The sequence below is a fragment of the Notolepis coatsorum genome (assembly GCF_963971535.1).
Source record: "Notolepis coatsorum genome assembly, chromosome: 1".
Taxonomy (NCBI): Eukaryota; Metazoa; Chordata; class Actinopteri; order Aulopiformes; family Paralepididae; genus Notolepis; species Notolepis coatsorum.
This window is the reverse complement of record NC_140165.1, coordinates 133347622-133625121: the sequence shown is the minus strand read 5'-3', so window position 1 is coordinate 133625121 and position 277500 is coordinate 133347622. Positions and strand designations below refer to the sequence as shown.

Sequence of the window (277500 nt, the reverse complement as noted above, 5' to 3'; positions counted from 1 at the left end):
GCTGAGCGCTCGGCTGAGCGCACCACTCTCTGTAGGGCCTTCTTGTCCTGTGCTGTGCTGTTTCCATACCAGGCAGTGATGTTTCCAGTCAAGATGGTCTCTACTAGGGATGTCCCGATCGCCTTTTTTTGCTTCCGATCCGATCCCGATCATGTGATTTTAAATATCTATCGATCCGATCGTTTCCGATCCGATCTTTCACATTAGTAATCAATTTTGACGCATTTTTGTCAGAAACTGGCAGAGCGAGACAAGCCCATCTGTTGCCTATAGTCCGGGGCGCGAGAGCGGAGGCTTTTGTTATTACATTCACCCTGAGAAATGTGCTTCTGCTTCATATGAGAAATATTAAAAGTTTCAATATATGTTTGCACATTAGTATACATTCAGTGTTCGACTTACGTAATGGTCCATTCTGGTCTGAAACGCCGACGATAATCCTCAGTCACGTTATCCTCCAGGTGAAAAGTTAGTCTGAAAACTTCGCCTCCAGCCTGTCCTCCTTGCAAACATTGCAACTGGCTTGACTTTCTATTTTAAAATGCTTAGTTCCAAACCTCTGACATTAAGTCTAGCTGCTCAAGTCAGTGGATATTAACCGTGTTTCGGGAGCGACGTGTTGTACTGTTGTTGTGATGTGGTCGAGCGTGTAGCGTGTAGCGTGTAGCGTCTAAATGAAAGGGAATGTGTTTGTTGCAACGGTGAAAATTAAAGGGGAATGTGTTTGTTGTGGACAATTATTCTGCTCTGTGTGACAATAAATACATTAATGATGATATATTATATGTAATTTAAAACCAAAACTAAGGCCTCCGTATGAGTTTAAGACGTGGACATGGTCATGTTTGTTGAATAAAAAATTTCTTTTTTTGACTGCCGATTTTTATTATTATTTTTTCCCGATCCCCGATCCTCTGAAAAGCACGTGATCGACGCCGATCCCGATCACGTGATCGGATCGGGACATCCCTAGTCTCTACAGCTCCGGAGTAGAAGTACTGGAGTATCTTCCCAGATACTCTGAAGTTCCTTAACTGTCTCAGGTGGTAGAGGCGCTGCTTCGCCTTTTTTACGACTGAGTCTATGTGTGTTGTCCATGTCAGATCCTCTGAGATGTGGACCCGAAGGTACTTGAAGCTGCTCACCCTGTCCACGGTAGCCCTGTTTATCCTCAGTGGTATGTGTGTCTCCTGCTGTCTCCTCCTAAAATCCACGATCAGCTCCTTGGTTTTACCAATGTTCAGGAGCAGGCTGTTGTCCTGGCACCAGCGTTCCAGTACCTCAACCTCCTCCCGGTAGGCCTTCTCGTCGTTGTCCGAGATCAGCCCCACCACCACTGTGTCGTCCGCAAACTTCACTATGGAGTTGGAGCTGAACTTGGCCAGACAGTCATGTGTGAGTACAGCAGGGGGCTCAGAACACAGCCCTGGGGGGACCCGATGCTCAGGGTGATGGTGTTGGAGGTCTGACCCCCCACCCTGACCGCCTGGGGCCTTTCACTCAGAAAGTCCAGTATCCAGGCGCTCAGAGCGGAGCTCAGACCCAGCTCGATCAGCTTGTCCACCAGTCTGGTGGGGACTATGGTGTTGAACGCTGAGCTGTAGTCAATGAACAACAGTCTCACATAGCCCCCCTTCTGACGGTCTAGGTGAGAGATGGTGCTGTGCAGTACTTGGGAGACCGCATCATCAGTGGACCTGTTTGGCCTGTATACAAATTGCATAGGGTCCATATCACTGGGGAGGGAGGCACAAATGTGATCCTTGACCAGCCTCTCAAAACATTTCATGGCCACAGAGGTGAGTGCCACCGGTCTGTAGTCATTGAGACCTGTTGGGGAGGATTTCTTTGGTACCGGGATAATGGTAGACATCTTGAAGCAGGCAGGGACCACTGACTCGGCCAGGGATCGATTAAATATGGTGGTGAACACAGGGGCTAGCTGGTTAGCACAGGACTTAAGTATGCGTCCTGTTATTCCATCTGGGCCAGCAGCCTTTCTGGTGTTCACCTGCATAAATGCTCTTCTCACACTGTGTACCGTCAATGAGAGAGCGTCCCCGCCCCCCCGCGGATGCCCCCCCCCCCATCCACAACAGCCGGCGCGCCAGTGACGTCACTAGCCGTTGAGCTAGCGGCGCCACTGTTTGCACCAAACCGCGCGTAGAAGGTGTTGAGCTGGTCCGCGAGAGAGGCGTCGTTGCTCCCCATTGACTTTGTAGTCAGTTATCGTCCTCAGTCCCCGCCATAAGCCTCTTGTGTCATTCTGTGCCATTTGTGCCTCCATTTTGTCAGCATACGTCCTTTTCGCAAGTTTAACAGCCTTGCGCAGAGTGTAGACTGTTGTCTTGTACTCTTCCATGTTTCCTGTCTCTCTGCCCAGGTTGTAGGCAGCGGTGCGAGTTTTCAGAGCTACTCTGATAGTACTGTCCACCCACGATTTCTGGTTCGGGAAGACCCTTGTCTTCTTTGTGGGGACGATACTATCAGCAAGTGTTGCTATAAAGCTAACAACAGTGTCTGCGAACTCGCTGACGTCACTGGCGCTTCCCTCGAACATTCCCCAGTCGACGTCTTCGAGAGCGTCCTGAAGCGTGGCTTCTGATTGGTCGGACCATCTCTTTACCTCACGTGACACGACGGCGTCACGTGATCTTTGTCTGTAAGCAGGATAGAGGAAAATGGAGTCGTGATCCGATGTGCTTGTAGTAGCTCCCGCTAATGGAGGAGCCAGTACAGCTTTGTAGCCGGCTCTGAACGGGGTGTAGCAGTGGTCAAGCGTGTTTCCTCCTCTGGTGGAGCAGGCGATGTGCTGAAAAAAGGACGGCAACGGGAGAGTACCTTTAGCTCCTTGGGGTTAACCCAACCGTTGTTGGTCAGGAGACATACACCCCCGCCGATGCTCTTGCCGGAGGCTTCTGTGCGGTCCGCTCGGAAGACGGTGAAGGAGTCCGAGGGAGAGACGCTGTGGTCCGGAGTCGCTGGCTTCAACCAAGTCTCCGTGAAGCACAAGATGTTGCAGTCCCTCACCTCTCGCTGGAATCGGACCCTTGCTCGTAAATCATCCATCTTACTCTCTAGCGAACGTGCATTCGCCAGAAAGATGGATGGGATCGCCGGACGGTAAGCAGATCTTTTTAACCTTAATCTGATTCTGCTTCTCCTTCCCCTGTGTTTCTTCCTGCCGCCGCATTTCTCTTTGTCTCTGTCCCGCCTGATCTCCGGTGGCCAATCTTGGCATAAAGTGTCTCTAAACTCCTCTTTAAGTCCGGAGTTTAGGTCAATAAGTGACTGCCGGTCGTATGACGTCCCCGCTAGTGTTGTTTCTATAAAAAAAGTAGTAAAAATAAACAAAAAAGTAAGCACAATCGTTGCGGAGCAAAACCAATGGCGACTAACCTGAGCCGCGCCATCATACTACTATAGGATTGAGAAGGCAGGCTGTTCAGTGGAGTTTTGCTGGGTTCCGGGACATGCTGGGATTGAGGGAAATGAGACAGCTGATTCCCTTGCCAAACAGAGCCTGGGAAGGGAAGAAGAGATAAGCATTTCAATGGGAAGAGTTGAACTCAGAGAGAAGATTAAGAAAGGAGTTGAGGCTGAGTGGCAGGCTGAGTGGGAAAAGGGGACCAAGGGGAGGCACTATTTCTCTCTGCAGCCTCCGGTCAAAATCAACGTGGCTGGATATGGGTCTAGGAGCGATAGGGTCAAGATGTGTAGATTGAGGCTGGGACATTGTGGGTTGAACAGTACCTTAAGCATTGTGGGAAAACATCCAGATGGGCGGTGTGAATGTCGAGAGCCTGAAACTGTCGAGCATGTTTTCCTAGAATGTGACAGGTATAGGAAAGAAAGGGAAATCTTTTATAAAAGGTTATCAGAATTGGGAGTTTCTTCTTTCTCGCTAAAATCTTTCTTTGGCCTGAATAATGAGAACCACCAGCTGATCACAGAGGCAGTGCTGACATTTCTGCACGAGGCAGAGTTGTACCAGAGGATATAATGTTATTTTATTTTTTTTTATTTATTTTTTTTGTAGGCCTATGCGTATTTAAGTTTTTCTCAACTGTACATTGGAATATCGACGAAACCTTACTTGGTCCCAAGAAGAGGGTCTTGTGTATTATTGGGTTAGGACATTTACTGTACATAGGAGGGGGTTGGGTTGCGTGTAGCTCAGGGGTGGGCAACTTTGTATATGGTGAGGGCCACAAAATGTCCACAATCAATCTGGGGGGCCGCATTGTTTATCGGCAGTCCCGCCAGTAGTACCCCATCACTCAAATAGCCCTAATAGTCACAAGGTATATAAACAATTATAATTTGTTGTAACTTTGTTTTTATTCCATTTCAAATGCATTTAGTAATGCAATTTCAACTTTATGAATTTATAAACAGCTGAATTTAAAAGTATTGCTGTGTAACCCCAAATATATACAAAAATGATCAATTATAATTAAGGCTTCTAATAAAATAAATTTATGAACTTAAAGCCCACTGCTCAACAAACACAAAGCAGCATTCCTGCTGCATTTCACAGTAAATCAAAAGTGCAATAATAAATGATTTTGTTAAATGTATAAACTTTTATCCTGCTACTAAACAAAACATTATAACACTGAAATGCATGTTATGGATATGAAGCACTCAGGAATGTTTTGTTTAGTAGCAGGATAAAAGTGTATACATTTAACAAAATCATTTATTATTGCACTTTTGATTTACTGTTGTAGTGAAATGCAGCAGGAATGCTGCTGTGTCTTTGTGTTATTAGTGTTATCTGAACACTACAAAAGTAAACAAGTAAAGTGCAAGTAAAGTAAAGTGCAATACTACATGCCTCCCATTGACCCTTTATCAAACTGGCATGACATTCACCCTCGCCCCACAGTGGGTCAATAATGGTTATAATAATAATAATAATAATAATAATAATAATAATAATAATAATAATAATAATAATAATAATAATAATTATAATAATAATAATGGTCCCCTCTCTACACCTCTCCATCATCTCTCTCCCCCCCCCTCTCTACACCTCTTCATCATCTCTTCCCCCCTCTCTACACCTCTTCATCATCTCCTTCCCCCCCCCCTCTACACCTCTTCATCATCTCCTCCCCCCCTGTCTTTAATGAGACACTTGTGGTCTCTCTTGTTGGCGCACAATAGCAGGAATGTCAACTTCAATGTTTGTGCATGCAATCTGCATCAGATGAAATAATGTTTCATCCGACAGCCTGTTTCTCTCCTTTGACTTGATGTGCTTCATGTTTGAGAAATTGCTCTCGCATATGTATGTGCTCCCAAACATACTGGCCATAGAGAGGGCAAAGTCCCTGAGGAGTGGGAAGCGGGGCTCAGGTAGCAGTTTCCAAAATGAAATTCCCCTCTCATTTCTCTTTGCTTGAAAAAAAGGATCTGACTGTAGCTCGCACAGTTCAAGCTGCAGCGGTGGGGGCTGCTCTGACACCGTAGCGGTGAGGGGGCCGGCAAACAGCGCTATCCGTGACTGCATGCCGTTGAAATCTTCAAACCGATCATTGAATTGCATTTCCAGTGTTTCAATGTCGCTCCTGTACTTTCCGACGGCTCAGCCATCGGATTTCTGTGTGTAGCTGCAAGTCGCCATAATCAGTGTCCATCTCTTCCAAAAAGGAGACAAACTTTCTATGGTTTAGTGACCTGTTGCCTCCACGAATTAGATTGGTAACCTTGGTAACCAAATCCATAACATGGCTGTATAGTCAAGCTTCTTGGCACAGAGAGCCTCCTATATCAGATAAAAAAAAATAAAAACGATTTAACGACTCTCGCATATAATTTGACTACACTCGATTCGCATTGGTCATTATTAGTGACCCACAATAGATGGAAATTATGTTAGCGAACTTACTTGATGTATAATGCAGTGCAGCATTGGACACTCAACGCCACTCTGCCTTAGAAGCCCAGCGAATCCTGTGCGTTTTCCTTTCATTGCCGGTGCTCCATCGGTAACAACAGCCGACAGTTTATCAAAAGCCCCATATTGCTGCACGGCACTTTCAACAGCGTTTCATATGTCCACACTAGGGCTGACCCCTATTAATCAAATAGTCGACTAATCGATCGAAAGGAGCCATAGTCGACTGCCAACTCTTCTTAGTCGAATACAATAAAAAAAAAAAAAATAAAAAAAAAAAATATTATAATTTTTTTTTTTTTTATATATATTGGCCTGGGGCCGCATGAAACGTCGGTGAGGGCCGCATGCGGCCCGCGGGCCGCCAGTTGCCCCTCCCTGGTGTAGCTTATTGCCAGCGGAAGAGTGCAAGAATGCTTCCGCATTCGTCACCGCACGCCAGTACGGTAATGCGCCTTTCCTTTCGCCCCGCTCAGACAAATGCATGTAGTACATTGCAACACAACGCAGCATTTCCGCGGCTGTCTTTAACTAGCAGGACGCTAGTGGGCTAGTCGCTAAAATATATATCGTTTTATATATAATTGTACCAACACAGATATTAGGCAGTACACACATTGTCCTGCAATACATGTACAGTGAATGCACAGCTACATTCGCCATATATTTCTATCGCTGCTGCGGTCTACAGTGAAATGCAATATTATTATTAATGCCCGATTTAAAATGGTTCTCTCCTCTTTGTATACCTTTGTCCTCACAAGTATTCTGCCAGGGAACTTATGGACATGACAATAGTAGTAGTTATAAGGTGTTTGAGCTTGTAACGTTAGTTAGCTCATAGCTACCGTGACTGATGCACCGAGTGGGGCTGCGTCTATTCGAATCCCAACCGGTTCATGCTTATCAACATCGAATCCCAACCGGTTTATGCTCATCAACATCGAATCCCAACCGGTTCATGCTTATCAACATGCCGTGACGCATAGCTTGCTAGCCGGCATGAATGCCCGATTTAAAATGGTTCTCTCCTCTTTGTATACATTTATCCTCACAAGTATTCTGCCAAGGAACTTATGGACACGACAATAGTAGTAGTTATAAGGTGTTTGAGCTTGTAACGTTAGTTAGCTCATAGCTATCGTGGTAGCCCGTTTTGTGACTGATGCACCGAGTGGGCTACTAGTGGGCTACTATCGCATCAACATGCCGGGACGTGTAGCTTGCTAGCCGCATGATGTGTGTGCAGTGCTTTGCCCCACAGGTCTGAGAAGAGGACCTGCACATTTTACTCGTTCCCCAAACTCTTTTACATGCCCGATTTAAAATGGTTCACGACAGTAGACATAATGCTAACGTTAGCAGGAGCCATATAGCCATATAGCCTGTAGTACTCTGACCCGGACGGGCATAAGGCATAAGTTGCCTGAAGTGACGTCACGGCCGTGCTAGCGTCTGATAAGCTTTTAGATTTGCTCCGTGCATGTTATTCGTGCTTGGACCTTTTTAACCCTTTCTGAGTGGCATTTCCGGCGTCAAATGGAAAAAAATAAATAATTAAATTAGATACCAATGATGTAAACTACCCATAATTGCAGAGTAGGGTTTAACCTGCAAGTTGGCCTTTAAATTCATTCTGACGGCCCTGCTTCCCCGTCTTTCCATAATGCGGCACTTGGCTGTTCAGCTGTCGCTGCAGCTGCCTTGTGGCCATTAGATTAGATCCGATTCAGATTAAATTGTCATTATACAGCACAAGTACAGTATAACGAAAATAAGTTTGGCGTCCAACCAGAGTGCAAATGTAAAGTAAGCAGTAAAGTGCAACAGTAATATAGATAGCCGTTAGATAGGAGTCGAGATGTAATTACTTTTTACTGCACCCTCTATCATGCTGTTATACCTGCCACACAGACAGACAGACACACACACACACACACACACACACACACACACACACACACACACACACACGCACACACACACACACACACACACACACACGCACACACACACACACACACACACACACACACACACACACACACACACACACATATATACTACGTGTCTCTGTAAGTGTCCCAGGCTGACAGGTGGCACAGGGATGAAAGGTACTGGTATTTATAACTCAGAAATGCACATTTTCTCCTTCAGTCCCACTCTTGTGGGCCAGACACTCTGACCAACTAACTGACGGACCTCCTCAGCCGGTTGTGGATACGCGCTGTAACTTTTAACTCCTCTGGCTGTCTGAAAGTGTACTCCTCCTGCCCGTCCTGCACTGAGAGACCTGCAGTAGGTAAAGTGAATATGGAGTAATGCAGTGATTACGTGCTGTTTGATGTAACTCGCCCCCGGGGTGTCGTTCATTAGTTCTCAAGGACAATATTAGTTCACCGTCCGTCTAGAAACTGACGTATGTACGGTGCCATCATTAAACAGAGCATGATGAGTACTGGTGAAAAGAGAAGGATGTGTGTGTGTGTGTGTGTGTGTGTGTGTGTGTGTGTGTGTGTGTGTGTGTGTGTGTGTGTGTGTGTGTGTGTGTGTGTGTGTGTGTGTGTGTGTGTGTGTGTGTGTGTGTGTGTGTGTGTGTGTGTGTGTGTGTGTGTGTGTGTGTGTGTGTGTGTGTGTGTGTGTGTGTGTGTGTGTGTGTGTGTGTGTGTGTGTGTGTGTGTGTGTGTGTCAGGGCGTGTGTGTGTGTGTGTGTGTGTGTGTCAGGGCGTGTGTGTGTGTGTGTGTGTCAGGGCTCGAGACCAACGATGTCCCGTTGTCCCGGGGACGATCAAATATTGATTTGGGACGAACAGAAATCTTTTTTGGGACGCAAACGGGACTGAGAGGATTTAATTTTTTTCACAGGAAATGTCAATTAGCCGACTGTCAGTGCGCGCATATATATATATATGAATTATTCTACGTTAATAAAACATACCTGGTGATCAACTACAGTTTGCTGTAAACATTATGATATGTGTGTAGTGTTCTGATAACGACGGCTGGGCAGCGGGAGCTGGATGCTGGATTTGCGAATAGCATGCAGCTGCAGAGCCGCAGAGCGGGGCCGCTGTGCCTGCACAGTGCAATACTCCAATTCAGCCATTGGCAATTCAGCCGTTGGGTGGGGGGCGCTGTTGAGCGGGCCTGTGACCGGACCTGAAAGCGCCCCTGGCTCTGCGGCTCTGCAGTTGCATACTATTGGGATTCGTTGGGAGCAGCACAGAGTCTCGACTCTGGACTTATTTTATTTTATTTTAGCAGCAGTTATCAATATTGACCAGGAGGACAGCGCGATCTAAGGGACATGTTTCATTACTAGTCAAGTGTCATTACTTTAGTTATCAAAGGTGGAATCTCTGGACGCAATGACATTATATAGTTTAAAGCTAAACTACGTTTTTCTTTCTTGTTAGAAGAGGGATAACTTATTCAGTTAGATTTGATTTGATCTTTATTTATCTCTAACATTTTCAACCATAAACACACACATTTGTAATAACAAATAAAACTAAAACGAAATAAAATACAAATACATTTAAATATATTTTCCTATGGAAGGAATAATCAACATGGCTCCAATTGGTTGACTATAACAGCACCGTGACCAAATATCCCTATACTAGCACCTTGTTAAACACTTTTTTTTATATATATTTATGTGTGTGTGTGTGTGTGTGTGTGCGTGTGCGTGTGTGCGTGTTGAGTGCGTGCATGTGTGTATGGAGAGCAGAGTAGAATAGCCAGCCATGCACGTGGATCTTGTGTCCAATGGATGTCAATTAGGGGTGTAAAGGTACACATATCCGTACCGAACCGTACCGTTTCAGTGTGTACCGTACCGTACCGAACGGCTGTGTAGTGTACCGAACTAATACAACGGTATGTTAACCACTAACGACTGCCCACCGGGGGCTGCTTTTTTCACAATCTAATATAATTATATTTAAAAAGAATTTCGATTATTAATTTCAATATAGAATATTCGTCGACAGCCCTACAAGTACAATTAGTTACTGCACACTACATCACCCCTGAGTGGAACATGGAAAGCCAAACTTTCCCACACTGTACCGAAAACCCGTACCAAACCTTGACTTCAAAACCGAGGTACGTACCGTACCGTACCGTGTTTTTTGTGTACCGTTACACCCCTAATGTCAATGGATTTTTTTTTTTTATTATTATTATTGCAAAACAGAAATTATTAAAAGTCAGTACTCAACACATAATGCATAATGAAACTAACAGTCAAGGTGGTTAAAATTACATGCAAGTACAGAAACAAGACCAAAAAAAAAGTCTATAATAATATTTTACCGTATACAGTGTATATCCAGCGAAATTAACAATTATACAAATGCTTATATAGGACATACCCCTAATACCTGTTATCTAAAACCCTACACACATATGCTCCAGCTCGAACACCCCCCTCCCGGACCCCTCCTTGGATAGTACCTCCATTATCCCTCACTCCTAACCAGACACTACCATTATAAGCTAGCTTTTATTCTCTCCACCACTTCTAACCACATTGACATTTTGGATTCGTTGAGACCCAGAATTCTTGCTGTAGATATTTCTTGATATATCACATCGAGATATGTAAGAGACCAAACTTTCCGGCAAATTTTTTCCGGTTGAAACCAGCGTGATGCGATCAGTTTTTTAGCTACTGTGATACCCGATAAAACCAATCTCTTTGGATTTTTTAACCCCCACTGTCTTGTCAGCGTTGAGCAGAAGTGCCGTGCCGGCGTCCGCGTCAATGGAAATAACAAGCAACGGGGCTTTATGAATGTTTCAGAGGCTCTATTTATGGGGCTGTGCGTGGGGCGGGTCGCGGCGGCCGACTGCAGCAGCTCTGCAGTATCAATGTCACCTCAACAAAGACACAGGGGCCCAGCTTGTTCTCTCTATGTGGGGAGTGATGTTGCATAAGAGAGCACATTTTCCAGGAATGTAAAAAAATAAAAATAAAGAAACCTGGGGGTTATTGACATGTGTTGACAAAGTAGTTTGACATGTCAGAAATGTTTGAAAGCAGTTTAAGGAAAGAAGATTTCGATAAGCCTCACACAGGGTTGTGTGGTGTTTAAAGAGGAAGTCAGTTAAGCTCTATGCATACAATCGCCTCGGCTGAGAGCTAAGCTTCAGTTTGGAATTACTTAGTGGTCAAAACATGCACCTTTCACCTTCTGTATAAACACTGCCTCTACGGCCTTTTGTCTTGGCGCTGTCATTATAAAGCCCAGACAACAGTCGTCTGTTTGAGGCCTCTCTCTCTCTCTCTCTCTCTCTCTCTCTCTCTCTCTCTCTCTCTCTCTCTCTCTCTCTCTCTCTCTCTCTCTCTCTCTCTCTCTCTCTCTCTCTCTCTCTCTCTCTCTCTCTCTCTCTCTCTCTCTCTCTCTCTCTCTCTCTCTCTCCCTCTCTCTCTCTGTCTCTCTCTCCCCCCTCTCTCCTCTCCTGTGAGACAGGTGGTTAGTTTGTGTTCCAGCAAGCTGAGTGATCATCCTGCCACAGCCTGTTCATCAGCACATTCCCTTGTTGGGCAGAAATGGCTCTTTTTGGCTGCATGGCTGACTTTTTGTCAGTGTGTCTAGGCTTTAGTTTCACGACAGGCTGAGACCAGAGTTATCTGGCAGCATCCCTCTTGAGAAACTTGTTTGACTTTACGTTCTCTCCTCATTCTGTGCAAAGGTAGCAGCTGCACCACTCTTCACTTTCTCTTTGTGAAGAGTAGATGCTATCTTGGCATCAGCAGAGATGAGAGGAGGAGGGCTGATCTCCAACAACAAAGAGGATGACTACCGGCTGGAGGTGGAGCGGACACTAACGTGGTGCAGAGAACACAACCTCATACTCAATGAAAGCAAGACCGTTGAACTCATCATTGACTTTCGGAGAATCACACCCACTAAAACACCCATGCTCATCAATAATCAACCCATTTCAGCCACAGACACATTCAAATACTTAGGAACACACATCAGCAATAAACTAAACTGGGATCATCACACCACTCATCTACTTAAAACAGCCAATCAAAGGCTTTTTCACTTGAGACAACTCAAGAAGTATAAGGTTAGGAAGAACTTAATGATACAATTCTACACAGCCATAATACAAAATATTATTTCACTTTCCATCACTGTATGGTACGGCAACACACCCAAACACACACTACACAGACTAGACAGGATCATTATAAGGGCATCCAAAATCATCAACTGCAAACTCCCCACCCTGGACTCCATACACAAACATCACACCATCACACGCGCACACAAAATCATTAGTGACCCCCTGCACCCAGCTCATCACCTCTTCCAACACCTCCCCTCTGGTAGGAGGTTCAGGTCACTGGGCAGTCGCACGGTTAGGTTCAACAACAGTTTCTTCCCCAAGGCCATACAACTGCTTAACTCCAACTCTACTACTAAATTTACCCCCTGCTGTTTATGTTTCTCTGGTCTAGGTTACATTGAACTGTCATCTATAGTTTTTCGTACTGTCATGTATTTGTTCTAGGTGGTGTTTTCTGTACTGTACTGTTCCATGTGTCTTTTTATGTTTTTGTGGTGTATTGTCGCAGCTACCACCTGCACCGTGCTTGAATTCCACCGGCCTGGCCGTCTGGCAATAAAAGGAACTTGAACTTGAGGATGGAGAGAGGATGGGTGAATTGGGAGCTTTCTCTCTCCCTCTCTTTCCATCTCTCTCTCTCTCTCCCCCTCTGCTTTAACAGAAATAGCTCTGCAGTCCCTCTCTTCCTCAGCCTGTGAACCATGTGTTCCGTTGAGGAGTTTGGCAGGAGTGTGGGTACACTGGTCAGTACGGCTATGGGGGCTTAGAGCCTTCGCAAAGCTCCTCTGGACTGGACCGGACTGGACCGAGGGGAGAGCTAGGGTTCTAGTGTGTCATTCCATTGTGAATACCTGAACATTTTAGAATGATTAATCATTTGTTTGTTCTCTCTCTCTCTCTCTCTCTCTCTCTCTCTCTCTCTCTCTCTCTCTCTCTCTCTCTCTCTCTCTCTCTCTCTCTCTCTCTCTCTCTCTCTCTCTCTCTCTCTCTCTCTCTCCCCCAGGGCCCTCTCCATGGATATAGACACAGACTATGAGCGGCCCAATGTGGAAACCATTAAGTGTGTGGTGGTAGGGGACAATGCAGTGGGCAAGACCAGACTCATCTGTGCCCGGGCCTGCAACGCCACTCTCACACAGTATCAGCTGCTCGCCACCCATGTGCCAACCGTCTGGGCCATCGACCAGTACCGCGTGTGCCAGGAGGTGAGGACACACACATATCTTTATTTTACTTATTTATTTAACCTTTATTTAACCAGGCAGGTCAATTAATAACTATTTCTTATTTTCAATGACGGCCTGGCTGCGTGTAGCTTATTCCCAGCGGAAGAGTGCGTCGCGTGCTTCCGCGTTTTCTCTGATTGGCCATGTGACCACGGCAGCGCGAGAGAGCTGCAGCGCGGAAATAGGCTGTCTATTGCCATTCTCTAAGACAAACTCTAACCTTAACCAGCTCCTTAACAGCGCCTAAACTTAACCCTTCTAACCGTAACCAACTCCGAAACAATGCCTAACCTTAACCTTAACCTTAAGTTAACATGCCTAAACTTAACCGGCGAAAGAATGCACGTTTAAAAAAAAAAAAAAAATTGAAGGGATTCGAACTTGTCACCAACGGACCGCAGGACCGCAGCGCTGCCAGTTGAGCTAAGCGTCGAATGAAAAACATCTGGGATTACGGCTACATAATGCCGCAAGCTCTGCCGCTCCGCTCTGCGGCTGCCGCGGGGGGTGTCGCAGCCAATCAGGGAAAACGCGAAAGCACTCGGCAGCACTCTTCCGCTGGGAATAAGCTATAGGCGGCCTGGCTAGAGGACAAAAGGGGACACAAATAAATAAATAACTAAATAGAAAAGAGATGGTACATACTGTACATCACAGAGGTAAGGGAAATAATTTAAACACACATCAAACAACCAAATCCAATTACAAATATACTCATATACCGCACACCGCCTTGGCACACACTGGAAAAGCCACCAAATTGATTTCCTCTTTCTTGTACTGACATGCTCCCCAGGACATTACACAGGTTATTTTAGTGATAATGTGATAAAGTGATAATGACATAGAGTATGTGTTAGGACAGCGCACAAATCCAGATTCTTGTATTTGATTATTCTCTATTGGCTTGGACCGAATAATCAATCAAGTAAACTTTTATCAGCTTCAAGTATTATTAGAACAGTGTTTTATTTTCATTGTTTAGATTGAAAAACACTACACTTATGGTTCGTATGCTAATCTGTTCAACCTTTTGTTTCTTGAGATTGTGAAACAAGGGAATAGCTTTTCTTTTCACTCCAGCAAAGCATATAACAGCCCACCTAAAACCTGGCAGTCTGAACGTCTAAAATGTACAAATCAGCCAATACCTTTCAAAGTCGACTGAAGCTCTCAGTGAAATGATCAGATCATGGATTACCCAGCCCATCCCTATAGCATGTGCGTTTGTGTTGCAGGTGTTAGAGAGATCTCGTGACGTGGTGGATGAGGTCAGCGTGTCCCTCAGACTGTGGGACACCTTCGGGGATCATCACAAAGATAGACGATTTGCATACGGCAGGTGAGTGGGTGCTTGCTGTGAGAGAGAGAGAGAGAGAGAGAGAGAGAGAGAGAGAGAGAGAGAGAGAGAGAGAGATCCTTTGAGCCCCCTGAACAGTCTCTTAGCGGTTCGTTTTTCAATGGCTGAACTGTCCAATCCTGGATCCACAGGGTTTATTAACTTTGTTTGTCTGGGGGAAGCAACACGTTGTGATGGGAGGATCAAGAAAAGAGGGGGCAGGGTTTGATATGTCAATTGCAGGTAGGCCAAACTTGTGCGCATAATCCTCACCCTAAAATAACCTGTCCCTGTGGGGGACATAGGAGACATTGGACACATTCTTGTTTTCCTTGTGGGGACACTGGGGACATCTGGACACACAGCCACACACACACATTTAGTGGCACTGCTGGCTTGTGTTTCTTTTTCCACCTCCATCTCTTCATCCATCATTCTCAACCAGACCTTTCATCTTTAATGAGCCTCTCTCACATGATGGTCCCGGTCCACAGCGGAGTCTGACGTGACTCACACTCTCTTTGCCCTCCATAGAGATCTATTCCTCTCTCTCAGTGTGTGTACCTTGTCACTGTACGTGTCTGTTGCTGTTTATGTGTGTGTTTCTGTCCGTCAGTCCAGTATGCACAGTCAGCCTGCAGTCAGCTGATAATAGACAGTGCCAGCTCAGCTGTTCTCCTCCTCTCCCCCTATCGCTCTCTGTCTCTTTCTCTCTCTCCCTCCCTCCACCTCTCCCCCCTCTCTCTGTCTTCCTCTCTCTCTCTCTCTCTCTCCCCCTCTCTTTCTCCTTCTCTCCCTCTCTCCCTCCCCATATCTCTCTCTGTCTCTTTCTCTCTCTCCCTCCCCCTCTGTCTCTCGCTCTCCCTCTCTCTAACTTCCTCTCTCTCCCTCCCTCTCTCTCTCTTGCTCCTTCTCTCCCTCTCTTCCTCCCTGTCATCCTCCAGATATTAACATCCACTCCTCCATCCACCCACCCCACTCGTCTCCCAGCCATCTCCTTCACCTCCACCACCCACCTCTCTCCTCACCCCTCCCTCTGTCGCTCCCTGCGTCACCACCACCACCCTCAAGGTGTCCCCGGCCTGACCTCATTATTCCCGTGTGACCGTCCAACATTTCATAACGGACATGTGCTGATCTCTCGTGTGGCTAAATACCGCTGGTTATAATGAGGACTTAGAGTACCTCATTTGACCTCAACACCTCATTTGACCTCAACACTCCACATTCTTGTGGTCCATTTTCTTTTGTGTTTGCTAATGGTCGACTAATGGAGTAATCGGTTTCATCGACAAATCCGTAAAGAAATGTTTTCCCACACGCACTTATGCAGAATAACGTTAACCATTCTTCAGGAAATAACCGATTCAGCATGAAGAAACGCATAAAAAAACAATGAATTGGCTAACAAAATCTTTGTTGTGTAAGACCACATCAACCGATTAATCAATTAATCAAATAAGAGGGGACTTCCCTGCTAGGACAGAGTAATCCATTATGTGGCCGTGTCGACGTTGATCAGTTTCACGTATTATATATATTTTTATTAGTGTTGCTTATCATAGTTTAGATTGAAAACACTACACTTCCTGTGGTTTGTAGGCTAAACAGTTTATCGTTTAATTTTAGCTTTTCATTTAATCAGCTTATAATTGTGAAACAAGGGAATAGCTTTTCTTTCTCCCCAGCAAAGTATGTTTGGAATAGACCGCCTAAAACTTGGCAGTCTGAAAAAAAGACAAATCAACCTATACATTTTCCTAGTCGATTTATAAAGCTCTCGATCAAATAGTTAGATAACCGTTTATCCAGACAAATCCCTGACCTCAGTGACCTGAACTCTCCATCTACTTCACTCCTATCCTCAGTATGATATATCAACCCTGTGATAGGATACTGAAACAGATAGGGTCAAATATTTGACTTGACAGTTTGAATTCACCTAAGCTGAACCATGATGATCGCCCATGGTCAGTGTCATGCCTTGTCTGTGTGATGATAAGACACTGTAACTGATAGTGTCAAATATTTGACTAGACGTTATTAGATATATGTCATATATTATTGAGGAGAACACGATGGTGTGGGGATGGCTGATTTAAGCAGCCACACCTGCCCTGGGTCAAGGTAATTAGACCTGGGAGCAGGTGCGGCTGCACACCTGTTGGTTCGGTCTGCCATCCCCACACACACATCTAGGATAGAGCCTCTGTCACAACAGTTATTTCCATCTGCTCTGGCTTGTACCATCTTGCCAACCCTCTTCAATATATTGCTATGTGTTTGCACCATCCATCCTGTGTCTCTGTGCCGGAGGGCCCATTTGAAAGCCACTTAGGTGGCCTGTGGCCAGGTCTATTGCCAAAACGTGTTGTGCTATTTTTGCAACACACAGCCAATGAGGAACTGAGCTGTGTCATGCCAGGCTATAGCAGAGTGATTTAGGAGCCTGCATGATGCCTCTAATAACAATGAAAAGTGTGAACCTGTGGTATCTAGGAGATCTCTGGTGTGTGTGCGTATGTGCATGTGTGTGCAATGCATGTCTGCGGCTTTACATAATCTGGTATTGACAATGACCTTTGTAGTTTGGGCCAGGCATGCACGCACACAGGCAGGCACGTACACACACACACACACACACACACACACACACACACACACACACACACACACACACACACACACACACACACACACACACACACACACACACACACACACACACACACACACACACACACACACACACACACACACACACACGTGCACTCCGAAGCAACAGACTGGTATTTATTATTCCTTGTTGCAGACCGATAAATTATTGGTAGACAGCAGAATTGGGTCAGTGGGTTTACCTTATCACTTGAGTCACGTAACCCTCACCCTGCATACACACAGACATGTGGGCATACACGTACCTTCATAGAAACAAGCTTGACGTAATCGCACACACACAGCGACTGAGGCAGGCCCAACCTTAACCACGAGGCCAGAGGCACGTACACTCTAACATGGATTAAAACAGACTCAGCCTTGGTAATGAGCCTTTGACAGGGTGCTAATGTGAATTCCTGTGAGTGTGTGTACAATGCGTGCTATGATGTAATATGGTAGCTTAGCAGTGTATGTTGAACGGCCCTTCTAAGGTTTCTCTCCTCCACATTGCCTGTGGTGCATTTTTTCCTATTGCTAGGTTTTAGTGAGTTTTTCCTTACCTTTGCGTGGGGTATGTCTGGGAGTGTTGCATTTATTTAAAAAAAATTGGACTTTATGGTGTTTTTGTTTTGTTGATTTATTGTGATGTTTCTTCTTGACTTGTTTAACACTTTGAGTGCCAGCAGGGGGCGCTAGAAGTAGCGCTTGAGTGCCAGTGCTCTATTCAATGAGAGGGCGAGCACATTGCGAACGCATAAACTATATCTTAAATTATGGCTATGTATCTAATACGCCCGTCACTTATCAATGACTTGTTTGCAGTCAACATTGTCGAAACGGATTGTTTTTTAATCGGTACATTTCCGTTTTATACCATTTTGAAAAACGCTCGTTTTTTTAAACTTCCACACAAAAAAAGAGATTCTGCAGGAACCGCCCTTTAGTGGAATACGCTAAACACGTTTTTTCTGCCTATTTATTAATCGTTTTCAAGTAAACGCTAGATTATCGATAGTATATGTGTACTTATGCACGCTAGAGAAGGGGGCTGAAAAAAAACAATTATCCATTTCCTGATCAGCACACACACACATATGGGACACGCTGAGATATAGGTGAAAAAAACTCTGATTATCCCAAGACTGGTAAAATAGATTCCTTACCTCAGATCAGATGTTCTCCAAAAAGATAATTCCAATTCCTGATCGCCATTCCAAATATCGATCGCGTTTATTGATCCAACGCTGGGTACTGGAAACACATATTCCACGCTGTTATGAGGGTCCTTCTGAGGCTGGCTAGGGTTTGTGATGTCAGAGTGAGATGTCAGCAAGTTTCATTATGAGTTGACAAAAGGGGCTCCTTTGTAGGTCCAGCTCTTGGCAGGCCAGGGCTTTATGATGATAGCAGGCCGGGTCACTTTTTTTAATATGGCTCCAGAATTTAATTGATATTTTTTGCATATTTATGAGTAACGGATATTGTCCTAATTCAGCCCTGCATGCAGAGTTTGGGCTTTTCCTTTGTACCCTGAGAATTGTTTTGCAGAACCCTACATGCAGGATCTCAATTGGATCTCTCTCTCTCTCTCTCTCTCTCTCTCTCTCTCTCTCTCTCTCTCTCTCTCTCTCTCTCTCTCTCTCTCTCTCTCTCTCTCTCTCTCTCTCTCTCTCTCTCTACCTTCCTCTCTCTACCTTCCTCTCTCTCTCACCCTCTCTCTACCTTCCTCTCTCTACCTTCCTCTCTCTCCACCTCCCTCTTGCTCCCTCTCTTCTTCTCTCTCTCTCTCTCTCTCTCTCTTCTAGGTCTGATGTTGTGGTTCTCTGTTTCTCCCTGGCCAACCCCAACTCCCTGCGCCATGTTCGCACTATGTGGTTCCCGGAGATCAAACACTTCTGCCCCCGGACCCCCATCATTCTGGTGGGCTGCCAGCTGGATCTGCGCTACGCCGACCTGGATGCCGTCAACCGCGCACGACGGCCCCTAGCCAAGTGAGAACCTCATCTACAGCTGGCATTCAAATCTAAAATGCAGATAGGATGGTAGCCAATGTAATATAGTGGCCATGTTAGCCTATCTAGATGTATTTTATTAGTAATGTAGTGGCCATGTTAGCCTATCTAGATGTATTGTATTAGTAATGTAGTGGCCATGTTAGCCCATCTAGATGTATTTTATTAGTAATGTAGTGGCCATGTTAGCCTATCTAGATGTATTTTATTAGTAATGTAGTGGCCATGTTAGCCTATCTAGATGTATTGTATTAGTAATGTAGTGGCCATGTTAGCCCATCTAGATGTATTTTATTAGTAATGTAGTGGCCATGTTAGCCCATCTAGATGTATTTTATTAGTAATGTAGTGGCCATGTTAGCCCATCTAGATGTATTTTATTAGTAATGTAGTGGCCATGTTAGCCCATCTAGATGTATTTTATTAGTAATGTAGTGGCCATGTTAGCCCATCTAGATGTATTTTATTAGTAATGTAGTGGCCATGTTAGCCCATCTAGATGTATTTTATTAGTAATGTAGTGGCCATGTTAGCCCATCTAGATGTATTTTATTAGTAATGTAGTGGCCATGTTAGCCCATCTAGACGTATTTTATTAGTAATGTAGTGGCCATGTTAGCCCATCTAGATGTATTTTATTTGTAATGTAGTGGCCATGTTAGCCCATCTAGATGTATTTTATTAGTAATGTAGTGGCCATGTTAGCCCATCTAGATGTATTTTATTTGTAATGTAGTGGCCATGTTAGCCCATCTAGATGTATTTTATTAGTAATGTAGTGGCCATGTTAGCCCATCTAGATGTATTTTATTAGTAATGTAGTGGCCATGTTAGCCCATCTAGATGTATTTTATTAGTAATGTAGTGGCCATGTTAACCCACCTAGATGTATTTTATTAGTAATGTAGTGGCCATGTTAGCCCATCTAGATGCAGAGCACAATGAACCAGAATATGCCCTTATATTTCGCATCTATTACAGTGAATTATTCAATTCTAATTTGATCCTAACTTATCTTTCCTCTGTGTCCTCCAGACCCATCAAGCCCACAGACATCCTTCCCCCAGAGAGAGGCCATGAGGTTGCTAAGGAGCTGGGTATCCCCTACTTCGAGACCAGCATTGTAGCCCAGTTTGGGGTCAAAGATGTCTTTGACAATGCCATCCGAGCCGCCCTCATCTCTCGACGCCACCTGCAGTTCTGGAAGTCCCACCTGAAGAAGGTGCAGAGACCCCTCCTCCAGGCACCCTTCCTGCCCCCCCGGCCCCCACGCCCTGTAGTGGGCATCCCTGACCCCCCTCCCACTGAGGGTGAGGCCCCAGACTCACTCTTCTGCCAGCCCCTGTGCGCAGACGTCCTATTCCTCCTGCAAGGTGGCACCACTCGTGTCTTTGCCCACAAAGTTTACCTGGCCACTTCCTGCTCCAAGTTCTACGACCTCTTCACCCTTGAAATCAGTGGTTCATCAGCGGGGCCGGCAGGGGAGCAGTGGGAGACCGAGGAGCGTGCGGAGAGCGCTGATGAGGATGAGCAGAGCAGGAGAGGAGCCAAGGAGCTGGCTGGGCGCACCAAAAGCCTGGACATCGATAAGGATGGAACAGATGGCGGGATGCGGAGATTTAAACGGCCCCCGCTCCTTCAGCAAGGCTCCCTGAGGACTTCCCAGAGTGATAATGCCCTCCCTGCCAGGGCCCAGTGCTCCCTGGGGGCCTTGGGAGCTGGCCGTGCCCTGTCAAGCTGGGGGAGAGGCTTCCTGAGTGTGTATCTGGAGCATGTCCAAGACCCGGTGACAGGACGGCCGAGACTAATGACTGTGGTTGAAATGGATGCACTCATACAGGAGGAACCATTCCAGGTGACGACTTAGGCAACAACCCAAACATCACTGAGTAAAACATTGATACATTGTAAGGAACTTAGAGCTGCTAAGATGAAATGGACGCCTTCATAAATCGTAATGTAAATGATCAACATCATTGTAGCTGGCAGCCTACCACTTCAGTTTATATATTATTTAGCTGAATGTTTGCATTACTTTATGAACATTTATCATACGCTCTTATTCAGCATGACTTACAATAAGTGCAACAGTAAAATTTGTTAAAATTATTGTACATCACCAACATAGCAAGTAGAAATAATTAGGCATATTCAGGACAAATGGCCAGTACAGTCTAAGACAGTGGTTCTCAAACTACAGGTTGCGACCCAAAGTGGGGTTGCGGGTACAGTAGGTGACAGTGCATTGGCAACAAACAAAAAACTCAGATAGAGTTTTCCACCCGGCAGCTGTGTGTATTTGCCATGTCTCGCCCCTTCATCAATGGAGGCCGACACACGTATTCCAATACACATCTCACTACACCCTGCACATTTATAATCGCGGGGATAGGTTTGTTGTCGGAAGCATTGCTGGTTGGCCGCGATGAAATGGGCTCTGCGCATAACCAGCACTGAAGTGAGGTGTGAGAGTATTCGCATTTGTTAACTCGGAGAAGAAGCGCAGATTTTCCTTGCAGACAAAAACAACACATTGGCAGAGAAATGTGCTGATAATGAGCTGGAAACTCCGTTAGTGGCACTCCAGGATAATCAGCGGAGATTTGGGGGTATTTACTCAGCTTGATGGCTTGTTGTAGGAACAGAATGCAGGAGGCGCTCAATGATCTTTCGTGTGACGATAAGTCATGTTCACTGGACACTGGACAGGCCCTCGCAAAGTTCTGGATATCAGTCCGGAACGAGTACCCAGTGTTGTGTAATGCTGCGCTGATAAAGCGTGTCCCCTTCGCATCAACATATCTCTGTGAGGGCGGATTTTCAGAGTAGAAGCGGATCTCTGCCAAAGCGCACGTGAGTGCATTTTATTTCTGGCAACATATTTTGGCTAAATATGCCTTGTTTTATAAATGTGTATACAGAAACAATTCCATTGCTTTTGTTGATAATATTCATTCATTTCATTGATAACATAGTGCTGTAATTTCATTTTCAAAACAACGTGTGCTTTTATTTTGATATTCCTTATTTCCACGTTGAAATTACGCAATACATTAACACTTTGAGTGCCAAACGACGAGATTTCTCGTTTGTTCATGCTGACCGTTGAGTGCCAACGACGAGAGATCACGTTTTTCTTTTTATTAGCGATTTGAATTCATACTGAAAACTCTCTCTGAGCTCCATTGGGAAAATACCGCCCCCTATAGTCTCTCCCTGTGGTACTGCACCCCTTTGGAATGGATTGAATGAAACGCATGGGACATGTTGTCAGACATGTAATCCGAGCCTACTGGAGTCATCGCCCACCATCAGAACAGCGTGGAATCTGTGTTTCGACCACCCAGCGTTGGATCAAAAAACACGATCGATATTTGGAATGGCGATCAGGAATTGGAATAATCTTTTTGGAGAACATCTGATCTGAGGTAAGGAATCTATTTTACCAGTCTTAGGATTTTTTTCACAGAGATATCAACGTGTGCCCTATGTGTGTGTGTGCGTGTGTGTGTGCTGATCAGGAAATGGATACTAGATTTTTCAGCCCGATTCTATAGCGTGCATAAGTACACATACTATCCATAATCTAGCGTTTATTTGAAAACTATTCATAAATAGGCCGAAAAATTACAACGTTTTTTGTGTATTCCAGAATATTCCAGTAAAGGGCGTTTATCACAGAATCTTTATATTTTCCTGAAACTTTCAAAAAACGAGTTTTTCAAAATGGTATAAAACGGAAATGAACCAATTAAAAAAAACAATCTGTTTCGACAATGTTGACTGCAAACAAGTCATTGATAAGCGACAGCCATATTATACACATAGCCATAATTTAAGATGTAGTTTATGCGTTCGCAAATATGAGAGCTCTATCATTGAAGTGGGCGTTGGCATTCAACAGGGTTCCGGGGCACCGGACCCGTGGCACGGAAAGTGTTAAGTGTGGGGTCGCCAAAGAAATTCCTAAATAAAATGGGGTCGTGGTATAAAAAAGTTTGAGAACCCCTGGGAAGAAGCCTACAATGAATAAATATAGGGTATATTAACAAATTGTCTAAAGTGGACAAAGAAGAAAAAAGACAAATGTGAAATTCACCAAGATCAATTGCAGGTAGAGGAGGGAGGTATTCAAACGTATTTCTACGTCAGTTTAGTCAACATGGAATATTGTGATTTGTTGTGGCGCCAGGCTGTGCTTCAGTACCTGTACACCGGCAGCCTGGACGAGGGCCGAGGGGACCTCATGCAGGTGGCCATCATCGCTGAGCTGCTGGAGGTATTTGACCTACGGATGATGGTGGCCAACGTGCTGAACCGCGAGAGCTTCATGAACCAGGAGATCACCAAGGCCTTCCACGTCCGCAGGGCCAACCGCATCAAGGAGTGCCTCAACAAGGGCACCTTTGCTGGTAAACCCCCCCCCAGTGCTTTTCACTCAGCACTCCCCTACAGCATCACTTTCATTGGAGATGTGTGTGTGTGTGTGTGTGTGTGTGTGTGTGTGTGTGTGTGTGTGTGTGTGTGTGTGTGTGTGTGTGTGTGTGTGTGTGTGTGTGTGTGTGTGTGTGTGTGTGTGTGTGTGTGTGTGTGTGTGTGTGTGTGTGTGTGTGTGTGTGTGCATGCGTGCGTGTGTGTGTGTATGCAAGAGAGCGTGTGAGAGCATGTGAGTGAGTGATGGAGAGAGAGAGATTTTGCAGTCTGACCACACTACCAAAGGGTTAACCCCTTCACGGCGACAATGCAGAAGGTTAACCCTTTCACAACCACACGACAAAAGGTTAACCCTTTCACTACCACACTACAGAAGGTTAACCTTTCACAACCACACTACAGAAGGTTAACCCTTTCACTACCACACTACAGACGGTTAACCTTTCACTACCACACTACAGAAGGTTCTGTAGCGTTATGGCTTCGCTCAGCACCTGTCTGCATATATCTCGCTTCAGCGTATATACACTGAATAAAAAATTCCACCATGTACCTTTACATGCCAGCATTCATCTACATAAGCAGGGGTGGGGCCACACACTCATCTCCTTCTCAAATTTCAGCCACAAGCTAAGTGCTGCTCACATGCCCACTTGACGTGGAGAAAAATATTTAGTCTGAGGAAAGGAAGAACAAGGAGATACGTTGACATCATATCTTTATTTTCTCTCTCACTATTTTCGAGAAAATACGGCGATATTGTCTTCGTCACTGGAGTGTCTGGAAGATGATGATCATTCTAAACCGCCACCGGTTTTTTCGTATTACAGTAGGGGCTCGCGTCGCTAATATACTCCCCAAACTGCAGTCCTCCTTTGCTGCGGCTGGATGGGTTTGACCCTCTTGCTATGCAGCTGGACTGTGGAAGTCTGTTGTGAGGGACTGGTTGGTTTTCAAGCCTGGGTGAGTAATGTTTGCTTGCGAGCACCACTTGTCTGTTAGTGCTATGGGGGCTAGCTGACCATTTTTACGAAAGCCGGCCCCAGATTAGGGTCCTCTGTTCAGCCTCTTAGGCGATGGCGGGGGATCTTGGTCTGAAGCCCATTATAGTCAACTAGTGGGCCGCGACCAGGAACTGGTGATCCCAGGATTCTCTGGACAAGCGGATGCTTCTCTGTCCCGTGCAGGCCCCATCTTTCATATACAAATGAGAGTATACCCTAACGAGGAAATGTGGGCATGGATGTTCGTTATCGGAAGATCCATGTTCAAGTCGACTGCAGCCCAGATGGGACTTGTGCTGGCTCCGCCGGATGTCTGGTAAAATCACTGTTGTAAACTGTGTTGACATCTCTTTTTCTCTTCTCTCTTAAAGGATGAGGAGGGTTTCAGATGGCGGCCTGTCTGAAGTGTGGCTTGTTATGTCGTTTTGTACAGTTCAGGTGATAGCTGCTTAGCTTGCGTGCTAGTTGTGGCCTACCTGTTAGCCAGTCAGTTGTTAGCTGCGGCGCTAGCCCGTTGTGTCACTAGGCTAGGAAACGTTAGCTTGGTGCTATCAGTCGAGAGCGGCTGTTAGCTTGATGCTACACTGTTGAACATTGCTATGACTATAACATGCCTTAAAACACTCTGACTACGACGTCATCTTTGACAGAGGATGTTAGTCGAACCTACACCGGGAGCCCTGCCAGCGAGGACTGCGTCAACATGGAGAAACGTAGCGGCTGGGTGGCGCAGCGACGCTGCCCTCGTCGTCAACACAGGAATACTGTGTTCAACGTCGGTGCCCCGTTAGCCAGATTGCAGTTCGCTTGGCCTGCGCTCAGGGTAGGAAAGGTCCCGACCGGACCTTAAACACTTCTTCTTCCTTCCCTTCTAAATGTTTTGTAATAACGATGTTTTCCAAAACGGGTGTTGCTGCAATACATTTAGGATACGACGCGTGTTGTGTGTGAATTGTCTTGTCACTGGTATAGCTTCTCCCTCCATACAAATCGGGTTGTTGTTTTACATGTGTAAAAATGATCTGGTTAGTTGTGTTGAGAACATCATGTGTGTTCAGGTACCGTGAACTCACAACTAAGGGGGTTAATTAACCTATAAAGCTATGCTTAGTGACATATGAGTGAAGAATGAATTCTTTTCTCAGCCTGTAATGACAATGAACAGTGTGTTCACATATTAACAGGGTTACCTGTTCAACTTGGCCGTATCAAGGGTAAGGTAGGAGGGGTGATCCCCCCGGTTTCCCTGGGGCTTCCCCACCCTCCTTTCAGACATGTTGTTTACAATATATTGTGTCACTGTGTTTGTGGGGATACGATGTAACCCTCAGCTTAATTGCTGGGGTTGTGCTAACCGCTTGAGAAACTATATTTTCCTAAAGAAAAGATTGTTTGGTCGCTTATCGTGTGTGCTTAGCAAGGCCTGTGGCCGATACATAATCGAGGATTCTGTATTCTCTCGTTATGAAAAACGCCGTTCCTCTGTAGCAAGAGTGTACTTGCCATCTTTTGTGGTGATAAAGGGTTGTGTGTGTCTTGTGATCTACAACTGGGTTAGGTTTGGCCACAGAAGCACATGTGTAAGTCTGGTACCGGGGCTCTTAAGGGGGCCCTCTCTATTCTGTGTTTTTTCCTTAGTAAAAATCAGATAGCAGGTTAGCACATGAGCTGTGTGAAGCTGTTAGACACTTCATGTAGCTGACTGTGACTGTGTCATGCTCTTTTTTGTCATTACATCGTATCATGGGTGTGGGGTCGTAAAGGGGTGCACTGGTAATCCTTTCCTCCCCTTTTTGATGGGCAGGGGTTAAAACCTGTCCTTCAAGGTTCCTGTCACGTTGCTGTTCGGCACGTTACAGGGTAAGAAGGGGGGGGGGAGTTTCCTGGTCCCACACCCTGGAAGATTGGGCGTGTGCACCGCAGAAATTCCCCCGCCATAGAGTACGTCACTGTGCGCGTCTCTGTTGGTAAGACTTCCGTGAGTTGTTCAGGTCCATATGATGGATCTGTTTCAGGGAGTTGTCAGAGCTCCTCCTCACGAAGCTCCTACTCGGGCCTTCTGTGAGTTAGGACTCTCCTTCCCTGTGAGGGAGCCTCCTCAGAGTTCAGAGCCTCCTCCTCAGATTGTCAAGGTGAGTAGAACTTCAAAAAGGAGTCCTGCTCTATTGTGTGTGTATTCGATTCAATTAGATTATTGAGTGTGTATTGGTTCAGTGCCTCCTCCTCAGAGAGCCCTAACCCAAATTTTACATAGCTCAATGTTGCAATATATTCTTTTCAATCTATACAGCTCGCGTGGGAAGTCTCTCTGGGGATTTCCGTCTCCTCCCTATGGGAGGGTGGTGGGATGTAAAAATGTAAACAATTTTTACCCTCAGCTGCGTTACGAGGGATTCATGTCAGTCTGTGTTCTTTCTTTTTTGAATAAAAAGAGGAAGGTACATGAAGCACGACGGCTCCGTGTCGTTCTCCCAGGCGACTTGGAGGAACAATGTTTGGTGTCTTGCTAGACTATCCATTGATGTGTTTGGGTCTCGACGCATACATAGTGCTGGCTCGGTGTGTTTCTGTTAAAGAATCACACAGGGGCTAAGTGCGCCTTGGTTGTTTGTTAAAACAGCGTTTTTATAGGGCAACTGGGATGGAGTTTTGTCTCTTCCGAGCGCCAGTTTACTAGGTTGTCTCGATGAATTCTCGTTCATATCTGGGGGATGTTAACGGAATAGATCAAAACATAGGTAGAGGGGTCTCACGCCCTTGGGGTGGGCCACTGAGCACGGTCTAAATGGGGACCGTCTGGGTGGCGCCCTCTTTTCATGTTTTAGATCGACACGCATACCTACCCCCTCTTCTGGAGTGGGCATGTCGGCGTGGTTAGGACACGGGACTGGTCTGGTCGCGCTTGTCCAGGTCAGTTAACCCATTGTCCGCCGGGGATGCAGATCTGCTGTTCTGGTACCCTGAGGGACTTGTGCTTTTTTCGGGGGGGAAAATGCCGGGTCGGTCCGGGTGTCACAGGGTTAGGCGCTATGGAGACCCTTTGTTGGGTACATATTGTACTCTGCACTATCGTAATGGCTTACGGCCATACCAACCTGTACACGCCCGATCTCGTCCGATCTCGGACACTATGCAGGTTCGGTCCTGGTTAGTACTTGGTTGGGAGACCGCTTGGGAATACCAAGTGCGGTGTGCTTAGGGCTGGTTCTCCATTCTTTTCGATCCTCTCTCATGCGTGGCGAAGAGGGGGCTGTTGGGGTGGTCTTGGACCTCCTCTGGTAACCCTGTGCTTCCCGTGCCGCCGGGCCCGGTCCGAAGTAAAGTTTCGTTGATACCGTAGGCCTGGGATAACCCTTTTTTGAAAACTGAAACACTTGTACTACGGTATAGCCAGTGTATGCCCGCAGGTTTGTTTTGGAGTTATTTCTTGAGGGCTTATAGGAACAACCACCGTCTGAACAGAGAGGGTGGTTGATTCCCTGGTATGTTGGAGCAGAGTCAACTCCCGGGTTACCCGGTTGAGTGTGCCCCTGCACGTTCATGACGTCTGCCAATCATGTCAGCCTTCTCTGCCTCGACCCCTCTGGGTGGGTTTTTTTTAATGGAGGCTTTGTCATGCAACAACGCCAGCATACGCCCCTTCCGCCGGGGGGGGCTGTTTTCAGCTGACTCCTTTGGCGCCTGTCTCGTCCGCAGTGCTCCAGGCTCAGGTTACAGCCTGTTGCCTGGTTTCCCCGGTGCGCTGCCTGCTTCCGTTGGTTAACCTTTTTTGTGTGCTTACGGCCATGCTGACTGCCTGTTCTGCAGGGTCAGTGTGCCAGGCGGTGTGCTATTGGGGGGAAAGGGCCCGCTCTTTGAGGGGCCTTATCCGAATACGCTGGCGATGTGGGGGGCGGTGTCACTAAGTGACCACCTGGTGGGGTCTTGATGCCTGGCGTCGTTGACCTCTCCGGGCCCCCGTTTTCCAGGGGATCCAGTCCCTTCAGTAAGTCTGGGTCTTCCTTCGCGCTCCGCTGCTACGGCCTTGTCACGGCCTTGCCACGGGGTTGGGTTTGCTCTTGACCCCGTGATTCTGGGGGCAGTAACGAGGTTGTTCCTTCCGTTCGTTCCCGGGTGGCATGCGGGTTGTGCGTGTGTGTAGTCGTGGGGTCAAGCCACGGTCTGCTCACCCTGTGCGTTGAGTTGCTTGAGTGCCTCTTCGCACGGTCGGATCCGTCGCCCTCCCGTGAACCTCCAATAGGGGGGGTATCCTCCATTAGGGAGGGTCGGGGGGGCTCGGTCCTCCCCGGTCTGATGGTTGTGGGGGGCCTCAGCGGGGTACATTTGTCGGGTTATGGCTCCCGCTCATCCCCTGTTATGCAGACAGGTGCTGAGCGAAGCCATAACGCTACAGAACGGAGGCTAATGTATATAACCCAGTTCTATGAGTTATGGTGCGCTCAGCACCTGGACGCCGCTGCGGCCCTTGATTTTTTCATTGTGGTGAAATTTGTTGGGAAGGAGATGAGTGTGTGGCCCCACCCCTGCTTATGTAGGTAAGCGGATGGGGGTGTGGCCAGATGAATGCTGGCATGTAAAGGTACATGGTGGCATTTTTTATTCAGTGTATATACGCTGAAGCGAGATATATGCAGACAGGTGCTGAGCGCACCATAACTCACAGAACTGGATTATATACATAACCCTTCGTTAACCCTTTCACTACCACACTACAGAAGGTTAACCTTTCACTACCACACTACAGAAGGTTAACCTTTCACAACCATACTACAGAAGTTTAACCCTTTCACTACTACACTACAGAAGGTTAACCTTTCACAACCATACTACAGAAGGTTAACCCTTTCACTACCACACTACAGAAGGTTAACCTTTCACTCCCACACTACAGAAGGTTAACCCTTTCACTACCACACTACAGAAGGTTAACCTTTCACTACCACACTACAGACGGTTTCCTTGTCTCTGTGTGCGTCTGTGTGTCCTTTGGTCTGTCTGTCTGTCTGTCTGTCTGTCTGTCTGTCTGTCTGTCTGTCTGTCTCCCCCCTCTATAGCTTGGGCTCTGTGGCACACCTCGAGATGAATGCTCTTTTCCCACCCTGGTTTTAGATGTGGTGTTTCGACTGGACGATGGCTACTTGCCGGCCCACAAGCCCCTGCTTATCTCCAGCTGTGATTGGATGGCGGCCATGTTCCGTGGCTCCTTCATGGAAAGCTACATTGAGGAGGTGAGTTCAAGACAGAGGAGGTCAAATGCACTGGACATGGTGAACACTTTGATGCTGATTAGGTGTCTGTGTGTGTGTCCTTCAGTCCTACCCTTAACTCAGGCCCTGCTAAAACATTGTATGACATGATTAAGGCTGAGACTATATGCCATTTGGAAGAATCGATAAATCGGGACCAAATTATTGATAAATATAGATATTTCTATTAGTGTAGGCGCCGTAATGGAGGTCTCTTTATTATGATTCAGTATTCTATTTGTGTTGTATTATTAGTTGTACTGTCACTTTAGGTGGTGGGCGTGCTCACGGGGGTGTGGCGCTAATGGGAGTGTTTTATGGAATTTCATTCACCTTTTCACGGCTGACAGGTCTCGGTGTTTGACAGTTCACGGAGAGAGGGGGTGAGAGCTAGGAGAGCATATTTTCTTTTGACCGCAATAACGCAATACCGCAAAGTGCAAATGGTATTTTGTTTGTCTCATGATGAAGCGAAAGAATAAATGCCTTAAAAGTATTTCCTGGACGTGGAACGGAGTTATTTCACGTTGCGCGTCAATTGTTTGAACTCCTCCGCTCAGCCCCTCGGCACTACCTGTCTATGACAGTCTACTGCCGCAACAATTAGTATTACATTTATAAAAAAAAGAAATTAAACAAATGTATGTTTATTTTGCAGCAATTCTTTGTTGTTGCCGCCATCTTTAGTGTTACAGATTTACCCATTCAAAACTACCACAGTGATCCTTCTCATTTTATAGTCGGTGGTCTCTGGATGTGATGGAGGAGTGCACTGCATATTGAATGCACAGTGCAGTTGCAATTCAACTGAATTTACATGAAATGGGGATGTTTTAACTAAAACATGCCACAATATACTAATTAATATTATTTTTTTTACATATGCAAATATATCGATATGTGAGGCCACTTATCGATATCACGCAGTTATCGATAATTATCAATAAGTGGTCTCAGCCTTAGACATGATTGTATGATGTTGAATATTGGATATGATTAAGTCCAGAATTCCATACTGTCTACTGTAACAGTGGAGAAAGTGAAACCTATGATCACAATCGTCACTCTTATACAGTATATTCTCTTATATTATTTTGAATGGAGGTAGTTGCTTCTTTTGAAGGGAGGTAGTTGCTTCTTTTGAATGGGGGTAGTTGTTTCTTTTGAATGGGGGTAGTTGCTTCTTTTGAATGGGGGTAGTTGCATTGGGCTCTGGCACTTTTTACCGCATGGCGTTGCCCAAAAAACGGAGCGGTGTTCTGCAAGAAAGTTGAACTCAAGACAACTTTTGCTGTAATGCAACCCCTCCCCACACTGCAGTGGTCAATCAGTCACAGCGAGGTGCCACATTCTCTCATTAGATCTTAGATCTGAGAGTGATGAGAAACCTGCCGCTGTGCTGCATCCTCTCACCAGGCTCCAAGACAATCCAGTAGGGTTTGCCTTAAAAAAAAACCATGTCCCTTTCCAAAATGGGAAGATCACAGTATAGTCAGACGTGTCTTTACTATGTTCTACTGAAGAAATGGTCGCAAACTGCACATTGTGTCAAACAGTGAGTATAATGAGTTTCATAGGCCAGTTGCCCTTGTAACTGGGCAGCCTGGATAGCATAAGGCCTGTGGTTGTTACAACTCAATAGTCAAAGGCCTAAATAGAATAACATTTGTGGTGTGTGTGTGTGTGTGTGTGTGTGTGCGTGTGTGTGTGTGTGTGTGTGTGTGTGTGTGTGTGTGTGTGTGTGTGTGCGCGCGCGGCGTGTGTGTGCGGTGGAGACTGGCAGGGCCGCCTCAGGGGGTGTGCGAGCAGTGCGGTCGCACAGGGCCTCGCGGGAAGGGGGGCCTCGCAAAAAAAAATATATATATATATATATTTTTTATTAATTTTTTTTATTTTTTTTATTTGTTATTTTTTATTTTTTTTGCGAGGCCCCCCTTCCCGCGAGGCCCTTTTTCATCACAGACCTAAAATCTAGTTTTGCTTATATGCTTATATATTTCACATTAGACACGTTTGTAGAATGTGTCTGACTTCCTGCCTCTGCGGCTCTGCAGACTGCAGTTTTCCGGTTTCTGTGGATTTGCTGCTCTACAGATTTTAGGATAGTGTTTCCGGCCCGTCCGCCGTCCGCCGTAATACCAAATAGAAGAAGAAGACACACGAGGTAGATAATTCAGCGCTATTCAGAGGAGCGAGGCGAGTGGATGTCTTTTCAAAAGAAGGAGAAGAGAACTTGTGAGCAGATAAATCTGTTAGGCAGCAATACGCCGAAAGGTGTCCAGTCTGCTGGAAAGTACTCGAAGAAGAAGAAGAAGAAATTACACCGTGGGCCAAGAAAGTCTCCTTCCAACTTTACCATTGGCGCCGCGTTGATACTGCATTATGGTGAGTCAACCTATGATTATATTCCCGCCGTGGACCTGACCTATCTCTCTTTCTCTCTCTCTGGAGCCAAACTGGTCGACTAGCTAATATAGTAGTACTACTAGTAGCTAACGGTGTGTGCCTGGTGAGAGCACCTGGCTGTATGTAGCCGCATAGCTTGCAGAACGCAGAAGCAAGCTATGCGGCTACATACAGCCAGGTGCCTGATTGAGCTAACTGTTAGCCAGTTAGCTGTTTAGCGTCAGCTGGGAACGTTCGTTTGATGCTATCAGTTAGCCTTGAGAATAGCAGGCCCTGGCACTCTGACTACGACATCATCTTTGACAGAAGATGTAGTCGGGCCTGCACCATGACAAGGCTCTGGCCATAGCTTATTTGTCCCGACAGCGAGAGGCCTTTCGTCAACGTGGAGACCTGTGTTGCGGCCTTTCGCCCTGCGTTCCTTTTGTGCAGGTAAGATTAATGAAAATGTCATGACATTACCCCACTCTTCCTTCCTTCCCCTCCCGAATGTTTTGTTAATAACAATGTTTTTTTCCAGGCAAAACATGCTACTTCACAACATTTGGAGATACGACATGTGCTGTGTGTGAATGGTCGTTTGTGTAGCTTGGGTAGCGTTGGGCCGTTGGCCAAAGCTGTGTGTGGCCTGGTGTCACAGTACCTGGCTAGCCTATTTAGCTGATGTCGGCCATTGGCTCCTTGCTGCTTTGGTTTCTCTGGTATAGACCCTCTTCTTGTTGGATTTAAGTGTTGATCTTTGTCTTTTTGGATCTCTCATACATGCTCTAGTCTCTCTCTAACACACACACACATGACAAACACACATGTTCTCTCTCTCTCTCTCTCTCTTTCTAACACACACAGTCTGCCTATGGCGGCCTTTCTCGATGGCTAGGCTGTGCTCAAGGATCTTCAGTCACAGTGCTCAGGTATTCTGCCACTGTGTACTCTCTGTTTAGGGCCAAATAGCATTTCAATTTCTTTCCAATGTGTCTCTCTCTCTCTCTCTCTTGGATTTAAGTGTTGATCTTTGTCCTTTTGAATCTCTCATACATGCTCTAGTCTCTCTCTAACACACACACACATGACAAACACACATGTTCTCTCTCTCTCTCTCTCTCTTTCTAACACACACAGTCTGCCTATGGCGGCCTTTCTCGATGGCTAGGCTGTGCTCAAGGATCTTCAGTCACAGTGCTCAGGTATTCTGCCACTGTGTACTCTCTGTTTAGGGCCAAATAGCATTTCAATTTCTTTCCAATGTGTCTCTCTCTCTCTCTCTCTGTACACTGTATATTGACTGTAGAACGGGAGCTCTCTCTCGCTCTCTCTTTTGCTATATGTTGACTGTATCATGCCCCGCCTCGGGCAGCGCTATTATTTAAGAATATGTTGACTGTATAAAAAAAAAAAAAAAAGAAAAAAAAAAATATATATATATATATATATATATATATATATATATATATTTTTTTTTTAACCTTTTGGGGGGGGGGGGGGGGGGGGGGGGCTCGCGTTAAATCTCGCACAGGGCCTCGCATTTCTCCCAGGCGGCCCTGGAGACTGGAATAAGGTTTGTCAGCTGTGCAACCTGTGACTGTTGACAGCACAACAGCTAGCAAACCCTGCTAAAGGCTCACATATCACTCACAACATAATGAGCACATATAGAAAGCACACACACACACACACACACACACACACACACACACACACACACACACACAAAGATGGAGAGAGCTCAGTTTCCCACAGACAGCTCAAACAACAGGAAGACCAGACTTCCTGTTGTAGGAGAGTGTGTGCAGTAATGTCCTGTCCATAGCTAGTATACAGATCGGCATCTTGTTGTTGAAGTAATTGAGAGGAAGGAAGTGGACTGGGGTAGGTAATAGATGCTGTGATCTGTAGTATATTTCACTGGGACATCAATGAAGAATGTTTTTATAACCTCTTTATATCTGGTGCTTACCAGAGATATACTTATCCTTATTTTCTGTTTTATTTTCTCTTGAATAACTCATTCAGCATGGAAAAAAGCATTAAAAATTACTAACCGACTAACAAAGTTTTCGTTTACTAAGAGACGAATACAGTCATTAACGGATCAACAAATACTGCTAAAAATTGTGAATCCAATTAAATCAGCGCCAGTAAGAAGTTGTACAGGACAGTTCTCTTCTGTGCTGCTCACAGTAGGAAGAGGTTGTAGCTGATTTATCTACAGTACATCCCCTATTTGGCTCCAGAAGTACAGTACCTCTCTATCCAGATCAGCCTTCCCCACGTGGCGTGTCCAGTGACTCACCCGCTCCTGAGGCTCAGGTTCTGGTCCTCTCCCATCCAGGGCCAGGGCCTGTGGACCTGGGTCTCTGGTTGTCCGCTGGCCAAGGCTCCCTGGGTCACACTGGAGAACTGGATCCCTGGGGTACAGTTACTGTCAGGCGTACTGGGTTTCGGTTACATTAGGTTTAGGGTGTTAGAACGAGGGAAGAGACTCAGAGGAACCAGGATGCTAGCTGAGTAGCTGGTTAAATGGAGGGACTTCTAGATATTTAGGTGTTGAGATAATGTATGAGGGAGGTAGATTGGAAGGGGTTGGTGGAAGGATGGCTAGGCCATAATTCAGTATTATCGTTATCATATTGTGATGAGATTATGATATTGTGATATAATGGTATATAATTATTATTATCTTAATGTATAATAACTGAGATGAGATCTGAAATATTTGAGGAAATATAATTTCTTCTGAACCTTTATTCAGAACCTTTTCAAGGCTGGTTACTATGAACACACAAATCCTGTTATGGTTTGTAACCGACCCCAATCGCACAACACAAGACAGGTATGAGAGTAAGCCAAGAACTGGGCATTTATTGAATAACAAAGAAAAACGGCACTGTCCCTTTAAGGGAGAACACAAATACTGGATAACAAGAAGGGGAAAAGTACAGTGCCTTTTAAGAGGCGAGCTGGCTAAGGGGAAGGCTAAGGGAAGGCTAACGGAACAGGGCCGGGGCAAGGGACAAGGAAGGAAAAGGGAGGACTAGGAGGACAGGACAGGGAGGACTAGGAGGACTAGAGAGGGGAGACAGGGACAGAGGCCCGCGGAGGCGGGCTGGGGACAGGGAGGACTAGGAGGACTAGAGTGGGGAAACAGGGACAGAGGCCCGCGGAGGCGGGCTGGGGAGAGGGAGGACTGGAAGGACTAGACAAGGAGGACTAGGAGGACTAGATAAAAACAGGGTAAGGCCTTGGAACAGGGCGAGGGCTGGAGCTGCATACTGGGACAGAGAAAACAGGGTAAGGCCTTGGAACACAAGCATTAATGAATGTTGCTGCTCTGAAGCTTCTCCCGGGATGGTTAGTCTGAGGAAGCAGACGGTGGACGTCAGAACCGCTCTGCAGATCTCTCTCGGCAGATCTCCGAGGGTGGTAAACGGGACCGAGAGGGAGAGATGGAGCGGGTTAGCTCAGAGTTCAGTTGGGAACAGAGCAGGTGACAGGAGAGGTGACTTGTCCCAAAAACAGAGTAATCCAAGTGACAGAATCTTCGGTGTATATACACACTGTGAGTGAAGTCCCAAAATACAAATCCAAGTGAATAATATCTTCGGTGAGTATACACACAGGGAGCGATGTTAAGGCCAAAGATTATCCCAATGAACTATCCAAAAAGCTGACGCTGGGTGAGTGACAGTCTGACAAAAAGCAGGATATCTTCAGTGTCATTAAACACACGAAAAACGAATAGGATCAAAGACAGTCATAAAAACTCACCCAGGCGCTGTGCGTAAAGAGAGTTGGATCAAAACGGGGCGAGCGCGTCGCCACGGGGAAACGGGTTGTCCAAGCAGAGGTCTGAGTGGTGCGCGACTGCTTGGAGTACGCGCCGGTACGAAGGGCGCATCTGGCGCGGAGGTCTGAGTGGTGCGCGACTGCTTGGAGTACGCGCCGGTACGGAGGACGCATCTGGAGTGCGTCTGCGCGGAAGAGCGTGCCAGGCTCGGAGGTCTGGATGGTGCGCGTCTGCTTTGAGTACGCGCCGGTACGGAGAGCGCATCTGCTGCGCGGAGGTCTGGAGTGGAGAGCGCGTCTGCGCGGAAGAGCGCGCCGGCTCGGAGAGACGCATCCTCCCGTAGAGTATTAGGAAGCGATGCGCGTCTGGAGTGAAGAGCGCGTCTGCTGCGCGGAGGTCTGGATGCGCGTCTGGGCGTCTGCTGCGCGGAGGTCTGGATGCGCGTCAGGACGTCTGCTGCGCGGAGGTCTGAAGTGGAACGCTGGGATACCTCCCGTGGAAGTCTAGAGAGCGCAGTCCAGTGTCTCCCTCAGGCAACGGCGACAGGAGGCGAAGGCTGGAGCGCATCTCACGCCGGAGATGAAAACAGCATAAACAGACAGAGGACCTCCCGAAGGAGTCTTGGTGATAGAGAATATGATACGGAATGATACGGCATGATAAGGGCATGACCCGACAAGGGACAGAGGGGAAGAGCGAGGTACTTAAAGCCCACAGGGGAACTAATTAGAATAAACATCAGGTGCGTGAAGGTAATTGATACTTGAAACTAAAAGTGTGTGTTCGGCACCAGACCAATCAAACACATAATGACAGGTAGTCCAAGGGTGTGGCTGCTGAAGAGAAAACAAGAGTAACGAACGCGAGGGTGGGGGCTAGTGAGGTGAGGAGAATGCAATTGATTATCAGTAGGCTTAAAGGAACAGAGCGAGTAGGTGAGCAACAGGCTTAAAGGAACAGAGCGAGTAGGTGAGCAGCGGACAAAACCTCACAAATCCATTGTTTATAAAGTCTCATATTATGAAATTTAATGATTTGATTTATTATGAAACTATGCAAATAATGTACAGAGCTAAAGCAAAGTTACTCCCAGACGGGGTGCAAAGGTTTTTTTCAATACATGAAAGAAAATATGATTTGAGAGATATTTGTAAATTTACTGTTCAAAAAGCTAAGAAAGGGATTAAAAGGAGGTGTATTTCTATTATTGGGGTTAACTTGTGGAACAATGCTGATATACAGTTAAGAATGAGTAATTCGCTTTTGGTTTTTAAGAAAATAGTTTGTAAAGCTATTTTTGAAAACTACAAAGGTGAATAATACAGTTTTTTGCTATTTCTTTTTAGAATACTGTTTTGGAGTCTTAATTTTGTTAAGAATATAGGACAGGCATATATAAGCATTATGCTTCAGTCTGTACCTTTTCAGTCACTGTAAAATCAAATATTGTTAAATGATTGTGTATAAATTGTATTGTGTGAGATGATGACTGAATAAACTACTACTACTACTACTACTACTACTACTACTACTACTACTACTACTACTACTACTACTACTACTACTACTACTACTACTATTTGATCGTTATCAAGTTTGTCTTTTACCACACGCAGTGCAGTGCGATTAACGTCAATGTGATTATTCAACATGCGATTTTGCACACGTGAGCTGATATCGCGATGTATCAGTATAGAAAGTAATTCCTTGTGTTCATCGATGATATTAGTCATGTCTTCACACCCAGCCCTAGTCAGAGAGGAGGATGACAAACATATTTTCTTTGGTTTAAGATGTGGTTAGTTTGTAATCTTTTCCACATTGTATTGGTGGGTATAGGGACTACGCCTATTGGGAGTATTGTGGGGGGTTTGGCAAAAAAAAAGACAACATCATCAGTAGAGGTGGTGTGCAGTGTACTGCTGGTGGCCTGCCAGTGTCTATGGTTACTGTGAATGGTTGATGTTGGTGTCTATGGTGGCATTGTTTATGACATGAAGCTGGCACAGCACAGCGGGCAGGTGCACTTGAAACAAAGCCTCAAAGACCGACCGGACAATGAGGCCACGACGACGCTGTCAGCATTTATCTTTATGTGCGAGAGTGTGAGTGTTGTGCATACACAGTAGCGCATTTGTGCCTGTGTTTTTTTATGACGCTGAACAGCTGTGAGTTCGGTCACACTCCTCACCCTCAGGCCCCGTTGTGAAGCTGTCTTTATTCTACTGTGGACCAACGTCTTCCCTGAAGTGGCACAGATAATGGCTCTTGATTGCGGCCAGTGCCGGTGTTACCGGCGCACAGTTTGCACAGCGCGTCGTCTCGTCTGCCTCTGTCTGGTCGACACCGTCTTGGATGAATGCCTGGCTACTTTGAGTCTGAATAGAACTGAGCAGATAATGCTTCGTGAAGCACTTAACACCCAGCGCTTCGATAGAAACTGAGTTTTTAGTGCTCTCGCACGGCCTTGAAAGAGCAGGCCGGCCTCGGGGTCTTGTTCTATTCATGGCCTCGTAAAGGAAATCAATATTGGAGTAACTGTGGTGCAGGTTTGAAGGTTTGAAGGAGGAGGTTTGAAAAAGGAATTGAACGTCGAGTAGCGGAGAGGAGGAGGAAGTGGGGGGGGGGGGGCGCGATGGAAAAAGCCGTTTCTGAGAAATGGAATAACGAATTCCCCGCATTCCGGCGAATGCGGCGATTTGAGTTGTAACTGAGGGGTACAATTCCCTGACTGTATTACTAGATATGATACTTACTACCACTACCTTTGTACTTTATATTCGGCCACCCAGTACTCGGCATAAATATATTATGATAAACACTCTCACGTAGATGAAACGGATCCAACACAAATGTACGAAGTCGAAGTATGTATTTATTCCTACACAGCAATGGTGTGTAGAGCAAGCACTTAATCACTTAATTACATTTATGAATTGAAATAGTATGCACTTTTATGGCAAAGAGTATTCGTCGGTATATCAATAGAGAATGTCCAATCTCTGATGGCGCAGGCGGTAAATATACAACCTGGAATATTTAAGGAATAATAGCAATGATACTTTAATGATTATAGAACTGGATACACTAGGGGGGAATTCCGGTCGCTTGTAAGACAACTGGAGAAGGGGGGGGGGGGGGTAGAGTCTGGCTGTATCCGTCTGGCCGAGGGTATCCTGGGAGAACCCACGGTTGTGCGGCTCGGTGCCTCAGCGATCCTCGATCCACAGATGAAAGCAGTTGGACTCTCTGTGGGCCGGCTTCCTCCGGTCCACGATGGAGAGACGTGAAGCGACCTCGTCGTGTAGAGCGTCTCCTCACCTGTCGTCCTCTCCGGGGGGGGGTTTCCAACACACGGCAGTGTTGGTCTTTATCCATAGAATAATCACTGTATACAAAGCATAATCCGTGCCTGGGAAGGCAGGCTGTCGTCGGTAGAATAATCCGGTATGCAGGTCCACTCGCTCGTCGGCTCTGGGGCTCCTCGGGTGCAGCCTCACATGGGGTCGGCCACCCTGGATAAGCAGCCAGTTCTCTGCCCGAAACGATGGGGTACTGACTACGATAGTATTCTCACCGCACGAAGCACTACATATGAATAGACTATTATTAGCTTAATAGACTACGTCCAACTCGACGATATAGTGCCAAATATGACTATTCAAATATTAATATACACGATGTCTCAATACCGATGGTAGGCCGAACTTGGCCTTACTCCCACACGTGGCGTCGCGGGGAGGCTTTACGTCTGTCACTCTATTGGAGGGTAAGAAACTGGACTAAAAAGGAAGTCCTACTTTAGTAGCGCAGTATATATACGCACTATGAACAAATAGTACCGTTAGTGGTGCGGTAGCCAGATTCCTACGCGGAACTAGGACTTGTTCGTACATGTTGAGCGGTACGTTTGAACTGGGTCTGGGGGGTATGGCAGCCTGGCACCAAGGTCTCGACCAATAGTAGAATGGAGACTATTATGGGATGTTCAGTAGGCTAGAATGGATATTCAATGCATATTGTACAAGGAATATACAAGGGATATCAGGGAATATTAGAGAATATACAAATACAATTAAATATATATATATAAATAAATATATATATTCGGTTTAATCTGGCCCTTCACAACATGAGTCATTTGAGTTATTGTCCAATCACTGTGCCGAATTATAACCTGTAAAGTTAAAGTCACAATATTTATGTCAGTAGTGATTTGCAGTAATGTTGACCACAATGAGATGGATGGAGAGAATTATGCAAGGACATACCTGTACACTTGGATCAATTTCAGGAAAAAACTGAACCCATGACTGTGGTGTGAGGACTTTATTTGGGTATTTAATTTATTTCAGTATTTTGATCATATCAACTGCACGGTGTTCTAGACCAGCTCACACGTTCTGTATTATTGCCACACTCCTCACACCTTCATCTCGCTGTACTATTTTTAGACTCACACTTCACACGTCTTCACGATGTTGTGTGATAGCACGGATATTCTGGTTCCATGGTGAGCTACCGAAACTCTTTCTGTAATCTTATAGGATTATAGGAAATCCAGCAGGATTACTAACACTAAACAACAGGGGAATAGTGTGTTTATAATTGTATTATAATTGTATAATTGTATTGGCGTGGCTGCGGGTCCTGGGGCGCGTGGCCTGTCATTCCTCTGGAGTTTGGGGGTGGGTGCGTGGTGTTCGCTGGTTTTCCTTGTGGTGGCAGGGGCGCCGGGGCCGGGGTAGATGGAGCGGCCCGCGGGGTTGGCATTCCCATTGCCGTGCATGGCGGTGTGAGTGGCGCGCGGGCTGTTTGTGTTTTCCTTCGGTCATGGCGTGCTTTATCTGGGGTGTGTCTTGGATGGGGATGTGGTAGGGATTGATGTGTGAGGTGTTCGGGGGACTGGCTGTTCTGGGGGGGTTCACATGCCTTCAAGCGACACTGTAATATTGTACTTATTTTATGCCTATTCTTATGTCTGCACGTTTACATTGCACTACTTTATTGTCTTTTATACCTATTCTTATGTCTGAAATGTGTGCAATTTTTAAATTTTGTGTGCTGATTTTATGCCTATGTTAATTTTTTATACTAATTGCTGTGGTGCACTCTGGACTGAGAGTACTATGTAGATAGTTATTCATATTTTTTATTGTTATATTGTAGAAATGTGTGCATTGAAATGTCTGTAAAGTCTCGACTACATTGAAAATGAGGGTGACCTTAATTGTAATTTCGAGAATAAATAAAGGTTGATGATGATGATGATGATGATGATGATTAACTGTATTTTGTGACTGTAAAAGGTTTGTTTACATTGGTAATGTTTGTAAACACAGTAGTAAAACAGACATATATTCCAATTTACAGTGGGTATTCAAATATAATATCTACAGATCAAGCTCTTCACAATGTGTGTGAATATACCTCACATTGATATGGTAAAAGGAAAATCACAGATTGGGCCTGTGGGTGTTTCATAATGTGCTATGCGCATAAATAACATGGGTGGTATAAAGCTTGAAAAATATGGCATATTAAAAAAAAAAAAAACATGTCATATTATGTCATATAAAACATATGGAATACAGGTCATATAAAAATATATATATGGAATACAGGTCATATAAAACATATACAGGAAAGTGGCAATCATGTAAAATATCTGTATGAAAATAGATTAGATTAAATGAAATGTATTGTCATTGCAACATATTGTCATTGAGGCCGTCAGCATTTATCTTTATGTGCGAGAGTGTGAGTGTGTGAGTGTTGTGCATACACCGTAGCGCATTTGTGCCTGTGTTTTTTATGACGCTGAACAGCTGTGAGTTCGGTCACACTCCTCACCCTCAGGCTCCGTTGTGAAGCTGTCTTTATTCTACTGTGGACAACGTCTTCCCTGAAGTGGCACAGATAATGGCTCTTGATTGCGGCCAGTGTTAACACTGCTCTGTTAAAGCGATGCACTGCTCTGTTGTACGTATATTAGAACTTTGTAAAGAAACTCAAAGTGTTAAGAGTGATGCTCTGTTGTATATTAGAACTTTTTAAGAGCGATGCACTGCTCTGTTGTTATATATTTTTTATTGAAAAATGTTATTACACTTTTTACTGTCCGTTCTATTTTATAATTTTTAGCCTATTTTTAAACTGAATCAAACCGCACTTTTTTACTCTATCTATTCTATTTTATAATTTTTATTACTGAAAAACTGATTTACCTTACCTTGCTACCTTTCTTTTTTTTGTGAACAAATTTTTTTTGATTTTTTTTTGACATGACATACAACCATTTACAGTAGAAATCCACTATAAATCACAGGGCTATTACCGACATAATACTAACAATCATGACAGCCCGGTTTTTAAAATTAAAATAGATGTAGATTAAAGATTAAAGATATACACAGATTAATTACAATACAATACAACACATAAATGCTCTTGCTCGTTCTTCCCTCCCCCACCGGACCCCCCTTGAATACATCCATTATTTCGCTTAATACCAAGGATTAAAAGTTCATATAATGCTTTATCCTCTCCACCACTTCTAACCAGATTGCTATGCTGGCTTCATTAACACCTAGAATTTGTGCGGTAGATATCTCTAGGTTGCTACCTTTCTATCTTTTTTATGCTCGCTTATGCCTGTGTTTTTTGCTGTTGTGAAGCACTTTGAACTGCAATTTCTGTATGAAAAGTTCTATACAAATAAAGTTATTATTATTATTATTATTATTATTATTATTATTATTATTATTATTATTATTGCACAGAGTACAAGTACTAAAACAACAGTAGCTGATATTTTGCCACATTATTTTCTAAAAACCTGAGATGTTTCTTTCGCCAAGCCTTCCCTAATCCACCAATACTAGTCCAGATTTAGCTGAATCCTTTCTACTGATTGATCATTTGGTCCATTAAACTTTGTTTTCTATTACAGTATTTGTACATGCAGGTATTTGTAATGCACCTAAGAAAGTAAGCATGTCTTTGTCCAAACACCATGGGTAATGTGTCTCATTTTAAATGACAGGTATTATCTTTGGTCAAGCAGTCAAAAGACATGTGTCCTGAGGTTTGACCTTCATGAGATGAAGGGGTTTCATAATTGCTGATGGTTGGCTGTGGGAGTGTTACCGCGGTACACCACTAGACTGTGTTCTAGCCTAATAAGTGTGTGTGTGCCTAGTGGTGGTGTGTTCACTATGCGAGTCACCAATGCATGGTTCTATGAAGTTTAAATACTTTATTTATTTATTCATTTTAAATGTGTCTCAGTGGCCTTTTTAGTGGCAGAGAAAAACCTGCTTGTTGAGTTCGAGGGCCTAGCTGTCATGTTCCTCTCTCACTCACAAGAGAAACAGACTCAACAGAATGAATGGGCGGAGAAGAGGAGGGGCTTGGCAAAAGGAGAAGGAGAGGAACGTGTGAAAAGGTCTGCTGTAGATAAATAATTTTCCTTCTTGGTTGAACTTGACATGCCCATAGTTTTGACTATCGAGGTGTGTGATCAAACATTATTGTTTCACATGGCACCTCAGACTAATTTATAACAACACCAAATGCACTGCCTGATGAATGGATGCATGCAGAGTACTTCAATATATTTTCAATGATAAATCAAATCTATGACAATCCAGCCAGGGGGAATAATGAACTGGAGAACAGTTACAGTATGCGCACCTACTTTGGAAGGAAATATATTTTTCAAGAGGGAACTGGAGGCCTATTGATCTCAATGCTGTAGTGAAGCATTGATTTGGCGTTTGCACTGAAAATGCATCTGAAACCTTCCTTTATTGATTTTACTACTACCAGAAACAAATTACAATTACTGAGATGGCGATTCGCACAAGACTAATATTATCAGATGACCTCTGTGTTATGGTTGGTAATTTGTGCTGGAATTTACAAATTACGTGCATGGCAGATTAAAATGGTAATTATGTGTTGTATTTGCCATTATGGGTATTACCAATAGGAAACAATCATTAGGCATTGGACTGTGCTTTGTAACACCCATTGGCCATTGACATGCATTGCAGGCAAAACAATTTTAAATCACAAAAAAGGGACAAGAACCAGTGATACATTTTCAGTTCACTTCATATTATGTTATGTTTTTATTTTTTTTTATTTTTTTTTATGTATACGTATATATAAGATATATATTTTTTTTTTAATTGAAATTAATTCTGACAGCCCTAATACATTCTGACACCTCTGGCATGGTGCTGTGTCTTTATCTTTGTAAACTGAGGGACTGAAAGAGGCCAGTTGATTCTCAAAACTGCCCCATGATCCCAGGCCTGTCCCCACCTCCCTGACCTTGTCTAGTGTTCATAAATTGTCCACTGTGTCACTGTGACTTTGTCCACCCATGAATGCTCCCTATCCCCTGCTGGGGCTTTGAGCTAGAGAGACCACCCTGTGGCTCTCTATGGAGTCTCAGGCAAGCTGACATTCTCCTAATTGGCTGTGTGTGAGTGGAGGGTAAAGGTCACCCGGGAGGTCACTGATGATGTAATTTACCCTGTTCCTGGGTTTAAACTAAGGCCTTATGTGCCACAAGGTAACAGGTAATTTTTTTTTATCAAATCTTTTTTATTTTCAAACATGAAACAAAACAACTCACAACATAATAATAATAATAATAATAATAATAATAATAATAATAATAATAATAATAATAATAATAATAATAATAATAATAATAATAATTATAATAATTATAATATTATTATTATAATAATAATAATAATAATAATAATAATAATAATAATAATAATAATAATAATAATAATAATAATAATAATAATAATAATAATAATAATAATAATAATAATAATACATAAAAAGACACAAAAAGACATCCAAAAACATCAACACAGGTAACTGGGTTTAAACAACCTTGCTGTCTGTATTGCTGTTGGGCCTGTCCTATGGTAATTAGGTCTATATAAAAGTAAATTCAGAGCTTTGTTGAAAATAAGCTTTTTCTCTAAGCCACTGTACCTTACAGTGTAAAGAGTGTAAGAGTATCAGTAGTCTTTCTGATAGTTAAGTGACACCTAGAGGCTGTTTATGATTGTCGCATGGGATTTCAGACTGGGTGCTTGTATCGTTGTTGTTTTTGAGCACATCTATTGTATAATGTTATTAGAAATGGGGAGAAGAGTGTTGCTAGACTAGGATACAGTTGATGTGGCCATACAGTATGATTAAGCCATATACAGTATGATTAAGTCATATTACAGTATGATTAAGTCATACAGTTTGATGAGGTCATACAGTATGATTAAATTATATACAGTATGATTAAGTCATACAGTTTGATGAGGTCATACAGTATGATTAAGTCATATACAGTATGATTAAGTCATACAGTTTGATGAGGTCATACAGTATGATTAAGTCATACAGTTTGATAATGTCATACAGTTTGCTGCGGTCACACTGTTGTGATTTTTATTTTCCAGTCGTTTTCTCTCTCTCCTCTATTGTATTCCTTTTCAACAAGTTAATATAGGTCTTTGAGGTCCCCTAAACTTGTCTTTGAATTTTTTTGCTGAACCCCCCCCTCATATTATGTATTCTAGCAGCCTCTATACCCCTCTGTTTCAGTCCTGTTCTCAACACGCTGTTTCTGTGCCTGTAATGAGCAAGACACTGTTGAATGGCTTGTTTAAAAATGGAGCTATGTCACATTTTCTCAGCGTGTGACTAGCGTGTCCTAGTTCTATAAAAACAAAGCAAAAAACTGGAAAAGACTATTTTCACAATAGGACCTTTACTGTAAGTTCCACTTTGATAAGATAAGATAATTTATTCCTTTATTGATTCCCTTGGGGAAATTCGGGCGTCATAGCAGGGAGGTACAGGTATGGGCAGGGTGATAGTAGAAAGACATAAATATAGGCAATCAAATTAGATCTGAATATAAAATATGAGGAAAAAATAAACAGTGTAAACAATATAATTAACTCTGAATATAAAAATATGGGGTAAATAAACAAAGGTGCAGATGAGGGTCTGTATGCCCTCCTCGCCCTCGTGGAGGTGATGGTGTTGTATAAGTGTGTCTTTGTTTGCACTCTCCGAAGATGAAGACATGGAGCCAGCCATGGCTTGTAAGGATGGAGGAGTAGGAGGAGTGCTTGGAAAGTCAAATAAATCACGGCCTCTTTACTTTGTTAAGTGTGATGTCTTATGGACCGCACTAACCAAGGCAAGACAAATCACGTAAGATTAGTGTCCTGTCCTCCATCATGGCTCCTCGTTAATTAGTATTTCGATGATGGATTATTAACATTTTAATGATCCTATTATATGCCCATGCACTCACTATCCCATTACCGACCATGCAGTCCTTCTTGCACCTTCCTCTCTGCCGTTGCTCTGTATCCACGTACATCAAGGCTGGGAGGCCTCCCCTTGTGGCCAGCTTAGCGGGGCTATTCTGAGTGGCCTTTGAGATCTTTTAGCGTTGGCCACATTGCTCACGTCAGTGGTGGCAGACAGTGCTTTCATCTGAGTGAAGATCAAAGGGCCGTGGACTAGGGAGGGGTAATAACCTGCCCTTTACCTTCACGACACCTCGTCTTTTTCCCCACGCCCTAGTTTCCCATCACTTTGAACATTGACGCAGGGGGTAAGGTCTCACTGAGGTTAAGGTTAGGGGTACGGTAAGGGTTAATTATGACGAGGTCTGATGCAGTGGCGTTGCGCAATATGTCGGGCCCCCCCCGCAGGTCAGACCATGAGGCCTAAATCAATAATAAAGTGAGAACATTTAGCTTTTTTTTTTCGCCGCGTGGGAGCAAATTCGAGACACATATTCGGTTGTCCCACGGTCTCCTCTATGGCCGTGAATATTTTCACGCGGATCGGAATCATGGGCGCCCGTGGGCCACTTTTCCGTTTCTGCGAGTTTATTCCACGCTTTCGGCTTTCCTTTTCTAAGCATTTTCGGGGCTACATATGAATGAGTAAAAGTTGCGGGACGCCCAGATGTACCCACGGTAGAAAGCTCGTTGGAGCCCATAATAGGCTCACTTAATACAGCGTTTTTAAAATCACACAAAATGTTCAGGGTTGCGAGCCGACCTTTTCCCCTCGTTTTCGATGATGGAAGTGATTTAGGAAAAGCTTCGGCACGCCGAGAGGTACCTGTGGATTTAATCTCGCGAGGATCAGGGCAATATTCGGCCCGTGGGAGCACTCGCGAACCATGTACTAAAAAATCTAAGAGGATAGTCTACAGTGGGGGCGGGGCCCCCTAAGCTCCGGGGGCCCCCCCGCAGCCTCCGCTACGCCACTGGTCTGATGCCTCACTGACACCCCGCCACGCTACTTCCTATGTGACATCACTACCCTTATGTGACTACGCTCATAGCCGGCCAGGATGTATGGCTGGATATTTGTTTTGGTGACAAATGGTGAAAAAATTTACAACACGGAAGGAAGTTGTGTGAAGGCTGCATACACACGCCACCACACACACACACACACACACACACAGGGGTGCAGTCGTAATATGGGCGAAGGCCAAACGCCCGCGCACGCGCGCTCCACACCTACAGGGCTTGTATTTGGTTGTCGGTATCCTATTATTATGCAAAGTCTAGGTGATAAGTGCCGGCGGCCGAGGTATACGGCGCGACGAGTCATTTTTGTGTCGTCGCGCCGGCACTTATCACCTAGACTTTGCATAATAATAGGATGCGCGCACTTCGGCCTCAGTGACGAAGCCCAAACGTCGTTTGACCGCGTATGCCCAGCACTGCACCCCTGCACACACACACACACACACCCCGGCGGGAGGCCTTTCTGTGTGGAGTTTGCATGTTCTCCCCATGTTTGCGTGGGTTTCCTCCGGGTACTCCGGTTTCCTCCCACACCAAAAGACATGCATGCTAGATATATAATACTCCTGCCATTGCCCTTGTACTGATACAGGTACTGGCATTACAACTGGAGTTGGCCCTTGGGCGCAGCATTGTGTGGCTGCCCACTGCTCCTAGATAGTAATGTAAATAGTAAATATGATGGGTTAAAATGCAGAGAATGAATTTCCCCAAGGGGATTAATATAGGTTCAACTTAACTTAAAGGTCCCCTATTTTAAAAATTGCCTTTTCCAGTGTTTTGCATTGTTTTCAAGCAATGTGGGGTTGTACCAACACTGACTAAATGTGAAATCTGTACCAAGTCCCATTTCTGCAGTTCAGCTTAGACAAGAACACCCCCCACTGAAACGAGCCATTCTGAATTTACTCGGATCTGTGACGGGTAAGAATTCTGATCTGCCACCGCCCGCCCACAATCAACTGTGATTGGAAGAGTTAGCATAACGTTGAAAGTATGAGCAAAACCAAGCAGCGAGTGGAAATAATGCGGAAGCGGTTTCGACAGCAGAGTTGCCACCTTCAGCTGTTCCACTGTCAGCACTGTTAACAGAATTCGGCTATAGGGCGACAATAATGTGGGAGTATACCTTTGCTTTTATACTCGCCACAAGGTGGAGTACCTGGGTGGCTCCGCCTAGAGCGCCCTCTAGTGGGAACAGATATATATGCAACTAGACAGTCACTGGTGGAGACAATTATATATGCAGGTAAACAGTTACTAGTGTAAACAGCCATATGTACAGTTAGACAGTTACTAACAATCCTACACAGAGCCTCTGATCTCAACAAGCACTTCCTCAAAAGTGTTCGACTGTGTTCCTAATTGTTTCCTAATGATATCGTGCTCCACAAGCAATGAGCCAGGGCAGTGGCAGTTTTTGGACTCTTGCTTTACCGGCAGCACTTCTCTCAGAGCATGTGAGCGGCGCGGAGCGGCCGAGAAATCCGCTCTTCGCTCTGGACGCCTTTAGTTCCGCTCTCATGCGCTCGTGTTGATCCCCCCCCTCTACGCTGGCTCAGCGCTCACCTTCATTTGCGCATCAAGCGCTCCGCGCTCCACTCAGATATGCCCGCTCAGCAGAAAAAAACTACGGGGGAAATCCGTTTTTTTGGAGCATGATGTAAATTAGCTTGATTTGACCAAACTACAACAGTCTGCACCCCCTTAAAGGGGAACTATCTTATAAATGGCCTTTTTCAGTGTTTAGCATTGTTTCCTAGCTATGTGGACTTATATTAATATGATCTATGTCTCTAATTCTCATATTGGTACATTCTTCCAATTCTCCTCTCACAATATTCACCCTCACTGAACTGAGTCATCTGAAAATGTGATGATTTGTGATGTCAGAAAGACACCGCTGCATGTTAATGTGCCAGATGCCGCGCAGGCCACACAGTGGTTTAGGAGCCCAGGCTCAAACGGCTCGAGATCTTCAGGTAGAAAAATGCTGTTTTTGAGGACTTGATTAGAAATACAAAACAATGAATTAAAAAAAATATATAATTACAGAGGTGTTCCATAAACTCACAGGAATTGTGTAAAAGTGCGCAAATAGTGAAAGAAATAGTAAAATAGTTCCCCTTTAACACTTTCAGAGCCCAAGCTTAATCTTGATTTACCGCTTGAATGCCCACCATCCACTTCAATGTTAGCGTTAATAACGCCTAATCTGTTTTAAATTATGACTATAGAGCTGCCGCGGTATTGATGTTTTCCTTACCGCACAAATTTGCTAAATATTTCCTACCGCGCCGGTATTACCACACAAAAAAAATATAAAAAAAGTTTGAATGCATTTTTTTATTTTTATTTTTTTAGTAGTCTATTCTTTATAGCATATAAGTGTTATATAATTATACTTCTAGTTGTATTATCTGCGAGACATCGCCACCACGCAACAAGTCAAAATGCTTGCTATCTGCAAACAGCTCCATCCTCCACTGTCTGTGTGTCAAATCACATTCAGCATTGCCATCTTCCCAGTGTTGTTATGAAGCATGATAGCTAATTAGCCAATGTTCAGCTGCAAAAACGATTATGTTATAAGACATTGATATCAAGAGCTATCTGTAGCTACTGCTAGCCGGCTAGATGACGTTAAACAATGCATCGTGTATTCAAATAAAGTGAACTATTTAGTTTACTGGATCATTTCGTTGTGATCTAACGTGAGCTACCTATGCTAACGGAGGTCTCATGCTGCCGCAGCCCGCATCCCTATCATTCTTAAACTGAAATGCGCATTTGTTGATATCAGGAGCTATCAGTAGCTAGCCAGTTAGACAACGCCTCATCATGTATTAAACTAAAAATAGTTGACTGTGTAGTTTTGTTTAAACAGTAACGTTAGCTCGGTAGCTCACGAGCGATAGCTAGTTAGCCAACGCTAGCCAGCACTTGCGAAATGAATACCAAACTGATTATATCAGACGTTGATATCAGGAGCTATCAGTAGCTAGATAACACTAGACAACGCATCGCCTCATGTATTAAACAAAAGTGAATAGATGACTGGGCCATTTTGTTTAATGCTTGTTAAATGTTGAAAGAGCTCTGAGGACGGTGCCCATGCACTCGAGGGTTTGTTGACGATATGCCACGGGTCTGGGAGGGGGAGGAGGAGGAGGAGGAGGAGCGGCAAGACGGTCAGCAGAGTGTGGCTGTGAGAGAAAAAAAATCCTCCGTACAACTCTGATTATTCCAAGACTTGTAAAATAGATTCCTTACCTCAGATCAGATGTTCTCCAAAAAGATCATTCCAATTCCTGATCGCCATTCCAAAAATCGATCGCTTTTATTGATCCAACGCTACATACTGTACATTATGTATTCCACGCTGTTCTGAGGCTCCACAATGAATCCGATTGGCTCGGGTTACATGCCTGAGAAGTAAAATGTGGATTCCGGATTTTTCTTTTCTCAACCATTTTCATTGAGTCCATTCCAAAAGGGTGCATTACCATCTGGGAGACGATAGGGGGCGGTTTTTTCACATCTGAGAACTGGCCGCCCTCTTCATATATTTCACAGTGCCTTTCTTCATTCTGGAGCAGGGATTCTGGAGCAGGGATAGCAACAGTGGGATGTTGAATGCTACAGCAGGTCCCTGTATGCAAAAACGAAATGTGAAAGGATTAGATTTTCATAAAGAATCAGTCTATTTTGAGAATCACACATAAAGAATGCTGCATTGTTTTAGGTACAATGTCTTGCACATAGATAGAAGTACATTTGACTTGGTGAGCTTGGTGGATATCCTGCAGATAGCATTACAGATAGCATTACATGCAGGTAAACAGGAGAAAATACATGCATGCAGCACAATAAGCTATGTATACCTGCATAATAATCCTCTTACATATCTGTACATATCTGTACTACGCATTATTGTACATGCCATCATGCCATCATCATCATCATGCCATCATGTTTAGAATGGAATGAATAGATCAAGTACATCAAGTATGGGTCAAATTGAAAAGCTGTAAAGGAATGTGAGTCACTACCCACTTTCAAAACCACTCTCAAGGAACACCTACGGGAGACTGCAATTCGAAACTGGCCCCTGTAAATGTCCTAACCCAACCCCCTCCAATGTACAGTAATTTACCTATGTACAGTTTTGCCTGTTTGTACAGTGTCCCCCCCCCCAATGTACAGTTTTGCTTGTTTGTACAGTGTTCCCCCCCCCCCCAACCCCCTCCAATGTAAATGACCTAGTATGATTGTCAATATCCCAATGTACAGTTTTGCTTGTACAGTTGTACAGTGTTTCTCCCCCCCCAACCCCTCCCTACCCAACCCCCCCCCCCCCCCCCCCCCCCCCCCACACACAACCCCAACCTCCTCCAATGTACAGTTTTTACGTCAAATGTATATACTCCCTTTTCTGGACTCTTTTTGTATCACAAACCGTACTGTATTTGCAAATCTGGTATGTCATAAATGTATAGATGTAGCAGTACTGTCTATCTGTATGTCATGTATGTCATATATGTCCTGATTAATTGAAAATGGGGGACCCTGATGTAAACAAGACGAAAGTCTTTCTCTGGTCTGCATCCCCTTAACAATTGTGTGTATTGAGCTGTACTGTATTGTACCCATTCTGCAATCTGTTAATAAAGTTTTCAATCAATCAATCAAGCAAAGATCGTTAGTTCAAAGCTAATCCGGAAGGGCAGCTAACAGTAGCTACTGTCTAAATGCAATGCATTTTCTCCTTTGCGGTCCAATGTTTACCAAAACACACACCCACACACTTTATCATTTGTTCCTCAACGTTATATAGACACATTAGATGGGTAATGTTTTGTAAACTAACGTTATGTTTAGAATGGAATGAATACATCAAGTATGGGTCAGCAAAGATCGTTAGCTCAAAGCTAATCTGGAAGGGCAGCTAACAGTAGCTACTGTCTAAATGCAATGCATTTTCTCCTTTGCGGTCCAATGTTCACCAAAACACACACCCACACACTTTATCATTTGTTCCTCAACGTTATATAGACAGGTAATGTTTTGTAAACTAACGTTATGTTTAGAATGGAATGAATACATCAAGTATGGGTCAGCAAAGATCGTTAGCTCAAAGCTAATCTGGAAGGGCAGCTAGCAGTAGCTACTGTCTAAATGCAATGCATTTTCTCCTTTGCGGTCCAATGTTCACCAAAACACACACCCACACACTTTATCATTTGTTCCTCAATGTTATATAGACAGGTAATGTTTTGTAAACTAACGTTATGTTTAGAATGGAATGAATACGGGCGGTCAGGTGGCGTAGCGGAGATTGCGTTTGTCACCAAACGCCGGAGACGCTGGATTCGCCTGTTCGAATCCAGCTCACAGCTCCGGCCTTGTCACCAGCTTGGCTGGCCGTTCACACTAATACAATTGGCAGTATTAGAGGGTGGGAAAGCTGGCGGGGTGGGTCCGGGTCGTTGTAAACACCGACTCCTACAGTTCAGTCGGGGCGCCTGCTCAGCGCGGATAGGATCTAAGGGGGGTAGTGTGATCCTTCCACACGTTACACCCTCTCAGTGAGAGTCCGCGCTGCCAGGTGAAAAGAAGCGGTTGATTGGCTAGACGTGTGTCGGAGGAAGCACGTGATAGCCTCCTCTCTCCCAGACCGACTGTGGGGGGTAAGTGCGCAGCGACCAGGAAGGGGATTGGGAATTGGCATAACGACTAACATTGGGATGGGAAAAAAATCGGAGGAAAAAGGAGGGGGAAAAAGATAAAAAAAAAAAAATTGAATGAATACATCAAGTATGGGTCAGCAAAGATCGTTAGCTCAAAGCTAATCCGGCCTGTTTAACCACTAGCTTCTGTTAGCTAATGAAGGCTAATGCTGGCTGAGCAAGGAAACTAACAGTAAACGTTTTTACATGAAATACAGCCCAAAAACCCTGCTGACAAACGTTTGCTTATTAAATACATTCTATAATATAATATTACAAACGTTTCATTACCTCTCTGTGATTACAAAGTTGTTTAAATAACAGGAGAAAAGTTGCTGAAAACAATGTAATTCGATGGGACCGGAAGAGCCATCTCCACCAGGAAGTCCTACCGGAAGTGCATACTTCACGTTGTGCAAGTGGAGAACAGGGGCTGCATACCAACGGGAGACTCGGTTGATGAAATATGAATTCAGATCGCTAATAAAAAAATTAAACGATAATTGTCGTCGTGGGCATTCAGGCATTGGGCTGATGAAACGTCTTATCACGTTTTGGGCATTGAAAGTGTTAACAATTGTTTGTATTGAGCCGTATTGTATTGTACCCATTCTGCAATCTGTTAAATAATGTTTTCATCCATTCTTTCTACTAGCGTTACTACGCTAATGTACGCTAGCCGCAATGCTAACGTTTATAATGGCAAATCCCAATCACGTTAGCATGTAAGCTAACAACATCAGCGCTCTTTTTGTGAGACTAAACTCTCCGCTCTTGGTGGTACATTGTGTTGATGTTGGTTTTGTTTCATCAACAAATGAGGCAGAACACAGTGAATGTATCCTTTTTTTTATTGCACTTTGTTTCTTGCTGCAAATACATGCTATGTTGCTAATGGTTCACGCAAGGTAATTTAAAGATGGCGGGTTTCTGTTTTGAGCAGTATGTGTAGTGACGCGTTCAACCCTTCTGATTGGTTGAAAATGGCCTTCATGTTTGAACTACATCGCCACCTATTGCTTTGGCATTGTACTACATGTATATTACATCAGTTTAAACCACTGTGTGTACCCGTGATCGTGTGCACTGAGCGGCTCGGAGCGGCTCGTAGCGGAGGACAGCTCTCGCTCCGGAAGTCACTCTGACCCATTTTAAAACCCACTCCGCGCTCACTTCAAAATCCACTCGCTCCGCTCGCGCTCCGCTCACATGCTCTGACTTGTGAACTACTAGTGAACAGGGGACCTTTAACTTGCATGTACCGTAATTGGTCGTTTTTCTTTGTTATCTGTGGATTGTCTTATCATGTCCGTGTTTCATTACTATAATTCATCATTCATTAATTATATTTATTGTACTCGACGGGTATAGCGTGGCATTAACACTGCCATGGTTATGCTTTTTATTCCCTGTGGGGTCGTCAATACCCCCCAAAAAGGTTTTTGTTTATCTCATTTCTCATTTTTCCCATGCAGGAATAGAGTCGACTATCACACTCTCCCTGTTCAATCACAGGTTTTAAAGTGAAACAAATGTGTCCGTCTCCAGGTGTCCATCCCCAACACCAGCATGGCCTGCATGCGGGGGGTTCTGGAGTTCCTGTACTGTGGCCTGCTAACACCGTGTCCCGGTCTGGAGCCCATAGAGCTCATCGTCTTGGCCAACCGGCTCTGTCTGCCACGCCTCGTTGCCCTCACAGGTAAGAACCCCGTCTGCGAGGGTCGGCTGGGTAGCGCAGTGGACTAAGCACTCGCCTACCACAGCTGTCAGTGGTACCTCTGGCTTGGTCAGTCGTCCCTACTAACACAATTGGCAGTGTTAGGCAGTGTTGGTGGGAAGCCGGTGGGGTATGTGTCCTGGTCGTTGTAAACTGTGACTCCTACTGGTCGGTCTGGGCGCCTGTTCAGCAGGGAGGGGATCTGGGGGAAATAGCGACTCCACATGTATCGGAGGAGGCATGTGGTAGTTCTACACCCTCCCCAGGCTGACAGTGGGGCAATGTGTGTAACGACCACGAAGTGAATTGGCATAACAACAAAAAATTGGGATGAGTGAATGTCACAAACCGGCCGTACGGCCATGACAAAGAGGGAGACGCAGACAACCAAAGTCAATTAACAAAGGATCTATTTAATTAATAAAGACATAAAAGGAATAACTAACTAAACTAAACTAACAGTGGTGTATGAAGTCAGTGATATCAGTAGTGTAAGTGAGTGCATGCATTGTAAAGTGTATAGGTGTAATGTTGTATAATGCAAACAGAAATCAAAGGTATCAAACTATACTAATGGCGTCCCATGAGGAGAGCGCCCAGCAACCAAGCTCTGCAAGTGTTTTAACAGGGAGCATGGGAACACCGGGCCCAGTTTTCCCGTTGTGCTAATTAGCGCTCCAGCCACGCCCACCTCCAGTACCTGTCAACACAACAAGATAATAGGCGGACAATGGAGACAGAGTGGAAGGGGTCGTAACAGTGAAAAATACAGAAAGCCCAAAAATAAATGGAAAAAATAATAATAATAAAAGACGCATGTTTCATGTAGAAATGTTCATTCACGATCTTATCATGACCGGTGGTGTTCACCTTGTACACCGCACTCACTTTTGCTGTCTTATTCCTGGAACCTGAACTTCATGGCAAAGTTGTTGGGTGGTTGGAGTGTATATTGGCAAACTGAATAAACGACGCATCTATGAGCACAAAACTGTCTAGCTAGCTCATTGTCCTTGTAACAAAGATATTTTGTTGTTTGTGTGCATTAAGACAGAATACTGCGATGCCGTGTTCCAGAGTTGTAGGTCTCTGGTTGTGGTTCTGAAATAGGTCTCCAAAGCACGCAATGAAAAATATAATCAATTTGACATGCATAACTCATGATGATGAGTTAAGACAAGATTAAGAAAAGCTTTTTCTAGGCTTGGGGAAATGTAGGGGCAACCTTGCTGCTCACAGAGCAGCCGAGATAGGAGAGAAAACCCCAAATTGCGAGCTTTTGTTTTCCTTTCTTTCGACACACAGCTTTCCAAAATGTATCACTAATATCTCGGGGGGTCCGAACGAAGATACAAGGCAGTCACACAAGTAGCTTCTGACATGACGGTGGTGTCAGTTTCAAAATGTCACCACAGGAAGTGCATTTTTCTCTGCAGTGTAATCTTCAAGTGCATGGTGCTCCGTTTTGGAAAACATTTCTTATGTGTTCTAACAAAAGATAAAAAATAAATGTGTCTATTAAGTGTGGGGTCCACCATCATTTCATCGATTAAGATTTGGAATATCTTCTAGGGCATTCCAGGCATTATACCTGCCCTCATTAAATGTTATTTCACAAACCCTACATTTCCTTGTCCCAATATATAGATAAATGACTAAATATAGATAATATTAAGTGGCTCAATGTTTGGTATATGCACTTGATGTTGACATTGGCTTGTGTGTGTGTGTGTGTGTGTGTGTGTGTGTGTGTGTGTGTGTGTGTGTGTGTGTGTGTGTGTGTGTGTGTGTGTGTGTGTGTGTGTGTGTGTGTGTGTGTGTGTGTGTGTGTGTGTGTGTGTGTGTGTGTGTGTGTGTGTGTGTGTGTGTGTGTGTGTGTGTGTGTGTGTGTGTGTGTGTGTGTGTGTGTGTGTGTGTGCACCATATTCAGAACAACATGCTGTGGATGAGCTACTCCAGTGGGCAATGAAAGGAACGGACGTTGATGGACAGGTGCTGGCTTACCTGGAGTTGGCTCAGGTGTGTCTCACTGACATTGACAATGAATGGGAGACCCACAGAACGTTTTTTTTTTTTTTTTTTATATCCCATTTACATCACCAAGAGGCTTCTCCTTCAGTTTTCAAGCTTTAGGAGAGAGTAGTGCATGTTCACAAATACTCACTGAACTGTCTTGGGGCCACAGGAAGAATGTATGGGAATTAACATACAGTATGTGGGTTACATTCCCCTTTAACTACTATGGAGTTGAGTACAGTATATTTTGTAACTATGGTCAAATATGTTCTAGAGAATAGTCCTTCACTGGGTGCATGGTCTTGATTAGTGCGGAAGAAGACAGATGCCAGCAATCACAGATACTATCCTTTAATGTGTCTAATGCATGGGCAGCAGACCCACATCATTAATATACCATTATTAATAACCCTATCCCTGCCGCTGGTGAAGGCTGTGTGCTGAAATGCATCCATTTCTACTTGTCTATCTGCTGCTCATGCATTATAGAATAGAATATAATATAGAAGGCGGGTAGGTGGCGTAGCGGAGATTGCGTTCGTCACCAACCCCGGAGCTGTGAGCTGGATTCGCCAGCTCACAGCTCCGGGGTTGTCACCAGCTTGGCTGACCGTTCACACTAATACAATTGGCAGTATTAGAGGGTGGGGTGGGTTCGGGTCGTTGTAAACAGCGACTCCTACAGTTCGGTCGGGGCGCCTGCTAAGTGCGGATGGGACCTGAGTGGGATAGTGTGATCCTTCCACACGCTACGCCCTCTCAGGGAGGATCCGCGCTGCCAGGTGAAAATAAGCGGTTGATTGGCTGGACGTGTGTCGGAGGAAGCACGTGATAGCCTCCACTCTCCCAGATGATCTGACTGTGGGGGGTAAGTGCGCAGCGACCAGGAAGGGGATTGGGAATTGGCATAACGACTAACATTGGGATGGGAGAAAATCGGAGGAAAATGGAGGGGGGAAAAAGATCAATAATATAAAAAAAAAAAAATAATATAGAATATAATAGAAATACTTTATTCATCCCGAGGGAAATTTGGCACTACAATCGCTCACAGTAAACAGTAAACGTTTAACAAACACGAATGAAGAATAAAATAAGCCTAAGAATAAAAATACCCAGCTCCGGGATATACATTTCCTATGTTATGTTATACATTCTAATATAAAATATACAGAAGTATACAGTAAGTGTACAGTAAGTGAAATATTGAATATTGTAAAATATACAGTAAAATATACAGAAGTCTACAGTAAGTGTAAGTGTACAAGTGTCTTAAAGACACTTTCATTTAATTTGGGCGGCATGGTGGCGCAGTGGTTAACACTGTTCCCCCATAGCGGGCGGCTAGGTGGTGTAGTGGGCAAGGCACTCGCCACCAGTGTGGAGACGCTAGGATTCGCATGTTCGAATCCAGCTCTCCACATTGTTTTCAGTTTAGCTGGTCGTTCGCAGTAATACACATTGGCCGTATTACGGGGAGGGAAAACTGAAGGGTGGGGATCGAACGTTGTGAACAAGCGACTCCTACAGGTCGGTTGGTGCGCCTGCGCAGTAGAATCAGGAAGTGTCGGGGGCAGCGTGAGCCTCCCACGCGTTACTCCTCGACACTGAGAGATCGAGCTGCGCAGGTGAAAAGATGCGACTGCTGTTACCTCAAGTACCGGAGGGGACTTGTGCTATGTATGACTTAGTCCACATTGCAGCCGGCTTGTGGGAGGCAAGAAACAGCGTTCGTGACAGTGGAGGGCTGAATTGGATGATACGAAATTGGGATGGGAGAAAATATAGAAAAATGGGAGAAAAAGTGGATAAAAAAAAAAAAACACTGTTCCCCCATAGCAAGAAGGCCCTGGGTTCAAACCCCCAGTAGGGGGTCTTTTTGTGTGGAGTTTGCATGTTCTCCTCATGTTTGAGTGGGTTTATTCCGGGTACTCCGGTTTCCCCCTCACCGTGAAAATATATCCATGCTAGATATATACTCCTGCTATTGCCTTTGACTGGAGTTGGTCCCCGGTCACCACGCTGTCTGGCTGCCCACTCACTGCTCCTAAATTGTAAATGCAGAGGACGAATTTCCCCAAGGGGATTAATAAAAGTATAACGTAACTTAATAACTTAATCACATTTCTGAACCCTAATTAGATCAGTATAAGAAAGTACCAGAAAGAAATGGGATGCCGTCAGAACTAGAATGAGATCACCTGGAAACCTTCTATGGCCTGAATAGACATTTAATGAATGAGAGCTTATTTCAGACAGGTCCTCATTGAGATGTTTGATAAAAGGTGAACCTTTTTGAATCTCTTATCTCTCCTCTGACCTTTCAAAGTCTTTTATGTATTACCTTTTTTATTGACAGTATAATTCTCCTTTTTTAATTATGAAATGCTTTTATTTTTATTTTTACATTTTACCTTTATCTGCAGTTCCATAATGCCAAGCAGCTTTCAGCCTGGTGTCTTCATCACATCTGCACCAACTACAATAGTATCTGCCGCAAGTTCCCCAAAGAAATGAAGGTCATGTCTCCAGGTATTCAGAAAAAATTAATAACGCACATCCTCCGTTTGTTGGTGCTGAGCCAAACTGTAAAAACACTAATACATAAGAACAAAGCGGGGCTCGCAACTCACTTGTAGTTCCAAGGTGTTTTAATAGACAAAAAAGGCAGTAGATGCGACGTTTCGACCTTACCAGTCTTCCTCAAGCATGAGCATCCGCATAAAGATGAACACATGCTCCAATGCCAACAGGACAGTATAGACACATGGTCCAATGCCAACAGGACAGTATAGACACATGGTCCAATGCCAACAGGACAGTATAGACACATGGTCCAATGCCAACAGGACAGTATAGACACATGGTCCAATGCCAACAGGACAGTATAGGCACATGGTCCAATGCCAACAGGACAGTATAGACACATGGTCCAATGCCAACAGGACAGTATAGACACATGGTCCAATGCCAACAGGACAGTATAGACACATGGTCCAATGCCAACAGGACAGTATAGACACATGGTCCAATGCCAACAGGACAGTATAGACACATGGTCCAATGCCAACAGGACCTTGCATGTGAGAGACAATGGCAAACAGACAGGAGGCTATATGTTCACTATGTGTTCATAGCTTTATACCATAATTTTGCAATTAAAATGTTTTTGTCTGTGATACCTTAAGTACTGCACATTATCCTGTGATATATTGTAATTCATCACTCTTAATTTCACTTGACTATATGGAAAAGTAACATCCCTTAGGAAAATAAAAAGCTTTAAGTGGGAGTAAAGCCATCAATCTAAATGATTATTCCAGACCCTTCAGACTGCATAAAAGTGGCCATCTTTAAATTTTTCAAGTACATCAACTGACAGAACACAACTATACGAAAATCAGGAAATAGCGTGGTGCAAAGTATCACGATCAATATGTCCCCCACCCATAACACTCAGTGATTAAACCGTCTTTCCCTCCTCCCCCACTGCAGAGAACCAGAGACACTTTGAGAAGCAGCGATGGCCTCCCGTCTGGTTCCTGAAAGAGGAAGACCGCTACCTGCGCTCTCAGAAGGAGAGGGAGCGCGAGGAGGAGATCCTCCGCAAGCAGCACACCAAGAGGGGCTGGTGTTTCTGGAAGCACCCGTCCTCCTCGCCGCACGTCTCCTAAAGACACACAAGACAAACACAGCGAGGAGGTTGGCTTTGAGCCCTCCACGATGAGAGAGCTGCCCCTCAGTCCTGCAATGCCTGAATGTCTGTGTGTGTGTTGGATGTGTGTATGTGAGTGTGATAGTGATACCCCGCCCCTCCACTTCAGGAGAGGCCAGGTGGAGTGCTTCGGTGCTCCCCAGACCCCCTCATCATACCAGGGCTTCCGACAGCCCAGTACCCCTTTGTCCTTCCACCAGAGCTCCAGCCTTCCACCAGCACTCATCATGTCCCAGCCTAAGAGTGACTGGACTAGGACCAAGGGCTGTGTCTCTGTCTGTCTGTCTGTCTGTCTGTCTCTCTATCTCTCTCTCTCTCTCCCTCTCTCTCTCTCTCTCTCTCTCTCTCCTTCACGTTGACCTTAGTGACTATTCCACAAACCACTGCGACTCCATTTGCAGGGACAGGTGATGACTTCTGCCTTCACGTCTAACACTGACTGTTAGCTCACACACACACACACACACACACACACACACACACACACACACACACACACACACACACACACACACACACACACACAACACACAACACACAACACACAACACACAACACACAACACACACACACACACACACACACACACACACACACACACACACACACACAGCTGTGGCCATCTAAAAGCCAGCTGAGACTCCACACCACCCTCCACTAAAGAAAACCAGCCTTGGATCACTGCACACTACCTTTTTTTGTTTTATTCTTATGTAACGCCGTCTAACAGACTCGTCAGGGAAAGGAAGTGTCGCCGCTCGCAGGAAATGTCCGAGACCGCAACGAGGGCCACAGTGTCGCTGCCGGCGGCAGGTGTGGCTTGCGGACTCTTTTGACTAACGTTACCACTTAATGCCTGTCCATAACCCCCACATTCCTTGTTCTGTATGCGGGATGCAACCTTCCAACACCAGTGCAGGCGATGAAGCTCCACTTTCTGGAGGTTGGAATCCAGCCGTCGCACCGTCTACTGTCCCCTCCCTTCCGCAGTCTCGTCACGGAGCAAGTGATTTTAGTTTGATGGCCGTCAGTGTCCACTGCTCGCCTGACACCAGCATCCCTCAACCCCCCAAATACGTGCACTCACTCACTCACTCACTCACTCACTCACTCACTCACTCACTCACTCACTCACTCGCTCACTCACTCACTCCCTCCCCTTCAGACACGTTCATAGTAAACACTCAACGTCAGGAGTCAAGAGGGCTATTCTCTTTGTTTGATACCACTGCCACAGAATAATGACTGCAGTATTCAGCAGATGTATTCATAATTGCCGTGACTTGCCCACTAGGTTGTGTTGAAGCCCCTCAACCACCCTGCCTTTACAACCCGCGTCCCCAAACATGATCCCAGGGGGTGGCACCGCACCGCGCTCAGGACCCCAGCATCGACCCATGACACCAGGGCAACAAAAAAAATGCCTGGTTTTTTTTACACAAAAACTAAAATCAGTAACCTTTTTATCGTCCTCACAGAGTGTTGAAAGACAGCAAAGCACATGTATAGAATTACTAGTGCGCTTTGTAACAGTATGATTTTACCTGAAAACCAAAGCTGTGATCCTTTTTTTTTTGTAATATATATATATATTATATATATACACCCTCCTTTCTCTCTTAATGACGGACAATTGATGAGAGGAGAGAAAGTGGCTGGAATGAAAAGGAGCAGTGTTTGTATCCTCATGATGCTGGTTCAGCAGGTCTGAGGTGTCGGGTGGTGAAAAGTCTCACTGCAGGTGAAAAGTCTCACTGCAGGTGAAAAGTCTCACTGCAGGTGAAAAGTCTCACTGCAGGTGAAAAGTCTCACTGCAGGTGAAAAGTCTCACTGCAGGTGAAAAGTCTCACTGCAGGTGAAAAGTCTCACTGCAGGACATTGCCTTCCACTCCTCTTGCTGGAACTTAAAATGGTGCTTAGGTCACAGTCTATGTGAACATGCACACACACACACACACACACACACACACACACACACACACACACACACACACACACACACACACACACACACACACTCACACTAGTGTTCTTTTGAGGTGTCTGTCCAGTGGTGTAGTGTTGACCTGTGAAGAGCATTCACATGTCTCACAGACGTTATTACGCTCAGTTACGATGCATACGCATTATTTAACCCTTCCAGGGTTTACTTTGTTAAACCTTTTAATTCATTGTATTTTTTTTTTGTTTGTTATTATTATTCTTGAAAGTCTCATAGTGGGTAGGGTTCTATCAAACCTTTCAAAATCGGTCATTGATTTCAGAATGTATATATGTTGTTCATAGTTTTAACTGCATTTTAGACCAAATATTTTACTTGCTTTCTTTATTATTTGGCTGCTTTATTTAGGTTTCTGCTTTGAATGCCAAGGAGTTTGATATATATATATATATATAACTATATATATAACTATATATACTAACTATATATAACTCCTTGGCATTCAAAGCAGCTGCACCCTTATGATATTTCATGTAATGCATACATCGGAGAATGTGTTAAAAGCTAAACCTAAAACTAACTAGACCATCTAACCTCCTTTTACCTTTAGGTTGCTGATATCTGTGGGCTTTGGGATTGAATGTGAAAACAAGACTTCCTGGCGATGAGTCTATTAGCACCTTGTTCTATTTGTCGATTATGACACCCGCCCCCCTCCCCAAGCTTCACCCAGGTGTCTTAGGGAGGTTGATGGATAGCGTGAGACATCATGCGGCACGTTGTGCCATTTTTCATCAGCAGCCATAAAGTAATCAACAGCTACTGAAATAGAAGCGAGAGAGGATCTCACGGGACCCAAGTTAAAATTGAGCGGAATCTTTTTTTCTTAAAAAAGATAGAAAAGAACATTATGTTCAACATCCATAATTCAATTTAGAATCAGAATTTGGGTATATGTGAAACATCCCAATGCACAGCATTCGAAAGTAAGATTGAAGAGGGGGACATATAGGGGACGATTTTGATGGACTTCCATGTCCTCTTTTCATTTCCCCATGGGGGGTGTCAGCCATTAGATTAGTCTTAATAACGGTCCGCTTAAACATTAAACCGCTTAAACCTTAAAGATGCACAAATGCTGTTGAGAACTAAAAACTATTTCAGTGACTGTAAAGTATAGTGTAGGCTAGATTTAGATTTCAGTGATGGTAAAGTACAGTGTAGGCTGGATTTAGATTTCAGTGATGGTAAAGTACAGTGTAGGCTGGATTTAGATTTCAGTGATGGTAAAGTACAGTGTAGACTGGGCTAGTTTGCACGTGCAGACAGGTTCTGCAGAGGTTGACATGTTCGAGAGTAGACAGTAGACAGAAGGCTGATTGAGTCAGTCTGCGATGATGCACACTCTCAGCCATCATTCTTCCAGGGGGGGCAGGTCTCTCGCTGGTCTTATCCCCTCATCGGAGCCACTCGTGAGGGGCTTTTAAAGCCAAGCCTTGCTCGTCTTCTGAAGAATCTCTAGGTCTGCAGCTGGTCCTTACACAATCAATTGGTCTTGAGTATAATCCTCTGAAGAGCATAGCTGATTTTCACATGGCCTTAGTGTATTTTCTGTCTTTTTCATAAAAAAAAGATATAAACCTTCTAAACTGATTCAGAGTCAGCCACAGCAGGTATATTCCAATACATTGACTTAAATATCACTGACCTGGGTGAGGCAAAAGCTTTTATTGAGCACTAGCTGGCCTGTGTGCCACTTTTGGAAGGTGGTTTAATTTGCATGGTGGCCTAACTTTTTTTGGCATTGTAATTTAGACTTTGACTTCTCTTGACTTTCAATGCACTTTCTTCTTCCTTTATTTAGTTGTCGATGACTTTGCCTTCATGTGCTTTGGCATGAACTGTTTCTTTAAAAAGGTTGTTTTAAAACCTGATGTTCTGTAGCATGATGCTTTTCCACTTAAGTCTTTGGGCTTTTCTACTAGCTTTATCAGTGGCGAGTCGCAGAGAGGATAACCTGAATTGTCGAGCTTCATGTTTAGTGTCTTAACTGGCATTAAACGTTAGTAGCTATCCACACTAAATACTACATGGCTATATGCACAGCACCATTTACTTGTAACTGGTTGTGCACAGCTCATGTTAACATGACTAAAGATACACATTTAAATAGTAGGCTAAGGTTACAGAGGGAAGTGTTTCTATTTAAATAGCTATTTTTTAAGAACACAACTTGCTTCTATAGTGTTACAAATGTTCCTAGTGCTATCGTTTATGATGGTCTATTGGCTACAGTTCATAAACTAGATTGAGCCTTGTGTGGGGGGTTGCAAGGTGTTGGGCATAGGATATAGGACATGATTTTAGGATGTTCTAAATAGCTGGAGGCCAAGTGGAATACTTGAGTCAGGCCTGAAACACGTGTACATATAGGAAATGGACCCGGCATATCGGATGTACCTGTTGGAGGATGGGTACAGTATATAATAGAGAGAGATGTACATTATACAACAAGTTGTTGGCCTTAAACATTTGTCATACACTGACCCCTACAGGTCAATGTGATTTTTAGTCACATACCCACAGAATGATTTCATCAGAGGCAGGTTATGATTTGGCTTATTTTTCCTTTACATACTATTTTGCTTCCACAGCACCTTGATGTGCAGTGTAATCGCCTCTTTAGAGTGTTTCCTTTTTCAGCAGCCCTGACTTGTCCCAAAGTTCAGAGTGTGTTTTATAAACATAAGGCCTACTAACCGACGGTACACCCTGCTGTTGGTCTTCAGTGTCTCCTGTGCCTTTGATATCATGTTGTTGGCTCTTCCAGGGTTTACAGTACTGAAACTGCTGCCTTCTGGTTTCAGGTTAAAATGGCATATGTAAGCAAACACACACACAGCAGTTTTCTTCCTCGTATATTAGTGCCTGTGGTCTGTGGATTGACCCATTGTTTCCTTAATACTCCAGGTCCGAAGCCACCAGTAGCTATGGGGTTCTTAGTAGGCCTACGATATTTCACCCAAATCAGGGCGGCTAAGTGGCACAGTGGGCAAGGCGCTCGCCACTAACGCAGGAGATGCTGGGTTCGAGCCCAGCTCTCTGCGTTGCTTCCGGCTTGGCTGGTCGTTCATACTAATACAATTGGCAGTATTAGGGGGTGGGAAAGCCGGTGGGTGGGGATCGGACGTTGTGGACAGCGACTCCTACAGGTCAGTTGGTGCGCCTGTACAGCAGAATCAGGAAGCAACGAGGGCAGCGTGAGCCTCCCACGCGTTACTCCTCGCCGCTGAGAGATCGCGCTGTGCAGGTGAAAAGATGCGACAGGCTGCCTCCTCGTGTACCGGAGGGGACACGTGATGCAAGGCTTCTGTCCTCACTGAAGCCGACCAGTGGGAGGCATGGCCTAGCGACGTTCGAGACAGGGGAGGGTAGAATTGGACAATACGAAATTGGGATGGGAGAAAAATAGAAAATGGGGAGAAAAAGTAGATAAAAAATCACCCAAATCATCTTACATTATCCAAAGCTAGGCTACAGATACCTAATAATTATGGAATGACCAAGAGAACCAAGAGATTTGATGTATTTTATCTTTTGTGTTCAGCACTTTCAGATGCCTGCCATTTCTACCAGGTAGACTTTACACCATTTGTGTTAAATGACTCTCTTTAACACAATTAATGATCTCTTCTTAATCAGATTCAGAAAGTTTTCCTGAGCGGTTAAGAATAATAAAAATAAAATAAAAACTCTCTGCCTCTCGCTTTCTCTCTGTCTTTGGGCCAAATTAAATACATATTCCCTTTTTGCTCGTACAACCACATAGCTAGAATTTACTGTGTCGCAGTCCTGCCTAACCTCAATGTAATAAGTGGAGGAAGTACACCTGAGGACCACTCTTCTGACTAATACAGATTTGAGCTTAGACTATAACATAAGACGTGTTTTTCCTGAAGACACATGAAATCCAAGATGATTTACAGCACAGTCGTGTCAGTTAATTGTCAGTATGGGTGACCCCCCCCCACACACACACACAATAGTATTATTGCCATACAAAATCTACAACGCTCTAGTAGTGTAGTTGAGGATATACGCAATTATACATGCCACGGTATACACTCGCCTCTTTCACTGGGTATTTAGAGTATACTTGCCTACTAGTCGAATTACCACTGAAATATATAGTAATGTGGGGTCACTGTCCACCCGCCTCCCCTCACCAGTGTACTACACACTTCATCAACTACTACTAAGCTCTTATATAGAGGGGGTAGTCTGCACAGAGAGTGGCCTATGACATGTTGGTTTGACTATAACTGAGATATGGGGTGATTAGTCTTGGATGTATAACCTTTCATTGAGATTAATAAGGTATAGTATTATTATGCACTTTTGTTTTCTTTTTGACTCATATGAGTGTTATTGACATTTACTGCTCGTATTAATGTGTTTAATAAAACTGAAAAGGAGCACACACCACACTTACATACTGTACTATCAAGGGCTTTAAAGAAAATAAACAATCGGAATGTTTTGCTGCTATTGCAAAAATGTTTTGAATAATCCTTTGTAATATTTTTGAACCACTGTGATTTGTACAAAATGGGGAAAACATGTAGAGGGAAAAAAAAGTTATATTTTTTTCTTTGCCGTTTCAGTATTTTGATGTATTACCTTTTAATAAAACTGTTAATCTTTTGAACTTGTTTATTCTCTTTGTCTACGTTTTAATAAGGACAAGAAAATACACTTCTAAGCCATACTTATAAATGTGGCATGTGCTAATTCTTACTGCAGTAGAGAATTAGCCACGGAGACAGCATTAAATTATTCAGGTTTTGAGAGCCAGACTTAGAGATGTTAATAATGATGGTTAAAGGAGTTTCAAAGACTGATCCCATCAATCAACCCCTTGGGTGGTTTCAGGACACACACTAGAGGTGCAACAGTACACCATGACTCCAGATTGTACCAGGCTTAAAAAGATTTGTTTGAATATATCAGCATAATGCAAAATGCTTGAGTATATTACTTGTAGATCAATAAATGATCCATTTTATTTTTAGACTAATAACAAAACTTTATTATCGTGTCCACTGTTGGTGAAAGTGGCAAAAATATAAATATTTATGAAAATGTTCAAGATTATTACCAAATAATATGGACAGGCAAATGGTTTTTGCACCTCTAAATCCTCCTAAGGGAACTTTAAGGGGAAATAAAAGGTTAAACTACTTTTAACCTGGTAAAGTCCTGTTAGCTTCTGGGCAACGTAACTCTTTCCTGCCAGTTTGCCACTTCACAATAAAAGGTTCTGGGAAGCACACCGTTGTCTGATATACCAAATAATGTATAATTTCACACTGTGTTGCAGCCCTTGGATCCAAACGACAGAGTCTCGACTGATGCATAAAACGTTCTTTATTAAATCTCAATCTGTGATGTCATCTTTAGCACTGTGAAAACTGCATTGGAAACATACATACACAGACAAACAAACTTTCAAAATTTCACATAATGGTTTCCACAGTACGGACGGTACAAACACTCATTAAATAAAATTGGTATCAAACTACAAGGATTACATTATCAGTGTCAGGATCCGCCTGTCCAGCAGCCTGGCTTCGTTCCCCCGCCAGTTCAGGGATCCTGCCCTGCACCTCAGAGACCCTGCCCTGCACCCCCCTCTAGTGGACTTTTCCCGTTACTCCCGTTACTGCCACAGTTATGGGCAGTTCATGTGTGTATCCTCTTTATGTCTGTAATGTTCAATGTATTCTCCGTGGTGTTGTCTTTGTTACCCACTCTGTTTCCTGGTCTAGTGTGTTGTCTTTTGTATTTTGTATGTATTGTTAGTCAGTCCTGTCATATATTTGGTGTCATTGTTTGTCAGCCTGTGTGTCTGTCCAGGTGTGTCTTGTTAGTAATTAGTCCCCCTATATATTCTGTCCTTCCCTGTTACTCCCCTGTCGGTTCGTTATCTTGTCATATCAATGTTTGTGATTCCACGCAGCACCCTTCCGTACTCTCCACGTTTGTACCCTGTTATCGGGTTTTCGTATCGTGTAATCTGCCAGCATATGCTGAGGTACTATTCTTGTTTTGTAGTTTAAGCCTTGTGTAAATACAAGTAAAGCCTTTGTTCAACTACATCCTGTTGTGTTCTGCCTGTGTCTCTTCCTCGTTCCTGTGATTGCTATTGGGTCCTCACCACCACCGAATCCTCACAATCAGTCATTCAATCACAAATTTCAGATCAATCATGGCTTTATTTAGATGAGCTAGGCCTGCACAGTTTTGACCATAGATATATATAAAAACTAGATGACTCACCGGCGCTGCTGGCCAACGGAGACCAACGTTGCCACATGGTGGCCATCTTGCTACAGGGTAGCATGCCCACTCATAACATGAATGTCTATTGTGCATGTACTATTGAAATAACCATAGCGTGCTCAATTTTCAACCGTTTGGTTTGTGAAAAAATTAAAACATCAGAGATGTAGTTATCATACTGCATACTTATAATGGACTTTCATATTAAAGTATTCTTTTTTAAATAAAAATTCTTCCAAGCAAGAATCATAGCCACGTTAATAACGTTTGTAATAAACCAAACCTTTTGTAAATCCATCAAGATTTCAGTATTTTAGTTTGTACAGATCATCACCTTAAAGCAGTAGTTAACTGTAGTAACTCTTGCAGTTCCGCGTTCAGGTTCCACGATCTGATTGGCCACGCGTAAACCATGGCCACGCCCTCGCAAAGAAATCCCAGCTCGCTTCCTGAAATTATTCTCACAGTCTAGATCCCATTATACCATTCTGAATTATGTCTTTGTGCTTCGTTCTTCTAGAGGGGGCTTTTGAAATGTAAAATAATAGACCTAAAATGCTGATACTAAATTTACTTTGTCCTAAATAATGCACGTTATATATACGGCGCTCGCGAGGTGCGATATACACATTATAGTTAAATTCGTTCAGAATAAGTAGATACAAACAAGCCCAAAGAGTATCTAATTGATACAAATTAATAGATACTTATGAGGATATCTGTACTGTATGCGCTCGGCTTAGGTATCATGTACTTTATATATAAATACATGGTTCCCAAAGTTTTCAAGGCTCGACCCCCGAAATAACGTGTCAGAGATGCTTGGAGGCTATTAACAGTTTCACTATTAATCAGGTTTTAATCTGTTCCGGACATCATCCATACATGCATTGAATTGATTAACTTTTGGCTTATACCAGTGACACCAGTCATGTTAATCACCTTCTTGTTCATCATCAGATAACACTAACAGTGCTTGAACAGATAAATGCATTTTCTCAAATGCAAAACGTCAAAGGCTTGCAATTGCTCATTAATTTTCTCAAGTCACGTCCACGTCATCAAATCAAACAGCACATCTCCTCAAACATTTTAATCCACATATTCAGATTCGTCATAATTCATATCCACAATCCATGCATGAAGACTTCAATTTATGCTTGAATGAAACAAAATCCAGGCGCTCCGTTAAACATCCACAGCGGAGAATATGAAAGGAATCAGAGCCAAACGAGCGATAGGTTTCATTCATTAAAAACATCCCGCGGGATTCACATTTGCAATAATGTGTATATCGCACCTCGTGAGCGCCGTATATATAACGTGCATTATTTAGGACAAAGTAAATTTAGTATCAGCATTTTAGGTCTATTATTTAAAAAAAAAAACATAATTCAGAATCGTATGAATGGGATCTAGACTGTGAGAATTATTTCAGGAAGCGAGCTGGGATTTCTTTGCGAGGGCGTGGCCATGGTTTACGCGTGGCCAATCAGATCGCGGAACCCGAATGCGGAACTGCAAGTGTGTTGGTAAAAGACTACACGCCAACCGCATACATGATGGGAAACTACTTGGCTCAGAAAAGTTGTCACCACCCACAAGGAAGTTCTGTATCGTTAGTGGCTTAGCTTGGCATCGCTACTGCACTATCTCGCGTACGTGCACGCGTACTGAATAAACCACAAATGTACCTCTAATACCAGTATTAGTCTGACCACACCCCTCATCAGCTTACCTTCATAAGCAGGTGTGTGGTCACCTGCTCTCCTCCTTCTCGCTTTCACCACAAGGAAGAGGTGCCTCGGTAGATCCCCACACTTGACACCATGATGGAAGAAATTGGATTAGGAACAGCTTGGGAAACAAGGATACGTTGACATCATATCTTTATTTTCTCTCTCACTATTTTCGAGAAAATACGGCGATATTGTCTTCGTACTGGAGTGTCTAGAAGATGATGATCATTCTAAAAACCCTCCACCGGTTTTCGTATTGGGAGCACGCCGCTGCATGCTTCTCAACTGCAGTTCCTTGCTGTGTTTGTTGGGGTGAAACCTGTCAGGCCACAGCTGAACTGTCGGACATGCCGCTGTTGTGAGGAGCGGTGCGTTCCAGGTTGGGTGAGTAGTGTTTGCTGGCGGGCTCCACTTGTCTGTTAGTGCTATGGGGGCTACTTGACAAAGTTTATGGAAACCGGCCCCAGGCTAGGGTCCTTTGTTTAGCCGCCTAGGCGACAGAAGGCCTTGATCTGGCGACCATTATAGTTTTAACTAGTGGGCCGCGACCATTGACACTGGTGATCCCTGTGTGTTCTGGACGAGTGGATTCTCTCTGTCACCGTGTTAAGACCCCATCTTTCATATCCAAATGAGAGTATTCCTTCACGAGGGGATATGTGCATGTAATGTGCGATAGCGGCAGATTCATGTTCAAAGTCAGCTATACAGGCCAGTTGGTACTGTGCTGATTCCGCCGGACGTGGTAATGTCACCGTTGTGAAGCGGTGTTGACGTCTTGTTTTCTCTTTTCTCTTAAAAAGTGAGGAGGGTTCAGAACGGCGGCCTGTCTGGGTGAGTGTTATGTCATTGTTTACATGTTCATAGCTTACGGTTAGCCGGTCAGTGGCCTGGCGCGGGGTAGCTTCGCTTCTCGCGCGCCGCCGGGAGCTCGCTTCTGATCGCGTGCGTCGTTAGACCGGCGTCTCGCGAGCGGAAGCAATAGCACCCGAACGGTTGGAGCAGCCGTTAGCTTGATGCTATTCTGTTGAACGTGCTTTGATTTTAACATGTTTTACACTCTTGACCACGACGTCATCCTTGACAGGGGATGTTCGTCGACCCTACCTGAGCCTAGACGGGGATTGCGTCAACAAAGAGGACTGTAGCGACTGGTGGAGCGGCGACGCTGCCCGGGTCGAACAACACAGGACGGCTGTGTTCTACGGTGTCTTGTGAGTTTGACTGCACTTCGCTGATCTGCGTTCCGGGTAGGTACGGGGTTGGCCAGACCTCATAACACGTCTTCTGGTTTTACTTTGCTAAATGTATTGTGGATAAACGGTGTTTTTTCCCAAAACGTGTGTTGTTGCAATACATTTGGGATACGTTGCGGGTTGTGTGTGAGCTGTTTTTGTCACTGGCAGTTAGCTTCTCCGTGCAGATCGTGATGTATTGATCTGGTTGTTGTGTGAGAAACATCATGGTGTTTATGTGTACCGTGTACTCACTACTAAGGCAACTAACCTATGAAGCTATGCTTGGTGACAAGTGAGTAAAAGAATGTTCTTTCTCAGACTGTAATGACAATGAACAGTGAGTTCACACATTAACAGGTTTTCCTGTTTTAACTGGCCGTATTGAGGGTAAAATAGGAGGATTGTGTTTTCCCCCCCCGGTTCCCTGGGGACTTTATCACCTCCTATCAGACATGTTGTGCATTAATTGTGTCTTTTGTGTGGTAGGGATACGATGTGACTCTTAGCTTGATTGCTGAGGTTGTGCTAAATCTGCTGGAGAAACTTATTTCCTAAAGGGAAATTGGTTTGGTTGCTGTCATGTGTGCTTAGCAAGGCCTGTGGTCGATACTAATCAAGAATGATGTATTCTCTCATTGTGAAAAAAACGGCGTTCCTCTGTTGAGTGTTTTTGCCATTTTTTGTAGGTGATGATGGGTTGTGTGTGTCATGTGACCTACAACTGGGTTGTACTGGCCACAGAAGCACATGTGTATGTTGGACCGGGGTTCTTAGAGCCTTCTCTATTCTGTGTTTTTCCTTAGTAAAAATCAGATAGCAGGTTAGCTCATGCGCTGTGTGGAGCTGTGAAACGCTTCATAGAGCTGACTATGACTGTGTCATATTCTCTTTTTGTCGTTACGTCGTATCATGGGTGTGGGGTCGTAAAGGGGTGAACTGGTAACCTTTCCTCTCCCCATTGTTCTGTCGGTCAGGGGTACACCCCCTGTCCTTCAAGGTTCCCGTCACGTGGCGGTTCGGCACGTTACGGGGGGGGGGGGGGGGGGGGGGGGAGGGAGTTCCTGGTCCCACGGCCTGGTATATTGGGCGTGTGCACCGCAGGAATTCCCCCGCCATAGAGTACGTCACCGTGCGCGTCTCTGTTGGTAGGACTTCCGTGTGCTGTTCAGGTCCATGTGATGGATCTGTTTTCAGGGGGGGTGGTCAGGGCTCCTCCTCACCAAGCGCCTACTCAGGCCTTCTGTGAGTTCGGACTCCTTCTTCCATGTGAGGAAGCCTCCATCAGAGTACAGAGCCTTCCTCCTCAGATTGTCAAAGTGAGTGGACCCTCTAGAAGGGTCCTTTTCTATTGTATGTATATTCGATTCAATTCGTTTATTGAGTGTGTATGGGTTCGGTGCCTCTTCCCCGGAGGCCCTAAAACCAGTTTTTTACATGGCTCAAGGTGCAATATATTCTTTTCAATCTGTACAGCTCGCGTGGGAAGTCTCTCTGGGGATCCCCGTCTCTTTCCTATGGGAGGGTGGTGGGATGTAAAAATGTGAACATTTTTTACCCCGGCTGTGTAGACTGGGATACATACTGTTGATGCTTCCTTCTTTCTATTCCAGAAGTGTTGGAGTTAGGGAGTGTCACACCCCTCTTGTCGTTCCCCTGGGCGCCTTGGGGATTCAATGACAGGTCTAAATAGCCTGTTCATTGATGGGGGTGTGTCCCGACGCACGTATAGTGCTAGCTCGCTGTAAACAGGCGATTGACTGGCACGCCTTGGTTGCTTGTGGTTGAAACAGCGTTTTTATAAAGCAACTGAGATGGGGGTTTTTCCTCTTCCGGCGACCACATCCCATGACCTGGGTGGGTTGTCGACGGATTCTCGTTCATGTCTGGGGGATGATGACGGGATGGATCTGAACATATGTAGTGGGGTCTCACGCCCTTGGGGTGGGCCACCAGGCGCGGTTCGTCCGAACGTCTGGGTGGCGCCTTCTTTTCATGTTAAGATCAACACGCATATCTGCCCTTCTCCTGGAGTAGGCATGTCGGCGTGGTTAGGGCACGGGACTGGTTCTGGTCACGCTGGTCCAGATCGGTTGAACCCGTTGTCCGCCGGGGATGCAGATCTGCTGTTCTGGTACCCTGAGGGACTTGGGCTTTTTTCAGGGGGAAAAATGCCAGGTCGGTCTGGGTGTCACAGGGTTAAGCGCTATGGAGACCCTGGTTGGGTATGTTTTTACTCAGCACTGTCGTCATGGCTTACAGCCATGCCATTCTGTACGCGCTCGATCTCGTCGGATCTCGGCCGCTACACAGGTTGGTCCTGGTTAGTACTTGGTTGGGAGACCGCCGGGGAATACCAGGTACGGTGTGCTTAGGGGCTGGTTCTCCATTATTTTTCGCTCCTCTCTCACGCATGGCGAAGAGGGGCCTGTGGGGGTGGTTTTTTGACCTCCTCTGGTGACCCTGTGCTTCCCGTACCGCCAGGCCCGGTCCGAAGTGATGTTTGCGACCCGTAGGCCTGGGTTAACCCTTTTTGGAAACTGGAACACTTGTACTGCGGTATAGCCGGTGTATACCCGCAGGTGTGTTTTGGAGTTTTTTCTTGAGGGGTTATGGAACAACCACCGCATTGGGTAACACCGAGGTGGTTGATTCCCTGGTGTGTTGGAGCAGTGTCAACTCCCGGGTTCACCGGTTGAGGGTGCCCCTGCACGTTCATGACGTCTGCCAATCGTGTCAGCCTTCTCTGCCTCGACCCCTCTGGGTGGGGGTTGTTGAATGGAGGCTTGGTCATGCAACACCGCCAGCTTACGCTCCTTCCGCCGGGGCGGCTGTGTTCAGCTGTCCCCTCTGGCGCCTGTCTCGTCCGCAGTCTCCAGGCTAGGGTTAACAGCCTGTTGCCTGGTTTTTCCCCGGTGCGCTGCCTGCTTCCGTTGGTTAACCTTTTTGTGTGCTTACGGCCATGCTGACTGCCTATTCTGCAGGGTCAGTGTGCCAGGCGGTGTACTATTGGGGGGACGGGGCCCGCTCGGCTTACGGCCATACCGACCTGAACACGCCCGATCTCGTCCGATCTCGGAAGCTGGGCAGGTTCTGGCCTGGTTGGTTCCGCCTGGGAATACCAGGTGCAGTAACTGAGGGGCCTTTGTCCGAATACGCTGGCGATGTGGGGGGCGGGGCACTACGTGCCCACCTGGTGGGGTCTTGATGCTGGCATCATGGACTTCTCCGGGCCCCCATTCTAGGGAGTCCAGTCCTTTTGGTGGGTCTGGGTCTTCCTTCGTGCTCCGCTGCTACGGCCTTGCCACGGGGTTGGGTTTGCCCTTGACCCCGTGATTCTGGGGGCAGTAACGAGGTTGTTCCTCCGTTCGTTCCCGGGTGGCATGCGGGTTGTGCGTGTGTGTAGTCGTGGGGTCAAGCCACGGTCTGCTCACCCTGTGCGTTGAGTTGCTTGAGTGCCTCTTCGCACGGTCGGGTCCGTCGCCCTCCCGTGACGTCCCTAATAGGGGGGCTACCCTCCATTAGGGGGGGTCGGGGGGGCTCGGCCCTCCCTGTTCTGATGGTTTTGGGGGGCTGTCAGCGGGGTGTATTTGTCAGCCAAGTGGCTCCGCTTGGCCTCCCTTGTGCAGTAGCGATGCCAAGCTAAGCCACTAACGATACAGAACGTTAGGTTATGACTATAACCAAGTTCTGTTAGTTAGGGGCGATGCTTGGCATCGGACGGCCGCTGCAGCCCTTGTCCTCACCTTGTGGTGAAAGCTTGGGAAGGAGGAGAGCAGGTGACCACACACCTGCTTATGAAGGTAAGCTGATGAGGGGTGTGGTCAGACTAATACTGGTATTAGAGGTACATTTGTGGTTTATTCAGTACGCGTGCACGTACGCGAGATAGTGCAGTAGCGATGCCAAGCATCGCCCCTAACTAACAGAACTTGGTTATAGTCATAACCTAACGTTATGAGACATCTATCTTATCCGCGTTATTTTTTTCCGTAGCCGCATTTTGCGGAGACGCTCTCTGATTGGCCACTTCATGTGACATGTGCGCCCAATCGTGTGATGCCTGTTTCTACACCGGTTAAGCTTAGGCACTCTTTCGAAGTTGGTTAAGGTTAGAGTTTGTCTTAGAGCAGGGCGATAGAACACCAGTGGCGGCTCTACCACTAGGGGCGCTAGGGCGCCGACCCACCTGCTGGCCAGCTGCTGTTAAATCAGAGAAGAAGACAATAAAACTTTTTCGTTTTTGTGTTTTATAGCCCTATAAATAATATAAACATGTTTAAAATTAATAATATTTACTCATTTTAAGTATGTTTGTATTTCCAATGCACAATATAACGTTATTATCTAAATTAAAAAAACATCGTTTTCCAGAGCAGGAAGTGACATTTTTTTTATTTTTTTGTATTTCTCGGCCCGGGCTATACGCGATAGCGCTCTGAGTGCGCGTCACAGTTTGATCGCTGTCTCCGTCACAGCCAATCAGTGCATACGGCGTTGTGCGTTGAAATATGACTATTATGTTGGAATCCGAGCGCGATTTGAAGCGGTCTAGGCAGCAGCGTGAACTTCCGTGAAGAATTCCATAGCCGCATTTCGCGGAGACGCTCTCTGATTGGCCGACGCCAGTATTTTTTTCCATGGCAGAATTTCACAGAGACGATCTCTGATTGGCCGAATCCAATTTCTAATGTTCCAATTCTAGCTTCTAGCTTGGTTCCTAGGTTGGTCTAGGACTGTTGTTTGTCTTAGAGCGTGCCGTGCCGTGACTGCAAGTTCTTTAGACTGTTAAGCTTAGGCACTCTTTCAAAGTTGGTTAAGGTTAGAGTTTGTCTTAGAGCATGGCGATAGAACGCCAGGTAGTTTGCAGTCTGTTCGAGCGGAAATGGACAAAGGAATGTACTTGTTGAGTGTTGTGCTAACGTCGCGAGCTCAGCTGAGCTAACACTTGGCTAACAAGCTATATGGCGGATTATACACGTTTATCAAGCTCTCCTGCCCTGGACGTTTCAACTAAACAGTGAGTCTCTCTCTCTCTCTCTCTCTCTGTGCTTAACGTTAACGTTTGTAAATAGTTTTTTTTAGGAGCAGTACTGTTAGGCTACTGCTGTGCTGGCCATTCATAAAGCGAGACATTGCTGATTGTTTATTTATTTTATAACAAGACTATGACTACCAACTGCCTAGCCAGCCGTGTATCAATCTTGGATGCAATAATAACGTTACTTACCACACTGACTATGTCGATGGCTCATTGATTTAACTACTGCAGCTCTCTCGGATTGAAAATACGTGGATTATGGCTTGTTCAATATCGTCTATGTTTGAATGAATGAATGAATGAGAACTTTATTAACAGATTGCAGAATGGGTACAATACAGTACGGCTCAATACACACAATTGTTAAGGGGATGCAGACCAGAGAAAGACGTTTTTGTCTTGTTTACATCAGGGTCCCAGATTTTCGATTCATATCGATAGTTTAATAGCTAGCCTTGGCTCGTTTAACAATATGCAAAATATGTGTACAGCCCTGTACTCATACTGAAGTTATTCTTGGTATATAATAGGTCTGATTGTGTAACGAATCGATTCCACGTCGCGCTGTGTGTGAGAGAGAGAAGGAGAGAGGGAGAGATCTGCCTGTGTTTGGAGACGGGCGAGTTTTGTTTCTAACTTTTCTATTTATATTGTGTTTCAAGTTGTGAATTAGAGTCTAGACTATACTTTATTTGACTGGTTGTGTGTTGTTGTAGTAACAGCTGAGCGACTCGTTCATAAGAGCCGATTCATTGCCGTGAGCGTGAGTCGAATCGCTCACGTCTTGCCATGAGTCTTGCGTGGTACAGTACTGTACAAAATATTTGGTATAGCGCCCCTAGTGGCGAAGTACCCAGCGGCCGCCACTGTAGAACACCAGCCCTGATTCCAAACTCTAACCTTAACCAACTTCGAAAGAGTCGCCTAAGCTTAACCAGTGATAAACTAGGCGTTAGGTAGACCCGGAAATGGGCAAAGACACAGCTCGTCACGCGATTTGGCGCACATGTCAGTGGCCAATCAGAGCGTCAGTCAGTGGCCAATCAGAGAGCGTCTCCGCAAAATAACGCATCTTATCCATCATTATTCCAAGATAAACTTCATGAACTGTCAGACAGACACCAAATAATTTTTTATCAGAGTACTGACATTCACAATTGAACGCTTTACACATTCCTCATAAATATATATATTTTTTTAATCTAATCTAGTTTCATTAATTAATTCATAACTTTTGAACAATAGATGCTATTTCTAATCTGTCAGCTGTTCTATATTGCCAACAAGATTGTCTACATTCCAATCATTACACATACATCTGAATAAAGCAAGGAAAGTGCTTGAAGATTTATTTTTATCTTCCAAGTTTAATTTCAACAAGTTCAAGTGCAACTACATATGAACCATAATAATAAGAATTATGATGATAATCATACACTTATTTTATATCATTGGAAAGCCCTAGTTGTTAGCTTCAGAATGGTACCAAATATGAGGTACTTTGAAATACCCAGTAACTAATAATCTATCACAAACCAATGCAAGTTCATGTTCAGGGATTTCCTAAATGTAGCTTGTATAGCCCCCACATGTAATCCAAAGGATAATTAGCTGGCCAAACATTATCAGTGCTCTCGAAATTATAATTAGCCGAAACTATAATATATAGGCCTATATCTAGTTGCACACATCTTACATGATATAGCGTCTGCTGAATAATTCAGTTTTGCCTCAATATATATGTGTGTGTGCGTTTATTTTTCTGACTCAGGTTCACCGGTTTGTTTAAATTGCATTAAAACAGACTGTTGGTAGCCAACTATTAAATATGATAGGACTTAGCAACATAATTGGCATTAACTGTTACAACAGTACAATCAAATACAAGGTAAAGTTTTTGGATTAAAGTTACAAATCACAAGCCTTAATGAATCTGCAGAATATGCCCTCCAGTCAAGGCTATAAATATCCTTCCTAGTATCCCACCATGCCTATAACCATCAGTTTCAGCGAAGATGGAAGAAAACATAAAATAAACTGAGCTAAAGCACACAGGTGTGTGTTTACAATATCTTTTTAATAAAATCACTCACCCTACTAGGAATGACATCCTTCTCTCTTTCAAAATAGCAAAATAGCTTCCCTCGCTTAGCCGATCCAGTTAGCCATTCTGTTTGTAGTTTTCGATATTAAAAGAACGTTGTCCCTTACTCCCTCTCGTCTGAACAATACACAATTGCGGTGTCACCCTTCCATTTTCAATTGTTGTTCAAAATCTTAACTTTATGAAATCGTTCACTATCACAGTATTATAGTACCTTATTTAATTGCATTAAAAGTGATTTGTATAAAGTGGATAATATCAAGAGTAATGACTGACTCAATGGTGATTATGTCATGAGGTGTACCAAGCCATGCACATGTTATCTGATAACAAGTGGCTTAGACCATATTACTGCTGAACATCTGAAATATGTTTGAGGACAGCTCCTCTCCTTGCTATCAGTTTTACTGATTTTATGATCCATGACTTGCTGCCAGACTCAAAGTTAGTATCCTAGACAACTATAGGCCCATAGCTTTAGCCAGCATACTGTCAAAAGTACTAGAAAGAATTCTGTTGGATAGAATAGGTAGTTTATTAACTCCACAGATAACCAGTTTGGTTTTAAAGCTAAGCATGGCACTGACCTGTGTATATATGTCTTAAAGGAAATTGCAAACAAATACAGAATTCAAAATTCTTGTGCGTTTTATTGATGCTTCTAAAGCCTTTGATCGTGTTAACCACAGAAAGTTGTTTGTCAAATTGAGTCAAAGAGGGGTGCCTGGATACATTGTGAGAATTCTGGTTTATTGATATTCCCACCAGACTATGCATGTAAAATGGGGCAATAGTGTCTCAGCCCCGTTTGGGGTCAGACAAGGGGGAATTTTTTCCCCAGTTATTTTTAATCTATATGTCGATGGTCTGTCTGAGCAATTGAGTGCCTGTAATACTGGGTGCATGATTGGTGATACTTTAGTGAACCATATTATGTATGCAGATGATCTTGTGGTATTTAGTCCGAGTAGCGCTGGTCTCCAGCAGCTTCTTACTATATGTTCTGTGTATGGGGTTGAACATGATATCAAATACAATGCCAATAAGAGTGCTGTTTTAATCTGTAGATCCAAAGAGGACAAAATGTCAATGTTCAAATTGTCTGAAAATAAGCTTGGGGTCTGTGAAAAGGTAAAATATATTGGAAATTTTATTACATAACAAATGACAGATGATGATGATATATACAGGCAATGCCGCAGGATGTATGCACAATTATACAACGGCATGCAAATTTCTCGATTCTGATTGGCTGAAACAGTCAATTTACACATATTTTTCTTTCATAATCCCACGCTCTTGGTCCCAGGACCCGCCCACAACCGAATTACTATCACTTTGTAGGAAAAAACAAGATGGCGGACAATAATCTTTACAAATGGATATGTTGAGAGCGTCATAACGACTAAATGGAAACCGATTCTGTCACGGCGAATGTCTTAGTTGCTTAAACAATGTTGGATGATGTAATTGATGGGTCATGAGTCATTGTGGAACAAAATAAAAATCGCGTGAATTGATTGCTTGATTAATTGCACATTTTATAATTTTTTTTACCTACTTTTCAATCTGCTTCTATAGAAAGTAGGTTTAAAAAAAAAATAGGGCGAAGAAAACTTTTTTTTCCCTATAGGGCAAAGAAAACTTTTTTTAATTTGTTTTACCTACTTTCTATAGAAGCATCTAAGAATGAAGTTCTATAGAAAGTAGGTTAAAAACTAAAGAAAAGTTGGATGTGTTAGTTTGTTGGATGTCTAGGTGAAAGACAGTTGGATGTGTTAGTTTGTTGGATGTCTTAGTTGAAAGACAGTTGGATGTGTTAGTTTGTTGGATGTCTTAGTTGAAAGACAGTTGGATGTGTTAGTTTGTTGGATGTCTTAGTTGAAGGACAGTTGGATGTGTTAGTTTGTTGGATGTCTTAGTTGAGAGACAGTTGGATGTGTTAGTTTGTTGGATGTCTTACTGAGAACAGTTGGATAAAGCAGGTAATGATCGACCTGCATTTTTACAACAAACTTTTTATTGCGGGAATTGGCAGAAATCGCTAAAATTGGAGATGGATTTTTTTTATTTTACTACTACCTAATGAAGAAAGCCATATGTAATCACTTCCTATGATAATAAGCATTGCGTAGATCACAGATATTGATCGAAATATTTTAGTTCTCTTATTTTATTTTTTCTGAACATAAAAAGATCCATGGGCTCAAAATTACAAAAATAATCCAGTCATAAAAGTGATGTAGCTTTACTAACAGTCTGTGACAGAATACATCTTCTGCAAAAAATAACTGCTTTAAATGCTTGCAATCTTACAACTGTAAGGGTGTATAAAATGTATGTAATCAACACATACTGTATGCACAAAAACGAAATGCACTCTCTTACAACTGTAAGTATGAAACTACAGCTCAGGGTCCACTGTATCATACTCCACTCACTGGCACAGGGAAGTGCCACGATTCGGGATTATGGGAAATGAGCTACATTCTCATAAGACCGCATTTTCCATTAACCCTTTCTCTGCCACGCTTATGTACATCCTTATACCATCCTCTGCCAGCTCTATTTGTCTATGGAGAAGTTCCCCTTCTTTGCAGGGCTATAACTTTTTAAATTGTATTGCTAAATTGACATTACTATGGCCCATTCAACGTCAATTATCTATCGTTTAGGATGTAGCAACGTTCTACTTTTTCATTCACATATTCATACTAAAATACGGTCTAGTATAAATATGTTTTTATCGTTTTCTGCAGCATTCTGCAGAACGTGATTTATAGCCCTAAATGCATTATATTGATGATCAAATAGTTTGATAGCGATCGGCGCCAGATAAAAAATTTCAAATGTACGTGCTTCTAGAAGTTACTACTCATCATCTGATGTTGACCGGATGGGGGGGGGGGTCGTTTATAATTCCGTGGCCAACGTTAGATGATTCATGTAGTGTGGGTGATATGATCATCAGAGCAGTTTGTATCGAACACGGTAATAATAAACGCTGAAACTTACCCCAGTCTCCTCGGGCCGTTGGGCGATCAGCTTGGAGTAGAAATGTTGCTATTATGGGATGTTGATCATGAACCATTTCCAGGTTGTATAATACTATATACGTCCAAATAACGTTGTTTATTGAGTTAGGGCGAGTGATTGATTATCCAGTGTGTCGAGATGGATCCCCGGGAGCTATAGCGAGTGGTCGGACCGAATTTGGATGAGCACCACTTTCTGTTTCCGGTTTGCTGTTTGGGCGATCCGCCAATCGGCCACCAGATGGCGCTCTTGAACCTTTGGAGAGTTGAGAGGAGATCAACAGATCTCAAGTCTCCGCGGGTGAAATATGATTGCCATCACAGATTTTTGAAATATTGATCTCAATGACGTGTTACGGCGTCATTGGCAGATTACGCATGGCGGAGAATGACATGTTACGGCGTCCTTGGCGATTAAAGGGTTAACTTGTCACTTCCTGTTTTGACCTTTGTTTTGATGAGTTGTTGAAGAGCCTTGCTGAGTTATTTTAATCCAAAGTTTCTGAACCGACTTTTGGATTAAACCAAGTTGTACGCAGTGATGAAAGGTCTTTCCCAGCGGAGCAACAAGTAACGTTAATGTTACACAGGTCGAGCTACGTGCCAATGCTTGCTAATTGTGCTAACGTTAGATAGCAGTGATGATAAGATTGTTATCATCCGACAACAAAAATTGTGTTTCATCAGAGAACAGATTTATAAAAATAAAAAAAATCAAGTTACGCATATATATATATATGAGGCTCTGGATTTGGACATTTAATGCAGAAATCGTGGACATTTTGCTAAATTGCACGCCCCCGCAAATAGTGGAGTTTGGTAATATTTGCATTAATTTAGATATTTCATGCAGAGAAATTGCATGAAAAAGCCCCGGTAAATATTTACTTAAATATTGGCATTCATTATTGCAATCGCAAGATCGCAATTTCCTGGAGGGACTGATTAACAACACAAAAGCTGCACTCAGCTGCAAAAAAAATCACTGGAGCTACGCATTGCCAGAGGAAGCTTCAGTTCAGCTCAGCATTTCAACTTCTCCTTTGTTATTTGTATGCATCAGTGATTCAGGTGAAAATCTACTCGTGTTTCTTCAACTGTAGGGCAAGTTTATTTCCTGTTAACACATCCACCGCCATCCACGCTGTAACACGTTATTGCCAGCCATGCTTTGACCGCCAGACCACGCTGTACAGCGATATTGAGATCAATATTTCATTTTTTCGCCATGGCATTCATAATTCATATATACACCTCCGACGCTGCAGCTGGACCCTACGGCTCAATACAACGACGGCTCAATACCGCCACCTGGTGGATGGTCGGGCGAGTTACACTCGAACAACAGGAAGTGGGAGGTGTGCGTCGATTAAATTCATCCGGCCGTCAGACATTGTTGCAAGGCTCCCGACAGACACTATAGTACATATCGATCGCTTTATAAACTTAATAATCAATATGATTTCGGCGTTTATTGCGACATACAAACCGGAAATAGACCTAGGCGATCGACGTCCTATACTTGGGATATTTCACCGCCAGTCTCTTTGACGCACGGTAAGATGAACGCTAACGTTATTTTCAGCCCAATTGTTTATTCATTTCACTGCAAACCATCTGATCAATATATCACCCATACTACATAAAGCATTTACTGACGATCACGGAATTATAAACGACCCCCCCCCCCTTTCCTCCGCGCATGATGACGCATAACGTATACGGATCATATACAGTTGAATTTTTTAATATAGCGTGTATAGGGAAGACACGCCAATCGATCATCTATATATGCGTTTAGGCCTATAACTCACGTTCTAGGAATTACTGCAGAAAACGATAAAAACATACTTATATTCTAGACGGTATTTTTGTATGAATGTATGAATGAAAAAGTATAACGTTCCTACATCCTGAACGATAGATAATCGATGTTGAATGGGCCATAGTAATGTAAATTTAGCAATACAATTTAAAAAGTTATAGCCCTGCAAAGAAGGTGAACATCTCCATAGGCTTACAGTGGTGGCAGACTGGCTATATTGATGGATATAAGTAATGGCAGGGAACATGCCATGTGTTAACATGCATACCATTGTGTATTTTCCAGTTTGTGTTTGTAAAACGAATTGATGAACAACTAATAGATTCATTTGGTATCAATGACCAGCTTAGAAAACAATCCCTGTATGGACTTCAAAAGACAGTGATGGCAAGGTTGGGAAACTTGGGATGATATGGGCTGCTAGTAGGGGTGTAACGGTACGCGGATACGTACTGTACCGCGTCAATGTGGTCCTCCGGTACAGTACGGGCTGTGCACCGTACGATTGCAACGGTGCGGAACCTTTTTTTGCGGAACTTAAATCCCCCCGGCCCCACGTAATTTATCAACAACACTGCGGTCTGCTGTGAGCATTATAAAACAAACGTGTTTAACCGACCGTGAATTAAAGTGTCAATGCTGTTTGTCATTTTAACAGCAGATACTTTCTTAAATGCCATCCTCCCGACAGAGCGCTGTTGACGGGGAGCTCTGATGGGTTCGCTTGGTGGTGTTAGCATTGAACAGCTAACCGAAAGCTAGCGTTAACTAACGTTAAAGGTTTAGCCATAACGTTACCTTGGCTAAAGTTGGGGCTATTCATAATCCAGCAATAATGGCTGCAGACCTGCAAGCAAAGTACAGCAAGTTGGCAAAGGAGTATTCCAACGTAAATCACATTTTCACCAGTAAAGTTACAGTGTTTCCATCTCCCGGTAGCTCATGCTAGCTAACCTAGCTCACGTCGTCGTCACTAGTGATCGACCACGTCACGTACACAATTAATGACATGTTGCGGACAGCCATATCGGTGACAATGTTTAGCTTTTAGTGCCAAATGATAAGAGTCTGAGGCGGAGTCTCAAAAGAGAATGTTGAATATTTATTGTGCAAAAATCACAACAGATCCTCTGTGCTACTTCAACGGAGCCTTCTGGAAGCAAGTGCACTGAGTGCAGCAACGAATATTGTCCGTGTGGATCATTGGAGTAGGGTATATCTGCAGTGCTGCAGCCCCATACTCATTGTATAGATTTGTATTAGTATCATTAATCAATCACCTGTTGTTGAATAAATACCATTACTTTCTAGTTATTACTAAAAAACAGTATATATAAAACAGTAGCTGTATATATAAAAAATAAAAATAAAAAAGTATAATTTATATAATATTATTTTATAAAATACCGAACCGTAAAATACCGAACCGTGACTTCAAAACCGAGGTACGTACCGAACCGTGGATTTTGTGTACCGTTACACCCCTAGCTGCTAGCATTAACTAGTATGTGTAACGTTACCCAAACACCTTTCACATTCCACAGTTGCACTGTGGGCGGTATTGTGTTTGTTTTTGAATTCAGTAAATATCTTAGCTACCAGAAGACTGAGCCAGATGAAGTTCAGTGTTTATAGATGGAGTGTAGTCTTTTTTCCTTCAGTCCAGTAACATGCTGTAGCTGCTACTACTCTTTGTACAACACTTATGGCGTTTTAAAAGCAACATCTGATTGAAATTCTTCCCACAACCACTGCAGCTGTATGGTTTTTCTCCTGTGTGAAGTCTCTCATGGTTTTTCCGATGTCCGTTCCTAGTAAACCTCTTGCCACAATATGGACAACTATATGGTTTCTCCCCTGTATGCACTCTCATGTGTACCTTCAGATTATCCTTGCGACCATATGTTTCACCACAAATTGTGCAACTAAAGGGTTTCTCCCCTGTATGAGTTCTCACATGTTTTTCAAGATCTGCAATAGAAACAAATATTTTAGAACAAATATTACATGTGCTGTGAGCTTGAAGGTGAAGTTTGAAACTCTCTGCAGGTTCCAAATGTTTTCCACACAAGCCACAATCACGTGGATGGACTTTAACATGCCTCATTAAAGAAATCTTCTTAGGAAAAGATTGTCCACACACTTTACAACAAGGTGCACATAGAATTTGATTTGTTGATTTCAGTTCATGGGACAGTTCCATAGGTCTCTCAAACCTGTTGCTGTTAGACAAGTTTTGACCCTCGGCTGTCTGTGTCTGCTGTAATTCTAGTGTGTTTAAACCTGATTGAGGTTTCCCGTCATCATCACTGCCATCAGTCTCAGTTCCAGAACAGTCTGAAGAGAGGAGCGGACCATCTCTAGTTGGTTCTAAATCACCAGCTGGATCTAAGTTACTGGCTGGTTCTGATACTCCACAATCCTCTCCATCAGGTTCTGTTTTCATCTGTTCAGTTGAGGTGCTGGCTAGAGGCTCAGTCTGGGTTTGGTTAAACCAGGAGGACTGAAGTCTCTCTTCACCATGTTCACTCTTCACAGGGACATGAGTGGATGTCAACTTTATGACGTCAGCCTCCTCCAGACCTTGTAGCTGCTCTCCCTCCTCCAGACCTTGTAGCTGCTCTCCCTCCTGACTGGTCCAGAGTTCCTGCCGTTCCTCTTTCATCTGTAGGAACTCTGGCTCCTCCTGGCCAAGACTGGGGCTCCTCTCCTGCAGCTCAGGGTGAACCTCGTCTTCACAGACAAGGAGCTGTGGAGGGTCTAGAGGGAAGCAAAATGTATTTCAGATTTTGCAATAGAAGCACTTAATGACCTGGTATACAGTACACAGACAATTTGCTAAATTGGCACAGTGCAGCGACAGACCAACACTAAACTCATAGACACAGGACTACAGAAGAACATAGTCCAAAGACAGACGATTGTGAGAGAATGAAACTCATCATCTCCTACCACCAACAAGAAGACAAAAGACACCCCCACCACTCACCTGTCCTGTCCAACCATCCCAAAACACATCAAGCCCCCCCCTTCACCACCCCAAGCCCGCCCGAGACAGAACAAACCACACCACTCACCATTCCAGACAAACCACCCCGAAAGACATTACTACCCCCCCCCCCCCCCATTTGTGGGCCGAAACCCCCCCAGAACAGACCAACCACCCACCTTTCCAGTTGGACCACTAACACCTTTTGCTCCTCCTGTAACTGACTGTATATAATGTGACCACAATCATTGATCGGGAGCTCAGTTGGGTACACTCGGCCAGTGTCCACTAGGGCTGCAACGATTAGTCGACATAATCGACGACGTCGATTATAAAAAATCGTTGACGAGAAATTGTTGCGTCGATTAGTCATTAAAAAAAAAAAAAAAAAAACTTTATTTAATTTTTTTTTTTTTTTTTGTGCACTACCTATCTTTGTGAGAGTGGCTTCTCAGGGTTCCAGACAACATCATAACATGATGATCCCATAGCAAATTTTGGACATTGAAAACATTGTTCCCCTGTAGGAGATGATGATCAGACTAGACACACAATACATTACACACGCACTCCTCTCACTCACACACAGCGATCAGAGTAAGACACACACATACACACTCCTCTCACTCACACACAGCGATCAGAGTAAGACACACACACATACACACTCCTCTCACTCACACACAGCGATCAGAGTAAGACACACACACATTCACACTCCTCTCTCTCACACACAGCGATCAGAGTAAGACACACACACATTCACACTCCTCTCTCTCACACACAGCGATCAGAGTAAGACACACACACATACACAAATTACACAGTACACACCTCTCACTCACACAGCGATCAGAGTAAGACACACACAAATTACACAGTACACACTAGGGGTGGGACGATACATCGATCCAGATCGATACATCGATGTAATTATCAACAATCGAATCGGATCGATGCGATGTAATAAGATCGATTCATATCGATACTCTTATTTTGAAAATCCTGTGGAGAGTCTCATATCTGCCCAAGAACAACAGCAGTAGCTCCGTGTGTGTAGATGTTACAGCATAGCATTCTCCCTTTCTGTGTGTGTGTGTGTGTGCGCGCGTCTTTGGAAAGACAAGATGAGGTCAGAGGAGTTTGATGTTTAAATGTTATTTAAACATAAACAATATAATACATAATAAATGTAGGCCTATACATGATCATGCAACATCAACAAATTGTTGTAGGAACGGTTTGGGAGAGGGAGGTTGTGAGTTTTGAGTTCCAAAAAATGTAGCTTAAAGTTTAAAGCTCAATATATAAAAACGTGGCACTTTACAGTGAACAGGAGGTCTATTTGTATTAAAAACAATAGATTGATTTTCCTTTAAATGTCTGGAAGAGCTCAAAAATACAAATGTCAAATGATATTTTCATTACCTTTTTTTTGTTGATCTAAATGTTACCGATTGTGTTAAATGGGCATATGATATCATCTCATATCGATCGCAGGCACCTGAATCTAATCGTATCGTATTGTATCGTGAGAGACTTTGTGATATCGGCAAATATCGTATCGTTGTCCAAAGAATCGATATCATATCGTATCATGATGAAACTGGTGATTCCCACCCCTAGTACACACACTCCTCTCACTCACACAGCGATCAGAGTAAGACACACACACATACACACACACACACACGGACTCCTCTCACACACAGCAAACAAAAGTTATTTAAAGTACACTTCCACTTTAATTTGTATTATTTAATTTATTTATCTTGTTATGAGTGATTGCTGTATTGTTCTTCAAATACATTTTCATTTAAAGTGGCTTAAAGATCCAAATTCAAATGTTTCATGAGTCATTATTTTAATTTGCTATGGGATCATCATGTTATGATGTTGTTGTTTGGTCCTGACAAGAGTCTCAAAGTCTGGGGTGATGGTAGACAAGCAACTCTGAGGTCATGCTCAATGTCCAATCTGTTCCTCTGCTCTGTCTTCAGCTGGACCAGAGCTGAGAAGCCACTTTCACAAAGATAGGTAATTAAAAAAAAAAAAAAAAAAAAAAAAATCCTTTTTTTTTGTTGTTGTTTACATTGGTTTTCGATTAGTCGACTAATCGAAAAAATAATCGGCAGATTAGTCGACTACCAAATTAGTCATTAGTTGCAGCCCTAGTGTCCACTCTGAGCCATCCAGCTGTATCTCTTTGATTTACCTGAACCTACTTTGGTGTATTAAACCCATATATGTTGAAGTTTACCTGACTGTCTACATTTGATTAATCCGGGAACATTTCTCCCCCACGATCAACGCACAGTGCAGAAAAGTCCAGCACATCCATTCAGTAGACTACACGGTTTCAGTGGAATGTTTGATGTGTTGCTAGGAAACAGCTGGACTACAATTTATTTCCTGTTGCAATGTTTGCTAATGTCAAAAAAGCACCAACTCTAATTGTTAACATTTCTGATGCACACTTGAGTGACTCGCACCATAATGTCCTTTCTAAAGGGTTATCGTTTGTTCATGCACGTAAGGTGGACTCTTTCACTACCAAGGTAGAACTCTACGTTTTTTAGAAATATTAAATTAAAAGCCTTTTACGCCAGAGGTTTCGATAAGAGAAAACAATGTTTCTAATGAAAATGTGCCCACATTAACAGTTCCCACAAGTGTTGATGATGATGTAATGTCTGAAGCAGAACTCGATACCCATTCTAGACCTAAAATAAAAGTATTCAAACCACGTAGCTTGTTTACCCCTCATCTCAATCCACCTTCGGTGGATACCTTTTGCAGACTAGTACAAAATGATGTCCTCAATTTATGTGAGACCAGTCACAAAACCCAGCTTTACCCTAATTTACTTGAATCAGAGTCTGGAGCGCTTAAGGAACTCATGAAGATTGAGGATTTAATTTTTAGAAAAGCAGACAAAGGTTCTGGAATCGTTCTCCAAAATAAGAGTGCTTATGTTTCTGAGATCAATAGACAATTTAATGACATTGAGGTATATACCCTTTTAAATTCAGACCTAGTGTTTAGATTTTCCACTGAAGTCCTCAAAAGCCTTAGATTGGCGGACGTAATCTCAGAAAATGAATTTAAGTTTATGTTGGTAGAGTTCCCTATTACTCCTATTATTTACACCTTACCTAAGATCCATAAGGATCTCCTGAATCCTCTGGGTCGACCGATAGTCTCTGGCATAGGGTCTGCCACAGAAAAAAGTTCCCAATTTATTGATGCGCATATTAGAGATTTGGCCTCTTCTCAACCGAGTTACTTAAAAGACACGTTACTACTTTTTTGAGCGGGTTAACGGCCTGCAACATTTGTCCTTCAGACTTATTAGTCACCATGGATGTGGTCAGTCTATACCCCAGCATTCCGCACTTAGTTTTTATTTAAACTCGAGGGAGGAACTACACCCCTCCACAGAAGTGCTAGTTAGCCTAGCCGATCTAGTTCTAACAAAGAATTATTTCAGATTCCAAGATAAATATTTCTTGCTAAACAGTGGTCTCAGCATGGGCTTGCCTGCCGCTGTGAACCTAGCTAACCTGTATATGTCCAAGTTCGAAAAGGACCACATTTTTAATAATAACCTAGGGCTGGGCGATAAAACGATAACGATAACTATCGCGATCAATTATTTCCTCGAAATAAACATGAAACGTGGTCGCAAAGTTTCGATATATCGAGTTTCCAAGCTTGGATATGAACACACGCACTAACAACCAATCAGTGAAGGAGATGGCCGATAGCTGAAGGAGACCCGGAAGGAGGCGCAGAGGTAGGACTCGGTAAACAAGGCTGGCTATGGCTAATTAGCTTGAACGGCGCTATTTTACAGTTTACCTGCCGAGTTGGTGTGTGTTTTGAATTCTGAGGTTAACTGTTATAGTAGTGTGGGGTATACGGTGGACGTCGTTGCAATGAATTGGGCGGAACAGAGTATTTTAGGGTCATTTTTTAGTACATTGTCATGAAATACTCCGCTCGGAAACGAGGCTGGCTATGGCTAATTAGCTTGCACGGCGCTATTTCACAGGTTACCTGCCGAGTTGGTCACGGTGTGTGTTTTGAATTCTGAGGGTAACTGTTATAGTAGTGTGGGGTATACGGTGGACGTCGTTGCAATGAATTGGGCGGAACAGAGTATTTTAGGGTCATTTTTTTGTACATTGTCATGAAATAGTCCGCTCGGAAACCTCCAATGTACAGTTCCCCCCCCCTCCACCCAACCTACCCAACCTCCTCCAATGTAGTTTCTTCGTCAAATGTATATACACTTTTTTAGACTCTTATTGTATCACAAACAATACTGTATTTGTAAATCTGGTATGTCATAAATGTATAGATGTAGCAGTATTGTTCACCACGAATACTGGAGACGCTGGGTTCGCCTGTTCGAGCCCAGCGCTCCACATTGCTTTCAGTTTAGCTGGTCGTCCGTACTAATACACATTGGCAGTATTAGGGGGTGGGAAACTGATGGGTGGGGATCTGGCGTTGTGGATAGCGACTCCTACAGGTTGGTTGGTGCGCCTGCGCAGTAGAATCAGGAAGTGATGGGGGCGGCGCCCCTCCAAAGCGCAGACCCCTGACGCTGAAAGATCGCGCCGTGCAGGTGAAAAGATGCAACTGCTGTTACCTCAAGTACCGGAGGGGACTTGTGCTATGTATGACTTAGTCCACATTGTAGCCGGCTTGTGGGAGGCAAGAAACAGCGTTCGTGACAGGGGAGGGTTGAATAGGATGATACGAAATTGGGATGGGAGAAAATATAGAAAATGGGAGAAAAAGTGAAAAAAAAAAAAAAAAAGAAAAAAAAAAAAAAAAAAAAACCCTCAGACAGCATACCTTTCTTGAAAGAGCGTTGTTTATTGATATCATTGCTATCAGTCCAATAGTGGCTCAGGCCTGTCGTTAGCCGAAACCCCCCTCGTGTTAGCCGAAGCTAATGATGATGTGTCACCCCCCCCCCCCCACCGGCGAGAGTGAGAGGGATGAGAGTCTCTGATGGTTTCTCCCCTCCTGTGGGATTCGTTCCTTTGGTCTGATTAGTCTCCGTCAGATTGTAGTCTGCCCCTACCCGGAACCACTGTCAGCTTTATAGGATCTCCGTCATAGCAACGACGGCCCGCCCCTCTTCTGGTTGTCAGGTGCCGCTGCCATGACAACCGCGTTTAACCTTTAGACACACATTCTTTTTTTCTTTTTTTTTTTATTGATATTTTCCCCCCTCCATTTTCCTCCGATTTTCTCCCATCCCAATGTTAGTCGTTATGCCAATTCCCGATCCCCTTCCTGGTCGCTGCGCACTTACCCCCCAGAGTCAGATCATCTGGGAGAGTGGAGGCTATCACATGCTTCCTCCGACACACCTCCAGCCAATCAACAATCACCTGGCAGCGCGGATATTCTCCGAGAGGGCGTAGTGTGTGGAAGGATCACACTATCCCACTCAGGTCCCATCCGCGCTTAGCAGGCGCCCCGACCGAACTGTAGGAGTCGCTGTTTACAACGACCCGGACCCACCCCGCCAGCTTCTCCCACCCTCTAATACTGCCAATTGTATTAGTGTGAACGGCCAGCCAAGCTGGTGACAACCCCAGAGCTGTGAGATGGATTCGAACAGGCGAATCCAGCTCACAGCTCCGGGGTTGGTGACGAACGCAATCTCCGCTACGCCACCTAACCGCCCTTTAGACACACATTCTAAACGTTTCATTACTGTTCCATTAATGATCGAACCTCTCTCCGCTCTGCTCTCTGTGCCCTGTGCATGCTGTTATCAATGTGTTCTAGATCGGAATGTCAACATTCTGCTCGCTGGCAGTGAGCTGCCAGCCACTAGACCGCTTCCTCCACACCGTTCAAACCGCCACCACCGTCACCATGCACATTTCGACCTCTCTGACCCGGGCCCCTTTAGATGCGGTCATCTCCCCCCAATCTATACATCACATACATTGAAAACCACCACCGGTTTCTTTCATTTCATTTATTATTTGGTTTTTCAATTAATTATCCCAAAAATAGACTGTGGTTGAAGCAAACCAACCTCATCTCCCGTGCACAAGAAATGAAGACAGCCCACGGTCAACCCAGTGATCTTGCTGTCTGATGTCTGTTTGCACCCCCCTTCGTGCACAAAGGGAACCGAAACAGACCACCAAAACCAACAACATCCAACGACTCATAACAATTAGGGCCCCTCTGTCTGCTCCCAATAATTCTATATTGTTATTTTACTGTTTTCCCCTTATCTACCTTCTATATATATATATATCATTCTATACATACATCTTATATCTCATACTCTTATCAATTATTATTAGGGATGCACGATAATTATGTCAGACCCCCAGGTACTTAAAGCTGCTCACCCTGTCCACGGTAGCCCCGTTTATCATCAGTGGTGTGTGTGTCTCCTGCTGTCCTCTCCTATAATCCACGATCAGCTCCTTGGTTTTACCAATGTTCAGGAGCAGGCTGTTGTCCTGGCACCAGCATTCCAGTACCTCAACCTCCTCCCGGTAGGCCTTCTCGTCGTTGTCCGAGATCAGACCCACCACCACTGTGTCGTCTGCAAACTTCACTATGGAGTTGGAGCTGAACTTGGCCACACAATCGTGTGTGTAGAGTGAGTACAGCAGGGGGCTCAGAACACAGCCCTGGGGGGACCAGATGCTCAGGGTGATGGTGTTGGAGGTCTGACCCCCCACCCTGACCGCCTGGGGTCTTTCGCTCAGAAAGTCCAGTACCCAGGCACTCAGGGCGGAGCTCAGACCCAGCTCGATCAGCTTGTCCACCAGTCTGGTGGGGACTATGGTGTTGAACGCTGAGCTGTAGTCAATGAACAACAGTCTCACATAGCCCCCCTTCTGACGGTCCAGGTGAGAGAGGGTGCTGTGCAGTACCTGGGAGACCGCGTCGTCAGTAGGGATGCACGATATTGATTTTGACACAGATACCGATAACTTTATGCTCCTCAAGCCGATAACCGATATCGATAACCGATATTTATTGTATTATATATTTTTTTTTAATGTATATATATTTTTATCTTTTTTTTTTTAGTATTTATAAGCTCCGACGTCATCGGTACTGCTATCGGTACTCGAGAAATTATGGAGTTTTTTTTTGAGGAATTTAAACGTCGCAAACTAATCTTGTTGGCCGTTTTCTATATCTCTCCTGCCTCTGTGTCTCTGCCTGCGCGAGGAGCGGGCTGTGCTCACACACACACTCACTGACACACACACACACGGGTGCTGCCGAGTACAGACAGCTCTGCTCTCATCATGGCGGACAGAACGAAACGTTCAAAAGTCTGGGTCTATTTTACTAAAGTCGATGCTGACAACGCTCGTTGCCACAAGTGCAACAAGACATTTGCCAGTAATGTATAAGCGCTGGTACTTGTCAATGTGGCTGGCGGGGAGCTAACGTTATTAGCCTGAGCTCCGAGTAGAATAATGGCCGACAATCCGGAGGTAAATAAACGAACGAGAGCTTCTGATTGGTGGTAAGAAGAAGAGGTGGGTGCAAGCGGTGGGACGTAATTGGCAGATCGACTGTCTGTCTCCGAATGTAACGTGACTACGTCACAGCCAAGAAAGGGAGCGCTGGATTTGTGAAAAACTCCCTGTTCCTAAACCACACACTATCAGTTTTACCACAGTACTGGCAAAACGGGAGGAGGCTATAATAAAAACAAGCGCCCTTCATCCAAATACACCCACACCGGATTTCTTTTAACCAAAAAAATGTATTATATGTTATCGGAGCTATCAATAACGTTATCGGGTTTATCGGGATGACGTCATAATTGCTGATATCGGCCCGATAATTATCGGCCCGATAATTATCGTGCATCCCTAATAGACACAGTCGTAAAAAAGGCGAAGCAGCGCCTCTACCACCTGAGACAGTTAAGGAAGTTCAGAGTATCGGGGAAGATACTCCAGTCCTTCTACTCCGGAGCTGTAGAGAGCATCTTGACTGGAAACATCACTGCCTGGTATGGAAACAGCACGGCACAGGACAAGAAGGCCCTACAGAGAGTGGTGCGCTCAGCCGAGCGTACCACGGGTATTGCACTACCTCCCCTGCAGGTTCTATACAACAAGAGGTGCAAATCCAGAGCCTGCAGAATAATGAAAGACCCCCACCACCCCAATAACAGCCTGTTCCAGCTGCTGAGGTCAGGCAGACGCCTGCGAACCCCAGCTACTAGGACAGAGAGGCTTCGGCTCAGCTTCTTCCCCCAGGCCATCAGAGCCTTGAACAATGAACACTGAGTGCCACAGAACACTGAACATCTCACACACAAGCACACATGAGCACACACACGACATGCACGCTGTGCACGCTCACACACTAGCAGCCACTTTAACATGAGCAGGCACACACTCATGCCGCACACTAGGGCTGGGCGATATGGCCTAAATATGATATCACGATATTTTCTGACCTTTCGGCGATACACGATACACATCACAATGTTTTTCTTTTTTACCCCAAACAATTCATTATGAGGCTTACCAAGACAGTATTTGAGTTTGCAAGCTAACATTAAAGACAAAATAAAATACCCATGCATTTAGAATTTTTATATTATATATTAGATTTAGATTATTGGATTATTAGATTATATATTGCATATATTTAGCAATGAGATATTATATGATTTAGATATGAAATATGATTAATTGAAAATGGGGGACCCTGATGTAAACAAGACGAAAGTCTTTCTCTGGTCTGCATCCCCTTAACAATTGTATGTATTGAGCTGTACTGTACCCATTCTGCAATATGTTAATAAAGTTTTAAATCAATCAATCAATAGCATTTTTATGAAACTACTGTATATTTGTATGTCTCTAAATGTTTTGATGAATTGAAAATGGAGGACCCTTATGTAAAAAAGCCGAAAGTCTTTTTCTGGTATTGTACCCATTCTGCAACTTTTTTTTTTTTTTTTTTTAAACTTTATTTTTTAGCGCTTATCGCTTTTCTGGTCAAGCATGACCGACAGTTGTAGGGTGAAACGGGAGAGAGAGCAGGGGGAGACATTCGGCAAATGACGGCGAGTCCGGGAATCGAACTCGGAGTCAACCAGATCCGTGACGCAGCACGGAGTCCCGCGACGCAGCGCGGTAACATGGTGTGCTACTGGAGCACCCCTTCTGCAACCTTTTAATAAAGTTTTTCATTCATTCATTCTGACGGAAAACATAATAATTTTGATTGACAGTCGAGTCTGCCAATTACGTCACACCGCTTGCACCCGCCCTGCTGTTCTTAGCACCAATCGGCAAGCGCTATTAGTTTTTGACTTCCTGAATGTCCTGTGTGCTGAGGCCTGCCGCGATAAGCAATAAATCGATTAATTGCCGCGATAATTAAAATGAATGCAATGATTTTGACGGGCGCGATTAATTGCTATTTGCGCGTTTGTTTTAATGAGGCGGAACCAGTGCCCCTTGCAGTCTCTCTCCGTGTGGGTTGGCCGCTGGCGTTACTACAGAGCACAGCACGGGAGCTCCGTGGGGCAGTAGCAACGCCACATATAGCTTAATACATTTCTCAATAGTGTTGCTCCTTTTAACCAAGTAGCGTTATTTGTAGTGTAACGTTAGAATAACACAGAATAACGTTAATACAATTACATGCATCATTGTTTACAATGAACGGGTGGGGCTAGTCAAAGCACTGGAGACGGGGACAAGTTAAACATGAATTAATTTATTATAACGGGTCGTTTTCGAGTCATGCTGCAGTGCTTACGCACCACAGCTATTCTATTATATACTGCTTTGACGCTTCCTCCTCATCGTTGATTGCCTGTAGTAGCTGCATCTAACGTTAGTAGCTAACGTTAAAACTAAAAAACACAACCGGACGAGACAAGTTGTCGGCTAGGATAATCACAACAATACTTCCGGTCCGGTCGGTGGGCTTCAAAATAAAAGTCTTAAACCGGAAAAGACGGAGCGGTGGGCTTCAAAATAAAAGTTTTGGGAAATAAATTTCTCAAAAAAATTCTCTAACCGGTCGCAATAATATCGCTTATCGCGATATTTTCGGGGGCAATTAATCGCCCAGCAAAATGTGTTATCGTGGCAGGCCTAGTGCTGACAACAACAAAGCTACTAACATTAGCTCCCCGTGGCCGACGAGTAGGAGACCAGTGCTCCGCAGGATGACTAAATGAGGCATAATGATTTTACTACAATGAATGTTATAATAAAAGCCTTTCCATACATCTGTCTGATTGAAAACTTTATTAACAGACCGCGTAATGGGCATATCTCAGCACGGGCTGAGATATGAACGAGTAACCTGTCGACAGATTGACGCGACACAATCCTCTTGGGCAAAACATCACGATATCCACGATACGTTGAAAAAGTGTATCGTTAATGAACTGTACCCGATATTTATATAATATCGTCATATCGCCCAGCCCTACCGCACACGCCCACACTTATGGCCAAAAAGGAAAGGTCACTTTAGAAATAGTATAACAACAGTAACAGTGTATTGCACTACCAAAGGACCCAGCATGTCCTATATGCTCTGTAAATAACTATGTACAGATTACCGAGATGTCCCACCATGTTACCTGTTACCTGTTTATTGCACAATGTTTTTTTTTTATTGGATTCTATTATATGTTGTACCACTGTATAGCACATCGTTGCGGGCAAGACCACCCGCATTTCATTGTATACTTGTATGCCGTGACAAATAAAACTCTTGACCTGACTTGAAACCCCCCCCCCCTATGGTTTTTGGTGGTCTTGCCAAATGGTGGTGGAGGTAAACGGTACCCTATCCCCCCCCCTCACAGTAAGCTGTGGTGTTCCACAAGGAAGCATACTAGGTCCGCTACTGTTCCTAATTTATGCAAATGACATGTCGTCAGCTTGTGACTGCAACTTGTTCCTGTTTGCGGACGACTCAGCCCTGCTGGTCTCTGACAAGAACAAGTTACAGGTTGAAAAAACCCTCAGCTCAGAACTAGGCAAAATCTGCATATGGCTCGCTGATAACAAACTATCATGATTCATTACACAACATGGGCAAAACAGAGTCCATTCTCTTCGGTTCAAATAACAAACTCAGCAAGACCGACGGCTTCTCAGTTACAGTGGGTGACAATATTGTCACAAGGAAAGAAGATATTACCTACCTGGGTTCCATCCTAGAGGCAAATCTTTCCTGTGACAAAATGGCATCCAATGTAATAAAAAAAGTCAACCAACGAACTCAATTCTTGTACCGGATCTCCTCACTGGTAAACAAGAATACCCTGAACTCTAGCAGGAGCACTCATTCAAGGGTACTACGACTATGCTTGCACCTCATGGTACCAAAGCACCTCAAAGGCGCTAAAAACAAAATTACAAACATCTCAAAACAAACTGGTCAGACTACTGCTTGACTTTACTCCTAGAACCCACCTCACCCCTGCCCACTTTGACAACCTAGGATGGCTTAGAGTAGACGACAGAGTACAGCAACTTGCAATGGGCCTGGTCTACAAGATACACTACACAACCAAGGTACCCATGTACATGTCAAAATACTTCCCAAAGGTCAGTGAATACCACGATCACAACACCAGAGGGAGCTCCACAAATCATGTTAAACCCAGATTCGGCTCAAACAAGGGACTAAACACGTTTCGCAAATTATGCCACATCAATGTGGAACGCCCTACCCAAAGCTGTAAAGGAATGTGAATCACTACCCACTTTCAAAAACACTCTCAAAAAACACCTAAGGGAGACTGCAACTCGATCCGGGCCCCTGTAAATGTCCGAACACAACCCCCTCCAATGTACAGTAAATTACCAAGTATGGTCTTGTCAATAATCCAATGTACAGTTTTGTTTGTACAGTTATAGTGTCCCCCACCCACCCCTCCTACCCAATCTCCCCCCCCCACTCCTACCCAACCACCTCCAATGTACAGTCCCCCCCCACCCCCACCTACCCAATCCAATGTACAGTTTCTACGTCAAATGTATATACTATTTTTTCTGGGCTCTTTTGTATCACAAACAGTACTGTAATTGCAAATCTGGTATGTCATAAATGTATAGATGTAGCAGTACTGTCTATCTGTATGTCATGTATGTCATATATGTTACGATGAATTGAAAATGGGGGACCCTGATGTAAACAAGACGAAAGTATTTCTCTGGTCTGTATCCCCTTAACAATTGTATGTATTGAGCTGTACTGTACCCATTCTGCAATCTGTTAATAAAGTTTTCAATCAATCAATGGTTGCACCCCCCTGCCCCTCCCAATGTACAGTCTCCTCCCCCTCGTATGTATATTTTCTGTTAGGATCTGTTTAACAGTACTGTATATTTGCATATCGTGTATGTCACAAATGTAACAGTACTGTATATCTGTATGTCATAAATGTCATGATATATCTATCTGTATGTTGTGTATGTCATAAATGTCATTGTGAATTGAAAATGGGGGACCCTGATGTAAACAAGACGAAAGTATTTCTCTGGTCTGCATCCCCTTAACAATTGTGTGTATTGAGCCGTACTGTATTGTACCTATTCTGCAATCTGTTAATAAAGTTGTCAATCAATCAATACATTTTTCAAACCTGTTTTGTGTAGCTTCATCTCAGCCTCCATGTATTCTAACAGTTGACGCTGGCGATATATCTCTCCTTCATATTCTTCTATGGTTCTTTCAAATACACCAAATATCTCTTCAACAGCTGTAGTCAGTCTCTCGTTGACTAACAACTTAAGTATTTGTATTCTAGACATTTTCAGGCAGAAAATAAAGCTATTAGGTTATCATTTAAAGCTGGCTGGTGTGGCTCGTCGCGACGATCGTCGTCGCCTGATACAGGTCGTGACTAGAAAGGATACAACTACGACCGGAAGTAGCGCACAATGTTAAGAGGCGTTACGAGAAAGTGCCATTTTAGTTTATAACTCGAATCCTTACCCTAACCGTAACCACAGTGAAGATATATACTCTAGGTTTTTTATTTTTTATTTTGCGGCTTGGCCGATATGTGCTATCCGCGAGGTCCGCCAGTACCCGTATCCCTTCTAGCCCAGGCAACGTAAATGATGACGTCATATTCGTGCGCGATACTGCTGAACTAATGGTGCATTCCATTTAATTGGGACCTAGGAAAAGTCGGACTAAACGCTAGCGCAAAAATGTAATGGAACGGGACGCGAATTCCTAACTTCCCGAGATTGATTGATTGATTGAAAACTTTATTAACAGATTGCAGAATTGGTACAATACAGTAGGCCTACAGCTCAATACACACAATTGTTAAGGGGATGCAGACCAGAGAAAGACTTTCGTCTTGACGTCTTGTTTACATCAGGGTCCCCCATTTTCAATTCATCAGGTACAGTTATCATACATCGATTCAACAGGGCTGCAATTCTTGGTAATGCCAGCGTGGTAGCCAAATATAACAGTGTACAAGCACAACTATTATATTGTGTTCACGCGTTCCTCCCTTTGATAAACTATACGGGTTAATTTATTTCCAAGCTGGGTATTGAAACGCACTGTTATCGTAATTCCGATTTTCCAACTGGTTACTTCCAACATGCGACTTTCAATTGAACGCATCTTTTAAACACGCACCGGGTCACATTCAATAGGGGGTATCTGCAGAGCCGCAGAGCCAGGCTGGACGGGTTGGAGGCAGGGCTTCGTGGTCTGGACAAGTATTAGTGGTCTGGACAAGTATTTGCACTACAGCGCACCATTTTCAACTTCACTTTCGTCTCGTTGATTGATTGATTGATTGAAAACTTTATTAACAGATTGCAGAATGGGTACAGTACAGTACAGCTCAATACATACAATTGTTAAGGGGATGCAGACCAGAGAAAGACTTTCGTCTTGTTTACATCAGGGTCCCCCATTTTCAATTCATCGTAACATATATGACATACATGACATACAGATAGACAGTACTGCTACATCTATACATTTATGACATACCAGATTTGCAATTACAGTACTGTTTGTGATACAAAAAGAGTCCAGAAAGAAAAGAGTATATACATTAGGCGTAGAAACTGTACATTGGATTGGGTAGGTGGGGGTGGGGGGGGACTGTACATTGGAGGTGGTTGGGTGGGTGGGGGGGGGGGGGGGTTGGGTAGGAGTGGGGGGGAGGGGGTTGGGTGGGTGGGGGACACTGTACAACTGTACAAACAACACTGTACATTGGATTATTGACAAGACCATACTTGGTAATTTACTGTACATTGGAGGGGGTTGTGTTCGGACATTTACAGGGGCCAGTTTCGAGTTGCAGTCTCCCTCCAATGTTAGGGACACACTGTACATTGGAATACTGACATACATTTGACATAGAAACTGTACATTGGAGGAGGTTGGGTAGGTGGGGTGGGGCTGTACATTGGAGGTGGGGGTGGGTTGGGTACATTGGAATAATGACAAAGCCATGCTAGTTTACATAGATCCCCCATTTTCAACTTACCTTCCCCCATTTTCAACTTAACTTTCGTCTCGTTTACATAGGTACATAGACAGTAATGTTACATCTAGACATTTATGACATACCAGATCTAGTAATAATAGAGTAAACTTGTACATAGACAGTACTGCTACATCCTCTACTCCCTGTACACACACGACTGTGTGGCTCAGCGGAGTAGCAATACAATCATCAAATTTGCTGACGACACAGTGGTGGTGGGCCTGATCTCTGCCAACGACGAGAGGGCCTACCTGGAAGAGGTCAAGGTGCTGGCGGCGTGAATATTAAAGGCAACCAACTTGTGTTCAGCTTTTCGTTCAGCGTTTCTCTGATTGGCCGCACGGCCAATCAATCAATCCACTAGCACACGCCCTCGCGCAAAGAGAGACGCGGCAAAAGCGCTGGTCGAACCAGCGGTGTTCTGTTGTGTGACTGTACTACAGCAGTGTTCTGTTGTGTGACTGTACTAAACACTTCCACCACATGACCGACATTTGACATACAGTACACCTCCTATCTATGTTGGGATTATGTTTGGTCATGACAAAACAATAAAAATCGCTACTGTTAGTAAGCTGCCACCACCCACTTCAATGACAGAGCTCTCATATTTGCGAATGCATAAACTATATCTTAAATTATGGCGATGTGTCTAATATGGCTGTCGCGAAGTCATTGATAAGCGACAGCCATATTAGACACATAGCCACAATTTAAGATATAGTTTATGCATTCGCAAAATATGAGAGCTCTGTCATTGAAGGGCTTCGTTCTACAACGGAGCACGGTCGCTGCTGCTGGAGCTGGACCGAGTAGAGCCGGCGGCGGTGCACGGAAGCGGGGACTAACCACCGCATCGCCCCGCTGACGTTAAAAACGCGAAATAACGTTACTGATGTACAGTGACACCCAGAGTTTCTAGTTACAGTAGTGACGCGTGAATCGAGATAGTCCTAACACTAGTCTGTAACAGTGTTTATTATTAAGAGTCAGATAGTCCTAACAGTGTTTATTGGTAAGAGTCAGATAGTCAGTGTTTATTATTTCATAACTGTATGGGCTTTGTTTATACATGTACAGTGACGAGTGAATCTAACTTTGGTTGTTAAAAACGCGAAACATAATAATCAGTCAGCAGCGCTCCACTGCTATCGCAGCCCAACACAAGTGCGTTGGAACAGCAGCCCAAGCTGCCGCGCTTGCTCTTTGGATTTCATTTGGGACGGCTGCGCTTGCCTGCGCGTGGGGGCGCGGCCAATCAGAGAAAAGCCGAACACAAGTTGGTTGCCTTTAATATTCACGCGTCCTGCCGGGATGGTGCCAGGAAAACAGCCTCTCCCTGAACGTCAGCAAAACAAAGGAGATGATTGTGGACTTCAGGAGGTCGGGGGTCAAGGACTACAGCCCCCTCAGCATCGACGGGGCACCGGTTGAGAGAGTCAACAGCTTTAAGTACCTCGGAGCCTACATATCCGAGGACTTGACATGGACCACACACATTGACAGTGTTGTGAAGAAGGCACAACAACGCCTCTACTTCCTCAGGCGCCTAAGGAAGTTCCAAGTCAGTCAGAAGATCCTTAAGAACTTCTACTCATGTACAATAGAGAGCATCTTGACCGGCAACATCACCTCCTGGTTTGGGAATAGCACTGCACAAGACCGAAGCAGACTACAAAGAGTGACACGTTCAGCCGAACGCACAATTGGAGGGGGGCTCCCCACCCTCCAGAACATTTACAACAAGCGTTGCAAGGGCAAGGCTAAGAGAATCATTAAAGACTCCAGTCACCCGAACAACTGCCTCTTTGAACTGCTGCGGTCAGGCAAGCGATACCGGAGTCTCAAGGCGAGCACAGAAAGACTCAGAAGAAGCTTCTATCCCCAGGCCATCAGGCTGCTAAACGAACAATGAACACTACACAACAACAACCACCAAACGCACATAGCACACACATCCACACGCACACTCACTTTAAACAAACACACTTTATAGCACACACCCACTTTAAACAAACACACTGTAGCACCCACTCCCCACACTTTATATTTATTGATGAAGGATTGCACTACAACTCGTACACCTTACTGTAAATTGTACCTAAATTGTACCTCATCCCATTTCTGCTTTGCACTATATAGTACTGTACATTAGTACACTGCATAGTATTGTATATTATATGGTAACTCAGAACATTGTACATATGTCTATACCGAACACTGTGACCTCATTTTCTTCTTCTAAATTACATGCTATACTATGTTATTTGATACTATCTTGTCTAGCACAGTCTCTGGAGCGTAACAGTAAGAAGCATTTTGTATGAAAGTATTCTGTACTTCTGTATGACAACTATTAAAGAAACTTGAAACTAGACATTTATGACATACCAGATCTAGTAATAATAGAGTAAACTTAACTTTCGTCTCAGTAACAATGTTCATAAAGTGTTGAGTGCTACAGTGTAGGTTAGTTTATTATGACAAGTGCATGACAGTAAGGTTAGTTAGGGTTAGATTTTTTTTATTCAGATAATGGTTGAAGAAGTGAGTCTTTAGTCGACGGCAAAATAATAGAGTAAACTTAACTTTTGTCTCGTTTACATAGGTACATAGACAGTAATGTTACATCTAGACATTTATGATTAGCCGACGCTTTTATCCAAAGCGACTTACAAGTTCTGTACGACAAGCCATCAGGAAGGGCACAACTCTATCAGCTGAGTAACAATGTTCATAAAGTGTTGAGTGCTACAGTGTAGGTTAGTTTATTAGGACATGCGCATGACAGTAAGGTTAGTTAGGGTTAGATTTTTTTTATTTAGATAATGGTTGAAGTAGTGAGTCTTTAGTCGACGGCGAAAGATTGGACGGGTTTCAAAAAATGGACTCTTTATACTCTCACGTGCTCCAGTCCACACGCATGCGCATACACATTGCGCACTCCAACACATAGCGAGAGAGCCCCCCCCCCCTCATCCGCAATACTTGTCCAGACCACGAAGCCCCGACTCCAACCCGTCCAGCCTGGCTCTGCGGCTCTGCAGATACCCCCTACTCAAATAAGCAGGATTTCACATTTGATTATATGACCATGTCTTACCCAAGTACCAAGTTACACAACAAACAAACTAGGCTCATATTGTTCAACGATTCATCTCCTCTTTAAGCTTTTGGCGTTGTTATGATGATCAACTGTGTGGCTTGGCGTTTTCAAACTAGCTTTGTTTAGTCTGGTTGAATCATTACCCCCCGTGGCACGGTTTGTTTGTGCTAGTCAGTGTGAACACAACACAGTAATCAAACTCTGGTCCACACCAAACGACTGCACCCTGGTCCACCTGTTTGATGTAGTCTTGGTCCATCTCCAATACCCATTTTGCACCAAATTAGTTCTGGTTCTGGAACCGATTCTATTCGGGATTCTTTGAGTCTGGGTGCTAACTATCTCACATGTTTTGAGCCGAATCACTATGAATTGAAAATGGGGGACCCTGATGTAAACAAGACAAACATCTTTCTCTGGTCTGCATCCCCTTAACAATTGTGTGTATTGAGCCGTACTGTATTGTACCCATTAGGCCATCTGGATGCTCAATGACTCTATGCAACACTAACCCATCCACCTGACACTACACACACACACACACATTTCATTATTTATTACTAAAAGATTTGTACTACATTTCTACCTCAATTTTAGCATTTTGTAGTTTTGTATAGTCAAGTGTTTGGTCTTTATTCTTTTTACTGTATGAAGCACAATATCAGGAGGCTCATACAGAATGTACCTTATGTGACAAATAAAACAAAACTTGAAACCTGCAGGCTCAGCAGCGACAGGGGGACATCCTAGTTGTGCTCAGAGTTTAATCTTCACAGGACAGTTACAGCCATCTGTAATGTGCCTGCTGGGCAAGATAGCGTCTGCGCACTCTGTGGTCCATCTTGGACTCATCCACATGAGAAAACTCCAGAGGTGGTTTTCCAACCGGAAAATAGACACTGTACGTGGAAAGAGGCTGCTGCTGAGAGTTCCCTCATCTATGATAAAGGTCACCAGATATCCTCTCGAGGGGTGTTCACTGTTCCTATGGGCAGTATACCGTCACACTCGACAGTTTTCAGTGACGCCTCCCTGATTGGATGGGGAGGGATGTGTCGTTCCTACTCCATGGGAGGCAACTGGTCATTACTGCTGGTTTCAGGTTGTAGGGCTGGAGCATAATGATCATGGTTTTAACAGCTTTCTCTGGGATCACTCTTCTGGCGTCAAGGTTTGGGTTGTTCTCTTGCCGAGGGCCACCGATCAGGGCTACGGTTACTTCGCCCCTTAGTCCAATAGGCAAAGCAAGACGCGCAGCCAGCATGAAATATAACAGTGGTTATTTCATAACCCTAGTTATGATTGCTGGCAAAGCACCTTGCTTTTTCACAATATAAAAGTTAAATAAGCATGTCATTAATTATATATATTATATTTGCTAAATGAAAATATAATATGTAACACTTTCACAAGACAAGTGACAAAGAGAAGTAGAAAATTTATTGCAGTATTTGTTCCACCAAAAGGGGTGTGGACCCCCTTTCCTCTTATTACTAGGGTGACCTAATACAACAAAATCTACATTTACAAAATATCCTCCTGCGAGTAGGCCACATATACTGCATGCGTAGTTCGAAATAGAATAAATTATATCCAGAAGACTCTGCCATTGTACAGCATGGACAAATAAAAGTGAACCAAAAAAAAAAAAATCATATTTTTTTTCTTTTTCAAAGATCTAAAACCTAAAAGGAAAAACCATTGGGGTGCTAGTAGTATAATAAACTCCAAAACACTTTTTAATAAGAACATCAAAAAGACTAATTTCCAACATTCACTTAAGGTTTTATTCTTTTTTTTCTCTTTTTATTTTTATATTTTTTTTACAGTTTTTTGTCTTCAGAGATATAAACATTTTAGTTTTTTGTTGTGTTAAACTATGATACAGTGAGAGTAGAAATGAGCGACTAGAATCTGCTGCACAACAGCGAAGGAGCTCCCACAACAATGTTGACAAAACATTTCCCCCATGTCTCTTTTCTGATAGCCTTTTGTTAAGGGATAATTTGGGTGAATTATTCCTTTAATGCCTTCTGGACTCTATCCTCTGCACTTGCACACAAACAAAACATGAGCAGTCTCTCTAATATAATAAGTCTTTGCTTTTGTTTTTTTTTGTTTTTTATTTCTTTTTCTTTTTTGCAAGAATAACGCATGTAAAAGTATGTAGTGTCAAATATTCTTGCCCTCTGTGTTTTCTTACAAAAAAGGAGCAGGGAGAAGAGGGGGAGGAGGTTTGGCTGTGTTGTTGGAGGTGGCGGGTTGAGGAGAAGGAGCAGGGAGGAGGAGGTGTCTGACAGATAAAGTAGAAACAAAAAAACAACAAAAAAAAAAAGTAAACAACGGGGGTCATTAGCTAGCCCCTCCCTCCCGCGCTGCATACAGTGAGCGTAAAGTTTGCACTATTTTGTTGCTCAGTTTGTGGTTGCTGGTCAAGGCAAGCTTCTTGTAGACAATGTCCGACTCCTTGATAGTGTCCACCCAAGGCACCTGTCTGCGGCCGTCCCGTTTCTTGGCCTCTGCCCAGGGCCCCGAGTAAGAGCCGGCCATCCAGTGGATGCTGTATCCATGAGAGGTCTTCCGGAGGATCTTGGCGACCTGCGGCCGTTCCTTGTGCTTGGGGCAGCAGAGAGCTACTAAGTCCATGGACTCCAATGTCTCGCTCATACGGCCAGGGTCCAAAGAGTCTCCTGATCGCCTCGACCGCCGAGAGGACTGGGGAAGAGGAGAGAGGGAGGTATAGGTTTAGTCTTAATTGAGAAAGTAAAACTCTCATATCTTTAACAATAAAAAATGGCATCAAAAGGTAGAGAAAACAGGAATGGAAATTATCAAAAGGGAGTTATGTCTCAAACAGTGATATAATGAACAGAAGGGGGGGAAAATCACATGAATGTTTTAATTCAACAACTGTATAATAGATATTCAAAAGGAAGCGTGTGTTGTGTGCGTGTGTGCATCTCTCTCGCCTATCCCTTACCCCTGGGTTCTTCTCGTCACCCTCACTCTCATCGTCGTCGGTCTCTGGTCCTGCCTGGTTCCGCGGGCTGGGTCCAGGCATTATGCTGGTCCCTCCCAGCAGGGTGCTTATGGCTTTGTTTCTGATGTTACTGGCGGCAGACGCCTCTCCCTCCTCATCCTCCTCGTCTGGGTCCAGGTGCTCCATCAGAACCTTGAACTGTGCAGTCATGAAAAAGGACATAAGATCAGGACGTCACAAAATAGAAGGCAACAATGGGAGATAAAAAAACCTTTCCAACCCCCCCCCCCCCAAAAAAAGTCATTAGTTATAATAATATATTCTTTTTAAGATTTTTTTTTTTTTTTAGCATTTATTGCTTTTTACTACCGGGCAGTCCGGTAGAGAGAGAGAGAGAGAGAGAAAGGACGGGAGACAGAGCGGGGGGGAGACATTCGGCAAAGGACGCCGGGTCCGGGAATCGAACCCGGGTCGGCCGCTTCGCGACGCAGCGTGTTACATGGTTCGCCACTTGGGCGCGCCTTAGATATAATATTTAAAGAAGGCATCTTACAATTATGTTACTCAAAAAATAAGTTTCCCCATTGCATTCTATTTAACTGGGATTTCAATAACCATTATTATATATAACCATTATTATATATAACCATTAACACATTCTGTGCCACGCAGTTTGCCCATCTTATACCACTCTCTGGCAGTGCTGTAAGCCTATGGAGTCGCTCACCTTCTTTGCAGGGCTATAACTTTTTAAATATTATAGCTATATCGACATTACTATGGCCCATTCAACATCGGGTATCTATCGTTCCGGATGTGGGAACGTTATATTTTTCTAGGGATGCCCCGATCGATCGGCCACCGATCGTTATCGGCCGATAATCAGTATAAATATGCGATCGGTGATCAGTGATAATGCTTTATTTTCGCCGATCGTCAAAACCGATCGAAAAACATGATCCAATTCTTAGCGGAGATCTCACAGTCACTGCCGACTTCTCTCTCAGAGCTGCTTGCAGTGTACGGCGCCGCCTCCTCCCCAGCCCCTCCCGCACTCATGTAAACAAGAGCCTTGCAGTGTGCTCTAGTAGTGCATGCGACGTGAACTAACGTTGGCTACCTACCTACCTAACGTTACTGTTTAAACTAAATGACCCAGTAACTACATGAGGCACTGTCTAACGTTATCTAGCTGGCTAGCTACTGATAGCTGCTGATATCAACAAATGCTCGGTAGCTCACGTTAGCTCACGTTAGCTCTAAACTAAATGGTTCACTGAAGGCCTCTGCATGCTACAGAAACTGAAGCAACCTTTATGCTTCTGCAACATCGACGTGCAGCCTATGCAACATTGTACCCCGGATGTAGCTAGGTTCCCTAGATCAGTGCTTCCCAATCCTCTCCTCGAAGCACCCCAGCCGTTCCATGTATTTGTTAAATTCCACTACCAGCACACCTGATTCAACTTAACAAGCCCTTTATTAGTTGAATCAGGTGTGCTGGTGGTGGAATTTAACAAATACATGGAACGGCTGGGGTGTCTCGAGAAGAGGTTTGGGAACCACTGCCCTAGGCCTAGATAGATGAAACTTCCCTTCTCAACCAACCCATTGATAACAAGCAGAAAAAGAAGCATAATTTTTACTTCCGGTCGTGGGATTTCAAAATAAAAGAGCGATGTCTAAAAGCACCGTAAATACGTTTATTTTGTACATTATCTAACGTTAACACGAACCTAAACTAATCTAAAGTTAGTTTACGTTCGTGTTAATGTTAGATAATGTACAAAATAAACGTATTTCCGGTGCTTTTAGACGTCTGTCTTTTATTTTGAAATCCCCCAACCGGAAGTATTTGTGATGTATTCTGCGTGTGTAACTTTAGGTTAGTTTTAACGTTAGCTAGCAGCAGGGATGGACGCCTTTGTGCAAATGCAGGCAGCTACAGGCACTCGAGGTCGAGGAAGAGCTGCTGAATTTAATCGGCAGGAGGAGAGAGAGCTCGTCAAAGCTGGATATATCCCTGTGGCTGTGGTTGTAGGCACGAAAATGCAGCTTGAACTACCCGTTATATTAAATTAATTGATTGCTGTTTAACTTGTCCGTGTCCAGTCCTTTCGAACTGCCCCACCGTTCATTGTAAACAATGATGCATGTAATTATATTAACGTTACTGTGTGTATGTTAATAAATTCTGAATGGCATTAACGTTAGTTGGGTATGATAGGCAGCATTGAATAGCATCAACGCTAGCTGGCTGGCTACAACAATGGAGGATGGTATTCCTCCCTGCGGGACCAATATTATTCTATGACAGCCCCGCCCCCATTCGCTAACCAACCAATCACTGCTACGCAACATCAACGCAAGGTTGTTCAGATTGGATTTTGGGGAGAGGTACGCAACATCCTCACAACACACTCTACAACACCCTCTACAACATGTTGCGTTGAAGTCGCGCTGATGTTGTGTTGCAGTTGCTTTGCAGTTTCTGTAGCATGCAGAGGCCTTGAGGCGTTGTCTTAACGTTATCTAGCCGGCTAGCAGTAGCTACAGATAGCTCCTGATATCAATGTCTTATAACCAGTGTTGTGCTAGTTACTGAAAAATGGTAACTCAGTTACTTTACTAGTTACTAATTTCAAAAGTAACTCCGTTACGTTACTAGTTACTTACACCCAAAAGTAATGCGTTACTGTGAAAAGTAACTATTTAGTTACCGTACTTTTCGGACTATAAGCCGCGGCTTTTTCCCCCATTTTTCGACCCTGCGGCTTATATAACGGTGCGGCTTATATGTGGACAAAACCCGAAAATCGAAATATTGCTTTTTTTACTGCATTGAAATGTTATTTATCTGTTCCCTTATTTACTTAATACAACTTGTAAATGAGGTAATTCTTGTTATTTGTCCGACAGTATTGTGTCCCAATGGGAGTCATTCTCTGTAGAGGTGGGAGTCATTCTCTGTAGAGGTGGGAGTCATTCTCTGTAGAGGTGGGAACTTAAAGCTCAATATAAGAACGACCATGCACCACCATTCACAGAATCGAGAAAGAGCCATCAATCTGTCAATCCTTTCCGTGTCCGGGCCGGGTGAGGTTTCCTGTGTTGAGTCAAATTAAGCCGCAGGCTCCACTCCTTACATATGGTAATTAAACATTAAAACACATGCGGCTTATAGTCCAGTGCGGCTTATATATGTACACATCATTCAATTTAGCTGCTGCGGCTTATAGTCAGGTGCGGCTTATAGTGCGAAAAGTACGGTACTTGAAGAAAAAAATTGCTCCCATGCAGCCAGATACAGATACTCAAAATCGGTTGATCAACTTGACAGTTTCCATTCACATCACTGAACTCTGCTAAGCAATGTGGTCTAGATACAAACACAAATCTGACACAAACACAAATGTCCCGACGTAATAAGAAATGCACCGTGCCTAATTGCTCGGGGAGGTTGAGCGCAGGCACGTTTAGGTTGCGCGCATGCACGTTTAGGTTGCGCGCATGCACGTTTAGGTTCTAGGTTGAAAATAAGTGCTTGAGGAACAGCCTTGATATCTGTCGCCGGAACGTTTCATTATAACAGTCTTGCAACGTTGTTTAAGATATCAATCGTGCATTGCAACGTTAGAATAGTTAGGATATCAATTGTGCATGAAAGGACTATATTTATATTGTTTGATTAGTATTGATGAGATTCCCTGGCAGATTTGTAGTCAAAATGCGTTGATCAACTTGAGTTTCCATTCATGTACATTCACATCACTGCACTCACCAGTGTCTGTCGAGATGTAAAGTTAGTCCAGCAGCCCCTTAAACATTTTCTTTATCTCATTTCCATGTTGTACTGTATATTCTCTCTCCAAGTAGTTGAAAAAAGTTTTCCGTCCCATTTGCTGTGTGCCGCCTCGTATCATTCTACGCGGGTGGCGAGTGGATTTGGATGAGTCCTGGTAGTTAACGTTAGACTCCAGTATCTTTGAGCCAAAACACAAATGACATAACTAAAACGTTATTTTCTTTTCGCTCGACAAAAGAGAAATACGCGAGTAGCTGCCTGGGTGCTGCCATTATCAGTCAGGATCAGGAATAGTAAACAAAACACGCCCCCAGCATAGCGTTTCCCCGCAGCCAGGCAGACAGGATATGAGGATAATAATAATAATAATAATCACTACCGCTCGCTATCAATCTACGGCGTATATAACGCAAATAACGCAGTGACGAACCATTCAGTAACGTAAGTAGCGTTACTGAATTTCAAAAGTAATGCGTTAGAGTACTAGTTATCGCCAAAAGTAACTTCGTTACTGTAACGGTTTGGCCCAACACTGCTTATAACATTGATTCGATGCGTATTCGAGCTGAGGGCTTGCTGAATGTGATTTATACCAATACTAGGGTCCAGCTGCAGCGCCGGAGAATCCTGGCCGTAGCTGGAGGCTACTCGAGTACACACAGACAGTGGAGCTGTTTGCAGATAGCAAGCATTTTGACTTGTTGCGTGGTGGCGATGTCTCGCAGATAATACAAGTACAAGTCTAATTATATAATATATATTTTTTATATATATAAAAAAAAAATTATATAAAATAATAAAAAAAAAAATTCATCAAACGATCGGTATCGGATTGGTATCGGCCGATATGGCTCAAGACGATCGCTGATCGGTGGCAAAAAACGTGATCGGGGAATCCCTTTTCCATTCATACATTTTCGTGTTAGTACCGTCGTGAATATAAGTGTTTTTAGAGTGTATAGTAGTAATTCCTAGAACGCGAGTTATAGGCCCAGACGCATATTATACATAATCGATTGGCGTTTCGTTCCTATACACGCTATATTAAAAAATTCAAATGCATATGCTCGGTATACATTATGCTCCATCATGCCTGAAGGAAAAGGGGGGGTCGTTTATGTTTCCTTGATTGTCAGTAACGGCTTTCCTTAGTACGACATCATACGTTGATCGGATGGATTGCAATGAAATAAATGGACAATCGAGCTGGAATTAACGTTAGATTCCTCTTACCTGTGGCCGATGAGTCCGGAGAAAATAAATTCCAATTATTTGATTTCGATCTGCTAGATCCATTTTCCGTTTGTATGATGCAATAAACGCCGAAAGCATATTGATTCTTGCATCTCGAAAGCGATCCCATGCACTCGAGTGTTTGTCTTGATCAACATAATAAGATAGTTCTGCCGGAGGATTTCCCCCGATGCACAGAGCGACACATCCGGTTTAGAGTGGAGTGCAACTCGCCCGAAATCCACCAGGCGGCGGTATTGAGGCGTTGCAATATCAGACAGGGTCCAGCTGGCTCCCGGAGCCTTCCTGGATGAATTATGAATACCAATAGCGAATAAAGGAAATAACGATCATAAAAACGAGTAAACTCGTTGGTGTTATTAGATTGGCGGGCAATAACGAGTAAACTAGTTTTTGGCGCAGGATGTGTTAAGTGTCTTTGAGCATTTGGAAACGCGCTATATAAATCTGATGATTTATTATGATTGATTATCCAAAATTAACGGTTATTTATGTTCATAACCAGTAAATGGAAATGGCTTCACTGACACTTAAGAGGTTACAAGAGGCACTGGTAACTAATAGGGACTTGTTGATTTAAATGGTACACATTTTTACACAGGTATATTGCATGGCTCCCACTAAAACCCAGTCAATTAATAATGCTGTGTGCTACGTACATCCAGGTACTGTTTGACTATCCGCCTCTTGATGTCGTCGGTGAGCGATGCATGAGCCAGGTTGTTGGAGATGAAGTCAATGGTCTGCCGGGGGTGGAAGAGAGCGTTGCTCTTCCTGTTCACCGCCTTGTCGTACACCTTGGCCGACTCCGTGGGAGAGTACTTCTGGATTTTACTGTTGGAACAAAAAGTATGATTGTGAGTGAGGGCTTTCCCATCAAAATTAATCAGCATGTTAATCAACTATTAATTTACTACTAATAATTAATAATGTTTAATAATCAACAACTAAATCTGTGTTAACAAATGCTTCTATCCTATGGTCCTACATTAACTCATTGGGCGCCACTCCCATCTGTACTCAATGGCACCAGCGTTATTGACCATTTTAGCGATGTTTGCAGACCCATCGTGTGTTCTGTATTATAGCTATGGAGACAATAGTATGGCTCATTTGACAGGCATTGTTCATAGTCCATCACTGCCTAATCAGTTCATTTCTACATACTGTCGTTTGTGCGCTATTACACGCTAAACATCGCCCCTTTCCAAAATAATCCAGTCTTTTTTCATAGATCGCGAGATATGACGCGTTATATGCAATATGCCGAAATCATTCTGGTTGATCGCCTGAAAACCCAAATGCTTCCAAATCAAAGGTATATACCATGTACATATGTGTCTTCACAAAATCATCAAGGGGGGGGGGGGGGGGGGGCATTTTAACTAGAAACTGCGATCGTGTTTGTCGAGCACGTTTTACGTCCGGTAAAACACGACACTGTGATCGGTACAGAAGCATGTTTTACGTAAATAAAATACCAGCAGGTTACCTAAGATAGACCTTACCTCAGTCAGAAAGTACTCCAAAATGAATAAATCCCAGTCGATCCCATGGCGATCGCAATTACTCATGTATATTGGGCATGGCTAGTACCATACGGTAAAGAATAGCTCTGAGGCACCAAATCTTCCACCGATTGCTATGTTGTTGTAGAAGCAGAAACAGACTTGTAGTATTTATTATATTGTTTAAACTAGAGGTTGTATTTATGTTTGAACACTAGGGGGCACACCACCTCCATTATAGCTCATCTATAAATAACCTAGCTGATCACACTAATTCATGCACCTGTTATGGAGATTCGTTTTTTCCTACCTGTCTCACTGTTTGGAACTGACAAATAGAGCAATTGACAACTGTTCTGATTGACCCATTCTACTATCATTCATTTTTGGACAATAAAACCCTGCAAACTGTACCAGCCGCAACTTGGACTTTCTTCTATATTTACATCAAACTTTGTTACTGAGTAGAGAACTAATTATGGGTGCATCGTGACGCCTGTCAGCAGATTCGGGGAGTGACAGTCAGCCACTACAGTTGTGATCCACTCCTAGGCGGAAACAGCCGGAGGTAAACTCAGTTTTGGGGACAAGTGATATCCCCAGTTCAAAAGATAGGCGATACTCCCACCTGGTGAGATTCGATCGTCATTGCAATTCCAACGTAGGCAGATGAGCCAAGGAGACCTAGGGAGCTCCGGCTGAGTATTTAGAACGGGGATCAAAGGAAAAATATCAAAGGATCTAAAAACGAGATATTATGTTTTTGGCGCTCAAGCGTTGGCAGCTAAACACAAGATATTACGTTTTTGGCGCCCAATGAGTTAAGTTCAGAAATCTTTTATGTGAAGCCCTTTGATTAAGTTTCTAGACAACACGGAAATCTAGCATAAAGTATAAGCAAACAAACGGGAATCTTCAATGAAAATGTATGCAAGTTGTGGGTCCAAAAGTGGCCTTAAATACAAAAGAATAACATCCCTGCAAAGTATGATCTCATATGGCTTCTAATATGTGAAGGTCAGTTTTCTTTTGAACTACATTTACATTCTTGTGGGAACTTGTAATGATGTCTTACCTGTCAGAGAATCCATACTGGTTCTTGAGATGCTGCTTGAGCACCAGCAGCAACAGGATACCCTGTACGGAGTTGGCGAAGTCCACCAGTGCAATGGGGTTGTCTGGGAGAAGCCTCATCACCTTCTCTGCATCCTCCACGTCCAAATCCTCCAGGTCCGATTCGTTAGCCGAACTTGCAGACTCCGGAACACGTTTTCTGGACTTCTTGGGCCGCCGTACCACGTTTTGCTCCTCCTCGCTGTTTTCCTCCCCCTCGTTGCTGCTGTGAGAGTCGGAGTTCATCTCCTTCTCCTCATCCTCCTCTCCATCTGATCTGTTCTTCCACTCCCTCTCTTTCTTTGTCTTCTTCACCTTCTCCTTACGCCCCGGCTCCTTTAGCAGAAACTAAAATACGGAACAGAAAGAGCACGTTAGGTCTACTCCGTCTTCACCTCAGGTTTTACAATGTCAAACACTGGCGTGAGTTCTCTGCCCTTTGGAAGGCATGCAACGGGTTCCTCTCGGACAGAGACAGTATGATGTGTATATGTTTGTCCTACCTCTTTGAAGGTCTGCAGCAGGTTGCTACCAGACACCGACAGAGTGATGTCTATATGGTGCATGATGAAGAGGGGCTCCTCCTGACTCTGGTAGGGGAAACAGGCCAGGTTGTCTGCTATGAACAGCAGCATGTTCACCTCTATTCTCTGGAGAGAGAGAGAGAGGGGGGGGGTCAGACAATTGGTCATCTATCCATACCAAGTCAATAAGTCATTGGCCTGTTGCAATAATTATGTTATCGACACGAACACAATAATTTTGCTGACCTCCATATTGCCCATTATGTTTACATGCATGTTTTCCCCCCACACTTTACATAAGTGTCACAATTTGAACCAGTCACGCTGCTTCTGTCCCGTCTCTCTCTGGCGGAGGCGGGGCTAAGGCAGCTCCACACGCCTCACTCAGAGCGGACAGACAGTGAACCAGGTGATAGCGTGTTTTAAGAGTTTGGAAGAATAAGTGGACTTTTATAAAGCCGCATTCCACAGCTCTGGTGTGGGAACATTTTGGGTTTAAGTCAAATGAGAGAGGCGAGCCCATTTACGTCAACTGGATTGAATTCTCCATTGAGCGAATATTTTAATTTAAGCGCGAGTGGTCCGACAATAATTTCACGCCATAAATAGATCAATATGTAGCGTTTTCCCCCCATCAAATGTAGCCAAGAGTAAAGACCCTAACCCTATCAAAACAGCAGTCAAAGTGTATATTTCAGCACTAAGTTTGTTTACCAATGATATTAACACATTCTGCAGCAAGAGCGAGTTAACTCGTTATTGCCCGCCAATCTAATAACGCCAACAACGAGTAAACTCGTTATTGTGATCGTTATTTCTTTTATTCGCTATTGCCATTCATAATTCATCCACCAAGGCTCTGGGAAACTCTGACACTATGTCTGCGATTGCAACGGCCCGATACCGCCGCCTGGTGGATTTCGGCCGATGTTGCACTTACTTTTCTACAGGAAGTATGACTCTGTGCATCTGTGAATGTCGTCCTGGCGCAGTTTTCTTGTAACGTGAATCCAGATGAACAGTCGAGTGCATTGAATCGCCTTCGAGACACAAGAATCATTATGCCTTTGGAGTTTATGGTGACGGCCAAATGGACATACGATCTAGCAGATGGCAATCAAATAATTGGAATATTTTTCCATCTAACAGAATCTAACGTTAATTCCAACTCGATTGTCCATTTCTTTCATTGCAATCCATCTGATCAACGTATGATGTTGTACTAACGAAAGCCGGTATTGACAATCAATTTATCAGAAACGACCCCACCCCCCATTTCCTTCATGCATGATGGAGCATAATATATACCGATCATATGCATTTGAAATTTTAATTGTAGCGTGTATAGGGACGAAATGCCAATCGATTAAGAATAATATGCATCAGGGCCTATAACTCGTGTTCTAGGAATTACCGCCGACCACTCTAAAAACATACTTATATTCACGACGGTATTAACACATTGAGTGCCACGGACGCGTTTTCTCGTCTTATCAGACCCCCCATTGAGTGCCGACCGACGTGAAATGTCGTTTGTTTGCCGTATTTTTTTTATTGGCGATTTTAATTCATATTTCATCAATCGAGCCATGGGTTAGTGCTGCAGAGTCTCTCTGAGCTCAATTGGGAAGATACCGCCCCCTATCGTCTCTCCCTGTGTAACTGCACCCCATCAGCTCAGACTGATACAGGGGGAGTGGTCAGTTTGCTCATTTTATTTTCCCGTCAAGGCATCTGAAGAGACCAAGTGATCGCCGGCCCTCAGAACAGCGACGATTATGTATTTACAGTACCAACACTGTAATCAATAAGCATGATCGATATTTGGAATGGCGATCAGGAATTGGAATAATCTTTTTGGATAACATCTGATCTCAGGTAAGGAATCTATTTTTACCAGTCTTAGGATAATCAGACCTGTTTTCAGGGAGATTTCAGCGTTTGCCCTGTGTGATGTGGCTTTTTGGCTGTGATCGCTGATGAGGAAATAAGATAATCGATTTTTCAGCTCGCGTCTATAGCGTGCATAAGTACACATATACTATCGATAATCTAGCGTTTATTTGAAAACGATTAATAAATAGGCCGACAAATGAAAACGTGTCTAGTGTATTCGAGAATATTCCAATAAATGCAGTTTATGGGGGAATCTTTAAATTTTCCGAAATTTTTTGAGAGAATGATAGCTTTTCGAAATGCTATAAAAAGGATATGAACCGATTAAAAAACAATCCGTTTCGACAATGTTGACTGGCAAACAAGTCATTGATAAGCGACGGGCAGATTAGACACAGCCAGAATTAAAAACATAGATTAGGCGTTTTTAACGCTAACATTGAAGTGGATGATGGCATTCAACGGGGTAAAAATGTAAACAAGGTCGGCACTGAAACTGTTAAACAACAATGTATGAATGGAAAAATATAACGTTCCCACATAACGATAGATACCTGATGTCGAATGGGCCATAGTAATGCAGATATAGCTATACTATTTATTTGAGCGACTCCATAGGCTTACAGCAGTGGCGTCAGAGCTATAAGATGCTCATATTGCGTGTCGGAGATTGTGTTAAGATATGAGTTTATAGAAATCTCAGCACATTGAGTCAGAAACCGGCGGATATTGACGTGAGGAACTGGCGCAGCCAAAAGTGAGTGTAGTCTTTTGAAAGAAGAGACCCAGGGCGTTTTAATTTCATAAAACTACACTACCCAGCTCACGCCAGCCCGTTAAACTTGGAGCCGTCTGACGTGAAATAATTTTTCAACATTATTTTTCATGATCATGTCTCATGGAGTCATGGGTCAAACAAACTTGAACCTGGTAGAATAAAATAGAACGTAGTTTGTTTCTTTACCCTTCTGTGAACAAAATTCAGTACTGTATCTACAAAAAACCCTGTAAATCATCTGCCCTTTATTCATTTGCTTAGATGTTTTATACACTTGATCTCAGGAAGGTGCTGAATGAGCTCGGTGGCAATTTTTCACGTCTGGTCAATGTTAGCATGGTGTTATTCACTGTCAAAGATGAGAAAAAAAAGTAAATAATCAAAATAATTTATATTCTAATTTGGTTCATTACAATTTACTCAACAGACACAATTGATTTATTTACACTCGGAATACATTCCCTGAGGTCCATAGATGTCGCTAGATACCAGGAACCTTGCAATCTTCCATTTACTTGGGTATTAGTCCGGGAGCCATAGCCCGATTTATAGGTGAACCTTGTTTTGTCGGTTGCAGTTTTTTTATTTTCCGTTTCTTGGAGCTTGGGGGTACCTCTTCAAAATACAGCAGGGAGGGTGCTCGTGATATCCCTTGGGCATTTTCAGATATTAACCCAGTCATGCCCGAAATTGCCAAAATCACACATAAATGTGTTGTTTACAATGACTAATAATAAAGGAGGTCATTTATTCAAAATGTTAATCCAGGGGTTCTCAAGATTTCTTTTTTAATACCACAACCGCATTTAATTTAGGATTTTTTTTGGTGATCCCACACTTAACACATCCCACGCCGGAAACGGCTTACGACGTGTTTCAAGTTCATGCGAATTCTGCCAATCCACGGCGTACGACGTTATTGAGATCATATTTCATTTTTTCGCCATGTTATTCATAATTCCCTCACGGAGCCTGGTCTGATGCAGTGGGAGCATGCACAACTCTGCAACGCTTCAATACTGCCGCCTGGTGGATGATCGGTGAGTTGCCAAACCGGAAATGGATGAGTCGATCTCGGTGCGTGTTTGTTTATTATTATCCATGCAAACTGCTCTGATCAATATATCACCCATACTACATAAAGCATTTACTGACGATCACGGAATTATAAACTACCCCCCCCCCCCCCGTTCATCCGCGCATGATCAGTCATAACGTTTAGGATGACATTTTTAATATAGCGTGTATCACCAACAAACGGCATTTGATAATCTATATATGCGTTTATGCCTATATCTCACGTTCTAGGAATTACTGCAGAAAACGATAAAAACATTTATATTCTAGACGGTATTTTCGTATGAATGAAAAAGTAAAACATTCATACATCCTGAACGATAGATAATCGATGTTGAATGGGCCATAGTAATGTCAATTTAGCAATACAATTAAAAAAGTTATAGCCCTGCAAAGAAGGTGAACATCTCCATAGGCTTACAGTGCTGGCAGAGAGTGGTATAAGATGCTCAAATTGCGTGGCAGGGAATGTGTTAATGTATCGCGTAATTTCAATGTGGAAATAAGGAATATCAAAATAAAAGCACACGTTGTTGAACTTGATCATGCTGCTGCATATTTATTAGAAAATGAAATTACAGCACTGTTATCAATGAAATTAATTAATATGATCAACAATAGCAACGGAATTGTTTCTATATACACATTTATAAAATGAGGCATATTTAGCACGAATGCTGCCAGAACATAAAAAATAAAAGAAAATGCGTTCACATGCGCTTTAAGAATAAAAAAAAATAGACTTAATGGGAAGAGTGTGCTTGTACATTTGAACAGTTCCATGATACGTGGCTGCGTTGTGCTGAGAAAGAGGCGGAGATCCGCTTCTACTCTGAGGCGAGATCTGTATTTCTTTATTAATGTCAGTGCCAAAAATCCGGCCTCACAGAGGTATGTTGATGCGAAGGGGACAAGCTTTCTCGGCGCAGCATTACACAACACTGGGTACTCGTTCCGGACTGATATCCAGAACTTTGTGAGGGTCTGTCCAGTGAACTCGACTTTCCCGTCACACGAAAGATCAATTTGCTCCTCCTGCTCAGACAGTTGCGTCATGCATAATGAACGGATCTAGGATCCAGTTGTCCAAATTGTCCGTGCTTTCTCTTTCGGGAAAATTGTTCCAAAATTGTTCAATGAGCCCTTCTATGTGGCTACAGATGATGGGCTTCAAATAATTTTTTGCAACATTCTGTTCCTCCAAAAAGCCATCAAGCTGAGTAAATACCCCCAAATCTCCGCTGATTATCCTGGAGTGCCACAAACGGAGCTCCTTAATCCAGCTCACCATTTTAGCTGCGAGTCCAAAGAGGTCTGTGTCCCGACCTTGTAGTCCGAGATTTAACGCATTGAGGCGGTCAAATATGTAGGCTAGATATGCCAGCTGTACCAGCCATTCATTATCAGCACATTTCTCTGCCAATGGGTTGTTTTTGTCAGCAAGGAAAATCTGTGCTTCTTCTCTCTCTCCGTGTTTCTGACAACAAACCTATCTATTGCGAGTGTCAAGGTCACACACAAAAGACGAGACGTGGTCTCCGCGATTATACATGCGAAGGATGTAGTGAGATGTGTATTGGAATACTGTGTCGGCCTCCGACGATGAAGGGGAGAGACATGGCAAATACAAACAGCTGCCAGGTGAAAAATTCTATCCGAGTTGGGCTTGTCGCTTTTTCTTTAGATTATTATGATATTATTTCTTTTCCACCTAACCGCAACCCCACTTTGGGTCGCAACCCGTAGTTTGAGAACCGCTGATGTAGAGAATGCTGTACAGATTGGAGACAATGTTAGCAGATTTTGAAAAGACCTGGCCAGAGGGATTTTACGCAACCATCTCAAAACAAGTGAAGACAATGGCAATAACAGTCTTATTCCATCCAAGTTGGTAACGGCAAAATGTATGACCTAAATGTCATCTACTCAAGGGTAACCGCAGTGTTGATGTGAAAGATGTTCTCTCCCACAAGCTGGCACCAGTCCCATCTGCCATGTTCACTGAGGAAGGAATGCAAGTGTCACATAAGGTGGAAGTCTTGAAGAGGAAAGCCGGTGACTCAGACATCACTGTCATTGATGGATCTGCACTTCTTTGGACTAGCCACTGGCCAGCTGATTGCACTGTCGCTGATTTCATAGACAATGTTAAGGCACGGCTAACTTCATAACTCTTAGAGTGACTTCTACCTTATCTTTGACAGATACTACGACTACAGTATCAAGTCCGTCACCAGATATACATAGATATGTCAGGGAGACAATGATCAACCAAAAGCATCATCTCCTCCTATCAACCAGGCAGCCCAGACAGTTGTCCTGTCATCCATCGAAGACAAGAAACAGCTGAACAAATTACAGTGTGAAGAATTGAGCAAAGACAGGCTAATCCATCTACAGAGCACAAACACACACAAGTTGGCGTTGACAGGTGAGGACCCATGTCCCATCGAGATCGAGATGGAAGAGAGACGGGCGGGATATGTCCTGAGGTGTGCTGGAGAATCCCATAAATTCACAGTGGTTGGATTATACAGATGTGTTTGTCCTACTTCTTCACCATTACGATCAGGCAGGACTGAATGTAGTACCACTCATCATGGAATCCCCCCGCAAGGAGAGAGTAATGGTGGACATGAAGTCAACACTGGCCAAGCATAAACAAGTTGTCGAACACCTTTTACCAGCCCATGCCATATCAGGATGTGACACTGTAGCATCGTACTATGGGTTGGGAAAAGGCTCTGTCATCAAAGCCCTGAAAGCTGGTTATGACCTATCAGCCATTGGCAATGTGGATGCACCATTCCAGCAAGTCCTTGACCAAGCCACTGTCTTCATCTCAGTCAGTTATGGTATAATGGAGAGCACGGAGATGACACACACAAGGCTACTTGTCTGGGGGGGGATATGGGAAAGGACATCTTCACCAAATCTAGCTGCTCTACCTCCAACAAAGGAAGCATTTGTTGAAAATGTAAAGAGGGCCCACTTCCAAGCGTACCTCTGGCAAAATCTCAATAAGAATCTGCCACCTGCAATAAACCCAGAGGAATTTGGATGGAAAAAAGACACATGTAAGTTTCAAGTTTCTTTAATAGTTGTCATACAGAAGTACAGAATACTTTCATACAAAATGCTTCTTACTGTTACGCTCCAGAGACTGTGCTAGACAAGATAGTATCAAATAACATAGTATAGCATGTAAATTAGAAGTAGAAAATGAGGTCACAGTGTTCAGTATAGACATATGTACAATGTTCGATGCAGAATAGACGTAACTGAGTTACCATATAATATACAATACTATGCAGTGTACTAATATACAATACTATATAGTGCAAAGCAGAAATGGGATGAGGTACAATTTACAGTAAGGTGTACGAGTTGTAGTGCAATCCTTTATCAATAAATATAAAGTGTGGGGAGTGGGTGCTACAGTGTGTTTGTTTAAAGTGAGTGTGTATGTGTGTATGTGTGTGCTATGTGCGTTTGATGGTTGTTGTGTAGTGTTCATTGTTCGTTGAGCAGCCTGATGGCCTGGGGATAGAAGCTTCTTCTGAGTCTTTCTGTGCTCGCCTTAAGACTCCGGTATCGCTTGCCTGACCGCAGCAGTTCAAAGAGGCAGTTGTTCGGGTGACTGGAGTCTTTAATGATTCTCTTAGCCTTGCCCCTGCACCGCTTGTTGTAAATGTTCTGGAGGGTGGGGAGCCCCCCTCCAATTGTGCGTTCGGCTGAACGTGTCACTCTTTGTAGTCTGCTTCGGTCTTGTGCAGTGCTATTCCCAAACCAGGAGGTGATGTTGCCAGTCAGGATGCTCTCTATCGTACATGAGTAGAAGTTCTTAAGGATCTTCTGACTGACTTGGAACTTCCTTAGGCGCCTGAGGAAGTAGAGGCGTTGTCGTGCCTTCTTCACAACACTGTCAATGTGTGTGGTCCATGTCAAGTCCTCGGATATGTAGGCTCCGAGGTACTTAAAGCTGTTCACTCTCTCAACCGGTGCCCCGTCGATGCTGAGGGGGCTGTAGTCCTTGACCCCCGACCTCCTGAAGTCCACAATCATCTCCTTTGTTTTGCTGACGTTCAGGGAGAGGCTGTTTTCCTGGCACCATCCCGCCAGGACCTTGACCTCTTCCAGGTAGGCCCTCTCGTCGTTGGCAGAGATCAGGCCCACCACCACTGTGTCGTCAGCAAATTTGATGATTGTGTTGCTACTCCGCTGAGCCACACAGTCGTGTGTGTACAGGGAGTAGAGGAGGGGACTCAGAACACAGCCCTGGGGGGCCCCTATGTTGAGGGTGATGGATGAGGAGGTGCAGTTGCCTGCTCTCACCACCTGGGGTCTGCCCGTCAGGAAGTCCAAGACCCACTGGCAGAGGTCATAGTTCAAGCCCAGGTCCCTGAGCTTGGCTATGAGTTTGGAGGGGACTATGGTATTGAATGCCGAGCTGTAGTCGATGAATAGCATTCTCACATAGTTCCCCTTCCTCTTGTCCAGGTGTGATGCTGCTGTGTGCAGCACATGGGCTATGGCGTCCTCCGTGGACCTGTTGGGGCGGTATGCAAATTGCAGGGGGTCCATGTTGATGGGGAGGGAGGAGCAGATGTAGCCCTTTACTAGCTTCTCAAAGCACTTCATGGCTATGGAGGTGAGAGCTACAGGGCGGTAGTCGTTGAGGCAAGCAGGCTTGGATTTTTTGGGTACAGGGATAATAGTGGACTTCTTCAGGCAGGTGGGGATGACAGCCTGTTCTAAGGACAGGTTAAATATGTCAGTGAATACCGGGGCCAGTTGGTCTGCACAGACTTTTAGGACGCGGCCGGGGATGCCGTCCGGTCCTGCTGCCTTCCTGATATTCACTTTTTTAAAGGTCCGCCTCACCTCATGCTCTGTTACCCTGAACACTGAGTCTCCATCAGCAGCAGACCCCCCCCCCCCCCCCCCCATTGCCGTGGCTTGTGGGCTGGTGTTGTTATTACCAGCATCAAACCTCGCATAGAAGGTATTGAGGTCATTTGCTAAGGAGATGTCACTGTTCAGTTTGAGGGAGGTGCCTTTGTAGTCTGTCATCGTTTTGAGCCCCTGCCACATAGCTCTGGAGTCAGCCTGTTCAAACTGGAGTTCAATTTTATCCCTGTAGCGCCGTTTTGCCTCTGTTACTGTCCTCCTTACGTTGTATCGTGCCACCTTGTGGTCATTCATGTTGCCTGCCACCAGGCCGTCGTTGTATGCTTTGGCGCGCGCTTTCAGAGCTTCACGGACGGATTTGTCTACCCAGGGTTTTTGATTTGGGTAAACTCTAATTGTGGTAGTGGGGATTGTTTCTTCCACCAAAGTACGAACAAAGTCCAGCACTGTCTCCGTGTAGACATTAATGTTATCTGTGTCGCGGAACACGCTCCAGTCTGTGCACTCAAGCGCAGCTTGGAGCGTCTCTTCTGACTCCACATCCCATTTCTGCACCTCTCGCGAGACTACAGGAGTGCTCTTGATTCTTTGTTTATATTTTGGTGAAAGAAAGATGGCCGTGTGATCAGACTTACCAAAGCCACTAGCAGAATGAGCCTTGTATCCACCCTTGAATTGCGTGTAACAGTGGTCTAAAATGTTACCGCCTCTGGTGTTACAAGTCACATGCTGATAGAAGTCAGGCAAAACCTTTCTCAGATTGGCGCTATTGAAATCACCCACTACTACAATGGCGGCGTTAACGTTCGCTGCTTGGATTCTATTTACTTCGTCGTGGAGCTTCGAGAGCGCGGCACTATTGCTGGCTTGCGGTGGAATATACATTCCGACCAGGATGATCGCCGTTAACTCCCTTGGGAGGAAGAAAGGTCGACACTTGATGGTTATATATTCCAGGTTGGGGCAGCAGTGGTTCGATAATTCCTTCACGTTGGCTGGATCGCTCCAATTGTTGTTCAACATGAAGGCGATACCTCCTCCACGCTGTTTGCCGGACTCTGCTGTTCTATCCTTGCGGTGGATGAAGAAGTGATCGGCCGGTTGGATGGCGTGATCTGGGATTCCTGGCGACAGCCACGTTTCAATGAAGCAGAGAACATTGCAGTCTCTAACGTCTCTCTGGAATTGAATCCTTGCTCGGATGTCGTCCAGTTTATTGTCAATTGATTGTACATTGGCTAGCAATATACTGGGTAGTGGCGTTCGGTGTCGTCTGGTTCTCAGTCTATTACGGATCCCAGCTCTCTTCCCTCTCCTCCTGATGATTCCTTTGTTCCTGGGGTCGGAATCTGGTCCCATTGTCCTCAGGATCTCCACAGGCCATTGCTGCGGTTCAGAAAGCTGATCCAGGGAGTAATCTAGTCGGTAAATTTCCCGTAATCCGATGTCTATAAGTGACTGACGGTCATACACATTAAATGCACCTACTGTTGGTACAGACAAAACTCTTAAAACTATAAATATTAACAAAAGTAAGCACAGTCTCGACGGAGTGCACAGACAGGCGGCCGGACGTAGCACTGATCCCAATCCACCTACCAGAAGATGTCACACTTGTCCCAGACTACATCCTGAAGATGATCCAGTGTGGCTGCAAGAGTGAGACCCCTTGTACCTCTAAGAAGTGCAGCTGTAAAGTGCACTAAAGTGGTTTGCCATTGCACAATGTTCTGTACATGTTTCAGGGTAAAAAACATTAGAGATGCTTTTCAGCATGCAATATCATAAATCTCAATTTTTGTGTGATTTTGGAACAGAGCATGAAGGGTGTAATATATTTGAATTTCGTTAATATCTGAAAATGCCCAAGGATTATCACAGAGCACCCTGCTGTATTTTGAAGAGCTCCAAGAAACAACAAAGAAAACAATTGCAACCAACAAAACAAGGTTCAACCCCATGGCTCCTGGACTATAATGTACATTTAGGCAAATTTTCTGAAAATATGGCTATAGGGTTTAAGAGGTTAAAAGCTGAAAAGTAGTGGTCCGGTATTTAGAGAGCAGAGCAGAGGATGGCTGATATAATACCGATATATATATATTTTCTGCATCTGAAAATACAACAATTTAATAATTCCAAATGAGAAAAAAAATGTATCTTCTTTTCTTTAGTAGAGCTGCACTCTACCTATTATTTTAAATCAATAAATGTATAGAAAAAAACTTACTGGGGCTTTCTTGTGAATTGGCTATGTGTGTGTGGTTATCAGCCGATGCAGATTATTTAAAAATACCAGATATTGGCCCAATTAATCAGTCTTATCACTACTGAAAAGCAGTCAGGAGAGGCTCAGTGTTTTGGCTCACACATCAGACTCAACGAGTCAGGAGAGGATGAGACAGGAGTAAAAACTCATGTGTGCCAGAACTGCGTGCTCTCTCTCTCTCCATCATCCGCACCTTTCAGTGGCTGTGCATCTGAAAGGTTAATAATCGCCTCATCATTCCATTCTCTCTCCTCTCCCCTTATATAGATTATTAAAAGAATCAGCTGTAGACAGCTTCATTTTGGCACTTGCTTGCTTGAATGGGTTGAGTAGGCAATCTTTTTCACAACGAATGAGCATTAATTACATTATGGCAGGGGTCGGCAATTAGGTTTGGCAGCGGGGCAATTTTATGACGGGCCAGAACCAAAAACAATGGCTAATTTAATATAATGATAGTGAAAAATGTTTAACTCTGTCAAAATAAACGAGCTGCATAGGTGGCATAATAAACTGTAAACGACATATACCGGTACATGTTTTTTGCACTGAACATTATACCTTTGTCTTTTTTCCATTGTATTATAAAGCGCCTCTCTCTATCGGTCTATCCTACATTACGCGCAACCGTCTATCTGACGGCCACGGACCGGTTTAATGTTGAATGTTAAAACTATCGATTTATATGGAATTGGTTAAACTTATCCGTTGTCTTACTTATTATTATACTTAAATATATTAATCTAGCTACTAACTGGGGAGACTGATCAATTACGGATAAAGGAATATAGTGGGACGATCGATTATGATAGTTAACCTTGTTAGATGAGGCTGCACTGGAAATGGAGCTAATGGACTTCCAAACAACCACCCTTGTCAGCGATGCGTTGGAAAGTGCGGAGTCTGTGAGTGCCTTTTGGGTAGCATGCTCAGAAGAGTACACAGCAACATCAAGAGACTCGCATTGTATGTGCTCACAATGTTCCCTTCCACCTGTATGCGAGTCGTCCTTTTCATCAATGAATGCGATAAAGACAACTCAGAGGAACCGACTGACACATAAAAACCTTGAGAACTGCCTGCGGATTAAAGTGACGTCCATATCACCAGATATCCAGCGAATAGTGACCGACGGGAGATGCCACTTTTCACACTAAGTGAATACTAAGCCTGTTATTGCCAAATTGTTTAAAGTTTAATTGCCTTGTTTTTGCAATGTTTTTAATTGCATTACTGTTTAATGCCAAATTGTATTTTTCATTTAGTTAATGAATGTCTCGTAATTCAAATACCTATAGCGCTGTCATTTCAGGAGCTTCTTCAAGCACTCTTTTTGTTTAAAGTTTAATTGCATTGTTTTTGCATAGTTTTTAATTGCATTACTGTTCACATGCATGTGTGGTGCCGTCAGTCATGAGTAAAGATAAAGCTTGAATGACTTACTGAACTGGTGTTTTTATTTCATGGACTGTTTCCCATTTCAGCACCACGCGCTGTCCACCTCACTTTGAGCAAGCCTATATATACGGTACATTGCACCTCACTGCCTAGACCTGTTATTCACTCTCAACATGGATAAAACATAAAGTATGCATATAATAAAAATAATATGATGAAAATAAAATAAATATATTCTCAAAATAAACTGACAGGCCAGAAATGATTGCTGGCGGGCCAATTTCGGCCTGTGGGCCGTCTATTGCCGACCCCTGCATTATGGTATCTTTGTTTTAATGAACCATTCAATTTCACCCCACTCACAACTAAGTCAAATATAAAATGCCCCCCCCCCCCCCATGTTATATTATCATTATATCAGTGGCATAATAGTCTTAAAATGACCAAAATATTGTTTATCGCAATTATTTCTGGGACAATATATAGTCCAACAGAAGTACCGGTAGTTATTGTTGACAGGCCTAGGTGTGTGGGTAGGGCTGGGCGATATGGCAAAAAATCATATCGCGATAACGATATGATAATGTTATCATATTTCTCGGTATCGATAATTATCGAAATTGTGTACAGCTATCTGTGTACAGATGTATGTTTATTTTGCAGCTATTCTTTGTCGTTGCCGCCATCTTTAGTGTTACATCCCCTCACACTCCAGTTCTCAGGCTGCAGCTGGTTTAAAAGCGAAAGTAAACCGGCTTCTCTGCTGGCTGTGGCTCCAGGGGAGTTGAACAGTTCTGGCTCTGCTAGTTTATTTTAGATCTTTTGGCGCTTTTTTGGTGGACAAACCACCGCACATGTGCACCGTGACTCGTGACTGGAGTCTAGCTCTGCTAGCACACATAGCCTACTGTGTACAGACGGTTTCAAACTGTATTTTAAATTAGAAAGCAAACAAAATAAATGGACAAGAGAAAAATAAATCTCAATTTGGTCAGTATTGTCATTTGGACAAGCAAAGCCATTACTTTAAGTTGCAGGCAAGAAAGACAAGTCTGTCCACTGTCTCTGGTTTTAAAACTGCCCTGTTGCAGGTCACAAAAAAAAATAAAAAAAGTAAAACAAAATAAAATAAAAATCGATTTTTCGATATATATTTTTTCGATATTCGATATCGATTATTAAAATATATCGCGATATTTATCGTTATATCGCCCAGCCCTATATGTGGGGATAACTCACAACGCTGTCGTCGAAGAGGTTGAGCAGTGAGATGAGGAAGGCCCTGCGGTGCTGCCGGTTCCCTCTGACCATGGAGAAGAGGTGGGCGCAGAGGGCCGTGTTGACCATCTCATCCTGTCTGTACCCTCTGATGATCGTCTTACGAGACGACACAATGGCCTGCTGCACCTGGTACGACATCTTCATCCCCGCTACTGCCTTCATCTGAAGAGGAGGAGGAGGACAAAACATAAATGGTAAATGGACTGCATTTATATAGCGCTTTTACCCAAAGCACTTTACAATTTAGGCCTCACAATCACCCATTCACTCACACACCGACAGTGGAGGAAACCATGCAAGGTGCCAGCCTGCTCATCGGGAGTAGTTAGGGGTTAAGTGTCTTGCTCAAGGACACTCCAACACGCTGCCGGGAGGAGTCAGGATTGAACTGGGAACCTCCTGAGCCCGTCGCCCCACACAGTACATGGTACTACATGCAGCAAGCAGGACATGTCTAGACCAGTGGTTCCCAAAGTCGGGGTCGCGACCCAAAGGTGGGCCGCGAGCAGCCACGGATGGGCCGCGAGATGATTTAAAAAAAAAAAAAAAAAAAAAAAAAAACGTATTTTTTTTTGTCAGGCCACTGAACTTAGAAGCAGGCCAGGACAGTGTTTCTAGTTGTATTCTAAAATTCTATTCTATTGTATTCTAAAATGTGACTATATGGTTTTATATTAACTTAATAAATAAACAAAAACGAAAAATCTACTTATTTCAACTAACATTTCAAACTAAATAACAGATTATGCACATAAAACGCTGAAAACAACCGAAGCAACAATAGTATTTTAATGAGGCTATTATTATTATCATTATTATTTTGCAACAAGTTAGCCCTCTCATAAATAGCACATATAAATGAATAACTAACTTGAACTAACTTAATAGGATTGAAGTGATATTTGGCTTAAAAAATCGGCCACCTGGCAAAAAAAAGAAAAAAAAGCCTGACGATGTGCATTGGGCCGCGGCTCTCTGACGCCTTATTTTCTGGGTCCTGGCCTGAAAAGTTTGGGAACCCCTGGTCTAGACCAGTGGTGCCCAACCAGTCGACCGCGATCGACAGGTAGATTGCGGGCTGATTTCAAGTAGATCTCGCAGTTCTCTCCTACAGCTTATCTCCTTGTTGACACACGCACACACACAATAGCATATATCTGCAGAGCCGCAGAGCCCGGCTTGTACTGTGTGTGAGGGCTCACACACAGTACAAGCCGGGGCTCTGCAGATATACCCTACTCCACACACACGCTGCTGGGGCATTGCCCCTCCCCTCACGGACCCGTCTTGTTGACACAATCCTCAGGCTCTCACTGGCTCCAAGTGCAGAGCCTCGATAGCTCTTCTTTCAACATCACTGAATCATTAAACAAAATGGCACATTAAACGATTGACTTTAGTTTAATACAAGAGGCGTTGTCTTGTTATCTAGCTGGCTATCTACGGATAGCTCATTATATCAACAGCGTTGTTGTTTGCAGGCTTGCAGCTGTTGGTTAGCTAGCTATCGTTCTCAGTTGGCTAACGTTAGCTACTAGCTAGCTAATACTGGCCCTACCTTTTCATTCGCAATGGAATGGCTAGCTAACTAACTGTACAAATCGATGTGATTTGGCTGAGACCGTAATTTGTACGGTTGGCTGGATTGGGGGTGGCCAGCTGGCTAGCTTTTCAATCAATCAAGCTGGCAGTTCGTAGTGCAGTAGCTGGCTGGATAGCTGTTGTATTGTGGGTTAAGGTAGCCAGCTGGCTGGCTGGCAGTTTGTGGTGCAGTAGCTGGCTAGATAGCTGGCTAATGTTGGCCAATATAGCTGTAACTGAATGATGCTAGCCTTATGTGGTCTTATGAGTTTCAGTTCATAGGAAAATACTTTGACTATAATGGTCAGAAGTAAATTAACTGTATATACTCTCTTTTAGAAACTCTGTCTCTTAAACAGTACTGTATATCTTGTATGTCATAAATGGCTGGATGTAACAGTACTGTTTATCTGTCAAATGTTATGATGAATTGAAAATGGGGGACCCTGATGTAAACAAGACGAAAGTCTTTATCTGGTCTGCCTCCCCTTAACACATTCGTGGCCAACCACGTATATATACGTGTTTGGGATCCAACGCTTGAGGGCCAACCACGTATATATACGTGGTAAGCTTGTTTTGGCTTTTATTCCATTGTAATATCCTACTCAATGTCACCGAGCGGCACTGCAGATTTACCCTACTCTTGGGATTCGGAAAAGTGCATTACCGGCCAGATCCTCGTAGGGGGGCTGTCTCGATAATGCAGTGTTCCCTGTTACAGACCGGTGTTTTTTATTTTTTCATCATGGGTGGACTTTTTTGTTAGCCTGAAGCTATGCCTTTATTTAGCATGTAGCCAGGAATACTTTTTGGGATGCTGAATTCAGTATGCAGTAAAGGAATATAGCATTATCCAATGGACACATCGTAGATTGGCGATCAATAACTGGGAAATCCTGTTTGGGATCCAACCGGCCCACGGTAAGAGCTTTTTCACGTAAATTACAGCCCGATCGGGCCTTGCTTTGATAGCTGACCAGCCGATCAGCAAATGAGGCTAATGCCGTTATTGGTAATCAATAATCAGAAACGACGCCTCCCCCCCCTTTCATGCATTCATGGTGGACCATAATACCGATAATATGCATTTTGAGTTTTAGCTATAGCTTGTGTATAGCCGAAACGCCATTCGATTTAACGTTATTAGCTTAGCACTCTGTATCTCGCCTTCCAGGAAATACCCCAGAACATTGCGGTATATAGTTCATATTCACGACGCTATAAAATGGGAACGTATTGATGAAAAAATTATTTATTTAAGGCATATTGAAGGGACGGTTTATAGTGTCAATTGACAATGAAAGCAATAATATAAAGTATAGATTTAGCTCTACAAACAGCCTCACGCACAATGAAAGGTTGTTATGATAAGGTGGCCTTATAGAGTGAGATTAGACGGATCCCAGTGGCCGCAAAAGTGTTAACAATTGTGTGTATTGAGCCGTACTGTTACCCATTCTGCAATCTGTTAATAAAATGTTCAATCAATCCGTTATGCTTAACATGCAGTACTATTAACTTAATTTCTAAGATTAGATCATTTAGTTATTTTTAAATGTCTGATCTAAAGATAAACAAAGGGTTTTAAAAGTGTTACTGTATATTTATCTTCTCTTATAGTACCAGAGAGAAGCTGAGGAGAATCGACCAGCAACAAAAGCAACATTTTGTTAAAAGAAAATATATATATATATATATTTTTTTTTTTACATTTTAAGATTTAAAATTGTTCCCTGTGGTATCGAAAATGGTATGGAATATCGATACTTTTCAAGGTATCGTATCGAAGTTCGAAATTCCAGTATCGTGACAAGTGTGTTGTCAGTTGCAATGTGACAGCTCTGTTTACACATCATTCCTATTCCCTTTTAAATTGTACATATATCATTTTTGTTTTCATTGTATTGTTCCACTTTTGCTTTGGCAATGTAAACTCATGTTTTCTCATGCCCATTGAATTGAGTGTGTGTTGTCTGTGTATGCAGAGTGTGAAATAAATGGGTCATGCTGCCTGCATGCCCAACGTGAGAAGTTAGTCTCGTCATTCTTGTAATTCCTACACTACACCGTTACAATGATATATAAAATATCATATTATATTATATACCCATTCAATATGCACATGACAGAAAATATTATATGCCATATAATATGTTCTGTCATGTGCATATTGAATGGGTATTACCAATACTATTAATACTAATACTAGCCGAGAGTAGGTCAAATTTTGGCTGGTAGCTCTCGGCTAGGTGGTAAATTAAAAAGTAGATCTTGGTTCAAAAAAGGTTGGGCACCCCTGGTCTAGACCAGTGGTTCCCAAACTGTGGTCCGAGGGTATTGCAGGTGGTCCGTGGAAAAAAAGCGAAATAAAATATTATTATTTAATTTTTTTATTGTAAAACCGTTGTGTAATATAAAACATGGTATTATAGTTTGTTATTCTCTCAAATTAGGCTTATCATTATGGGTAAATAGTGGCGCTTGTGCGTGACGACAGTTTTACCGACGCACCTGCACCTCTGCACTTACCCGCGTAAAAGCAGTGGCTCCGGAGGCCAAATCTATTCACTAGCTGCCAAAAAAATGCCTGCTGATCTCAAAACAGTTTTGGACGAAGCGGTAAGAACTGTCAATTTTATCAAGGTCCGTCCATTGAATTCACGGTTGTTTGCAGCTTTATGCGGTGAGATGGGCAGTGATCACCGGCAATTACTTCTCCACACCGAGGTCCGCTGCATGGCTATCGAGAGGAAAGGTGCTTGCGTGCTCTACGAGTTGTGTGATGAAGTTAGAATGTTTTTACTTGACTCAGAATTTGATCTTTCACATTGTTTCTGTGATGCTCAGTGGCTTGCCAAATTGGCATACATGGCAGATATTTTTGAGCATTTGAATGGACTCAATCGGAGTCTTCAGGGGAAGTCAGTGACACTTTTTCACGTGCAAGACAAACGCGAAGCAACATCACCCGTCTCGTTAGTGATAACGTTATCTGTTTCCAGTCTCTCTCTCTTTCTCTCTACCAAATCGATTCGGAGACAACGGACTCACGTGTAACAAGAATCACTCACTCACTCAAGTAGCCAAATTACACTATAAAACTAACTGGATGGTTGATTTAACTTAATTAGCTGAACTATTCTAAAATCATTAAGTCTGCTATAAGCGTAAACATGTGTGTGTGTGTGTGCGTGCGTGCGTGCGTGCATCCCATCTCCGGTCTTTACTTTATATATACGTTTGATGTTTTTTTTTTGATCCACTTTTTTCTATATTTTCTCCCATCCCAATTTCGTATCATCCAATTCAACAAGCCGGCTGCAATGTGGACTAAGTCATACATAGCACAAGTCCCTTCCGGTACTTGAGGTAACAGCAGTCGCATCTTTTCACCTGCGCAGCTCGATCTCTCAGTGGCGAGGAGTAACGCGTGGGAGGCTCACGCTGCCCCCGACACTTCCTGATTCTACTGCGCAGGCGCACCAACCGACCTGTAGGAGTCGCTGTCCACAACGCCCGATCCCCACCCATCAGTTTCCCACCCCCTAATACGGCCAATGTGTATTAGTATGGACGGCCAGCTAAACTGAAAGCAATGTGGAGCGCTGGGCTCGAACAGGCAAGCCCAGCGTCTCCGTCATTCGTGGCGAGCGCCTTGCCCACTACGCCACGTAGCCGCCCTATATATACGTTTGATGTTTATTTATTTTTACTGTTTGCATACGGGGTGGTCCGCACATTTTTTTTATAACAATTAGTGGTCCGCATAAACAAAAAGTTTGGGAACCACTCATATGCTTATTACGGTACTATCTTATGTGTTCACTTTATTTAAAGGGGAACTATTTTACTATTTCTTTCACTATTTGGGCACTTTTACACAATTCCTGTGAGTCTATGGAACACCTCTGTAATATATATATATTTTTTTATTCATTGTTTTGTATTTCTAATCAAGTCCTCAAAAACAGCATTTTTCTACCTCAAGATCTCGAGCTGTTTTGAGCCTGGGCTCCTAAACCACTGCGCAGCGGCGTCTTCGCCTGAACATTAACATGCAGCGGTGTCTTTATGACATCACATATAGGCACATTTTCAAATGACTCAGTTCAGTGAGGGTGAATATTGTGAGAGGAGAATTGGAAGAATGCGCCAATATGAGAATTTTGAGACATAGATCATATTAATATAAGTTCACATAGCTAGGAAACAATGCTAAACACTCAAAAAGGCCATTTATAAGATAGTTCCCCTTTAACAGGTTTAGCCATCACCCTATAAAATGGAAAGAACTAAGTAATTTAACCATTTAACAGTTACGAATATAACTCTGGACAGTTAACCGGCTAAACAGATAGGCTAACTATCTCCTGAGCCACTGGTTTAAACATTTAGTATATTTATCTATTCCTAAGTATGTCTGCAAGTTGTTTTTGATGCGAGTTAGGAATAGAATGGAGAGAACAACAAAGGGAAAAAGGAGGTCTGATGCTGGTGTTATTCTTTAGGTAACTGAGTGTTATTCTTTAGGTAACTGAATGTTATTCTTTAGGTAACAGTGTTATTCTTTAGCTAACCGAGTGTTCAAACTGGGCCACACACCCAAGTGCACTAACTTACATGGATGAAACCAGTGTACTTCTTGTCAATCTCAACCAATTGCTGGTCAGCTTTGTTTCTCATGCTGGGCTCTGGGTCTGTTCCCATGGCGACGAGGTAGGGGACACACTGCAGACACAAGAGAAATAGCACATTAGATTGCAGCATTATTATGACATTAGGGTGTATTGTATAAAGTATAAACATGTATTGTGATTGTAAGAATAACTATATTACAGAGCCATATGTTATGGAAAATCCAATGGTACCCCAGAGGAGAATAGATGTATTATGCGATTTGGGAGACATTTAAAATGATAATTTTGTCCCATAAGAAATGTACTCGTTAGTAAGATGTGTTCCATCTCTGCAAACATCTTTTGGTTGGGGGAGCTCCAGTAGCTCACCACGTACCGCGAGTGCTATTTCAGCGCCGTGGACAACCGTGCTCGTCACGGATCTGGGGCTGAGCGCGTTCGAATCCCGGACGGCAGCCGTGCCTTTCCCAGAGTGTCTTCCCCCCCATCTGAACCCTTTCAGCCTGCTTCTGTCGGTCGAACTTGGCCAAGTATGAATGCGATGAAAAAAGCGATAAACGCTAAAAAGAACCAGCTGACTGGTCAAAGTTTTAAAAAAAAACATCTTTTGGTTGGATGACTATGAAAAACTTAAAAGTGTGTTTCAGGAAAGGTACTTTATGTGTTACTTTATTCTATCTGGGAGAAAAGATGAATTACTTTGTACTTATGACCTAGAGTTTGTGTAATACTTTTTATGTTATACACCATTGCAACTATATATGTAGTGTCCTATAAGTCCATGTGGGCAGGTTACTTTGAGTGCATGAGACTGAAATAAAAAAAAATCAATCAATATTACAGTTACTGACTTGAGTATGCTTGAAATAATATCCAAGAGAAAGATAAACCGTTTCCCACACATTGAACGTTCCACTGAACCCATCTAAACAACCACATTTCTTTGGGATCTGAAGTGGTTCCCCTTCAGTTTGGTACAGATAAAATAGTTGTTTTGGACGGTACAGGGACAGATGTGAGAAACAAATAATTGTAAGCCATCCCTGTAGGGTGGGTGTGAGTGAGAGTGTGAGAGAGAGTGAGAGAGCTCTTCCATCCGCTCTCACCTGTACAGGATGGATGAGACCCTGGTTGAGTGTGAGCGCGATGACGCTGAGAGCAAAGTGCCGTACACTGGACTGGGTGTGGAAGAAGGCCTCCAGCACCTGCTTCAGGTAGAGTTGCATGATGGAGCTGCTCATCCCGGACGAGATGTCACCCATCTCCTTCAGATCCTCCTTCTTCGACAGCTTCTTCCCTGGAGGGAGAGAGAGACGTACACGCATGTTGAAGAGTTTCATTCAAAAAGGGAAATTACATTTTGACCATATTCCAAGATGGCCACTGTGTGAATATGGTCAATGTGGTTTGGTGTCCTGCATTCACATTTAAATAAAACAAAATGTTCTCATTTATTTTTGGGCTTTCTGTATTTTTCACCCATCCAAATTCCCTTCCTGGTCATTGCACGCATTTCCCCACTGTCGGCCTGGGGAGGGTGTAGAACTACCACATGCCTCCTCCGATACATGTGGAGTCGCCAGCCGCTTCTTTTCACCCGACAGTAAGGAGTTTCACTGGGGGAACGTAACGCGTGCATAGGTTCACACTATCTCCCCCAGATCCCCTCCCTGCTGAACAGGCGGCCCGACCGACCAGTAGGAGTCACAGTTTACAACAACCAGGACACATACCCCACTGGCTTCCCACCCGCTAACACTGCCAATTGTGTTAGTAGGGACGACCGGAGATACCACTGACAGCTGGATCCGATCCCAGAGTCTCTGCGGTGGTAGGCGAGTGCTTAGTCCACTGTGCTACCCAGCCACTCCCATTCACATTTTAAACGTCAGATCAGATTTAAAGGGAGACTTCACCAACCAATCAATGCTGATTTATTTTGCACATAATCTCACAACTCTCATTTGCACACATTTGGTCTTTGAATATGGCCACCGGTGATGCCATTAGGCAGGGCTCTACGCTAACCTTTTTCCCAAGGAGCACATGTGCTCCTAAATGAAAAAATTTAGGAGCACACAAAGAAATTTAGGAGCACACAAAAATATTTAGGAGCACTGTGAAAATATTTCAAGTACGTTTTTTTTAATAAATGTATATTTGTACTGTGCGTGCATGTGCAAACGGGAACGGGACACACATCTGTGCAATAGCACATACCACCAAAGTCACTGGCCCACTGTGTGCGTGTGTGTGTGTGTATCTGCGTGTGCAAACGGGAATGGGACAGACATTTGAACTATTAAGTGATTAATGCCTACTGTGGCACGGTTGTAGCCAACATACTCCATGTTCAAGACCCATCTTAAACTGCATCTTAAGGCAAACCAGAACTGTGATCATTTTTTATCTGATTTAGTTTATGTAACTTGTTTCTTGTTTGTATCATTGATTGTCACAATGCTTTTACCCTAAGCAGGCTATTTATTTATTGAAAGAGTTTTGCTGTCTCCTGGTGTAAATTAGCTCTTGCTACAACCCTGCATGTTTACATTTTGTATTTTGTACTTAACATGTGCTGTCCCTATCAAATAAACTATCAAATCAAACTACTGCTACAAAAGTAACAGTCACTTAACTTTAGCTTTTGCCCCCGTTATGCATACAATGCCTATGTTTTGGCTAGTGTTGCTCTTCTAGAAAAATAATCCTTTCAGGGTTGCCTATTGAAATACTGTACACCTCCAGTACAGAAACATTGTTTATGAGTTTGCGTGTCAGGTAGACCATTGATTGATGGTCGATTACAGCCAACACAACGACATACGCTACTGCATCAACGTTATGATTAACAAAGCAAGGCATTCGTTTTGTTGCATTAATGTTATATTACTATTGCTATCGATAAATCTAGGTGTTCTAACATCTATTGCTATTGGTAAGACTAGAATAAGTTAATTTAATGTTACTGTCTCGGGAACGTCTCGCATATCGCAATGGCAGACTTTTAGGAAGTAAACAAGCAAATGAGAGATTCCGATTGGTAATTTCCTTTCTTTCCCTTGAAACCAGTCACGTCACTCTACTGTGATTGGACCGTTGGCTTGAGTGCAATGTGGGACATGTAGTTTTTTAACGATTTATGAGCGGAGAAAAAAAAAGCACGACTGAGGCTGTAATCTTCACTCGCACACCGTGCGAGTAATTGATTTTTCCGGTTCGCACACACATATTTCTAGGGGCATATGCGAGCAATATGGTCGCACTGTAGAGCCCTGTTAGGGGGACATTGTGTTGTGTTAATTACAGATCAATGATATGATAAGTTAGCAGTCCCTCTAAGACAAGGTGTTGCATTTCATGGTGCTGTAATTAACACAACACAAGGATGCAATGTCCCCGATGACATCACTGGTGGCCATATTCAGACTAAGTTGCTTTCAATAACTGTCAAACTAAATGAATGTGGGCAAAACTGATTAGAGTTGGATGTGTGTGAGGTTATGTGCAAAATAAATCAGCATTGTTTTTTTGGCGAAGTGCCCCTTTAAGTAGTTACTTGTCCAGTAGCTGTATTTTTTTTTATCCACTTTTTCTCCCATTTTCTATATTTTCTCCCATCCCAATTTCGTATCATCCAATTCAACCCTCCCCTGTCACGAACGCTGTTTCTTGCCTCCCACAAGCCGGCTGCAATGTGGACTAAGTCATACATAACACAAGTCCCCTCCGGTACTTGAGGTAACAGCAGTCGCATCTTTTCACCTGCGCAGCTCGATCTCTCAGTGGCGAGGAGTAACGCGTGGGAGGCTCACGCTGCCCCGACACTTCCTGATTCTACTGCGCAGGCGCACCAACCGACCTGTAGGAGTCGCTGTCCACAACGCCCGATCCCCACCCATCAGTTTCCCACCCCCTAATACGGCCAATGTGCATTAGTATGAACGACCAGCTAAACTGAAAGCAATGTGGAGCGCTGGGCTCGAACAGGCAAGCCCAGCGTCTCCGTCATTCGTGGCGAGCGCCTTGCCCACTACGCCACGTAGCCGCCCAGTAGCTGTATTTCTATTAGCTAAAGACGTATGTATGTTGGTTGCAAATATTTGCCGACAGCAGACCAGAGCGACACCAGTCAGGGTGCATACGATCCACCATGCGGTCCCAAGCGAGCCTCTGCTTACAGTCTCTGTCGGCGTCCTGCATGCGCGTGTCCTCCTCCTGCAGGTAGGTCTGGAGGTTCTTGAGGATCTGGATCTTGAGGTTGATGGAGGAGGTGTGGTCAGCAAGGATGCTGTTGTACAAGGTCTTCACTTCTGGGACAAACATCTGGCTGGGGTGCATGATCACCAGGAAGCCTGGGGGAGGAGAGAGAAGACTCAGCAGCAGCAGCACACACACAGTACATTGCACATCACAGGATGTTTTAGGGGTTAATGAATACACATCACAGGGTGTTTTAGGGGTTAATGAATACACATCACAGGGTGTTTTAGGGGTTAATGAATACCCGGCCAACCACGTATATATACATGTTTGCTCGCCAACCGTTCAGCGCCATAAACATATATACGTTTTTGGATCGTTATTTCTTTTATTAGATTTTTTTTTCCATTTCAGGCACACGGACCTCGGGGTTACCATAGGGAATCATTCTGAGATCGTTATAGTGGAATACCGGCGGCATCCTGCAAGGTGGCAGTATCGCCCACCCTTTGAAACCTTTTTTTCACACCCGGTGTTACATTTAATTCCCTCCGGGCGCAGTATTTTGAGTCAGGCAAGTCTAGCGGTTATAACATTGAAACGCTTCCAATGCCCCCGATGCATGTGTTGTGGCGGATTATGTTGGGGACACGATGGACACCAATACTGGAAATCGCGATCAGACAATTAAAATATTCTTTTTGATTTGGAAATAGTAGCGTGTCCAGGCAAGAAACGCCAGCGCTTATAGTAGAATTCACGTAGCGCCCTATAACTCAGCTTTTCAGGAATTAGCCCGGATCACTATGAAACTATACAATATACGTGAACGTATACATGAAAAAACTTATTCTTTTTCACATGTTGAACGATGGATAGTTGATGTCAAATGAGCCATAGTATTGTCTCCATAGCTATAATATAGAATATAGATATAGCCCTGCAAACACCAGGAACAAAGATGGCTAGACCCACTGGCGCTGAAAGAGTTAATGAATACACATCACAGGCGCAGAAAAATGGTGGGCAGTTTATTGTGTTGCACTATAGAATTCTCGATTGTGATGTGCATGGTCTCTGTGTTTTTATCCCCAAGTGATCGCCCTCACTGATACACACACAGTCACAAATCTCCCTAAGGGGATCAACGAAGGAATATCTTTTTTTCTTAAAACATTTTTTTCTCTCACTTTTTTCTGTATTTTTCTCCCATCCCAATTTAGTCGTTATGCCAATTCCCTTCCTGGTCATTGCGCGCATTGCCCCACTGTCAGCCTAGGGAGGGTGAAGACTACCACATGCCTCCTCCGATACATGTGGAGTCAGCCAGCCGCTTCTTTTCACCTGACAGCGAGGAGTCTCACTGGGGGAATGTAACGCATGCGGAGGTTCACGCTATTTCCCCCTGATACCCTCCATGCTGAACAGTCGCTCCGACCGACCAGTAGGAACCGCAGTTTACAACGACCAGGACACACACATACCCCGCCAGCATCCCACCCGCTAACACTGCCAATTGTGTTAGTAGGGACGACTGACCAAGCCGGAGGTACCGCTGACAGCTGGATTCGAACCCAGAGTCTCTGCGGTGGTAGGCAAGTGCAATCTCCACTGCGCTACCCAGCCGCGCCTAAATATCTTATCTTATCTTTTTAAAAGTGTAATGGTTTTGTATCTACAACCATCAGGAACTCTTCAATATTACTCAAACCCAAATCAGATATACAAGCCTGTTTAAGTTACCTAAGCCGATGATGGCCTTGGTCTTGACCTCTTCGTCTTCATGTTTGGTGAAGTACAGCAGCAGCTCCAGAACCTTCTCCTTGATCTCCACCTGGACACAGGAGGAAGACATTTCAGTGGTGTCACAGAACAGGCAGATGGAGAAAATGGGATCCATCTAGGGCCGTCTCCTTATAGCTGATTATTAGTTGGTTTGGTCTAAGTCCATCATCCGGACTGTGATCGTTGAATTGTAAATTTTGTAATGTAGAGCTATTTTTCTATTGTTGTTTCCGCAGTCGAGTTGCACACACTACTACACCCATGCTGTGATGTCATGTTATAGTCTGGAGCACTTTATCATTGTTTCCACCGCCACTTTGAACACTACATCCACACTGTGATTATTGTGAATTATTAATTAGTTGCTGCTGCTATTGTTATGTTGTTTTTATGCCTATTTCTATAGCATTTGTGTCCCATTTCAATGCAGAAGAGGAGCCAAGACAAGAATTTCAGTAGTAGTGGGCAGACGGGCACAGAAAACAGACTGGCGCAGAGCCTGTTGGTCCGGGCCCCGAGACGCCGGCACAGTTTACCAGATGGCATCAGCTGAAGCGGTCCGCGGTTGGGGTCTTTGATAATCCTGCAGGCTTTACTGACACACTGTCCGCTGTATATGTCTTGGATGGAGGGAAGCTCACATCCGCTGATGCTCTGGGCTGTTCATACAACCCTCTATAGCGTTTCGCAATTGAGGGCAGAACAGTTCCCATAACAGGCGGTAATGCATCCAGTCAGGATGCTCTCAGTTGTGCCTCTGTAGAAGGATCCGTAGGAGCTGAGGCCCCCGTGCCGAATGTCTTCAGCCGCCTGAGGTGAAAGAGGCGTTGTCGTGCTTTCTTCACCACCTGGCCGGTGAGCACGTCCCAGGGGAGGGCCTTCTTCTCCACCTGGCCGGTGAGCACGTCCCAGGGGAGGGCCTTCTTCTCCACCTGGCCGGTGAGCACGTCCCAGGAGAGGGCCTTCTTCTCCACCTGGCCGGTGAGCACGTCCCAGGAGAGGGCCTTCTTCTCCACCTGGCCGGTGAGCACGTCCCAGGGGAGGGCCTTCTTCTCCACCTGGCCGGTGAGCACGTCCCAGGGGAGGGCCTTCTTCTCCACCTGGCCGGTGAGCACGTCCCATGGGAGGGCCTTCTTCTCCACCTGGCCGGTGTGCACGTCCCAGATCCTTTGTGAACTTGAACCTGCTAACTCTCTCCACAGCACACACGCCGTTGTTGTTGATGATGGGGTCTGGCCTCTCTCCCCCTCTCCTGTAATCCACAACCATGTCAATGTTGAGAGAGGTTGTTCACCTGGCTCAGTTATCGACCACACCGCATGCCGTTTCGTTGTTTATTAGGCCCATCACCGCTGTGTCATCTGCAAATGTAATCACCATGTTGGAGCTGTACGTGGCTACACAGTCGTGGGTGTACAGGGAGTAGAGGAGGGGGCTCAGGACACTGCCCTGGGGGGATCCTGTGTTGAGGGGCAGAGGTGTTGGGGCCCATCCTCACCACCTGGCGCCGTTCTGACAGCAAGTCCAGGATCCAGCTGCATAGGTTGGGGTTAAGTCCTAGATGGTCCTAGTCTTAGTTCATCAATACTTTGTTAGTCAATTCCTTTTTTAATGCTTTTTCCCCCCATGCTGTCTGAATTGTCCATCTTCAAGTGTATTACTGTGTGTTGCATAAACTACAACACAATCTCATAGATGCAAAGCCTATTCGCATGGATTGAACTGGTCTTTTACTGGCTAATGAATCAGTGACTGAATGTGTGCGTGACAGAGGGGTCAGTGACATCACCAGTCTTACGAGGTGCTTCGCATCATCATCCCACCTTATTTGTGCCCTTGAACTCCTCCAGGTCAAAGTCGAAGTGCCGTCCCAGAGCGCCGACGGTGAAGAGGGATCTGAGCAGGAAGGGCTTGTTGGCTGCCAGCGTGGTGCTGTTGGGATCCTCCTGGTGCTGCACCTTCATCTTGTTCAGTGCACCTGCAGACAGAACACATGGTTGGCGGCAAATAGACCTTTTCTAACTTGACAACAAACATTTTGGGAAAACAAACTCAATTCTTGTTTATTTTTATTGTGTATTTATTTTAATGTATGTATTTATTTGTATGTATTCTATTGTTAGTATTATTCTTATAAACACGTCCTGCCCAGATAAATACTGTAGATTTTAAACAGTCCATTTTCTCTGGTGGCCTATGACTAAAATATTTTTTCTTTTCTTTATTTCATCCTACATTATTTAATTTTGTGTTTTATTGCCAATTTATTTGTAACGTTTGTAAAAACCTATATCTTACCATAAAACCTGTTGAAGCAGGCCCACACAAACTTGTAGTTGTGAGTGACCCTGTTGACCACTGATCCCAGGCAGCTCACACAGTGCTGGACCACCTAGAGAGGAGACACCAGAGACTTGACCACCTCAACCAAATCAATCAACACAATCAATATGTTGTGATGGATTACACGCACAATCCATACTGAACTTTGACCATTTACAATAATAGACAATTCACAAATAAATAGTGTGAGCAATTGTTCATGGGGAAACATTTTATTTTGAGATTTGATTTACAGGAAAATTAAACATTTCATTTAATTAAATAAAAAGCTGTAATCCTGAAATCAGAACAAATCCCATCTCTGGTTCAGTCTTTAACACATGCAGACCACTCACTCTCCTATTATTCCTCAACTCAAGCATACATGTTGCCGGTCGTTCTCTGGACTGCCTTGCCACCTACCGTCATGCCATATTTGATGATGAGCTTCATGAGGTCTTCTTCTATGGTGGCCAAGTAGGTCTCACTGGGATGCTCCATCAGAGGAACCACCAGCTCCAGGATTTTCGCTACATTACAGATGACCATGAAGTCATTGGCAGTCTGCAGTAGAAAGAGGTTTATATCATGAGATTATCCAAACCAAATACTTCAAAGTTCCTTAAAGTCTTCAGTTTTTAAAATGTAAAAATATATAAAAGATCCAACACTCATGAACCCCGGGAAGTGCCCCCATACCTTTTTATTACCATATGGACATTTCAGTCAGATGCCATCCATCTGTGTGTTATTAATGCAATGTACTGAACATTCAATCCACTCACAGATGGCGTCAATGAACACAAACACGTCAAAAGATCAAAAGAGCACTCCTGGATTTCATATGACATAAGTATATAACACCAATACAATACTAATACAGAACTAGAAAGTAGGGCTGGGCGATATGGCAAAAAATCATATCGCGATAACGATATGATAATGTTATCATATTTCTCGATATCGATAATTATCGAATTTGTTATAAGTATATAAAAAAAAAGAAAAAAAAATGTAGACAACAGATTTGTTTATTTTGCAGCTATTCTTTGTTGTTGCCGCCATCTTTAGTGTTACATCCCCTCACACTCCAGTTCTCAGGCTGCAGCTGGTTTAAAAGCTAAAGTAAAGCGGCTTCTCTGCTGGCTGTGGCTCCAGGGGAGTTGAACAGTTCTGGCTCTGCTCGTTTATTTTAGATCTTTTGGTGCTTTTTTGGTGGACAAACCACCGCACATGTGCACCGTGACTCGTGACTGGAGTCTAGCTCTGCTAGCACACATAGCCTACTGTGTACAGACGGTTTGAAACTGTATTTTAAATTAGAAAGCAAACAAAATAAATAGACAAGAGAAAAATATATCTCAATTTGGTCAGTATTGTCATTTGGACAAGCAAAGCCATTACTTTAAATTGCAGGCAAGAAAGACAAGTCTGTCCACTGTCTCTGGTTTTAAAACTGCCCTGTTGCAGGTCACAAAAAAAAAGAAAAAAGGAGAAAAAAAATATCAATTTTTCAATATATATTTTTTTCCGATATTCGATATAGATTATTAAAATATATCGCGATATTTATCGTTATCGTTATATCGCCCAGCCCTACTAGAAAGGTCATATTTTCTGACTAAAATGTGAGTAATGCTTGCTAAGTTTAAAGAGCATGAATTTATCTAACGGGTAATCTATTTATCTAATAAAGGAAGGAATCTGTCTGTATGTACCGGTATGTCTTCCCTTCGCATGTCGAGAACCTTTTATCTGATTGACTTCACACTTGGCGGGTTTATTGCTGAGGACCCAAGGGAGTGCAGTGTCGAGTCGACTGTGAAGTTGATGGGATGGGCGGTTCTCGAGTGTGCTGCAAGCAGTCATACCGTGGTTCTCGAGAGGGCTGCAAGCAGTCATACTGTGGTTCTCGAGGGCTGCAAGCAGTCATACCGTGGTTCTCGAGGGTTGCAAGCAGTCATACCGTGGTTCTCGACAGGGCTGCAAGCAGTCATACCGTGGTTCTCGAGAACCCTGCAAGCAGTCATACTGTGGTTCTCGAGAGGGCTGCAAGCAGTCATACCGTGATTCTCGAGGGCTGCAAGCAGTCATACCGTGGTTCTCTAGTAGTATGCTAGTAGGCTTTATGTACTCTGCACCCTCAGCATGGAATATGTTTCAGAATGACTTCAAACTTAACAGATTAATCTTGTTAAATTTTTTGTATTATCCTAAATTAAAGAATTAGAGGCAGATTCATTAGGATGTTTTAATTAACCTGTTCACTCACGTGAGTACTAAAAACGTATTTTATGTGTGTTCCCTATGATTAAAAAAAAGAAAATAATAATTCTATCTATTTTTGCATTTTCTGTCTGTAACTGTTGATTTTTATTTATGCTGCTGCTTCTCTTGGCCCGGACTCCCTTGGAAAATAGATTATTATTCTCAATGGGACTCTCCTAAAATAAATTAGATAAATAATGAGTAGCTAGGTGGTTACTATTCTTCTTATGGTTGTTGATCTTATAGGTTTTCAATCAAATCACTTACGTTGCACTTGGTGGTCAGGTAGGGTTGCATGGTCATGGCATGTTTGACCATGAGCTGAGCTCTGATCTTGCTGAAGAGATACAGAGTCGTGATACATGCCACGAGCCGCGTCGAGTTCACACCCTTGTTTTCTGCAGGGAGAAAGGAAATGTTAAACTTTAATAATACTTGGAATTAAAAGTACTTAAGTGTAAAAGTATACTCTAAAATGTTTTATATTTAATAGTAAACTTGATGTAATTAAACCTTTTTGAGTGTAATAAAGTGAAGGATGTGAATAACTGAACTACCGGTATTACACTGAACTATCCCAGTGGCCTTTTCACAATCTCAGCATAAAGGCCTTTTACCTGAGAGAGACTCTTCATGTTTAAGGATGTGCTCAACCAGATTGTCAACTAGCTGGATGCAGGCCTTCTTGGCTGGTTTATAGGTGGCGTCCTCTTCAGATTTAAACAGCTGGGAAAAAATTATACGATTTAGAAAACATGTACTTGATATGATAGTGAGTTGTAAAGTGCGACATCCTCCACTAGATGGAGCTCTAACACAAGGCTAAACTTACATTCTGAAGAAGCTGCTCAAACCAGTCGTAGCCCGTGTCTTTGCAGGCTTCAACCTGAATGAAGTCAAGAAAGATCAGTCAGAATTGGCACTATCATGCAGCAGCTGTTGTTTGCATAAGTACAGAAACCTTAAAATGCATACAAAAAAATGCATTGTTAAAAATAAATGGTCTACATGTTAAAATAATATCTATTCATTCCAACAGCCATCCCTGATAGTGTTTGGTCAATAACATGGGTCTCCCAGTCCCTCCACACTGCAGTAAACCTTTCGCACTTTCAACCGGGAGAGAGCTCCACAGCGCAAAAATTGTCTGACAAAAATAAGAAATAAAAACTGGTTTTAAACAAATGTGTCCTTGAAACAAGTAAAATCATCTACCAGTGCGGTAAGCAAATTGGGCTTGGCAAGATTTCTTGAGATAAGTAAACATTTCTAGGGTTCTCTCTCCTGATTGGATAAAGTGGGAAGGGATACCAGAACACGTATTTTCTGTTTACTGCAGAGCGGAGGGACTGACCCATGTTACTGAACCAACACTCGATATCAGTGATGGCTGTTGGAATGTATTTCCCCAATGAGACATTTTGGCCGAATGTGTGCATTTTTCTTTACCTGAGAAATCAAGGTAAATCTTGGACTGATCAGTCAACGAAGGCACCCGTGTAAAATGTCCTATCCGCTTTAGCAGAAAGGAACTGTTCCCTTATCTCATTGCCACCAATTTGAATGCGTCATCTTACCTTACAGAGCTTTTTTTGGAGGGAGAATCTAATAGCTACATGTTGATTAGTGCACTACTCACCACATCAGTGATGTTGAGGATCTTCCGGGTCATGGTCTCCTTGTCGTGGGCTGGAGTCGGAGTGAACCACAGCTTCTGGAATGTCTCGTTCACCAGTTTCTACACAGAGGAGAACATACACAACATGTCAGAACATCACAAAAGAAAAACTCCTGAAGCATAATTTCTCAACAGACATGAAAGTGTCTCTCAGTCAGCACATCATAAACCATGTTCAATGACCTTTTTTATTTGATGATGAGGATGGGTAATGTTTCTGGTGTGTGTGTGTGTGTGTGTGTGTGTGTGTGTGGTTATGTGTGTGTGTGGTTATGTGTGTACCTTGATGCCCTCCTCATCGTTGACCCTTCGGATCATCCTGACACACATCTCTGTGACTTTACTGAAGGTGGGCTGCTCCAGACAAATGTCTCTCAGGATCTTGATCACCCTCTTCCTCACACTGATACCAGTATCCTGGGGTAGGACACAAACACACTCAAAATTACATCACATTCACTCAGTTGAAAGTGAATGCTTAAAGCAAAGAAATAAATAATATATAAAAAATGTAATAACTACATGACTGTCAACTTGTCTTCCCCTGAAACCCAGGCTCAACAAAGCATTCAAGGTTTCTTGTCATGTGAAGGAAACCAAAAGAACCGTAAGCCATCTTTTGTCTCTACCCAAAAAAGGCTAATTTGAGACTTAACCCACAGTTTAACCCCTTAACACTTTCAGCACCAGGGGTCGCTATGGGCGTTGGGCCATTGTGTGTGCCAGCGCTCTGTTCAATGGGGATAAGTTCCGGTGTTTGCAGTGCTAAACCTATATTAAGTATTATAGCTATGGATCTAATAACAACGTCGATTGTCAGTGAGTTCCTTCCGGTCAACATGCAAAAAACTGACAATTTTTTCATCCATACATTTCCGTTTTATACCGTGGTGAATATGAGTATAGTTTTAGAGTGATCCTGTGTAATCCATTTCCATTTCTCGCCTGATTATTGAATCAATCTGAAATCAACGGTAGATTATCGGTATTATGTTTCATCATGCATGCACGAAAGGGTGGGGGGGGGGTATTTTTATATGCTTCGAGCGCCACCAACGGCATACATTACACAGTACATTACAGACACACGCTACAATCGCGGGGGAAAAAATATCGGATCTGGAAAAAAATTCAATGGAATTTGGAAAAAAATAAAACTGATTTCATATGGCTCTACTCTCTGGAGAAGACGGTAAGCTAATTTCCCAAAATGTTGCCGTGTTCCTTTAAGCCAGACGGGCCAGTACTGGGCCGAAATTAATATCACATCATAAATAGATCAATACAGTCCGTATTAATTAATGTTGCATTTCTTTTTCAAATGTAGCCAAGAGTAAAGACCCTAACCCTATCAAAACAGCAGTCAAAGTGTATGTTTTCAGCACTACGTTTGTTTACCAATGATTTTAAGTGTTATTAGCGAAATATGAGTTCATAAATATCTCATCCGGCGGAAACCGGATGAATTAGACACAAGGAAATAACGCTGCCATTCATGTTTCTAGTCCCAAGAGCGAGGATACCCAGGGCTTTCGAGGGACATAGACATTTCATAAAACTACACTACCCAGCTCACACAAGCATCTGTCAAAGCTGTTGAAAGCGGTTCTTTACAAAAGATTCTGACGTTATTTTCGTGATTATATCTCACGGGTCGAACAAACCTGAACGGTATTGTCATAAAATACAATGTAGTTTGTTTCTTTACCTTTCTGTGAACGTCTAGCAAAAAAACATGTCTCAATCTGATGAAAAGTTGCAGAGCTTTGGACATTATAAAAAAGTAACTGAACTTACAGTAGATTTCATTCACGGTCTTTGCTACCCTGTAACGGGCGTCTGGTGGTACTAAATCCAGACTTAACTCTGCCATTGGAAAGAGGAGATTTGGCCCGAACCATAGATGTATGACTTGGCCATAATAAGGTAATTTATAGGCCTGATATTCTATATTCATATTTAATTGGATGGCAAAATTCAGTACTGCATCTACAAAAAAACCTGTAAATCATCGGCCTTTATTCATTTGCTTAGATCTTTTTTTTTTTATATATATATATATATATATATATATATATATATATATATTTTTTTTTTTATAATTTTTTAAACAGACATATAAACAAACATGACAACACACGATAAGATATACAAGCATTAATTCACAGTGCATATCCAATGAAATTACCATTTAGTCAAATGTCTTATACATGATATACCCCTAATACCTGTTATCTAAAAACCTACATATGCTCCAGCTCGAACCCCCCCCTCCCGGACCCCCCATTGGATAATCCAACCATTATAACTTGTTCCTAACCAGACACTACCATTATATGCTAGCTTTTATTCTCTCCACCACTTCTAACCACAATGTCATTTTGGATTCATTGAGACCCAAAATTCTTGCTGTAGATATTTCTTGATAAATCACATCGAGATATGTAAGAGTCCAGACCTTCCGGCACATTTTTTCCGGTTGAAACAATCGTGATGCTATCAGCTTTTTAGCCACTGTGATACCGGATAAAACCAATCTCTTTAGCTGTGGAGGTACTGCATGCTCAAAGACATCATTCAGCAGTAATACAGAGGGGTGTACAGGTATATCCAGAGTTAAGAGATTTGCTAATTGATGGGTCACTTCTTTCCAAAATATCTTAACTGGTGGGCAGTCCCAGTACATGTGCATAAATGTCCCTTCGTCCCCATTTGTACATAGGGAGCATTTGGAGTCTTGTTTAATACCCATTTTGTTCAGTCTTATAGGAGTTAAGTATGTCCTGTGAATATAGTTAAGATTGATTTGTTGATGGTCCGGGTTCCTTGATGCAAGTCGTACATTTGCCCAGGCCTCTTGCCAGTCAAAGTCTGTCTCCAGGTCTGGTATATCCCTCCTCCAGACTGAGTCAAGATGGAGGGTTTCATACAAGGCCGCTAGTAATTGATGATAAAGATCTGATACAAAACCTCTTGATGTCTCTCTTTCATAGAAACATTTGTGGTATCTGTGGTGTACAATTGGTATCGTTAATGGAACACCGTGAGCCTTCAAACATGCCAATAACTGTGCGTAAAAATAATATGTGGACTTGGTGAGATTAAATTTTTTGCGTATTTCATTGAAACTACAAAAACCCTGTTTGTTGAAAACGTCTCCTAATGAGTGTATGCCTTGCTTTTCCCATCTAGGGAATCTTATAGGTTGTTTTCCAATCAAGAGTGCATTGTTATTGAATAATGGAGTATGATTATGCCATTTATGTGGGGTAGAATATATTTTTTGTGTTTCGCGCCATATCCGGATCGCATGAGTGATTATGGGGCCAAATTTCCGTTCGCATTGCTTAATTGATAATTTGGTGTATACTATGCCCTTCAGCCTATGTGGAGCTACTATATTTTCTTCTAAATTTCTCCAGGATACTAATGCTTGGGGATCAAACCATGTTGTTAGTGGTCTTAAAGTGTACGCCTTAAAGTAGTGGTAGAAATCTGGAAATGCCATACCTCCGTCTGCTTTGTTTCTCTGTGCGGTGGATCTTTTTATACGTGGTGGTTTGTTATTCCAAATAAATTTGTATGTGGAGGAATGTAATTCTTTCCAGTAACCCTTTGGAGGGGGTAACGGTAGCATTGAGCTGAAGAAGTTGATTCTAGGTAGGACTTCCATCTTAACTATTGATATCCGTGCCTGTACTGAGTTTTTAAGTTTTGACCACCTGACAAGGTCATATTTGATTTTGTTTTGGATTTTTATGTAATTGTGCTTCACCGTTTGGCTTATGGTAGGGAATATTTCAACTCCCCAACTAAAGTGTTTTACCATCTGTATCTCTTTTGGGAGGGTTATATTTCTTTTTGCAGGGGCGTTGAGTGGGAGGAAGGCCGACTTCGGCCAATTTAACCTAAATCCCGATAGATCTCCAAAGTCCTCAATCAACTTGAGCAGATGAGGCATTGCGGTGTTAGGGTTTTGCATGAACAGTATTACGTCGTCCGCATATAAACTAATTTTGTGTTGTGTGCCCTTGATTATGATTGGTTCTATGGATTGGGATTGTCTTATATATTGTGCTAAAGGCTCTAATGATAAATCGAATAGTCCGGGACTAAGAGGGCAACCCTGTCTGGCTGAGCGTGATACCGGAAAGATTTCGGAGATGATTGTACCTGTTGTAATCATGGCCGATGGGTCTTTGTATAATACTTTAATCACATCAATGAATCCTTTTCCTAACCCCATCCTTTCTAATACTGCCCATAGATACGACCTTTCCAACCTGTCAAAAGCTTTCATTGCATCCAGGGACAGTATCGCCTTAGGTGTGTTGTCTTCCTTGTTGGCATCTAGTACGTGTAGTAATCGTCTTATGTTATCAGTGATCAAGCGACCTCTTATGAAGCCAGTTTGGTCCGGATGCATTAAAGACGTCATATGCTTTTGTAGTCTGATGGCTAATACCTTAGAGTACAATTTGATATCGGTTCCGAGGAGGCTTAAAGGTCTATAACTACCGCACTCTGTGGGGTCTTTGTCTTTTTTAAGGAGGACTGTTATGAGTGCAATATTGTCATTCTCATGGAAGTTCCCCTCCTTGACTGAGTATAAAATCATATTTAGTAATAAAGGTCCAATTATGTCCCAACAAGAGAGGTACATTTCTGGTGGGATACCGTCTCTTCCAGGAGCCCTACCACTTTGCATTTCAGATATGGCCTCCCTAAGTTGCTTAGATCTTTTGTACACTTAATCTCAAGAAGGTGCTGAATGATTGTTCACGTCTGGTCAATGTTAGCATGGTGTTATTGACCGTCAAAGATGGGAAAAAAACAATAATAATAATTTATATTCTCCTTTGGTTCATTACAATTTACTCAAGCATAGTAACAGACACAATATTTCTGACACTGGGAATGTATTCCCTGAGGACCTTGTAGAAGTGGAGCAATCTTCCATGATAGGTATGTACTTTTAGGCTAATTTTCTGAAAATATGGCTCAGGCTTAAAGGACGACTCCACTTTTTTTGGAAATTAGCTTATTTAACATCTTCCCTGGAGTTAGACAAGAAGATGCATACCTTTTTTGTCTCTGTGCGTGCATTTTAGCTTTGGGAATAGACGCTCCGTTAGCATAGCTTAGCTTCATCACTGGAAGTGGGGGAGGACAGTAGCCTTACAGTGCCTTACAGTGTATTGCAAGGTCTGACATTGACCAAACTTGATATGCATGACCTTGGTGGGCTCTAGGTCAACTCCTGAAAAGGGGGTCAATGTCAGACCTTGCAATCAAAAGTTAGGGGGCGCACTGAAATTATGGCAAGGGTTATTAGCCCCCTAACTTTGATTGCAAAGTCTGACATTGACCCCCTTTTCAGGAGTTGACCTAGAGCCCACCAAGGTCATGCATATCAAGTTTGGTCAATGTCAGACCTTGCAATACACTGTAAGGCACTGTAAGGCTACTGTCCTCCCCCACTTCCAGTGATGAAGCTAAGCTATGCTAACGGAGCGTCTATTCCCAAAGCTAAAATGCACGCACAGAGACAAAAAAGGTATGCATCTTCTTGTCTAACTCCAGGGAAGATGTTAAATAAGCTAATTTCCAAAAAAAGTGGAGTCGTCCTTTAAGAGGTTAAGAAATACTGCATTACTCTCATCTCTTTGCTCCAGGACAAAGTGCAGTGGTTTTATGTTGCCAGTAGGTGGCAGTGCACAACCACTCATTGTACACTAAAGTGAACTTTTCATGAACTCTCTAGAGTATTTCCATGACAACAGGCACAACAATTCCAATGCAAGAGCTCCTAAGACTTGATAGTACAAAGACAGAATATAAAAGGTTTTTTGTGTCGGATTACATTCGACAAATCAAATAGCCACGTATTGTATAATGACACTGTGTGTGGCATATTAAAGAGCATGTGTGCACGTTAGTGATTTACCAGTATCCTCTCTATGAGCATGTCGTAGTACTGCTCGGTGAGCTGTGGTCTGCTGAGCACAAAGCGTCCCAGCAGCTCCACGGCTGCTTCCCGCACGCTGGTCGAGTTGTCCATCAAGCGGCCGTGGACGCCACGCTGCATGTCCAACTGCAGGGGGACACGGGAGGGTGTTAGGACAGAACACAACTCCACATCCGAGACAGAGAAGATCCTTGGGGGGGGGGTTATTTCAAGGAGTAGGATCGCTCGCTCAGATAACCGAGAAGGATCGAGAACCCATAGCCACCGCCTCGAGACACACACATACACGGTCGTAATTCTTGCTCACCCTTGCCAGTATGCTAGGGTCCACAGCCACCACCTCAGACAGACACTTCATGGCTTTAGTCCTCACGGCGATGGCACTCTCCCCAAGAACTCGTAGGATCTAGACACGCAACAAAGAGAAAGTTAGAGAATGTGCTAAGGAGCCTAACAGCCCTAGTCTGTAAAAAGTAGTATGCTACCTAGTGTTGCTATGCCTTATAACCGTTTAAACAGTCTTAACTTTACGTCCCAGCCTCATGAAAACATTATTAATCTCGTCATGGACAGTTTGGCCATGATACTTATTCAGTGGATAGAGAATCACTTTTCATTGATTCAAAACAAATGAAAACACCAGTACTCTTACCTGTGTTAAATAAATATCAAAGCTCTGGGCAAACGGCCTCATGGAGGCCAAATAACGCACAATCAGACAGGAGTCGTCGTAGTCCACAGTGTCGGAGTTCATTCTGAGGAGAGGAAGAGACAGGAGGTTTAGCATATGGGCTACGACTGGCTTTATTACACTTGAACAATTTATGGTGCTATGGAAGACCAGACTCTTTAAAATGATAGCTAGCTATAGAGAGGGGGAGAGAGCGAAAGAGAGAGGGGCTCATACAGAACCAAGCATTTCACCGTAAAGTATGTGTATTTTATTGTGATAATTAATAAACAAACTTGAACTTAATAAACAAACTTGAGAAGCAACACAGGGTGAGAAATTCATCAACTATCCTTCAAAGATTTCTTTCAAGACAGGTTTGTTTACCTGCCAAAGTACCTAGTGACATAAATAAACTAACCACCCACAGAAACAGACAACATTAGTAGAGCGTCAGAGGAAATGAGTGTTTCTGGCTCGAGGTGAACACAACACACAGTGAGCGGCGAGTGTTGTTTCCATCTCTCTGAACTACCTCAGCGTGGCGAAGTGAGCTGGCGTGATCTTGATAATGTTGCGGAGGAACTTCTTGCGCTTCTCAGCGCGCTGCATGATCTCGCCGGTGGATTCCACTTCCTTGGCGTGATGAGGCCCTTCCGACGAGTCGTCTTCCTTCTGGTTGTGGGTCCGTATGGACTTCTCCGCCTCCGTGGTGGCGTCCCGGTACCACTGGGCGATGTAGAACTTCCGGGCAAACTGTAGGGCAAGGCAGGGGTTACATCCTCCAGCTTAATGGGGCAAAGACAGACATTTTAATTATAGCTGCGGAAAAAAAATTGCCTCCCAGACCTGGGCATTGTACTGCCCGCGAAAGATTACATGATAATTAAAAAAAATAAAAAAAACGTTCACACGCACAATATACGCTTACCTAGGATTTGACTTGATTCAACAACAAAGCAGTCAGGGCAATGGCAAGCCGAAAACTGTAGTGTGGTTTTTTCCACAACTGAGGTAGGTAGATTACATTTTTTTTATTTGCAATTAATTTCAAGGCAACTAGCCAGCAACAATCTCAAACACATGAAAACCCTGAAAGAAGTCAAACCATCAGCTGATCACCGGCACAGGTACTCATCCATGTTGGGAGCACTGCATGGTGAATTTTCAAGGCGTTTTCAAGATTTCAAAAAGGTTGAGGATGAAATGCAGCTGGTTTCCTCTCCCTTTACCTGCAGTGTTGATAGTTGTTCAGCTTGAACTCATTGACCTGCAGTCTGATTCACTACTGAAAGAGCACTTTAAGTCAGCATCACTGCTAGAGTTCTACTCTGCTCTCAAGGAACAGAACTTTCCAAACATGAGGAGACATGCTCAGAAGATGTTGGTTCTCTTTGGATCCACCTACATATGTGAACAGACATTCTCAGTCATGACGTTTACCAAGTCCAGATCCTCTCTCACTGATGAACATCTGGCAGCTGTGCTTCGCATCTCCACCTCAGACATGCAACCTGACTTTGATGGACTTGTTAAAGCTCAACAGAGACTGGATTTCTCACACTGAATGAAAAAAAAGAACTGAAGAACACTAAAATGTGGAAATATAACAAGTGAAATGGGACACTTGATATTTTTTTTCTTTTTTTTGCACAGTTCTGAAAACAGTAAATGTTTAATATAGGCATGTAAAGTAAAAAGGCTACACAACTGGGACACTTTTCTTTACACAGTTCAGTGACATGTCTTGTTTATTTTGGCTATAAGATGATGTGATGTCTTTAGAAAGCTAAGAAAATCCTTGTTTCAATAGTATATGAAACTCAAAATAATAACTTTATTTGTATAGCACTTTTTCATACATGCCCTTTGTTATTAATGTTTCACATTTTGTTTATCATTTTGGAAATAAATTCTATTTGAATAAATGATATTTTTGAAAGCTAACCTCACCTTTTAATTGCCAAATAATAACATACACTCTTACCAGGGGTCAAAACAATGCCATTTACTGCTTTTTATATAGAAATAAAATATATATTATGCATAATTGAGTTTGGAATTTTGGCCCGGCCCGCCAACATATTTTCAGTTGCTCATTCGGCCCCCCGGGAAAAATAATTGCCCACCCCTGCTCTAGGCTAACAAACCTCTTGGGGCCGCTCAAGGAAAATGTCCACACAAATATAAAAAATCTGGCGTAACATTCGACCAGTCCATGCTTTTCGAGAAGCACCTGTTTTTTCCACCTCAGGAATATAGCCAAACTCCGGGCTATTTTATCGCACGCAGAGCTGGAAATGGTTATCCATGCTTTTATTTCATCTAGCCTGGACTACTGCAATTTCTTATTGACGTGCCTGAGCAAAGCCTCAGTGGACCGGCTACAACTGGTCAAAAATGCTGCTGCTAGGCTGCTTACTAGGGGTGGGACGATACATCGATCCAGATCGATATATCGATCTATTATCAATAATCAAATAGGATCGATGCAACGTAAAAAGATCGATTCATATTGCGATACTCTTATTTTGAAAATCCCCTCGTGAGCATATCCGCCCGGCCGGAACAACATTAGCTCAGCGCAGCTCCCTGTGTAGACGTTAGTATTGCTTCAGAGTCAGCCTATTTTGCCCGAAATAACTGCCTGTTGTTTTTTCCCCACAAGGGGTTAAATGCATCTAACATGCTTTCCATCCTCTCCATTCCTTTATGCCCAATATGTCGCGTTAAATACCGAAATGAACGTTGCGTTAGCGTGAGCTAACTATGCTAAGCACTGCAGCTAACCATGAGAGGAGAGGAGAGGAGAGGGGACTTGGGAAAGAGCAAGGGTGGGGGCACTGGGCAGTCTACCTTTCTGTGGGGGACTGGGTTGCGTGAGGGGCATTCTGTGTGTGTGTGTGTGTGTGTGTGTGTGTGTGCGTGTGTGTGTGTGTGTGTTACTGAGGATGGACAGATAATGTTGATATTCATCATGCAACATAAAACAATTGTAGGAAGTTTGGGAGAGGAAAGGGTTTTAGCTTGCGTGTTGTGAGTTCCAAAACATTTTACTTAAAGTTTAAAGCTCAATATATAAAAAGTTAACAGGAGGTCTATTTGTATTAAAAACAATAGATTGTTTTTCATTTAAATGTCTGGAAGAGCTCAAAAATAAAAACATCAATTAGTTGATCTAAATTTGACTGATTGTGTTAAATGGGCACATAATATCGCCTCATATCGATCGCAGGCACCTGAATCGAATCGTATCGTATCGTGGCAGACTTTGTGATATCGGCAAATATCGTATCGTTGTCCAAAGAATCGATATCGTATCGTATCGTGATGAAACTGGTGATTCCCACCCCTACTGCTTACCAGGTCCAGGAGGTCCGCCCTGGCCTCCCTGCACTGGCTTCCTGTCCAGTTCAGGATTTGTTTCCTGGTTTTTACTTATAGAGCAGCTCACGGACAGGCCACCACGTACATCTCGGACCTCATACACCCCTATAGCTCCAGCCGGTCCCTGAGGTCTTCTGATCAGGGCCTCCTGGTGGTACACTGAACCAGGCTAAAGACTATGGGGGGCCGAGCTTTTGAAGTAGTGGCCCCTAGGCTCTGGAATGAGGTCCCCCAGATCTTGAGAGCCTCCCCCTCTGTGGACTCATTCAAGGGGCAGCTAAATACCCACCTGTTCAGGTTGGCGTTTGGCCACGTTTCTTCCGTTTTGTCCATGCCTGTTTTTATATTGTATGTTTTTATTATGAATTGAACTGTTCTTTGTTTTTTAAACTGACAAAGCACTGTTTTTACCTTGGATGTGTTTTTTTTTATTGCCTTGTTTTTTATACTCGTGATGGGAAGGGTGCTATAAAATAAAGCCTTACTTACTTAGGCCTTGTCCAGACTAAAACTATTTTGATCCGTTTAGTTTTCGTTTCGTTTTAAGGTTTCCGTAAAAACGAAAACGTCTCAAGATAATAAGTGCATGCCACAAATTTACAAAATAAATGTCTTTCCGGTTTTATTTTGAAAACCCCGACCGGAAGTGTTATAGTGTCTGTTACTTACTTTTACTTATCCTCTTCGTCCCGGTTGGGGCATAAGGCCGCAATCATACACTGCCACTGAATCCTGTCTCGTGCTTAGGGCTGCGCTTCGTCCCAGGAAAGACCCATCTCCTTCAGCTCCATCATCACTGTCCTTCACCAGGTGTTCTTTGGTCTACCCCTCTCTCTCTTCCCAACTGGGGTCCATCTCAAGGCAACTTTGGGTAACCTTTCATTGGGCATCCTCAATACATAACATACACGACATCTCCTTATCTCAAGGGACATATGCAAGCTGCCTGTCTTCTTATAAAGTTCCTCATTCGAGATTCTATTTGGCCAAAAGATGTTGCAGATCCTATGTAAGCAGCTATTGTGGAAGACGTCAACCTTTCTCATATCCTGTTTTGTTACTCTCCAGCACTCAGAGCCATATAGCAGGACAGACTTAACATTGCAGTTGTAGAGCCTGAGTTTGGTTTTAAGGCTATATTGTTTAGACTTCCAGATGTTGCGAAGTTGGCTGAAAGCACCTCTTGCTGTCTTTTTGCGTTCCACTTTCACTGCTTATGAGGCTTCCGAGGTATGTAAAGTATTCTACACATTCCAACGCCTATCCATCAATGGTGATTGGAGGTGCTGTTGGGGCATTGATGCACATCACCTGGGTCTTTTTCTGGTTGATGTAGAGACCAGTTCGCTTTGCATAATTGCTTAGCCGGTCAGACTTCTCCTGGAGGTGGCTACGAGTGGATGCCATGACTGCCAGATCGTCTGCAAAGTCAAGGTCTTTCCATTGGATTCCACAGGGACGGTCTGATGTAGTTTGACGCATAACCCAGTCAATGGTAATCAGGAACAGAATAGGGGAGAGGATGCAGCCTTGTCTTACTCCAGATTTAATGGGAAATTACTCTGTCAAGGTGTTATCAAGGATGACACTGCATTCAAAGTGTTCATAGAATTTTCCAATGATGTTGACCATTTTGGAAGGTATTCCATATGCCCTTAGGATCTTCCATAGGCTCTCGCGATGAATACTGTCAAATGCCTTCTTAAAATCGATAAAGTTAATATACAAGGGGACGTTCCACTCAATACACTGTTCGATGATGTTGCGTAAGGTAAAGATCTGATCGATACAACCTCGACCTTTGCAAAATCCTGCCTGTTCCTCTCTTAGCTTGACATCTATGGCACTATCAAATCTAAGAAGAATTCTGCAAAAGACTTTACTAGGGACGGACAGAAGTGTTATGCCTCGCCAGTTGTCACAATTTTTCAGGTCACCTTTCTTAGGAAGCTTGCACATGAGGCCCTTGCTCCATTCCCTTGGTATGGCATTGTGCTCCCATATCTTGGCGAAGAGGTCGGTCAGCACCCTGGAGGCTGTGGTGATATCTGCCATCAACATTTCTGCATGTAGCATGTCGATTCCAGGGGCTTTCCCCCGCTTCATATCCTTGATTGCCGTTTGTACTTCAGCTTGGGAGGGAGGATCGGTGTTAATAGCAATGTCATCCAAAGGTTCTGGATCTGCAGGCTCTTCAGGTTCTGGTCCATTGAGCACTTCTTCAAAGTGTTGAACCCATCTTTCAGCTTGTTCCCTTTCAGTTGTTATCAGTTTACCTTGTTTATCCTTAACTAGTTTAGTGTAGATGTTCTTTGGACCGCTTAGCTGTTTAGTGATCCTATACACTATACTGAGTTGTCCTTTAGCTGCAGCCGTCTCTGCTTCACTTGCCAGGTTCTCCACAAAGGCTCTCTTATCCCTTCGGGCACTCCTCTTGACCTCTAAGTCTTTCACCATGTACTCTTTCTTTGCACGTTCAGTTAGCCTGGGTGACTTTGCACTCAGCAGTTTGTCTTTGGCTTTCTTCCTCTCACCGATTTTTGTCCATGTCTGAGGTGTTATCCATTGTTTGTCTCCTTTCTTTCTAAAGCCTATGACACTCTCTGCTGTTTCTTTGTATACTTTTGTGATGTTCCCCCATGTTTTCTCAACATCTCCCTTTTCTTCTCCATCTTCATCTTCCAGTGCACTGAAGCGGTTTCTAAGCTCGATGGTGAACTCTTTTTGGACTTTTGGTGCAAGAAGCTTGTTGATGTCAAACACTTTGCGTCGCTGTTTGGTGTTGCTCTGAGTTTTAGCCTGATCTTGGCTATCACCAGGTGGTGGTCACTGCCAACATCCGCGCCGCAGTGGACTTTGACATCCAGAAGAGATCGTTGCCATTTCTTGTTGACAATGACATGGTCAATCTGGTTGACCGTATGCCCACCTGGGGATCTCCAGCTTAGTTTGTGGATGTCTCTGTGGGGGAAGATGGTTCCACCTATTGTGCATCTGTTGTTAATGCAGAAGTCAACAAGCCTCTCTCCATTGTTATTGATAGTTCCGCAATCATGCCGCCCCATTGCATCTTCTCTCCCGATGTTATCATTTCCAACTTTGGCATTCAAATCTCCCATAATCAGTGGCATGTCATGTTGTGGGACCTTGGAGACTGCACATTGCAGTTGCTCGTACCAGTCGTCCTTAGTCTCCTCCTCTGCCTCGTTTGTAGGGGCGTAACACTGTAAGATGGTCATTTTACAGTAACAGGAGTCAAATCTTGCTCTGAGCAGTCTATCACTGATGGGTTCCCACTCCGTGAGAGATTTGGATGTCTCCTTACTTGTGATAAGTGCTACACCGCTGGAGTGTGCATCATCTTTTCCAGAGAAAAGGATAGTTGAGCCCTCTTTTGTCACCTTGCGGCCTGAACCAGTCCATCTACACTCGCTCACACCAAGGATGTCCAACTTATAGTTCTGCATTTCTCTGATGACTTGTGCTGTCTTTGACGTTTCAAATATAGTACGGACATTCCATGCTCCAAGACGGATCATGGTTCGGGGTCTTAGAAGACTCATCTTCGAGCAGCCGACTTCCCGATTTGGGCTTTCATCTGCTGCTGTCATAGTGCCAGTGTTTTGGCTAGAGCTTCTTTTGGACACCAGGTTTTGTGGTTTGTGTTTTGCAGTTTCTGCAAAAGTTGTTTGTTTTCCGGGGTATGGTTGTTAGCCCCACGCCCAACCCCCAACCTGGAGGACCAGTGCTGCTTTTTGTCTGGCCCCTCCCCCGTGATCTGCCCGGCTTGGTTGAACCTGCCAGGGGCTTTAAACTTTGAGCCCCTGCCGATATAGCTCACAGGGTCCTTGAGGCACGCAAGCCACCCCACCACGTCAAGGTAGCAGCCCGGGGTATAGTGTCTGTTGCTAGCAGCTTAACTTGTGTCGGCCGGTTCTGTGCTTTTCGAGTTAACGTAACGTCATTCGTTTCCAAAGGAGAGAAGAGAAAGACCGCGGCTCACATGAAGCTCAAACTACCTGTTGGAATAAATTAATTGATTGATGTTTAACTAGTCCCTGTGTGTGTCCAATCATTTCGACTAGCAAACGTTGTATTTAACGTTACCTCAGGATACCATTCTATTGTATTTAGTTGGTTAGCTATTTAGCTAATGTAGATAGCATTTTGAATAGCATCAATGCTAGCTGGCTGGCTACAGCTTTATTTACTAATTTTAATAGTCAAGGTAAGAGAGGATTTGTCATGATCAACTGAAGGCGTATGCTATGGAACAATATGTGCTTGGGTTTTCAGAAAAAGGCCAGCTATGCGACGCTAATTATTTAGCTAATATTGATAGCATAGCTTGCTGGCTACAGCTCAACACCATGCCATGGGGATACTATTTACTAAATTATGGAGGCTTTGGGTTTGGATTTTATGGAAATTCTGACCAAGAATCCACATATGTGGACATAATTTCTCTAAAAGTACATCATATCAAAAGATGATTCTTAGTTTTTATTTGAATTAGGGTCCAATAAGCCCAAATAGCCGAGAAATAAAAAAAAATGCATGTAAAAAAAACAGCTTGGGCCTTAAGAGGTTAACCGTCAAGGTAAGAGAGGATTTGTCATGATCAACTGAAGGTGTATGCTATGGAACAGTATGCTTGGCTACTACTTTGGTTTTCAGAAAAAGTACATTTAGCTGTAAAAGCCCGATCAAGCTCTGTAACACTGTTAACACATTGGTCGCCAAAAACGACTTACGCAGTTTTTGCCCGCCATGCGTTGAACGCCAACAACGGCGTACGCCGTTTTTGGGACCAATATTTAATTTTTTCGCCATGGTATTCATAATTCATCCAGCCAACCTCCGGACTCCAGCGGGACCCTGTATGAGATTGCAAGGCCTCAATACCGCCGCCTGATGGATGGTCGGGCGAGTTACACTCTCGCCAAAACCGTAAGTGCCGATCGGTGCGTCGAGGAAATCCCTCCGGCAGTCACATCTTGTTACGGGACTCCAGACAAACACTATAGTGCATTTGGATCGCTTTCTAAACTTAATAATGGATATGATTTCGGCGTTTATTGCGCCATACAAACCGGAAATGGATGTAGGAGATCGGCGTCAAATAATTGGGATCTTTCTCCTCCAGTCTCATCGGCGCACGGTAAGAGGACACTAAAGTTATTTTCAGCCTGATTGTTTATTAATTTCACTGCAAACCGTCTGATCAACGTATCAACCCATAGTAAATAAAGCCGTTACTGACGATCAAGGAATTGTAAACGACCCCCCCCCCCCCCTTCCCCTTTCCTTCACGCATGATGAAGCATAATGTATACCGATCATATACATTTGAATTTTTTTATATAGCGTGTATAGGAAAGAAACACCAATCGATAATCTATATATGTTTCAGGGCCTATAACTACTGTTTTTGGAATTACAGCAGAAAAGATTAAAAACATACTTATATTCTCGACGCTAGTAACACAACAATGTATGAATGAAAAAATATAACGTTCCCACATCCTGAACGATAGATAATCGATGTTGAATGGGCCATAGTAATGTCAATATAGCAATACATTTTAAAAAGTTATAGCCCTGCAAAGAAGGTAAACATCTCCATAGGCTTTCAACTGTGGCAGACTGGCTATATTGATGGATATAACCCATGGCGCCCAATGTGTTAAGGGAGATGTCAATCTGTTGTCGACGGTGGTTGGTGATGTTTGGCTGAGTTTGCACATGCGGGTAAGGGAGAGGTGGGCTATGCGTCATCGTTCAGGAGAAGACTCGCATCGCTTGTAAAGATGGTGACGCAGTGGGGGGCGTCTTCAGAATTGCGCACTCTGGGAGCTGGTATCAGAAATTACCGTCTTCAGGCTGCCAGAACGCAGTTCCGTGTGGCAGAACGATGCAAACGATCAAATACTTTGCCTAAAACAACCAAAATCGTTTTAGTCTGAACATGGCCTTACTTACATTGTTGTTTTTTAAGGAGGGGTTGGTTTCAAAAGACATGGAAGAAGCCTGGTACTAAACTATTTTGGTACTAAACATCAAATTCAGAGATCGCGTTAGCATATACCAGTATATTCACATGTATTGTTACAGGACTCTAATCAAGGCTGACTACACAGAAAGATCATTATACTAAACTGTCATGAGACGTATTGTACAGAAGTAGCATCTTCAAAAGTAAAAAAGTTAAATGAGGAAACTACGCCCCCGCCCCCCCCATAACCGGTCTAAAGCAGTGGTTCTCAACTGGTCTAGCCTCGGGACCCAACATTTTCCTTAGTCATTAAGTCGCGACCCAAAATTTTTAACCACTATGATTTATGTAAAAAAATAAATATTTGCAGTAATACGCAATCTTTCAAAACATGAAATAAACACAAAAAAGTGCAACAAAAGTGCAACTATTGCTAAAAACCCAATGAAATAAAAGAATAATACATAATATATGCTTCTTAGCAGATTTCTTAGCTTAACATAACAGACCTACTTTTGGGGGAACTAATGGGATAACTGGGGTTGCAACAAAAGTGCAACTAGGGCTTAAAAACCCAATGAAATTAAATAATAATAATAAATAATTATGCTTCTTAGCAGACTTCTTAGCTTAACATAACAGACCTAAGTTTGGGGGAACTAATGGGATAACTGGGATTGCAATAAAAGTGCAACTAGGGCTAAAAACCCAATGAAATAAAATAATAATAAATAAAATGCTTCTTAGCAGATTTCTTAGCTTAACATAACAGACCTACGTTTGGGGGGACTAATGGGATAACTGGGGTTGCAACAAAAGTGCAACTAAGGGCTAAAAACACAATGAAATAAAATAATAATAATAAATAATATATCCTTCTTAGCAGACTTCTTAGCTTAACATGCAGGGAACTAATGGAATAACTGGGGATGATGTTTGCTCCTGACAAGAGTCTCAAAGTCTGGGGTGATGGTAGACAAAGCAACTCTGAGGTCATGCTCAATGTCCAATCTGTTCCTCCGCTTTGTCTTCAGCTGGACCAGAGCTGAGAAGCCACTTTCACAAAGATAGGTAGTGAAAAAAAGTAAAAAAAAAAAAAAAAAAAAAAAAACTTTTTTTTCCTTTTTTTTTACACACACATCCGCGACCCACTCAAAATGGCCCCGCGACCCACTTTTGGGTCGCGACCCACCAGTTGAGAAACACTGGTCTAAAGTAATGGGGTGCAGTTACACAGGGAGAGACGATAGGGGGCGGTATCTTCCCAATTGAGCTCAGAGAGAGTCTGCAACACTAACCTGAGGCTCGATTGATGAAATATGAATTCAAATCGCCAATAAAAACAAATACGACAAACAAACGCTATATAGCGTTGGCGGGCACTCAGCATGAACCAACGACAAAACGCATCCAAAGTGTTAACCCGTTTGTTGCATTTGTTCCATTTTTACACAACTAAATGCAATGCCGGTGAAAGCTCCATTGGTGTTAAAACTAGGGCTGCAACTAACAACTATTACGATTTTTTTATTTTGATTATTTTGAATGAGCTATCGATTATTGAAACGATGAATCAATTAACACTTTGGCTGCCTAAGGTTAAATTCATGATATACCATAGATTGCCAGCGCTATTTGTCTATGGAGAAAGTCCCCTTCTTTGCAGGGCTATAACTTTTTAAATTCTATTGCTACATTGCCATTATTAGGGCCCATTCAAAGTCCTATATGTATTGTTCATTGTGTAGCAACGTTAAACTTTTTCATTCACATATTCATAGTAAAGTATGGTCTAATGTATAAGTATGTTTTCATCTCTTTCTGCAGCTTTCTCCAGAACGTGATATATAGCCCCAAATGCATTATATTGATGATGAAATACAGTTTGATGGCAATCAGCGCGATATAAAAAATTCCAACTAGACGTACTTCTAGAAGTTACTACACGTCATCTGATGTTGACCGGATGGGCGAGGGGGCGTTTATAATTCCGTGGGCAGTGTTATACCAATCATCTAATGTGGGTCAAATGTTGATAATAGCAGTTAGTATCGAAGACGGTAACGTTACACGCTGAAACTCACCCCAGTCTCCGCGCGCCGTTGGGCGATCATCGTAGAGTAGAAATCTTATCATTATGGGATATATTTTTACCCGGTCCATCTCCAGCTTGTATAATGGTATATACGTCCAAATCATGTTGTTTATCGAGTTATTGCCAATCGATCACTGTGTAGCGTGACGAGCCAGAGTCCCATGACCTATAGCGAGCGCCCGGAAGTACTACGGACGTCTAGCACAACCTCTATGGCACATCCTGTTTGGCGATTGCGCCGATCGGCCACCAGATGGCGCTCCTGAACCGCCAGAGAGCGGTTCTCAGGCCAGCGGAGGGGACATATGAATCCGATCGCAGATTTTTGAAATATTGATATAAGGACGACGTAACGTGTCCTCCGGCAACTTTAGCATGGCCAGCAAAGACGTCTAAAGACGGTTCCCGGCACCCAAAGTGTTAATCAGATAAAAATAGAAAATTAATTGCATACAACTTCTTTAAAAAAAACTTGCTAGAGACTTCCGGTATGAGAGCAGACGGGTAACACACGTGCGGTAGAGCTGCTGGTCAAATGAGCGAAAAAACTGATAAAAAAGGACCCGAAAAGTGATTACAAATTAAATTAAACTTAAATTAAACTTATTTTTTTATTTTAAAATTCAAATTTCTTTATTTAATTAGATTGTTCCCGACATAATGCTATATGCCCCGACCAGATCCTTGACTCCGTTGTGATACAGATTAATTAGAATAGTAAGTGGCTATCTTTTTTTCTTTTTACCAGCTGTAGATCAATGCCGGTAGGCTTGAAAGTTTGTGTGTCTGAAACGCTATGTGATACTATACAGTACAGTTTACACAGCACAGTACATGTTCTGTATACTATTGCACTAAATGGTAACACTTGATATGCAAATATGCAACTTGTTTGTTGAAATGTTAATAAATGGGAGCTTCTCCTCCTCCTCGCAGTCCTCGCAGCCAGTCGTCCAATGAGCGAGAGTTAAAATAGGCTATAGGCTTCTAAAACTATTTAATATGCTAAACTTATTTTTCTATTTTTAAATTCAAATGTCTTTATTTCATTTGATTGTTCCCGACATAATGCTATATGCCCCGACCAGATCCTTGACTCCGTTGTGATACAGATTAATTAGAATAGTAAGTGGATATCTTTTTTTTTTACCAGCTGTAGATCAATGCCGGTACGTGTGCTGGGAGCGCACCGTTTAGGTTTGAAAGTTTGTGTCTGAAACGCTATGTGATACTGTACAGTACAGTTTACACAGCACAGTACATGTTCTGTATACTATTGCACTAAATAGTAACACTTGTTATGTAAATATGCAACTTGTTTGTTGAAATGTTAATAAATGGGAGCTTCTTAACTCTTTCAGTGCCACGCCTGGTTTTCCATTTTACCGCTTGAATGCCACCATCCGCACCAATGTTAACGTTAATATCGCCTAATCTATGTTTTAAATTATGGCTATGTGTCTAATCTGCCCATCGCATTATCAAAGACTATTTTCCAGACAGTGCTGTGAAGGCAGATTGTTTTTTTATCGCGTCGTTGCCGTTTCAGAGCAGTTAGAAAAGCCCCCGTTTTGATATAAAAAACAGCTCATTCTGGAGCATTCTATGAAAATCGTCTTTTAGTGGAATATTCCACAACGTTGATATTCGTCGGCCTTTTTATGAATCGTTTTCAAATAAACGCTAGATGATCAATATTATACGTGCACGCACGCACATTACGGCCGCGCGCGGATAATCGCCTCGTTGATTTCCTCTCGGAGTTTTACATTGAAACCGAAAGAAGACATTTCACAAAACAGCTTATTATAACTTCATCAAACTTACTCTGATTATCCTACCACTGATAACATAGAGTCCTTACCTGACATCAGATGGTATCCAACTGGTATATTCCAATTCCTGATCACCATTCGAAAAAATCGATACGTGTATGGATCCAACGCGACACAGTGGATCTCCATGATCCGCAGGGATCTGAGGCTCCAGAATGAACTCTAGTAACCCCGGCTGGATCAGTGAACTGGAAAATGTGGAGTACCGGATTTTTTTCCCCATTCATTTTCATTGAGTCCATTCCAAAATCACTTATGTCATCTGGGAGACGACAGGGGGCGGTTTTTTCCACAGTGATCACCGGCGCAGCTCGGCAATACTCGGGTAGGCTCAGGTGATGCAATAATTTTTCAGATCGCAAAAAAAAAAAAATAATAATAATTCTGAGAAATCTCGTGAGTGGCTAGCAACCACCTATAAAAAAACACGAGAAATCTCGTGAGTGGCACTGAAAGAGTTAAAACAGCCATCTCTTTCCCGACAATCCCCTCTGTGCACGAACCCTTACATATGGTAATTAAACATTAAAACACCTGCAGCTTATAGTCCAGTGCGGCTTATATATGTACACATCATTCAATTTAGCTGCTGCGGCTTATAGTCAGGTGCGGCTTATAGTGCGAAAAGTACGGTAGTTGTCGATTAGTGGATTGGTTGTTGCAGCTCAAACTCAACAGATGGGAGATGGCGTGCGTTCCACTCAACTCACCACCAGGGAGGCGTCCGTCTCAGCGTTCTCCTCCATGTAGTCCAGTAGAGCCTTCTGCAGCTGCTGAGTCTCATCGTTGCCCGGCGCCTAGAGGAATTCAAACAGAGATTCATAGGTGGCTTAGTCCCCCTTTTCATGAATAGCACCTTCACTTGTCAGAGCTCCCCCGTACAAGGAAGAAAAACATTCTTTACACACCTGTATGTCTTAAACAGGTGCTTTTGGAGGGGAGCAGGTATCGCAGCGAATACCTGATGAATGTCAAAACGACTGAAACACGGTATTCGGTGAAGATGATTGTAAGTGAATACATATTGTGATACATACCTCATATTAACCATTTGGTCTAATTCAACTGGGGAGGAAAAATGACAACAACAGGAGTGAGTAAGAGATGTGAGGGCTTCCGTACCTCTAGCAGGATGCGATCTATTGACCGCTGGTCCATCTTGCTGGTGACTCCGTCCTTCCTCAGGCGCGCAGCCACCGTGCCCAGGTAGTCGAGAGAGGCCACTCGCAGAGCCATCTCCGTCTGCTTGTTGCTGAACTGGTGCACCTGGCAGGGGGTAAGAGAGAGAGGAGAATAGGAAATGAGGTCAGCAACGAATCGTAACAACATTCAAGAAAAATAAACGACAGACTGCTCCTGGGACCGGGTGTCTGCAGCTGTCTGCCAAGTAGACTGAGCAGCAAGCCATTCTAGTGTGTTAACGCTATTATCTTGCTGATCCTGTTATCTCGCTTGCATATAAATCTGCTATTAACACTTTGAGTGCCAGTTTGTTTGTCGTATTTTTTTTATTAGGGATTTGAATTCATATTTCATCAATCGAGCCTCACGCTAGTGTTGCAGACTCTCTCTGAGCTCAATTGGGAAGATACCGCCCCCTATAGTCTCTCCCTGTGTAACTGCACCCCATTCGTTTAGACTGATGGGGGGGGGGGGGCGGGGGGGCAGTCTCCTCATGTTACTTTTCCGACGAGGTATCTGTAGAGACCCATGTTGATCGCCGGCCCGGAAAACGCATGGAATATATATTTACAGTACCCAACGCTGAATCAATAAACGCGATCGATATTTGGAATGGCGATCAGGAATTGGAATAATCTTTTTGGATAACATCTGATCTGAGGTAAGGAATCTATTTTACCAGTATTGGGATAATCAGAGCTGTTTTCACCTATATATCAACGTGTCCCATATGCGTGTGTGTGTGGCTGTGAGTGTGTGCTCGCTGATCAGGAAATGAGAATATATTTTTCAGATCGCTTCTCTAGCGTGCATAAGTACACATATACTATCGATAATCTAGCGTTTATTTGAAAACTATTCATAAATAGGCAGAAAAATTTAAACGTTTTTTGTGTATGCCAGAATATTCCAGTAAATGCCGTTTATCACGGAATCTTTATATTTTCCTGAAAAACGAGGGCTTTTCAAAATGCTATAAAACGGAAATGAACCGATTAAAAAACAATCCGTCTGAACAATGTTGACTGCAAACAAGTCATTGATAAACGACGGGCAGATTAGACACATAGCCATAATTTAAGACAGAGATTATGCGTTCACAACGCTATCATTGAAGTGGGTGTCTGAGTTCTGGCCGGGTTCCGAGCGAACCAGAAAGCAAACAAGGTTTTAATCCACACCACAACATGCAGGCAAAAGGGTTACCTATTTTTAACACAAAATCATCGTCCTCCAGCACTTCTGATTCTGCTATCACATTCACATGGCACTATTTTGTTTCTCGGAATAAGCCGGTCTATTACTGTGCACTGGAGCCGTCTCACAGGTAATGCGGCCCGTCAGCCATTTCAGAATAATGGAGGATGATGATTTTGTGTTAGAAATAGGGAACCCTTTTGTTTGCATGTTGTGGTGAGGATTTAAACTTTTTGGCTTCAAGACCCTGTTTCTGCCGCTTGCTGGCTTTTCCCCGGCTTGAACCACGGGACTCGGTAAGTACCGTAAGCTAATGGCTTTGCAAGTATCTCATACAACTTAACACATTCCCCGTCAATCATGTTGTACAGTGTTATTGCCGGCCATGCGTTGTCTGCCAAACCACGCTGTACAGCGATATTGAGATCAATATTTAATTTTTTCGCCATGGCATTCATAATTCATATATACACCTCCGGCGCTGCAGCTGGACCCTACGGCTAAAAAAAACGACGGCTCAATACCGCCGCCTGGTGGATGGTCGGGCGAGTTACACTGGTAAACAGGATATGGCTGCTGTGCGTCGATTAAATTCATCCGGCCGTCAGATATTGTCGCAAGGCTCCCGACAGACACTATAGTACATATCGATCGCTTTATAAACTTAATAATCGATATGATTTCGGCGTTTATTGCGACATACAAACCGGAAATGGACCTAGGCGATCGATGTCCTATACCTGGGATCTTTCACCGCCAGTCTCATTGACGCACGGTAAGAGGACGCTGACGCCATTTTCAGCCCAATTGTTTTCCTTTTCACTGCAAACCGATCTGATCAATATATCACCCATACTACATAAAGCATTTACTGACGATCACAGAATTATAAACGACCCCCCCCCCCCTTTTCATCCGTGCATGATGACGCATAACGTATAGGATCATATACAGTTGAATTTTTTAATATAGCGTGTATCGGGAATAAACGGCAATTGATAATCTATATATGCGTTTATGCCTATAACTCACGTTCTATGAATTACTGCAGAAAACGATAAAAACATACTTATATTCTAGAAGGTATTTTTGGATGAATCTATGAATCAAAAAGTATAACGTTCCTACATCATGAACGATAGATAATCGATGTTGAATGGGCCATAGTAATGTCAATTTAGCAATACAATTTAAAAAGTTATAGCCCTGCAAAGAAGGTGAACATCTCCATATGCTTAGAGTGGTGGCAGTGAGGCTACATTGATGGATATAACCGTGGCAGGGAATGTGTTAATGGCCAAACATGGGAACTATCCCTTTAACAATGGACTAAGTTTAGTTTAGTTTACTCAGTTTATTTGATCAGGGACAGTGCATATCAATCAACAGTCAATCAAATTAATACAAATTAAAAACTGTAAATATGCCAACGTCAGCAGGGTTGCTAGTTTTCAGTTGTAGTCTAAAAAATATTAGGACATTAAAGCTAATATAAAAACAATTTAAAACATATTCTGTACATTCACTCACTAGGCATTCATGCATCTATAAAAAACAGTGTACAGGGACAAATCAAAGCCCATACATGGACAAGCACTGTATAAGCAGGCTACATATACATAATCAGGACAGTAAGGCTAGTGGGCAAGCATACAGGGGTTGGGCAGCTGGAGTGTATTTGTACTGCGGATGTGTGATGGGATGGTGTTCCAGAACTCTGCAGCTCTTATCGAGAAGGCTGATTTACTAAATGTGCTTTTCCTCCCTGGGATGATAAAATGTCCCTCTAGTACTGTTCTGGTGAACCTGCTGCTTTCTGTTAACACATTCCTGGCCAACCACGTATATATACACGTTTCGGAGCCGACCGTTGAAGGCCAACCACGTATATATACGTGTTAAGCTTGTTTTTGTTTTTATTCCATTCTAATATCCCGGATGTTGTCACAGAGCTGTATGTTGGCTGGAAAATGCCTTTGGGATTCGGAAAAGTGCCGTACCGGCCAGATCCTGGTAGTGGCGCTGTCTCGAGAATGGAGTACTCCTTGTTGCAGACGGTGTGTCACTTTTTTTTCATTTCGGGTTAATTTTTCTGTTAGCCTGAAGCTATGGCTTCAACTGATCGCCTGGAATACTTATCGCGACATTGGATTCGGTATGCAGTAAAGGAAGATAGCATCAGCCAATGGACATATCGATCTACCAGATGGCGATCAATAACTGGGAAATTCTTTTTGGAATCCAACCGGCCACAGGTAAGAGCGATTTGACGTCAATTTCAGCCTGATCGGGCCTTGCTCTCATAGCCAACAGCGCATGTTGTTGTAATAACGAATGCCGTTATTGGTAATAAACAATAATCAGAAACGACTTCCCCTGCCCCCCCCTTTCATGCATTCATGGTGGACCATGATACCGATCATATGCATTTTGATTTTTAACTCTAGCTTATGTATGGCCGAAACGCCAATCGATTTAACGTTATTAGCTTAGCGCCCTATAACTAGCTTCTCAGGAATTACCCTAGTCCATTCTGGTATAATGTTCATATTGACAACGCTATAAAATGGGAACGTATTGATGAAAAAAAAAATTCTTTATGGCATATTGAAGGTTTATACTGTCAATTGACAATGACAATGGACACATAGCAATAATATAAAATATAGATTTAGCTAGGGATGCCCCGATCACGTTTTTTTGCCACCGATACCGATCACTGATCGTCTATGAGCCATATCGGCCGATACCAATCGTTTTTGGTTTTATAATATATATTTTTTTTTAATATATATATTATATAATTATACTTGTAGTTGTATTATCTGCGAGACATCGCCACCACGCAACAAGTCAAAATGTTCGCTATCTGCAAACAGCTCCACTGTCTGTGTGTATACTCTGCTTTGGTCAAATCACATTCAGCATGCCCTCAGCTAGCCCCTTTCGTGACTGCGATGCAAGCCAGGGGCTCGAATACGCATCGAATCAATGTTATAAGACATTGATATCAGGAGCTATCTGTAGCTACTGCTAGCCGGCTAGATAACGTTAAGACAACGCCTCAGTGAACTATTTAGTTTACTGGGTCATTTAGTTTAAACAGTGAGCTAACGTGAGCTAACGTTAGCTACCTAGCTAACAGAGGTATCATGCACTCGACTATTGCTGGAGCATTTGTTGATATCAGGAGCCATCGGTAGCTAGCCAGCTAGATAACGTTAGACAATGCCTCATGTATTAAACTAAAAGTGAATAGTTGACTGGGTCATTTTCTTTAAACAGTAACATTAGCTAGGTAGCTAACGTTAGCTCACAGGTCACATGCACTAGAGCAGACTATTGCCGGAGCCTGTTGACACGGGTCTGGGAGGGGGAGGGGCAGTGCTCTGCAGCAGCAGAGTGCCTGAGAGAGAAGTCAGCGAGTGAGAACTCCTCTAAGAATTGGATCATGTTTTTCTATCGGTTTTCACGATCTGCGAAAATAAAGCATTATCGGAATTCACAGATCTCATATTTATACTGAATATCGGCCGATACCGATCGCTGGCCGATCGATCGGGGCATCCCTATATTTAGCTCTACAAACAACCTCACGCACAGTGAAACATTGTTATGAGAAGCTGGCCTTATAGAGTGAGATTAGACGGCCCTCAATGGCCGCGAAAGTGTTAAGAACTGTGATAGAGGTGGTAGGGCCAGACCGTGTTGGATTTTATATATCAGGCTGGCATCTCTGAGTTTCAGCATGTGTTAACCCTTTCACTGCCGCACTACCAAACAGTTAACCCTTTCACTGCGACAATACACAGAAGGTTAACCCTTTCACTGCCGCACAACAGCAGATTAACCCTTTCGGCGACCGTCGGTTGTGTGATAGTAAAGGGTTAACCTTCTGTTGCATGGCAGTGAAAGGGTTAAGGAGGTGGGCAGACAGCCACACTAACCAGTAGTCTGCCAAGGAGACTGAGGAGGAGCTCCGCAGCAGGCCACTCTGGCTTATTGACCGTTGACAACAGGTCCTGGACAAAGTTCTCAAACAGCGGCCGGTAATCCTCCTCTGCCTGTTTACTGCCACACCTGGGAGAGAGGGAGGAAAAGGTGGAGGAAATGGAGGGCAGACAGAAACGTGGAGAGGGATGCCAGGAGAGGGAGGAAGTAATATTATAGATAAATGTATAGATACAGGCAGACAAATAAGACACAGATTTATTAGAAACATCGTATGAACTAACAACATTGTTGCTGTGCAAACACAATTTCTGATATAAAGCAGGAGCTCATGAAAGAGGACCTTAACACTTTGATTACCACTGGTGAACATGGTAAAACGTGGTTAAATGCCAGCACCCACTTCAATGATAGCGTTGTGAACGCATAATATCTGTCTTAAATTATGGCTATGTGTCTAATCTGCCCGTCGCTTATCAATGACTTGTTTGCAGTCAACATTGTCGAAAGGGATTGTTTTTTTAATCACTTCATTTCCGTTTTATAGCATTTTGAAAAGCCCTCGTTTTTCAGGAAAATATAAAGATTCCGTGATAAACGGCATTTACTGGAATATTCTGGCATACACAAAAACGTTGTCATTTTTCGGCCTATTTATGAATCGTTTTCAAATAAACGCTAGATTATCGATAGTATGTGTACTTATGCATGCTATAGAAGCGGGCTGAAATATCGATTCTCTCATTTCCTGATCAGCGAGCACACACAGACACACACATATATGGGACACGTTGATATATCTGTGAAAAAAGCTCTGATTATCCCAAGACTGGTAAAATAAATTCCTTACCTCAGATCAGATGTTATCCAAAAAGATTATTCCAATTCCTGATCACCATTCCAAATATCGATTGCGTTTATTGATTCAGCATTGGGTGCTGGAAATACATAATCCACACTGTTCTGGGGCCGGCGATCAACTTGGGTCTCTTCAGTTGGCTTGACGGAAAAGTAAAATGAGGAAACTGCCCCCCCCCCCTTCATCAGTCTAAACTAATGGGGTGCAGCAGTTACACAGGGAGAAACGATAAGGGGGCGGTATCTTCCCAATTGAGCTCAGAGAGACTCTGCAGCACTAACCTGAGGCTCGATTGATGAAATATGAATTCAAATCGCCAATAAAAAAAAATACGACAAACAAGCGCTATATAGCGTTGGTGGCATTCAAAGGTCGGCATGAACTAACGACAACGCGCGTCGCTGGCACTCAAAGTGTTAATACACAGTTGGATGTTTGGCCAGTTGACTCGAATAATCAACATGCCATTAGAAAGTTATGCATATACACTGTATATATGTGTGTGTGTGTAAATAGAGACACGATGGATATGGATGTTCTTACTTCTTGAGAAAGACGGAGAGGAAGTTCTGAGCTGTTCTCATAGCGGTCTCATAGGAGTTGGTTATCAGCAAATCCTGATCCACCTGAGAAGAGATTGGTGTGTGTAATATGTAAATGAATGTGAGAGTGGGGGTATGGTGTCCTGTGGCAGTTCATGTAGAACCACCATGCAAAAAGCTCCATTCAAACCACAATTTACCTATCTCAAACCCCACCCTCTTTTCTTGATCCTCCAATCACAACTGTTGCTCCTCTGACAAACAAGTTGTGCTTGGAGGATCAAGAAAAGAGGGCAATTAACAAGGAGAACACAGTGATGTAATCTGGGATATTGAATCCGTGTGTTGTGTCAATTACAGCTCAATGAAAAATAATAAGGTAACAGTCGCTAAAAAAAACAAGGTATTGCTATTTTCTTCATCTACAGCATTTCATGGTACTGTAATTAACACAACACAAGGATTCAATGTCCCCGATGACACAAACCGCCTGGGCCGGTCCTTTATACCGGCAGCTACAACAAAGGGCTCAGACGGCCGGCTCTGCTGCCAGAACTATCATTGTCAGAACTCTGGACTTGAGAACTAGAGACTCATATCACTGGACTATCTTGTATTTGTACTTTTTTATATTATATTTGTATTTATATTTTATATTGTATCTACAGTGTATATAGATACTAGACTGTATAGGAATGTGAAGCTCTGTACCCCCCCCCCCCCCCCCCAACCGAATTTCCCCAAGGGGATTAATAAAGGATCATCTTATCTTTATCACTGGTGGCCATATTCAAACTAATTTACTCGTCTCTCAATAACTGTCAAACTAAATTAATGTGTGCAAAACTGTTTAGTTTTTGGATGTGTGCCAGATTACATGCAAAACAGATCAGCATTGTTTTTTTTTCCGGTGAAGTGCCCCTTTAACAGACAGGCACACAAAGTCACTATTCTAAATCTAGCACAACAAAGCAACAACACTGATGAGCGCTTTGAAGCACCACCCACATCTCCTGACATCTTATCACATCACCAAATAGGCAAAGGTGGACTCAACCTATAAACATAGCCCTGCTTTGTCAGCACAAAACACACACTTCCCAAGGGGGCGAGCAGGCATAGCAAACTACAGATACAAATACTTCAATCGATATACTATATACACAGATTTTTGCCGTGTCGAGGAGACATCGAATGCGATAGTAAAGTGTTCTGCATCTATAGCCTAACATTATACACCTTGCCAGCACAATGCTGCTGAAACCAAGAGGTCCCAAGCTAGCCAACTTGAGCACCAACTAGATTAAGCCCTGCTAGTGCTCCCTAGAGGCTGTACTGCTCCTCACACCAAGCGGACAGAAGTGGTTGAACTGAGCGAGCAACCTAAATTGCCTGGAACCCTTTACTAGCTCTCGCTAGCGGGGCTAAAGAACATTATTTTACAATGCATTATTGAAGTGTGGCAATGAATTAACGTTAGCCCTAATCAATAACCCGTCAGATGAAACTGGCTACGCAGAACCATAACATAACATACAAATCACTACATAATATTAAACTGCAACTGTCAAAATGTTTTTAGCCTAATGTTTTTCTAGGCGTCAGACCCTGGTCTTGAGAAGGTTCGCTCTCTGTGCTCTGGCTCGGGAGTCTACCGAGGTTTATACATACATTATGTTCGTCATGACGTCAATTTGTCCGAACTGGTTATACACAAAGAGCCTGTGAGCTGCCACTGGGTGCAGAGATGTCATCAACCGGTGCCAACACTACTAATTATTGGATAGGAGCACTGCGTGGGTCTTCAATCCCGAAGTGTGTGCGAGACTGGGGGTGTGTGTGTGGTGTTTTACCTTGCTGTCGTACTCCTCCTCGAAGGTGTCCTTGTCGTAGGGCAGATGGACCACACACTGAATGAGCTGTAGGACCAGAGCCGTCACCATCTGGATGTGGAGAGGCTCCCCGTCTGCGTCGGAGCTGTTCAGCCTGGTTGGAGCGACAAACAAATCAGGATACAAACAATTCTCCCCCGATTCAAAACGAATAATAGTCTCTATGAATAATAATAATTAGAGCCTCCATTTTTCGTGGACGAAAACTACACCAGACTATAGATATCAATTTTCCCGAAATAACGCTACCTGCCTCGACAACATCTGTGCATTGGTTATCCAGATACATGAATTATCATCTCAGATAAGTGGCTTTGCGTGTTAGCTTATCTTTTACAGCTTACGTTTTGGGCAATTATTAGAGGCTCCATTTTTCGTGGCAGAAAAATACATCAGTCTATAGAAATAAATGCATTCGAACAAGAAACCAATGTATAGACATAGCAATGGCAAAATAATTGCCAGGCCTAATGCGAGCCAGGGAAGTCTTGGGCTTGTAACGTGGCTTCATCTCGAAGTTTTCATCCATTGAGCAGTGAGGCTCAACATGCTTGTTTGGTTGAGGTCTGAACTCGCCAAATTGCCCATAAATATAGTTTTTGTGGGTATTGTCCAGTTGTTGCTGTATGTTTTTATCTGCCCAAAATTCAAGCAAGCATGAAAGCATTATGCTTGCACACCATGCCTCGCTCCGTCGTCGGGGACACTGGCGCGCACCCGAGACCACCTATTCCAGCGGTCCAGGTTTGGAGCGAATCAGCGTCCCCGGTGACGGGGGGGGGGGGGAGCGTTCTCATCACACCCTATTTTGGTGCGATCATGCTCGGATTCGACCACGAATGGCTAGTGTGAAAGCCCCCTAATAGGAAGTAATGATAACAGTATTATTCATCCCCACTTATTTCTCAGTAGGTTGGTGACCGGTGTTCTTGTCAAAATGTTTTATTTTTCCCAGTATTTGAATAGTTACATTTATGGCTTTTTTCTCCTCCTTTTTCTCCTCATTCCTGTGTGAAGGATGTACCGTCCCTGACCGCGTATCATGTTTGTGGTCAGCATGACGGGCGAGGTGCTAAAGTGAAAAATAATATCACATTCAAGTGTCCGCGGTCGTTGAGCCTCAAACAGGTTTCCTCAACGGCTGCACAGCGACAGCTGGAGCCGCAAGTAGACCTTCCCCAAGCAGCTGCTGAGTGACGCCAACTCAAACAAGTGGCATTCGGTGGACACAGGCCAGAGTCTAATTCTATAGGGACTTCTTACACTGCAGGAATAGTCATCCGAGGTATAGTATAGGTTATGGAAAGGAAAGGTCTCATTTCACAAGATATGGATAACGCCTAGTCCACGCAGGGGAAAAGAATCCCTTCAATGGAGATGTCCAATGGGGGGGGGGGGGGGGGGGGTCACAGTCTTGGATTACACTTCCCGACAGTGGAATATCTCTGCACGGTTGGCCCAGTCTGCTTCTACCATTACCCGCCGTTTTGAATGCATATTTCAAGCGACACCCGATTACTTCTTTTACTACACTGTTGGATTATGTTACACAAATAAATGACAATGAAAGAGTAGGTAAACGCACACCGCAGTCTTTACAAGTTGCTGGTATTGGCAGCTGTCCCACACACACACTGCATCTCCATTTAGGTTCTTCAATCACCAACGTTTCAACAACTGCTATTAATGATTATTTAATCAAATCGATTCATCCAGCGATTATTTTATCCATTCAGCCAACGATTATTTTGTTGATGAATCTGTGCAGGATACATTTTCAAAATTCAAAACACACAATTGAACATTTACATTCATTCTGTTGTATTTCTCCCATGAGTGCACACTGAAATAGAACTAAAGCATGCACTTTATAAGGACACTATGGGAAGTCTTTTAGCAATTCTAGACAATTCAACAATTCCTCATTTGACACAAAATGCTAACGAAATCAAATCCGAGGCAAAAATGAAACACAACATACCTAAAGTTCCTGAGAGAGCGCTTGCTGGTGGGCAGTCTGGCCAGAGAGGTGAAGATCTCCTCCAGGATGAGCTGCCTATGTTTCTCATAGCGACAGAACACCTGGAGACAAGAGGAACGTGTGTCTTATAGGGGTGTAACGGTACGTGTATTCGTCCCGCAAATTTACGGTACGGCGGTCACGGTGCGGTACATCCAGCCATACGCCGAATACGTCTCAGATGACAAGCGGACAGAATTAACAACAGCGCGCACTGACATCTGCACTCGGCTCTCCCCTCCTCCTCTCCTCTTTACTACAGCCTATTTGTCCCTAAAACAAAACCATGATGAATTAATTAAATGTTTAACACAGCAGGGTCATTACAATTTTGCAGTTTTCTTGTTTGCCCAATAATGTTAACCAAAAGACACACGCGCGCGCAAACACACATGTCAACCTTTTCCGGCGGACCGCGGAGTCTCACAGCTGATCGGAGAAAAAATAAAAGCACAACATACCGCCAGAGCTCCTCTCCAGTTGCTGCTGCCTGCTACTGTTTAAATCCAAAATATTGATAATCCTCTGCCATTGTTGTGTAACATGTCATCTGTTCTCTAGTATTCTTCAGTCTCGGCTTCACATGAAGTTGAAACTGAAACTAAGTTGTTGTTAAAGGTGCAGTAGGCAATTAATTTACTCTGTGGATGCCTGAACACAGAATTACACCAGTATCACTGACTACTACGGCAAGCCTATAGAATATTATTATATATATATATATAATAATTATACATATTTTTTCCCCTGTTGTACCGAAATCGTACCGAATCGTGACCGCAATACCGAGGTACGTACCGAACCGTGGCTTCTGTGTACCGTTACACCCCTAGTGTCTTAGTTTTAATTAGAGGTGGGCATAGATAATTTTTTTTAATCTAGATGAATCTATCTGCAACCCTGGATTTAATCTAGATTAATCTAGATTAAAATGGCTCAAAAAAAAAAAAAAAAAAAAACCTGCCGAAGGCATTCAAAATATGTGTGTTCTACCCAAATAATGACCAGAAGTAAGTCCTTACTTTTTCTTTCCTCCTTATGAGCCCATCTCCCGTTTCCAAAATGCATTACAGACTGTTTGAAAAAGCTGTTTTGCTATGATAATTGGTAATGAAATATCAAAATAATGTTCAATAAGATGTACTTGTGTTTAATAAGTTGTTTTATTCAGAAGTTAACACAAATAAATAATATTACCAGTACAGTACAGTATCTAGCACTCTCAGGAGCAAAACAGAAAGAATCATTTCAAACTTGAACTATGTGACATGGCTTGAATCAACTGCTCCAGTGGAGTTGCTCAGTGGCCAATGGTGTCAACTGTGGTTGTACTGGGCAGCTCCCAGGTGTGAATGGAACTGGGTGAATGTGAAGCAGGGCGTTCCTGAAAAAGAGCATCTGTGCTCAGCGAACCTACCCTGGGTAAATAAAGGTAAAAAAAAAAAAAATGAAAAAAAAAAAAGAAAAGGAAAATTGTTTTTTTAGATTAACACTTTGGCTGCCTAAGGTTAAATTCATGATATACCATAGATTGCCAGCGCTATTTGTCTATGGAGAAAGTCCCCTTCTTTGCAGGGCTATAACTTTTTAAATTCTATTGCTACATTGCCATTATTAGGGCCCATTCAAAGTCCTATATGTATTGTTCATTGTGTAGCAACGTTAAACTTTTTCATTCACATATTCATAGTAAAGTATGGTCTAATGTATAAGTATGTTTTCATCTCTTTCTGCAGCTTTCTCCAGAACGTGATATATAGCCCCAAATGCATTATATTGATGATGAAATACAGTTTGATGGCAATCAGCGCGATATAAAGAATTCCAACTAGACGTACTTCTAGAAGTTACTACACGTCATCTGATGTTGACCGGATGGGCGAGGGGGCGTTTATAATTCCGTGGGCAGCGTTATACCAATCATCTAATGTGGGTCAAATGTTGATAATAGCAGTTAGTATCGAAGACGGTAACGTAACACGCTGAAACTCACCCCAGTCTCCGCGCGCCGTTGGGCGATCATCGTCGAGTAGAAATCTTATCATTATGGGATATATTTTTACCCGGTCCATCTCCAGCTTGTATAATGGTATATACATCCAAATCATGTTGTTTATCGAGTTATTGCCAATCGATCACCGTGTAGCGTGACGAGCCAGAGTCCCATGAACTATAGCGAGCGCCCGGAAGTACTACGGTCGTCATGACAACCTCTATTCAACATCCTGTTTGGCGATTGCGCCGATCGGCCACCAGATGGCGCTCCTGAACCGCCAGAGAGCTCAGTGGGTCCTGCTGGTGGATCTCAGGCCAGCGGAGGGGACATATGAATCCGATCGCAGATTTTTGAAATATTGATATAAGGACGACGTAACGCGTCCTCCGGCAACTTTAGCATGGCCAGCAAAGACGTCTAAAGACGGGTCCCGGCACTCAAAGTGTTAATGAGTTAATTATATTATCGCGCGATACTAGTATAGCGTTAACGCAGCACGTTACCGCCGTTAACGGCCCAGCTCTAGTTTTAATACTCAGGCAACGGGTAGGACTCTACACCTAGGCCCATAGACACCTGAGCATACACGCATCTTACATGCATGGCTCTTGGCCTAAAAGTGGGTCTCAGGAGGATTCTGAAACAATTGGTAATAAAAGTAGTTTACGATTACTCAGCCAAAGCCTTCCCAAGAAAGAGGACAGAGCTTGAGATATGTCAATTGAACATCCAAATAGGAGATAAATAGCCTATAAACAAGGGGGACTTTGTTGAATCAGCCTGCACGGTCATAGTGTTTAACGTCAGTTTAGAGTTGTGAGAAATGAAATGATGTTGAAAAAGTGCATAACTCTAGTTAGATACGATAACAAAAGAAGGCTTACCGCTGTCACAAGTTTAATAGCACACAACTGAAGCTCACTGACATTCTCCACAAAAAAAGGAGTGATGCCCATGGAAGAAATCTGGAGAGGGGAGGGTGGGAGAGACAGAGATTAGAGATGGGGGGACATTTTAAATGTATTTGAAACAATTATTTACTGAATCTGTCAAATCTAAAGGTTAATGAAAGAGTGTGTGTGTGTCTTACCTGTAGGATGGTGGTGTCCGTGAGAAGCTGAATCTCCAGCAGTTCAGAGATGTTGCTGACAATGTCGCACACCTTGTTGTACAGCATGATTATCACACGCTGCTTGTGCGTGGAGCATTTAGCCCGCTTGGCCTTGGAGCTCAGCAAGCCACCTGTATGAAGTCGAGAACATTCATTCATTCCATGAATGATTGAGCAATGCCATTTCATAATGTATATAATCAATGTTGCTGTGATCTCCCACCGTCTGCTGCAATAATAATAATAATAATAACTTCATTTTATATAGTGCCTTTCATAAAAAGGGGGAAAAACTAACAAAAATAACAAACATGGTGGACAGACACAACATTCAAAGTAGGAATTTAGGGGTCAAAGGCCAAGTTGAAGAGGTCGGTTTTGAGGATTTTCTTTTTTTAAGGAGTCCAGAGTTGGGGCGTTGCGGAGTTCTGCAGGGAGGGAGTTCCAGAGGGTGGGAGCTGCCACGCTGAAAGCTCTGTCCTCAAAGGAGGTCCGCAGTCTGGTTCGGGGAATGGAGAGCTGACCAGTGTCTGAGGATCGCAGGGACCGTGACTGAGCATGGAGGGATTTGTAAGTGAGCAGGAGGGTTTTGTAGGTGATGGAGGATTTGATGGGGAGCCAGTGGAGGTGGATGAGGGTGGGGGTGATGTGCTGCCAGGGTTTGGTGCGGGTGAGAACCCTGGCAGCTGAGTTTTGAACATACTGGAGCCTGTCCAGGGTTTTGCTTGGAACCCCAGACAGGACCCGTAGTCCAAGCGGGAGGTGACGAAGGCATGGATGAGGGTCTCAGCTGTGGAGTCGGAAAGTGATGGTGGGAGTCTGGAAATGTTTCTGAGGTGATAGAAGGCGGATTTTGTGACAGAACTGACATGGGCTTGATAGGAAAGGGTGGAGTCCAGGATGACGCCCAGGTTGCGGACCTTTGGGGAAGGGCAAATGGAGCAGCCGTCTATGTCCAGGGTGCCACAACCATGAGCTCAGTTTTATTAATGTTCAGTTTAAGGTTAGATGACATCCAGGTTTGTTGACAAGGGAGCGTGGGGGGAGCTGGGTGGATGGTTTTGTGGAGAGGTATTAGGGATGGGTACCGTTCACATTTGAACCGATACCGGTACCTGTGAATCGATACCGGTACCCAACGGTACCTTTTTTCGGTACTTTAGTCTCTAAAAATTGTATCTACCTACCTCAGTTGTAAAAAATAATTCCAAACTTAATATTTAATAAATAAATAATGTATTATTATTACTTTATTATTATTTACATCTTACTGATGTAAAGTATTTTACAACTGATTAAACAAACAAACAATCTAGCAGCAATGAACTACTCTGCTGCTGATTGAGTATTCTAGCAGTTCTTTTCACTCCACACTCACTGTGTGCTTCTCCCCCGCTTTGGAGAAGACCCGCTCTGCGGTGTGTGTGTGGCTTGTTTACCGACGTCACATCCTCTACTCTTCTGTCCTGAGTTGTGCCGGCTTGCAGTGTAGCCCTAGGAGCTAACGTTATGTCCGACGGTTAGCTAACGTCAGCTTAAGAACGTTAAACGGGTTACAAATATGTGAAACTATCGAAGGAGTAAGCCGACCGCTAAAAATAAAACCCACCGCGGTAGCGCGAGCACATAACAAAAGAATGTTTCGAGAGGAGTGGAAGTTTGGAGATAGACAGTAGTGTTTCAAGAGACTGGCTACAGTAATATGATGCTGGGCTGTAGTGATCAGTCGTTCCGTGTGGCGCAAGTATGTAAAAAAGAAAAACAGAAACAACACGTTTGTCATCTGTAGTAAATAAATGAAGCTGGAATCCATTTGTGACCATGAACAGAGCCAGTGTCCCATTGTGTCCCGGATTCAATCTCCTCTCTAAAGACGCTCTGTGGCTAGGCTAACAGCCATGTCAGACAGAGCAGATGTGGAAACTGAGCTACACTTTCTAACAACCTGCCCACTACCAAGATATCAGAGACATATACTCCCCAGCCCCCATGAATTGCAAACACCCAAAGAGAGAGGCTCATTATTAGGCTTGCATTTCTTTGCATCAAAGATGCTACAATCTTCAGCTTTCAAAAAGATGCTGTGTTTGACCAAGTGTTTCCTCAAGTTGCTTGTATTACCCTTCCCTGCTTTGCACGTCGCGTTGTCAGCATCTATTTTCATAAAGTGTAACCACACTTGCGACCGTTTTCGACTTGCCATATTGCCCCGACTGCTTTACCTATAGTCAAATCCTAGGTAAACATGTATTGTGCGCAACTGCGCACATGCCGTTCGTGCGGTTTCATTTTGACGTCATCGGACTTAACACTTTGGGTGCCGGGAAACGCCTAAACACGTCATTCCCGGCCATGCTCAAGTTGCCGAAGACGCCTTACAGCGTCTTTAATATCAATATTTCAAAAATCTGGGATCGGATTCATATGTCCCCTCCGCTGGCCTGAGATCCACCAGGAGGACCCACTGAGCTCTCTGGCGGTTCAGGAGCGCCATCTGGTGGCCGATCGGCGCAATCGCTTAACAGGAAGTGCCGTAGAGGTTGTGCTGGACGGCCGTATTACTTCCGGGCACTCGCTAATAGGTCCCGGGACTCGATCTCGACACACTACATAGCGATCGATTGCCAATAACTCGATAAACAACATGATTTGGACGTATATACCATTATACAAGCTGGAGATGGACCGGGTAAATCTACATCCCATAATGATAAAATTTCTACTCTACGATGATCGCCCAACGGCGCGCGGAGACTGGGGTGAGTTTTAGCGTGTAAAGTTACCGTCTTCGATACTAACTGCTATTATCAACATTTGACCCACATTAGATGATTGGTATAACGCTGCCCACGGAATTATAAACGCCCCCTAGCCCATCCGGTCAACATCAGATGACGTGTAGTAACTTCTAGAAGTACGTCTAGTTGGAATTTTTTATATCGCGCTGATTGCCATAAAACTGTATTGCATCATCAATATAATGCATTTGGGGCTATATATCACGTTCTGGAGAAAGCTGCAGAAAGAGATGAAAACATACTTATACATTAGACCATACTTTACTATGAATATGTGAATGAAAAAGTTTAACGTTGCTACACAATGAACAATACATATAGGACTTTGAATGGGCCCTAATAATGGCAATGTAGCAATAGAATTTAAAAAGTTATAGCCCTGCAAAGAAGGGGACTTTCTCTATAGACAAATAGAGCCGGCAACCTACGGTTGATAATGAATTTAACCCATGGCAGCCAAAGTGTTAACATATATATATTTTTTTTGTATAAAAAAATTCGTATACATTTTTTATTTTTTAACACATTGCCCGCCGGGCAGTATGCCCATCTCATACCCCTCTCTGCCACCGCTGTAAGCCTATGGAGATGTTTACCTTCTTTGCAGGGCTATCACTTTTTTAATTGTATTGCTATATTGACATTACTATGGCCCATTCAACATCGATTATCTATCGTTCAGGATGTGGGAACGTTATACTTTTTCATTCATACATTGTTGTGTTAATACCTTCTAGAATATAAGTATGTTTTTAATCTTTTCTGCTGTAATTCCAAAAACGCTAGTTATAGGCCCAAACGCATAATGATAGATTATCGATTGCCGTTTCTTTCCCATACACGCTATATAAAGAAATTCAAATGTATATGATCGGTATACATTATGCTTCATCATGCGTGAAGGAAAGGGGGAGGGGGTCGTTTATAATTCCTTGATCATCAGTAACGGCTTTATGTAGGTTGGGTGGATATATTGATCAGACAGATTACAAACAAGGAAACGCACAATCGAGCTGAAAATAACGTTATATTCCCCTTACCGTGGGCCAATGAGACTGGCGGTGAAAGATCCCAATTATACGACACCGATCGCCTAGGTCCATTTCCGGTTTGTATGGTGCAATAAACGACAAAATCATATCGATTATTAAGTTTAATCCATATGTACTATAGTGTCTGTCGGGAGTCCCGTAACGAGATGTGACTGCCGGAGGACTTTCCTTGATGCACCGATGGCACTTCCTGTTTTTGTGAGTGTAACTCGCCCGACCATCCACCAGGCGGCGGTATTGAGCCGTTGCCATTTACATCTAGGGTCCAGCTGGGGCACCGGGGGTGGGTGGATGAATTATGAATGCCATGGCGAAAAAATGAAATATTGATCTAAAAAACGCTGTACAGCGATCTTGGCAGACAACGCATGGCGGGCAATAACGCTGGACAGCGTTTTTGGCGCTGGATGTGTTAAGAATAATAATAATTAAAAAAAGTTAATTTTTTTATACCGACAACGGTATCTCACGTGAATCGATACTCGGTAGTACCGACGTGTTTCAGTAAGTACCTTTAAAAGTACCGAATTCGGTACCCATCCCTAAGAGGTATAGTTGTGTGTCGTCGGCGTAGGAGTGGAAACTGAGGTCATGGTGGCGGATGATCTGACCGAGGAGGAGCATGTAGATGGTGAAGAGAATTGGGCCAAGTACAGAACCTTGGGGTACGCCTTGGTTGACTGGGGCCGGGGTGGAACTGGAATTGCCAATGGTGGCCACAGTTTTGAAACCAGGAGAGTATTGAGCCAGTGATGCCAAGGTGGTCGGATAGGCGGTTGAGGAGGATGGAATGGTAAACTGTATCGAAGGCTGCAGAAAGGTCCAGGAAGATGAGGATGCTGATGTGGCCAGAGTCAGCAGCAAGGAGGAGGTCGTTGGTAATTTTGATGAGGGCGGTCTCTGTGCTGTGGGGAGTTCTGAAGCCGGATTGAAAAGGCTCATAGAGCTCATGGTTGGACATAATATGATGGAGTTGGGTCGGCCACTGCTCTTTCCAAGATTTTACTAAGGAAAAGAAGGTTGGAGATCGGGCGGTAGTTGTTGAGCTCGTCTGGGTCAAGGCTGGGCTTCTTGAGGATGGGAGTGACAGAGGCTGTTTTGAAGCAGGAGGGGACAAGACCAGATTTAAGTGAGGAGTTGATAATATTGACCATGGTGGGGCAGAGAGCAAGGATGCAGATCTTGACCAGGGTAGTAGGCATGGGGTCGAGTGAACAGGTGGAGGCTTTGGCCGAAGCTTGAGGACTATCCACCGGGGAGAAGGAGGAGAGGCTGCATTGGGGGGGGACACACGGAGGAGGAAGTGCAAGTGAAGGGGAGGAGGAGGGCACCACAAGCTGCTGGTAGATGGTGTTAACCTTGTCCTGGAAGAAAACCAGGAACCCGGAGCAGAGGTCGTGGGCACCAGATGGGCGGGGGGGGGGGGGGGGGGGGGGTCGAGGGGGCGGTGTAGCCGGTTGATGGTGGAGAATAGTGTCCTGGGGTGGTTTTGCTGGTTACCGATGAGGGTGGAATAGTAGTGTGTTTTGGCTAGGGATGCTCGATATTGGCTTTTTTACCGATACCGATATACCGATATTGTCCAACTCTTAATTTCCGATACCGATATCAACCGATACCGATATATGCAGGGTTTCCCCCCCCAATTTTTTTTATAATTTCAGGTAATTAACATTACATATCTCTTGTTGTGGAATTAACACAACATTATGCATACTTTTGACAATAAATAAAATGAGAATTTTCTCTTACTTGCTTGCCTGGGTAAATAAAGGTTATAGAAATGTTTAAAAAAATAAATCACTTTTTAATGCCGATATCGGCCGATAATATCGGTAGGCCGATAATATCGGACATCCCTAGTTTTGGCCTTGGAGAGAGCTACCTTGTAGGACTGCACGTGGCAAACTTGTGTCGGGAGGCTCTGTGCCTGTAGCAAGGGTGACGAAGGAGCCCCAGAGACTTAATGACAACGATGCAGTTTGGTGTGGAATGACAGAAGAGGTTCGGAAGTTGCGGTATGGAGTATTCGAAAAAATTACCATGGCAGTAGCGGAGGAGTGCCGGCTAGCTAACAGGGCCGCAAGCCGGGGAAGAGGCGTCCATCCTCCGGTCGCAGTTACAGCTAGCAGTATAGCCAGGAGTGAAAGGCAGCCCAGGGAGAGAAGTTGTAGGAAGTCCCAATGGCGTGGCATCCGATCAGGCAAGTCGAGGAGCTTTGGATGTCCTCAAAAGACCGCTAGCACCGCAGGTGGTTAGCTTGTTAGCAAGCAAGCTACAGTAGCAGCAGAGCTATAGGGCTAACAGCTGACCGGGCAGCTAAGAGTTGGGTGAGTACTCCAGTCAAAATAGTGCAATCTTCAGACTGTTAGCAGATTCAAGGTTTATTGTTACGATTGGAAACGATTAAATAATGAATCCTTGCTACTTGCAGTAAAAGTAGGCATTGATTACACACACAAAAACACTTTTCCACAGTGTGAGAAGCGGCGATAAACACGCCAGCGTCCTCTCAACATCCGGGAACAATCACTGGGTTAGTACTAGGCTAATCCTTCATGCATACAAAGCCTAGTGGGATCCTAGCGATAAAGAGGCTGACAAACTAGCTTAATGTAGTCAGACATGACAGACGGGAGACTGCAGCACTCCCTCTGGAGTTACAGGGTATGTTTGTCTATGTTCCCCTGATGGTATGACAGGACAGGACACCAACTGACACTGTTTACATTCCAGCGACTACTGAGCAGAATGACTGGGTGATGACAGATCATATCCCTCTGTGAGAGACCCTGCCGTGCAGTGTAGTTTGGTAGGTTAGGCATACATTCACTGGTCAATATTAGTGCTATATTCACCTCTGTGCGGGTCAACTCTGTAGACGGGGTCGTACTGTGGGTACAAGGTATTCTGTAGATGGAACTTTGTGTACTGTAGCACTCTTTCTATTACGTCCTCAATGTAGACAGCCTTAGGCATGTGGGTTGAGGTCATGATGTGGAGGGCAGTCAGACAGGCGTCGGCAGACTTGGTGACTCTCTCCATGATCAGATCTCTCCACAACTTCTCCTCATCCTCTGCATCGTGCTCCTGTGGAAGGAGAGGGCAACACAAAGACTTTGTTTAGCTTCTTGTCCAGCAGGGATATTAAGAGATAATACAAATGCTAAATTCAGGGTTATACAAATGAGTTTTACACTTTTGCTGATCAAATTCCATGACTTATTTTATGAATAGTGCAATTTCCATGACCTATATTTGGCGATGTTGATGTTGAATTGATGCATTTCATGGTTACATAGTAGATTATAATGTCCCAGACTTTATTTCATCCAGCTACAACAATCACACAGTGACTTAAAGGAACACTCCAACATTTTGGGAAATTAACTTATTTGCCATCTACCCTGGAGTTAGACAAGAAGATACATAAATGTTTCTTCTCTGTGCATGCAGTAATAATAATAATAATAATGGATTGGATTTATATAGCGCTCTTCGTGACACCCCAGTGACCCCAGAGCGCTTCACAGAGTCCATTGTTCGTTCATACACAGTCATCCCGGTGGTGGTAAGCTGCAATTGCAGCCAGAGCTGCCCTGAGGCAGACTCACGGAAGCGTGGCGAATAATCATCGCCTACGGCCCCTCCGACCACCACCAACATTCATTCACATGCATGCATACACATTCATACGAGGCAAGTAGGTTAAGTGTCTTGCCCAAGGACACAACGGCAGTGGGATGGACATGGGCTTGAGCGGGATTCAAACCACCAACCCTTCGATCATTGGACGACCCGCTCTACCCCTGAGCCACGCCGCCCCACAATAGGAGTAGGAAGACGTTGGGAACTAGGCTAATGGAGGAACCTACTTCCAGTGACTGACGCTAAGCTAGGCTAACGGTGCACGTCTTCCTACTCCTACTGCATGCACAGAGAAGAAAAAGGTATGTATCTTAATACTCCAACATTTTGGGAACCCTGGAGTTAGACAAGAAGATGCATACCTTTTTCTCTTCTCTGTGCATGCAGTAGGAGTAGGAAGACTTTGGGAACTAGGCTAATAGAGGAACCTACTTCCAGTGATTGACGCTAAGCTAGGCTAATGGTGCACGTCTTCCTACTCCTACTGCATGCAGAGAAGAAAAAAGTATGTACAATGGGGTAAATAAGTATTGAACACATCAGCATTTTGTCCCGTAAATATATTTCCAATGTGGCCATTCAAGTGAAATTTTCACCAGACTTTGGTATTAACTCAGGGAATCCAGACTGAATCTAAACATTAAAGGCCATACATAAATAAAGTTATGTGTAATAAAGTGGAATGATATAGGAAAAAAGTATTGAACACACTAACTGAAATTAATTCAATACTTAGTGGAGAAGCCTTTGTTTGTAATGACAGCTTCAATGACGCTTTCTGTATGATGTAACTAATCACCCGCATTATTTAGGTATTGTTGTGAAGGATCAGATTAAACCGAATATATATATTTATTTATATATATATATTTAAATGGTGTTTGTATATCGTTTGATATCCCCTGTATATTCCTTGTACAATATGCACTGAATATCCCTTTAGTCTACTAAACAGCCCATAATAGTTTCATTCTACCATTGGACGAGAACCTGGCGCCAGGTTGCCATACCCCTAGGTTCAAGTTCAATCGTGCCGCCCAACATGTCGTGGTAAGCCCCGGTTCCGCGTAGGAATACGTCTGGCGAAATACGAATGGTACTATTTGTTCATAGCGCATATATATATGGCGCAAGTAAAGTAGAACTTCCTTTTTAGTCCAGTTCTTTACCCTCCAACAGAGTGACAGACGCGAAGCCTCACCCACGACGCACGTGTGGTGTAGTAAGGCCTACTTGGCCTCAGAATAGGCATTGAGATATCGTGTGGATTAATAGTTGAATAGTCATAGTTTGGCACTATACCGTCGAGTTGGACGTATTCTATTAAGCTAATAATAGTCTATTTATGTATGGTGCATCGTTCGGTTAGAGTTATAAAGTTGTCAGTACCCCCATCGTTCCTGACGTTATCTGGACGCTTAACCAGGCTGGGCAGACCCCTAGTGGTGCTTGCATCCGAGGAGCTCCGGGCCAGGGCGACTGGACCTGTATATTGGATTACTCTACCCGGACGACGGCGAGCCTTCCACGGCTTGGATTATGCTTTGGGTGCTTTGATTATTCCATGGATAACGGCCAACACTGCGGAGTGTTGGAACTACCCCCCGGAGAGGACTCCAGGTGAGACGGCGCTCTACACCAGTGAGGTCGCCTCACGTCTCTCCGTTGTGGACCGGCAGCTACCGTCCACCAGAGGGTCCAGCTGTATTCGTCTGCGGACCGAGGTTCTGTGGGCACCGTGTTCAAGACTTTGAATTCTCCCAAGAAATCGTCGGCCAGATGGGATACCGCCAGCGGCTTCTCTAACCCCCCCCTCCTACGGTCTTACAACCAGCGGGACCCCCCCCCCCCCCCTTAGTGTATCCAGCTATAATCATTTAGGTACCATCGCTATAGTTCCTAAATATCCAGGTTGTATACTTACTCCCTGCGTAACCAGAGATTGGACATTCAATGTTGATTTACCTACGAATACTCATTTGCCATACAAGTGCATATTTCAAATCATAAGTGTAAACAAGTGAACGTTGTATATACCTTTTGCTATATTAAATATTCGATTTGTACATTTGTGTGGACTTCGTTTCATCAGGTGGGAAAGTGTTCATCATATATATATCATGTACTGGATGGCCAGAAGTTAAAGTACAAGAGGTAGTGGTATTAAATACCATATCTAACAATACAGTCAGGGAATTGTACCCCTCAGTTACAGGTATGATTTTGGCCCATTCCTCTACACAGATTGTCTTTCAATCTTGAAGATTGCGGGGGGGCCTCTTGTGAATCTGGATCTGAAATGTTCAATTGGGCTTAAGTCAGGTGATTGACTGGGCCATTCCAACAAGTTGATTTTCTTTCTCTGAAATCAACTGCAAGTTTCCTTTGCGGTTTGCTTTAGATCGTTGTCCTGCTGGAAGGTCCGCCCACGTCTCATCCTCAGCATCCTGGTGAATGGCAGCAGGTTCCTCTCAAGAATTTCTCTGTACATGGCTCCATTCATTGTTCCTTTAATGATATGAAGTCTGCCAGTACGATGAGAGGAGAAGCAGCCCCACACCATTATACTTCCACCTCCAAACTTCACTGTTGGTATAATGTTATTCAGGTAATGTGCAGTGCCATTTCTCCTCCAAACATGGTGTGTTGTGTGACAGCCAGAAAGTAACATTTTGGTCTCATCTGACCAGAGTACATGCTCCCAGTAGTTCACTGGCTTGTCCAAATGTTGTTTGGCAAACTTTAAACAAGCTTCAACATGTCTTTTCTTCAGTAGTGGAGTCTTGCGGGCTGAGCGCGCACAGAGGCCATGGCGGTGGAGTGCATTGCCTATGGTCCTTTTTTTTTTTTTTTTTTTTTTAGTTTTTCTTTATTTTCCTTTTTCAACATGAAACAAGACAATACAATACAATAACAATACTAATAAACAAGACATCACAGGACAATAACAGTAATAATAATAATAATAATAATAATAATAATAATAATAATAATAATAATAATAATAATAATAATAATAATAATAATAATAATAATAACGACAATGACAAGACCATCAGTTAAATCAGAATAATGAAAAATAAAATAGTCATGTATAAATTAAATATATAAATTAATAAGAATATATATATATATATACACACATACGTATATATACATGCATATACCCACATGTATGTACCATAAGGCGAGATTACTTGAGCACCCGTCATCTCCAGTATCGACAACCAAGGTCCCTACCCCGTGAGGACCCCAAATCCGGCGCCCCAGCGAGCCAGAGCATCATGCCTCTTTAACACTCCGACTCACCAAGACCTCGAATCAGGGGCCCCCACCAGTCCGAGACCGCGTCTTGTTTGCTTTTCTCATAGTTAATGATATTGTTTACACTGTTAATTTTTTATCATACGTATTTTTAAATAAACAATAATTAATATTAACAACAATGACAACAACAACATCATTGTTATACAACAGACAGGCCTCTTACGCGTCTGTTGTACAACTTCTTCCACTAGGGAAACCCACCTCCAAAAAATACACAACCGGGGATAGACATCCCAAGATCCCCGGCCCCCACCCCTCCCCCAACCAAACAGCAAAACCACCAATCGACACGGCCAGCGACAGCATGCGGATATATTCACATACCGCCACTAGCCGTATCAATCAACAGCCCCTCTGCTCAATCGAGAAAACAGCGGAGACCAAAGGTCCCGGAACATCCACCCCCGGCCGCGCTCCTCCAAGGTCAATCTCTCCAATGGAAGAAGCTGGGATATCTGATCTTGAAACATCTCAAAAGTGGGCGAAGAGTCATTTTTCCAAAACAGGAGAATACATTTCTTGGCAAAGTATGTTATAACAATCAGCAGTCTATATTTTTTTGGATCCATCTGGATCTCTGGCAATTCATTAAGTAAATAGGCACATGGAGACAAGTCAAATTCCGTTTCTAATACAGATTTTGTAAATGAATGAATACAATTCCAGAATCGTTTTAGTTTATCACAGTGCCAAAAAATGTGTAGAAATGTTCCTTCGTTAGTTTTGCATCTAGGACAGTTTATTGAATTATCTCTAGACATTTTATGCATTTTTATTAGAGTTAAATACAATTTATGGATACATTTAAAATTAGCTTCTTTGATTTTGTTACTTGTAAATGGAAAGCGTATTCTATCACAAATATTTAGCCATGTATTTTCTTCAAATTTCATGGTTAGGTCTGTCTCCCAGATCCTCAACAAAGGCAAAAAAGATGAGTGACATTCTTTGGAGAAGATGTCATAAAATTCACTAATTTTACCTTTAATTGTGGTCGATGACATTAGTATTTCTTCTATTTCATGTAATTCTAGTCTTAGTTTATTTTCTCTTCTCAATATGTGTATAATGTTTCTCATTTGTAAATATTTAAAGAAATCAGTATTTGGGATGGCATATTCTGTTTAAGTTTAAGTCACTGTGTGATTGTTGTAGCTGGATGAAATAAAGTCTGGGACATTATAATCTACTATGTAACCATGAAATGCATCAATTCAACATCAACATCGCCAAATATAGGTCATGGAAATTGCACTATTCATAAAATAAGTCATGGAATTTGATCAGCAAAAGTGTAAAACTCATTTGTATAACCCTGAATTTAGCATTTGTATTATCTCTTAATATCCCTGCTGGACAAGAAGCTAAACAATGATTTTAACTGCATATTTGTATGAAACAGGTCTTTGAATTGACTTATCCCCAACTGAGCCCATTTGAGTATATTAATTGATCTTAGATGTTTATCTAGATCAGGATTGTGATAGATAGGAGAGTATATGGAGGTACAATTGGTGATACCCAGTTTTTTTGAGCAGTCCTTCCAAGCACATAGTGTGTTAAAAACAGTGAAGCAATTACCTATGTTTCTTATCTTTTTAAATTGTTTTATAAATATGAGAGAGTCCAATGGTAACGGGTCAACAAATTTAGCTTCTAACTGAAACCACTGTGAGTCCCGTCTTCCCAACGACCATGACAGTACATTTCTTAATTGGGCTGACCAAAAATAATGTTGGAGGTTGGGGAGCTATGGTCCTTTCAGTAACAGTTTTACCTGCTGCCTCCAAGTCTTTCTGGAGCTCTTTCCTAGTGGTCCATGGCTCTCTGGCTACTCTTCTAAGTATCCTTCTGACTCCCTGATCAGAAATTCTGCGAGGAGCACCTGTGCATGGCTGGTTGATGATGGAGTGATGTTGCTTCCACTTATGGATAATGCCCCCAATGGTGCTTACTAGGGGTGTAACGGTACGTGTATTCGTCCCGCGAATTTACGGTATGGCCATCACGGTGCGGTACGCGCGCCATACGGCGAATACGCCTCAGCGCAAACACACCAGTCGCACATGCGAGAACAGCGCGCGGCACACCGTCAGTCGGGATACAGACTGTGACGAGCGAGCGAGAGAGAGGGAGAGAGAGAGACAGAGAGACAGAGAGGGAGAGAGAGGGACACAGAGCACCCCACACACACGGCGTGCGTGGGGAAACACACACACGCAGTCGGGAGCGCGCGCAAAACGCTCCGCATCCCTCCCTCTCCGACTTCAGTTCAGAGCGGCGAAAGTGCACGAGAAAGGCACATTTACATTGGAACAGTTGCAGGGTCGTTTTCTTGTTCGCTCAATAACGTTAACCAAATGAAACCAATGGAAAGACACACACACACGCGCCAACAAACACATCAACATTCTCCCCCGCCAGACTCACAGGCACAATCAAATTAAAAAAAATATATATACTTTTCCGGACAGATCATCTGAGCTCCACTGTGTTTAAATCCAAATAATCCTCTCCCATTGTTGTAAGTAACATGTCATCTGTTCTCTAGTATTCAGTCTCGTCGTGAAGTTAATTCTCTCTGGAAGTGAAACTGAAACTTAAGGATGCGCAAGGATAAGTTGTTAAAGGGGCAGTAGGCAAGTGGATGCCTGAACACAGAATGACACCAGTATCACTGACTACCACGGCAAGCCTATAGAAAATTATTCTATTTAATAATAATTATTATCATAAATATAATATCATATATATAATTATTATAAAAAAAAAATTTCTGTCGTACCGAACCGTGACCCCAATACCGAGGTACGTACCGAACCGTGGCTTCTGTGTACCGTTACACCCCTAGTGCTTACTGGAAGATTCTGAAGTTGTGAAATACATCTTTAGCACATTCTATTTTCATGATTTGCAACAATCTGTTTGTGAAGGTCTCGAGAGCTCTTTGCTTTTACCCATCATTTGATGTTTCTTGTGTGGCACCTTGGTAACAAAAAAAAACATTTTATAGCCCATCAATATATTCTAACCCAGTTGACATTATTAGCATAGATAGGAGGTAGAGTTGCCTCCTAATTAGTTTTGGTTTTCAGATAGTTCCTTGCCTTTCCTTGCTGTGGTGTACTGTTCTTTTCTTAGTGTGTCCAATACTTTTTTCCTGTTTCATTCCACTTTATTACACATAACTTTATTTACATATGGACTTTAATGTTTAGATTTCTTGTCTGGATTTCTTGAGTTAATACCAAAGTCTGGTGCAAATTTCGCTTGAATACGCTCATTGGAAATACATTTACTGAACAAAATGTTGATGTGTTCAATACTTATTTCCCCCATTGTATCTTCTTGTCTAACTCCAGGGTAGATGGCAAATAAGCTAATTTCCCAAAATGTTGGAGTTTTCCTTTAAGCAATCTAGTAATATGTTATTTGGGTTATCATTCCTTCAATGCTAGCTAGATCTACCCAAAGCCAAGCTTGACATGTATCATTTGACCACCAGGTGAAAACAGGATTATCAACATATTTCCATGACATTTCTAAAACATTTTGGACATGTATAATTTTCCATGACTTTTCCAGGCCCAAGGGCCCAGACTAAAAACCAGACTAATACGCTTATCATGAGGGGGGGCCTAAACCACACTTTAGAAAGTACAGTTGGAGAGGTTTTCAAATTAAATTATCTATTGAACTAATCAATATAACAATAAGTGCCAATGGTTAGGATTGTTTCCAGTATTTCCAACATAGGAAATTGGAGAAGGACTTACATGGTTCATCAAGGTGGTGAGCCTGGCCCCATCCTGGATGTTCTTCTCCAAAATGTTCAACAGCTTCACCAGCTTATCTGGTTGGATCTACAAAAGGAAAACAACAAGTTGCTTTACAAATCAGGGATCTAAATTACATTATTTCAATGTTAATCATCAGCAAAGGGATTGGGAATCTAACTTTGTAAAACAGTATTTTAAATATTTTTGTTTAACTATTGACAATATGCCAATACGCAATCAACCAAACTGATAATGTGATGAATGCCAAGGTTCTAGTCTTACTCTGCTGCAGATGCCCATGGCCTTGATCTTGGCTGACTCACTACCCAGCTCGTGCAGCTGGTGTTTGCCTAGCAACAGTTCCTGAGGGATCTCGTCATCATCTTCTGAAAATATAATAAGTTATAATAAATGAACAACACAAATACATGGACGATTAAGGTAATTGCTTCGCTTTATTCATACAAACATCCAGCAGCTACAGATCACATCTAATCTACTTCAGGTCTAATCTACTAAAGCATTTCACCCATTCGGTTCAGAACCAATTCCACTTGGAGTGGAGATCAGGCTGTTCCGCACTGCCCTCTGCTCGCATCACAGAGAATCTAATAAGTAGCCGTGCGTCTGCTATGCAATAACTTACCCATGACACTGAAGTCCACGTCCTCCAGGTTCTCCAGTATGTTGTCGATACTCGTCAAGAACCTCTTAAACGTTGACGAGTCCATCAACTCCTCAGGGGTCATCTTGGGTTCGTATGCTTTCCTCTTCTTCTGCTTCTCCTTCATCTTCATTCTTCTGGCAACTGAGGAGGGGGGTGGGGGGTGTAGGTTAAATGCAGCTGTATGGCTCATGTATTTTGTATTTGTATTTCTTGTGTCTTCTGTTGTCTTGCCAGGGGAACCATGAGACATGCCCCTGAGGGTTTTATCTTTCTCCTTCATTCTTTTATTCTTTACGTACGTCCAGTAAAAATGCATGCTTTCGCCACTGAAACAGAAATCTAGCTCAAACCGAAGTCTCTGAAAATTATTTTTCTGTATTTTTCCTACCATCCCAATTTAGTCGTTATGCCAATTCCCCCCTCCCCTTCCTGGTTGTTGCACGCATGTGCCCCCAACTGGTCGGTCTAGGGAGCCGTGAAGTCTATCACATGCTTCCTCCGATACTTAGGAGACAGCCAGCAGCCTCTTTTCACCTGGCAGCGAGGACTCTCATTGGTGAAGTGTAACGTGTGGGAGGTCACACTACCTTCACCATTTCCCTCCCTCGCAGTGCAGGCACCCTGACCGACCTGTAGGAGTCGCTGTTTACAACGACCAGATTACCACCCACCGGCTTCCCTCCCGCTGACACTGCCAATTGTGCCAGTTTGACGCCCGGCCAAGCCGGAGGCACTGTGGACAGCCGGATTCGATACCAGTGTCTCTGCGGTGGTAGACATACGCTTAGTCCGCTGTGCTACCCGGCCGCCTGAGGCATGTGTGTCTGTGAGCAGCAGGAAAACAAACAAAACAGTGGAAGTTGGAGCATGAGAGAGTCAGGAATATTCTATGAATAGTAATGTTACCACAAAAAGTTTGGTGCATTGGAATACAGTGACCTTAGCTTTACCAAAAAGTGAAAGAAATGTTTCGTACTCCTGGCTGTACCAAAACACACTTTTCTCAAGAAATCTACTGTTCCATGAGTGGAGATAATGTAACGTTAATTATTACTATTGATATGATGTGGCTAGCCAACTGTTGTGCTACATGGACCCAAACACTCGAGAGCTGCTGCAGTGCAGACAGAGAAAACACAATGTCATGTTAATTATTACATTACTGTCTTGATTGACGATTGAGCATCAGGTATAACATTATTGACATAAGCTCAATAAACACAGATAATATTTGACCGGATTGTCTCTCATTTGTCTGGGACATTGAAATATTCCCGGACACGTGGACCCACTGGACCAGTACCAAACTTTTCTAGCTGAAACCCTGGTCTAAACCCCAGTGAGAGCTGCCACTGCTGTATGGACTCTACTTGTATTTGTAAACTTGATGAAGACCCTTTTAGAATCTAAACACTGGCACTCAATGGAAACGGAGGCGTAGCTGATCAGGGATGTGATCAGGAAAACATGAACATCATAACAGGTGATACATTTAAAAATGTATTCCTCAAAAAAAGAAAAAAAATAAGTGTTATGGAAGTATGTATATTAATGGAATAGACGCCTACCATCGCTTATGGTAGGTGGCGGTGAGTCCTCGTCAGAAGAGTCCCGGTAGCGACTCCCCGAGCCTCGCCGGCCTTCTCGCTGCCCCACGCTCTTCCGATGCTCCCCCGACCCCCTGCGCTCCCTCTCCTCACTCTCCCAGGCCTTGTCAGCCTTGTCTCGCCGCGGCCGCTTCCTCGCAGCTGGAAGATGGAAACCGATTTGAAGAAAGCTCAGGCAAGACAAGCTTTCAAATAGGAATCTGAATCAGAATCTCCATTCTTTTTTTGAAGCAAGAAAATAATAATAATCATCAAACCTTTATTTAGCCAGAAATAAAAACCAATTGGGCCTCATTCACCAATACGCTCTTATATATTTCTCTTATATTTTTTCTTAACAGTCTGTTAAGAGAAAAATAAGAAAAGCCACTGCCGCATTCATCAACCCGTTCTTAACATCCAAATCTGTTCTTACCCAGGTGTGTTGAATGATGAATCCCACTCATTCTAAACTGAAATGTGCGTTCTCTTTGCATACAGACACGCAAGCTCATTATAATACGAGAGCTGTGTGCAAAACATGGGTCTGCATTGCATGAGCAGATCCCTGTATTCAACAGGTAGCGCTAGAGCGCTTAGCGACGGATCAAAATTAGATCAGATTCAAATGTATTGTAGCTATATAGTGGAATATTCCATAGTTATACCGTCTAGTTGTGCGCTCTGGCCACCTGCCGCAGCACGCATACGTGCAAAATGAATCGTTCCAGCAAAGTAGGCTTTCTCAATACTGAACGACTGTGTGCTTGTCAAGAGCCAATCGTGCAGTAGGTTGGGAAATACCGGACCTGTCATCTATCTCTCTGAAAGGTCCCTGTGGCTAAAACCCAGAGTGCGATCAGAACTTGTAGGTGTGGAGGCATAGAATTTGACCGGCGTGTGTTGTGTCTGAGTTGAGGCTCCAGAGTATTGCATACATCTAAAAGGGCCGCTCTTGGCAATCTGAAACGGTTAAGCAGCCACTCATCTGGCTCTGCAAATAGATCTAGATGATCCCTAAATATGCATTCTATGCGTACGGCCTGGGTGGCCAGAGCATCTAACTGTTCTAACAGCAATATATAATCAATTTCAGAAGCAGAACGCACACAATAAGTTATAATAATAATACAGAGAATAAAAAAAAAAAAATTCCTCCTCCCTTTTCTGTGATTTTTTTCTCCCCATCCCAATTTACCTCTCGTGCCAATTCTCCCTCCCCTGTCCTGATCGTTGCTCGCATATGCCCCCCAAGGATAGAAGCCTTGCATCACATGTCCCCTCCGATACATGTGGAGGCAGCCTGTCACATCTTTTCACCTGCCAGCACGGACTCTAATTTGGCGAGGAGTAACTTGTAGGAGGCTCACACTGCCCCCGCCATTTTCCTGACTTTGCTGTGCAGGCACCCAAACCGACCTGTAGGAGTCGGTGTTCACAACGACCAGACTACCACCCTTCGACTTCCCACCCGCTAACTCTGCCAATTGAGTTAGTATGACGGCCGGCCCAAGCCGGAGGCAACGCCGACAGCCGGATTCAAACCCGGTGTCTCTTGCGTTGGTGACGAGCGCAATGTCCGCTGCGCCACCCAGCCGCACAAGAATAATTATTATTGAAAAGTTCTGGGTTTTTTAAGTCATATTTGGGGGCAATTGACCAATGGTAGGCTTTTATTAAAAACATTTTTTTATCAGGGTAAGAGTTTCTTATCTGGGTAAGAGTGCTCTCAACCACTCTTAGAATTTAGTCTTGCCTAAGAGAAAAGCCAAAATAAGAAAACATTGGTGAATCCCAGGTAAGAACAAAATAAGAAAAAATGCTAGTTAAGAACAAAATAAGAGGACATCTGTTCTTATATCGCTTCGTGAATGAGGCCCATTGAGATCGAGGTCTCTTTTTCAAGGGTGATCTGGCCAAGGCGGCAAGCACGAATTATGTCAACATATACATAACAAAGCACAATACACATACAAGTTGTCAGTAGAATACCATACAACCGAAATTTAATGAAAAATTTAATTCAGCTTAATAAAATACAAGCACAATAAAACAGTAACAATGAATCAACCTGAGGGGACAGAGGTAAAGTAGAAAAATGCTACACATCAAAGGAGGAGCAGCAGGTGGCAAGGATTTCAATAATAAAAAAAAAATGTATTTGTACAGCACCTTTCATACAAGAATTGCAGTGCTTCACAGCAGTGATGTAGACACAAAATAGATATAGGCATAAAATGAGCAGACATTTTTATCTCTGAAATGTCATAGATTTCAGTCATTAAAATATATAATTATACATATATATATATATTTTAAAAAAATCAAAAAAATTAAAGATTGTAATAGATTTTTTATTGATTATGATAGATTTCAAATCTATAAAAGACAATTACCAGGTTTCTGACTAAATAAAAGCATAAGACAGAATAAGAGCAGTAAATACAATAGCTATCATTTACATAGATTTGCATAAAATAGACAATCACAGTCTGGATGCAATGAGTCCAAGCAGCAGAGTGTATTAAAAGGCTACGGTACGTTTTATCTTACTTTTGAAAATATTTAGTGATCTATAAAGATCACTCCGTTAGCGTGATAACAAAAAATGACCATAGAAATAACATCCAAGGGTTATTCATAAGGAGAGCTCATCATTCTGTATGGCTTCAAAGACTTTGAAGATTGACTAGCAGCCGACGGCCTGAGAAATACTGGGTGACACAAAATCTGCTCCAGTGGTCAACTCCCAGCGAGGAAATCTAGGCCTTTTTGTTGAAGACACTTACATTCTCCGTTGGCGTCGAAGTCTTCATCGGAGCTGACCTCGGCGTACTTGGGCTTCTCGTTGACGGTGCTCCGCTTCCTCTTGTTCATCTTGACCCGCTCACAGAGCGGCATGGTGGACTCGATCTCCGCCAGCAGCTCTGGAGGCAGGTCCTTCAGAACCGAAGGGTCCATGCCGCCTGAGGAGCAGCACACAGGTTTAAAGAGGGCTAGAAGGTGAGGCACCATTGTGATCACACCGTCCTAGGTTCAAGTCCGGCCAGAGACCCTTGTCGCATGCCCCCACCCACCCTGCCAATATTTACTGTCACTCCACACAACTATATAATAAAGCAGAAATGCCTTAAAATACTGTACATCTAGAAAAAATGCTTTGTTGCCAATGCTTTGATTTCTGACATGTTGCACATGGTTCTTGTCCCCATAAGACAACTAGTTTAACATTAATAAAACTAAATGTATTACTTAAAAATAATAATAATAATAATAATAATAATAATAATAATAATAATAATAATAATAATAATAATAATAATAATAATAATAATAATAATAATAATAAGTTGTTACAAATGTATGTGTGTATGGGCAAAATAATATGACAACAGCAGAACGGGAAGTAAAGTCTCAAAACTGAATAAGGTGGTCTTACTTTTTCCAGACCTCCCCGAGAGCCTGTTCTTGCCAGACTTGCTGTGCCTGATGATCCTCTGGATCTGGTCTATGGAGAGCTTCTTCAGCACCACCACAGGTTTGGGTCTCTTCTTGAAGTCCTCCACCAGCCCGAGCCTCTCCAGCTTCACCATGGGCTGCTGGACCCACGACTCCACTTCCGCTGCTGGCACGCTGCCGTCCCTGTCACGCTTGACCTGAGACTAAGAGCAGAGGACAATTTGGAGATTAACTTTCCATTTCAAAATAAATGTTCTTGTTGTCACTCTGTATTCTGATCTATGAACGTTGTTGATTTAAGCGTTTTTCAAAAAAGTTTTATGCCATGGGGTATGGATCATGGACAATGGATCAAACTGATTCTATAGCATATACAAAATATATATATATATATTTGATTACAGTGATTATGATGTTAGTATCCAATGTATTTTACAGCAACAAAGACATAAGGAAACTGCTTTTGGCTATAATCAGGAATATATCAAAAGAAAGGTGGAATTAACCCATTACCAGGTATTCCCAGGGTTAAATTGCATTACACTAATTCATAAATGTCCCACAAAATACAGCAATAAATTAAAAACCACCCCTGATATAACCAAAAGACATAAAGATGGCAATGATTCAAAACCAAAGCAGAAATCGGCGAGTGAGCAGTTGTGTGATTTGGTTTTGTGAGATTGCAGGCAGTGACGGTACAATGATCAGGTAGGTATCGGGTTTGGATCGGCCCAGATCACCTTAGGGATCTGGAAGTTCTTCAACGCTCCGCTCTGCCCTCCCAGGAGCTGAGGAGGGAAGGCGTCCAAAGGATTGGCTCCGGCACCGGAGGATGCCAGTCTGGGCCCATCCTGCTGGCTGTTACTATGACCCACATCGCCACTGGAGGAAGACCTGAACCCAGTCCTTTCTCTGTCTCTGTCATTTTTGTAGCGATCCTCTGGTGACCGGCGATCTCGAACCTCTCCTCCGGCTTCACTTCGGTGCCTTCTCTCTCGGTCACAGTCTCTATCCCTGCTCCCATGCTCCCCGCGGCCAGACGACTTGGGCGCATCTCCCCGCCTATCCGAGGGAGGCTTCCCGTCGGGCCGATGTCTCGACGTTTCCCGACCTTCCCGCCTCTCGTCGTGTTTATCCATGCGATTCTTGATCACTTCCGGCCGGCCGTCTGGTTTCAACCGGAGAACGGTGTCGGAGCCTTCCACGGCAGCGGGTCCACTAGCCGGCTCTTCGGGCCAGCGCTGTGCCTCGAGGGCGGGTATAGGGGCTGCCAGACAGGGGTCTAGCTGGCCGTCAGCTCTGCCTGCCTGCTGGAGGTCGATGCTCACCATGAGGGGAGGGCGGCTGGCTCCGTTACCAGCCGCCGTGGCCTCTTGCGGGGTCAGCTTGCCGGCGTTGCCCCCTCCCGCCGATCCACTGCCTGGGGCTCCGGTAGGACCACCCGGGCCTCCTGCTCCCGGTTCCTGAGGGAACGAGTCCTGCTTTCTCTTCTTCAGCGGCTTGTCTAGAGACAGGAAAGAGCAACAATAAATCCCATAACCTGGGGCCTCATTTATAGAGTATCTGGTAGTGTACATAGAAAACACATGCATGAATAAATTAATAAATAAAGCCAATTCCTGATGATAAGTAGTACACTACACACCTTTATCTTGCACCTCCTTGGAGCACTTCTCGCTGGCCGCCTCCCTCTCTATCCTCTCGATCTCAGCCAGGGCGTCCAGCTCTGCCTCGTCGTAGGGGGAGGAGGGAGGGTGGAGGCTGCTGGCACCCCCTGGCTGCTGCTGCTGCTGCTGTCTGGCTCCCAGGTTCTGCTGCAGAACAGGCACCTGCTGGAAGGCCAGCTCTGCCTCCATGTCCGAGTTCTGATCAATGGCCTGCAGCATCTCACCTATGGGGACAATACAAAGAGGTGTGGTTTAGCTATACATGTTTTAAATGGTTTTATTTCTTCATTTGATAGTTCTAGGCGGTTTGGACAGGGTGTAATCAACACAACATGAAAAGAGAAAGAGAAATAATTGGTAAAAAGAAAACACATTTTAAATGAATGAATGCAAATTCTCCCCCACTTGCACTAGTGCAAATATGAACACTCACTTCCTAACAAGTCAGGCCTGTACAATGCTGCTCTCTTTTCTATATTCTCTATATAATTTAGTGTTGTCACGATACTGGAATTTCGAACTTCGATACAATACCTTGAAAAGTATCGATATTAGATACCATTTCGATACCACAGGGAAAAAGGTTCAATCTTAAACTGTAAAAAAAAATTAAAAATAATTTGGCTTTTGTTGCTGGTTGATTCTCCTCAGCTTCTCTCTGGTACTATAAGAGAAGATAAATATAACACTTTTAAAACCCTTTGTTTATCTTTAAATCACATTTAAAAATAACTGTTCATCTCACTTCAATAATTTTTATTGCAGAACATGGTATTTTCTCAAGCAGACAGATGTAAACACTGTAATCTGTGTTGCATGTACCTGACAAACTGAACTGTTTGTATTACAGTCATATTCCGACTTAACTGAAAGCACATGTGTGTGTGGACTACTGTACTATTACAGGTATTGAAATGAACAATGCAACTTCCTTATACAATTTTTAATGAATAATTAAATATTGATATTTCGGGAAATGAGTATTGAAACCGTTTTAAATATTCAGAATCGATATGCATCGATTTTTCGATATTTTTTACAACACTCATATAATTACAGACGTTATGTTGACATAAATGACCCCACCCACTGAGAAAGTTGGACGCTGCAGTGCCACTCAAAATGCAGTACATTATAAAGTCACTCAACATAAAAGCACTTCACATTTAGGCCAGGGTTACACGAGAGGAAAACACAACGTTGCATTTTCACTCGTGAAAATGTCAGTCAGGTTAGACAATGCGTTGTCTCCTGAGCTCTCTCGTTGCCAGAAGCCTAGGCAGGGTCAGACGACAACGATGTCATCACTGGATTCAACACTGAGGGCTAGATCCACAAAGAATGGATTGCACAGACCAAGTTGCACCCTTACTTACAATTCATTATGAATGGAAAATGGGGGACCCTGATGTAAACAAGACGAAAGTCTTTCTCTGGTCTGCATCCCCTTAACAATTGTGTGTATTGAGCCGTACTGTATTGTACCCATTCTGCAATCTGTTAATAAAACTTTCATTCAATCAATCCATTCTTTGTGGATCTAGCCCCGAGCATGCGCAGGCAGGTATTCGTCGCAAGCACAGAGCTATAAACAGAGCGCGCGTGTGTGCATGTGTGAGCGACTCGAGTCGCGAGTGTGTAAAAGCACAGCCCCGCTCCTCGTGCAGACAGAGAGACGAGAGAGGAGAGATAGAGAAAACAGCTAAACAAGATTAGTTTGCCACGTTTAAAATCCTAAAAAAAACAACTCTATAATTTCTCGAGTACCGATAAACGGTTAAAATTGTTTATTTTTTCAGTGACGTGAACGTGGACGTTGGTGTCTAGGGCACACATCCGCGCCCAACTATGGCAACGCTCCAAGGGACTTTTGACAACGAAAACACCTTTTGAGCGTCGGGCGCTAAATGCCAGCTAAAACGCTGTTGCCATTCAACTTGGACCTGCAAACGAAATCATTCGAAAATGCAAAATGCTAATCTTGTGTAACCTTAGCATTAAAGGGGCACTTCACAGAAAAACCTCTAAACAGTAATTAATTTAGTTGGGCAGTTATTGAGCAAATTTTGAATATGGCCACCAGTGATGTGATGAATGCGTGTGTTGTGATAATTACAGCTCAATGAAGTGATAAGGTAGCAGTCCCTATTCTTTCATCTACATCATTTCATGGAGCTGTAATTAACAATACAAGGATTCAATATCCCCAATGACATCACTGGTGGCCATATTCAAAGAAATTACTATTAAGCATGCCTACCATGTTGCCCTTAATATTAACACCAGCTGGCTTGATTATCATTACGATCCATGGCATTTCGACAGTGCTGTGTCAAATAGCCTTGTGGTGTTAACCACTGACTTAATGTTACTGTGGTCAGCTCATGTAACGTGTTAGCTAACGCTGCTAACTATGGCTAACTTTAGCAAACGAGTGGCTCTATGGCTAACTCTAGCAAACTAGTGTTACGTTTACGATGGCCAATCCTCAAAGATACATTTCTTTTTTTATCAGTTTAATTTACTACCCTCTTAACTCAATGGCCGCCAACAACGATTTAAGGCGAGACACTGCAGGTGAATAGTCAAATATACTTTTTTTGTTGATTTTGTTATATTTTGCTTCCTAAACATGTCTTCTATGAAACTAGTGACAATAAAACGTCAATAACACACATTTAGTTGTTTATTTTACATAATTTTGCCTTATTGCATGCATAAATGTGCACATATTTAATGGGGAAGTGCCTCATTTGCATATATAAACATACATTTCAGAAAACTTGCAATATATTTTTTCTTAGTTTATATGTACATAACAAATTGGGAAAGTTTCATAGTGATATCTATTCAAATATTTTTTGCCTATTAGGGGGTACTACACTGTACTACACTGTTTGTAGCCTGTGTGTAGTTCTGTTCAGTTCAATAACATCATTATTATTATTATTATTCAGTTATCAGGCATGTGTTTAGGTTGTCTATTACTAATGGTTTGATTAGGTATTGTGTTTGTAAATATCTGTTTAAAAAAAAAAAGTATGGCATTTTATAATACAGAACTTTGAAGGCGTTTTCCCGAAAATGAGTTTTAAGAGTTTTTCCTCATACTCTGAGCCAGAAATATCCACTTCAGTAGCACTCACATACACCAAAACGTCCAGTTCTATTCATATCTATGTTCTGAAGGTATTTACAGAAGGGTTTGTTGATATCGCATTCATACCCTGATTTATATCACATTTTATTCCTAAAAACATGGCGAAATATGGAATTTTACCATAAAAATTGACTGAATGGAGTATTTTCTGATTTATGGAGTGATAAAAAGAGATATCCAAAATCCCCTCTGTAATAACCTTTGGCTCTAATATGTCAACAAAATGAAACTATAATTTTGAAAATGGCTTTATCCAATGTTCAGATTTCTGTCCTGGAATTATATGCAAATTAGTGCATATTTAAGTAGATCATGCCTCATTTGCATATTTAAACATTCAATTTCAGAAAACTTGTAATACAAAAAAGTCTTGTCTTAATATAAGTAATCAACTGGGGAAGTTTCATTGTGATATCTATTAGTAAAAAAATTTACCCTATTCACCTGCAGTGTCTCCCCTTAATACGTGTTAGTCCGCCAATCGTTGAACGCCAACCACGTAGATATATACGTTATTGGATCGTTATTTCTTTTATTCGCTATTTCCATTCATAAATCATCCAGGCATGCTGTGTGGCAATGTGTCTGAGATCGCAACGGTCCGAGAGAGAGAGAGAGAGAGAAGAGAGAGAAGAGAGAAGAGAGAAGAGAGAGAGAGAGAGAGAGAGAGAGAGTGTTCTCATTTGCTGTGTGATAAACTGATAATGATGGTTATTATTCTGTTATGTTCTCACTGTATGTGTCACTTACTGTGTGTGAGAGAGTGTGTATGTGTGAGAGAGAGTATGTTTGAATTAAGTACATTTGCTGAAATATTATAGGCACTCTGATATTTCTACCAAAGAGGATGATGCTACAAATAGGGCTGAGCCCAAACATTCAGACCTTCATTCGTTACGTTGGCATTCGAATTCTAAATCAACATTCGATTTTAAAATTATTTTTAAAATAAAATCCACTGTCCCTCATTGAACCAGGTGGGCAGCTCTGTTCTAAGTCAGTTGGATCTTGTTAAGCTCTTGTTTTGAGGCACTAGACCAGACTGCTGGACAGTAGTCAAGGTGGGATAAGAGACTAGGGATTGTATTACTTGTACCATTGTCATTTCTGTGAGAAATAGGCACACCTTCTAATGATTGAAATGACTTTGCTCATTTTGGCAACCAGCTTATTAATGTGAGTGGACCATGAAAGTGTTTTGTCAAGTGTGACACCAAACCATTTGGCCTCAGTATCCTGCTCAATCATCACTCCTTGTAAAGATATCATTATTTTTAAAGCATGCTTGGAGCCTAGTAACACTCTTCATTTTTGAGATATTCAATTTTAACTTGTTTTCAGAAACCCAATCCGTTACCAGGATCAACTCACTTTGGAGGAATTTGCTAAGCTCCTCAGTCTTGTCTGCTGATGCATACATGGTAGTATAATCAGCATACATAGCCATAGATGCATTTTTTAAGACACGTGACATGGCAGATCATTTGTGAATATGCTGTATAGGAGAGGTCCTAATCAGCTCCCCTGTAGAATTCCCTTTGAAAGCAACAAGCTGCTCATCAACACACACATCTCTCCCAGGGTTAAAGAGCATCGGGGGGCAATGTGTCCACATATCCCAGATTGAGCGGATGGGGGCAAGCTTGTCTTCTCTGAGACGGGCAGGTCTGTTCAGCTCGTCATCAAACCGGAGGGGTGGAGTTCATTAGCCTGAATTTGGTGTGCTTCATGGTAGCCCGGAAGATGGCATTGTCCACTGTGGTCACTGGTCATCCAAGATGCTGCAAGTGGATTCCCCTTGGACCTGTACACACCAGCCAAAATCAAGAGTCCAATGTATGGTGTCATCGACTTCACTCCAGTTTCGCACTGCACGTCTTCCATTCAGGTTTGTCATGTCAGTGAAAAATAAATCAAGAGGATTCCACATTGCAAATCCTGGTGATGGCGTACAGTGTCGGCCCAGGAATCAAACCTCTGGCAGCACGAACATAGTGGGTAGCCTCTGCATTAGTAGGAAAACCAGATTTGACCACTTTTTGAAGTCCATTCTGTTGCAGGATCCTCCTCTCCACTCTCAGTGGAAAGGTCAGGAGAGGAAGAAGAGGGAGCAGAACGATCTGACTCCACCACAAAGTCCACATCAGACTCTCCTGAGGATGTGGATTTTTCACTTTCCTGCATCTCTCTGGGAGTTACAGGCCGCATGATTTGATCCAGAGCATCTTCCACAGAGAAGCGCCTCTTCATCCTGCTCCTTGGTTGTCACAGGAATTAAATGAGCAGACATCCAAGCTACAAACAGTTTGTGACAGGACCCCAGCCAGGTGCATACATTCACTAGCCATTTTTCTCCACAGTGAATATACAAAGTCAATATTTTGGATAATCCTCGATATATCCAAGCCACCAAACATTTGTCATATGGAAAAGATGTTTTTTCTTTTAACAGGGAAAAACACGGTGACATCAAGTAATCAAACAGGCATTTAACGGGTTAAAATCCTCTAAATGATTGAATGTTTGGTAGTTTTGAGCAGGGCTGAAGTTGTTCAAGAGATTTATGCAGAAAAAAGCAGAAGAAAATATGAATCTGTAATGTTTTTATAGAAGTCTTTTGGAAGTGGATATTATTGTCTTTTTAACACTATGGTCGCCAAAAAAACGCTGTACCACGTCATTCCCCACCATGCTCATTCTGCCAAAGACGTCGTACCACGTCTTTGATATCAATATTTCAAAAATCTGTGATCGAAATCATATTTCTCCCCCGGAGACTTGAGATCTACTGTTGATCCCCTCTCAGCTCTCCAACGGTTCAAGAGCGCCATCTGGTGGCTGATCGGCGGATCGCCCAGAGCGGAAACAGGAAATGGAAGCTGGTGCTCATTTCAATTCGGTCCGATCACTCGCTAATAGTCCCAGGACTCGAGCTAGACACAACGGATAGCAATCCGTTAACAATAACTCGATAAACAACATGATTTGGACGTATATACTATTATACAACCTGGAAATGGATCGCATATTTCTACATCCCATAATAGGAATATTTCTGCTCCACGCTCATCGCCCAACGCTATGAGGAAGCTACGGTAAGATTCAGCGTTATTTTTTAACGTGTTCGATACTAACTGCTCTAATGATCATATCACCCACACTAGATGAATCATCTAACATTGGCCACAAAATTATAAACGACCCCCCCCCCCCCATCCGGTCAACATCAGATGATCAGTAGTAACTTCTAGAAGCACGTCCATTTGAAATTTTTTATCTCGCGCAGATTCCTATCAAACTGTATTTGATCATCAATATAATACATTTGGGGCTATAAATCACGTTCTGGAGAAAGCTGCAGAAAACGATAAAAACATACTTATACTTTAGACCGTATTTTAGTATGAATATGTGAATGAAAAAGTATAATGTTGCTACACCCTGAACAATAGATACTTGATGTTAAATGGGCCATAGTAATGTCAATTTAGCAATACAATTTAAAAAGTTATAGCCCTGCAAAGAAGGGGAACTTCTCCATAGACAAATAGAGCTGGCGGAGGATGGTATATTAAGAATATAAGCCTGGCGACCAAAGTGTTAAGAGGGTATTAAATTGTTTTCACAGTGTTCTATTGATCTATTTTTAATTTTATTTTTCAAATTCCAAAATGTGTCAAGAGAGAGACTTTGTTACAAGAAATTGTGCCATATGCACCAACACAGCCATGGGCAGACGAAGAGGAAGAATTTGCCCAAATGGACAAAAATGTCCATAGTGATGCACAAGGGTGATGGATACATAAATACTAGCTACTAATGTTAAATTACTTGCCTTCCACTAAATGGACAATCCTCGAAACAGAACTTGTACGTTATCCAAAGTTGGACATTATAAAAATAAAAAAACAGTCTCAACTACCATAGCCGACGGACAAGCAACCATCTCTCTCACCCTCTCTTATTGCCGTAAAGGCCTTTCTTATGTCATTACAGATAGTGTCGCAACAACGTCTCCTGTGGCCTATGTCTCCTAGCCACTAGCCCTACTAGAGCTACAGCAAAGCCCAATTCTAATCTCCATTAACCGTACAGGCAAATGAGTGAATGAAGGAGGCACTCACCAGGGGGGTCAGACTCATTGGACTTGACCCGCGACAGCTTGAGGGTGAGTTTGGTGGAGTCCTTGTTTGGAGAGCTGACAATATCATACATGTCCTTCTCTTCCTTCACCGCAGGGCCTTTCTTCCTCTGCTGGGCCTGCTGCTTCTGGTCCCCCCCACCCTCCCTCGGTGAGGCCGCGTAGGGAGGGGGAGACTGCAGAATCAGCGGAGGACGAGAACCCGCTAGGAGGAGAAATTAAACACAATTTTTTTTTAAATATATATATATATATATATATATATATATATATTAAAAAAAATAGGTAAATATAGGTCATTCATTTTTAATAAATTGGTATGAAAAGGATGTTGCCTGCTTTGTTGGCAAAACCTTCCTAAATTTCTGCAACGTAAGGTAAAAAATTAACCCTAGGTTAGCAGAGTAGAAATGCTGGTAAATTATGCTAGATTAATTTAAACCTACACAATAGCTTCAAAATCGGTTTTGGTTTGGCATACTACAAAATACTTCAGGGGATGAAGAAAGCACAGTACATAGGTACAACAGCACGACAATGAAGAAAATATTTGACAAATCCATTGATACTATGCACACAAAAAAATCCCCAAAAGAAAAAGGCCACTATGGCTAATGACTTGCCTACATTTTCTGGAAGGTTACACTACAAATATGTTGAGAATGGCCCATAAAATCATAGAAGATCCCTCACATATATTACACACAAAATACGAGCTGCTACCCTCACATAGGCGCTTCAGATCCCCCAAGTGGAACAATTATTTGTGCCACGTTCAATAAAACTACTTAACAAGTAGGATACAAATGTGGTCGCAACCTACATAGGATAGTGCAATATAAAAGGGTTGAGCAACACAAAAAACTTGGACTTATGGAACTGTGTCACATCAAATGAATAACGTTGGTTGGGAGGGAGGAAATGGGTTAACGACATTGTTTCTCTGATGTCTTGTCTGTATGTCTGTCTATGCTGTAACATGCTTTTTTTGTGTTTTTCCTTTTTGTCTGACACAAAAGAGATTTCTGTATCAACAGACAATAAAGAACTATCTTATCTTATGACATAATTAAACTATTCTTTTCATCAAGACGTATCAGAACCAGTTTCCTCAGTGAGACCGAAAACCATTTAGAGTACGGCTTTGCCTTCGCGACACATCCCAGTGCTAAACTACTTCCATGACAACATTGGGGGAGTGTCCGGTCCTCCTCATATCATTCTAAGGTAAGCATAGGCAAAAGAAGAGGGGGATTTCCCCTCACGGTTTTCATCAAATCTATAGCTAGATGCCTTTCCACTCCCGGCCCCAATCAAATCCCAACTCTGGACGAGTGTGTATGCGTTGGTCCTTCCCTCCCTCCCGGTCTCCTTACGTTTGGGTGTTCCGTCACTCCCTGATGGAGAGCAGCCCGACTGGGGAGACCTCAGAGGGAAGGAGGCATTCCTCATGGCTGGGTCACCCTCCTACACACACACACACACACACACACAGGTTAGCTGGCAGAGTACGGCAGTACGAGTATGTAAAACATTTACCTAAAAGTTTTTTTTTTTTTTTAAGAAATAGACCAAACTATCGGATCTCAATGCAGATTCCATGTTTCTGAATATTTTCTTTTTATTTGATTTTGTATTGCATCAGACTTGTTACATAATTACCTCGTTGCCCAGTCTGTGGACAATGTTAAGGTAGTCCTCTGTGCCGTGTCTGTCTGGGTGGTGGTTGGCTGCGTTGCCCATCTGACCCGACACCTTGCCCTCGTGGATGTTCCTCATGCCACCTGGGACCATGGGGCTGGCTACCGATACTGGGAGATAGGAGGGAAGAGAGGAGTTACACTTCTTTACAATCTCCAGGATGGCCAGGATGTTTATTTGCCTCAACAATAGCATTAAGTTGAAACAGGCATTTATTAGGGACATACAAACTATATATATTTCAGCATCTTCGGGTCATTGAGAAGCGCTATACAAATAAAATGAATTAGTATTATTATTATATAATCTATATATTTCATATCAGGATTAGACCAAATACATAAAATGGGGAAAACTGCTAAATGGCTTCTCCAGGCCAACACACAATGATTCATTAAAGACAAGCGATTATTGGCAGGCAGGCAGCTGATATATTAATAAATAAATAAAATGATCAACAATACATGCATTTGTTCCTCTATAATTACCATGAACCAGCATCCATGCATATATATATTCTCTCTCTCTCTCTCTCTCTCCCTCCCTCTCCCTCCCTCTCCCTCTCTCTCACACACACACACACACACACACAACAGCCACAAAAAAAGACATCGCTGTCTTGTACCTCACCTTGCTGTATCTGTTGTTGGTGCTGGTTGTAGCTGGGTGGTTGTTGGTGGGGGTACTGCTGCATGTAGCCCGTGGCAGGGCTCTGGGGAGTGTAGGGGCTGGGAACGGGGCTGCTCTGCTGACCCATGTACCGGCTACTGCAACTAGACTGGGGGGACACAAAACGACTGGGAGAGGACAGGGTGGAGAGGGGAGACAAAGAGACAAGAGTGGCAGGTAGGGGGGGGGGGGGGGGGGGGTGAGAGAGGGAGAAAGAGTGAGAGGGCAGAGAGATGGCCCAGAGAAATGTGGAAAGAAGAGTGGCGAGGACAGAGACAACATTAATATTTGAGTCATTGAGCGAGATAATGACATGAGACAGAAATAGAGAAAGAATCCACATGAAATAAATCCTACAAAAGCATATAATATACAGTGATGGGAATAACGGCGCTATAAGTAACTGCGTTACTAACGGCATTAGTTTTTTCAGTAACGAGTAATCTAACGGATTACTCTTCCAATCTTAATAACGCCGTTACCGTTACTGCAAAAAAATGCTGCGAGTTACTATGAATTAACCTGTTTCTTTCATCAGACAGATCTCTGCGCCGAGAGGCAATAATATGTTCTTCCTTGTTTAGTGGGCAGTGCGCGAGCCAAGCATACATGCTGACGATTGGCTGAGGTTGAATAAAATGTCATGGTAAGCCAATCAGAGGTGGAGGTGGGCGGGTGTCTAAAGCATCCAGAGTCTGACACACAGCGCGACAAGACAAGCGATCACTGATCAGTCAGCATGAGACCGCGGTCCGTGTAGTGTACGTTTTGAGCCCAAATAATCCAAAACGAATCCAACGAACAACACAAGCGACTCAGTCAACATGAGACCGCGGGTCCATGAGCGTTTTGTGTTCACTCTTTGCAGCGCAGGGCACTGAGTGGCTCTACTGCAGTGCTGACAGCCTTATCAACAGTGCTGCACTTCCTGGTTTAATAGCACAGGCTTCAGGTGCTCAGAGATATATATATCTCATGTCATGCATGTCTTAAATGTCATGATTAGATTAGTTTAGATGATTCGATTAGATTCTTATATCTGTATGTTGTGTATGTCATTGATTGATTGATTGAAAAGTTTATTAACAGATTGCAGAATGGGTACAGTACAGTACAGCTCAATACATACAATTGTTAAGGGGATGCAGACCAGAGAAAGACTTTCATCATAAATGTCATGAATTGAAAATGGGGGACCCTGATGTAAACAAGACAAAACTCTTTCTCTGGTCTGCATCCCCTTAACAATTGTGTGTATTGAGCCGTACTGTATTGTACCCATTCTGCAATCTGTTAATTAAAATGTTCAATCAATCAGTATATATTTGTTATTTATTTTTGGTATAGTGCTTAACAAGCATAATTTAATATTGCCCAGTTGTTTGTGGCCTGTTGAGGGGCAATACATAACAAAAGTTCCAAAACATCTATTCTGTTTGTATTTGTATGATCCACTATATAAACATAGTACCGGTAATTATAATATCTACATACATGGCATTTGATTGGAGGCTAGTCTCACTTTGTCCCACAGCAACATTAAAATAGTTTAGATTTGTGTATGCTGTTTATGTAAAAAAAAATCTTGAAAGTAACGCAATAGTTACTTTCTGAAGTAACTAGTTACTTTTATAATTTGTAACCGAGTAAGTAATTTAGTTACTTTTTGGAAGAAGTAACTAGTAACTGTAACTAGTTACTTTTTTAAAGTAACTTGCCCAACACTATTAATATATAACAAAAACAAGTTAAAACGTTCTAAAATATCAATTAACAGACCTGTGAAATAAATAAAGAGGCTTACATTATCCCCATAGTTAAACAATAAACAGCTCATAAACATTCCAGCCAGCAGACAGCTGGTTATATTAACTATAAACCCTGCAATATCCACTCCAGCAGAGTTGGGATTTGAGCGACGGCTGCCAGCTTGCATACCATTGCCTGTCCTCACTTCCACCACAAACGGAGACTAAATTACACTGAGTGATGTGGGCTGCTGTGCAGTCACTTTGGCCTCCAGAATAATTCATTACATTTATATAGCGCTTTTCTAGACACTCAAAGCGCTCCCCACAATGTAGGGTGGAAATTGCCTCCTTCACCACCACTGGTAGCACCCAACCTTGGGCTACGCAGGCTCAATGGCTGCCATACACTGGCACCAGTCACACATCACACTAGACCAGTGGTTCCCAAAGTCGGGGTCGCGACCCAAAGGTGGGCCGCGAGCAGCGAGATGATAAAAAAAATAAAATAAAAATAAAAAAAGATTGGCCACTGAACTTAGAAGCAGGCCAGGACAGTGTTTCTAGTTGTATTCTAAAATTCTATTCTATTGTATTCTAAAATGTGACTATATGGTTTTATATTAACTTAATAAATAAACAAAAACGAAAAATCTACTTATTTCAGCGAACATTTCAAACTAAATAACAGATTATGCACATAAAACGCTGAAAACAACCGAAGCAACAATAGTATTTTAATGAGGCTATGATTATTATCATTATTATTTTGCAACAAGTTAGCCCTCTCATAAATAGCACATATAAATGAATAACTAACTTGAACTAACTTAATAGGATTGAAGTGATATTTGGCTTAAAAGATCGGTCGCCGGGGGAGCTCCAGTAGCTCACCACGTACCGCGAGTGCTATTTCAGCGCCGTGGACAACCGCGCTCGCGCGGATCTGGGGCTGAGCGCGTTCGAATCCCGGACGGCAGCCGTGCCTTTCCCAGAGTGTCTTTCCCCCCCATCTGAACCCTTTCAGCATGCTTCTGTCGGTCGAACTTGACCAAGTATGAATGCGAAGAAAAAGCGATAAACGCTAAAAGAACCAGGTGACTGGTCAAAGTTAAAAAAATTTAATAAAATCGGTCGCCTGGCAAAAAAAAAGAAAAAAAAAGCCCGACGATGTGCATTGGGCCGCGGCTCTCTGACGCCTTATTTTCTGGGCCCTGGCCTGAAAAGTTTGGGAACCCCTGCACTAGACAATGGCTGAACGGCTCAGGAGACAGGGATTGATATCAGCCAATTAAGGGGAAGGGATGATTAGGTGGCCTTGATGTCAGAGACTAGAGAATCTTCTCTAGTATTATATTCTGGTGGTGTTATAGTTCTAGGGTCCAGTGAGACCTCTTTACCACCGATTTGTGTGTGTACATGTCCACTTGCTCGCTCGCTCACCCATTCACTGCTCCGTGGGAAGTAACCCAAATTGTCATCATGCTCTGCTGTAGCAGATGGTTTAAGCTAGTGAACAACATTAAACAGCTTTCCGGGAAGCTAGAAAGCACCAGTGAAGATGTTGTATTTCCCCCTTATTTATTTAACCTCTTTTTATTTTATTTATTTATATATATATAATATATATATAATATATATATACTTTTAATTTTTTGTTGCAAGTAGACCAAAAGTAATCTTGGTCAACCAACAGCATCAAGACCAAACAATCCATTGGTTGACCAACACAGGTCAGCCCAACAATTGACCTCAGCTGCTGTCAGTATGTTTAAATCAACACACAATGCTAGGAAGAACCACACACTCAAAAAACAGACAACAGGACGTAGATTATTACATTTTGCATACCGATGCAAACACTAAAATTGCAATTAGTACATCACTGGATTATTTCTCCCACCCCTACTAAGGAGGAGATCTGTATGACACCTGTCCTACCTTGACGGGTTGGGCGATATGGCTGCCTGTTGGAAGTTTCCAGACTGCGCAGGGCTATGCATGGAATTCTGGGTGATCTTGTACTGTTGCACCATTGGCTGCTGCATGACATCTGCTTAGGGAAAAAACACAACCACAGGAACATATAAACGGGTATCAACTTACATTTGTAATTAAAGTTAGTTGTGTCATTATACTTCAGTTACATTCTCTCACTCTCACCAAGCCCACTTTTATTTTACATTATATTGTGATGCAGACATATTACATTTAGACTGGGAGCTTAAGAGAAAACGAAGCAGAGTGAAGTTATTGGTGTGTGTCCATACTTTTCTCCCTGAAGATGCCAGGATTCCTGGCCAACATGGTCTGCAGCAGAAGTGGAGCGTCTCCCTCTGGCTCATCACTGCCCAGGTTGTCCTTCAGCTCTCTGAGAAACACACATTTACATAACAGAGACCATAAGAAATTAATTATATAACAAAACACAACATCGCCCAGACCCACAGTGCAACTACGTGTTGGTGCTGCCAGCCGGCAGTATCAATGTGACAGTAGGTGGTTACACTTGGTAGCTAGCTAATGCTAGCAGGCCTAAAGAAAACTGATGAGACAGCGAACACTGAGAGCTGCTACTCATGCCGGCAGGATAGCATCCATACATTGCTGTTGTTATGCAAAGCATTCATTAACTGGTTCCCGGCCATGTGTTTCGGATCCAACGGTAGAGGGCCAACCACGGACATGTCCGTGTTTCGGATCCAACGGTAGAGGGCCAACTACGGACATGTCCGTGGCAAGGTTGTTTTGGCTTTTATTCCATTTTAATAACCTACTCAATGTCACCGAGTGGCACTGCAGATTTACCCCACTCTTGGAATTTTGAAAAGTGCATTACCGGCCAGATCCTCGTAGGGGCGCTGTCTCGATAATGCAGTGTTCCCTGTGGCAGAACGGTGCTTTATTTATTTTTTTTACTTTTAATGGAGTTTACTGTTAGCTGGAATCTATACGTGTAGCCTGTAGCTTGGAATACCTTTTGCGACGCCGAATTCACTATGCAGTAAAGGAATATATCATCAGCCAATGGACATATCGATCTACCAGATGGCGATCGATAACTGGGAAATCCTTTTGGGGATCCAACTGTAGTAAGATCTTTTTCACGTAAATTACATGCTGATCAGGCCTTGTTATCATAGCCAACCAGGCGATCAGCGAATGTGGCTAACGCCGTTATTGGTAATCAATAGGGATGGGTATCTGTGAATCGATACCGGTACCCAACGGTACCTTTTTTCGGTACTTTAGTCTCAAGAAATTTAATTTACCTACCTCAGTCGTAAAAAAAAATCCAAACTACAATTTCGACAGTTTTCGGCTTGTCATTGCTCCGACTGCTTTGTTGTTGAATCAAGTAAAATCCTAGGTAAGCATATATTGTGCGTGTGAACGTTGAGGTAAAAAAAAAAGGTAAAAAAAGGGTAAAAAAAAATAATTATTTTTTTTTTATTTTTTTTTTGGTTTCTCACTTGATTCGATACTCGGTAGTACCGACGTGTTTCGGTTCGGTACCTCAAAAGTACCGAATTCGGTACCCATCCCTAGTAATCAATATCAGAAACGACATCCCCCGCCCCCCCCCCCCTTTCATGCATTCATGGGCGACCATGAATACCGACAATATGCATTTTGAGTTTTAGCTCTAGCTTCTGTAGTGCCGAAACGCTGTTCGATTTAATGTTATTAGCTTAGCACCCTGTATCTCGCCTTCCACGAAATAGACTAGACCAAATCCCATATAACGCTTATATTCTTTTATTCATAGGACTTACTTAACCCCTAGACGTTTGCACCTAATGGGGCTTAAACAAGACTCTCGATGCTCCTTATGTTTAAATGGTGATATTGGTACATTTATGCATATGTATTATGCAGGTATGCCCTCCTGTTAAGATATTCTGGGAAGAAATAACAACGCAATTATCAGAATTTTTATTTCTGACCATACCTGTACTGCCTGTATTGTTGTTGAATGATGTTTCTCAGTTAGCAGCCTCTATACAGGTAAAGAGACACATTTTGTCCGGTCTTACGGCAGCTAAAAAGCTGATAGCATCACGCTGGATTCAACCGGATAAAATGTGCCGGAAGGTATGGGTTCTTTTTTCTTACCTATCTCGATGTGATTTATCTAGAGATATCTACCGTAATAATTTTAGGTGTTAATGAAGCCAGCATAGCAATCTGGTTAGATGTGGTGGAGAGGATAAAGGTTAGTATATGAATGTGTAATTCCTGGTGTTAAGCGTAATAATGGATGGTTTGTCCAAGAGGGGTTCCTGAGGGGGGGGGGGAGAGCGAGCAAGAGCATAATGTATTGTATTGTTTTTATTATGGGTAAATCTTTTAATCTACATTTATTCTGATTCAAGTACTGGACTGTCATTATTGTTATTATTATGTCAATCATAGTCCTGTGATTTATTGTGGATTTCTACTGTTTATGTATTGTGTGTCTGGTTTTATGTAAAAAAAAAAGGTAAATAAAAAAACATTTGTTAAAAAAAAACGCTTATATTCAAGACGCTATAAATGAGAACGTATTGATTAAAAAAAAAATCTTTAAGCCATTTTGAAGGGACGGTTTATGGTCTCAATTGACAATGAGAATGGACAGATAGCAATACTATAAAGTATAGATTTAGCTCTACAAACAGCCTCACGCACAATGCAAGTCTGTTTTGAAATGCTGGCCTTATAGAGTGAGATTAGACGGCCCCCAATGGCTACTACTTGGGTTTTCAGAAAAAGGCCAGCTATGTGACGCTAATCTCTAGCTAGTATCGTGTATTTGCATCCTCCCCTCTCTCCAGTGTGTGTGTGTGTTTGTGTCTATCTGTCTGTCTCAGAACAGGAGATGTACTCAGCCGTTTTTCAGTCTAGTATTAGTATTGGTGTTGCAACACGCTGCCACTCAATTTAAGCACTCTGTACGATGCCATTGTTGTTGTGATGTGGGAGTTTGCACACGCGGGGTAAGGGAGAGGTGGGCTATCGCGTCAACGGTTCAGGAAAAGACTTGTATCGCTTGTAAAGACGGCGACGCAAGGGAAGCGTCTTCAGAATTGCGCACTCTGAGAGCCGGTTTCAGAAAATAGTGTCTTCAGGTTGCCAGAACGCAATTCCGTGTGGATGAAAGGTGCATACGATCAAATACTTTGACTGATACGACCGAAATCGGTTTCGTCTGGACATGGCCTTACATTAGTTACACATTTGGGATCTGCCCAGAAACAACCAGTCTTCTACTATTGGCCACTGAGCACCTCCACTGTAGCAGTTGGTGGTTAAATGCCTTGCTCAAGGGCACCTAAACAGCTCACTGTCAATTAGGGCTGCACGATTTTGGGAAATAATCGAATTGCGATTTTTTTTGACAGATATTACAATTGCGATAAAATTTGCGATTATAACATAATAAAAAAAAGCAGCCCCAACAGAGGTTTATTGTAAAATGCGGCTTGCATCTGGTCTACGCGGTGGGTCTGTTCGGGACACGAGCCTGAAAATGTTTCTTTTTACCTGGGAATTGATACCGCTACCCAATGGTACCTTTTTTTCTGTACTTTACTTTGTGTCTCTGAAGTCTAGACTCACAACACACAATCTAAACCCCCTTACCTCCATCTCCCAAACCGTTCCTACAACAACTTTTTTTTATGTAGCATGATCATGCATATTTATTTTGTATTATAATTTTTTTTATGTTTAAAATGCTGTCAGGCGATTAAAAAAATTTATCTAATTAATAACAGGATTTGTAATTAATTAATCTAATTGATCGCACTTTAATCGCAGAAGGCAGAATTCAGTACTGTATCTACAAAACCTTCTGTTTAATCATCTTCCCTTTATTAATTTGCTTAGATTTTTCAGGTCTGGTAAATTTTTGCATGGTGTTTTTCACAGTAAAAAAAATTATATTCTCATTAGGTTCATTACAATTTACTCAAGCCTAGTAACAGACACAGTATTTCTGACACTGGGAATACATTCCCTGAGATCCATAGATTCAGATACCAAGAACATGCAAATGGACCATTAAAATGTAAATGTAAATGTTTATTCTACATTTTAATGGGATGAATGAGTTAATTTTCATAACGCGATAATTAATCTAATTAACGTGATAAACTGACAGCCATAGTTTAAATATCAACATTATCTGGCAATCCTCAGTAAATACTATCAAACTACTCTGAGGTCAGACCAGATATGAGACGTCACATGCACACACACACAGAAAAGGAGAATGGCTTAAATGATTTTAAGAATACTTCAGCTAATGAAGTTAAATGTTTATTATCACCAACTATCCAGTTCGTTTTTATAGTGCAACGTTTTGCTACTTAAACATGAATTGAACAAGTAGAGAGTAGTGTTGTCACGATACTGGAATTTCGAACTTCGATACGATACCTTGAAAAGTATCGATATTCAATACCATTTTAGATACCACAGGGAAAAAAGTTCAATCTTTAATCGCCAAGGACGAGTTAACACGTCATTCTCCGCCATGCGTAATCTGCCAATGACGCCGTAACACGTCATTGAGATCAATATTTCAAAAATCTGTGATGGCAATCATATTTCACCCACGGAGACTTGAGATCTGTTGATCTCCTCTCAACTCTCCAACGGTTCAAGAGCGCCATCTGGTGGCCGATCGGCGGATCGCCCAAACAGCAAACCGGAAACCGAAAGTGGTGCTCATCCAAATTCGGTCCGGCCACTCGCTATAGCTCCCGGGGCTCCATCTCGACACACTGGATAATCAATCGCTCGCCCTAACTCAATAAACAACGTTATTTGAACGTATATAGTATTATACAACCTGGAAATGGTTCATCTAGATCAACATCCCATAATAGCAAACTTTCTACTCCAAGCTGATCGCCCAACGGCCCGAGGAGACTGGGGTAAGTTTCAGCGTTTATTATTACCGTGTTCGATACAAACTGCTCTGATGATCATATCACCCACACTACACGAATCATCTAACGTTGGCCACGGAATTATAAACGACCCCCCCCCCCCATCCGGTCAACATCAGATGATGAGTAGTAACTTCTAGAAGCACGTACATTTGACATTTTTTATCTGGCGCCGATCGCTATCAAACTGTATTTGATCATCAATATAATGCATTTATGGCTATAACTCACGTTCTGCAGAATGCTGCAGAAAACGATAAAAACATATTTATACTTTAGACCATATTTTAGTATGAATATGTGAATGAAAAAGTAGAACGTTGCTACATCCTAAACGATAGATACTTGACGTTGAATGGGCCATAGTAATGTCAATTTAGCAATACAATTTAAAAAGTTATAGCCCTGCAAAGAAGGGGAACATCTCCATAGACTTTCAACAGTGGCAGAGAGGGGTATATGATCAGAATAATCCCTGGCAGATAAAGAATCCCTGGCAGATAAAGGGTTCAAATGTAAAAAAAAGAAAAGAAAAAAAATATTTTTCTTTTAATAAATTTAGCTTTTGTTGCTGGTTGATTCTCCTCAGCTTCTCTCTGGTACTATAAGAGAAGATAAATATAACACTTTTAAAACCATTTGTTTATCTTTAGATCACACATAAAAATAACTAAATGATATAATCTTAGAAATTAAGTAAAGTTAATAGTACTGCGTGTTAAGCATAACAGATTGATTGACTGGTCTCGTCCCCCCCTGCTTCAAAACAGCCTCCGTCACCCCCCATCATCAAGAAACCCGGCCTCGACCCAGACGAGCTAAACAACCACCGTCCGATCTCCAACCTTCCTTTCCTTAGTAAAATCTTGGAAAGAGCAGTGGCCGTCCAACTCCAACAATACATGTCCAACCATGAGCTCTATGAGCCTTTTCAATCCGGCTTCAGAACTCAACACAGCACAGAGACCGCCCTCATCAAAATCACCAACGACCTCCTCCTTGCAGCTGACTCTGGCCACATTAGCATCCTCATCCTCCTGGACCTTTCTGCAGCATTCGACACAGTCTCCCACTCCATCCTCCTCAACCGCCTATCCAACAACATCGGCATCACTGGCTCAGCACTCTCCTGGTTTCAATCCTACCTCACCACCCGGACACAGTTCATCACCATCGACGACTCCAGTTCCACCCCGGCCCCAGTCAACCAAGGCGTCCCCCAAGGCTCCGTACTTGGCCCAATCCTATTCACCATTTACATGCTCCCCCTCGGTCAGATCATCCGCCGCCATGGCCTCAGCTTCCACTCCTATGCCGACGACACTCAACTCTACCTCTCCACCAAACCATCCACCCATCTCCCCCCACACTCCCTTATCAACTGCCTTCACGAAATAAAAACCTGGATGTCATCTAATCTCCTCAAACTCAACAACAATAAAACCGAGCTCATGGTTGTGGCACCCAAGGCTCTGCTCCGGAAGGTTGGGGATCTCACCCTCAACATTGACGGCTGCTCCATCTCCCCATCCCCTAAGGTCCGCAACCTGGGCGTTATCCAGGACTCCACCCTTTCCTATCAATCCCATGTCAATTCCCTCACCAAATCCGCCTTCTTTCACCTCAGAAACATTTCCAGACTCCGACCATCACTTTCCGACACCACAGCTGAGACCCTCATCCACGCCTTCGTCACCTCCCGCCTGGACTACTGCAACGGGGTCCTGTACGGGGTCCCAAGCAAAACCCTGGACAGGCTCCAGTATGTTCAAAATTCAGCTGCCAGGGTTCTAACCCGCACCAAACCCTGGCAGCACATCACCCCCATCCTCATCCACCTCCACTGGCTCCCCATCAAATCCTGCATCACCTACAAAACCCTCCTGCTCACCTACAAATACCTTCACGCCCTGGCACCTCAGTACCTCACTGACCTCCTCCACCCCTACACTCAGTCACGGTCCCTGCGATCCACGGACACTGGTCAGCTCTCCATCCCCCGAACCAGACTACGGATGTTCGGGGACAGAGCTTTCAGTGTGGCAGCTCCCACCCTCTGGAACTCCCTCCCCGCAGAACTCCGCACCGCCCCAACTCTGGACTAATTTAAAAAAAAATAACTGCTCAAAACCCACCTCTTCAACTTGGCCTTCAACCCCTAACTTTCTCACTCTGTATGAATATGTTGTGTCTGTCCACTATGTTGTTAATTTGTCATCTCCCCCCCCCCCCCCCTATGTAAAGCGACCTTGGGTCCTCTGAAAGGCGCTATATAAAACGAAGTTATTATTATTGCAAATTGTATTAACAGATTTCAGAATGGGCACAATACAGTACAGCTCAATACACACAATTGTTAACACAATGGGGACCAGCCACGAGTTAACTCGGGTTTCTGTGCCATGCGTTGTGGACCAGAGCCACGAGTTAACTCGTGGCAAGTTGTTATTGTTTTATTCCATATTAATCACTGTATCAACGTCCCCCATCGACTCTGCAGATCTACCCGCATTTGTGATTTCGGCAACATGCAATACCGGCCAGATCCTCTTAGGGGCGCCATCGCTCCACTGCAGTATCAGGCGAATGGGGGAACATTTTCTTTTATGGGCGTTTCATATGAGCCTGATCCCAAGCGAACATCCTCCACCGTTGATCACGGTTCGAAGCGCAGATTTCAGCCTGGAATAATGGGATTTATGATCAGCCAATGGACATATCGATCTACCAGATGCCGATGAATAATGGGGAAATGCTGCCGGCGATCACATGGGCTGACGGTAGGACACTCTTCACCCAAATTACAGCCGGATCAGACATTGTTGTAAAACGCAAGCGATCGATCAGTGAATGTGGCTACTTGCACGGACACTGTATTGCTAATCAATAATACTAATCGGCGTCCCCCGCCGCCCCCATTTCATACATAGATGCTCTGTAATAGTCCGGATGATAAGCAGTTTGTTTTATTTCATTCGTATATATACAACAGAAATGCCATTCGATATAACGTTACTAGCCTTTAGCCCTATAAATAGCTTTCCAGAAAAAATATGAGACGAAAACTGCGATAAAGCTTATATTCACGGCGCTATAAAATGACAACCAACCGATGGATTTTTATTTTCTATAAGCCATTATGAAGGCACAGTTTATGCACTCAAGTGACAATGAGAATGGACAGATAGCAATACTATAAAGTATATATATAGCTATCCAAAAGTACATCGGTTTGTTTACAAAGCGTTGTCCTCCAGCCACATATTAGATGGCGACGGCCGGTCGTCAAAGTGTTAAGGGGATGCAGACCAGAGAAAGACTTTTGTCTTGTTTACATCAGGGTCCCCCATTTTCAATTCATCATAACATATATGAAAAAAATTATTTGATCAAATTTAATTTATTACCTTTTTTCAACTGCAAAGTAAAACTTTGTCAACATGTTTTATCTAATAAAATAAAGTTCAGAGAGAGAGAGAGAGAGAGAGAGAGAGAGAGAGAGAGAGAGACGGGCTCCCCGCTCAGCTGTTTTCTCTGTCTTGAGCAGGGTTGGCTAGGAAGAACAGTTCAGCCCTACTGTCAATGCAGGGGTCAAACTGGCGACCTTCCGGTCACAAGCCCACTTCTCTAACCTTTAGGCCACTGCTTTAAAACACTTTGCCACTCTGCCAGTGACCCGTGTCTCATTTTGGGCCCCAAGCAATATTCCACAAAACCAGGTTATAAAGGATTAAAGAAAAACTGCTATTCATATATTAATCAATTCTCCCTGGCAAGAGTCCAAAAAGATTGAGTCAAATGAGCTTCTAAGTTAGGTGTTTTGGGCTGTTACCATAGAACCAGACAAAACAATCATTTGTGCCAGCAAATGTGCATGCTCACATACACACAAATAATTGATGTCCACATCACTGTCACTTACACACACATGCTCATATTGCAAACAAACCATACACTTGCACGCAGTTGGGTTCTCCCTAAACAGTTTAACAGAGCTGTCCTAAAACATTTCCTAACTGTACAACTACATACACACAATTGATCCCTTCAGAGTAGAGCATCACTTCATACTGTAAAATGACAAGACTAGTAGAGCATCACTTTGTAAAATAAAAAAGCAGCAGCGTATAAACACACATACCGGTACACATTTTGTAATACTCACATGTGCTCTGTGGAGACCTGATTGAGGCTGTGGGCCAGCTGGGAGGCCAGGCTCTCGTCCCGACAGGCCAACAGACAGGTGACATCCTCAGCAATCCTCCCATTGTACAGCAGGCTCTTAGTGGTGGTGGCCGGGAGAGGAGAGGGCAGAGGGAGCTGGTTCAACACTGAGAGGTGGAGAGAAAGAGAGTGAGGGATGGACAGATGCATGGGGAGAGAGAGAGAATAGACAAAGAGGAAATGAAGGAAACGGGAGAGGAGCAGGAGAAGAAAGGAGCGATGAGGGAGAAAAGGGAGTCGTCAGTCACACAGACAGAAAAAGCCCTTGAATTTTTATATTTCTGTTGACATGACATTTAACCCAGTAGCTGAAACCACAGGGGGGAGAGAAGGAGAGATATGTTGTGACTGGAAGTGTCACTCACAGTCTGTGAGGCTAGCGATCCCAGCGAGAGTGGTGATGGGAACATGAGGCATATCCCCATTCATGCTGAAGGTGGAGGTGAGGGAGTGTGTCGATACACAGGTAGATCAGGGGGTCGATGACGACGCACCCGTCCTCACATCTCCTTATACCTGCAAGGGGAGGGAGAGGGAGAGAGAAGAGGGGGGGGGGGAAGGAGCGGGGGAAAGTGGGGCAGAGAAGAGGGATAGCACGAGGGAGGTGAAGGGATGGGGGAAAGAAAACAGATCAAATTAACAGAAAATAGATATACAGAAAGGTAGGAGAGTGACAGGAATATTCAACACGTTCTTGTTCAACTCTGCATTGCGTGGACAGCCTGCGCCACTTAAAGGCTTTGGCAAACTATGCCACAGTTCAACTCGGGGAACCGTGTCGGTGCTCTCTGATGCTCACCACTCCTGCCATGCAGGGTCATTCAATGAGTTAAAAGTATCTCACGGTACGCTGGACTAATGCAGTGCTACTTACCTCCACAAGTGCAACCATACCGTATGTCACGTTGCTTGTCTACACACTGTACGTGAGGTCTTGTCATTGTACCATGTGTAATTCCTACGACAAGACTTACATTTACATTTAGTCATTTAGCTGACACTTTTATCCAAAGCGACTTACAAGTTCTGTACGACAAGACAGCAAGAAGGGTACAACTCTATCAGCTGAGTAACAATGTTTATCAAAGTGTTGCGTGTTACAGTGTAGGTTAGTTTATTAGGAAAAGTGCATGACAGTAAGGTTAGTCACGGTTAGATTATTTTTTTTTATATATCATTTCAGATAATGGTTGAAGAAGTGAGTCTTTAGTCGACGGCGAAAGATTGGACGGGATTCGGCTGTCCTAACTGAGATGGGTAGTTCTCACACACACACACAAATCGAAGTAAAAAAAAAAGATTTTTTTCCCTTTTTTTTTTTTATAAACTTCGATTTTTTTTTTTAATGTTCGAAGCTTGTGCCATCGAACGAAGCTTCGAAGCTTCGAAGTATTTAAGACAGCCCTAGTGTGGTCCATGTCAAGTCCTCGGATATGTAGGCTCCGAGGTACTTAAAGCTGTTCACTCTCTCAACCGGTGCCCCGTCGATGCTGAGGGGGCTGTAGTCCTTGACCCCCGACCTCCTGAAGTCCACAATCATCTCCTTTGTTTTGCTGACGTTCAGGGAGAGGCTGTTTTCCTGGCACCATCCCGCCAGGACCTTGACCTCTTCCAGGTAGGCCCTCTCGTCGTTTGCAGAGATCAGGCCCACCACCACTGTGTCGTCAGCAAATTTGATGATTGTGTTGCTACTCCGCTGAGCCACACAGTCGTGTGTGTACAGGGAGTAGAGGAGGGGACTCAGAACACAGCCCTGGGGGGCCCCTATGTTGAGGGTGATGGATGAGGAGGTGCAGTTGCCTGCTCTCACCCCCAGGTCCCTGAGCTTGGCTATGAGTTTGGAGGAGACTATGGTACTGTGCGTGCATGTGTGTAAATTAGCTCTTGCTACAACCCTGCATGTTTACATTTTGTACTTGATGTTCATTAACACTTTGAATGCCATCCACGAGTTTTCTTGTGTTTACCCCCCGCGGGTTGAATGCCCACTCACGAGAATATTCGCTAATATTTTTTTATTAGCGATCTGAAATCATATTGCATCAAGCGTCCCTACCGTTGGAGATCCAGTCACCCCAGGCGCTCAGATGTGAAAAAAGCACCCCATATCGTCTCCCAGATGGTAATTCACCCTTTTGGATTAGACTTAAAAAAAAACTGCACTCCACATTTTACTTCTCACTCATGTAACCGGGGTCTACCAGAGTTCACTCTGGAGCCTTGGAGAATATGTGTTTTACTGTATACACGATGGATCAATCAAATGAGCGATTTTTTCTAATGGCTATCAGGAATTGGAATAATCCATTTGGATACCATCTGATCTCAGGTAAGGAATCTATGTTATCAGTATTAGGATAATTAGACCAGTTTTCACGGATATATAAGCTTTTATGTGATTATGGTGATAGGCTGTTTGACCATCAGGAAATAGGAGAATAGATTTTCAACTGGCGGCACGAGCGTGCATGCGTACACATATACTATCGATCATCTAGCGTTTATTTGAAAACGATTCATAAATAGGCCAAAAAATTACAAGGTTCTAGAATATTCCAGTAAAAGGCGATTATCATAGAATGTGTTGTTTTTTCCGTGAAAACAAGAGATTTTCAAAATGCTAGAAAACGGAAATGAAGCGATAAAAAAACAATCTGCCATGACAATGTTGACTGGAAAATGAGTCTTTGATAAGCGACGGGCAGATTAGACACAGCCATAATTTAAAACATAGATTAGGCAATATTAACGTTAACATTGGAGTGGATGTGGGCATTCAAGGGGGTAAAAAGGAAAACACGGCTGGCTCCCAAAGTGTTTAACATGTGCTGTCCCTATCAAATAAACTATCAAATCAAACTACTGCTACAGAAGTAACAGTCACTTAACTTTAGCTTTTGCCCCTTTTATGCATACAATGCCTATGTTTTGGCTAGTGTTGCTCTTCTAGAAAAATAATCCTTTCAGGGTTGCCTATTGAAATACTGTACACCTCCAGTACAGAAACATTGTTTATGAGTTTGCGTGTCAGGTAGACCATTGATTGACAGTAGAGTCTGCCAATTACGTCACATCGCTTGCACTCCGGCCGTCCGGCGCTGCAGCTGGACCCTATTGCCCATCTCTGCTGTTGATAACGCTAGCCAAGTTATTATACACACAGATACACAGTGGGCTAGTGACTTTGGTGTAGGGGTGTAACAATGCATCGATCCTAAGGGGAAAATTCAACTGCATCGATTTGAAAATGTTAGAATCAATTATCGCAATTTTAATGTGTACACGTTATGTTATTGTCATGTCCGTTACAGCCAACACAACGACATAATACGCTACTGCATCAACGTTATGATTAACAAAGCAAGGCATTCGTTTTGTTGCATTACCGTTATATTACTATTGCTATCGATAAATCTAGGTGTTCTAAAATCTATTGCTATTGGTAAGACTATATAATAAGTTAGTGTCTCGGAAAACGCAGAGCCCTGATCACAATGGCGGAGTTTCAGGACGTAAACAAGCAAAATGAGAGCTTCCGATTGGTCATTTGCTTTATTTCCCATGAAACCAGTCACGTCACTCTACTGTGATTGGACCGTTGGCTTGAGTGCAATGTGGGACTTGTAGTTTAACGATTCTCAACGGAGAAATAAAAAAAAGGACGACTGAGGCTGTAATCTGCACTCGCACCAGCGTTTCCGTTAGCCGGTAATTACCGGTATTTGACCGGCAAAATCTGTTGAAGTCCGACATATTTAATCTCTCCGGTCTTAATGTCCGGTGAAAATAATTCCCTGAGTCTAAGCACAATTTGATTATTTGAATTGTATTAAAATAGGCTAAAATTAAATAGCCTATGCGATGAACGAAACGATCATTACATTTGTTTCCTCGTTGCTTCTAATAATGACAACGACGTTGTCAGCGAGAGCTTAGTGCTGGGTGTGCGAACTTTTGTGAAGCTGCAGAGCCGGAGCAGCAGCAGCACAATGCAGTATTCCAGCAGTACTCCAATTCAGCCATTTTCAATTCAATGTTGGGTGGGGGGCGCTGCTGTGCGGTCCCCAGAAAATAGCCAATAACAGCTGAATCAGCTGCTCTGCAGCGCCATACTCTTTGCAAATAAGTCGTTGCGAGGTGGAGAGTCGTCACGCAAACCCACGATAATGTTGCCGTCTCTCTCTGCCAAATTTCTCAGTTCTTCGCTTGATATAATTAATACAAATGTCCAATATAACGGAATTCGTTAGCTCATAAAAATGTGATTATAACAGACTGTTGTTTATTAATGTCGGGCGACTGCCCACAGACACCTATTTGATTTAAAGTCGGCAGCAGCACGAGTCTCGGGACTTATTTTATTTGGAATATAATGACTTTATACGCAAAAGTAGCCTAGTTTTAAGTAAAAATATTATAAATCTACATGCCTTGATGATGTCATTCTTTTGTTTTGTTGTCATTCTTTTGCCTATCAATTGTTTTTAAGCTCAATAAACTCTGACTGGAATCTCTCTCATTTGACCGGTAGATTGAAATCTACCGGACACTGAGGCCGGCAACAATTTTTTCTAACGGAAACCCTGACTCGCACACCGTGCGCGTAATTGATTTTTCAGGTTCGCACACATATATTTTTAGGGGCATATGCGAGCAATATGGTCGCACTGTAGAGCCCTGTGATAAGATGGCCAGAGACATAATTCTAGACCAAAACCAATAAGAATGGGGGTCTGAACTGTGCAAGTGGGGTGTTGTGTGTGTGTGTGTTCATAAGATAAGATAAGACAAAATATTCCTTAATTGACCCCATTGGGGAAATTTGGGATCCATCTCTGTGGCTGTGCTTTCATCTGCTTTGTATATAACTAACTTTCACGAGGAATTGTCCGATAGTAATTCATGGCTTTTAATGAGACAATGAAGCCAAAATAATGAAGCGATACGTGAACAGGTTAACTAGGCCTGCCGCGATAAGCAATAAATCGATTAATCGGCGCGATAATTAAAATGAATGCAATGATTTTGACGGGCGCGATTAATTGCTATTTGCGCGTTTGTTTTAATGCGGCGGAACCAGTACCCCTTGTCAGTCACTCTCCGTGTGGGGGGCCGCTGGCCTTGCTACAGAGTACAGCACGGGCACTAGCAACGCCACATAGCTTAACTACATTTCTCAATAGTGTTGCTCCTTTTAACCAAGTAGCGTTCTTTGTAGTGTAACGTTAGCTATTTTTAGACCCAAGTAGTTACTCGCTACTGCCCGGAGAAACTGGACTGCTAAATAAAGATTAAAGATCTAGCGTTGATGCTATTCAATGCTAACAACATTAGCTAAATAGCTAACAAACGAAATACAACGTATAGCATAGCTACAACTACAACACAGAATAACGTTAATACAATTACATGAATCATTGTTTACAATGAACGGGTGGGGCTAGTCAAAGGACTGGACACAAGTTAAACATGAATTAATTTATTATAACAGGTAGTTTCGAGTCGTGCCTACGCACCACAGGGCTACTATTCTATTCTATACGGCTTTGACGCTTCCTCCTCATCGTTGATTGCCTGTAGTAGCTGCATCTAACGTTAGTAGCTAACGTTAAAACTAACCTAAAGTTAGTTGTTCACCAACAATCTCAACATTTGTTTTATCATTAGCTCAAAAACACAGAACCGGACGAGACAAGTTGTCTGCTCAATACGTTCTGCTAGGATAATAACAACAATACTTCCGCTCCGGACCGGTGGGTGGGTTTCAAAATAAAAGTCTAAAACACCGGAAAAGACGTTTATTTTGTACAGCGTTTTCCTCCACGAGTACTCAAGTACATCATGTGATCAACCGATCTGGATTATTTTTGCCCATCCCTAGTTTATCCTGTGCTGAAGTCTCCATTCCAATAGAGATAGTAGATATTTTGGTGTTTATTTGATTATTGTTTCACTGCCTTTTTATTTATTACGTTTCCAGTTTTTTCATCACACTTTATTAACATTTTGTACATGGTACCGCAAGGTACATTAATAATACATGTACATGTTAAAAGGATGACACAAAAAGCCAGACAGAGGGCTTGTTTCCAGTTTCAGTTTGTTTTATAATAAACAATCAAACTGAGCATTTTTTTATTTAGGATATTTAAAATGTCTTCCAATGTTAAATAAAGGTTTATTGCACTTTGAAACGGTTTCCTTGCATTATTATGCTATTTTTAATTTTTTTACACTTACATTTTTATTTTCAGTTTTTTGATTTACAAACAAAACATCCACATACAACAATACAATTGGCGGTCAAAATTATAAACGACAGTACAATACAATTCGATAGATAAGAACTAAAAGATATAGCTGATAGTAGAAAAAATTATATCAAAATCGAATGACGAGTTGACCTAAAATAAATTCACTAAAGGGGAAAAGGGAAAAACAAAACAAAACAAAAACAAAGAAAAGAGATAAACAATAAAAAATACAAAAAATAAAAATGACATGGGTTCTTTAATATATAATATAATATAATATAATTTAGGACCTGCTCCGAGGTCACCATTTGGCACACATGCGAACCATGCATACAATGCGTATCTGCGATTAACCCATTCTTTGGTACCTTCATAGTTTATTTTCGTTTCGATTTTTCTTCTTGTCTCCTTTTCACTCTCCTGTGATGTCGTTTATTTTTTTCCTATACTCTTCCCACTTCTCCTCAGCCTATGTGTGATTCTCTCCATTTCCTGTATCCCACCCACTATCTCTGTCCATTGTTCCCTCGTCGGTGCTTCTACTCTATACCACATTTTCGTCAGTGCTTTCTTGGCTGCTACTAGTAATATCTTAATCAAGTATATGTCTTTCCCCTGAATTCCTTCCTGTGTTAAGTTGCCTAAATACAATACTTGTCCTGTCTGGGGTATTTCATATCCTACTATTTCATTTATTATCCCTCCTATCTCTTCCCAATAGTTCTTTATTATCTGACATCCCTAGAATATGTGTGTGTGGTTTGCTATTTCCTGTCCACATTTTCTCCAGCATGGTTTCTGTGTTGGTGTATAGTTGCCCTGTATTTCTGGTGTTATAAAAAAAATCGAATTATGTTTTTCCACCCAAACTCCCTCCATATCCTTGACCCTGTGGTTGTGTGTTGTATCTTACATATGTTATACCATTCTTCTTCTGTTATCTCCGTTTCTAATTCCTTCTCCCACTTTTCCTTTATATATTTGGTTGTGATGTCCTTGCTGTCCATTATTGCCTGATATAGTGCCGATATCCCCCCCCCCCCTTCCTTCCTTCCTTCGTATGCTTTTACCATTATCTTAATTATAACATTCTGATCTTTGTCTTTGTCTAGTTTTATTTCCTTGTTGTAGTAGTCCCTAATCTGTAAATATCTAAGTGGTCACTATTCTCTAGTCCGAATCTTTCTTTCAATTTTTGTAGAGTCTGACTTCTGTCATTGTACATATTGCTGTTATGCCCCCCCTCTCCCATCTTTTGAACCCATGATCTTCTTTCCCTGGTTTGTATTATGCTATAATTATATTAGTAAAAAAAATAAAAAGGTTAATTGAAAAATGTTGGGAAATACATTTCTCAAAAAAGAACAAATCTCTCAAAACTGCAATAATATCGCTTATCGCAATATTTTCTGGGACAATTAATCGCCCAGCAAAATGTGTTAGGCCTAACAAAATTAATAGTTGGTTTCAGGTTGGTTGTCAGTTTGGCCATGGGTAGGTAGGGAATTTATTTTATTTAATTTTTTTATTTTATTCTTTCCCACGGCGACTATGGATAGGGAATTTCTTTATTTAATTAAAATGTTCACAACAACATGGATGCATGTACTCTGCCAGCATGTTTAATATCCATAATACTAAATGTTTGACTAAGATTTCTATGAAACGTTATTAAAAAAAAAAAAAAAAAAAAAAAAAATTATATAATTTTTTCTAAAAACTCATAAAATATATTGGGTCGCACCTAAATCGGCAGGGTCGGTCGGCAACCTGAAACCAACTATTAATTTTGTTAGGCCTTATTGTGACAGGCCTAAGGTTAACCAATACAAAGCCGCCCAGAGCCATGGCTTAACTACGTCTGTGTAGGCTTAAGTTAGGCTTAAGTTAGGATAATGTGGATTGTGGATAATGCCATTTGAGGTGATGATTTCAGGAGATGCAGAGAAAGGCATTGCTAGAAGCACCTACATGACCTGTGCATGCGTCACCACAACTTGCCGCACATAGCCGACAGCAGCAGTCTTGTGCACCGCAGGGGGCGGTAAGCTTAAAGCTCCAAAACGTTGAAAAACTGACGACCACCACAGTGAGCTATTTGTTAGGGGTGGGACGATACATCGATCCAGATCGATATATTGATCTATTATCAATAATCAAATTGATGCAACGTAAAAAGATCGATTCATATTGCGATACTCTTATTTTGAAAATCCGGCGACGTCATCGCCCCGCGCCCAGTGTTGTGAAACTCTGTTTAACATCAACAGCACACAGCAGTAGCGTCTAGAGCGTCACTAGAGCAAGACTAGTGTGCCTATTCTGTGACCCAAAACATGTCCCTGCTGTTTTATTCCGCAACGGGTCCAATGCATCTAACCTGCTTTGCAATCCTCGCCACTCAATTATGCCCATGTCGCGTAAAGATCGAAGATAACGTTACGTTAGCGTAACCTTACAAGCTAACCCAGAGCCATAGGCAGAGAGAAGTGGGGACTGGGAAGGAGGGTGCATTCTCGGGATAGCCCCACTAACCTCTTCGGACTCCCAATATGCCTTTTCCAGCCAAAATACAGCTCTGTGACAGTGAATAGGATATTAATATCTGTCTGGAAGAGCTCAAAAATAAAAATGTCAAATGATATTTCCATTGCCTTTTTTTTTGTTGATTTTAATGTTACTGATTGTGTTAAATGGGCATATAATATCGTCTCATATCAATCGCAGGCACCTGAATCGAATCGTATCGTATCATATCGTGGCAGACTGTGTGATATCGGATAATATCGTATCGTTGTCCAAAGAATCGATATCGTAATCGTAATGAAACTGGTGATTCCCACCCCTACTATTTGTAGTAGGGCTGGGCGATAAAACGATAACGATAACTATCGCGATAAATTATTTCCTCGAAATAAACATGAAACGTGGTCGCAAAGTTTCGATATATCGATTTTCCAAGCTTGGCTCCGTTCAGCCTCGGCTCAGCACAACAACAACCAGCGTTACGTGATGACGTACTTACGCACAACAGCTAACAACCAATCAGTGAAGGAGATGGCCGAGACCCGGAAGGAGGTAGGACTCACTCAACAACAAGGCTTGCTAGGCTAATTAGCTTGCACGGCATTGTTTTATATATTTACGTGCCGAGTATGTGTGTGTTTTGAATTCTGAGGCCACGTTTATGGTAGTGTGGGATATACAGTGGACGTCGTTTCAATATATTGTGGCGGAAGAGAGTATTTTAGTATCATATTTAGCACATTGTCATGGAATACATCGCTTAGAACCAACAGGCTGGCTAGGATAACTAGCTTGCACGGCACTGTTTTATATATTTACGTGCCGAGTATGTGTGTGTTTTGAATTCTGAGGCCACGTTTATGGTAGTGTGGGATATACAGTGGACGTCGTTTCAATATATTGTGGCGGAAGAGAGTATTTTAGTGTCATATTTATTGTCATGAGATACTCCGCTTGTCGGCTAACGTGCGCAGACTGATGACGACATCAACTCGACTTGAGACATTCGCAGCAGCATAAGAAGTTAATTAAACTTGACGGACATTATATCGACGATAATTATCGATATCGAATTATATGAAAATAATTTTATAATTTTATCGCGATAACGTTTTTGGTCATATCGCCCAGCCCTAATTTGTAGGGGTGTAAAGGTACACGTATCTGTACTGAACCGTTTCAGTACTGGACCTAAGGTTCAGTACGGCTGTGTACCGAACGAATACAACGGTAGGTTAACCACTAACAGTGTTTCCCATTAATTACCTAGACTGTGGCGGCCCGCCACAGTTTTATAATGAACCAAATTTATTTTATTAATATATATATATATTTTTTTTAATATAAAGTTTGTCAATAGGGATGTATCAGTAGTATTGGCAGTGGTAGTAGTCGTAATAGTAATCCAGTATATATTTATATTTTCTAAAAAATAAAGGCTTGGGCGGTATAATTTTTTTCATACCGTCATACCTTGATGACCTAATACCCCGGTATACGGTATATGACGGTATGACTTTCATTTTCATCAGCGGGGTGGGGGGGGGTGGTGGGGGGGGGGGCGGCGGAGCTAACAATATACTCGTTATTATCACCATACATAACGCTTGCTTATATTGAAACTAGGGGTGGGACGATACATCGATCCAGATCGATACATCGATGTAATTATCAACAATCGAATCGGATCGATGCGATGTAATAAGATCGATTCATATCGATACTCTTATTTTGAAAATCATGTGGCGAGTCTCATATCCGCCCAAGAACAACAGCAGTAGCTCCGTGTGTGTAGACGTTACAGCATAGCATTCTCCCTTTCTGTGTGTGTGTGTGCGCGCGTCTTTGGAAAGACCAGATGAGGTCAGAGGAGTTTGATGTTTAAATGTTATTTAAACATAAACAATATAATACATAATAAATGTAGGCCTATACATGATCATGCAACATCAACAAATTGTTGTAGGAATGGTTTGGGAGAGGGAGGTTGTGAGTTTTGAGTTCCAAAAAATTTAGCTTAAAGTTTAAAGCTCAATATATAAAAACGTGGCACTTTACAGTGAACAGGAGGTCTATTTGTATTAAAAACAATAGATTGATTTTCCTTTAAATGTCTGGAAGAGCTCAAAAATACAAATGTCAAATGATATTTTCATTACCTTTTTTTTGTTGATCTAAATGTTACTGATTGTGTTAAATGGGCATATGATATCATCTCATATCGATCGCAGGCACCTGAATCTAATCGTATCGTATTGTATCGTGAGAGACTGTGATATCGGCAAATATCGTATCGTTGTCCAAAGAATCGATATCGTATCGTATCATGATGAAACTGGTGATTCCCACCCCTAATTGAAACACGTTGAGATTAGGGCCGTTCTTTCAACCTGAAAGTGCACTTTCTTCAACCTCGAAGTAAACAAATCACAGAAGGTAGCCACTGCCGCCTGCCGGCACCATCCAGGTATCGACGTGAGCTAACGGTAGCTAGTTAGCCGGCAGCCCGGCACCATCGTATCAACGTGAGCCAGTTGCATTAGGATTAAAAAATGTCAACACTCACTCACCCCATTTTATATTACATTCCCAAAGAAGTGCCTCCGTCTCTCGTAGTCTCGTTGTGCTGGATGAAGTCACTGGCGAGTCGACTCGTGGCGGCGAGGGTTTTGCTTAATGCGACAGTGTGTGCAAGTTTAGCTCTTGTTTGACAAAACGTTAGCCATCTGTGGTCAGGGAGCTCATCGTGGGCTGGAGTGACGGTGGTTAACTTCAACGCTTCATCATAGGGCTGGGCGATAAAACGATAACGATAACTATCGCGATAAATTATTTCCTCGAAATAAACATGAAACGTGGTCGCAAAGTTTCGATATATCGATTTCCAAGCTTGGCTCCGTTCAGCCTCGGCTCAGCACACCCACTAACAACAACCAACGTTACGTGATGACGTGACGTGCATACGCACAACAGCTAACAACCAATCAGTGAAGGAGATGGCCGAGAGCAAACGAGATCCGGAAGGAGACCCAGAGGTACTAGGACTCACTCAACAACAAGGCTTGCTAGGCTAATTAGCTTGCACGGCGTTGTTTTATATATTTACGTGCCGAGTATGTGTGTGTTTTGAATTCTGAGGCCACGTTTAAGTAGTGTGGGGTATACAGTGGACGTCGTTTCAATATATTGTGGCGGAAGAGTATTTTAGTGTAATATTTAGCACATTGTCATGGAATACACCACTTATAAACAACAGGCTAGCTAGGCTAATTAGCTTGCACGGCGTTGTTTTATATATTTACGTGCCGAGTATGTGTGTGTTTTGAATTCTGAGGCCACGTTTAAGTAGTGTGGGTGGGGTATACAGTGGACGTCGTTTCAATATATTGTGGCGGAAGAGTTTTAGTGTCATATTTATTGTCATGAGATGCTCCGCTTGTCGGCTACTGTTAACGTGCGCGGACTGATGACGACATCAACTCGACTTGAGACATTCGCAGCAGCATAAGAAGTTAATTAAACTTGACAGACATTATATCGACGATAATTATCGATATCGAATTATATGAAAATAATTTTATAATTTTATCGCGATAACGTTTTTGGTCATATCGCCCAGCCCTACTTCATCGTTCAATGGTAACGTATTATTATTATTGCTTAAGCTTTAGCAGTCTGCTCAGAGATAGAGGAAATGCATACAGGTTAGTGTGACGCACCTCTGTGTTCTCCTCACGTGACTCACAATAGCCAATCAATCATTAGGAAACTGCCCTCTGCTGGCCGTGCTGTGTGTGTGCACTACAACCAATGCAGTCCCCGTCGAAACTCCGTTTCAGTGTAAATAGAAACTGAAACCCAACTGTGATTTTGACGGTATTGATTTTCAATACCGTCGGTATCTCTAAATACCCCGGTATACCGTAATACCGTCATACCGCCCAAGCCTAGGTAACCACTTTTTACACAGGTAACTAACCACTTTTGCTTAATTTCTTTGATGGCTCAAATGTATGCTCTAGTCCAGTGGTTCCCAAACCTCTCCTCGAGACACCCCAGCCGTTCCATGTATTTGTTAAATTCCACCACCAGCACACCTGATTCAACTAATAAAGGGCTAGTTAAGTTGAATCAGGTGTCCTGGTGGTGGGGGCGAGGTTCACCCACCACAGTCTCACAAAATCCTGTGGGAAACACTGCCACTAACGAACAGAACTTCTTTTTGCGTGCAGAATTGAATTCAAAACTCGATTAATAATTTCAATATAGAATATTCGCTGACAGCCCTACACGTACAATTAGTTACTGCACACTACATCACCCCTGAGTGGAACATGGAAAGCCAAACGTTCCCCCACTGTACCGAAAACCTGTACCGAACCGTGACTTCAAAACCAAGGTACGTACCGAACCGTTACACCCCTAGCTATTTAACATGATATTCTCCAGCATCGTTTAAGTCTGCTGTTTGGGGCGCATTACAGATTTAGAGATGGATTAAACAATGTCTGTGTTAGAATTGCGCACTACAAGGCATATGCAAGTGTCAACACATCTAATGTTAAAACTGGATCCGTTACTAGCAGATCCAGGGAGGAAAAAGCTCCCCAAAGTATTTAGCGAGCGTTACACAAAACAACCTCCGCATTTAGATATTGACAGGGCACAATCATAGCGAAAGTGAACTATGCAGCCCAAAGCAGTTGTTGTAATTTCCGTGCACAACTTCGAGCCAAAGCGTTAATATTTCCTTTCAGTTACTTCAGCAACAAGGTGGTTTTCCAAACGTGAACAGACACAAAGCAGAATTGTCAAAAGATTATCCAACACATCCACTATAGGCTACACTACTATGCTACACAGAGGGATGGACCTCCAGAGCAAAGTTACCAGACTGCCCACAACTCTTTCATTACAGTGAGGGGGGGAAAGTTCTTCAGACACACACACGCCCCGTTATGAGAGCCATCTAGAATGAACAAATATGCCTAATTGATAAGACAAATGTATGTACCTTATGCTTTCAGCTAATACATTAACAGGTTTTTTTCTGATCCGATCAGTTTGTCTGATCCGTTGCACCCCTGTTGTCAACATAGCCTACACAAAGACCAAAACCTGCAATGCATTTCTTACTCTCCCCTACCCTGAGGAAGCTCTCAACCAAGAAGAAGTGTTCTGTGTAGAGAGCTCAGCCGCATCGGCACCCGAGAAATTCCTCCGGGTGACGTCACAGAGAGGAGAGCAGACCTCTAGTGCACTGCAGACACTATTTCCTCAACCATTTCTTCAACTTTACTCGATTTGGGCTCTACTACAGTTGAAAATAGTTGAGGAAATAGTGTCTGGAGTTCGCTAGAGGTCTGCTCTCCTCTCTGTGACGTCACATTGTCCTCCGCACAACAGAACGATAGGATTAAGGTTGCAAATCTGCAGGATTGTAGTTATTACAAAATTGACAAAAGGCAACACGCTCTATTGATCTATAGTAGTAAAGAGTAGCCTAGTCCTCGAACATGCGCATTACTCAAGTCCAGTAAAAAAGTACAATGCCCATGTTCATTCCAACAATGAATTATGCTGACAAAAGCAACAGTATAGCTCTGTGACTTGTTTGAACTTTTTTTTCTTTTTTTTTACAACAATGGTGGTCTATGAGTTCTGAATATGAGCTATAATCTGGTGTTGGCTTGATGGACCATACTTGTAAGTAGATACATTTATTATAGGTTTTTGTAGGCTATGTTGACAATTAGAAAGAAATTATATCACACTGGCCATCTCCTTTAAATATGGATTCATATTAGGTCATCTGATACAGATCCAGCACTCATTTATTTATTTATATCCGATTATTTCCAGTTTGTTAACCGTTGACAGATTCACATACTAGGAAAGTTGCAACACAACTTAAACAAAAAAATTACTTCATTACTTACTTAGCAAATAAACAGAGTACATGAGATATGGCATAGATGGTAAGATCGATGTTGCATCCTTCACTAGTAGCAGATGGAATAGACTGCATTGCAACACACTGGTTAACAGCCAACGGGTTTGTTTGCAGAGATTTTAAGACCCTTTTCTACATTTTCTGTTTGAATAATAATTTCTAGTGGCAAAAAGACTCAAACACATTAGTGTTTTATGGGAGACTGTAGCTAAATAATAAGCAAACTCTTGCTAGCCCTGTGACTCCTAGGCACACCACTATTCTGTAAACATAATTTAAATTACTACATTTGAAAACATTTCACTATTGTTTATCGCAATGCTCAGTTCAAGATAACGATAGGGTATATACTGCATGTAACTGGCGTTATAAAAAAAAAAAAATATATATATATATATATATATATACACAGTATAGCAGTGATGTAAATAGGTTTTCAATGTAGTGCGTCCCTGGACCCACAGGTGGCCATTTGAGTGGGTCCCAGGGAAATTGAGTAAATAAAATATTAGTTTTTTGACAAATGTGTGTTAAACCGTGTTTGATGATATATGGTTATATTCATGTGTATAATGTAAATTAATGTCCATGTATTAGGGGTGTAACGGTACGCGAATACGTACCGTACCGCCTCAATGTGGTCCTCCGGTACAGTACGCGCTGTGTAGGGATGCACCGATATGAAAATTTGCCACCGATACCGATTGTTCAACAAACACAATGGGCCGATACCGATACTTGTGGCAAAATATTTTTTTTAAATATTTTTTAAATATAAATTTTTTTTGTAATATTTTTTTTTGTAATTTTTTTTTATTAAACTACTGTATATTTGTCTTACAAATTGTGCTCACCGATATGAACATAGGCCTCTTTACTTACTTAAAAAAAGGAAACATCAAGAAATAGCACTATCTCTCTCCCAGTATGTTCTGCAGGGCTGCAGCTAGATACTAGTTCTCCCAGCATGGTCTACCTGCTGGGCTGCAGCGAGATACTATTGTCTCAACCAATGACATTTTGATTGACAGTCGATTCTGCCAATTACGTCACACACCGCTTGCACCCGCCTCTGCTGTTACCACCAATCGGCAAGCATGTTGCATTTTTTACTCCTGCTTTTGTCCGCCATTGATTTTGAGTTGACGAGGTTTTCTAGAACAACACGGCGCGGCTGACGTTTAGCTTTTAGCTCCGCAGGATGACTTAAATGAGGCATAATGATTTTACTGCAACTAATGTTATAATAAAACAAAGCCAATCAGACATGTGTCTGATTGAAAACGTTATTAACAGATTGCAGAATGGGTAAAACTCAGGGCTCTGTGAGCAACGGAAGGAACTGAGCTAGTATGAACGCTTGCTACGTTCGGGTAAATAATAGGGGTGCACCGATATATCGTGGGGTATCGGTATCGGCCGATAAGTGCCTTGTTGACTGCTATCGGCCGATAAGCTCAAATGTGCCGATAGCAGTCGCCGATAAATAATCATCAATTTGTGTAGCGTCAAAAGGCAAAACAAAATTCACTCGCGACCTACCTGCACACCGCCCGCCGTCCCCCACACACACACACACAAGCTACTGCATCAAAGTTACTATTTATGATTAACAAGGCATTCGTTTTGTGGCATTAACCTTATATAGTTAGTGTTACACGGACAATATCAGCATATTATTATTACCCATAGCAGCAAGGCATTACTCAGAGTCCGTTCATAGCCGGGAGGCAGAAGTCTAACGTTACTGGTGAAAATGTGATTTAGGTTGGAATACTCCTTTGCCAACTTGCTGTACTTTGCTTGCAGGTCTGCAGCCATTATTGCTGGATTATGAATAGCCCCAACTTTAGCCAACGTAACGTTATGGCTAAACCTTTAACATTAGTTAACGCTAGCTTTCGGTTAGCTGTTCAATGCAGTAATAACACAACCAAGCGAACCCATCAGAGCTCCCCATCAACACCGCTCTGTCGGGAGGATGGCATTTAAGAAAGTATCTGCTGTTAAAATGACACAAACATTCGTTTTGTGGCATTAACGTTATATAGTTAGTTACACGTTCAATTACATCAGCATAGTATTTACCCGAAGATAGCAAGCAAGCCGTTCATAGCTCGGTTCCATTCCGTACCCAACTACCCATTCTGCAATCTGTTAATAAAGTTTTCAACCAGACAAATGTATAGAAAGGCTTTGTTTTATTATAACATTTGTTGCAGTAAAATCATTGTGTCTCGTTTGGCCATCCTGTGGAGCGCGCTGGTCGGCGGGCACTGCCGGGCAGCTAACGTATTAGCTTGTTGTGGTTCTGAGTTTGACTCGCATTCTCGCAAGCAGATCAATGGCGGCATGCCCCGAAGTAGAAAATGAATAAACGCTTGCCGATTGGTGGTAAGAACAGCAGGAGGTGGGTGCTAGCGGTGTGGCGTAATTGGCCGAATCGACTGTCAATCAAAATGGTTCCATTGCATTGGTTGAAAGCTCTGGTTGAGAGAATAGTATCCCGCTGCAGGCCGCCAGAATGGTTCCATTGCATTGGTTGAAAGCTCTGGTTGAGAAAATAGTATCCCTCTGCAGGCCGCCAGACGATACTGGGAGAGGGATAGTGATACCATAAACATATTTCTTGATGTTTCCTTTTTTTAAGTAAGTAAAGAGGCCTACAAATACAAACATACACATACAAATATACAGTAGTTTCATTAAAAAAAAATTAAAAGAAAATTAAAATTATTAAAAAAAAATTACAAATACTTATTTTTTGCCACAAGTATCGGTATCGGTATCGGCCGATTGTGTTAGTTGAACAATCGGTATCGGTGGCCAATTTTCATATCGGTGCACCCCTAGTAAATAATATGCTGATGTTATGAACGTGTAACACTAACTATATAATGTTAATGCCACAAAACGAATGCCTTGTTAATCATAAGTAGTAACTTTGATGCAGTAGCTTGTGTGTGTGTGTGGGCCGGGGGCGGCGTTGTGCAGGTAGGTCGCGAGTGAACTTTTTTTTGTCTTGACGCTACACAAATTGATGGATATTTATCGGCTACTGCCATGTTATAATAAAACAAAGCCTTTCTATACATGTGTCTGATTGAAAACGTTATTAACAGATTGCAGAATGGGTAAAACTCAGGGCTCTGTGAGCAACGGAAGGAACTGAGCTAGTATGAACGCTTGCTACGTTCGGGTAAATAATATGCTGATGTTATGAACGTGTAACACTAACTATATAATGTTAATGCCACAAAACGAATGCCTTGTTAATCATAAGTAGTAACTTTGATGCAGTAGCTTGTGTGTGTGTGTGGGCCGGGGGCGGCGTTGTGCAGGTAGGTCGCGAGTGAACTTTTTTTTGTCTTGACGCTACACAAATTGATGGATATTTATCGGCTATTGCCATCGGCACATTCGAGCGTATCGGCCGATAGGCCGATTGCAGTCAACAAGGCACTTATCGGCCGATACCGATACCCGACCGATACATCGGTGCACCCCTAGCGCTGTGTGCACCGAACGATTGCAACGGTACGGAACCTTTTTTTGCAGAACTTAAATCCCCCCGGCCCTAATATAACGTGCACAACTAACCAGATGTTGTTTGTTCATCCCACGCAGCGCGCAGCTACACTGAACCAGAGCTGTAATTCAGCATAGCATATTAGCCTTAGTATGGCGAGTCAATACTAACTGACAAGCCAGAGCTAGAAGATGCTCCCACAATATTCAAGTCTCCCGTTTGGGATCATTTCGGATTCCCAGTTAACCACAGTAATGGACAAAGACAGGTGGATCGCACTAAAGCTACGTGCCAACTAGCCCCTTTCGTGACTGCATTTCATTGTATACTTGTATGCCGTGACAATTAAAACTCTTGACTTGACTTGACTGTGATGCACACTTGTGATGCAAGCCTTGCATCAGTCACGAAAGGGGCTACGTGCCGGCATTGTTCAACTTTATTGCGTACTTTATCACGCATTTGAAACGGCATCACCCGAATGTGAATATCACTGGTACACGGAAGAAGCAAACCCAGCTCCCCGTGGCATTCAAGCAGCATCTCGCTATTAATTCAGACCGGGCCAAAGCAATAACAAACGCCATATGTGTGTTTATAGCAGCAGATCTGCTGCAAGTGCAACCATACTCCGTTGTCGAGAACACTGGGTTTAAGCACATAGAGCATAGAAGTAATAGAGCCCCGCTACCTAGTTCCCTCTTGTCCATATTTCAGCCAGCAAGTCATACCATTACCACCAGCTCTGTATAAACAAGCACACGCTACAGTTGTCCAAGGCATCTGCTATATAATAATCTTCAGATTTACTTTAAGTGATAATAGTAGGTTACAGCAGTAAGCATTAGTTTGCTCAATAAATTATGGCCAATTCGTTTTATATTGTTTAATACAGTTAAATAAATAGATAAATGAAAAGCAATCCCCCCCCCCACTGTACCGAAAATAATACCGAACCGTGACTTCAAAACCGAGGTACGTATCGAACCGTGGATTTTGTGTACCGTTACACCCCTACATGTATATTGTACATGTATGAATGTATCTGAAAATTAAACAAATAAAATCCCAAATCTGAAAACGTTATTTAAAAAACAGTGGCTATATATGCTCCACAATTGTCACAGTGCCAGCATATGCCATAGTCTAACCATTTGATTGCAAAGGAAAATAGTGTGGATGCTTTGGAAATTGCAAGAACACAAACCATCGCAACATTTAACTGAAATATACCAAGGTTTTGAGTCACGGGGCAGATCATTTTTTGGATCAGCAAATAAAAACTTCAATGTATTAGCTGAAAGCATAAGGAACACACTTTATTTAATTGTATTATTAATTAGGCATATTTGTTCATTCTAAGTGGCTCTCATAAGGGGGCGTGTCTGGATAACTTTTTCTCTTTTTTCCCCCTGTGTAATGAAAGAGTTGTGGTAAGAGCTGCATAAAGTTTGCTATAAATAACAACATTAAAGCTTTGATTATGATCTTGCCCTGTCAGTATCTAAATTCAGAGGTTGTTTTGTGTAAATATTTTGGGAAGAATGCATTGCCTTCCCAGATCTCTTGTGCTGGTAACGGACTGTTATCCAGACATAATGTTAAATGTATTGACGCTCGCATATGCCTCACAGTGCGCAATTCTCACAGACAGTCCCTGTTTAATGCATCTCTATTATAGACTAAACTAAATCTGTAATGAACCCAAACAGCAGACTTAGACAGTGCGGGAGAATATCATGTGATATAGATCACTATGGTGGTTACATTTTGCAATTAATCCATGGTTCACATGCACACCAAACTGTGGGGAGCGACCTATACGGATCACAGGTCAACTATCCGTTATACCCCCTACAATCTACAATATCTAAGCTTGTAAATATTTAAATACACAACTATCAGTAGTCCACAGTCCCTAAACTGGACCAAGTATCAGAAATACAAAACAACATTCGCAAGATGTGAATTTTTTTTTTTATTTCAGTGGAGGGTGGATTTTTGTCTTCCTTTCGGATTTCAATGCAGCACACTGATATAGCCTCGTAAACTACCTTGCATCTTCCCTAATCTTCACGCTTATGTCCACTTTCGTACAAGAGTGGCAGCAGCATGAGCTCTAATAGAATACTGTTCGAGTGACAGTCCATGTGAGAGAAGTGGACGAGGTAGAGCATGTTCAATTGTTCATTGAATTCAAATTGTCTAAATTCATGCAAAAGTCTAAAGGGGAGATCAATGTAAAGGAAAGGACAAAGTAAGTTGCATTTTTAAACTGTCCAAATACAGTTCCTACTTTGGGACGCACCCGTGGAAGTGGGATGCATGCAACATTAGCCAGCATTATCATTTACTAGGGATGCACGATAATTATCAGGCCATTATGACGTCATCCCGATAAACCTGATGAAAGTATTGATAGCTCCGATAATACATTTTTTTCACATGTCAACGTTCACACGCACAATATATGCTTACTTAGGATTTGACTTGATTCAACAACAAAGCAATCGGGGCAATGGCAGGCCGAAAACGGTCGAAAATGTGGTTATTTTTTTCTCTCACAACTGAGGTAGGTAGATTACATTTTTAGAGACTAAAGTACAGAAAAAAGGTACCGTTGGGTACCGGTATCGATTCACAGGTACCGGTACCGCATCGGTTCAAATGTGAACGGTACCCATCCCTACTGACAAAGCACAATACCTGTTGGTTTTTAGTTCACTCATTGTTCAGGGAAACACATTGTTAATGACATTGACGGATGTGAATTTTGTGATTGACTCAAAGTATATTTATTTGGAAAAATAAATAGTCACTTTATTTGAAGAGTCAAAACTGTTCTCTTGGCTTTGTTTTGTTCATAGTAGTAACGCTCATGTCATGATACATCTGGTTAGGTCAAAACTACAGGAATATACATTAAAAAAAAGTATAATAAAATAAATATATATATATATTGGTTATCGGTATTGGTATCGACCTTGAGGAGCAGAAAATTATCGGTATCGATATCGTGGGTCAAAATCAATATCGTGCACCCCTATCATTTACACTAGATGTCCAAACAGGACTACCTCGGGTCTAGGTCTTAACGATCTATACCACTTAATTTCCAAAAAAACAAGAGATGGATAATATGTCCAAATAAAGAACGGTGTATCCCATCTTGCTTTACAAACATCTTGGACTACCTATGACTAGTCCCAGACTCCCAGTCGGGCTTTGCAATGGACAAAAAGGCTGCTGGGTGGAACTCTGGATGAATCTGAGCCATTAGCTACTACTGACTCCTAGTCAACATACCTTTCTGAAGAACTTTTCAGTCTCGGTTGGACCCAATGACATTTCAGAGAAAAGTCCTACTCCTACAATCTGTGAAGAGAGAACAAATGCTACATGAGACACACAACACAACAGACACCAGTCTTGTATTATAGGCGAATGTGTTCTTGTTGTGACCATTACAGACTCCCTATATAAGTAAGTCTGAGTTCAAATGAATGCACACACACACACACAAAATAAATAAAATAAATAATCATTCAATATTCACAGCTACACATGCACAACAGGCATTTAGTTTATTCTCTTATGTCATCACAGAGCCATAAAATGTATCAAGAATATGATATGTGACGATAATGGCAGACTGTAACACTATGTGTGAGCTTTCTTCTGAAGATTTCTCTAATACAAATAACTTCTGCATGAAACTAGCTACATGGCTGTGACTTCTGGCCATAAATATCTGCAGCTGAAATGTGCAATTGCATCACCCGGCACTCAGCTGGAATTAAATACAAGAAACACCACAATCTGTGCATGACATTATACAGCTAGTCCACAGTTTGATCATGTAAACAACGCCACAAGCTGGCCATCTTCTCTGCCCTCTCTCTCGGCAGGGGCTTGGCTGACAGCTGTGAGAGTGACAGGCAGGAGGAGGCAGCACAAAAGAACAGATGCACTGTGATGGCGGCGGCGGCGGCGGTAGTAGTGGGGGGGGGGGCTGCATCATCCTGTCCTGTTGCTACCGTATCCAGTTAGCTGGCTAATGTTACAGCAGAAAGCAACGGATTGACGTTTACGAGACGATGTGTGTATAATGCATAATAGTTCCCCAACTTGGCTTCAAGACTCACGCATGTAGCTAACGTTGCCTGTGCACAGTGGGGGGGGGGGGGGGGGGTCAAGATACTTTTCTAAAGCAGGACACCACTAGAAAACTAACTAAGCAATCACGCGTTTCAAGGGGAAATAGTCATATGTAATTTAACGTTAACGTTAGATGGCTAGCGATAACTAACTTAGTTACAGTTAACTGGTGGTTCGTCACCCAATTGTTTTGCCCATTAGGTAACGTTAAGCACGTTCGGAAAACATGATTGCTAGAAAGCCAGTGCGTTAGAATGCGATTAAGTTCGCCAATTTAACAGTTAACACATGCATGCATTCAAACTGGTTCCGACATAACACCGACATCAGATATAATCGACCAACATTAGCTGCCCACCTAGCTAATAGCTAACAACAATAGTGAAGCTTTGATGGAATTAGCTAGCATGAGCTAACTAGCACCAACTGTTGTTGTTGTTGTTGTTACCTAGCATCCCGTCGAAATAAAGAAAATCTAAGTAAAACGGACACACGTATAAACAGCTAGTTAGCATGATTTAGCTCACATTACTCAGCTGTGAGGGTGGGCAGTAAAGCTAGTCAAAGCAACACGGCCACAGTTAGATTGTAATAATTCCGTGGCAACAACGGGCCGATCCTCGAGACATGACATCCAGTTGAGGCCGCGCGCAGCTCCGTTAGCTTTAACCCCCACTCACTCACTCAGCGGCTAACGGCGCTCGTTAAATATTCATTTAATAATGTAGAAATAATCGCCATATGTAAACTTTGTTATATCAAGATAGCCAGCAGGCTACATTTACCTTCGGGTGTTGCGTTCTTCAAAGGGAGGGGAATGTTTCGCTTTGGTACAGGGTCCGTATCTCTAGCTCCCCCTTTCTTCTCTCCCGCAGCTCCTCCGGAGGAACTCCAGCTACTAGCTCGCTAGCTATCAACAATAATCCGGGTCGGACACAATCCTCCTTCTTCCGTCACGCAGGGGCGAATGTTTCGACGTAGATTCATTGGGAAACATCCGTGCCTCGGTGTTTTAGTCGGTCCACGCCGACATGGGTAAAGAGTGTAGCCAATTTCGCCCGTTGGTGATAAAATATGACGATTGTTGCGATGATCAAGAGGGCTCTCCTCTCGTAGAACAAAATGCCGACCGGAAGTTCTGCTGCCGCCCGACCGACCAGAGATCTCGGGAGCGACTCCCTCCATCGGCGCCAAACGAAATGCCAGGCCACGTTTCACGGCGAGGTCGCTAGATGGCGCTGTACGACAATTTAAAAAGCTCGCAAAATCTCTCACCTGCTTTTCCTTTTTATTTTTTATTTTTTTATTTTTTTAAATATATAATTATATAATTTATTTCCTTATTTATTGTATCGCCTCTTAAATTGGATTATCTTACTCTTTTTCTGATATGCAATTAGAAACTGGCCACTGTAAATGTCAAAATTGTTTACATCATGCAGGGTCCCCCATTTTCAATTCATCATGACATTTATGACATACATGACATACAGATATACAGTACTGTTTCATCCAGACATTTATGACATACAAGATACACAAATATACAATACTGTTTAAGAGAAAGAGATCATAAAATAAATATATACTGTACAGTCGAGGGGGAAGAAACTGTACATTGGAGGGGGTGGGGTGGGGGGTTTGGACATTTACCGGGGCCAGTTTAGAATAGCAACCACCCGTACTCTTTGAGAGCGGTTTTGAAGGAGGGTAGGGATTCACATTATTTTACGGCTGTGCGAAACGTGTTTAGTCCCTTGTTTGAGCCGAATCTGTGTTGAACATGATTTGTGGAACTCTCTCTGGTGTTGTGGTCATGGAATTCACTGACCTTTGGGTGTAGTGTATCTTGTAGACCAGGCCCATTGCAAGTTGCTGTACTCTGTCGTCTACTCTAAGGGGCCTTTCTCACTCAGGTATACGGTTCCATTCCGTTTCGTTCTAGCCCGTTCCGAGATCTGATGCGAACTCCCCCCCCCCCCTCTCCCCCCTCTAGTTTGCGTACACACTGCAGTCTTGTTTCGTTCCGGGTTCTGTTTACGGTTTGCCCTTTGAGCGTTTACGCTTGCCGTAGGCGATGATGTCACGTTCGAAAATGTAAACACAGGAAGTGTTAACATGGCGCTGGAGACTGGATGCTGATATAAAATGAACAATAAGCAATAAATATGAAGTTATATTTGAACCTCTGTTGTCAAGCCTTGTCAATATAACCCACCCCATTTTATCACGAATGGATGGTGTTGTAGAGTTCGCTTTTGAGCGTTTCCCAGGGCTAACGCTAAGCTAATGGCTAACGCTAGTTAGCTTAGCCTAGTCTAGTATAGCCTGTAGCACTTTTTCTTTTCAGCAAAGAACGTGCAATAAACACAACGGATACATTCACTGTGTGTTCTGCCTCTTTTCTCACAAATGGAACTCTGTTGTAGAGTCCGCTTTTGAGCGTTTTGCAGGGTTAACGCTAAGCTAACGGCTAACGCTAGTTATCTTAGCCCTTTACTAGTAACATTGCTGCATCGATTATATTGAATGTCATTGATCTACTGGTCGACCACGGCCGACTGGTTGGGCACCACTGGTCTAATAGAAATAAATGCATTCGAACAAGAAAGTATAGTATACAGCAATGGCTAACGGCTAACGCTAGTTAGCTTAGCCTGTCCAGCAGCTAACATTATCCCATCGCTCGTGGCAATTATATTACATGTCATTGATCTACTGGTCGACCACGGCCGACTGGTTGGGCACCACTGGTCTAATAGAAATAAATGCATTCAAACAAGAAACTAATGTATAGAAAATAGCATGGCAAACAAAAATTGCCAGGCCTAATGCGAGCCAGGGAAGTGCTGTGCGTTTGTAACGTGGCTTCATGTTTTGGTTGAGGTCTGAACTCTCAAATTGCCCATAAATATCGTTTTTGTGGGTATTCTCCAGTTGTTGCTGTGTGGTGTTATCTGCCCAAAATTCAAGCAAGCATGACAGTAACGACGTTGTGTGTGTCACGCCCCCCGCTCCCACGGCGCGATTCCGAGACCACCTAATCCAACTGGCCCCGTTCAGCGGGGGGTAAAACGAATCAGCGCCGTTTCGCATCCCAAAAGGGGTGAGTGAGAACACTCCCCCCCGTTCCCGGGAGCAGTGATTAGATCCCAAAACGTGAGTGAGAAAGGGCCCTAAGTCATCCTAGGTTGTCAAAGTGGGCAGGGGTGACGTGGGTTTTAGGAGTAAGGTCAAGCAGTAGTCTGACCAGTTTGTTTTGTGATGTTTGTAGTCTTGTTTTTAGGGCCTTTGAGTGGCTTTGGTACCATGAGGTGCAAGCATAGTCATAGTACCCTTGAATGAGTGCTCCTGTTAGAGTCTTCAAGGTATTCTTGTTTACCAGAGAGGAGATCTGGTACAAGAATCTTGTTTGTTGGTTGACTTTTTTGATTACATTGGTTGCCATTTTGTCACAGGAAAGATTTGCCTCTAGGATGGAACCCAGGTAGGTAATTTCATCTTTCCTTGTGACAATATTGTCACCCACTGTAACAGAGAAGCCGTTGGCCTTGCTGAGTTTGTTATTTGATCCAAAGAGAATGGACTCTGTTTTACCCAGGTGTAATGATAGTTTGTTATCAGCGAGCCAGGTGCAGATTCTGCCGAGACAACACAAGGCCCTTTACAGGAAAAAAATAATAAACACTGCAGTGACTGCACAGACTCTGTTGCAGTGTGTTACTACGTTTTGGACCACGTACTGTATATACCATCATCATCACTATTACTACCGTCTGATTGAATCCTGCTCACTCATTGAATACTGTTCACTACTACTACTACTGTTATCACTATTATCATTAGGCTACTACTTTGTTCTATGTTCTATTATTATTACTACCTATCCTACCTGTAGCCCCCGATGCTGCTATGACACTAGAATTTCCCCAAGGGGATTAATAAAGGAACACTTGACTTGACTTGTCTTGAGTAGCGATACTAGCAGAAGTAGGCTAGTAGCTACCTAACAGTAGTAAATGGTAAATGGCTGCATTTATATAGCGCTTTTATCCAAAGCGCTTTACAATTTGTTCCTCACATTTTACCCATTCACACACCGAAGGCGGAGGCAACCATGCAAGGTGCCAAACTGCTCATCGGGAGCGATTAGGGGTTAAGTGTCTTGCTCAAGGACACTTCGACACGCTGCCCGGGAGGTGCGGGAATCGAACCGGGAACCTCCGGATAACCAGACGACTGGGGTCCTACTAATCACCACAAAGTACCAGAAAATACCCCAAAGTACCCCAAAATACCCCCAAAGTACCACAAAATACCCCAAAATACCCCAAAGTACCAAAAAATACCCAAAAGTATACCCCAAAATACCCCAAAGTACCCCAAAATACCCCCAAAGTACCCCAAAATATTCCCCAAAATAGGGATGTCCCGATCGCGTCTATTCTTTCCCCAATACATTTCCAGTTCCGCGTTCACCTTCTGCGATCCGATTGGCCACTGACTCTACGCCCAAACAGCACGTTACGCTAATAACGTAACGTATTGTTTTCATCTCTCTATATTAACGTGATTCCATCAACACAACATAAATGTTCAAAACACGACAAGACAGTTTGCATCACTTCCCACGGTTCTCGGCACTTATTCTACCGGTAGTGCGGTAGTTGTTGCCACGGTATTGGGTCTTTGGGTGAATACTTCATTGGCGGGGAAGAAGAACACTGATAGCGGTGTGTGGACCGTCCCGCGGCCCCAGGCCACCGCCCCGCGAGCCCCAGACCACCGTCCCGCGAGCCCCAGACCACCGTCCCGCGAGCCCCAGACCACCGTCCCGCGAGCCCCAGACCACCGTCCCGCGAGCCCCAGACCACCGTCCCGCGAGCCCCAGACCACCGTCCCGCGAGCCCCAGACCACCGTCCCGCGGCCCCAGGTCACCGCCCCGCGAGCCGCTGTAGCCATGTAGGCTATACTGGCGCACACAAGACTTATGGAATATTAATGCAGTCTATTTCCACACGATTAGCTTTAGTTCTTATTTATTTATTTCAGTGTTGGTGTATAGGCTATATAGTGTATTTCAGTTTAATTGATTAATGATATATTCGAAGGAATGCAAGTTTATAGCTATATCAAACAAAGGTCTGTTCCACAATCAATGGTATATATTGCATGTTGACCTGCATTCTTTCAAATGTATATAATTAATCATTAAAACAGATGTGTAACAAATAAGAAATACAAATTCCACAGAAGGCATTAAATAATAATTATTTTCAATCATTTCACAATAATTGCATAATTGTGTTTGAATATCTGAGTAATTAAAGTAATTATACATTTGTCCAAAATAGCTGGTTCAGATATGGTTAAGCAGCTGCCCTGTGATCAGATGAATCCATATTATTTATTTTTCCGACATCAAATGCGTAATTTCTTATCGTACAAATATTGTCATATTTATTTTAATTATGATTAAGTAATTAATTCCAAGGAGGCCTGTAGCATTAACATGAAGGAATCACTATGAGAACACAGTCTGTCAAGTTAATACAATTTTCAATTAGTCAATCAATCATTAATTTTAATTTAATTTAGGACCTGCTCAGAGGTCATCATTCGGCATGCATGCGATGCATGAATGCGATTCGTATCTGCGATTAACCCATCCCGTCGTCCTTCCCCCCCAAGGGCAGCCGGGAGCAGACAGGCGTCAACGTGAGCCGCGCCAGGGGACCAATCCAAGTGCTCCTGTCCGTCTTCGTCAAGGACGCCACAGCGTTAGCGATCTATTGTTGTGCATGTTTTTTCATTGGGTTTATCTTATCGGGGGAAACCCTTGCGAGCACGGGGAGAACATGCAAACTCCACACAGAAAGGCCTGGGAGATACCCCACCTGGGTAACTGGCATCATGGAAACCTGGTCCCCAAGTGGGAATCGAACCCTGGACCTTCTTGCTGTGAGGCGACAGTGTTAACCACTACACCACCATCATAAGAGTGCTCTTAAATCTGCTCTCAGCCACGCTCAAATCTGATCTCAGGAAAATTTGGGGAATCGCGCTACCAGCCCTAATATGTCTTAAATGGGCAGAAATCTGCCTAAGAGGAAATTTTTGGTCCTAAATCCGTTCGGGAATGAGACCCATTGAAAGCGGTTATTCTCCTTATATTACGGAGGGTCATGTTTCATTGGTGGGAAGTGATTCCATTGTACCTGTTAAAATCCTGCGAGATACCGGTGCGTTGGATTCATTTATTGTGGGATCAGCATTGCCTTTTTCACCCAAATCATATACAGGTCGTGATGTACGGATTCGTGGGATGGGGTTACGAGTTGTGTCGGCTCCCCTTCATAACTTCATGTTCTCCTCAGATCTGATACAGGGGGTGGTGTCCATGGGAGTTCGGCCCTTGTTGCCTGTTGAAGGAGTGGCAGTGATTTTAGGTAATGACTTGGTTGGTAAGCGTGATGTACCACCTTCATTAGTGGGTACTTCGGCACAGCTGGTGGGAGAGCCACATAAGGATGAGTGTAACCCAGACGTGTTTCCAGCCTGTGCAGTAACACGAGAGAATGAGATTTTTCCTGTGCCCGCTGTCCCGTTGTCTGTTTCCCTCAGCCACAACCAGGAAGTCTCCACCCCAAGACCTCCCCCAGCCAATCAGAGGGCAAGCTGACTGAGCTGCAAGGACAGCTGGATAACCTGCAGAAGCATGTAAAAACTGAGATTGGTCGTCTCAGCAGCAAGCTGTTGTTGACCAGGCTCATACAGGAGGTGGCAGAGAGGAGCAGCAGAGAGGAGCAGCTCAGACAACGGATGACTGAGGAAAAAGAGGAGAATGGAGTGAACATGGAGAGAGAGGAAGAGAAAAAAATATATAAAAATCCAAATTTTCACCCATGTGTATAAATATGTCTGTTTGCCCATTCCGGTTACTAACCCCTCTTCTCTTAAAAGGCTTCTCTGGCGCACCGGAGTTGCTGAGGCTGGGGCTCCCTTAGCCCCTTTCGTGACCGCAGTCACTTGTTTATGTGACGCGACCACTTTAGAAAATACCAACCAAGCGTGAATGTGTGGATGACGTTGTGTCAAAAACATATCAGATACAACTTTTTTTGTCGCATGCCTGGTGCGTCCAGCAATCACTGCGCTCCCTATCCAAAAAAAGGTTGCAGAATAAGAAGACGCCATCTTGCCAGAGTTCGTTGTGAGTACCACTTTTTTTTCCTAACAATGTTTTAAACTGTTTATTAGCAACTCCGAGCTTCCAGACCCCACCGTAAAGCTGTGTTAAACCCATATTGTACGCTGGGTATCTTTGAAATTCATATCTGATATGTTTTTGACACAACGTCATCCACACATTCACGCTTGGTTGGTATTTTCTAAAGTGGTCGCGTCACATAAACAAGTGACTGCGGTCACAAAAGCCCCAGGCTTGCAAACCGCAGTCACGAAAAGGGCTAGGGCTCCCTCTACTCTTAAAGGGCTTCTCTCGCGCACCGGAGTTGCTGAGGCTGGGGCTCCCTCTACTCTTAAATGGCTTCTCTGGCGCACCGGAGTTGCTGAGGCTGGGGCTCCCTCTACTCTTAAAGGGCTTCTCTGGCGCACAGAGTTGCTGAGGCTGGGGTGGAGTGGCTGGATGGGGAGTTGGCGGACATGTCTATGCGACCCATGTTCAGCTGTCACTTTTTGGGGGAAATGTAATTTTTATTAAAGAGTGTATAACGATGTCTGGGTTGAGAACAGTGACCCTAGGGTCCCTGTCTTATGGGGGGGGGGGGGGGGTGACGACCCTCCCCCACACTGTGTTGTCTTCCTCTGCTCTGGCTGGCAGAGCAGAGCTGGGGAAGGCTCGTCAGCTAATTGGGGCACACCTGGGCCGGGGTGTCCCAGGCAGGATATCAGAGAGAGGCTGCCTCTGATCTCTGGCTAACTCCCCATTTTGTTTTTGGTTCTTTGTTTGTCTGGTTGTTGTTGGTTATTTGGTTCTTTGGTTGTTAAATTTTGGTTCATTTGTTTTGGTTGCTTTTCTTTGCTTTTACACCTACACATTCATGCTACACATACACTCATCCACACACTGCTGACACACTGATACTTAAGCATTACATCACGAGCAGGAGTGGTTTGTGAACAATAAACCATGCCTAGGGGTGGTCGTTAGACCCCCCTAGGCATGGTTTATTTTTCACAAATCACGACTGCAAGTGGTGTAATGCTTTTATACAACTGCCACATTCATCCAACCTTATTGCTATACAATAAACACACATTAATTGAAGATTTATTGAAAAAACCATCCGCCAGAAAAAGTAGTTCCCAAAAAAGAAAAAAAGAGAAGTTGCCTCCATGTGGAAGCAGCTCGGAAGTGCATTCAACTGTTCTCAGTAGGACATCCAACCAACTAACACATCCAACTGTCTTTCAACTAAGACATCCAACCAACTAACACATCCAACTGTCTTTCAACTAAGGCATCCAACCAACTAACACATCCAACTGCCTTTCAACTAAGACATCCAACCAACTAACACATCCAACTGTCTTTCAACTAAGGCATCCAACCAACTAACACATCCAACTGCCTTTCAACTAAGACATCCAACCAACTAACACATCCAACTTTTCTTTAGTTTTTAATTATGAAGTTAGTGGTTGTTATTGCGTGCGTGCGTGCGTGCGTGCGTGCGTGCGTGCGTGCGTGCGTGCGTGCGTGCGTGCGTGTGTGTGTGTGTGTGTGTGTGTGTGTGTGTGCGTGCGTGCGAGCGACCGACCGACCGAGTGAGTGTGTCTGGAAGCCAGACAGTGTGAGAGATTGAGCTCTGGCAAGGAAGGGGAAGAAAAGAAAATTGCAAATTAATCAATCAATCAATTCGCACGATTTTTATTTTGTTCTACAATGACTCATGACCCATCAATTACATCATCCAACATTGTTTAAAAGACTAAGACATTCGCCGTGACAGAATCGCTTTATATTTAGTCGTTATGACGCTATCAACATATCCATTTGTTAAAGATTATTGTCCGCCATCTTGTTTTTCCGAAAAATCCGCACGGCGGAGTGATGTGATTCGGTTGTGGGCGGGTCCTGGGACCAGGAGCGTGGATTGTGACAGATACATACGTGTAAATGGACTGTTTCAGCCAATCAGAATCGAGAAATTTGCATGCCGTTGTATAATCATATATATTGGCTGCTCTTTTAGTTAGTTAAATAAATCTTTTGTTATTATTATTATTTTTTTCAACTTTTTCTCCCATTTTCATTTCCAAATTTCCGTATCGTCCAATTCTACCCTCCCCTGTCTCGAACGCTGTTAGGCCATGCCTCCCACAAGCCGGCTCCAATGTGGACTAAGCCTTACATCACGTGTCCCCTCTGGTACTCGAGGAAGCAGCAGTCGCATCTTTTCACCTGCACAGCGCGATCTCTCAGCGTCGGGGGTCTGCGTTTGGAGGGCACGCCACCCCCGTCGCTTCCTGATTCTGCTGCGCAGGCGCACCAACCGACCTGTAGGAATCGCTGTCCACAACGTCCGATCGCCACCCATCAGCTTCCCACCCCCTAATACTACCAATTGTATTAGTATGAACGACCAGCCAAGCTGATAGCAATGCGGAGAGCTGGGCTCGAACCCAGCGTCTCCTGAATTGGTGGTGAGCGCCTTGCCCACTGCACCACCTAGCCGCCCATCTTTTGTTATTTCTTAAATTGTGCCCGTGTCTCCCTCTTCTTGTTGCGAGCTTGAACCATTTTGTAACATAGGTTAATGTACAGTATTATTACAATACAGTACAAGTATGAATACACAATGGTAGTAAACCATACTAACCAGTGGTATAACTATTAAGAGTAGGTATGGAATATATACATAGTATATACAATGTGAGTATATGCAGGTATATACAGATATATATATATATATATATATATAAATAAATGTATATATGGTAAATACAGCATTATTGTACATTGCTATCATAGTTACTCTTTGGAAGAAAATTAAATCACTGTTGGCCTCAAGATGTCAGCATTGACACTTCACTGATTTTTGAATATTCAGACATGCCTTGGGTACGAAGTCTGCACGCTATTTGGGTGAATTTTGGGTCCCAGATAAAAAAAAGTTCAAGAACAATTTGTCACTATTTTATCTTCACACCCCCCCCCCCCCCCTTACTCGGGGTGAATTCTCATGTCAATGCAGCTTGGAGAAGTTGGAAAAAAAATTGACATGAACTATTAGATCAGGTAGTACTTTTGGGAGTGTTAATAGTAGAACACTGCTACAAACATTTAGTTTACTCACCTTTTTACATTTACATTTACAAAAAGATGACACGTTTTAAGCTGATATTATCATTGAAATTCATCACACATGTAAATAATTGAAAGTAGTCAAGTAGTCTTTTGAGGAAATAAAAGGAAATAACATTATTCACAAAATATTCATGATTCAATATTCATTCATCAACAAATCAATCTTAACTATATTCACAGGACATACTTGACTCCTATAAGACTGTGCAGAATGGGGCTTAAACAAGACTCCAAATGCTCCCAATGTACAAATGGGGACGAAGGGACATTTATGCACATGTATTGGGACTGCCCACCAGTTAAGGCATTCTGGAAAGATGTGACCCAACAATTATCAAAACTTGTATCTTGGAATATACCTGTACTACCCCTCGGTATTACTATTGAATGATGTTTTTGAGTTTGCAGTGAATCCACAGCTAATGAGATTGGTTTTATCGGGTATCACAGTAGCTAAAAAGCTGATCGCATCACGCTGGTTTCAACCAGAAAAAATGTGCCGTAAAATTTGGTTTCTTACATATCTCGATGTGATTTATCAAGAAATATCTACAGCAAGAATTCTGGGTCTCAATGAATCCAAAATGTCAATGTGGTTAGAAGTGGTGGAGAGAATAAAAGCTAGCTTATAATGGTAGTGTCTGGTTAGGTGCGAGGGATAGTGGAGGTACTTCTCAAAGTGGGGTCCGGGAGGGGGGGGTTCGAGCTGGAGCATATGTGTGTAGGTTTTTTACATAACAGGTATTAGGGGTATATCTTATATAAGACAATTAACTAAAATGTGATCTCATTGGATGTGCTCTGACAATTAATGCTTGTATATCTTATCGTGTGTTGTCATGTTTGTTTATGTGTTTGTTTAAAAAATAATAAAAAAATAAAATACAGAAAATATTCATGATTTTTGTGGTTGCTGTTATCAGTTAACTTAGTTTAGTTTTCCCATCTGGCTATCTAACCCGCAGAAATATTTATACTGCATATTATATGCTTTGTCTGTGTGTCTGTCTGTCTGTCTACTTAGACTCCCCCTTCCACCTGATGGACATATACTATGTACCTGTACTACTATTATTTATATACATACAGAACTGCTCCACATGTTTTTTAATATATCATGCTTTAAGTACTGTAGTTTTAATGTAGTTGGTGTTTTTTTATATAGTGGTCTTTTTATTGTAGTTTTAACTATTTTTTTTATATATAGTGGTGAGTGTCTATGTATTGTGAGTTTGTGACTATGTTTGTCTTGCACTGCACAAATGAAGTTCTGAAAGGAAAATAAAGTAAGTTGAAGTTTGAAGTTGAAGTCTGTCTGTCTGTCTGTCTGTCTGTCTGTCTATGGCCGGCCTCAGTGGGAATTGAAACCTAAAGTTCCTATTCATTTTCAACTCTTTAAAGTCTTCCTCATAGGCCTTTCTCAACCCTTTAAGTTACAGTCTTCCTCACAGGCCTTTCTCTACATGCTCCTACTTGAGTAAGAAATGTAAGTGACCAGAGGGAGAAGGGGGGGGAAAAAAGCGCATAACCACATTGCCTTCATTTATTTTATTCATAAAAAAATCTATACATGAAAGAAAATCTACTCTTAATCAGTTTGTGTGTGTGCAGTTTGTGTACACGTATTCATGAAAGAAACAATCATGTCAAGAAAGACACCAGCAATTGTAAACATGGCAACTATCACATTTTATCAACTGTTTTGTAATATATACTGTATGTGTTGGTCCTTTAAACCAGCCAATATTGTATTTTGTAAAAGGAACTGGCACGATGATGGTTAGTTTGGTTCTCAAGTTTTGCAGCATCTTCATTTTACACTTTATATCTACAATTAATGTACACCGATATCTACATACCTCTATACAAATACAGTATATTCAAAAGAGCTTACTATACAGAGATATTTCTATTTTCTTCTTTACACGAGAGAGAATGTTACCTTTGAAATGTATTAGTTCAACTAGGAAAAGCTCTTAAAAATCAGAGCTGCGAAAAGAATATGGGGAGGTAATGATATCAAGTTCATTACATACAAATCAGCATAATCAAATCTAAAAACTACATTTGAAAAATCTTTATTGCCCAATCATTAAAAATGTTTAAATAAATGTAAAAAAAACTAGTTAAAACAAAATGTTTGCTAAATTATAAGTAAAGCGAATGTTGAAATGAAAGGGAACTATAAGAAACTATAAAATATTGAGCTAACTAAAATAATGTTTCATATTGAATTTCATGGCATGTTATTAGGTGTGAGACTTTGTCATCAACATTATCTTCTCACTCACACAGTACTGACATGTAATATCTTTACAACCTGCAGTGTTTTCATTTGCCAACGTTATGACATTCTGGATCACAATTCTTGTGCTTTTCTTTGTCAAATGATGATTATGTGAAATGCTTATCTCATCACTGCAAGTGAAGGTTGTTGAACAAATAGAAGATATTAAAATAGAAGATAGACGATATTAAAACAAAGTACATAGCACCATGAAGTCCTACCATCTATGTACAAGTTGTCCCTTTGACAATGTTTCTCATAGATGAGAAATTTTTCTCAGTCATTAGACTTGACGATCACTAAAAATCATGATCTTAGTGGCAATCTGTCCGAAAAAAAGCATTGACATACCAGTACAGACTTTTCTTTTAGTTTGACCATACAATGTAGGCCGTAAATAACACAAACCTTTCAACACTAAGCAGTTTTCAATTAGGAAAATACTTGGCTTACCTATTTTGGTTTACCAGCTCTAATGATTGGCATGAGGAACACAGTATATTTGAGTGATTAAACAGTCAGCCCCAATGTGACACTGAGAGTTAAAAGCATAGACCAACTTTGTAGTAAGACACTTTTTTTGGCCTGATGATAGTACTTACTGACTCAAACAACAATGACAAGAAAAGATCTCTGACTGCTTCAAGATATTTAGACATCATTCTGTCAATGTATATATATATATTTGAATGTTTTTTTAATTGTTTTTTAATTAAAATTTTTTTTTGTTATGATTGTTCTGTTTGACGGAGCTAGATACCGTGATTTGTTTGGAGGAATATGGAGAAATAAACTTTTCATTCATTCATTCATATATGTATAAAAAAAAACGCCAAATCAAATAGAAAACACATCCACAATAAAGCGACTAATGTCTGTACAGAGACAGAAGAGCCCTTCTTCCCCCTGAAGAAGTTAGCCTATAATGGTCACCGCAGTCTGTGTTATATCCAACCTTTCAGTTACTGTCAAGGCAATCTATACAACCCTCTCATATTTACTACCACACATTATTATTATCACAGTATTGCTATAATTATCATGTTTATCACAACATCAATATTGAAACCCACATGATATCAGTATCTTAATCTAAAAACCTAAAAGGTCATAGATAAGATGAGACAAGCTCCCTGGCTGTTTTTTTGTAGCACTATACCCTGTTTTGGCGTGTTACCTTCGTTTTGGCAGTAAACAATTTGGTTGCGCACAAATAGGTTCGAACAAAGCTTAAAATAAAAATAAAAACAATAATAAACGTTTTTATCAGTAGTACTTGCTCCTAATTGGGGGCTGCCTGGGGGTATACTTTATAACTGTGGTGACAGGAGCTGGTTATAGCACACAGACAGACCAGATGCCACCAGGCTTGTAGAGTAGTTCATTCTCAATGGTAAACAACTAAGGTAGACAGACAAGTGTGCGCCTAACTAGTAGCACAGCACACACCCATAGAAAAACAGAGAACGATTTTGGGTCTTCTTCGAATTAGGAAGGGTTCTGGAACATTCTATATCGGTAGTTGTACCTTTCACATTACTCCTATACTACATTCAAGCTAGTTACACTACCGGATCTTCTTACCCTGCCTGATTCTTCCAGCTGCTCTACCTGTACAGGAACTTAGGGTAATAATGCCCACTGTCAGTCTTGGTATGGAGTTAATTCAGTCTCTGGTATAGGCATGGGTGTTTATTCTACTCAGGTACTGGAAGAGCAGCCATATCCCCTGGCCTGACGTGGCTCAGTAAACTCTGAAGGAGTGAGAAAATCAGGCAGGCGAGAAGATCGAGCAGTGACACCAAGAACCAATATACACAAGTCTTCCCACCTAGTCAGAAGGTACATGCTGTAACAACTGTAATATAGAGTTGTCCTGTGTAATAGTTCAATCCAGCACATATTCCCTAAGGATGTATACAGCCACCGAGAACGTCTTCCGCTCCTCCTACATCTTGGTCTCGCTGTCGGCAGGCTTTTCGTTCTCATACTCGTTCTCCTGGCTGATGAGCTGGTAGGGCTTCTTCTCCGTCTCCTCCACCACCGAGTTGCCCACCTCTGGGTCCATTTTTCCCAGCTCGTGGCGAGACAGGTGCTCCACTATGCCTGCGCCGATGGAGTCTCCCAGCACATTGGTGGTGGTGCGCAACCGGTCCCTGGGGGAGAAGAGAGGAGACGAGACGAGACAGGACGGAGGAGACGGGAGGAGAGGAAAAGATGAAGACCAACAAGTAAGGAAATGGCAAGAGGAGGGAGGTGAGGAGGTACGAGGGGGTACAGGTGAAGGGGAGGACAGGAGGAGAAGAGAGGAGAGGATACAAGTGAATGGAGAGGAAAATAAGGCATGGGATGGGAGGAGAGAAAAATAGGTTTATATTTTAGGATCCTTTAAAAAAATTGCAGCACAGTTGTGGAAGAAGATTCTAACTACATTCTGTCTGGGTGTTTCTCTCGTGTTCACATACATTTAAACAACCCTCCAATTTTCTGCTCATGCTGTCCTGTGTTCTTAAACACAATGCTGAATTATTCAACCTATTAAGAGGGCAAAGGAAGAGATGTTTGCCATTTTCAAAGTAGGCTTCACCAACTCAAACCATGTGGAGGCTTATTTACAAAACTATGCAAACAGAATCATTATATAATATGTTCCCACAATGAATGGACCATACAGCATGCTCAGGGTATATTTCAATAGAATCAAAAACAGATGGACCGAGGAACATGGAATGTGAGGGGAGTGTGGATAGAACTCAATCTAAGCACGTACTGTACACTGGCTTGGCTACATCCCCAAAACTCTTGGCCAGGATTTAATTAAACTCATACCGTGGAATTACTAGAAAGCCCTTTCACAAATGGTCAAATGAAAGATGTAATGTGAATGGCATAATGGAACAACAGGTCCCAAACATAATGTGTTCTAACAGATACATGTTTCCATGACAATATTAAGGATTGGTGATAGTTTATGAGTGTGAAGACACCTGAATATATCTGACAATAATTCAATGTGTCTAACGCTAATTCCTTGCATTCCCGCGAGGACGTTGTGTAACCGGCTGACCGCTCTTGATCCTCCCTACCCTAACATTGACACTTAACTTGCTACCTCTCTTTGATCCTTCCTATCCTAACATTGACACTTCATAGTGGGACAGGATACAGGTGCCACCAGGGGGAGCTGGTGACGACGTTGGGCAGGGAGATACAGGTGAAGAAGGATGGGCTCAGGGCGCAGCGCCGACGGAGGCACTTCCTCTTCAGCGTTTTCCACGGAGGGAAGAAGACGCACGGAGCTGGAGCTCCGGAGATCAGCACGCGAGATATAAACCCAGTTACGAAGCGGGTTAGTAATGAGTGAATAGCTTAGCTTTTAGTTAATGCGGAAGAGACATTGTGAACTAAGAAGTAGACGAGCTACTACCGAAGAGTGTGGTAGATATTGCCCACATTGCGTTTTAGCTGAAGTATAGGCGTCGAGACAGGGGGTCGCCGTAGCCGACAGCTTAGCTTCAGTTAGGCCTAGGGCCCAGTTTTAGCCCGCGTGTTGCCCCACCCCTTCAGCCCAGCAGCGGACGTCACTACACTGCACGCTCCTCCAACCCCTCCGAGCCGTTGCCCCAGCAGTCACCTGCCCAACGTCTACCCAGCCCGGCTGCCTGCTATCACGGGACCTCTGGACGGCCATCTCACCACACGGATGGTTGGTGGTGGGAGCGGGTCCGCCATTTGGATAAGTACAGCAAGCGCTCCGAGTGCTGAAGCTTTATCGGTAGACATTCGCCACTGGGCGGCGCGGGCTCTCTAAGGGCGAAGCGAAAACAGTGATTTGAACTGACGCTGATAACAGTGTCTAGGGGCGCCCCGACCATTTATTATTTTGGGGAAAAGCCGGCTATAGATAGGACTTTTATTTGTAACGTGGGCCCACTGTCATTTTGGTTGAGTGTAATAATAACGTGTGTTCTTTTATAAAAAATCCCATTGAACTCCTTTATCCCTCTCCCTCTTCCTCCCCTCTCTCCCCCACCTACGGAGAAGCGGAGCAGTAGATAACCCTTAAAGGGAAGAGGTTATTACTGTGTCTAGCCCAGTGTGGGAATAACTTGAGTCTGTAGTATAGAGCGAGAGCACTAGGTGCCCAGTGTGGAAATAACTTTCATAGGTGTGTGATAAGTTGTAACGTGCATCAGACTTAAAGTAAAGGAGAAGTAAATGGGACCACTGTGTGCGTGTCTGTTAATGTGTATCTTACCTAACCCTTTCCTTCCGGGTAATGTTTATTACAATTTAACCCTTTCCCCACCCCCTGCCTATAGTTCATTGTGAAAGGTCTCTCCACTCATCATTCGGGAAGGGTACTGCTTTTGGGAGCGAATATATCATCCATCTTTACTGTCATCGGGTGTGGGAGGGCCCAGGAAGTATTGGGGGAAGTGTGGGTGTGTGGGGAGCTGCTGTTGATCGCCCTGGAGGGCAAGAAGGACCAGCGCACCATTCCTAGGTTCGTGAATCCTAGGCCCCATCCACTCCCGCTGCTCGACCTCCACTTCAACATTCCTGGCCTACAGTCGGGGACCCAGCTGGACCCAGCTCTGCTGTGTTCCCACTACCAGGTGGCCGTGTACATCCACTCTCATAAAGCAGGGATAATCCACCCTGCTACAAGTTCTATTGCAAACTATGATATCCACCCTAGCTTTTCACATCTGCAAATCCATGTGCAAACCACCACAGCACAAAACCCACAAGATAAAATGATTCCATAAAAAGCAGGATTTTCACATTTAAATGTTCAATGTAATAAAGAACAGAGTACTTACAGTAACCAATCAACAGCGATGATAAGTGAGACGTCATCTGTGGGCAGGCCTACAGATGTCAGCACTATCACCATGGTGACGAGTCCAGCCTGCGGGATTCCTGCAGCTCCGATACTGGCTGCCGTGGCCGTGATGCTAGAGGGGAGGAGCCGAGGAAAACAGACGTAGAAACAACTCAAACAATCCTTGGACACATCTGATTGGACCTCAGCTCTAAAACCGCCACTCTTCGGTTTGATAAAGATTTTTTAAATTAAGATTAAGATTAAACTGGACTTTGAAGAAGTCTTTATTCATTGCACACATTGACAATGTCGTCACGCAGTGCCACACACATGCGAGGGGCGGCACACACAGATACACACACATGCAATTTATTTGATAGGTCAATTGTCAAAAATCCTTACAGTGTAATTCTTCTTTACTGCACATCAGAGAAAGGAATTCACTCTCTTTGCATAAGGGTCTCTCCCATAAAATACTTTGTATGGTTTTGAGATCAAATAAAATAAAACCTCCCAAATTACTCCCCAAATTACAATGTAATGATGCTATTACTAAACGTTTGGGTAAAGAAAATGTTTAAGTAGCCTACATGGAGGTTGTAACTATTACATACCTTATGGTCAAGATCTCTCCAAAGTTCAAGTCCATGTTGTTGACCTGGGCAATGAAGATGGCTGCCAAGGCTTCATACAGGGCTGTGCCATCCATGTTGATGGTAGCACCAACGGGCAGAACAAAACGGGTCACACGTTTGTCCACCTTGTTATTTTCCTCCAGGCACTTAAAGGTGATGGGCAACGTGGCAGAACTAAGAAGGAGTGGTGAGAACAGGAATATCTCAAAACCTCAGTAAGACCTTAATAACATGCATGGTTGTGACTATTATTAGCTATCAGAGTAATCAACAAGCTAGATTGATACTAGCTAGATTCAACTTTGTCTATACCTGTATAGACTTTGCAACATGATTAGCAAAGTCACATCTAGACAATAATTCCCACATTTAAATGTAAGTAGCGATTTCATGGTTTTCAATGATATACTAGCTAACAGGTAAAGTGGATAATAAGGGCCTAACATTAACTTAAAAAATATTTCTCCCATGTTTGGTGGCGGTCATAGGTTTGAATGTGCCTAAATTAACCAATAGCATTGAATGAATATAGACATATCATCATTCAAATTATACCTCAAATGACACAACAGAATGAGCCAGGCATTTCCGAAAATGAAATTAATCTCAGGTACAGTTGTTTTCTGACCTTTGAAACTACCAAAAAGAAACTTAACCCTTTCACTGCCACACTACAGAAGGTTAACCCTTTACTATCACACTACCGACGGTAACCGTCGGTAGTGTGGTAGTAAAGGGTTAACCTTCTGTAGTGTGGCAGCCAAAGGGTTAACCTGATGTTGTGTGACAGTGAAAGGGTTAACATTCTGTGTAGTGTCGCAGTGAAAGGGTTAACCATTTGGTAGTGCGGCAGTGAAAGGGTTAAGGGGGAAATTAGGTCAAATGCGGCATCTAAACTGTTATAGATTGTGGGACATTTAACATTGTGTTGGCGTCGTGGTGCCTCCATACCTGGACGACGTCCCGAGGGCAGTGATGAGCGCCTGCAGCAGGCCTGCGATGAAAGGAAAGGGGTTCTTCTTGGTGATGACGAAGTAGAGCGTCGGCAGGACGAAGAAGGCATGGATTGACAGCCCGATGATGACTGTCACTGTGTACATGGCCAACTGACTGCCCATAGAAGTGATGTCATCCATCTCCACGATCTTACCAGCAATCAGGAACAGGATACCAATAGGGGCGTACCTGAGGAGGAGGAAGAAGATGGAAAGGGGGGGGGGGGGGGGGGGGTTCAGCAATATACTGTGTTTAAAATTCCAAGCACTCACTCACTCGTTCATTCATTCACTCACTCTTTAAAAGTTTAGCCATTAATTTATTCAGTCAGTGAGTCAGTCAATCAATCAATCAATCAGTCAGTGAGTCAGTAGGTCACTTACTCACTGAATAACCACCAATTCATCCATTCATCCATCCATCCATCCATCCATCCTGCCTTCCTTTCATCTATCCCTCATCCCTCCCTCCCACCCCATTATAGCCACGGGCCTCATGATGGCTTCATTAATTCATTAAAACAGTCGAAGAAGACCATGAGTAGCCACCACTGCTCTCTCATCCATCCATCCATCCATCCATCCACCTTCTAGCGTCTCCCTCCTCCTCCTACTCACCACATGATAATAGCCACCAGCCTCATGATGGCTTCATTGAGACAGTCAAAGAAGTCCCTGAGTGGTTGTCCCTGCTCCTTCATGCTTCCTATGATCAGACCGAAGCACATGGAGAACACCACCAGGCCCAGAGCGTTCACGCCGGCCACCGTGCCCGGCACCGGGATCACCTCCTCCCTGCTGAGCTCCTGGCTTCCATTCAGTGTGAACAGCGTGTCGTTCACCGTCACCGTGACGTGGACCACTCGCTTGCCGTACTGCGTCTTGAACTATAAGGGGAGGTCGTAGAGATGTCGAGAGATGAGTGAGAAAATAATGACGAGGATTAAGAGAATAAGGTGAGACATCCATTATGCACATGAAGAGCTTGTTACTAAAAGCGAGATGTTCCACCATTTGAAAGATTTGAAAATAAAACTGGCTATGAATATATGTATGTTATAAGTTATTACTAAAACCTTTGGTCACAAAATATTATCATTTTAATTTAATAAAATGTAATCATTTTATATTGAGAAACATTTTCTTCTTTTCATTTTCATTCATTCTTTATTTATTTCCCAAGATAGATAACTCTTCGTGGCTATAGTTCATACCATGTGCAATAATAAGCAGTAGTTGATAATATGGTACCATAGTAGGTGAATGAAATTGACCTCTTTTATTGATCCTTCAACAGTTGTGATGGGAGGATCAATAAAAGAAGGCGGGTTTGAGATAGGTCAATTGATGGTCATTGTAGTTTCTAGTTCCTGTAAAACCATCACGGGAACCATTCAGTTCACCATCCTGCCAGACAGTCTGAGACACACAAGCTGTTAGAAAGAGGAAGTGGGGGTGGCAGAATTAGAAAGGCATCTGGTTGGCTAATAAATCATGTGATGCCAGGGGAAAGTGGCACTGGCAGTTTAATTATTTGAATTACTGTAATTATAGAGGGGCATGCTGAAGAGGAAGAGGAGGAGGAGGAGGAGGAGGAGGAGGAGGAGGAGGAGGAGGAGGAGGAGGAGGAGGAGGAGGAGGAGGGGGGGGAGTAGCAGGAGGACTAGGCGGAGAAGGAGTAGCAAGAGGGCTAGTAGGAGAAGGAGTAGCAGGAGGAGGAAGAAGAGGAGGTTTCTACCTGTTGGGTGCAGGCTTGCACAAGGTTAGGAGGGAACATATTCCTGGAATACAAAGAAAGAGCAATGTAATATTTATATGGCTGAGCAGTGTGGGCGCGTTCTGACAACGCAGAGAGGGCTAAGAGAGGGCTAAGCAGGTGGCAGACTGTACACATACATGTCTCCTTTCACAGATAATGACATTTTCATAGTTTAGGCACCTGAATATGTCTAACAATAATTCAATGTGTCTAACGTTAATGCCTTGCATTCTCTGTGTTCGCGATGACGTTGCTGACCTCTCTTGATCCTCCCTATCCTAACATTGACACTTCATAGTGGGACATGATACAGGTACCGCCAGGGGGAGCTGGTGGCGACGTTGGGCAGGGGGACACAGGTGAAGAAGGATGGGCTCAGGGCGTGGTCATCGTTTTCCAGAGAAGGAAGAGGTCGCTTGGAGCTGGAGCTCCGGACATCAAGCATGCGAGATATAAACCCAGTTACGAGGCGGGTTAGTAATGGAATATGCGATAGCTTAGCTTTCAGTTAATGCTAAAGAGACATGAACGAAGAAGCAGACGAGCTACTGCCGAAGAGTGTGGTAGATATTGCACACGTTGCGTTTTAGCTAAAGTATAGGCGTCATGACAGGGGGTCGTCCCGACCCACAGCTTAGCTTCAGTTAGGCTAGCACCACAGTTTAGTCCGCGTGTCACCCCACCCCTTCAGCCCAGCAGCGGACGTCACTGCACTGCACGCACCTCCAGCCCCTCCGAGCCGTTACCCTCCAGCAGTCACCTGCCTAACGTCTACCCAGCCCCGCCGCCTGCTATCACGGGACCTCTCGACGGCCATCTCACCACATGGACGTTCGGTGGTGGGAGCAGGCCCGCCCTTGGTTAAGTACACTCAAGCCAGTTACAGTGAGCGCTCCGAGTGCTGGAACTTTATCGGTAGACATTCTCTTTGTGCGGCGCGGGTCCTTTAAGAGCGAAGAGAAGCAGTACTTTGAACTGACACTGGTAGCAGTGATTAGGGGCGCCCCGACATTTATTATTTTGGGGAAGCCGGCTATAGATAGGACTTTTTTTTTCAACGTGGACCCACTGTCTTTTGGTTGAATGTGGTGTGATAACGTGTGTTCTTTTATAAAATTCCCATTGAATAGCTCCTGTATCCCTCTCCCTCTTCCTCCACTCTCTCCCCACCTACGGGGAAACAAACAAGTATCTAAACCCTTAAAGGGACGGGTTTTATTACTGTGTCTTGCCCAGTGTGGAAGAACTTTAGTCATTACCGTAGAGCGAGAGCACTAGGTGCCCAGTGTGGAAAGAGCTTTGATTCTTGTGTAAATACATGTCAAAAGAATAAGACTTTCAGTAAAAGAGAGTTAAATGGGAACACTTGTGTGCGGTCTGTTAATGTGCATTCTGTCTAACCCTTTCTTTTCCGGTAATGTTCATTATTGTTTAACCCTTTTCCCACCCCCTGCCTATGCCTCATTGGGACAGGTCTCTACTTGCCAATCAGGAAGGGTACTGCTTTGGGGAGAAAGTATATCATCCATCATTACTGCCATCGGGTGTGGGAGGGCACAGGAAGTATTGGGGGAAGTGTGGGTGTGTGGGGAGCTACTGCTAATCGCCCTGGAGGGCAAAAAGGACCAGCGCACCACCCCTAGGTTAGTGAATCCTAGGCCCCATCCACTCCCTCTGCTAAACCTCCACTCCAATACTCCTGGCCTACAGTCGGGGACTCAGCCGGACCCAGCTCTGCTGCGTTCCCACTACCAGGTGGCCGTGTACATCCACTCCCATAAAGCAGGGATAATCCACCCTGCTACACTAGTACAGGATCCTATTTATACTCTACTAGGACAGGATAGAATGTTGTGTTTGTGTGAGAGAGAGAGAGAGAGAGAGAGAGAGAGAGAGAGAGAGAGAGAGAGAGAGAGAGAGAGAGAGAGAGAGAGAGAGAGAGAGAGAGAAGGAGAGAGAGAGTGTTTATGTATGTGGGCTGACTGGTTGACGCTATGTGTGCTTGCCTGTGTGTCAAAGTGTGGTAATAATAATGGGCGTTGTATTTGCAACAATTTTGTCTTTCTGTCTACTTGAAAAAATTTATGTAGTCACACCCTAATGTGTGTGTGTGTGTGTGTGTGTGTGTGTGTGTGTGTGTGTGTGTGTGTGTGTGTGTGTGTGTGTGTGTGTGTGTGTGTGTGTGTGTGTGTGTGTGTGTGTGTGTGTGTGTGTGTGTGTGTGTGTGTGCGCATACCTGATGAGGTCCAGGAAGGCATCAGCAGGGCTAATCTTAGTCTCTAACTTCTGCTGTCTGCCAAACTCTTCCTTAGAGCCTTTCCCAGGATGTATGATGAGCACCATGACGATTCCGATGAACACGGCGATGACGGTGGTGGTGGTGTAGTAGACCACCGCCCTCATCCCCATCTTGCCAGACGCACGGCTGTCCAGAGCTGCCATACCTGGAGGCGAGATAAAGGGACAGACAGGCCATTACAACCGCAGAATTTTCCCCCAGATAGTTCCTCCACCAAACATCCCTCATATCCTGCATTACTACTGCAGCAGGCACGTTCATACATAGACCTCAAAGGGTGCTTGAGCACCTTCCATTTTGCCTCCTTGAGAGAAAGTGCCCTTTCTCTCTCTCTCTCTCTCTCTCTCTCTCTCTCTCTCTCTCTCTCTCTCTCTCTCTCTCTCTCTCTCTCTCTCTCTCTCTCTCTCTCTCTCTCTCTCTCTCTTTCAGGCTGTTTGCGCACAGCCTGCTCTGCCGAACAGATATATATATTTTTTTTATCTATTTTTTCTCCCCCTATTTTTTCGTATTTTTCTCCCATCCCAATTTAGTCGTTATGTCAATTCCCTTCCTGGTCGTTGCACGCTTTTGCCCCCTACTGTCGGCCTGGGGAGGGAGAAGACTACCACATGCCATCCTCCAATACATGTGGAGTCAGCCAGCCACTTCTTTTCACCTGACAGCGAGGACTCTCACTGGGGGAGTGTAACGCGTGGGAGGATCACACTATCTACCCCAGATCCCTTCCCTGCTGAACAGGCGCCCCGACCGACCAGTAGGAGTCGCTGTTTACAACGACCAGGACACATACCCCACCGGCTTCCCACCCGCTAACACTGCCAATTGTGTTAGTAGGGACGACTGACCAAGCCGGAGGTACCGCTGACAGCTGGATTCGATCCCAGAGTCTCTGCTGTGGTAGGCGAGCGCTTAGTCCACTGCACTACCCAGCCTCCCTCCAAACAGATATATTGATTGAATAAAAAAATCCCGGCCGGGGCGATTCCCTCTACAACCCCCCCCTCCCCCCCCTGGTCTCCTGCTAATGTGAAAGTAAAAGCGTATTGTGTGCATACGCATGCATCACAGGCACTCGACAGTTAACGTGAGTTAGTCAGTGTGATGAGTTACTATGAGGCAGACATGGTATGTGGCCAATTGGTCACACCCCTCCACTCTCTCTCTCCCTTGCCTCCTTGAGAGAAAGTGCCATTTTAAAAGTGCTCTCTCTCTCACTCGTTCTCAGTCCTATTAAAGAAAATAGCGTGTGTGTGTGTGTGTGTGTGTGTGTGTGTGTGTGTGTGTGTGTGTGTGTGTGTGTGTGTGTGTGTTAGACGGAGTGAGAGAGCAAGCTTAGCTAACGTTATCTTAGCTCTGTGCTTCGTTGTAGACCTACTTGTGTGTATTGCGAATGAATGATTATGTTCCTTGTGTGTGTTTGGGGGGGGGGGGGGGTTATCTTAGCTCTGTTTCTTGCGCCAAGAAAATCTAACGTTACTAACGTCGTTAGTACAAGCACTGTGTGTGTGTGTGTGTGTGTGTGTGTGTTAGACGGAGTGAGAGAGCAATCTTATTCTTCCTGTCATTTGTTTTCTCTATACCCAAAATCGTATGGCATGGTACCTGCTTCGGTGTCATCCCTTTGTGGATTGTATTGTATTCGAAAACGTATGCTTGAGCCATATTTGTTTGTGTATTAGGTTCACTTTGACGTTAGTAGAGTAGTATGGGCGGAGCCGCGGAGCTACAGGTGGGGGTCTGTCACACAAACAGCTTAAAATCTTGAAGTGGAAAAATGCTGTTGTAGAGTACTTGATTAGAAATACAAAACAATGATTTTTTTTTTGAAAAATAACTTACAGATGTGTTCCATAGACTCACAGGAATTGTGTAAAATTGCCCAAATAGAGAAGAAATAGTAAGATAGTTCCCCTTTAAGCAACTCACACGTGGTCTGTTGTCTTTTCTCCTACTTTTGATCATAATTTAGACATTGAGGGCTCAATACTACAAGACAAGTTGCAAAGGAAAGTAAGGGAGAGAGAGAGAGAGAGAGAGAGAGAGAGAGAGAGAGAGAGAGAGAGAGAGAGAGAGAGAGAGGCCGATTAAGAGGACCACAATGGAAAAAAGCTCTGAGCTTTTTTGTGTCTATCCTTGGCAGTATTTCCAGACTGTGCTTCTCTCACATGTTATTTTATATATAGTCAAATAAAGTAATTCATTCATACAGTGCCATACAGTATAGTAAAACACATTAAATGTTTTCAAATCACTCATGCACATTTGAGGTGCCCTTTCTTTTGCGTTGAGCACCTGCCCCAAACATTTCTGTGCATGTCCTTGTACTGCAGAATTTCCCCCCACCATTCCTTCATCACCATCCAAACCTTGCATTAGTACTGCAGGATTTTCTAAACAATTCCTCCGTCCTGCATATCCTGCAGTAGATTTTTAGCACAACAATTCCTCCATCACAAAGTCTGCTTCTGCTACCAACTCTGCATTCACCCCCATCTCACCAGGAGAGTTATGCATATGGACTATACCTACCATACCCGGGATAGATATTACAAACATAAAATCACATAAGTACCAGTTCCTCTTGTGGGCAAAGCAACAGTACAGCAACATTGCTGCAAATATGTAGAATCTGGAACGTCTGTATGGTGAGATCAGCTGCCAATCACTGAATCACTGGAACTACTTATTCATTCATTCTTTCATTTCCTCATTTCTATTCAGTAATTTTTAACATTCATTAATTTAATCAATCAATGAAAATGTTGAAATCCATTAATTCAATCAATGAAAATTTTGATAAATGCAAAATATGAATTTTGTTGTTGCTGTTTTTCTTTTACTGATAATTACTAATGTTTACAGCTGTGGAGAGAAAATGAATGCATTATGGGTATTCTTTAGTAATAACTTCAGTGTCAGATATGCAAAAACTGTTTTGTTCCACACACGGCCTACCCCCACTCCACCTCTCCACCAATGACCTCAGATTTAGCCTGGGAAAAGGTGTAGCAAATATTTGGCCTCACTGCCAACGTGAATAGACATGTTTTTATTATCTGTCCATCTCTCTAATGTGACAAAGGAGAGCGGGCTCGGAGGGAGAAACACTATCTGTGTCTGACCTTTCCTGGTGGGAAAGCTACACCTATAGCACCCTGGGGGAGGTCTACTGTACACCTTCTCTATATACTGTAAATAGGCACACACGCATGCACACATACACATTTGCATGAATACACATTCACTAATACATACTTGTGTTGAAAACCCGCGGACACACACATAAATACTGAGACAGAGAGAGAGAGAGAGAGAGAGAGAGAGAGAGAGAGAGAGAGAGAGAGAGAGAGAGAGAGAGAGAGAGAGAGAGAGAGAGAGAGAGAGAGAGAGAGAGAGAGAGACCGGCGTCTCATGGCGAGCACAGAAAGACTCAGAAGAAGCTTCTATCCCCAGGCCATCAGGATGCTCAACGAACAATAACACTATGTAACAACCATCAAATGCACTCACAGCACACACATCCACACGCACACACTCACTTTAAACAAACAACTCACTGCAGCACCCACTTTACACACTTTAGAACACCTAAACACACTTTATATTTATTGGTAAAGAATTTGCACTACAACCCATACCTCATTACACCTTACTGTAAATTGTACCTAAATTGTACCTCATCCCATTTCTGCTTTGCACTGTATAGTAGATTGTATATTAGTATATTGTATGGTAACTCAGTTACTTCTACTCTGCATTGAACATTGTACATATGTACATACTGAACACTTGTGTCTACGTACGTGACTTCTATTTTATACTTGCTATACTTATTTTATTTTATACTTATCTATTTTTGTCTAGCACAGTCTCTGGAGCGTAACAGAAAGAAGCATTTTGTATAAAAGTATTCTGTACTTCTGTATGACAACTAATAAAGAAACTTGAACTTGAGTAAAGGACAGAGATAAAACACAAATCAATGTGTTGAAATACTGTCTCTGACTGTTACTACAGTGTACCGTATATTTTCATTTGAAAGCCAGCTGTCACTATTTCAAATTGCAATGTTCTTTTTTCAGACACAACAAAGGGGAAATGGTCACATGGTCTGAACACAGACTGCTGACAGAGATGTACTGTAGGTCTACTCTATAGTGCAACTGTCAGTCCTAACCTGGAGAATTCCATCATGGCAACAAAAAACTAAATAAAAGCAACCGCTTGCCTAGGTCTAAAAAAGGGTTTGAGAAGGTCACCAGAAGATCCAAACTAACTGAGTCTGAATGCTGGCTGTCACCATTTGGTCACTATGTTTGAAATAAACAACAAGAGGAAACTGTAGCACATGTTGAACCCAAAGACCAAGGACACACATTATACCACTTTTAGCTTTAGTGTTGTCCAGCAGATACAATGAAGAGAAACATACTATTATATGCATATTATGTTAGTTATAGCAGTCTTTGCTTTGGCATATCATCTCTGTAACTAAATAAAGTATTATTCATAAACTGGGTAACTCAAAGTTTGATCGTGAGGAAAAATGGGTTCCAAATGATTCTGCGGAAGCCAATGATTTTTTAATGAAAGGTTATAATGATCTCCACCAGGTGGAAGCCTGGGGGGAGATCATGTTGCTTGTATGTGTGTGTGTGTGTCTCTGTCCACAGCTAATCTTGCAAACTCCAGGTTGATTTGGATGAGATGTTGCACATAGGCTGACAGCAAGCCAAGGACTTGGAATATTTTCTAGGTCAACGACAAGTATTTATTTGAATACATTTCCATCATTGACCGTTGAAATACATTCAGTATGAAGTTACACCTTTTGAACACA

The 277500-nt window shown here is 43.1% G+C and overlaps 4 protein-coding genes across 11 annotated transcripts in view; 1 reads left to right on the top strand and 3 right to left on the bottom strand.

Moving 5' to 3' along the window:
* The window catches only part of rhobtb4 (Rho related BTB domain containing 4), a 163934-nt gene extending 96622 nt beyond the window's left edge, over nt 1-67312 (top strand). For 3 of the 4 annotated variants that reach the window (XM_084331268.1, XM_084331269.1, XM_084331270.1), the window contains 10 exons: nt 13002-13203; nt 14463-14566; nt 19027-19212; nt 20269-21088; nt 23426-23645; nt 29781-29899; nt 54763-54913; nt 56862-56950; nt 59374-59479; nt 60443-67312. In XM_084331268.1, coding sequence (XP_084187394.1) covers nt 13012-13203; nt 14463-14566; nt 19027-19212; nt 20269-21088; nt 23426-23645; nt 29781-29899; nt 54763-54913; nt 56862-56950; nt 59374-59479; nt 60443-60621 — 2166 coding nt within the window. In that variant the 5' untranslated portion in view covers nt 13002-13011 and the 3' untranslated portion in view covers nt 60622-67312. The remainder of the gene's footprint in view (nt 1-13001; nt 13204-14462; nt 14567-19026; nt 19213-20268; nt 21089-23425; nt 23646-29780; nt 29900-54762; nt 54914-56861; nt 56951-59373; nt 59480-60442) is intronic. The other variant, XR_014620613.1, reaches the window with a different exon arrangement.
* A 17472-nt stretch (nt 67313-84784) lies between these two features.
* Nucleotides 84785-100015, bottom strand: LOC311232248 (uncharacterized protein). Its single transcript, XM_084318988.1, has 2 exons — nt 99570-100015; nt 84785-86685 (listed from the first exon to the last, which is right to left on the bottom strand). Exons 1-2 carry the CDS (start codon nt 99736-99738, stop codon nt 85583-85585), a joined length of 1272 nt encoding a protein of 423 aa, XP_084175114.1. The 5' UTR covers nt 99739-100015; the 3' UTR covers nt 84785-85582.
* Nucleotides 100016-106639: 6624 nt separating this feature from the next.
* LOC311241000 (nipped-B-like protein A) lies at nt 106640-250615 on the bottom strand. Of its 5 annotated transcripts, none has more exons than XM_084329645.1 (49): nt 250306-250615; nt 248669-248737; nt 227466-227616; nt 227042-227207; nt 218209-218309; nt 217880-217994; nt 214152-214318; nt 213483-213631; nt 213197-213287; nt 211804-212025; nt 204498-204743; nt 203593-204356; nt 202830-203052; nt 202180-202356; nt 199373-199552; nt 197784-197945; nt 197420-197523; nt 197135-197221; nt 189242-189473; nt 182513-182664; nt 182307-182387; nt 179388-179488; nt 177368-177500; nt 175516-175598; nt 174110-174242; nt 168906-169049; nt 168494-168580; nt 155007-155227; nt 154454-154556; nt 154109-154207; nt 153781-153927; nt 148116-148250; nt 147795-147893; nt 146988-147041; nt 146773-146881; nt 146423-146553; nt 144311-144451; nt 143864-143957; nt 143389-143543; nt 141524-141614; nt 139759-139932; nt 136684-136874; nt 135561-135668; nt 129315-129518; nt 115726-115872; nt 115185-115570; nt 113261-113435; nt 107543-107740; nt 106640-107277 (listed from the first exon to the last, which is right to left on the bottom strand). In XM_084329645.1, the coding sequence occupies exons 3-49, from the start codon at nt 227527-227529 to the stop codon at nt 106915-106917; spliced, it is 7689 nt and encodes a 2562-aa protein (XP_084185771.1). In that variant the 5' UTR covers nt 227530-227616; nt 248669-248737; nt 250306-250615; the 3' UTR covers nt 106640-106914. The 5 variants fall into 5 exon arrangements, with proteins under 5 accessions (XP_084185771.1, XP_084185773.1, XP_084185774.1 ...); XM_084329647.1 differs by having other exon boundaries at nt 197420-197520; XM_084329648.1 differs by having other exon boundaries at nt 204181-204356.
* A 10836-nt stretch (nt 250616-261451) lies between these two features.
* The window catches only part of LOC311243100 (excitatory amino acid transporter 1-like), a 43117-nt gene continuing 27068 nt past the window's right edge, over nt 261452-277500 (bottom strand). Inside the window, exons 4-10 of the mRNA XM_084332184.1 lie at nt 272598-272805; nt 270341-270383; nt 269221-269489; nt 268559-268792; nt 267587-267781; nt 266968-267102; nt 261452-264297 (exon numbers count right to left, since the gene is read on the bottom strand). Of these exons, the coding sequence (XP_084188310.1) occupies nt 264090-264297; nt 266968-267102; nt 267587-267781; nt 268559-268792; nt 269221-269489; nt 270341-270383; nt 272598-272805 (1292 nt within the window). The 3' untranslated portion in view covers nt 261452-264089. The remainder of the gene's footprint in view (nt 264298-266967; nt 267103-267586; nt 267782-268558; nt 268793-269220; nt 269490-270340; nt 270384-272597; nt 272806-277500) is intronic.

What these genes read in the sequence shown, in the direction of transcription:
- LOC311232248 (XM_084318988.1), bottom strand. Translation starts at nt 99,738, where the DNA reads ATGTCTAGAATACAAATACTTAAGTTGTTAGTCAACGAGAGACTGACT. An exon ending in GATGAAGCTACACAAAACAG is followed by an intron (nt 86,686 to 99,569) that starts GTTTGAAAAATG and finishes GCTTCCCTCTAG; the next exon opens with ACCCTCCACAGCTCCTTGTC.
- LOC311241000 (XM_084329645.1), bottom strand. Translation starts at nt 227,529, where the DNA reads ATGAATGGGGATATGCCTCATGTTCCCATCACCACTCTCGCTGGGATC. An exon ending in CCAACAACAGATACAGCAAG is followed by an intron (nt 213,632 to 214,151) that starts GTGAGGTACAAG and finishes CCTATCTCCCAG; the next exon opens with TATCGGTAGCCAGCCCCATG. An exon ending in TCCTCAACATCACTGATGTG is followed by an intron (nt 147,042 to 147,794) that starts GTGAGTAGTGCA and finishes GACTTCATTCAG; the next exon opens with GTTGAAGCCTGCAAAGACAC.